General features: G+C 42.1%; 3 protein-coding genes across 5 annotated transcripts; 2 read left to right on the top strand and 1 right to left on the bottom strand.

Annotated features, from left to right (window-relative positions):
- Window positions 1–3563: 3563 nt before the first annotated feature.
- On the bottom strand, window positions 3564–28822 carry LOC134149525 (zinc finger CCCH-type antiviral protein 1-like). Its single transcript, XM_062592708.1, has 12 exons — window positions 28530–28822; window positions 26259–26391; window positions 19711–19963; window positions 19095–19196; window positions 18065–18188; window positions 16902–17067; window positions 14988–15108; window positions 14381–14477; window positions 13843–13921; window positions 7753–7883; window positions 6226–6377; window positions 3564–5593 (listed from the first exon to the last, which is right to left on the bottom strand). Exons 1-12 carry the CDS (start codon window positions 28820–28822, stop codon window positions 5310–5312), a joined length of 1935 nt encoding a protein of 644 aa, XP_062448692.1. The 3' UTR covers window positions 3564–5309.
- A 46166-nt stretch (window positions 28823–74988) lies between these two features.
- ETV6 (ETS variant transcription factor 6) lies at window positions 74989–216758 on the top strand. 2 transcript variants are annotated; one of them, XM_062592734.1, is made up of 8 exons: window positions 74989–75520; window positions 124522–124651; window positions 181359–181523; window positions 185496–185630; window positions 190236–190778; window positions 209499–209641; window positions 212856–212956; window positions 216308–216758. In XM_062592734.1, the coding sequence occupies exons 1-8, from the start codon at window positions 75488–75490 to the stop codon at window positions 216411–216413; spliced, it is 1356 nt and encodes a 451-aa protein (XP_062448718.1). In that variant the 5' UTR covers window positions 74989–75487; the 3' UTR covers window positions 216414–216758. The 2 variants fall into 2 exon arrangements, with proteins under 2 accessions (XP_062448718.1, XP_062448726.1); XM_062592742.1 differs by having other exon boundaries at window positions 124525–124651.
- A 54403-nt stretch (window positions 216759–271161) lies between these two features.
- BCL2L14 (BCL2 like 14) lies at window positions 271162–283773 on the top strand. Of its 2 annotated transcripts, none has more exons than XM_062570849.1 (6): window positions 271162–271285; window positions 276758–277219; window positions 280050–280214; window positions 281155–281222; window positions 282214–282486; window positions 283218–283773. In XM_062570849.1, exons 2-6 carry the CDS (start codon window positions 276763–276765, stop codon window positions 283257–283259), a joined length of 1005 nt encoding a protein of 334 aa, XP_062426833.1. In that variant the 5' UTR covers window positions 271162–271285; window positions 276758–276762; the 3' UTR covers window positions 283260–283773. The 2 variants fall into 2 exon arrangements, with proteins under 2 accessions (XP_062426833.1, XP_062426841.1); XM_062570857.1 differs by having other exon boundaries at window positions 280050–280196.
- Window positions 283774–288358: the final 4585 nt, after the last annotated feature.

Here is a 288358-nt window from a genome sequence, read left to right on the forward strand (position 1 = left end):
CATTTTTTTAAAACAAGCTTTCCACCGGTGTTTTCCTGATATAGTTATACAAATAGATCCTTTCAAAATAGAGAATAAAGACCTTATTCTGCTGCAGGAGACTCTTCAAGTGGTAAATCTCTTTAAGCTTGCATATACTTCAGCGGAGGGGGGGGTCGGAAAACAGAAGCGAACAACCCAGCAAGGTCAGGGATCAGTTTCTCTCAGAGAGCAAAGGCAACCATCAGTTCCCTGTCTGATGACTGCCTGGAGAGCAGAGACTCACTGACAGTGGAGAGTGTACTACTGAGTAGGCATGACTGACATGCTAGTGGGCTAGATCTACTGTGTGCATTAGCCAGTGAATAATTGCTATGTATTTGCAGCTTGTGTATATCCTGCTTGCAGAGTCTCTTTGCACAAAACAAGATGCCCAAACAAAAGTGACCGAGTGAGGAGGGGCTGCAGGACATTCTTTGTCTCTATCATACCGCCACATCCAAAGGAACATCATGTAAGATGTTCCTTTCTGTTCTAAAATCTAGCTAAAAGTGGGAAAGTTCAAAAGATACTGTCAGCCTGCTAGACAATACATGCATAAACTTCATGTCACTGCAGAAATCATTCCAGAAAAGTAGGTAACTCACCTTTTTAAAGTTTGTCAGGTTAAGCAATGTTTATCTGTGTTGACACTTGACAGTACCGCTACTGCAAGTGCACAGAATTTCTGCATAGTCTCAGACCAAACGAACTGCTTTGTGTCTTTGCCTTAGAGCAACAAATAAGCCAGTTTATGAAATCCGTACATACATTTTAACAGAGCTTATGGATCTTCTCAAAGAAGCTTACATTTTTTATAGCAAAGAGCATCTAACAAGCTATTAACTGCTGTTCACCAAGACTACAATTTTGAATTTGTATCTCTTTCCCACAGAGCATTCACTTAAAAGGCAGACCTCTAATTTTGACAGTAAAAGTCTCCTGAATCAGCATGGCAGGTTTATAGGAGATGCTAGAAAGTCATATCAAGAAATTAAAAACCAACATCAATATTTTCAAACTCAGCAATGACTTCCTCATTCCGGCAAGTATTTAGTAGAGTGCTGTTAGCCAGCTCCATGACATTTATCTTACCTATGTGAGAGGCACCTTAAAACCCTCAATTTAGAAAAATTCCTACAGAAAAACTCAGCTGGAAGTGGGCATAGAGGATTATATATGATTCTGCATAAAGGCAGTATTATACTATTGGCTTTAGATTTCAGGCATCCACACTAATACTTTTTCCAGGTGGGCACATTAAAAAAAAAAAAAAAAAAAAAGTTGCCATTCAGCAGGGCCTTTTAAAATTACGTTACACCAAAATCTTTTTGAAAATAATTGTCATAAGCCATTTGAAATCCAAGTTCTACTGGAAGTCAATCAGCAAAATGCTTTGAAAACACAACCTCGTATATGCAGTTCATTTTTCCTTCATAAATAAGTGTTTGGAGCTACTGTGGATTATGGCAGTTGGTCACTAAGTCACACTAATTAAAGGACACCTGAGACAAAAATCTTCAAACACAATGGAGGGATATGCTAATTGAAGGCCACATGGCACTGTGGCCATTTTGAACACTATCCATTCCTATATAAATACATTCAATCTAGCTGGGGCAATGGAGTTGCAATTTAAAGGACAAACATGCCAATAACTTGAAATCTAACAACTATATTAGACAGCACGTTGTTGTAAAACTGCTGTGTTTCCTTGTCAGCTTAAATACAAACACAAGCTTATTTTTCACAAGGGCATATAAAGAAAGGACTTAATTGCTAGTTATTTACTAAATTATTAAGTATGGTAGGTTGGAAACATGGTATTCGGTGGTGACATGCAACAAACTCTTGCTAAGAATTAATGTTTTTTTAAAAAATATTTACAAATTGGTGCTGCTCATAACACATATTCTATGAAGCTATTTTGTAAGCTCTTCCTCTGTCTTAAAGCATGAGAAATAATAATTCACTCAGTTTAAAGGTCAGAACAAAAAGGCATCCAGCAATCACAAGTTTGCTATTGAAAGAGTCAGGAGCAGTAGTATTGATGCTCAGGAACAGCCTGAAAAGGGGTGAAGCTATTGGATTAAGCATAGAAGCTTTTTGCCTTCAGCAAATGCTATTTTAGCCTTTCCAAAAGAAGCTCGTTCTGCAGCTGTTCGACTCCTTGAAAGCCATTAATCAGATTCTAGTATGTTGTTAGTGAATGTGTCAGATACACTAGGACATTCAACAAGCTGCTTTTAGCAAATCCAAAAATCCACAAATTGAATTGCTATTCAATATACATGTAGGCTATTTCAGGCAAAAATACAGACCACAAGTAACAGTCTTAATAAGCAGAGATTTCCAGACATAAGCAAATGTGGCTTCTATTCACAATCACAGGAGAAAAAAAATCGCCTCCAAAATTCTGTCAAATTCTATCCTTTACTCTCAAAACAACACTTTGATCTCACCATGAAGTGTGCTTGCTGCTGCAAGTACTATAATTCAGCCCAGTGGCCACACAGATGCGTCTGAAGGCGTTATTCTTTTCCCCTTACCCATTGTGCCTTTTACCAGTCTCACAGGGCAAAGGATAACTGTGTGCTTCTGGCATATGTCATGTTTCTCTTGTAAGGTAGTCTTCGCATGGGTTTGGAAGAGGCTGAGGTGGCAGCAGATGGGAGAGCCACTTTATGCTCCATCCTCCTACCTTCAGAGTAAATTTTTACAAGTTTTCTTCCCTCTTCAGGTTAATTACCTGCAAAGAAGTTGTTTTTTCTTCCTCCTTCCCCCAGAGCAATTCTCATCTACAGTCCAACACCCCCACAGATTACATAGTCCATAGCCTGTGCACCACAGAGTTACAGCTTCCACATGGCAGCATTTCCTGCCAGACCTGCAGAAGTGCAGCCTTACTTGAGGATGCAAAGCATAGCCCTGGAGTTCCAGTTTCTTTCTTCATCTTTCCTCTATGTTTTGTGATTTGGGCTAATTTTAAATTGCCAGCATCCCACTGGCTTTTGGTGAAATGCAGACCCAAATCAAGGTTCTGGGAATTTAAGTGTGTGGTAATGGAGGAAGTGGATCTACAGCACATTAACTTCTCCCTCTACTTGCATGCCTGTAGCTTGCAGTGAAAAAAAAAAAAAAAAAAAAAGGCACCACTAGGTCTTTAGGTGCTTAGTTCAGATTCTTTAGAAGTTACTCGTCTAATTCTGCTAGTGCTTCAGCCTGATCTTTTTCTAGGACTTCAACAACTGCTAAGTGCAGCTGTTCAATTACATGGAATCCAACCAAACTACCACAGTGCCTAATATTATTAAGGACGGTTTAGTTACAAAGTTCATCTACATAAATGTTGTCTATGAATCAGACTGTATTCTACCCTTCAGACTTGGCTAAGCAACTACAATGAAATGTAAAACTACATGCATGAAGTTGCCCAGATGGTGAGCAAATGTATTAAACAGCTAGTTCACCAAGTATGTTTGATTGCACTATAAGTTTGCATAAGGAGACAAACTGCACACTAACAAGCTAGAAGTGACTGAAAATATATTTTATTTGCAAATATGGCAAAGCTCATGTTGATTCAGGAACTCTACAGGCAAAGTGAAAGTGAGAGATTTTAAACATAATCTTCCTTTATTTCTGTTATTACTGATGAATGTTTTCATTTAGTTCTATAACCATTATTGCAGTAAGTTTTCCTACGTTTATACACTTCCTCGTCCTCTTAGTAACTCATGAACTTTGGGTAGTACATATGTTTTACTGACTTGTGCTGAAAATAACTGGGAAGCTACTTGTTTTACTGAAAAACTTACCAAAAGCAAAAACTACTCCTCTTCTGCCCTCAGCAACAGTTTTCCTCCTACCAATGGGATTGCCTCAATAAGACAGAGGGATATCATCTTTGTACAGAAGGTCTTCAGTTCAAGGGAACTTAAGATTCAGTAGAAGCTCTATATCACATTTTCTTTGTGAGAAAATAAAAAACATTTAACAGTAAAAAAAAAAAAAAAAAGAGGCTTAATCACCATTGGTAGGATTGCACATCACTAATGCAAACAAGCAAAATAAGTTTATCTAACCAGACCCAGACAAACTGTATCCAGGATGACCCACAACAGGCTCAGAACAAGAGGAACTATACTTGATTTAGCATTGTCAGTGAGTTCTCACATAAGTGCGATGTGGGCCGCGAAATACAGACGTAAAGTACTTCAGGACAGCCAGTTCTACCACTAGCCTTGAGAAAAAAATAACTTTTAGCTCATTATGTCTTCCAGTCATTTAATACTTCTGGAAAACAAAAATTAATATATACACATAGGACAGAAAACATCAATGCATCTTAAGATGTTACTCCTGTATTACAGCATTTGCTAAGAAATTGTTCACGTTGAGAAAAATATGTGGTCACATTCATTTTAAAACCTGGCCTGTATTGTGACACAGCTTTTTATATGTTTAAGGCCATTAGCTGCAGCCAAACCACCAGATACTAGGACAAGCTTATTCCTAGACTGTAATTTCCATAGTTTCAATTCTGGCTCTCCTATTACTATGTAAGTCCAGAGCAAGTTATTTCAGATATGTGAAAAGAATTTGATCCGACAGTGTTCTAATCTGAAGAGTAGCTGCCACTGGACAGTTGAAACTTCTCCACTTGAGAACATAAAATATGAGTCTAAAAGAAGCTTTTTATTTTTTGTTTTACTGTTTTAAACTTGAAACTAATACTGGCATTAACAAGCAGCTTTTTGAAAACTCAGTCACATAATTTTTAAGTACTTTGACTTAGAATTGTGACAGAAGACAGCATCAAGAACAGCAATATTCTGCACTGAAAAGAATCTTCAAGACGCCACAAAGTCTCAACACTGCAAAACACTATAGGAACCTGAGAACCACTAAAAATCTGTGAGTTTGCTTAAAAACTACCGCAGTGTCAATTTTGCTCTTAACCTATTTCTAAAGAGAAATCCCCATTACTTATTTCCAAGAAACTGTTTACAATTATTTGCCCACAAAAGTCACAAAATTCAACTTTCCCATCCCATGATTCTGATTTTTCTGCTATGGTTATCCAAATGTCTATTAGATTTGGGCAAGGAAGAGGAGAAGACAGAGTGATAAGTCTCTTAAATACATCTGTTTTTCAGTCCTCTTCAGTTTGGAAGTTCTTCAGATAAACATTCAAGAGAGGTGTATTAAAAAAAATATAGTCATTAGGTATGAGAACCCTGAGTAACAGGGAAAATAAGATGAAGGATACAAACTGCTCTCATCCTTCTCTAAGACATGATACATTTTTTTTCTTCCTTCGTATACTCTATTAGATACTCTGGGTAAATCTGGTATTTTTCAAAGACAACAAAAATGGAGGGATTTAGCACATTGTCCACACAGCTGTTATAAAACTGAAGTATATTGGCAGACTTGGGTGGGGGGCGAACATAGCTTGCATTGCCTTCAACAAAATCTCCAACCAATACACGAGCCACAAACATGACGGCTGGTTTCACTGTAGGTTGACAGTATTCATGCGAATAGGAAGCATCTCTAGCAAAGTAACTTCCTAGAAAATGGTAAGAAAAGATGGTATAAGGAATGAATATAAAGCAACAGTAAAAACTGACTGTTCCTTCATTTTTCAGAATGTATTTGACCCAACTTTCTGTTCTCCTCTTACTCGATCTACATACAACCACAGAATTTTTACAAGACTCAAAGGGTTTCACCACAGGATTTCTATTCAGAACTTGCTAGTTTAGGAATAACTGAAAAACAAACAAACAAAACCTAAAACCCTATAGGCATGTGTGTGATTATGGGAGGGATTAGAGAAGCAAGCAAGAGGATCTTCCATGATTATATTGAGGGAATTCATGTCCTCCCCACTCCCTGCCATGGAGCTGGCAGCCATTTCTCTAGCAAGTTCATATTATGCCCTTGAGCCCTCAAGAGGTCCCACTTACAGCAATAGATTTTTCAAATCCCTAAAATAATACTCTCAGAACTTTGAGAAAAGACATTACCTTTCACAAGACAAATTCCTGTCCTCTCCAGATGGAATGAAAAACATATTATCAATTCCTGCCCTCTATATTTAAAAACAGTCCTTCAAACATTGACTGTTCATCATGTACCCGTAGGGAACGCTCTCCTTAGTGGAGCCTAAGGTCTAAAACCTAGTCAGTTCCTACGTACCCCTTCCATAGACTGTTCCATTGGTTCCACAAATTCTCCAGTCAAAGTTCTGACTGCAGATGGCTTCCAGCAAAGAGCTTTTGGTGCCATGGAACAGGAGCCTTTCATCTACTTCCTTCCCTCCATTTTCCTTCTTCATCTGCTCCTTTTGCCTAAAAGAAAAAGGTAGTGGGGAAGAAAGTTGTGGAAGAAAAGGAGGAGGGAGTTTTTTTTTTTTTTTTTTTTTCCTTAAAAAAAAGGTTTCTAAGTACATAATTACATTTAAGTATAAGCTGGATGAGATTTCTGGTCTATTTTCTTCTCTCTCTCCTTAGGCAGACTAGCAGTGCAACAATTACAAGATGAGCAATATACTGATACCATTGTCCAGGAGTTCTAGTTGAATTCACCGAAGATAGCCAGAATGAAGCATCAATATTACTACAGTCTCCTCCATATCAATCTTTTTTTTCCCTGGAAGGGTCCTACTAGTTCTGCTTTCCTGTCTCCTGTTCCTTCCCACCCACCCTGTCCCAAACTCCCTCTGCAGAGTGAGGTGGTAGTAACTGCAGCGCCTTCCCACTCCAGCTGTAGGGAAAGAATAGAGGGAGGTTTTCTTCACTCCTCTGGTGAATTGAAACTGCCACATACACAGGGCCAGTCATCCTGCAACTGGACAGAGCTGTGCTGAGATGGGTTTTATGCCTTGGGTGTGCACTCCTAACAAACCCTATATTACCTTTGCTGTTGTAATCCTTCACCAGCCCTGAGCTGCTGGCCCTTCAGCGAGATCATTTCAGCTGGGGATATGGAGGCAGGAGAGAAACTGACCCTTCTGTCACCACTCAAGACCTAAATCATTTAGGTTAGGGTCAGATGATGTGCTATGACCAGTACCAAAAGAGGACTCGCACAATGGGGAGATTCAACTAGTATGTTCCATTACTATTTCACAGCATCAAAAGCTCCCATAGATTTTCAAGAGCTATTTAAGTGGACAAGACAGAGATCACTGATTTAAAGCCTGAAGATTACATCAGTAAATACTGGCTTCAGTAAACAAGTTACCTAAACCTGTAAAGGAGCCTTAAAAGATCCAGCTGGAAAAAAGAGGGCCCAAGCATCTTTACCCCCCTTCTTTTTTAAAAAGAAGCATTTCATATACTATAATGGGTAAATATTTGTAAGAGAGCACACTTGCAGCAGGCAGTTACTGTTCAGCCATAGGGACAATACACTATTCCACATCATTATGTGCATCCTCTTTCAATCCTGTGTCGTTCATGTCTTTCTGTTCCTTCCCACTACACCTTCTGAGGAGGCTGCCTTTGCATGACTTCTTACTGCATAGAGGACATGGCATTTTCCGGAAGGTCTTAGACTAATAGGGCTTAGTCACTTAATTTCACTTCTGAAACTACCCCTAAGAAGTAAACACAGGTCAAGTTTAAAGCACAGGTGGTAACCCCTTTCCCTTCTTAGACGTAGACAGAGGAGACCAGGCCTTAGAGACTCACTCCCCTTAGGGATGACAGAACAAATACAAACCACTGAAACACTTTCCAGAGGGATGGATTCTGAATCCTCCTTATTCTATGGACAGTGTAGTTTTTCATAGTCTTCTCAAACATTTTCTGTATTCTGTTATATTCAGAGGAGGTATTAGTGATCTCCACTGCCTATAAAACATAAACCAGAGCAAAAGAATACATGAAGCTTCAGTTAGCTCATAGCACACAAAAGCCTAATTAAAGTAAATTTACTTTCAAAAGAACTCCCAAACTAGACTTAATAGAGGTTAATTTAGTGCTTTAGATTGATGTAAATAATTAGGACAGACAGTTAACATGAAGCATGCCACTCATGCTTCACAAGGACACTTCACCTTGTCTTCTAGAAGGACCCTGAAGGAATAGAAGGGGTCAGTTAAATGCTCCTCATGTCCAAGTAAGAGATAATACCTCTAACAATTTAAATTGCAGTGAGAAAGTAATCTTAAGAAAACCTGAATAAGACTAAGAATAAAAATGTCAAATAACATTTTCATGCATTGATGATAACTTCTTGTCACAAATGATGGAAGAACCTACAAGGAAGTGTGTCCTGCTGGATCTTGTCCTTACTAACAGAGAGGGACTGGTTAGAGATGTGAAGGTTCGGGGCAGCCTTGGCTGCAGTGACCACAAGATGGTGGAGTTCAGGATCCTGCAGGAAAGTAAGGCAAGGCAAGGCAAGGCAAGCAGAATTGCAACCCTGGACTTCAGGAGAGCAGACTTTGGGCTCTTCAGAAACCTAATTGGTGGAATCTCATGAATTAAGGCCCTAGAAGGAAGGGGGGTCCGTGAGAGCTGGCTTGTATTCAAACATCACTTCCTCCAAGCTCAAGAGTGGTGCATCCCTATGAGTAAGAAGTGCAGCAAAAAGGGCAGGAGACCTGCATGGGTGAGCAAGGAGCTCTTGGCCAAACTCAGACAGAAGAAGAAAATACACAGAATATGGAAGAGGGGACAGGCTACTTGGGAGAATTATAGGAATGCAGCCGGAGTATGTAGAGATGCGGCAAGGAAGGCTAAGCCCCAGCTGGAATTGAGTCTTGCAAGGGATGTCAAGGACAATAGGAAGGGCTTATTCAAATACATCAGCAGCAAGAGGAGGACTAGGGAAAATATGGGCCCACTACTGAATGGGGCAGTATCCCTGGTGACAAGGGATACAGAGAAGGCAGAATTACTGAATGCCTTCTTTGCTTCAGTCCTCACTGCTAAGGGCAGCCCCAATGAATCCCAGAGCCTGGAGACGAGAGAAGGTCTGGAGAAAGAAAGACTTTCCTTTGGTTGAGGAGGAGAGGATTAGGGACCTTCTGGGCAGGCTAGACATCCACAAATCCATGGGCCCGGGTGGGATGCACCCACGGGTACTGAGGGAGCCGGTGGATGTTGTTGCCAGGCCACTCTCCATCATCTTTGAAAGGTCCTGGAGAACTGGAGAGGTGCCTGAGGACTGGAAGAAAGCCAATGTCACTCCAGTCTTCCAAAAGGGCAAGAAGGAGGACCCAGGCAACTATAGGCCAGTCAGCCTCACCTCCATCCCTGGAAAGGTGAGGGAACAGCTTATTCTGGATGTCATCTCCAAGCATATGGAGGAAAAGGTGATCAGGAGTAGCCAGCATGGATTCACACAGGGAAATCATGCGTAACCAATCTGATAGCCTTCTATGATGATATGACTGGCTGGGTAGATGAGGGGAGAGCAGTGGATGTTGTGTACCTTCACTTCAGCAAGGCTTTTGACACGGTCTCCCATAACATCCTCCTAGGCAAGTGCAGGAAGTGTGGGTTAGATGAGTGGACAGTGAGGTGGATTGAGAACTGGCTGAAAGGCAGAGCTCAGAGGGTTGTGGTCAGTGGCGTGGAGTCTAGTTGGTGGCCTGTGGCTAGTGGCATCCTCCAGGGCTCAGTACTGGCTCCCATCCTGTTCAACTTTTTCATCAGTGACCGGGATGAGGGGACAGAGTGCCTCCTCAGCAAGTTTGCTGATGATACCAAGCTGGGGGGAGTGGCTGATACACCTGAGGGCTGTGCTGCCAGAGAGACCTGGACAGGCTGGAGAGCTGCGTGGAGAGGACCCTCATGAGGTTCAACAAGGGCAAGTGCAGAGTCCTGCACCTAGGGAGAAATAACCCTAGGCACCAGTACAAGCTGGGGGCTGACCTTCTGGAAAGCAGCTCTGCAGAGAAGGACCTGGGAGTGCTGGTGGATGGCAAATAGACCATGAGCCAGCAATGTGCCCTTGTGGCCAAGAAGGCCAATGGTCTCCTTGGGTGCATTAGGAAAAGTGTTGCCAGCAGGTCGAGGGAGGTGATCCTGGCCCTTTACTCAGCCCTGGGGAGGCCTCATCTGGAGTACTGTGTCCAGTTCTGGGCCCCCCAGTACAAGAGAGACATGGAGCCACTGGAGAGAGTCCAGCATAGGGCTTCGAAGATGATCAGAGTGCTGGAGCATCTGCCCTATGAGGAACGGCTGTGAGAGCAGGGCCTGTTCAGCCTGGAGAAGAGAAGACTGAGGGTGGGGGATCTCATCAATGTCTGTAAGTATCTGAAGGGAGGGTGTCAAGGGGACGAGGACAAACTGCTTTCAGTTGTCCCATGTGATAGGACAAGAGGCAATAGGCAGAAATTGAACTACAGGAAGTTCCGCTACCCTGGATGCAACCCTGTCTAACATGCTCTAGGTGACCCTGCTGAGCAGGGAGGTTGGACTAGATGATCTCCAGAGGTCCCTTCCAACCTTACTGATTCTATGATTCTAATACGCTTAAACATGTCTACTCCTTTGCTAAAGGAATAAAAGCCTATATTTATCAACACTTTTCCTGCTTACAATCTACTGAAAAGTTTATATTTTGTTCAAATCAAAGTTAATGTGAAACATAATTAAAACATGATTTGTACTCTCTTGCTTGCTTATGTCATGCATAAATTTGTCAGTTTTATCTCCAAAGTAATCTGTGTCTTTAATCTTCTGGAATGAACACTTATCTTCTGTAAACTTGATTGAAAATGCATAATGCTGGCAGACAGATGTTATTTGGTAACACTTTTCAGGTTATTGCTGCCAAAGCCAAGTGGGATTCAAGATGACAAAGTGAAAGGCCAAACATCCCATGTATCAAAGAATTTTAGGAAGGAAAACTATGATTATCCTAGGAGTTAACATGAAACCTACACCTTATCCTATTCATCACAAATTCCACTCCTCTAAACTCAAAATGAGTTTAGAGAGGATAAAATATGACTTCACTTAACAGCTGCATACAAGGAAGTTTTGTTTTTCAGACACCATGTCCAGTTTGTACATTAAATACTTGAATAAAGAAGTCTATCATAGGAAAGTTTTATAAGGATATAAAGAATTATAAGAACAAAGTCAGCTGCACAAGGAAGAATTACTTCCTTGGATTTATGAAAAAACTTTTCCAAAGTTGAATGATATTTCCCATGTAGTATTGTATTTCCTATACAAGAATATTTTGCAAAGCCACTTTAAAATATGTCAATCAATCTGGATGACTGAGTATTTATTATCTGCATGCTCTGTGATACCACAGACCAATTTCTTCACCATCACCTATCAGATGAAAATTGTATCATCAATATATTTCAGTACTACATCTCTTAATTACATATATGAAGTTCTTATTTAGAATACAAAACATGCTTTTACTATGTTGCATCTTCTGCTAAGGAAGTGCCACCTTTTTGGGTGAAACAGAGGGTCAGTCACATGGTACCGTGTCTTACATGGTACAAGGCCTGTCCTGTAAGACAGGTATGTTAATTATCTTTTAATATGGTAGTTCCCAAGCAACAAAGGCAGTTCACTTGCACCAGACTTTGCGAGTTCATTCTTACTTCCTCAGAGATGCATTCCCTGCTATTAAAGGGGAATGCCACATTGTTACTTCAGCTTGCTTCTTTGCAATTTACATAATACCATGTAATATCAAACTTTGATGTCTTCTTAACATCAGAAGCAGTATGGCCCATATTTGCTGGATCGACCTATATAGGGCTAATGTTTATGAAGGACAAAGCTAGACTCTTTCCGATACATCAACTCTCATTCTTTTTACAGCACAGCAATCTTTGGCACGCATGTCAGGCTTCAGCAAAATAGCAGCTACACAAGGACCAGTCTGCCGACATAAAAGCATACTGCCTTTATCGCATGCATTTCTCAGTTCTACATTAAAGACAGAATTTAAAATACAGCATGAAGTTCCAAGACTAAAGGCTTATCAAATACTGCTTCCACTTGGTCTGTTAAACTAAGACAGAAGGAATTCACACCAATTTGGAAAATTGGTGCTACCAGTGTTTAACATGTACTTCATATACTCTACACTTTGTAGGATGGTTTATGATTCTAAATATTTTAACATACTGCAACATTCAAACTAAGCCATGTTACCAAAGCAGAGCTGCTCTTTTTAAACAAGGAAGACTTTCTCCCTATCTCATAGACTTTCCTTTTTAAATGGATCACTTCCAGCACAGCAAAGTTTGCCAAGATTTGCCAGTGTTTGAAGAGAAGGGAATGCATCAAGTTGTAATTGTCAAATGTTATGACAGTCACCATATGCATCCAGAATCCCAGCCAGCCCCAATATTTTTTGCAGTGCCTACTGCAAAAAACATGCTTAGGATCCCAGAGACAACACTTAATCTAACCCAGGCTTGATTCCCAGATCTGAAATGTTCTTGCTGGTGTTGTCACTATTTAGATACAGAATTAACTTCTCCTTTCATATCAAAGACACTCTGTTTACAAGTTTTCTTAGATGCCAAGTCAGCAAGCAAACTGGCCTCTGAGAAACAAGATGATCCTTCTATTTCACACATCTCCACAAGTAACAGAGGTACCATGGATATGTACATCCAATTACAATTGTTTTTAAGCCTCTCACTTACCTCAGCAACTTCAGAAACACCTGAACAAATGGACTCAACTAAAATTTAGACTGAAATTTGCAGAGAAAAAGGGAAGCAGCAAGTATTTAGAACTCAGAGATCTGAAAAGAATGAAGGTACTTGTCTTCCTAGCATTCCTTTGAAAAATTCTAGCTTAAGTTGTAATTATGCTGCTTAAAAAGTGTGTAGATGCCAAATTCCCACACAGACTCTTCTTAATTAAAGCAGTAGGTGCTAGGTACCTGATACAATATGGAAAAATACTTTTTTGACTAATTGTAGAAAACAGGTTTTAGCTACCTGGAAGGAGCTAATCAACAGAGCAAACGACTTGAACTTTAACCTACTGATTTTTCAGCAGAACTGTAATTAGATGAATTTGCTATACACACACAAACAAACATACACACACACACACACACACAAACACAACCAATACAGGTATTCTAATGAGTAAGGTGTAATCCAACAGAAGAGGGAAGTCAGAGTAAAATGAAGCGTTCAGTACAAAGCAGAATAACAGAAGCTAGCCTATAGAAGCTAAGAGGTGGTATTTCTGGTTCTTATACTACTCACAGTGTAACTATATTAAGAGACCACTGTATTTTTAGATACTATTGGCAATAATTCTTTATTTCTGCCATTCTTTCAAGCTATGGTCTATGCTCGGATCTGTGATCTATGTGGTAGTGCAAGGCTGTATCTCTACAGCATGTAAAGATTCATTTTCATAGCTTTCCTTGCCAAATCTTACTCATGAACAACCATGACAGTATTAATATTGCATGGCTTTATAAGGGTCTATGCAGACAGTGTTTGGTCTCAGTTCTAGTGAAGAACTACATATTTCACAGAATCTGCTTGCTTAACTGGTCCATCCGTCTAAGTCAAGCCATTACTACATTTTTAACAGTGGATGTTTTTTGTCTTGAATTTGTGTTTTTGCATGGAGATAGATGCTTAAAAATTCAGATGAAGAAAACAAGAGTTTGTTACCTTTTTCAGAAGGTCTTAGGAAATCATCTAGATCTTTAGCACACCCACCCAAGAAACCTTTCTTGTCCCTTTTTAGCATCTACCCAGTTGTGATTGCTTTACTTAAACAGTGTTCCCCTTTGTATCATATCTTTTAATCAGAATTACAAAGGGGAGGAAAAAAAATAAGATACCTTATATCCCAACTCCGGTAGTGCAGATTGATCCCAGTGGGCAGGACAGGTTTGATTTGGAATAGAAAAATTTGTTTGTCTGTTTGTAAACAGGAGAAAAAAAAAAAAAAACAGAGATGATGTTATTAATTCTAGCCCTGCTCTGAGCTTTCAAATTGGCAGCTTGGCAGCTTCCCCTTTGGTCAGTTCCTACCACCTCTCCCCAGAAATACCTCCCGCTCTCCACCCCCCCAACAAAAAAATCCCCCCTACCTTACAAAGAAACTGGGAAACAAACTCATTCTGTGAGCTGGGCTTGTGTGTTGTCATTCAGTTGTCAGTTCTCTTTCATTTGCTTCTTTAAGAAACAATTGTCCCTCACTAAACCCTGCAGACTAGGGTACATGGAGTAACATACATCCCAGAAACCAGGTGATGCACCAAATAGGCAGAGTTTGTGTGTACTGTCGGATTCTTTGCACAATTACTGCCAACATGGATAGCCATTTTGCCGTACAGTTACTTCTGACAAATCACAACAATTTAGAAGCATCATTACCCTTTCTTTATCTTCTCCACATCTTCAGAAGACACGAACTTTGGTCGTCTGCAGACCTTTCTTCGAGTTTGAAAATGGGTATTTGTCTGGGTCATTTCTTGAGAGGAGGAGGGAAGGAAAAAGAAAAAGTCATGAATGAGTCTAGAAGGTGGAGTTATTCATTAAAGACAGCAGATATTAATTAATGAAAACTGGCATTTTCATTGTCAGTCTTGTCTGCTGAAGATTCCTGTCCTTCCCAATAACTCCCTTTTTAAACTTGGGTCCATCTTGTTTTTCCCTTATACATTAGTATTTAAAAGTTACTCCAAGAGTGTAGAAAGATGCTTGATTTTTCATTTTACCATTCATAGGGTTATGTGACTTTACTTAAAGAGGTTCATCAGGAGTTGGTGCAGTATCACCTGATTTCTGCTCCTATGTGAACCTGGATAGAGCAAAGGAGTAAGGGGGAATGCTAGTTTTGTAAAGAATTTCCTCCAGGCCATCAGTACCTCACTTCTCCTTCCAGCGTGTGAATCTGGTAAAGTTAGTGAAAGAAGATGACTCGGACAGCTTGTAAATTAGTATTCGTCAAGCATTGTATAGTAAGATTTGAGAACAGTACCTTTAAAATCGAGCTCATAATGCTGTAAGCCAGCCTGGAAAGGTATAGTGGCCTCTGGATCTGCTAGATACAAATTCTCAAGCATATCAGAAGTTGGTGAGTTCGTCTTACCCCCTTCTCCCTTTAGGATTAAAAAAAAAGAGAGAGAGAGAGAGAGAAAGAGAGAGAAGAAGAAGAAGAATGACTAAACAAAGTCAGGACTAAACACTGGATTACTGTTTTTATTAGAACAATGGTAACAGAAAAGTAAATTCCATATTCTGCAGGTGAAAATATGCAATGCACACAATCTTAAGCAGGTAAATAAAATGTCTGATTCCTGAACACAGTTAACTTAAGCTCAAAAGACATAAAGAAGGAAAAAATGGTGAAGGCCAAAGATACGCAGACATGAGTGAGTATATTAGGACTCTCTCATTCAGATTTGGTTGAGACTGCAGCAGACCTCAAGGTTAGACCACAGACTTTAGATGCCTAAAGAGACTCATGTAGGAGTTGTGTAAGGATGGAAAGTTAGTAGTTGTGGTGCAGGCTCATTGGAGGGAGACTCCTGGCTTTCAGGACCTTTTCTGCTGGCTAAGGAAGTAGATTCAAAGGAAGAAGGAGAAGCAGAAAGAGCAAAAGGGGATAGGGAAGAGAAAGACTGGCAAGGACAGAACAACAACAGTCTCACATTTCAACCTTACCAACAAATATCTAGGGAATCAATATTGTTACACGTAGCAGAGAATTTCTGTTCTCCTTTCCTGGCTCTCTTTCAGAAATACCCAGACATACAAACTCAATAGATGCCTTGCAACAGAAGCCAACAGGCAACACTGGAGTTTTCCCTTTAATTTTTTTACCCTCTTTGGTTTGGGTAGAGGGAAAGAAGAGGGGAAAAGAAGGATGAAGAGGAATCCACCCTGAACTACTGAGGCCTAAAGCATGATTACCACCCACTCATACAGGCAAACACATAACTAGTAATGACATATATATATATATATATATATATATATATATATATATCCTATTTAGATTTCTACAACAGGTGATTCACTAGAGTACAAAACAATGTAAAATATGAAAGTATGCTGATGGAGATGCTTTTCATTTAAGCTGCCATTGGAAATCAAGGTCCATCACTGACAAAACCACTGCACTTTCCTTCTTATCCTGCCTACTTTACCCAACCCCTGGATCACCCTTGTGTTCTACCAGCACAACAATTCCTGCAGCTACACTATGAATCTGATGGAGGAAACTGATCTTCCTGGAAGGAATGAGAGATCTCACCTCTATTTATTTTTTTATGTTTTTCAGACAGATTACTCTCCCATCAGGAAGATCTGGCCACCCAAGAACAAAGATAACACTTTGTCTGAGAGGGCAACATCCCCTGCATTTCCCAGGGAGCAGGACAATAATTAGTGAGAAGAGAGGCAAGACTACTTCCTGAATAAATTAGAAAGTAATGTACCTCAAGGACAAGTGTACATGTTAAGTCTGTGTAAAAGCCACAGACAAATCCAGAAGGGAATCTGACTAGAGAAGCCAGAATGAATCATCATCAATAGTCTGATGAAGAGAGGGAATTTCACTTTCCTGCATTCCCCAATAAGATCTTTGTCAGGAAATCAGTTATAACAAGTCACCCAGTTACCAGTAGGGACAATTGCTGGTATTGAACCTCAGTATAAGGAGATTAGGCACATTTCTGATGGCAAATGACTTGCCTTCACTTTATCACATTTGTTACGAACCTCTGTAGCTTCACTGCCTTGTTTGACACTCTGTAGAATACAGCCACAAGTACTTACTTAATTAACATTGCTTGACTAAAGGGGGAATGAGAGGAAGAAGTGTCACACATTGCTTCAGGAGCAATTTAAAGCACAGGATGAGGTAGATATGTACAGAATGCAGACTCACTTGTTCTCCATATTCAGTCCACCGGCCTCGATCATCTTTCCAATACCAAATCCACTGCGTGGTCAATACAAATGAGGGTTTTTTCACAGATGATGGCGTAGAAAGGCGTCGAAGTGAAGAACTACCACAAGTCATCGTCTCAAAATTAATGTTCTTATCTGCTATGCTGTAAGGACAAATTCAGAGGTTTATAGAAGTTAACAGTGCATATTTTATTCTCTAACACCTGGTTTAGGCTGCAGCAATTTTCTTTAATATAATGTGACTGCTTGAGGATTTGGGGGTCCAAAATAAGAATTCTTTTCCGCAGCATGCATGGGAGCTCTGAAAACTGCTTCCAGTCTTCAGGACTGAACTATGGACTGTGAGAGGCTGAATGCCAGCTCAATCTCTAGCCAGATGTTGTGCTGCTAACTTTCCAATCTGGGGCTACAGCCATAATGTAGCAAAAGCATTTTTTGCAATAAATAAATGCACACAGTAGTGTGGTTACAATTTTTCTCAGTAGAAAAAACAAAGTTGGTAAATACTTGACCTGAATTTGCCAGAAATACATGCAGCTTATTAACTGTGTTCTTTTTTTGTAGTTACAAGATGCAACCACAGCTGTGAGTTCCGTAGACAGCATTTACAGCTTGGCTGCCTGGGGTTTTACTTCTGGAAGGCTTGAAAAATTAATTCTTCCTGCTCAGGTAGAAAGATTTTGAAAATAGCCTCCTCTTGGGAATTTTGCTTTTGATTTGCACCATCCAGCAGCCTACTCAAGCAGCAAACTAAAATCATTTGGAGTGTGGAGGCAAGGGCCAATGACTATGCTGTTATATCAACTGTTGTCAAGAAGCTCAAAAGAATCATTACAAATAAATTATCATTAATTATCTAAAATATTGCCCATAAATTCTCAGCACTTAATTCCAACCACATTTTACTACCCTATATAGAGTTTTAAGTGCAAAGTATTGATATGTTACTGTATAGATGAGAAAAACTGGGTAATGTTCCCATGCAGTTACTTCCTTTACTTTTCTGTACATCTCTCCAAATTCTGAACACCCCAGTAATCAGCAATTATGAAAGCCTTGCATCTTTCAGAAGAAATCAGTTCTTCATGGGCTTAACCACACCACAGCACTTGAACAAAGCAGTTCAGCCATCATTATTACCTGTTGTTTTGGGGGTCACAATAGGCCTTTTCAATTTCCTCCATCGCGGTAAGGTCATTCCAGGTGATCCCGTTATATACCTGCCATCGATACGGCAAATGGTAATGAATCAGTCTGCATTTATCTGCAATGAGATCAGACATAGTCAAGAGCTCTGCAATCATAACACAAACTGAAAGCAAGATGAGACAAGAAAAAAGGAGTAAGCACTTTTTACACTCCTCTTTGGCCTTATCTCCAGGGCTTTGCTGGGAACAATAAATACAGTTCACTGAAACTAAAGATGTATCGGAATAAAAGAGATGTGTTTCTGCAGTCACACTAAGGAAAGCAACATAAGCTCTCATATTGCCAAATATATTTCAAATAGACTATAACCTTCTCTTCTTTGAGACACCACCTTGGCATCTGGGAGAGCAGTGCCACATAAAGGAAGTTGATATCTGTGTGTCTCACCACCACTTCTCTCATTTCCCTGGACTCCAATTATTGGCCATTGCCAGACATGGGATGGATTAGATCCATCATCAGCTTAGTTGCTACAACTATTGTGTATTCTCAGGACATTATGCCACCTCAGATCACTTTTCAAAAGACTTAATGGGAGGACAATATGGCTTCTATCTGATGTACCTAAGACAGGAATGAAGGATGACATATTGTTACTGATATCACCAGTGACTGTAAGACCAGTTCTTAAGTTGATCTAATATTCAAAGAAAGTGTAACAGTTAACACTTGAAGGGTTCTTGCTGCAGAAACATGCAAAAGGCCTGCTCCCTCAACTTAATTGAAACAAGCCATAAATGCGTCATCTACAGAGGAGAGAGAGTTTGTATGTGTCTACTTGACTTTCCTCTGATTATCTTTTCTGACACTGTTCATTAGTGACTTGGAATCAAAGTGAAACGGTGAGAAAGCACAATTGCCAATGCCAGTGCTCCAAGTTCCACCACTAGTCTGAGTCACCAAAAAGGCTGTGCCCCTGCAGACACTGCTCTTCAAAGACATTACTTTTGATAAGGCTTACCTTTATGTTTGCAGTACTTCCAGACATAGAACAAGCATATCTCATCACACTTGTCTACTTCGTTGTTCTTTGAATCTTTAGCAGAGGAATCATCTTTTTTACCTACAGGAAGGAACACATTCATCCTTATTTTCCCTCTTGAAAACAAATTCAAGAGAAAGACACTGCATTTGGCAATTTATCCAAAAAATAACTAGGAGTTAATTGCAGCAGCCAAGTTAGGAGCTTTCAGGATGTGACTGTCCCTGCATAGCCCTAACTCTTGCAGCTGGTTTTAAAGCCAAGGCCTTTCTGCTTTGGAGGATGGAAGATTTAACAGTTCTTATTCACACACTGTAACACATGTAAGACAACCTCTAAACTTACAATGGTATGGACAAATCCATTCCTTGGAGAGAGAAGGTAAGGAAAGATACCACACACACAGCTTATGCAGCAGTAACACAGCTCTCCCTCCTACACTACTCAGCTACTGCCAATTTCCCTCTCTTTTCTCTAGGTTTGTGCTTTGGTACTCAAAGCACAGAAAGGATGATGGATTTAGCTGTGAGGTAAGGAAAGAATGGCTTCTACCCTTGTCAAACTCAGAATCCTATTTAAGCACAGTGTTTCTTACAACTTTTTCCCTTCTTCAGCTCTTTGTTGAATTCCACATGCTTGTGATCACATATAGCCTGGAAGTTTGAAGCTGTCTTTAAATCGATCCCACCAGTTTCCAACACATGCAATTCATGGGCATTCAGGAGGTTGTGGGACCTCTTGCACTGAAGAAATCTACATTCCCCTCGGAGAAAGTGCTGACAAATATGAAGCCTGTTGCAGTTTTGCTGTGCGCAGGTACCTTTCCCATGGTTGTAATATTGGCATACCTAGAAGCAGGGAGGAAAGATGCAATATGAATTCAAAAGCATGTTAGAATCAGTAATTTAAAAAATTCATTCTATATGCATACAATTTCAACAACAGAAAAACTGTGGCTAAATGGCATACACTCACTGTAACTTCTGCAACCTGGGCAGATTTCTTGTGGGTAGGAGTATGTATTTTAAGCTGAATCATGCATTTTTGAAGTTGCACAGAGTTGTTTCGAAGAAAAAGGAAAGAGCTGATCCAGCAAGCATTCATTCTTGGCACTTCTGACCAAGATAGTTTTCCCTCATAATAACTGCCCAAATTACCATTATTCTATACATAAAATAAAGGCAAAGAAGAATGAGCCCACCCTTGAAAACATTTATTCTGTGTCACATGGGGTATTATTCTGTGGAGCAGAAACTGCAGAAGTCCCTGCTTGTAAAGTATACTCTACACTGAAGACCTAGACTTCTAAAAATGATATGAAGTATGCTGTGAGATTAGAGTACATGTGGAAATGCAATGCACTTTTTATTCCGCTACTCATCAAACAAAAGACATGTAATGAGTTGGACTCAGGGTAGAAATCATACACCGAAAAGTCCTTTGTATTCCCCAGTGAGCACCATATGAACACTTCTGCTCCAGCAGCACAGAGGAGCAGCCTATTGCAACAAAGCTGCTTTGAGCAGGTCACACAGCTTTCTTGTAGGCAGCCCCAATATCATAGGGGGACTGCCACAGATCCCCTCCCATACCTCTTGTAAGCAAGACAGACAGTTTCTACGCTGTGTTGCATTGAATATATATAAATCTATATGTCAATTAGGGAATTAGACATCAATGTGATGGCAGTGTTTAAAAGATTGGCAATTCAGAACAGTTTCAAACTTCAAAACAATCTTCACTGGATTGATAATCATTAACAAAAACGTTGTCAGAAGTTAGCTCTTAATCACTATCAATCAGTATCACTTCATGTACACAATAAAGTGTTATGTGTAGTGCTTTTGCATATGACTAAGAGCCATCTGTATGATCAGCTACAGCGCAAAAGCGAAACTGGTTTGCTGAAATTAGTTCAAATGATACCTATATAGTTGGGATAAAGGTAACAAGCACAAAGGCTAAGGTCAAATTCCTAATGACACACGCACAAGAGACCATGATATTCATTATTTCTGTCAATAAAAATCCGAATTTAACATGTCAGGAATGTGAAAATATGAGCATACATATTTTGTGACAGTGTTCCTTAAAAACAGTTACTAGTAAAACAAGATTTCTGCTACAAAGAACTGTATCTTTAAGTCAGTTCTTTGTTAATTTAGCCACTTTCCTCTGACAAAGGGGTCCTCCAGCATTTGGAAGACTATCCAATTATCATTTAGATTAAATAAAGTTACAGCAAGGATAACTGACGAAAGATGGAAGACTCTGAGAGCACGAAGAAAACAGAAAGTGTGTGAGACAGAGAGCTTCACTTTCTCATTTGTGTAAAGGAGAATTATACCTGTCCTTAAATGTTGTGGTGGGTGTATTCAAGGCCCCTGGAGTCAGGCTTGGGCCCACTTTCTTTCCTTTCTTCTCTTCTGCTTCTCTCACCTCCTTGCTATGTGCAGACCATGTATTTATATGAAAAATGAGTTTTTTAGATTTGTATGTGTTAAAAAATCATCCCTTAGCTCTTTTGGGGGCAGTACTGGCAGAGGATGAAAGATTACTGTCACTTCAGACCTGAGTCAGGGGAGTGGCAGATGGCTTTTTCTTCTGGGAAAAAAATGGAGACTTCAGAGAACCATTATCTTGGAGATCCTACCCAGACCAGGCTCATCAAGAGCTAACAGAAGCTCTCCCTAGCTCTTTCTAGGTACTGGAAGGTGTCCACAGAAAGAGACTGTATCATCATACCTGGAAGGAGAATTGCATTATCATGCATTTCCATCACATAGGTGTGTGACCAACCAATAACCCCTAGAAATGGAAGAAGGCTCAGAGGAGACGGCCAAGGGCAAGGTGCTCATGAAACTGAAGACTAATACAGGATGCAACTCATTAATCACAGCTGTTGCACAAATAACTGACTTTATTTCAACACAAAGGGATCAGAGGATGTCCCTTGTGTTAGACAAGCAGCTGTACCTGTTCAGCGGATCAACTGGTGTAAACATTTCTTTCTGAGTTGATCGAAAGAATGTGAATTTCTCCCCAAGATAACCAGACCAGCATGAGGGAAGTATATATGTGGCTTAGCCCAACATAGAGTATAAAACCTGAACAACTAACAAAGTAACTTCAAAGAGAGCAATGGACTTGAGCCAGCTTCAAACAACCTGTTCCTTCCTGGCAATTAGGGATGCCCAGCACTATGATGGTGAGCACATTATGGAGACTGGTAATGGCAATCACACTGGTATTTTGATTGAACTGTATATTGCAAATGCTTTATTTTGCTAAGTGTATGCACTTATATTGTGATTTCAGTATATTGTTGTATCATTCTGCTAAATCAAAAATCCTGTGTAACATTAAATATCTTCAAAGTAAACTTTTATATTAAACATTTTACTCTGTGTGTGTGGAATATCTAAAACAACCTAGTCAGAGTACTGGACTCTGACAAGGTGTTACAGTCACTGAGGTGGCACCAAGAGCGTCTAGCTGATTCAGAAGCATTTGAGATCTACTGCTGATCAAGTCCATTTACTCTTCTTTATTGCTAACAGCTCCTGTCTGACTCACCCTTAGGCAGAGGGGAGCAAATATTACTGTTCAACCCTTAAAGGTTCAGATCTGACCCTCTACTTCAGCCATCATGGTCGTGAGTCAGTCGATTGCCTGGGTGCAAGCTGAGAGCTCGTACTGTCTTACAATAGTCCTTAACAAACTTATCCTAAATTGGCTGTGAATATAAAAAAAATCATATAACTGAGATTATTTTAGTAATCACTGATGGCGACAGTCCTGGACGGCTCTTAGTTGTTGAGGGAAGCAGAAACTGAAGTGGGATGTCTTCTTTCTTCCTCATCTTTCCTCTCTCATTGTTGATCCTCTATGTTCCACTCCCCCTCCCCAAAATAAAAGGGGGTGATCTCATCTTGACATCTTATTTTGGGGATTAGGACTTCCAGTTTTGCTTATTCTGGTGAATTATCCTGATTCCACTAGAAACTCTTCCTGTCTGCTCTGAACGATTATTTTAGTTTTATTAGATATTTGTTTTATTAGATATTTCATTTTAGTTGTGCTAGATACCTTACAGATTATACTACTTCCTCATATTTTCCTGTACTCTGTTTTCGCAACTGTATCACAACACTGTATTTGCCTTTATGGCTATTATTTATACGTTCAAGCCTAGCTGTATCAAAGGATACTTTTAGTGGTGCTACAATGTTATAAAATGCTTATACATTGTTGCTGGTTATGCTTTTTCAGTCTTCTTATGTCTGCCTTGGATTCAATCTTAATGGGTGTCTACTTCACAGGTGCAACAGGCCTCTGCTTTGGCTACAGCTGTCTTCCCCAGTGAAAGCACACAACAGGCTGTGTAGAATGTCATGAAGGGGAAAGAAAGCTCTACATTCACTCTGGAAGTGAAGCCACATGCTAATAAGCATTGGTACGTGCCTTGCAATGTTGCTTAATTGCTGCAAGGTCTAACAAAGTTACAGATATATAGGATTTCTCTTCGCTAATGCAATGTTCCTCATTTATCTACTCCATAATTTCAGGTAAGTTTCTTTATTTCTCTCTCCTCCATTTTCTCACTTTTCTTCAAGCAGAATGTGCAAAGGCTCATCAAGAGCCCTCTAAGATCTACTAATCATGAACTCACGCAAGTGCTAGGTAATGATAAACACTCTTGTAAGATGTTCTGCAAATTCTGCTACTAAAGAACTCGATCTTATGCCAGAAGTGCTGGTTTTCCTCAGCACAAGTATTGCTGTTTTGGGGATCCTGATACCATTCAAAGTATAACCTTCACCTGAAATGTTTGTGCCACATCTGAATGTCTACCTAGCAAAAACAACAACAACAGTAGTTAAAACTTCACAAATGCGCTTTGTTTTCCCACCCCTCTCCCAAGTGGAGAACACTGTTCAAGTCAGAATTGGAGACAAACAGTTGGTCCTATATCAACTTGAGAAAAGTACAAACTAAGAGCTGGAATATCAACTTACTCAGTAGAACCTTGATTCAAAGATGTAACATAGATGTTTGTATATCTAGAAAAACTTAATGCTTTCTTAACAGGTGTTTCTCTAATCTAGTCTCTCCCTCTTAACTCCTTCCTTCTAGGTACTGCCCCCTCCAGGAACACTGTCAGCCAAAACCCAGAAGCGGATAGCAGTTTGCTGTGCAGCCTGAGGCTAGATTATTTCAGATAATGATCTGAAATTTTTGAGAGCTAGAACACAGGAACCGCTTTTGTGCTGGCACATCTTCCTACTCAAGAATGCAAAAAAGAAGAGCAGCTGAACTACAAAAGTAGCTAAAAGCTGGAGAGAGTACAGAAAATACAACCATTTTGTATGGAACATCCATTATGCAAAATATCACCTAAGGTTATTGGAGATACCAACCACACATGTTACAAAGTGAGACTCCTAGGGACTGAAAGATAATGAGGTTGAGGGCATTTTTGTAGCGCATCTAGGGAAAGACTAAGAAACTGATGTTAGTATGTAGGACTGAGTTTTTACCTGGGAACTTCAGAATAAACTACTGAACTAGAACAACACTCCACTTCAATTAAACTAGTCATCCATTATTATCTGCACCAGGAAAGCAGGCTGCCCCTTGTGTTTGCCATGAAATAGAAAAAGGAAGGCCAGACAGAAGGCAGAGAAAGTATTAAAAACTTCGTCTGAGGCATTGTTGTGTTTGATTTCTGACCCTGCACATCAGCCCAGTTCACAGCAGACGTACGTTTTGCCTGAGGTCTCCACACATGCTACATGTCAGCGTATGCACAACCTGACAGCATTTCTAAGCAAGAAACAGCAAAGTTGGCTTTCACCTCACCCTACTCCTAATTCTCAGGTTCACAAATATCCTGCATCTATCAGTGTTTTCCACTGTTTCTGCTATTTCACTCCATAGGAGTTCAATTGCTCTATTAGAGGCAATTATTGATGGCTTCCAGCAGTGAGAGCTGAACAGACCTATAGAAAAGACAAGAGTTATACCAATAAACAATGGTTGTTACTACCTGCTCCTTACTGGCAGTAATTAAACAAGAAACAGTTAAGTTTTAGCTGTAGCTGAGGTGGAGGAAGACATTACTAATCTGTTTTTGTTCTATACTCCTTTAATCTGCCAGTACAATTTATCTATTTTAAAATGCTACAAAAATGATTTATTCTGTCTAAATCCAGCAGTATGACAGAATAGAATAATACAACAATGTAACTGTTATCCAACAGTATGAGGATCTTATAATCTCCAAAAGACAATGGTAACAAGCAGTACTGTGGAAATCTCTTAACCAGAACCAGCTGTAGGGGGAACAGGTTACAGAAATAGCCCTGCCTTGAAGGTAGCATTGTTGTTATACATAGACACAGAACCTGAAATTGGATGGTTTAGCCGGATTTAACAACATCAATCACTTGCACACAAACCAAAGGCTGCTTTGTAGGAAATTATATGAGTAATTAACTGAAACTCAGTGCAAGAATTTGGAAGGAGAAGATTTTACACAAAATTCACTTATCAAATTCATTGATAAGAAACAACAAACTGTTTTGGACAGATGTTTTATTTCCTCTAAGCCTGTAAAATTATTGTGATTTTTTCACCTCAATCTTGCTTACATCACCCTCTGTAAATCTCTGGTGAAATTGCTAACATTTTTGTTGTTCTTTCTTTGTTCTTTCCCACTATGGTTATAGTCTGTCCTCCAGTCAGGATAACAGACAAACAGACACACAAAACATGCTGTAACTTTACTGTCAACCTCCTGCTGTCAGAGGGCACGTCTGCTGGCTAGTCATATATGAGTGGCATTATCAGAGCTTAGGCCTCTTGGCCTTAATGTAAACAGCATGCTCCTCTGTTTTCTAGTTTTATTACTGTCATTCTTTTGGTTATCAGTACATGCCATTTCTATAATCCTTACTCTATATTGGTTCTTCTGGTGCTCTCACACATAGCTGCTCCCATTTATTTGTCATACAGATTAATCTTAATATTTCTGTTAGAAATCTTAACAGCTTGACATTCACGTAAGATCTCCATCTTTTCTATTTTCCTTTCCCACTCTCAGCTAACAAAAACTTCCCTTAAGAAATCAGTACAACTCACATCAGGGAGGAGGAAATGGTCATTTTGGAGAAGCAGTACTCGCAGCTCGTATTCATTGAGACCAGACAGCTCATGGTTCTTTAGGACTTTTTTGTTCTCAGCCGTGTTGATGTCATGGCAATACTTACAAGCTCTGCAAGAAAACAGAAAGAAGTATCAAATCTTACTTCTTCAGTCAGGTTGATTTACAGAAGCACCTTACACAATGCAGAGCTTGGAAAAAGCCATACAGAGATGATTCGACAAAAGTCTCTGTGAACATTTTGATGGACTCTGTTACCAAATCTTCTAGAGAATGGAGTACACAACATAATAACTCTGTGAAATATAAGAGCATTTTCCCCCATCTTAAACAAAGATGCAACTAGATCATTTGACAAGAAAGATACCAGCACAGACTTGAAGAAAACTTTGACTGCTCTGTACTTTCTTTCTCTCCAATATGAAGACACAACCCTTTTCCCTTCCATTTGGAAGAAAAGTTGAATCTAGAAACTCCTCTGATAACACTGTTACCTCATGCTGTATCTCATCCAATGCTTCTATACAGACTTTTATGCAGACATTAATTTCTCCTCCCACTATCAGTTGGGCAATTTGCTTTGTAAGCAAATAAATAAAAATGCAAAGTCTGAAGGGGAAATTTGCCATCTTTGGTCCTGAGAATTGATCTTCTAGTGATCCTAGACTCAGTAGACACTGGATTAACAGCTACAATGGTAGCAGAGCTACAAGGTATTCAAGATTAGAGTCATCAGTAATACTCCTTCAGAGCTAACTTCAGGTTCCAACAACAGTCATGCTGACCACTAAACCACTTGAGTACATATTTCTAAGTCAAAGACTCACAAGTCTGTGTCAAGCTCACAAGCAGACTGGTAGCAGATCGAGTTAGTTTAATAATATAGTGAAAAAAAAAAAAAAAAAAAAAGAAAACTTTCTCACCAGACAAGTTAAAACCAATTTGACTTGACCCTTGACCTAAAATTGCACCAATTTCATTAAACAGAAACACCTACTTGCAGTGTTTTTCTTTCCAGAGATTCTAAAACCAAATGATACAAGATCTAGAAACAAAATTAGATTATATTTTATTGATTAATAAAGATCCTCCATCTCGATCTACATGGTACCTGATCCATCCAGCACTATTTCTGTCCCCTTGTTTTAATCATCCTGCTACAAATATGCTCTCAAAGGTGTATTCTTCCTTTTATTAGTTATTAACTAATAACTAAGTGGATAGTGGATCTTAAATGCTTAGCAATATTGAGAGGACTTTGTCTCTTCAGCATTATAAAGTGAATCACTCAGCAGTTCATTTTTGTTCACTTGAGTTAAAGTGTGAGTGCCTCCATGCACCTAGTTATTTGTAACAGTTAATCACATCTAAGCCTTTTATTTTACTGAGTAAGAAAGTAGAAAGAATATAGAAAGACTAATAAAACATTAGCATCCTAATGCTTTGCTAGTACCATTCTGAGCTATGCGTGGCCTTTCCCTTCCATCCCCTTCAGATTGGGGTGCACAATGAAGTATTATTCCGAGGTAGATAAACTGGCATCTGGTGTGGCATCAGCGTGTTGCAAACACTGCCACAGAGCAAGACACAGGGTTTTGGAGTACAAATTAAAAAATCGTTTTCCAGACAGGGTTCAGTGGTGCTGTTGGTTCTCAGCAAAAAGTTTTTGATTGTCCTTTCTGCATTTGTTTTTAATTTCTCTGCCTTTACAGTTATTATTTATTTTAAACTACATTCCAATTTTAATTAGCCTGGAAGAAAAATGCCATCCCTAGGAAGACTGTGTGGCCCAACCTTCCTGCATTTTTTTGGTAAGTCTAGAAGACGGAGACTGATGTAACAGGAGATTCAGTATCATCTCCGACAGATATGGCTGTAAGCAGAGCAGTGACTTTAAGCAAAATTAACCGGCTGTAAGTTTCTAAATTAATAACTGATGGTAGGTAAGCACTTTATTTTCTTAATAAATAAATAACCACGCGTTATTTTCATCTGGATTCTAGTGGACTCGGAGACAGATGCTGCGGATAGGTGGCTTTAATTAAAAAAAAAAAAAATCGCAGTAACGCCCAAGAAAGATTTCGGAAAACAGAGCCGCCGCGATGAGTGTGTATGGGGCGAGGGGGGGAGAACTCCACTCCCCTCGTGGCCGTCGACGGCGCGCGCACGGCGGTCCCGTCCCGCCAGCCGCTGCCGCGAGTTCCCCCCTCCCTCCCCACCGCCCGTCGGCGGCCGCCCTCGGCGCTCACCTGGTCCCCAGGTTGCACTTGCCAAAGAGGTGGAGCTTGCAGAGGTGCAGGCGCTCGCAGCCCCCGCACTCCTTGCGGACGCAGAGCCGCACGGCCGACACGGCCAGCACGTCGATGCCGGCGGCGTCCCCCCCCCTCAGCACCAGGAATCGGTCGGGCCCCGCCACCGCCAACGTCTGCTCCAGCTGCTGCGCCGAGAGACCAATGTGCTGCTGAAGCTCCGCCAGCCCCAGCCGCCCACCCTGGGCGCACAGGGTCTTCGTGAGGAAGCCGCATACCGCCGGGTCGCTCATGATCTCAGCGCTCGTCTCAGCCCGACGGGAGGGGACGACGGGACGAGACTACCTGGGGCGGGACAGGGCGGGGCTCCGCAGGCGTCGCCCGGCAGCGCTCCGGGAAGAATCGAAACTGAAGGCGGAGATGAGCCGGGCTGCTGGCGGCGCCCCAGGGGAGGGCGCTGGGCTGCTCTCTCCACATAAAGCAAGTGCCGCAGGTATCGGAGAGAGCGGGGGGGGGGAGGAAACCGCCCCACGCCTCGAATGAGCTTCCCCCAGCCAGGAAGGAGACAAACTGTGCCGGGGCTGCCGCCGCCGCCGCCGCCGGGGTGGGCGGAGGAGGGGAGGGGTGGGGAGGGGACGGCCCGCTTCGCCAGGCCGCGCGCGGGCGCCGGTGCGCCCGGGCGTGGCTCGGGGAGCGCCAGGGCCGCGCCGCGTCGCCCCCCGCTCTGTCCCGCCCGCGTATCGGCCGCGTGGACAGCGCCGCGGCGGTGAGGGCAAGCGGGCGGCGGGTTTTCTCCGCTGTCAACCACGCAGAAGTCAAATACGTGCAAGTGCAGGACTCAAAAGTTGTTTGTTTGTTAATGCCTCTCTATGTCTGTGTGTGTGTCTGTGTCAGTGTGTCTGTGTCTGGCTTCTGACGTTTGGCTTTGGCAAAGAATTGCTGCCGCCCGGCCTGCAGGGCACATAGTTTTCTATTTTTGTTGTCGGGTGTAGTGCCCACGGGAGGTTTTCCTCACTTTTCATCTACTGTGAACTACCTCTATCAGTATGTATGAGACACTAATATAAATGTAATACAGAGCTTTAAGCCTATAATGCAGGAGAAATGAATACTTAAATAATACCAGTGTTTAAGTAATTGCTTTTTGCAATTACTTTTTGTTCCTCCGTGTTGTCAGTTAGCTGCTAATCAATACTGTTTTTCACAGTGTCCTGACAAGAGGGTGTGAAGCCACTAAGTAAATAATTCCTGTTAATGTTGAGGTAGAGCTTGGGAGGGATTATGAAACTGAGGAGAAATATGGCAAGTATGTGAATCAGAAAGATATGAGAGGGAGAAGGCTGAGTACTAAATTAATTAGAGATGAATTTTGAGTATTCAAACTTTAAGCAATGCAGGTTTAATAAGCAGTAAGTATCAGCTGATCCCTCTGAGTTGGGAACTTAACCTTGAAAATAAAGTGAATGCCAACTTGTGTTGCTTGATACTAGTGCTTGATCTGAAAGGCAGGCAAAACTGCATAGTCTACTACATACAAAACAGTCAACACCACCATCAACAATTGCTATTCAGTTCATAGAAAGAGAAACATCTCATAGAACTAGACTGATGCATTTAGTACAGTTTTGTGGTTTTGCTGTTTCTTTCTTGAATGGAAAGTTATAGAAAGATCTTTTCAATGGACATATTTTCCCACATTTGCCTTCTTGCTATGATACTTTAACAAATGAAGAAATTTAAATAAAAAATAGAAAGGGAAAGGATAGAAAGAGGAGTTTACTGTATTAGTTCTAGCTTTAGGAAAGTAAATTGGTGGTTCTGGGCTGGTTTATGTTCTAGGCATGTGTATGTGCATTATCAGGTTACCTAGGATAATAAAACTCAGATCCACACCTGTCGTATTTTTAAGACTGAGTGCAAAGGTAGAAAATAATTTAGGCAGTGAGCCAGCAGTTCTTGTTGTGAAGTCCAAACACTAGAAAAATCATGAATCGGGCATTTAAAAAAAAACTTTATTTTTTATTTATTTATTTTCTGTCTTTTTTTCTTCATTCCCCTGAAAATCTACATTTGTGCAATAATCCACTCAGAAGTCTGATCTATGTAGGCTGAGGAACTTTATTTGGTACTTTTTGGGAACAGTGTAACATCTATGGAGTAGGAAACTAAATTGAAGAACTCCAAGCAAAAAGAAGCTGCAGATGCCACCTTGGCAAGCACCTTGCCCTAAAATCTACTTTAGAAGTGTTTTGAATCAGTCTTGGGAGAAAACAAACTAAGAAACTTTACTGGATTTAGCCTGTCTGTTGGTATATTACAAATAAAAATGCCCCAAATACTTGACGTCCTCACCATTTTCTTCTTCAAACAGTACCTGTTTGTATGAAACAACATAACTATGTGAGACAGAAGGAATGGCTGCATGAGGAAGTCAGTGTTCTTTTCACAGAGCAGTGCGTGATTCCATCCAAAAATTTCAAGCATGAAATTAAGAACCATAAAAAATGGCTGAGTTGATGTAACTTCTTGCTGTTGCTAAAAATGCAATCCTCGTACCTCTATTAGTTCTGCTGTTTTCAACAAGAGTTAAGAGTGGCCTGTGTTGAGAATGAAGGCCAACATTCTCTTTTCTGCTGTAAAATCTCCTTGTTTGCCCTGGCTCTGGTATTAACCAGATTCCTTAGTAAGCTGAGCCAACTTTCAGAGACTGGTAATAGAAATACTAAGATTGGTACAAATGAAACAGGTGTGTGTAAGAAGAAGAAGAAACAACAGAACAAGATTAAAAGAATAGCCTGTACTGATAGCCAAAGAAACAGTTTAAGGTAGTAAAACTGAGAAATGCATTCTTTCTCTCAAGCCTATAAGGCTTGCCCTTCATAGCACAGACAGCTTGTCAGCAGAAGATCCTGAAATGTGGCAACACAAGGATGACAGCAAGGTATAGCACATACCAAATGCTGTTTCTTTTCCTTCTGTCCAACTGGAAGACAGGAAACTCAAACCGAAGAAACTCTGCAGAGGAGCAAAACACTAGCCTAAAATGCATAGAGGCAGAAGTAGTCAGACTGTGAAGCAAAAAGGATGACACTATAGTAAGTACTGGGCCCCACTAGCTTTTATACCCAGTACTAGGTATAATATTCTTCTGCAAAACACAGTTTGCAACTGCCACTCAAGAAGAACTCAAAAAATATGATGGAGGATAGCTGGCATCCGTCTTCCTTTATGATATGCACAACACAGATCCTGGCCAGACCAGCTGGTCTTGTGACTGTGGAAGTGTGAGAGTGTGAGAACTGAATGAATGCAAATGAAATCGAAGGAATTGAGTGAAACCTGTGAGAGAGCGAGCATGAATCCATAAAATCCATTTACTTAGTTTGTAAAATAATCCCCCCATAAGATCTTTTCCTGATTTTGTTACATTAATTTTCTACAAACTCATAAACTAAAAGCAAACTATTTTTTTTTTCCTTTGGCGGCAACAGCTTGCTAACTGGACTGTACTTTGACAAGGTGAGTTGAGCACCAGCCTGTGTGCAGGAGTGGCAGGCAGTATTTTTGGAAGTCAAGCTTTTTGAACATGCATGCCTAAATGCAACATCTGCAGCCCAACTGGATGCAGCTGAATTTTGAAGAAAAAGTTTTTGTCTCACCTGATATATCTAAAGTCTGAACATACCGTATGGTGTTACACTTAACCCTGAAGAACTGCTGTGCTCTGTGTGAAAAAGAAGTGCTCCTACTCTGCATAGTCTGCATAGCATGGGTTGCCTCAAGTACCCCTGTACTGATTCCTCTAACCAAATCTGGAATTCTGTCCCTTTCAGGATGGCTGAAGTATGTGATAACACCCTGGAAATTATGCCACCCAACTGACTTCCTCTCTATTCCAGCATATATCGGTTGTGCTAGTTCAGTTTCTCTCATCACCAGTCCCACTGTGGTTCTCAAGACCCCTCTTTCAGGTCTCAGCTTTGGCTTACCTTACAGTTATTCTCTCCTTGGCATTGCAATCAACCATTACTCCTGCTCTGTTTTCACCAGACTGATTCAAGTAGCATTTTGCAGCAACTTGCTAGGACCTTTGCTTTCTTATCCCTTCCCCATTTCTTGTACAACTCTCTCTCTGTTCTGTATTTTCTGCTTAATCAGCTGCTGACTGAGTATGCTAGTGCATGAGGATTAAAACTTCTTTTTTGTTGTTGTTCTGTGGAAACAATTCCACTGGTTTCAGCTTCCAGAGATTACAGTAGAGGGTTTTGTTCCCCCCCCTTCCCTTTTTTTTCAATTTGTTTGGGGAAATGCCTTTCCTTAAAACCAGAATGGCACTCTGACCTTTTATTCCATAATACGAATGTATTCTTAGCAGATTTTTTTTTTCCTGAGAAGTTACAGTTCTCTAGAGAAGAAAAGGAAGCTCTCTGCATAAAGCTGCCATGGCTCTGTGTTAAAGCTGTACAAGTTGTGGAGATCTGTAAAAGAAATACTCAGATTGATATGAATGCAGTATGAATGGAAATGTATGTGTGTGTGTGTGTGTGTGTGTGTGTGTGTGTGTGTGTGTGTGTGAGAAAACACCATCAGAAACAGAAGAACAAGTGTTAAGAGTGGTTTGTGTTGAGAATGAAATGAAGGCCAACATTCTTCCCAGGACAGACAGTCCATTAGTGGGCCAATTTGAGCTCCACAGAGTGTGAGCTTTTCCTCAGTAGCAAAAGGCTAGCTTTTGAAAGACCAAACTCTATTCCTTTCTCTGTTCTGTAGTTGCACAACTGTCTTACCATAAATATGGCAAGGGACCAATGGCTAAAAAGACAGGATAGAAAGTAATTTAAGACAGGAGTTGGAAAGAAAATAGAAGGCAAATCCTAATTCCATTTGTACTGACTCACATGGAAATTCTTTTCTGAATATGCTTTGGATGGTGAAAATGTTTTTTGTGATATTGTAGGCAATTGCTGTTTTTCCTAATGATTTTGAAATGTATTGAAAGTATTACAGAATGAACTTTCTACCATCAAATTTCACCTTAAATACATGGATGCTTTCATTAACTATGAAAGCTAGTTATGCATATTTAAGGGTATCGATAATATAAATGCTTATAAACTTATTACATAAATTATATATATAATTATATTGTATTATATACACTATAAACTTACTGTATATAAATTACCACTCCTGAGCTTCATGCAGTCACCTGCGGGTATCAGGGATTCTCCTGCGGCACAGCTAGCTAAGTGTATTCTCTTACATGGTATTTTCCATCTTCCTCAGAAGCATCAGTATATGCCAACACCTAGAACTTGATCTTACCATAACCTCAAGAGAAGTGAGGGAACAGGTGGCTGACAGGGTGTGTTTGGGAGACAGTATGACAGAAGAGGCTCTCACACTTCCCCTGCAAAAGTAGCACTAGGGCATTTGGGACCCAGCTCAAATGCCTGTTTGCAAATGTACATGGCATGGGGAACAAACAGGAGAAATCTGAGGTCCATGCACAATGGCAGAGCTATGACTGCTCTGGGATTATGGAGACCTGGTGGGATAGCTGTCATGATTGGAGTGCTGCAAAGGATGGATAGAGAGTCTTTGGGAAAAATGGGGTAGAAAGGTGAGGAGGAGGGTCTGCTCTGTGCAAAGGAGTGGCTTGAATCCTTGGAGACGGGTGACAGTAGAGGGCACAGACACAGAGGACAGACCAGCATGGATGATTTTGTAGTAGGTGTCTGCTTCAGCCCGCCTGAACAAGAAGAGGAGGTAAATGAAGCCTTCTCTAAGCAGCTGGAGAAATCCTCATAGTCACAGGTCTTGTTACTTGAGGGGGACCTTAACAACTACAATGTCTGGAAATATGGCCAGGTACAACTAGTCCAGAAGATTTCTGGAATGTATTGCAGATAATTTCTGATGAAAGTGACTGATGAACAGACTATGGGAGATGGTCTATTGGAGCTGGTACTCAACAACAAGAAGAACTAATTGCAGATGTAAAGATTGAGCGCAGACATGGCTGCACCAAGCACGAGACTATGGAGTTTAGGCTTCTCAGAGGAGTGAGCACGAAAAACAGGAGGAGCCCATCCCTGGGCTTCATAAGAGCAGATTTTGACCTGTTCAGGGACCTACTTGAAAGGATCCCATGGGAAATTGCCCATTGCTGAAGGGCAAAGGGGCCACGGCGACCTGGATAATCTTCAAGGACAACCTCTGGCCATTACAGTATGCATAAAATTGAGCAGGCATGACAGAAAGTCAGCATGGGTTAACATGGAGCTCCAGACTGAGCGCAACCACAGAAAAGGTATTAAACAGAAGCTGGAAGCAGGAACAGGCTACTTGGGAGTAATGCAAACATGTTGAAATGGAGTTATGAATGGCAAAGCTCAGCTGGAGCTGTAATTAGCAAGGTAGGTGAAAGGCAGCAAAAGAGTTTCTGTAAGGACATTGGTACTAAAAAGATGGCTAAGGACAGTATGGACCCACTGGTACATGGAGCAGGAGACTTAGTGACATGGAATACAGAAAAAGCTGAAGTCCAGAATGCCTTTATTTGTCTCAGTTTTCATGGGTAGGATTTTCTTTCATGTCTCCCACGGCCCTGTACCTCCTAGCTGTGTCTGTGGGCCTATAGCAGTACCCACAGTAGAAGACAGTGAAGCTAGGGATAACTTAACCAGTTGGATGTACACAACTCCATGGACTAGAGCAGATTCATCCAAAGAGCAACCTGACCAGTGAAACTGTGAAGCCGCTTTCTACTGTTTTTGAAAGATCATGGCAGATAGGGGAGATTTCTGATGACTGGAGGAAGACAAATGTCACACCCAACTTCAAGAAGGGCAAGAAGGAGGATCTAGGTCTGTCAGCCTCCCCTTGATCCTTGGGAATCTTATGGAGTGAATCATTTTAGAAGCCATTTCTAAACACATGAAGGACAAGAAAGTGATGGGGAACAGCAAACATGGACTTACCAAGAGCAAAGCACATCTAACTAAACTCATTTCTTTCCATGGTAAGATGGCTGGCACTGCAGACAAGGAAAAGGCCTTAGATGTTGCATATCTTAGCTTTAGCAAGGCCTTTGACAGAGTTTCCATGACTTTCTTATCACTGAATTGGTGAGATACAGGCTAGATAAGTGGATGGTAAGGTGAGTAGAAAATTAGCTGGGCCACTGGTGTCAAAGAAGGGTGATGAATGGTGCAAAATCCAGTTGGCAGCCAGTAACTAATGGAGTCTGCCGGGATCAGTACTGGGACCATACTGATTCAGGTCTTCATTACTGACCTTTGTGATGGGACAACATGCATTCTCAGCAAAACTGTGTGTAACACCAAATTGGGAGGTCAGTATGCTGGAGCCGGGGATACTATTCAGAAGAATTTGGACAGGCTGGATAAATGGGCTGACATAAACCTCATGAAATTCAACAACAGCAAATGCAAAGTCCTGCATCTGAGATGGAATAACTCCAGAAAGCAATACAGGTTGCAGGCTGACTGCCTAGGCAGCAGCTCTGCAGAAAAGAACCCTGGGGTCCTAATGGACAACAAGTTGGCCATGAGCCAGTAATGTGCCCTTGCAGCAAAGATGGCCAACAGCATCCTGGGCTGGGTTAGTAACTATCAGGCCCTGTGAGACTGCATTTGGAGTACTGTGTGCAGTTTGGGGCTCCCCAGTCCAGAGTAGAGGCTGAGAGCTAGGCCTGTTTGGAATGGAGAAGAGAAGGTGAAGAGGAGACCTTATGGCTGTCTGCCACTACTCTGTTGCAGGATACAGAGAAGATGGAGCCAGAGTCTTTTTAGAGGTGCACAGTGATAGAGGAGAAGCAATGGGCAGAAGCTTGTTCATGAGAAATTCTAATTAGATACTAGGAAAAAAAATTACCAGGAGGATGGCTAAACAGCTGGGCACATAAGCTGTGGTATCTTCATCCTTGGAGGTGTCCAAGGCTTGTCAGGACACATACCTGAGAAACCTGATTTAATCAGACCTGCTCTGGGCAGGAGATTGAACCAGATGCCTCCAGATGTCCCTTTCAAACTAAATTATTCTGTGATTCTGTGAATTTTTAAGTAGAGCATCTTCTTTCCTAAAGGCATTACAATACACTGTATTGATTGTCAGGTTTGGGCGGTGGGGAGAGAGGAGGGACAGGAAGGAGAAGAGAGAGGAATTTCCTCTTCCAGATTACATTGTTTGAGGTCTTAGATATTTTTTTGTTTGTGTGCCTTGGGGGTATTTGCTTTTGCTTGTTGCTTGGGGTTCAACTGTCAAGGGCATTACCTTTTAGTCTTTCTCATTCTCTACTTCTCTAACCATAGCACGCAGTATGAGGCTGTGATTAGGTTCTGTCAGCTTAACTAAAATTTCTGAGCTGAATATTTTGGTGAAAGTTAATAGTCTCAGCAGTATAAAAGGTCAAACTTGTACACTGTGAGATGAAGATGAAGAGAGGCCAGTTAATTTTATGTTTTAGTAACTAATATCCACATGAAAAATATGCAGGCATTTTTTAAGAATCATGGAATTTGTGCTTGCAGAGTGGAATAATAAGACACAAGCTTAATACAATTTCTAATTATCATGAAAGCTTCCTTGTAGAACCAAACACTTAGCAGATCTAACCATTCTGTCAGATTTAGCAGCTATAAGGGATAGGATGCATGCCTGAGCTCTCTTCTAAGGAAAAGAGATTCTCTCTTTAAACATGTTTTATGCACATGCATTTGTAAACCAAACCCAGTAGCTAGGTCTTGCACAACAGACAATAGACTTATAGACCACATTTTTCTGTAGTAACACAGCAATATAATAGTATTATACTCAGTATGATGTCACTAGAGATATGGTGTTGTCAAAGATCAAACTTTTAGATACCTTGGAAACATACCCTGAAAATCCTTTGAAAAAATGTTAAAACATTCCCAGGATTGTAACTCGACAAAGTTAACTACTCCTATTGCTCCATTAATAGGGACCACATATTCTTTCTTATATTTCCACATACCTTACACTATTCAACGTCCAAATATAGAACTTAACAATGGTAACTGTCAACATTTGAACTGAGCAGCACCTTCAGCTCAAGCTGTCTAAACATTACTGATTTCTGTTTGCATAGTCATTAGGAAATGCTGTATAGTCGCTTGGTATAAGCAACAATATCTTAGCTCATTCCTTAGACATTCCTTAGATGTAGAGATGCACTCTGTTACACAACACTCTTCCTAAAGCTTTGGTTCCAAAATTAAAAATAATTGTCAGGGTCCTGGCTGCATTCATCCTCCATCCCAGTAAACTTGGCTGCCTGGACTCAGGGCCGGCTTTGATAAGCAGCTGCCAAGCCTTGAGCAGGGCTCTGTGACAAAAAGCTGACAGAAGTCGCTTTTCTTTGGGAGTGGATGAACCCCCACCTGAACTGAGTTGTAGCAGCACTATAGTTATGCCCAGCCAGTTACCCAGTTGATGTGGACACTGGCATAGACCCATGGACTGACTTCCCAGCTTGATCTCAGACCTGTTTTATCACTACAGATGGACTTGCCAGGCAATCTGGACTCATGGCTGAAACTCGTTGCCACCCTTCGGCCTGCTGTGCCTTGCTTGAAACCTGTGGGACTGGTTCTTGCTGGTGAAGCAGCTGCCTCTGTCAGTCTTGTTATCAAACTTGGCACCAGGCTCCCCTTGCAGAGCTGCTGGCCCTCACGGCTTCCTGACAACAGCTGGCAAGTAGCATGCGGAAGTGGCTAGGCACAGGGCTCTGGCTCCTCCCACTTCCCAGCTGCTTCACAGCATTATCAATGTTGGAGAGCAGCAAGGGCTAGCAGCTCTGTATGGGAAGATGAGCCAGGAGTGGAGCACAATGATAAGGCAGGCAGGAGCAACAACCACACTGACTAGGAGCCAGGATGTGGAGCAGCTGATCCAGGTCAGGACTGGGGCTAGAGACAGTGGTTGGGGTCAGACACAATCTGGTGATCATCCAGTAAGTCTGCTGTGAGAAGGCAAGTCCGCGATCAAGACGGGAAGCTGAATTGGGGGGTCCAGGTCAGGGCTAGACTTGTGGACATAGGAGACAGCCCAGGCACAGCTGCAGCACAGCTGCAACATAGCACTGGCAGGGGCCAGGAGTAAAGCCTCAGTGCAAAAACAGATCCCAAGGGAAAGGAAGGGCAGGTCCTTGCTTCTCACTTTCTTGCAACCACTCTTATCAATGAAGGAGCTGACCTTGGGCTCAGCCAGCTAAATTCCTTAACTTTGCCAACTTAACTCCCAGGAGGGGGATGCACTCTGGGCCCTGACAAAAGGATGATACAACTGATAACCTCCTGAATAGCAGTTCAGTGCCAGGAATCCATGCTGTTGTCATAAGAATATTTTTTGTTCTCTTCCTTGGAGGAGAAGGAAAAAAAGACTAAGTGAGAGCGCCTCTCTATTCATGTGTACATGTATAGTGTGGCCTCACACTAAGCTGTAACATAATAATCTCTGTTGCTGTCACTTGTTTCTTACTCCAAGGTTGCTTTTTCTCTGTTGGGATTGTTTATGGAGTATGCTTACCTGCTAATTTTTGCTTTAGTAATGTCTGGATTTTCTTGAATAGCTTTGCTACAGTCTAGCAAAGATCAGATCCAACTTCTTTTTGTGGTTTAGGAAATGATCAAGGTTCAAGCCTAAGCAACCTGACTCCTCTCTTCATGTGTGCGCCGTAGTGTGGTGGTTTATGGAAGTGTGAATGGCAACATCTATCCAGTACTAATGCCTGAAAACAATCAGGTGTGATTCATTTTCATTTGTAGCTTTTATGGGTCAGTCCCAAGAGTCAGCAATTGAAATAAACCACAATATTAAGACTGGTGGATCACCATTTAGACATTCAGGGAGATTCTCCCATTGTAGCTGGGGATCCCTCAGAGCAAAGCTATCTGACTGACAGCTCCCAGGCTGGATTTGGTTCGTGAGTACACCTATCAAGTCCACCCTTTTTTTCTTGAAGAAGCCTCCTACTCCCTCTCTCCTATGCCCTCGGACATCTCCTATGCCTGCACTTAGAGCCCTGCCACTACTGCATCACTGTGGTTATGCTAGGCTTCTAAGGATAGAAGCCATCATATTTGTGGCTAATTCAGTGCATCCTTATCACGAAAAAAGAGTAGTACAGCATGCAAAATACAGTCCAGATGAAAAATCCACCAGAAGAGGAAAATTCAACGGTATGGTTAAATGGCCCCAAAGCACCAAGCCTATCAGATGCTGTGGAAGTCGTAACTGTTTCCAATTTTCAATGGATTGTTTTTTTATTAATAGAAAAGAGGAGTTTCTTCTCAGCAATCTCACCTTTCCACAAAAATAAGCACACTGTCATGCAAAATATAAACTTTCTGAATAAGTTAGTAGAGTCAGCAACCACTAAGAACACTTTTGACAAACTTTTCGGCCACTCTTAGCATGAGTCAAAGATTAGAAGTTTCTTTTGCAGTCCAGGCAAACTCTGGCAGTAAGCCACACTAGCCTTTCCCGAGTGGGCTGGGGATAATCCTCACCAGAAATTAGTTATAAAATTGAATCCCTTTGCCATTAGAACCATCCTCACCACCTCTTTAGAAGCTAGAGTCACTGTAGCTAGAACTCTGCTTTGTCAGCAAAGACTGATGTAAATTTAAGTCCACAACTTACTGGGAAATCTGTTCAGAAATCTCTGACTTACTTCTGAACTATTTCCAGTCACTGCTTTTGTTGGCTTCATGGTGGGAGAGAATTTTAATAGCTGTCTTTAGAGGCTTTTATTTTGTACATTGCATATTAACTAGTCTCCTCATTCATCTGTTCATCTCTCTCTGGACTAGCAGTTCTCTACAAGCTTTCCTAGTTCAGAAAGTTTATTTTTCTATTTAGTGTCATTTATCAACCCTGAATTACTTTGCAGTCACTAATGATGAAAACTTTTCTCCTTTCTCTATCACTGCTTACTATGGGAAGTGCTTGAATTAAAGAAGCTTTTCTGGTGGAACTTGTAATATCCAGGGGATCTATTAACTATGCTGGCAATTGACTTTCTACAGCCACAGCAGATATTCTGCCCGCAGGTTTGACAGAGGATGACAGACAGTGCCACAGCTTATAAACATTAGTTCTTTTCTTCTTGTCAGTTGTGTGCTATTCCAATCTTTGTTATCAATGAGCCAGCTGCCTGCAGAACTCTCAACCATCCATTCTTCAAACAAGCAGGCATTTAAGGAGATATTCATGCCACCTAAGGTAAAGCATCTTTCTTAGACTGTGCTTCAGCTGGACATTCTGGGGACTACACAAAGAGCCTGGGAGAGACAACTTAAGTTACCTTTCAGTTACCTGAAATTAGGCAAATAAATTTTTTTTATCCATGTCCTCCTGAAATGAGCTGTTCAATGAAGTTCCCTCCTCATTTCTCTCAACCCTGCAAACACTGTGTTAGCATTCTGGTGTTGTCATTTGGAGGTTTTCAATTTCCTCTTTTGGCCAAAGATATAGAAACCGCAGAAACCCAGCAATATTGTACATGATACTTTTACTAACTGTATTCTGACATTAATGGCCTGACTGCTGCTCTGGACGCCATCTATCAGAGAAGATTGAGATCACTGCTGGACAGTCAATGTGTCTCAGCTAATCCTTACTGTGAGAGTTTTCTCAGGCAAGAACAGCTCAATTCAAATAGCCTAAACCAAAATCAAGGCTTTATAAATTTATTAATAACACATAATTAACTGGAAATCACTGAACTGTATGTTCAGAATCAATATATGTTAATTAACCAAAATACCAGTCACTCACGAAATCTTAACACTTGCGAAATTCTAAATACCTTTCTATAACTAATCCCGAGAAGTTCTAATCGTGCACACATGCTCACACATACATGAAGTCACACAGGTCTATGTACAAACCTCCCCTCTCGCAGGACAAGCACATCTCCTCTTTAGCACCTGTAGGTTCTCTTATTTGCACATCCCTCCTCTTGTGGGTGCTCCAGCTCTATGTGCACCTCTGCTGCCCAGCAATACATTGATCCACACACCAGTGAGAAATCCTCAGGTTCATATACGTACAACCCAGGTGTAAGTCTCTCCTTGTTGCACTCTGTGCTGATGCTCCTCCAGCTGGATGCAGGATGCTCATGGCATCCAACATGCCTGGCCTAAGCATGAGGTGAAATGCTGGCAGGGTAACTTCTGAGAATGCCAAATCAAATTTTTACTGCTGCTGTTTCCAGTCCAAGGTTTCTCACCACTTGTTAGAAATTGACATGCTGCTTCTGTGCTTCTTTTCATGCTGACTCCTTTGTTTCAAAAACCTTTTTGAAATTCCCTGATTAATGTTTAATCTGGCTCATGGCCATCTTTAACCTGACCAGTTCTGGGCAACTGCTCCCCAGATAAATTATTTATTTGATCCATATATGCACTGTATACACATACCTAACAGGGTACTTCTCCAGACATTTGCCAAGAGTGGATCATTTTAGCACCCCACAAGGGTTTTGCCATCCTAGTTATGAGTGCAGATCCTCCAGGTGAGCTTATGCCAGCCAAAAGAGAATTTGTGCCAGCAGAGTTCATCTGTTGGGATTTGCAATAGAAAAGCCATTTCTTCAGTACAAGTGGCACCCTCATGCTTGGTGATAGTAAAAAAAGAAGGGGGGAAGACTTTCAGCTTAGAATCACATTTTTCTCAAACCTCCTGATCAGAAAGATGCCAAGAAAAACTTGTTAGTGCAAAGGAAACAATGTTAGAAGATCCTTCACATAGAAATAACCTCAGTCTCCAAGAAGATTGTGGAGAAATCCCTCCTGGAAATTCTTTTCATGGTACATGAAGAACAAGAAGGTGATAAGGAGCAGCCAGTATAGATTTATCAAGGACAAATAATGCCTGTCCAGCCTTGCTGCCTTCAATGTTGAGGTGATTAGCTAAAGGGACAAAGGGAGAGCAGTGAATAGCTTAGTTTTAGCCAGGCTGTTAACATGGTGTCTCACAGAAGCTTTGTAGACAAGCTGAAGTGATGTGATATGAACTGGCTGGCTAGCTGGCTGGCTGGCTGTCAAGGTAGATAGAAAACTGACAGGACCATCAGGCTAAGAAAGCAGCAGCCAGTTACTATTAGGGCCCTTATAATAAGCCTTAATGGCCCTGATCAGCCTCACCTGTCATCCCCCCCCCCCCCCCCCGCCTCCAAATCCCTAGCAATGGACCCAGTATCTTACTTAAGCTCAGCCCTGGGCTGTCAGTCTCTGTGTGAGCTATATTAGAGGAATACTAGTCTCCAGCTCAGCTACAGTCATAGCAGGACTCAGACACTGATCCCTGGCCTGCAGACTGACTTTCTAGCTTAACCTTGACTCTACCTCATTGCCTTAAACTTGCTGGGTGATCTCAACTCACAGCTGAACCTCACTGTAATCTCCAGGTCTCTCACCTTTCTGGGGCTCTGGCTGGCAAGCCTACTGCCAGATGTAGGATTCCCCTTGGCTCCCCATCCCTTTGGGAGCAACCCATCCTTACTGCTCCCTGATTGTTAGAACTTGCATCCTTCAATGGTTGATATGGGAGCTGTTAATATTTAACATCTTTGTAAATCACCTGGCTGATGGGACAGAATGAACTATTATCAAGTTTACAGATCTGGCTAAATTGTAAAGAATGATCGCTCTGCTGAAGAGTAGGTTTTGCCATTTAAAGGGGTCTTGATCAGTGATCAAGGGGATAGCAGACATGGGCTGACAGGACCCTCATAAAGTTTGTCAAATGCAGAAGTGAAGTTTCTGTACAGAATTACTCTTTGAAACTGTACAGGCTACTTTTCAATGGGCACAGAAAAAGAGTTTGGGGTTCTAGTGGATAACAAGTTGACCATAAGCCAATAGTGTGTGCTTGTGGCACAGACTAACCACATCTTGAGCTATGTTAATAAGACTGTAGCTAATAGGCCCAGGGAAATGATTCTTCTCCTCTACTTGATGCTTGTGAGTCTGCATTTAGACTACTGTGTCCAGTTTTGGGCTTTCCCAATAAAAGAAAAGTAGTGGCATACTGGCATGAGTCCAGCAGAATGCTGCCAAGCTGGTCATGGGCCTGGAGCATGTGGTGAACAAGGAAAGGCTGATAGCTGGGTCTCTTCAGCCTGGAGAAGAGAAGGTGAGGGGGAGACCTTGTTGCTATCTTCTATTGCCAGAAGTATGGAGAGAGATGGTTACAGGGAAGGCGGAGCAAGGCCCTTCTCAAGGTTCATAGTGATCTGATTTCAAAGTGGGCTCTACTGTGAGCAGGAGGTTGGACTGGCATACTTCCAGAGGTCCCCTCCAACCTGAAGTATTCTGTGAGTCTGTAGAGAAGGAAGGAGAAATGATGACAGCTTCTACTCTCCATGAAAGACTTCAGCCTGAAACCTCAAATATTTTCCTAAGGATTGTGATCCTTCAGTCACAGAGAGTAAGACCCTGGGAAACGGATGTGTTGTTCCCATCAGCACCATCTGGTGTAGCACATTCTTCATCTTGTGGCAAGGTCTAATGGTTCTGCACTGCCTGTTGCCCCCTCAGCATCATACCCACATCCGGAAGCCCAGAAAAAAAGGTTTCTGCAGTGGGGCAGGTGATGGGAAGCTGAGAGGAGGCCTGAGGCTGAATTGCCTCAGGCCTCCTCTCAGCTTCCCATCACCTGCCCCACTGCAGAAACCTTTTTTTCTGGGCTTCCAGATTCTCTTGACCTCTTGAAAAAGACTCTTTCCTCAAAGCCAGTTGGTCTTGTGTCCTCATTTTACCATCTATCTGTTTAAATGACTTTAAACTTCTGGACAGACTAACTTTTGTAGCTGCCTTTCTTGTTAGCTGGTTTCCTAATGGCCATACTATCCAAGGTTACAACTTTCTCTTAATGCTTTAGTTCTATGAAAGCCAAAACTTGCCAACTACCAGCTAAAGGTACTTGTTATACATGACCTTGTATGACTGAATGCTCTGCTGCAGTCATTTTACCACAGTAACTCTTTCTCCCTATTAATAATCTTTATCAACATTATCTAATATTTACCAGTTGTTCATTGGAGTTAATAGCACTGTGAAGGCAGCACAGAAAATCTCCTGAGCGCCTCAGACAGTGCCCCTGGCTGTGAGACAGTGGGATGTTACAAATCTGCGGGAGCTGCTCACAGCTCTTTTGGTTAGGTGAAATATTACTGTGATTTAGTGCTTGTGGAGTAAGCTAATAATACAGGAAAATGACAGAAATTTAAAGAGAAGAAAAAAGGAAGCAAATCCTGCCCCAAGCCAGAACAAATGTTTGTATTATCAAAAAAAAAAAAAAAAAAAAATCACAAAGTTTCCAGTAAAAAAGGATGGAAAATGAATGAATAAAATACCAGAAAAAATAGCAAGACAGATTGTTCTCTACTTCATACCAGACCCTCCAGATCTCAGACTGTCAGTGCAAAGCATAAGAATTTGTCCCCTGGTCTTCCCAGCCTCCTTTTCCACATGCAAGGTGGGCACAGCTGCAGCATCAGGCTGGACCTTTTCTCCTCACTGTATGCTCCATGACCCATGAGCATTCTGAAAGCAGCAGAAAAAATAAAGCCATGGCTTGCTGGCAGAAGACCTGCAGGTACCAGCAAAGCAGAAAGGTAAGGGGTCAAAAACTCACCAGAATCTAAACTAGAGACCAACTCTGCAATGATGACATAGTAAAAAAAAAAGTTATGTTGTGGCTGCTCTGCTGTTCCTGAATCATTTCCCGAGAGAGAGGAAAATAATAAAGGCTGCTTGTTTTAGATACACATCTGCTGATGAGTTTGTAACCACTAGATGGAACCCAAACATTTTCCTTTAACTCACTAATCTGCAATGGGGAGATAATACTGATTTTAGGTAATAGTGTAGTGCTAGTAGCTATGTATCGACATCAGCTCTCAGTAGTACAAGGCTTGTACAGATACACAGAGATAGTTCCAAGGTGTGGGTGTATAAGTCATTCATCTCAGTGATCACAGACACTGAATATGTTATGTCCAAACCATGGAAATATTATTGGTTCTTACTGCATGGCACAAAAATCTCTGATGATTTGGTGAAGAGTGCTGGGGTACATCCTCCATGAGACATATCACAGCATGTGATTTTGGAGAAGTCATTTAACCTGCCTGTAGTTTGGTTTCCCCGTCGTTAAAATGTATTTTGAAATCGTCTACATCAAAGTGTGTTGAGAGTCAGATATATTATTTTTTAAATGATTTACTCTTCCTAAGTAGGGTATATTATAAAAGTGCAGAGTGGCTGATAAAAAGCTGTTACTCTGCCGCAAATCCTGCACTCTGCTGTCCTCCAGGTTTCTTGGCAGCAGGAAGATCAGACTCCAGACTGTTATTTTCTTACAGCTTGCTGACTAAAATAAGATAAAGGAGAATTACCAAATCACTACTCATTTCTTAAGAGCTGATACATTTTAATTATTATTAAATAATAACCAGTATTACAAAGCCTCGAGGCCCCAGTCAAGATCAGATCTCTGTTGTATCATATCTTGTACAAACACAGAGCAACAGACATTCCTTCCGTTAAGCAAATTACAGTCTTTATAGACAAAACATACCTGGGGGACAAAGAAAGCAAGCAGTGCCCCAGTAAATGTTTTACACATGGAGATTGAGAGGGAAAAGAGTAGATCAGCTGGTGCAAGCTGACATAGCGCCATTGCTGTTGTTAGTGTACAGCAAATTAAACTAGCGAAGAATATACCTAAGGTAGGTGAAGTCGCTTTCAAAATACAGCCTGGAACTGAACCAGATCTTTTGAATCCTAATCATAAGACTTTCCTTTTTTATGCTCCTTTTCCTACCCACTAGCTCACAGAGGCTGTGGCTTGCTTGTCTCAGACTGTGGTCCTCAAGGACTCAGCCTAAACATTGTTGTAGACAGCCTATAGAAACCTAGCTACTGTTTTATATGTCCATATAGTAACCTGGAGAAAGACTAGTTCAGATCTGAGGAAAAAGAGAACAAAAAAACCATAAATCATGGTTTTAAAGAAGTGCTAGATGGAAGGAAAGTAGAACTATCAGTATTACCAAGCAAATTTTTAAAATAAATATATATTCTCATCAATCCTTGATGATTAAATGTTGTCTTTTCTCACCAAATATAGAGCATGATAAAATATGGCTAAGCTTTTATCACATAATTGAGTTATATATTAATTGAATAAATTTCTCCTGAAGAATTAGCAAGCTGCAGAAGTCATCAAAGATTATTATTCCTCACCTGCCCTGGCAGGATATTGTGCCTATATTAATAGCAGCCATGCAGCACAGATGGATGTGAAGATACTTGATTGCTCAAGACCCATGGGAGATAGATGGTCCCAAAATATTGTTTGACAGTCATTCTACCTTACAAATAAAAACCAAATATAAATGATAACTATTCTGAAAAATATTTATGAGGCATCCAGTTGAAGATAAAAAGAATCATTTTTACCATTCTGCATACGTAAACAAAAGACACTCCAAGAAACCAGTGAGGGTCATCAGAGTACTGAATATGTACCAGGAAAGTCTGCTGTAGGAGACTAGTGGTCTCTCTGGTACACTGTTCCTCAGACAAACAAGAGTCAAACTTCCTACAGTGCATTTGGCCAACTGCAGAGAGCTTACAGGGAAAGTGGTTTGGAAATTAGTTCCTAATTCAATTTGTCAGTTAATTGATAGCTTATATGAAATAGATGAATCGATAGTGGAACAGTCCAAAACTGTAATTTGAAAGTTTGTAGAGTGTTTAGTCCTTTAGCTTTCCAAGTTCAGACTGATTGTTTAACAGGAACAGTTTGCAGAATCTAATTCAAAGCAAGTGAAATTTCTTTGGAGACGCTGAGTTCATAAAACTCTAGATAAACAGTTCTAAATATCCCAGTGAAACAGTAAAACTCTACATAACATATTCTTGAGCAGAATTAGTACCATTTCCACAAAGAAAGCATAGAAAAAGAAACAGGATGAATGTTATACAACCAGAAAGCCAGACCTCCTGACTCAGGATAATCAAAGAACATTGCATTTCCCAGTTTTGGCTATTCTTTCTGCCAGTGTGACTTTATTAAAATAAGATGCAGAAGGTTTACTTTGCAATACTAGCGACCAGCGAAGAGCAGTCAAATGAGGTGCTTAGGTTGAGAATAGGTTTAAAAAGGATTTTTTTTGGAGGCTTGCTCTGCACACAAATACTGAATTTCCTAGCTTTAGTTGGTGCTGTTCTCCTTCTGTTTCACAGACATTAACAACTGAACAACTTCATCCTTCTGCTTTTGAAAAAAATGGTTTGCTTCAGAGATTTTCTGGAGTTTTCTTGAAAATAAGGACATGAATGAAATAAAGAAAGCAAATGACTGTGAAAATAAAGTAACAGGGTTTCTGCCACAATCTCGGTATATAAAAGAGGCTGTGCTTGTAAGTAGTAGTGATAAATTTTATTGTCTGATATAAAATGCCAAAACTGTAAGATAGTAAACAACATTCTATCATCTCATTGCTGATCCTGCTCAGAGAGTAAATATTTAGCAAACTACTGTTCAGCTCTTTCTTTGTGTTCTTAAAGTGGCATTCTATGCTAACCACAGGAATATTCTCTTCCAGCCTGAAACACTCATTCACAACTCATGCTTAATTATAAATTCCCCGTGGTCTTTGCTAGAGACGGTTCTCCTAGAATTTGGGCTTGATTGTTTTCTGAGATATGCAGGCATCTGTTTATTGGCGAATGCAAGTCTATATTAAGAAAGCATGTTACTGATGTGCAACATTCACTGGTGATTAAGGTTTTATGTTTATTTTAATCCAGTTCCATCTCTTCTGGAATAATTCTGTCTTTAGGAAAGGAAAATTAATTAATTTTTGGCTTTCCAAATAATATTTTAACAAACAACAATAAATTTAAAAATTAAACAGATCATTACATGTTTCTTCAAGTGGGGTGTACTCTCACACTTGGGGAGAATTTGGAAATTGCACAGCAGTAACATACTGCTTAGGGTGATCTCACCAGCTCCATGATGCTTTCAGTTCCAGCTCTGAGCTCCTGTAAAGACAAAGTGCAAGATGATAAGGTCTGTGAAAAGAAAGAGTTTGAAAGGGGAGTGAGTGGAATTAGGTTAGGTGATTTCAACAGAAAAAAAAATCTGTGTGGATTTTTTTTTTTTTTTTTTATTTAATCACTAGGTATGGTTATAAGCCAGAATTAACAACACTAGTTGATATAAGCCTTTTATATGTTGTGCAGCTCCATCTGACCAGAGTGGGCCCAGTGACAAGACTCTTTAGGTGGGACTCAGTTCAAGAAAGTGTGCATGATGCATGCACTCCCCTCATCCCTAAAATCACCTTATGAAAATCCAACCTTTACATGCAGATCACTGATGCTTCAAGTTTTGTACAGTCAGTACACTGTAAGGCCACAGAACAGCAATGCCACAGAGAAGCTCAGTACTTCTCTAAAGGGTTGAAAGGAAAGATGAATAGGAATAAGCACCTTAGACCACTGCCATGACTGAAAAAACCTGCAAAGCCCCTAATCTCTTTCCCTCATAAAGATATCGTTAAGTATTTTGGAGTGACAAAGGGGAAATGGAGAAAATCAGAGGTCAAAAATAAAAGGTGACACAGAAGCTTTATTATGCCATGGAGACTGACAAAAATAGAGTGTAGTAATTGTTTGCAAACCAGTCTCAGAAACCTCTTGACTCTTCTGAAACACAGAAACTGGATCTGAGGAAAATTAGCAATAATTAGCATTTTCCCTGAAAAATCTTACCAACACTCTCTGGCAACTGAAAAGATGGGATTAAAAAGCTCTCTGGATTAAAAGGCACTGGTATTTTTAAGCATGTGGGAATTCACCAAGCTCCCTCTGTACTGCAGAACAGATTAAGGTTTTGGCATGAAACTGGAATCAACATGTGTAGTTTTTAGCTTTACCATAGTACTCCTTTAGATATGGTTGTCACTTATACGTATATTTAGATACCTATATATATAAAGACGTTTTAAAGACTATCTAGATCTTTGAAAATCTGAATGTGGCACTTTTCGGCAGCTATGAGCATCTAGTGACTAAGTGGAAAGGCACAGTTGCCTGCTGTTTGTAGTGTAGCGCCAAAGCTGCTGAGCCATTCAGGATCAGAGCCCCACAGATTATGGCAATTCAGTACATTTTAGCACTACAAAGACAAGCCAGCGCAGAAATACCTATACTGGTAATTTGAACAGTGCCGAGGGACACTACCGGTTATGAGAACAGAGACATCTGCAGCATTCAGCTGTTGGAATGGTCCTCAGCATGGATTTGGTTTGTGCCAACCAGCATGTTCCCGAGCAATGCCTAGGCATCGTTCAGGAGTTACATGTGGGCCAGAAATCATTCCTAATAGAAAGTTTGGGTGCAATCAGACTGATCTGGGGATAAGAGAGGTTAATAGCATGGGTGTTGACCCATGCTATTATGAGCCACTGCCATACCAGTTGGCAGCAATAAACTTACCAGTATACACTTTACCTAAGAGTACCAGATACAGCCTGGATGCCCTGGCTAATTAACCATGCTGAGAAAGAGAAGGAATTATCCCAGCTGAATCACTAGATCAGAAAGGCTGTAGTATCTCTGTTACCTGCACTTTCCTGGTTATCTCTAGATGGCAGGCACTGCCTGGATGCAAAGATCATTTCTGCCCATAAAGGCCTTGCACTCAGCAGCTTCCCTTGTGGTTGGTGCTGTGTGTCGGGGTAGTATGTCTTTTAGCATCCCATCAGTGGCAGAACATAGGCTTTCATAGCACTAAATGTGATAATACGAAGCACTGGAATTTTACATGAACATTTGCACTGATTGAGAAAATAAGCCTTTCTCCTACCCTAAGTGCTCACCAATTTTTCTAGCTCTCAGACAAAATTCATGGGGCTTCTTTCTGGACTCAGATTCTCTCCTGTGCCATAGATAGGCCAGCAAATTAGTCCCTGGACATGTCGCTTGGCTGCCAGCCCTTTACATCTTAGGGGAAGCCAACAGATGTGCCCTTTTGCTGTTCTCCTGCTCCGAGCTCATTACTGGTTTCCAGGCAGGGGAAATTAGTAAAGCCTTCTTAGCATCTGCCTTTTTCAGTCGAGAAAGATCCACCAGACAAGCTTCTTGGTCCTGGCTATCTGATCTTATTTGGGCCCAGATGCTGCATGTAATCTGGCCAGCCTTCCTCCCTCCTTTGCCATGTGCTATCCAGATGCACTGACCCCAGCTAGCCCTCCTGCCTGTCCTTATTCCTCCCTATAGAGGGCAATTGAATTCACTTTGACTTTATGATATGGCTCAAGAGAATTTGGTTTAGATGATGATGATCTAAACCAATGAGATGAGAAACAAAAGAACAAAAAAGACCCACCCCCTAAAACTTTAGTTGTATTTCTTCAATGGTCTAAAAGAAGCTATGGATTTGTTGTTGCCAGTCAGTTGCCATGGTACTTATTTTTCTGAAAGCTTCAGGTCCTAGAGCCCAATAATTACCTGAGAAACTCAGCTCTTGCTTTAGAAGGAATTATAAAACAACTGTGGATGAAAGCATGGAAATATTCATTCTAGCAGGCAAACCCAAGTCAGAAAAAAAAAAAAAAAAAAAAAAGGCAGGGTGAGATTCATGGATGTGAATGGAGGGATAAAAGCAGACTCAACCATGTGCTATGTGGCATGTGGTGGAGAACAACCTCAGTATCAATTCAAGTGAGAAAGGCCCATAGTCATAGGACAAGGAAGGAAAAGTCAATCCCCTCTGCTGGGCCATATGACAAAGGGAGGAAGGTCTCTTCCTTCACGTGTCTCCCCTGGCTACATGCCTTGCTGCACCACATCACCCGGCTCCAGTTCAGCCAGAACCAGGCTCTCGCCTTGTGCTGCGAACTGGTGAGTTATGAGTGCTTACAGCAGGGAGCAGGAGGCAGGGGAGGGCAGATTAATCATGGATCCCTCATCTGGCAAAGCAACATCACGAGCTAAATTTTGCTGGTATTTTTTTAGAGCTTGTTATTTTTAAGCAAGTTCTCTACCTGAGAAGCAAAACCTTTATCATTCATTAGCCATTGTCGTGATTGATAATCGTGGGGATTGCCCACACTATTAAGACCTTCATGGCAGTGCCATCGCAAAAACAATGTTCTATAATGCAGGAGAACCCCATTGTCATTTTTACTTACTTTACTATAAGACTAACAACTAATTCTAGAAAAAACCTTATGCCTGTTTCTTTCACCAGCATTAGTCCAGAATTCCACTGGGAACCAAGATGTTACCATTATGTTTCCTAATAGTGGGGCAAAGAGCTGCTACCTGGAGATGTGGAAAAGTTAACTCACACGTGAGAGCTCTGACTCAAGAAAATGTACTTTTCTTCTTAAAAAAAGCTCTTAATGAGCTCAAAATGCTGGGGATTTATATAGGAATTAATAAGGGAAATCTATACTCCTTGTGTAAGGCATTGAGGTGGACAAGATAATCAGGACAAGGCTGATGAAGTCAGCGACATTTGCAGCAGAATTAAATCCAGTCTGAGAAAGTAAAAGGCATTTGAGTTTGGTATGCTTTTTTTTCCACTTTGAATTACTTTTCACCATATTAAGAACTAACCAGTGCTGAAGGAATCAAGAAAGGTAGGAAACATCTAGGCACCAGAGCAAATGAATAAAAACATTAATACAGGAATTTACCATTCAGATTGTGTCTTTGTGAAATTATGTGGATTGAGATCTACAAATGCAAGATTAATAGGGAAAAATTGACATTGTAACAGTGACAGCTGTGCCACAGTTCAGTAGCTCCACACCTAGTGCCAATGGACACCCCAAAAAGCTACATTCAAAACATCAAAAGAAATACTTGGGCTTTTTTGTGGCAAATGAAAAAAAAAAACTCCTACAAATTGAAATTAGCCAAATTATATGATGGTCAAAACAAAGAAGAGATGAAACTGTCCCATTTAAAATTAAATCAAATGCCTTGTAATATGACACAGATAAATTCTTTACAATTATGGGATGCAACATCAGTGCCTGCAGGGAAATACACAGTGATATATTTCTGATGCCAGACACTCAACAGAACTATTTACTAAAATTGCATAAAGGTTCACACCCCACTAATCTCATTATGAACCATATATAGGAAACATGGATTGAAGTACAAGATACGATAAACTTGGACCTTAAAAGATTGTCAGAGACATTCATATGGGTCTTTTCCTAAATGGGGTAACAAGATACTTTATATGTTGCCACACCTGGCTCCACAAAGTAATGCTGTTAGAAAACGTTAATGCTACTAGACTTCTTTAACTAGCAATTTCTTTTCAGGATTTCTTTTTAATACAAAGTCATCATTAACACTTGTCAGATCCAAATAAACACATTCACCTTTCAAACATGATTTAATTGTGTTATAGTGTATACAGATTATAAATTTGTGCCTCGAAGGGTGGAAAATTAAGTGACCAAATATACTTTTCTGCTATGTGATGCTAAAACCTATCTCCTACACTATCTTTTTCTGCTGTATGTGCTCAGATGTTTCACCATTATTCTTGTTTACATTTTATGAGAAAGCTGTGGCAGAGAGGAGAACTTACAAGCCCAGATTTACCTGGCAAGGCACAAAAACTCGAGATTTTGTGCTCTCTGAGACCCTGGAGGTAATAATGGCTTTGTAGTAACACCCTGCTAATGATGCTAGGACAGTTTTCAGCTGTACAGTCTGGCACTCTGACGCTGATCAGTGTGCCCAGACGCAGCAAACAAATTCATGATCAGCAGTAGGCAAAGTGACAGCTTTGATTTAAAATCATACGCCTATTTGAAAGGACTGAGTAGTGGTTCTCACCCTTTTTTATCAATCATCCAGTGCCATTTGAGGGAGGGTTGGGCACTCCATCCACTGTGGCTCACTGCATCTGGAGAACAATTTTTTTCCATAGTCTCAGACACACGGCTCTGTCTATCATGCTGCATCAGCGCCCACTCTGCACAGGCATCTCAAACTGCTTCAGGTCCTTTAGCTCAGATCAAAGATCTGTGCTTTTCCTATGGTGTCAGGAGGCCAATGAAGTCCTCCCACAGGCGCTGCTGGCACATGAAGCTTGCATATGCCTGATCTATCTCTTGCTTATCTTATCTGCAACAGTAGGGTTTGTGTACATCCCGTGATGTAGCAACCCAGTCAGAGCCTCTGTAAATACCAAAGTTAGTGTTGGGACAGCAACATCAGCCAAGACGAGGCTCTGTCCTGCTTCAAGCATACAGACCTGCCAAGATGAGTGTGAAAATCACACCCTGTCTTATCAACTCCTGCTGTGGCTTTTGGGGTCCCAGGGCTGCTGTTTTTCTAGGAGTCCTGATGCTGTGCCTGTGAGCACAGACCTGGGGCAGGACAGTGAGAAACCCCCTTGGCCACTTTGCCTGCAAAATGCCCCACAGCAAAAGCACTTGGCTCCTGCCTGGTGCATAGCCAGATGCATGAGTCCAGCTGTGGATAACCAGAGGCCTGAAAGATCAGAAGATGCTGTTATTGGTGGGCATCACTGGTGGGAACTCTTACCTGTGCATTTATTCCCTTTTGTCCCCTTTCCTTTGCCTCAGAAATACCATATCACATCCATGGGGGAAGGAAGAGGGAATGTACTATACCATGTAGACAGGCAAGGGCCATGACTCAAATGACTGATTAATAATATTAAATTTATTAAAAAGGTCCATTGAATTAGACTTGCTTATATGCAAAACAGATTAAAATGTCCTGACTAGGTCAGCTGTTTCAATTTTCCTTCTCCAGAAAACTACATAAGATTATAGCATTTTCCTTCATAAATTATCTCTGATTGCCAAAGAAAAGTTTAACTCATATTAGTCCTAGTGCACAGAAAAATTTCTTCTTGTACCCCTTAAGAGAGTCTTCATGGACCCATGTAACTCACTTTTAAAAACAGCTTGAGACAGCTGCCTTTTTATTCAGAGTTACTGAATTATTTATAAACTGAGGATTTATAAACAATCTGGGTTAAAAAATGCCAAATTATGAAAAAAGCTGGTTCGATATTGCCATAGAGATCCACATGTTGCAGCAATCTGTATGTATAGTAAAATGGTATTTCTCCCTAGGAATCTAACAGGACTCTCTTTGTTGTAGTACCAGCCTCTGGTCTTGCACGAAGTTCAAGTGTTATTTCTTAAAAGAGCAGCTTAATTTTATTTTGATAGTCTTCCTTTTTGCAAAATACAAAAAGAAATTTTGCATCCAGTTTAGATCACTTTACATTTTAGTTAAATTAAATCAATAAATTTCATTCTAATCAGACAAGTATTCTTAAGTTTGGGGCTTTTCCCACTCACTTTTTTTCCTTCATATTTTTGGATGGGTGATAAGAGGTGAAAATCTCATAAAAGTCAGCCTCTACCTTTTATTTATAATTGAAGTGCAACATTTTTTCTCCCATCTGAACTCGCACATATCCACAAAAATAATTTTTCATAAACAAATGATAGAAAGTATTATCACTTATCAAACACTTATGACATTGACCTCTGGATTTTCAGATGTTTTGAGTTCTGGCTCACATAAACTACTAAGCACCCTTTCAATTAGCTTCTTTTTTGTATAGTAATGCAGCACTTGGCATCAAACAAGGCATTTTAAACAGATCCAGCTGGTAGCAAGTATTTTCAGTGAGGAAGCCTGGAGGAAGCCTGGACTTTTGAACTTCATCACTTTCTGCATTACAGATTTGGTGTCTTTAAACTGTAATACTTACCAAATTTCCCCAACCTTTCTCTTGTGAGAAAGTACATCTTTTGGCTAGGTATACTGGTTACTGGGCAGATCTTTGGATACAAAGGTACTGTGGAATGCTCCAATACTATACACGGGCTATCGGAAAAAAAATTGCTACTTCTATTACAAAGATATTTTGAAGGTCTCTGACTTTGGGAAATTTGAGAAAGAACTCTCTGTGTCTTGGGATATTTGGCTATGGGAAGGTGTATCAAAGAAGGACATCTAGGACATGCCTCTTTACCACTGGTATCTGGGTGGGTTGTGATGGAGGAGACATCCATCTGTGAAGTACAGCGGTGTGTTTGTTATTCAGGCTTTTACATGTTCTTACCCATTCAGTTTGTGAGAGATTTTGAGTCAGAGATCAAGAGAATCCAAGCCCTTATCTTGGTTCCAAAGGGGTGTCATAATTTCCATCAAATATAACAAATTAAGTATAACAGCTGTCTTAAAAGAAATCCACAACATCTGAGATAATAAGCAGCACCCTGGCAAATCTCTTTATCAGAAATTTTACTGATGAACTCTGTCTTCTTTACTGGATAATTAAGCTGTGGATTCTTTTTAATTTAGGGTGACATGTGATGAACATTATATAATGATTTAAACTGCAGTGCTCCCAGAGTTAAACCATCGCCTAAAGAGCTAATAGCTTTATTTGCCACATGTGTCATCACCCAAGGATATCCACTTGCTGTTGGTTCCCAGAAAGGAACCCAAAGGTAAAGCACTGTCCTTGTAGAAAGTTCTTTCATCTTTGAAATTTATTCATTTCCATGTCTGGTGACAACTCAGTTTTGTCCATTTCAAGGTGTGATGCTAGCTGCCTCGGTTTGCCATGGCTTCCTTTTCATCTGGGCAGGTAGCCAGTATCTCTCTCGTGGGTGGAGGTGAAAAAGGGAACAACAAGTTCTGATGTGTCAAGAGCTGTAGGTTTGAAAGTTGCTTGGTTTTAATTTTGTGAGGTACATTTCCATAGCAAAATGGTAGGCACAGTATTTTCTATTTGTTTTTGTTCTTTAAACAAATGAGCACTTAGTTATGGACAGGAGGGTGGATAAGAGGAAAATAAGGCATATTTTGTTTATGAGAAATAAGATATACTACTTGATTTTTCTCTTTTTCTAAGGGGAGCAAAATTCGTGACCTGTTTACCACTCAGACGTGTAGTGATTTATTTATGTCTCATGAACTTGAGTCTAGCCATTTTTTAATGTCATCCTAGCATACAAAAGTTATACATCTATATAAAGGCTCTGATTGGAAGGTGAAGAAAGAGAAATGGAGTTTTAAAGAAAGAAATTACTTATGCTCATACGTGTCATGGATGGCCTGAGTCTCTACTCCTGTGCTCCTTGTGGAATGATTTACACTTGAGAAAAGTGAGCCTGGTCTTGATCTCCAGTATAACCACATCTGCCTTCAGTACTCTTGTCAGAAGCTGTGGACCTACTCAGACATACACTGTTATGTGTGAGATAAGCCCTGGTACAGTGAATAGCAACTGTACGTAAAACTATCATTCCATTTTGGATACGATTGCTTTCCACAGTGAGTAGGATATGGCACAGGTCTACACTAATCATGAATGCCGTGGTGAGAGTGAATGGGGACAGACTCTTCCCTTTGTAGTCCAGTATGAAAGCTGGGAGCTATCAAATGAAGCTTTAAGGAGCCAGGTTCAGAACAAACAAATGGAGGTTATTGTTCATGCAGAATGCAGGAGAGTAAACCTGAGGCACTCCTTGCCAAAGCATGTTGTGGATGCAAAAGGTTTACAGAAGCTTGGGTTGCAGTTAGAGAAATACTTGGAAGAAAAATCTAGTGAGGGTTACTGACCAGAAAAATGACATGAGGTTCAGAAAACGCTCTGAGCTAAAAATAGTCAGAGGTTGGGAGACAACTTAGGGGAAGCATCATATGTGCTTTGTCTGTTATTACTCTTCCCTAGGTTTCTGCCCATGGCCACTGCTGGAAATAAGTTGCTGCACCACGTGGATTCTTGGTCTAAGGCAGTAGAACTGTTCTTACACTTCTGTACTCCTGTTGAGGAAGATTAGTTCCATACCACCAACAAACATGGTGTCTAAATATGACCACATGGAAATTGGATGCTTGGGAACTTTTGCTTTCTGAGACTTTCCTTTGTGTAGAAGACTATATGGATGTCTACATATACATGGTCTGCAAGAATCTCTACACTAAGAATCTTGGTCAGTGAGAGCTTATTGTATTATATTTGATCCTTTTTTTCAGGTTTTTGGATCAGACCTGTTTCTGATGGGGAATTTAGGATGGAAAATGTGGAATAGTCTCCTTTCCCATGTATATCTCAGGGGCTGAAAAATAAAATAATGTCCCTGAGAGGTAACGGAGCTCTAAACACTCCACCCATTTTGGACATAAGAAATGAAATAGCACTGCTGGCACTCAGGGGTTGTCTACACATAAAATTTGCAGGACTTTAATTGCTCTGCTGTTAGGATAGTAGTATAACCTTTCCAAATACCTATTTGCAGATACCTCTATAGAAATACTGATGCCAATATAGTCATTTTCAGGTGAAAAATAGACTGCATCCATATACACTATAGATGCACTTGCATTAGAATATTTTTGTCCAGAGAAAAGGTTGTACCATGCTATCATTGCATCAAGGAAAAAAGTAATAAATAAATAAATAAATAAACCCAATTTCAAGCACAAATTGCTCTGCCAATAGAAAATGTAAATATAAGCTCAAATGGTTTATTGGGGTGGATAGATTCCTACATATTTGAGATTTCTCACATTATATTGATTTAGGTTCTTTACTAGGTCACAGAGACATGTTAGCATGCTGCCATTCAGCTCCCGCTTGTATGCTTCTTCCACAAACCTAACAGTATCTTCAAAAAACTCTGAAGAGCTAGAGAGCTACCTCTGAAGAGGTAGAGAGTTTGGGTGAAGTCCCAGTGAACATTACACAGTCCAAATCCTCCTTGTAGCCTTACCCACAGCACTTCTGTGTGTTTACTTGTCACCTGTAAGGAGAGGCTGTTAACAAGGAAGTGATAAAGAGCAATGGACGCTTTGCTACTCCTTCAAACAGCACGTGGCCTCAGTGTCCTTGCAGCAGTATGCAAAATAGCTCTGATATTCCAAATATTCTTTCCATTCCTCCAGGCTTTCCCACCCCAAAGCTTCCTGCTGCTCTTTGGGAAATGAGTCAGTGGTTTCAGTACACCTTTGACTGGCAGAAGCTCACCCCACTAACAAATATCTCCATAGTAATCTCAATATGGTTAGTGTCTGTACAGAATGACCTGGATGGACTGCTACTTGTCAGGCATTTTTATGATCTCACACTCCCGTTATTTAAGGGCCTCAAAACCATTAATGAATTCATAGAATCACAGAATCACAGAATCGGTAAGGTTTGAAAGGACCTCTGGAGATCTAGTCCAACCCCCTGCTCAAGCAGGATCACCTACAGCATGTTAGACAGGATTGCATCTAGGGAGATTTTGAAAATCTCCAGAGAAGGAGACTCCACAACCTCTCTGGGCAACCTGGTCCAGGGCTCTGTCACTCTCACAGTAAAGAAATTTCCCCTCACATTCAGGCAGAACTTCCTGTGCTTCAGTTTGTGCCCGTTGCCTCTTGTCCTGTCACATGGGACAACATAAAAGAGCTTGTCCCCATCCCCTTGACACCCTCCCTTCAGATACTTATACACATTGATAAGATCCCCTCTCAGTCTTCTCTTCTCCAGGCTGAACAGGCCCAGCTCTCGCAGCCGTTCTGAGAAGGCAGATGCTCCAGCCCTCTGATCATCTTTGCAGCCGTATGCTGGACTCTCTCCAGTAGCTCCATCTCTCTCTTGTACTGGGGAGCCCAGAACTCAACACGCACTCAACACGAGGCCTTACCAGAGCTGAGTAGAGCAACAGGATCACCTCCCTTGACCTGCTGGCAACACTCTTCCTAATGCACCCAAGGAGACCATTGGCCTTCTTGGCCTCAAGGGCACATTGCTGGCTCATGGTCAACCTGTTGTCCACCAGCACTCCCAGGTCTTTCTCTGCAGAGCTGCTTTCCAGCAGGTCAGCCCCCAGCCTGTACTGGTGCATAGAGTTATTTCTCCTTAAGTGCAGGACTCTGCACTTGCCCTTGTTGAACCTCAGGAGGTTCCTCTCCACCCAGCTCTCCAGCCTGTCCAGGTCTCTCCTGGCAACTTTCATGTACAAGAGCTAAGCTGTTTGATCACTGCTTTACAGCTAGAGAGCTGAGGTGCTCAAAGACAAGGTTCCCAAGACACCATAGGAAGTGCCAGTCTAAAAAAAGTTGATCTCAGAAAGAACCAAGAATATCTCATCCCACAGAAGATGTCCTCAAAGTAAGACACAGCCATCATTCTAGTGTGGACAATGATTCCTTACAAGGAACATGAGGAGAAGAGGCCAGTGGCCAGATGTGCTTTACCAAAGGAGATCCACCATATTTAGAAGCATCAGCCTTTGTGTCCTTCACCCTGATTAAATCCCTTTGCAAAAGTAAGTAGCCAAAATAGGTGTTACGGACAGCTGCATCAGAAGGTGTAAATCACTCTCTCTTGCTTACTAGTTATACTGAAAGGGAGCATTTATCTTACTGAGAAGATGTATGGGGCAGATGTTTAAGTTCTGGACACTCCCACAGACTGAAAACTGTGGTATTGAACATGGCCAGAGGGTGGTAGCACCGTACAGTTGAAGCTCCTTGGCCCTTTATGCAGGGAGGAGGGAGAGGTTGGATGAGGGAGCCTATGATCCTCCTATGCAGCTGAGAAAGAGGGCAAGGTGATGAACCTGGAATAAATTGTGGGAACTTTAATACCAAGAGAGCATCACTAAAAATGGGCTTCATATTTTATCCTGCTTTTTTTCTGATTCATTCAGCTGATGTGTTAAATAGGTTTCCATCCACTATACTGGAGGATGATTCTCTGCCCTCATCAAACCAAGAAAAAAATCGCTGCTGCTTCTTTATCTGTTGTGAGGAAAAGGAGGAAGAAGAGGGGAGGAAGGGTGATTATTGAAATGAAGGGGAACTTTTCCAAAAGGATCTCACTTTCTTAGGCCCTAACAATGCTGTGCTGCTTCGGACAGTGCAATCCACCAGCAACATTGGCAGCTGTTATCTCGGTTTTTACTTTTTCAGATGACATTCCTTGTGGTGTGACAGCCCTGGACTGTTAGACATATAGTTTGTGTCCTAAAATGTCCACAAAATGACCTCAAGCTTGTTTGAGGATGGTGACAGCTGTAGGTAGAAGATGTGGCTATTTGGATCTTCCAGTCTCAAAGCACTTTGGGAACCTAAGTATCCTCAGCTTTGTGAATGTCTACTACTACAGATGTGTCCCTGTTTTGTAGGTAAGAACCATATTGCTGATGGGAGGATGGCTGAGGAACAGAGTGGCTAAACAACTTGTCCAAAGGCATGTACCAAACCAAAGCCAGTGTTAGGGCTACTGTGTTGTGCATATGTGTATTTGTGTGCAGGTGCATATATTGGTGGATCTGCCTGTTAGTATTCTTCAGCTTGCAGTTTAAAGCACAAAGGATCCAAATCTCTCAACCTTCACCTGCCACTTTATTTGGCATTATGTATTCCATGGAGTTATACAAAATAGATCTCAGCTGCTGACATTAGCCTTCTTTTCTCTTGTTTTCTCCTGTGCCACAAAGAACTGTGTGTCCCTGTCTGTCCTACTCCAATTTCAAGTTGCATTTATCGTAGTAGTTTACACCGGAGTAATTTGCTGGCTTGCTGTGTGACCATAGGTAAGTTGTTTCTCTGCTCTGAGCCTTGGTTTCCCTACAAGTGCAATGAACGTAATGACACCTGCATCGTTCTTCAGAGTACTTTGAGATCTACAGCTGTCCTGCAAGAGACAATATCGTAATTACAATTGGCCAGGCACTGTAAGGTCACACTCAGTAGCAGTTTTTTGTCTGCCTTCTAATGTAATAGCTTTTAAATGCTGCTGTATGCATTCACTGGAATTTTTCTCCTTTTCTTCTCTCTTTCCCTTTTTGTTCCCTCCCCTCCTTTCCCCTAGGCCTCTCTAACACCATAAAACCCTTTGAGAAATTTGCCTTCTCTTATTTTTCTTCGCGATCATTTAGTTCTGGTTTGTCATTCTGCTCCCTTCATAACCACTCAAATTAACAGTTACTTTAGCACCATTCATTCCCTGGATCTGGCACTTCTCCACTCTCCTCCTCTGAAATTCTCCCTCAGTCCTGACATTTTCTCTAGAAAGAGCCACAGGCTATTTCTAACTTTCCCTCTCTCATCCAAGTGCTTGGGAAATCAGCTTGCTTTCATATCCCAGCAGGGAGGCTGCAACACCAGGCACTTTGCAGACCAGCCTTGGTACCAGGAACTCCCGACTGCTCGTGGAGGTGCTGCCACTGACTCACTGTGTGGCCTTCGGCAAACCACTTATCCTCTTGCTTTTCATAACTTTAATATAGGAGTGATAATTATTCACTTACCTCACATAGGTGTTGTAAAAATTTAATTACCCCTTGTAAGATGCTATCTGAGAGTGAAATATGTCTTTATCTCTCACATAGTAGCTGTGACCACTGAAATCTGCACTTAGTTCAGGCCACAGCCTATAGAATTATCCACCCTAAATAGCTGAAGCTTTCCCTCCTTGTGCTCACAAAGGTCGCTGTGCCATAGTTCTTTAACACAGTGAGGTCGTCTTGGCTGAGAGCTATTCCCTCCTGGACAATCAGCAGGAAGCTTGAAATCCCTTTCTGCCAGGGTTACTTATCCAACTGTTCCTTCACTTGCTCTTTCTTTCTTATTCTCTCTCTGTCTCCCTTAAATTGCTTGTGGGGCCCCTCCTGAGCTGAGGTCTTGGTCCTCCTCTCCTCCTGAGTGCCTTTTCCTTCCTCATCTGTTTCCTTTTTCTTCCTTTTCATCCTGTTACCACAGATCGTACTTGTTCATGTCTTCCTTTCTGTTCTTTTAATTACTCCTTCCTGTTTGTCCTATCAGTCTGTCTCAACCAGTATAATTTAAGCCTTAACCTCAACCTTCCTAAGGCAGTTGTCACAAAGACTGGTCTGCCTAGGTCAGCAGCTGCCAGCCCGCGAGGACGGGAAAGGGTGGTGGATCCTTTCCATAGTGTCGCTGCTTTGCTGCCTTCCCTCTATTGTCAGAGTTAAGAAGGACAATTTGAGGGGCAAAGCAGACAGTGCGCAACATGCCCAAAGCCTGATGCCTCTGTCCTCCTACACATGCACATGGAGGCTTTGCAATTTGTTAGCACAGTGACTAGTCCACCAGTACCCTTCATACAGCCTTGCCTTATGTTGAATGGAAACAGAAGCATATTACTGCTTGGGGGTCTACACTTATGATTGAGCCTCTTGAAAAGCCCAGGTACAGCTCAGTGTTACCTGCCTCCTGTCACAGCTGATACGTTTCTACTATGGCCTGAGCACCCACTTTATCTATATTATCTGCCCTGACAATACTTCTCTGGTTTGTTTTCTTAAGATATGTCCAACTACAAGAGGAGAAACATCTAATCTCATATTATGTATTGTGACTGGCACTGCTGCCATATAAGGTCATGACAAAGCTTCTAAGTGACAGTATTGGTGGTGGGGTCAGACCCTCAGGCCCCATTGTTCTTCTTCTTACGTGAATGACAGACAATGAGGAAGCAAAAACCATTTAGATTGAACCCACCACCAACAACAGCCAGGCAGAAATCAGGAAGGGGAGCTGGAGCCCTCCACTAGCCAGCAGGGATGTAGATGTGGATGGGTTGAAAAGCTGGTGCCTCAACCTCTTGGCACCCAGGTCCACCCACATCTATGCCTGTTCTTATTCATTTCCCAGCTGATATTGCAGTCAACTCAAGCTTCCCATCTTAATTATGCCACTCCCTACACACATCAAAAAATCACTAGTGCCTTAGACTGATTGCCACCTCTTTCCTATGGAAATTTGCTTTGATGGAGATCGCAGAGTATGCCAAGCCTGAAGGAGCTGCAATTAGGCTTTCTGGATGCAGGTCTACTTTTGGAAATAGACAACAACATAAATAAAGGCCATTTCGGATCAAGGCAATTTGAATGACCTGTAATGCAACAGCAATTGAAAGCAAAAAATTTGTTTATATTTTGTACATTTGGCGAAAAACCTCTGTCTTCAGGGTATATTTGGCTGCTTCCAAGCTAAAGTTATAGAAGAGAATGAGACTGGAATATGACTTCCATGTGGAAACTGTTTGCTGTTCAGCTATGGAGAGGCAACTGCCTATTCACAATGCATGCATTCTAAACTGTATCCATAAATGTCAGGCATGATTTAATAGACTATAAAATCCTACATTGTGATGCCACTGGAACTATTGAAAATAAAAGCAGACAAATCACAGTTCTGTGCAACAAGCTGTACTCACACCAATATTTTCATTTGCCAGGGTTTCATTCTGCACTTTGCTGAGTCCCCAGTACTCTTGCTCAACCTGGAATGAGTGGCGACTCTCCGTTAGAGAGAGTCTAATGGAGACTCTCTGCAGCCCCAAACAGTGTCTGTTCTCCAGGTAGAGACCTCCTTTGCATTTTCAAGCTTGTGTTTCCATTTCAGTCCCCTGACTTTACAGCTGTGGGGTCATGCCAGTGTAAAAGCACTGCCCTGGGGGGTGCAGAACTGGGCAGAAAGATGCTGGACTTCCACAGCATTGCAACTGTAGTATTGATTTTTTTTTTTTTCAGGGACACTTAGGCAATTGTTTGAAGCAGATTGACTGATATTGTTCCTGTAAAGTTATTCCTCACATTAGATTATGAGCATTAAATCTACTAGACAATGTTAATATGGCAGAAAAGCAATTTGTGTCACTCATTGACTGCTAGCAAGACAAAGAGTTACAATGACATGGATGACAGACTGTGCACCACAGCTCATCATGGACATGACAATGGTCATCTCGTCACCCTATGGAGAAGAGGATGCAGAAAAAAAAGGGGGAGCACTGTGAAAATATTATTAATAGAGAGTTAGAGGTTGAGAAAAAATCGGTTCACCTCTACAGTTGAGGTAAATAAACTGAAGAAGTACAGATCAGCCGTAATATATGTAAAATGTAGATCAGTTTGGGCTGATCGGGCTCAGAGAGAAAGAGAAGGGAAGGGAAGGGGAATGGGGAAGGGGAATGGGAACGGAAATGGGAAAGGGAAGGGGAAGGAGAAAGGGAAGGGGGAGGGGAAGGAGAATGCGGAAGGGGAAAGGGAGGGGGAAGGGGAATGGGGAAGGGGAATGTGGAAGGGGAAAGGGAAAGAGAAAGGGAAAAGGAAGGGGAAGGGAAGGGGAAGCAGAAAGGAAGCTTCCTAGCATTCAAAATTTGGGGAAGACATTTGAAAACGTGAACCTTACAAGGCAAAGCTGAGGCAAGATAACAAAACAGAGACATGTACTGTTTGCAGAATACTTCAAAAACTTTTTCCCTTCAGAATTTTGTGATGTGGAGGTGAGAGGTAACAGATTCATTACTTTAAATTCCTGATATTGGCAATATCAACAACATCAACAAGACTTCTGGACTGTGTAAGAACAAAGCACAAACGTACCATGTACATCCGGAGTTTATTATGACACCTAGGTACCCGGAGATCTAGTGCACTGCAGAATTATCTTCCAAAAATCCTATTTTCTGTATCCTTTTGGACTGCCACATTTACCAGATGGTTTTGTCTACCCTATGGAGCCCTGCCTCACTCAAGGAGGGAGCCCACATGCATGGGAATTTCTCCACAACACTGAGAACCTCAGACCAGGCTTTGGCCACACATGACTGACTCACGTGGCCCTGCCTCTTTTGCTGCCCATCTTTGGGTGATGTAAGGAAGTTCCTCACATATCTGCAGAGATTTAAATTCTATTTAAACAATTACCTCCGCAAGTACACAGCAGCTAAAGCAGGTCAAGTGGGGAGGTTTTGCCCAGTGTAAACCCTTAGTCCAGTTCCTCTTCAACACTCTACTCCTAATCTCCTCCCACTGTTTTCCCTCCACTCTTTCTGGCAGTTTCCCCTTCTGGCTGCAGCCATGGCAGGGTTCAGAGTCCTCCAGTTGTCTTTTCCCATGGGAGCTGGAACTGCTCTCTTCCCTGGGGCAAAGCACTGGCTGTCCCATGGTGCAGGAGCAGGGGACTGGCTCCTCATGGGAGCTGGTCTCCATCCTTCAGCTCTCAGTCAGGACCAAGGATGTCCTGAAGTGACTGTTTCTCCTCCACGGTTTCTGCTTCTCCTGTAGCTGAGGAGGAAGAAAAGGCAACAGAAAAAGCCATGCTGCTGCCGAAGTGAGGCCCTCCAAATGCACCTGCTGATGTGGGCAAATGAATCTCCTTTCCTTTGTCTATGTGTCAGCCACTCAACATTTCCATCTCCTCTCAGCCACGGAGATACACATACATAAATTTTCTCTTCTCTTTCACAGTTGCCATAGCTAAAAGGAGGGCCTCAGATAAGGCCCACCTCCAGGCACCAGCAGAGGTACCAGGTTTTTAGCCCTTGGTGTTCGTGTGTCTACCAGCTCTCACAAATATCCTGCTGCTGCAACCTTGCCCAGCAAAGCCTCTTGTCTCTTTGGTACTCAGTAAGATGGGCAACTGTGGGGTTTGTTAGACACTGAGCTAGGCAACCCGTCCTTCAACTGAGACTAGAAGCAGGTGTGCTGTGAGAAACAGAACAAGAATGCAGAATATGAGCCAAGCAGATAACTGTGGTGTCTGCTTGTGAGAAAATTGTATCAAGGGGCATAACCAATCGCTTCAGTAGCTGGAGCGTGTGCTTAGCGCTGTATACCCAATCACTGCGCTGTGTATGTTGCGTGCACAACTCGTGCTTACTGTATCGGTATATATATTTTGCCTTCTGATATGGATAAGCGTCTTCTGATCAGAACCTATCAGGAGTCCGTGCAATCAATCCCTTCAAATGGTGACCCCGACGTGATAGGGTCAAACAAGCGCTGACAGGAGCGTCCGGAAGGGACTCCAGCTGAACGAATCGCTCGCAGCAGGACTGCAGCAAGAAGCCCAGGCAATCACTGTTTACAGGTGAGCAGCTGGAGCATAACTATGGGATCTAATCTGTCGACAGAAGAGGAAGCTATCATTAAGTTGTTACTGCAGATATTAGCTAAGAAAGAAAGGTGTTAGATATGATGAGAAAGTAGTGAAACTTTTACTTAAATGGTTAAAAGCAAAAGGGGCCCCATCCACGGTTATCGGCAGTGTTTGATCTTGAAACATGGGAAAACGCAGGTCAGATGATTTGGGAAGCCGCGTCTCGGGGGGATTTGACTGCTCAGGACGTAATGACGACTTGGCATTTGATAACAGAAACAGCGAACATCCAGCCCCACTGTTAAACGCTAACCTCATAGATTTAGATACGGAATTGCCACTGCGGGCGCGTTGTGGTCTCCCTCTGCTGCCATCTTTCACACAGGAGAAACGGGGGCCTGAGGCACCTTGTCAATCAGAGACCCCTGCGCTGCCACCGGAGCCAACAAGGACGGATTTAGGGGGGTTTGACCCCCAGACCCGTTGGGCACAACTGTGCCGTGATGCAGCAGCCGCCGGGGATGACCCATGCCTGGCATTCCCAGTCCAGGTCCAGCAACAGGGCCCTAATGAGTGGGTTCCTTTTCAGTGGGATTTGATTAAAGAATTACGGAAAACAGTGACCACGTGGGGCTTATCCACCCCTTTTTCTCAATCACTGCTAGAAAATGTTCTGACGGGACAGCTCTTAACACCGTATGATCTCCGTCAACTGGCAGCAATGATTTTAACCCCAACACAGAAGCTTTTATGGGAACAAAAGTGGCGAGATTTATGTTATACTGCTTCTTTAGAAAACTTAGACCCATCAGCAATCCATGTAAAACTGTTGGGTTGCCGCAGCTCTTGGGACAAATGCCTCTAGAGGACCCGCGGCTTCAAGCCCATTTAGATCCGCAGGTTTTAAGGCAGTCTGCGTCTCTAGCCTTACAAGCTATGTTAAAAATCCCAGAGACTGGGAAGCCAGCTCATTCTTTTACAAAAATACTCCAAGGAGTTGCGGAGCCATATATGCTCTTTATTGACCGCCTATGGGATGCATTAGATAAACAAGTTGATAACTGAGAAGCAAAAGAGGCGCTGCTATTAAAGCTAGCAGTAGAAAACACTAACACGGATTGCAAAAAGGTCCTGCAAGCTATGTCTACAAATGCCTCCCTAGTCGAAATGATAGAGGCCTGTAACAGAGTTGGCTCCACGCTCGAGTACAACTCTGGCAGGGCTGTTTATACTACCTGGTGTGATTGATGCTGATTATGAAGGGCAGATTCAAGCAATGGCATGGACTCTGTCGCCTCCACTGTTTGTGCCCAAGGACACTCGGATTGCCCAATTAATATTGTTTAAAGCTATAGTACCCAGAACAACTAACAAGAAAAGACGATATGCTGGGTTTGGCTCCACAGGAGCCCCAGCCATTTTTTTGGGCCACTGACATTGCACAGCAGCGACCAACACTTTCTATCACAGTGCATAATACACAGCATCACCCATTACACATCAAATGTACCATGCTTATAGATACAGGAGCAGATATGACCATCATTTCCTCGTCAGATTGGCCAGCTACCTGGCCCACAGTTACACCGTCCGGGGGCCTGGTGGGCATTGGCAGATTGTCTTAACACCTTGCAAAGCGCCTCGACCTCATCAACTAATCACGTGGGGCCGAGGGTATGCTTGTGTTTCCACAGGTCACGGGCCGCGATGAGTCCCAGCACAGGGAGTTCGACCATTCCTGGCCTCGTCCTCCTCGCTGCCATCATCGCCTGCAGTTCAGCATGGCTCTCCGTCTCCCCATACCCAAATGTTTGGGTCACCCTCACCAACATGACAGGACAACAATCTTTATGCCTATCACTGGCAACACCGACCAACCCGTTCACAACGTGTTTTGTGGGTTTACCCCTCGGAAGTTGGGGCACGGTGATCACTCTCTCGTCCCCAATGAGTGACCTCCTCACTACCTCTCAGACGGCGGTTGACAACTGGGACGGTTGGGCGGCCCATGCCCCACGTGCCCCCTGGGAGCCACAGGAATTGGACATTCCGGGAACTGTGCGAGCGGATGCCTGTCTCTATTTTAATTACACAGGCCAGAACCAGACCACCAAACAAGTTGTAAATGCTACGCTTGTGCTCTATTGCAATGCCACATTTTGCTGCAATTACACAACCAAAAACCGGTCTCATTCCTGATACTATGATCTTAAACAGGACCCGAGCCCATTGCCGGGAAAAGTGCAGCACTCAGGCTTATGCAGCCGACTGTGCTGATAACCTAGACTTTTGTGATAGTGATAAAACCAACTTTTTATTGCTATTCCAATGACATGGGTGTGATGAGTTTGAGGGCATGTGTTCTATGAACCTGTCCGATCACTCCCATTCCATCTTTACATAGGTATGGCATCTCCAACAATTAACGAGTGAGCTACAACAGAGCTCGTTTGGTATTGATAGTTGGCTCTCTGGCCTAGGAGTCGTAGGATAGGTGAAAGAACTTGTTAAACACAGTATTTTAATATTGCTTGTTATTTGCACTCTAATGTCAATTATTCACTGCTTATTGCAATGCTTGCGACGCATGATAGCGGACATGCTGAAGGACGTGTGGCGGCTTGAAAATAAAAGAGGGGAAATTGTGAGGTTTGTTAGACACTGAGCTAGGCAACCTGTCCTTCAACTGAGACTAGAAGCAGGTGTGCTGTGAGAAACACAGAACAAGAATGCAGAATATGAGCCAAGCAGATAACCGTGGTGTCTGCTTGTGAGAAAATTCTATCAAGGGACATAACCAATCGCTTTAGTAGCTGGAGCGCGTGCTTAGTGCTGTATACCCAATCACTGCGCTGTGTATGTTGCGTGCACAACTCGTGCTTACTGTATCGATATATATATTTTGCCTTCTGATATGGATAAACATCTTCTGATCAGAACCTATCAGGAGTCCGTGCAATCAATCCCTTCAGGCAACAGTGTGAGCTGAGGTGAGAAGATGAATCTGCGTTTTTGAGGGACCACAAGTTTACTGTCTAAGGTATTCCTGCTGAAGGCTTGTTTCTGTTATCGTCTTTCCTGAGTCTGCTCTTGCCTGTGTGCTGCAGCTCACTGCCCCTTCCTCACGCTGGATCTCCAGGTTGGTCTGAGTGGAGCTAGTGAGCACAGGAGCTCTCCTAGGGCTGCTTGCTGGCTGCTGCTGCCACGTCTGTGCTACAGCATCACAATATGTCCAGGAGAAGCAACGTTCAACATGTGTCTAATCACAGACTTGGGCAATGAGGTCCACTTTCCAAATGTGCCTATAGACTATCTCTCCAAAATTGCATTGCTATGAGCAGAGCAGAGGAGTTAAATCAGTACAATCCTCAATCCTATTCCTCCTTTCTCTTCCCAGGATGGTCACACTTACACTGATAGAAATATGTTCATCTGACTTACACAGGCATTAGATTGGATAATTCAAAATTATCCATATGCTATATGAGTACCTGTGTAAGTTGTATAAGCATCTTTATGTCAAAATGCCTGCAGTTATAGTAGGGATTGAACTGGAATTGCCATTTTGATTTAAAAAAAAATCAAATCTCTTACCAACAAAATGATACTTGTGCAAACTCTATTCATAGAGGCTGTCCTGGGCATCTGGAAGGCAATTAACCTTCAAAGAAGATTAAGCTCTCAGGGGAACAAACAACAGTGAAAATAATACGGATACAGCATTTCTCACGCCAACTCCTCAGACTGAATTTCATATATATTCCTAAAAAGCCAGGGATTAGAGACTTCTACCACAAGAAACTTTAGGCTGGCTGAATCTTGGAAAAATGAATTGCCTGAGAATATAAAACTATCCTGACACTATCCTAGCGCTAATGATGAGAAGCGGCTTGACTGATGCACACTATGCTGGTCATTAGGTTTCAGAAAACAATGTCAGAAAGACAAAGTATCTTGGTGCTAAATGTGCAACTACCCCAGTGCATCTGTATTCCAAGTCTGATTCCTTTCCCAGTTTTTCCTTAGGATCAAAATGTCTGCTGAATGCCAGCAAGAATGGTGCTTCAATTCCTTTCACATTCTTGGAATTTCCTACTGTCTCGTACCTCATTTTGTTCATGAAGAGCCTGATCCTACCTCTGAATCTGCAAGAGTCATCTCTGTCAAGTCTCAACAATGTCCACAGACCCAGCTGCAGGGTCAGGTACTCTGGTGGTGACGAGCAGGAGTCTTGAGAAAGGAGGAGGACTTGAGCACCTTAGCAGACTGGGTACTGAAGGCACACTCACTGCTTTCCCTCCAGGAAAACTGAATGAGAAAAAAACATCAAGCGACTATTTGCATCTGCTCAAATTTTGGAAGGCCAAAATAAAACTAGTAATACAAAAGGAGCAAAGAAGAGAGCACTAAGTAACAGAGCCAGTTAAGCTGTGCTGGGCAAAGATAAAGAGAATGAAAAGATATGGGCAGAGAAACAGTAGAAGGAGTTAATGATAAATGTGGAAACAGTGAACTAATGAATGCTTTTGCAAATACAAAGATGAAAGAAAAAAATATGAACAGGACCAGAGACTCCTTAGTAACAGAGAGGTGAAATCAATGCCTACTACAAAGGCCTGAGATACTGGTCCACATTGCTGAAACTAGAAAAACAAAGGAAAAAATGAAAGCCTTGACTTTCAGCTGGATGTAGGTTCCCAAGAGGTTAAAGTACTGCCGGAAACAGGTTTTAGCATCTTTCAGCTACATTTGAAGAAATTACCATAGCTGTTGAGAAGCGGAAGATGCAGTGGCACGGACAGAAAATTAAAAGTCCCAGTGAAAGTGGAGTTTGGCCTCCTTATCTTAAGGGCTTGCTCTGTTTTTGAGGACAAAACACTGGACCAGTAAAGGTTAGCACCCAGAGCCACATTTTCAGATCACTAGGAGGAGAGAGAATGTAACTCTTCTTTCTCTTCCTGCTCTTGTGCCCTGACACTCCACCAATCTCCCCTTCCCAGGAAAAGCGAGAGCAAGGCAGCAGCTTGGTTTCACCTTACAGGCCAGGGTACAGTTACACTTTGCTTGAATAAGTGTTGCCTCCACCTACATGAGCAGAAAGTTTGCAGATTTCTGGCTGGGGTGTACATGAAAGGTGTCTCCGTGGGACTGTAAATTCTTTAAACTCAAATGTCCTCCCTGGAGATAAGCTATGTAGTAGCCTCCCGGTGAGAGGGAAGGAAATGAACTGGGAAAATAGATGAAGCTCAAGTTTTAGCACAGTCTGATATGCTGCAATGCTGCTATGGGAGTCTCCAGGCACTGCGCTGGTGGAAAAACCACAGGCTACTCGGGTCCCCAGGAGATTGAGTGGAGCTTTCTGTCTCCTGCATAGAGTCACAGACAGGGCCGTATTGTTAGAGATCTCAAGAGATGTACTTAAAGTGAGGAACCATAGGGAATCAGGTCAGAAAAAAAAGGAGAAAAACAAGCGGAGACATTACCAAAGTACGAGGGGTTTTAAAATAAGAAAGGAGTTTGGCCCTCCTCAATCAAGAAGGATCAAAGACGTGTTTAAGCCTTTGTAGCTGGTATCTGGCTAGCATGGTTGAGGCATATCCATCTCTATAGATGCTGACAGAGCAGAGAGTGAGAATGACTTTTGGCACAGGGTCCAGGAAAGTGCTGCACTCACACCTGCGACCTTCTACATGTTTATCCTTCCCATCCCTGCCTCTGCCAGGTAGCATCCATTGCGCTCACCTTTAGTAAAGCAGTGGAAAGAAAGAACAGCAGGAGCTGGAAGAGAACAGCTCTAAATCAGATTGTGATCTTGGGCAGATACCTGTAACCATCTACAGTGGCAGATGTAATGTGGTCCTTCTTTGCAAAGGCCATTAATCAAAGAGGGAAGAACAGCAGATATCAGTAAAACCACAAAGAACAGATATCCAGATGTCAAAATTCCTGCCAGAAAAATAAGCCTCAGGACACAAAACTATACCATGACCCTTGTGGAGACAAACAGATCACAATCCCTTTGAAAGAGGTAACACCAAGGAGTAAAAGAGCTGGATCTGAATCAGACAAACTAAACTGCTATGAGTTGCTATGAGTTTGCTCTGTATTCAAAGAGCATCAGGCAGATGATCAGGCAGATCAGGCAGTCTCAAGATGTGGGCACCCATGGGCTGTGGAGATGTTGAAAATTCAGTGAGAATCAGAGAAGACCAACCAAAATGATAAAGTGTCTGCAGGTATTGATTAATGAGAAGAGATACAAAGAAATAATTTTAATGGCTGGGATATCTATATACAGGGCACCAACAGGCAGGAGGGAGAAAAATTGTTTAGAGAAGTATAATATATGGTTATAACTAGGAGTAACTGTGTGCAGCTGGACAGACAAAAATATAGGCCAAATATCTTCCTGACCATGAGACTTCTTAGACCGTGAAATAGTCTCCAGAAGGAAGAGGTGGAAACCCCATTATCAGAGTAATTTAAAACTAAAGCAGATAGAGCAATCAGGCATATACTGTAAATCCCCTGCCAGCAAGGGAGTGGAGCAGGTGACCTAACTGGTCTTTTCCATCTCTAATTTCCACATTTGTATAAGGAAACACAGAAAAGCTTGCCATGAGATACAGAATAATGCCTCAGCACTCTGGAAAGGCCAATGACAATCACACTGGGAGAAAAGGGAGAAGCGATCCTGTAATGCAGCTGTGGAAGGCTCACTGGAAAAGCAGTCTAGAGAAGCAAGGACTCTACTCCAGCACATGCTCAAGGGTAAATGTGCTAGTAATGGGGAGAAAGGTGGATGTGAATGTTTCATCATTAAGCTGGCTCTGTATTAAAGAAGGGCCAATGGTCATAGGCTGGGAGGGAACAACACCTTCCCTCCCGTTTCCTCCTTTAACATCCGGGTGGCCCAGGCTGAAGCTGAAGCTAGCAGGCACAAGAAGCTGCGGGGGAGGGCAGGGAGATGGTGCTGGGTTGCAAAACGGCCTGCAGTGGACTAGCAAGGTGGAGGAGTGATCCTTGTGGTATTGCTTCTTGGCCATGCTGGTAGAACAGCACGGCATTCAGTGCCAGCATGGCACAGCGAAGTAGATGCCATGCCACAGAGGCTGAAGTGCATTTTAAAACACAGTGACAGGACTCCCTCTCACTTGCTCATTGGCAGCCCCGTGACAGTTATTAAGAGCCTAACCCATTAAAATGCACGGTAGCCTCTAACAGGCTCAAAAGGAGCTTTTCCTTGCAGCAGCGTGGATATAGGCAGGACTCTGGACAAGGCATAAGCACGTTCAGAGCTTGTTATACAGCAGCCACATGCAAAACCCAGAACTCCTGGTCATGGAAAAAAATCTTTAAAATCACAGAGAGATTCAAACTAACAGGCTGCTGAGTTTTTCTTTTTTGTTTTTTCACCCCTCTCCTCTCCACATTATGAGGGCTAGAGTTGTTCAGCTTCAGGTCTCAGCAACTGAGGGAAAATAACAGCAATATCATTACAGTTGGTTATATATATATACACACACACACACATACACACAGTGTTATAGTATATATTCTATACATTATGCATGACACAACACCCACGTGCATCTCTGCTCTGCATCACGTGCGACGTACTCCCCCAAGTTTTAAAACTAAAATAACACCAAGACTTCTTTCACCGCCCTTTCCCCCCTCCCCCCGGCAGTGTGTGTTTTCGCTGGAAAACCAAACAACGAAACCTCCCCCCACCCTCGCATGTGCGCAGAGGTGCGGGGGAGAGCCGGAAGGTGCGCGAGGGATTCCGTGGAGGCGTGGGGGGGGGGGGAGGGCTCTGCAAGGGTGCGTGGGGCAGCGGGGCGGTCCACGGGCGCCGCTGCCCACGTCTCCGCACCGCGCGAAAAACCCGCACCCTCACTTCCTGGTCGGCGCTCTTAAAGGAGCCGCCTCGCCTTGACGGAACAAAGGCCATTGTTTCATTTCTTTAAAGCCTCCTCGATCCTCGCGCCACCGGCACTCCGTTTCCTCTTCCTTCCGCCCTTCCCTGTTGCCTCTCTTTTTAATTAATTTATTATTATTATTTTCAGAGCGATTTGCTTCAAGACCGTTAGAGGTGCGCGGCTCTTAAAGGGGCCAGGCTCGCCGCTCCCGCAGCAGCCGCGGCGCGGCGGCGGCGAAGACTCCTCTCTGCCCTATCCCCGCCTTAGACGCGGACGTTTGGGCGCCCCCGCAGGCCGCCGGGGCTTCACCGAGGGCCCGACGACGGCTTAGGCCGGTGGCGCGCGGCGCCTTTAAGGGGAGGGCGCAGGTGCCGGGAACCCACGTCAGTCTCGGCCCCGCGCCTCGGGATCAATGAGCGGCGCGGGGCGTGGCGGAGGGGGCGTGGCCCGGCGCGGCCGGGGGCGGAGCCCGGCGCGGCCCGGCCTGGCCCGGCGCGGCGGGGCCCGCGCCGCCTTTTGGTTCCTTCCTGGCAGGAAGGAGCAGCCGGGCGGGGCGCGGGGCCGGCGGCGGCATCAGCAGCGCCCGCCCCATCCCACCGCCTAGCGCCCCTGTCCCTGTCCCCGCCCCGCCCCGCCGCGGCGCGCGCGCACACGCACACGCACACGCACAGAGAGACACCTCATACACACACACACGCACGGACACACACGCACGCACGGACACACGCGCGCACACGCACTCACGTGGGGGAGGAGGGGAGCGAGCGCCCCCCCGAAGAGCGGCGGCGGCGAAACTCTGCCGCCAGGGCGCCTCCCCCCGCAGCTGCGGGCCGGGCCGGGCCGGGCCGGCGGGGCCATGGTGGCAGGAACTTCCCGGTGAAGGGTGACCCGCGGCCGCGGCGGAGCTCAGCGCCGGGAGCCGAAAGTGGGGCGAAACCCCCCAGAACTTCCTCGTCGCCCTCTGACCCCCCACTCCTTGCGCGCTCTCCGTCTGCTTATTTTTATTTTTCTTTCCTGAGACATGTCTGAGGCTCCTGCTCAGTGTTGCATCAAGGTAAAAAAAACCCCAAATCTCCCCCCCCAACCTTTCCTCCCCCCTTCCAACTCCTCTCTCCATTGGCGCGCTGCCCCCGTTTTTCTTCCCTCTTAAGATATCCCCGTGGGTTGGTGCCGGAGGGGAAGCGCGGGGCCGGGCGCGCCCCCTCGTTGCCCGCTAAGTTGGCGCGAGGCGGCGCGCGGAGCGGTGCGCGCGGCCGCGGGCAGGCTCTGCTGCTCCCCGCAACATCTGGGCGCAGGGGCCGGCCGGCCGGCCGGCGGGTTTCCTGGGCCAAATGCTGTGTTTTGCCCGCTTGTAAATGTCGCTGGGGAATTACTTTCTTTATTTTTTTATTTTTAAAAGGTGAAAGATGGTCACTGAGAGTGGTTCCCACCCCACCCCCTCGTCCTCCTTTACAAATAAAATTCGAGTGTGCAACTCTCCTGATCTGCCCTGCGCGAAGCGGCTGGCCGGCCGGGCAGAGCGGCTGCCCTGTTGTTTGTCAATACAGTGCGTGTGTGGAGGGGGAAGCAACTGTAGCAGCGGCTCAGGTTTCGAGGCACGGGTTTTCATGGTGAGAGATAACAGCGCAGTGAATGTTTTAAATTAATATCTTAGTACCTCGCCTTGTGCGGTGTGCGACGCGGCGTCTCTGAGATTTGTGTGTGCATGCGCGTTTCCCCTGCTATGAAGTTGGTAGAAAGTTTCCTGACATGAAAGAGTCATTGACGTTTCCAGAAACGGTGGGCTGTTGAGCTTGTTTGATTGTTATTGTTATTATTCTTGTTGCAATGATTGGTTTTAGGCCCTGTGATTACTTGTGTCACAGATAGGTCGGCTCACAAGGAAACGTGAATGCCAGCCCCATGGGGAGCGCAGCCTTCTTGCCAGGCTAGCACTGCCCTGTGTGAAGGGTTTGCCCTCTGAAGTTTTGTTGTTTTCTAAGCGGCGGCAGCGTAAAGCTGAGACAATGGAAACAAAACTGAGTTTCCTTTTTTGTCCAGGTTCTTCCTATCTAGCGGCCAGCTAGGAATAGTGCTTCCCTTGCCCCTCTGTTTACGCTTCAGTTACTGACTTTCTTTAGGAATCTCTTTGCCTTGCTGCCAACCTGGAATCTCCCTTCTGCTCGCAGCTAATCCTGTCCAGATAACACACACTTCAGTGGTTGTCTCTCCAAATCTAGCAGGAAAAGATGACTTCCAAACAAACCTTTCTAAGAAAGGGAAGAGCTTGGAATAAAAGCTTACTTATCCAACTTAAAAATTTGAAGCTTTTTTTGCTTTGTCTGCCCTCCACATTTGTACGTTTATGGTGAGAGTCTTGCGTTCTTGTAGCATTGCCACAATTTGAAACTTCTGGGTTTATTTTCTTTCACTGAGTTAAACGCATTTGGGCCTGTGTCCCGTGGAATCTCGTGGTTTAGAGAATCGAGTCTGACTTTTCATAACACAAGCGGACAAATTGGATAATGGCACATTGTTTGCATGTTGCAGTATGGCAAAATGCTAATGTGGGCAAAATCTGTACGATTAACTGAGCAAATCCCTACATATGCAAACTGAAATATAACTACAGTTTTTTTCCTAGTAATGTAGCTGCTGTTTTTTTCCTAGTGAATGCTACAGAAATGTAGAATGTGTCCTCTTGTCCCCATGAGCATCCCCAGAAAGTAGTGTCACTGTGAGTTGTGTTCCTCATTTTAGAAATTGGTGTTTTTGGAAATGTGAGGCTTACTTTTGCTCTTACTGAAGTCAACAACAAAACTGTTACCGATTTCACTAAGATTGGTCCTCACCAAGGCACATTAGAGTCATACTGTCCGGAGTCAGACGCCCAGAAGTTTTCTTATGTCTTTGCTCCTGTTTAAGCTTAGAAATGAATATATGTCATTTATTCGTTGCATTTAAAAAGTCAGTTTCACAACATCCTTCTAAGTGACTAATTCTAAACCTCCTGACCTGAACTTATTTTTATATATTTTTTTTAATGTGTGGTTTGTCTACATGCTCATGCTTGCGTCTATCTTTGTATGAAGACGGAAATTACTGTCCAGGTGAGATACTTAAAACAGTGTTCAAAGTGCTGGCAAAAAGCAGAGTAATCAGAATGGAAAAAAATTAAAAGGAGAGGGAGGGGAAAAAGGGCAGAGGGAGAGGAAAAAGGGGGGGAAGACATTTTTTGATCATGATAATTGATGATAATTCTAATAGTTTCAAATACAGAAAGCACATGTTTTTGGAAGAAACATAAATTTCAGATGATGACATCTCCTCAGCAGTCAAACTGCTCTGGGTAACTCTCTCCTCAGTTTGTGTCTAGCTACCATTGTATTCTGGATACTCATTGCATCCAGACAGGTGAAAAGTTAGTTGTAATAAGCCAATGGATTTAGGAGTAGTTGTTTAAGTGCTGGCATGATACACAAGTATGCTCCGTGATTTCTGGTGAGTGCCAGCCCAGCTGATGATGTGGGGTGCGAGGTGGGTGCAGAGGAGAAAGCTCATTGCCCCAGTACTTTGTCGTGCAAAAAGCAGCCAGAGGTTGTAGGTGTGAAAGCTGGGGAGTTTCCTTAGGAGCTCATGAACAGGAAGCAGTGGTGCTACTGGATGTGTTTTGTTTTTGTTTGTTTGTTTTTTTCCTTTCCCCAGGCACAGGGCAAGGCTGCGTGTGGTAAATAGCACACCAGCTGGTGTGGTGAGCCACTGGAAGCTGCCGTGAAGGGAGTGAAAATTGGTGCTTCATGTATCCCTGAGATGTTTAGCATGCGGTCCTCCTACCCCACCTTATTAGAGGACCACTCTAATAAGATTTAGGAAGAGTTTCAGAAGTTCAATGTATATTTAACTACCTTGAATCAATATAAACTTGCAGTAACCTCTTGGTGTATGTTAAGTTCTTATCAGTATGCATGTGTAATTGTATATTGATGTGTATTTGCTTTGTGGCCAGTGTGTGTACTTACTTGTAGGAACTCTTTCTCGGGGAGAGGAGCGTGATGCTGAGATCCTGATTTTACTATTGCTTGGGTGCGTGCTTGATAGGGTGATGGTAAGCAGACCCAGTAACTCCAATTAAGAGTTTAAAGCCTCAGAGAGAAGGCATTGCTGAGATTTGGAAATTAAGATCTTAGGGGGCAGAGATTTGCATGAAGGTTGGACCCTTGGTGTTCACTACCATTTAGGTCATAAACATTTTCTTTATATGAACTGGTACGCCTGAAGCTTGTGGTAGACTCAAGCCTGAGATGGCATGAGGATTTTGACTTCTAAGTGGTTTGTGCTGGACGCTTGGTGCGGTTGCCATATTCAGATGTCTTGTTTTCATCCCAGCTTTTGGAGTAAATCTGTCTCTCTGACGCTGAGCCACAGCAGTTAACTGGTATATTAACATAATAGCTGCCAAGATCTTGGCCTTCCCTTGATATAATATTAGAAAGTGACCCTTACAAGAGAGGTGGTGGCCTCCCTTTTTCTTGTTAGATGGGAGAAGTGAGGCATAGGGAGAGTGTAAACATCTTAGCCAAGGTTATGTGAGAGAGTCTCAAAGAGAGTCAGGATTAGAAATGAGATATCTGACCACTGATGCTGATTTTTATCGTTAATTAAGATCCATGTTTGTTTAAAGCCCCACCTGGGGATTGTGAGGATCTCCCCCCCCCCTTTTTTTTTTCCTGAAGTGAAAACCTTGAGCATATCAAGGCTTAAAGCTCAGTAGGTAAATGAAAAGGCCTCAGAGGGCATGTTTTTTTTTTTTTATTTTTTTTTTAATTTCCCCCCTTTCTATAAAGCTGACACTCTCAGTCACCATCCTCTGGTTTACCACGCAAACATGCGGACAATTGTGTTGGCATAAGTGTGCAGTTGTTGTGGGGAAATGGTGAATGGGGATGTGAAGGCAGCTTCAGACCTCTCAGACAAGGGCTTCTCTAAGCACGATGTCCCTTGGGCTTCTGACTGATGCTTGAGATGAGGGTGCTTGTTGTGGGCAGCGAGTGCTGAGTGTGTAGAGTCTTCTTGCTAGTCGAGTTTCACAACTGACTTGAGCGTAGGTTTTATTAAGTTGTATGCTGGTTAATATGAGTGCATTCCCTTGCAGTGAGCTGTATAGAGTCCTTGTGATTGCAGGGACCCTGCAGGAGTTGGTACAGATCCCCATCACTTGAGGACTCATCGTGGTGGTGCTCCTTTCAGATTCTTGGATGTACTTTGTAATGATTAAAAAAAGAGAGAGAGAGAAAGATAGACTGCTTGTGTAAGCTGAAGGGCAAAGATTCAGTCTAACAGCTGAGCTTTCAATCGTAACTTGCTTCCCTCAATTTATTTAACTTTTAAATGGCACTTTATGTCTCATTGTCATTGCCACAGTGTTTTTGCAAAGAATTCTCTCCCACACTATTTTTAAGCAAGGAGATATACCTAAAACTTCTCAGGCTGAGAGACTGGTGTGAGGCAACGCTGTTACCCTTAACCACAGCTGAGCATTTGTTTGTGCAAAACATGTTCCTTAATGTTTATTAGCAAACTTGCCTACTAGGAGGAGGCTGATCCTGCTTGTTGGTATCAATGACAAAACTACCATTAAGTTCAGTGGGTGTAGGACTGAATTGGAGAAGACCAGAGTTTAGCTGTACATACTTATTTACCACCTGATTAATTGTTTAATTCCTTGGCACCAGGTAAGTTTAATCCCTCTGAAGCAAAATTTTACTAACACTGTCCCAATTAAGCACTGGTCATTACTATTCACTGTGTCATTATGGGCTAAGTGAGTTCCCTGGGAGGCAACCCATTAACACAGCAGCCCCAGTCTGCAGTGCCCCAATTAAACAGAGGATACTTTAATGATAATTTGCATGTATATTGCGCCTTGCATCTCAAAGTGCCTTTTGTAGGGAGGCAGCTGAGCAACGCTCTGCTGATAGAAACATTGATAAGCTGGAGATGAAATCTCATACAGTTACGCAGAACTGTTTTCTGCCTTGGAGAGAAGTTGTCCATGTCTCTATCAGTGCCTACCAGTAGCAGCCTGGATTCTGTGATCTTATAAGGAAGGCTTTCCTAATGATCTGCTTACTGTGAGAAAGAAGAGCTAAGGCAACCTCATTTTTCGATCAACAGATCTTACTCTGACCTGCAATCCAAAACTGGCTATTTTTTGCATGTATTCGTTTTGGATTATCTGTGATTCAGTGCCTTCAGCCAGGTATCCCCAAAGCAAAGACAATTCAGAACAGTGAAAGTGCTTCTGAAAATGTTTGCTTTGGCTGCTGCTTTCCCTATCTGCAAAACCAGCATAAAATAATAATGAGCCTACCTCTGTAGGACAGCAGCAAGGCTTAGTATTTGTAGTGCGACATGGAAATGAATAGCGTTTGTTACAGAGATTGGTGATGGTGAGTGATGCTGATGCCTTCCTGACTTTTATGCTCATGTGACGTGAGCTTCAGGAGCTTTAAAGCTGCTGAAGGAGAAGTGGTGGGTTTGCTTTTGTTTTTTTAATTGTTCTTTGGCTTTTCTTGGCAGAGGCCACTTAACCTCTGCTGAGCACTCAGAAGGAACAAATGTTCCAGCTTTTCCACACCGTATGGCTGTATGACTGTACGTGCCCTGCACGGGCAGGAAGGTGTCTCTGTGCACGCGGGCTGCATCGAGTGCTGTTTTGGGAGAGCTGGGTCTATGGTATGGGCAGAGCTGTCCTGCTACAACCCTGCTTCTGGCTCAGGGTGGGAGCTCCTGGGCAGGACGGCAGCCAATGGCGGGATCTGATGGCCAGAGCAATCCTAGCAGCCTTCGCAAGGTCGCTATCTTTCCCAGGTGTTATTTTTGCTGAAGGAAGGAGGGCATACCTTTCTGGTAGATCAGATTCATGTTCATCATCTGGTAAGGGAGAACCATCTTTCCGCTTGGAAAGATGACAGTAGACTGCTAGCCTTGTTACAACACACATTTTTTGACCACAGCCTGGTCCCCATGCTCCATGACAGTAGGAGTCTGCCTGAGGCAGCCCATGTCCTCCACGTGGTCTTGAAGAGGCCAGGTTCTATAGGGCAGCTCTCCTAGGACCACACTTCTGCATGTGGTTATGAAGTTTATCAGATGGGAACTAGGCTTGTCAATTTAAACTGTAATTCCCAACCTCCTGGAGGTTGAAAACCATGCTTCAGCAGGCCAGCCAAACCAAATGGAGCCACGTACTCAGGTTTAGCCTGAGCAAAGAGACCAAATAGGCCACCAAAACTGCCTGCAGTTACACCAGCAGGGTTTTGGCAATCTCTTCCTACTATTGTGGATTATTTCTTAAGTCCACAAACCAAATCACATTTAGACAATATTTGTTCTAGTGTTGATGAGTTGTCTTTGGGCAATGTTTTATTGGAGCACCCAGGGCAGCTATTCTATTTTTTTTCTTCTTTAATAGCATAAGGACTCAATATGGCTGACTGGATTATTCTGATTTTTTTCAGCAATACAACCAATGTCTGGAAAATAAATGCAGAGAACTTTAGCTGAAGTAGAATTTGTTTATGGAGTGCTTTGAACAGCAGTAAATAAAGGCTTTAGTATGGAGTTAGCCTTTTCACTGATAGATGTTATTGCTTCTCTGCTGTAATGGTGCTGAGGTTCCAAGTGAACTGGATATAGCAATTAAGCAAAGCCATAAATGATTCTTCATCTAAATGATTTTCTAAAGGTTATTCCTTGTTAAGTCACATCTTTACTTCAGTGTTATCCTTGTATATTTTGCAAATACTACCATGATGAAGACAGTCTGGAGAAAAACGAGTAAGAAAGAGGGAGAGAGAGTGATTCTTGCGGTGGCATTTATGTTGGTGTTCTACAGAATGTTTGCACAGGGAAATAAATAGCATTGTTAATCATTTTAAAGGCACGTGTAATGTCAAAAGTGGCATTGGATGTACCTATGGGAGTCATATGTTAGTACAACCCCACAAAAATACTCGAATGCAACAACTGAGCTTTACATGTTAAACTATTAACAGCTGGCTAGTATTAAATCCAGAGATCTAGAGTTTGGATTTTTAAATAAAATTAAATGCTGTTATAAATAAGAACTGTGAATAGGCTTTGTTGTTTGGTTTTTTAAGCCAGCTAGCTCAGATAGAATCTGATCGAGCATGGAAATTATCTCTGTTGAAATTTTTTGGAAGTTTAATCTGGAGGAAACCAACTGGCATTCTGTAAGGGGTCTCCTTAAAACTGATGGAATGAGAATGAGATTCTTTATATGGTTATTTCAAGACAGTATGGCTGAGGTGATTTTTCCATTATGGCTTTAAAGAGATACTCCAAAACATGTATTAATGCCAATTCCAAATGTTTCTCGAAATTGTATGGAATTCTGTGGAAATCCATGAGCTTGGAGTTCCATCAGATCTATGACATGTGTAATAAACAGGCCAGAGATAGTAGCACTAGAATTCAGAGAACAGATTTATCCAGTTAGTAGGGCCACACTGAGGCATTCTGTTTTTCAGTGTCTGTAAATCACATTTCCCTTTTCTTTTTTTCCTAAAAAGGTTTTAATGTAAAAGAGACTGCCATCACTGATGGGACACTCACTGTGAAACTCTGCTGATGGAGGTCAAATGGAGCGAACCCAGTATTGCAGCAATATTGGGGAGCTTCCTCCTGTTTTCTAGGATTTTTTCCAAGGTCTGTGCTGGGATCCCTCCCTGAGAGGGAAAGAATGCTTTTTGGTTCTGGTGGATTAGGTCTGTAGAATGTTGTTCTGCAGCATGTTCCCTCTTGAATGGTCAGTGCTTATCCTGGCTGAGTACTTGAATATATGAACAAAGTCAAACCTTCTCAGACCTGCATGGGGGTTGAGGTTACGGGTGGTGGGATGCAAGCAGCTGGAGGTGCTGGCCTCCGACAGAGCGGTCAGTTGGTCCCTGGCATCTCTGGTGGCCCCACGGAGAGCTGTGCCCTGGTGTGTCCTGCTGGCAATCTGCATGGTTGTGTCACCATCAAATGATTTGATCAAATGGATTCTCTGGAAGGAGATTCAGGGAAGACTGTGGGAGCGGCTTCCTGGGGGGACTATTACGTATGAGCTGCAAAATATTTTGTGGCATGTGGCCTGTATCGAGTGTTATGGTACAGACGCTGGGCTCAGGCACATGGAGATACCATGTCCTCACAGGTTACGACAAGCCAGCTGAGTCAGCAGAGCTGTGGCTGACCATGGGCAGGTTTTTGTTACCTCCCAACTGGGACAAATTGCAACTGCTTTTAAACATCATAGTAAGGATAGGATGAAATAATAGTGTATATATCGCCATTTAGTACAGCTGGCTGGACCATGCTGACAGGCAGTAGCTAGGCTCTGATGGCTTGCAGAAATGGGCAGATGGTACAGTATTTATGCTTTCTTCTCCCTCTGCCCCCCCCCCCCCCGGAAGTTTATGAGAGTTGGGCTATTCCATGGCCCTTCCACTTAGTGTAAATAGTGAAGTCTCCTTGAGCTATATGGTCTTGTTTAACTGCTACTGGACCTTCTAGAACCTGTCTTGCAACTGGGATCATATTTTAGAAATGATTTCGTGATTGAAGAAAAGAGGAGGAAACTAAGCTCAGCTTTCAATGGTGGTCAAACAGGCAAATAAAACTGTAGCAGGAAAGAAGCAGAGAGTAAAATAGAGATTATCCATGTGTTGCGGTGTGAATCCATGCTGCACCCTGCTTCTGAATGTAGCATCTATTTCTGTTTATTCAAAAGGCATATTGTGGCACCGGACTAGAGACAGAAAGGAGATGTGAAGGCCGAGAGCATGGGGAGACCTCCATAGGAAGAGAAGTGATGTTACCTAGGATTCTTTGGCTTGGAAAGGAGACTGCTGAGGGAGTTTGATAGGGATCCATAAAATCACACAGTAGTGGTGCATAGGGACCAATTATTTCTGATAGTACAGAACTAGGGCAAGCAATGAAATTACCAGCTAGCAAGTTTAAAACAAGTACTTCTTCATCTTTGTTGTTAAATTATGGAACTCGCTGCTGCAGAACTAAAAGCATAAATGGATTAAGAAGAGAGTAGAAGAATATGTGGAAAATATTAAGCTTGAGAGCTTACTTGGAGATACCTAAAATTACACAGGAAAAAGATTGCTTTTCTTGTCTGTTTTGCCTTTCCTGAGATGGAGCCTGCTTGTTTGTTGGAGATGAGATGCTGAGCAAGAGACATCATTGCTCTGAAAATATATCAGCATTCAGATGTTCTAATGTAAAATTTTGCACCCTGGAAAGCTGGTCTCAAATGATTATTATTTTCCTCAGAATTGTCTTCTAAGTGTCCATCTCAGCCCCCAGCAATCTTGCCTTCAGGAACACTAGTTACTTGTACGTAGGACAAGATCTGAGGAAGAATTTGTGTCTTTCTGACTCTGGAAGGGATTTGTGAAGTCTGGAGTGCTCAGACTAGCAGGGGATTGGCTTTGTTATTTTAGTTTTTCAGATCTGACTGAAAGAGGGGGAGACCTTCAGGGAATACGTGGAAGTGGAATTACAGATCTGTTTTTGAAGAAAGGGAAGTTTTCTGGTTTAGAGGAAGAGACATTGTTTGCTTCTAGGAGCCAAGTGTAAGCTGAACTGTGTTTCTCCGGCAGTCTCCAAGTTCCCATAATTACCCATTTGAAATGTGTTCCTGAAACAGTCACTCTTTTTCACGTGCATGGCAAATGGTGTCCCAACTGGGACAGTATAAGAGTTGCTGCTTTTGCTACCTGGCCAAATGGTACAAGCGGTCTCTGGACTGTCTTGTTCGCTAAGAAATGCTTTAGGTGTTGTATAGACCTTACATCAGCCTTTGATTATGTATTTTAAACCAGTAAATAGAAGAATGGATTTACAATTTCAATATTATTTTGCATGTGTACTTTTTAGTTATTTTTTTCCTAAAGAGAGATTGATCTGCATTAGTGGAGAGTCATGAAAACATATTGATATGCAGCTAAATATGGCCTTCATGCTAAATTTATTTCTCCTCTCTGCTAATCTGTACAATGTCCATAAGCATCTATTTAATAGTTAAATGGCCTTGTATAGATCTTGTTAGGTTTTCATTTAATGTTTTGATTTTTAAAAATAATGAATGACACTTTTTTTTGCTAGATGATTAATTTTTTACTAGTTATTTTTGATCAACTGCAGTTGACTTTGTATGGTAATGTAATCAAAAATGCAGTCTCTTCCCCTGTTCAAATCTCTAAGCATTTAAAATAGTTCTTAAAATAAGAAGCATGTTTTGATAAATGTACATGAAAAGGAAGCATGTGGTATCTTTTGAGGTAGTATTATTTAACTGATAAATTATAAGCTTTTGCCACAAGCAAATGTTTTTTTTTCGTATGGTCGTGCTGATTTTAGGACTAGTAGGTTTTGCTCTCTTCCCCCTGCTTTTTATTTGTTTATTGGAAGAAGAAAATAAGCTTCTGTTACTGCAGTTTTAAAGCTTTTTCCAACTTTGAGTAAACTAATTACTGTAATGAGCTAATTGACTAAACCGAAAGAAGGAAATATTCTCTCTCTACCTGTTGCCAAAAGCTGGTTTGGCTCTTTGGCAGGCTCAGATTCTAGGTGTGCAACAGTGGTTCTCGCTATTTCCCATGGTATGACTTACTTTCATGCTTCGTGTGAAATTCTGTGCTTGGGATTTATCTTTAAAGTTATTTTCACAGAATCACAGAATGGTTGAGGTTGGAAGGGACCTCTGGAGATCATCTAGTCCAACCCCCATGCTCAGGCAGGGTCACTCGGAACAGGTTGCGTAGGTTCACAGGTTTTGAGTATCTCCAGAGAAGGAGACTCCACAGCCTTTCTGGGCAACCTGGTCCAGGGCTCTGTCACTCTCACAGGAAAGAAACTCCTCCTCATATTCAGATAGAACTTCCTGTGTTTCAGTTTGTGCCCATTGCCTCTTGTCCTGTCACATGGAACAACTGAAAAGAGTCTGGCCCCATCCTCTTGGCACCCTCCCTTAAGGTATTTGTAGACACTGATAAAATTCCCCCTCAGTCTTCTATTCTCCCAAAAGAAGCCATTCCTCATAGGGCAGATGCTCCAGCCCTCTGATCATCTTCGTAGCCCTACACTGGATTCTCTCCGGTAGCTCCATGTCTCTCCTGTGCTGGGAAGCCCAGAACTGGACACAGTACTCAAGGTGTGGCCTCATCAGAGCTAAGTAGAGCAACAGGATCACCTCCCTCGACCTGCTGGCAACACTCTTCCTAATGCACCCAAGGATACCATTGACCTTCCTGGCCACAAGGGCACATTGCTGGCTCATAGTCAACCTGTTGTCCACCAGCACTCCCAGGTCTTTCTCTGCAGAGCTGCTTTCCAGCAGGTCAGCGCCCAGCCTGTACAAGTGCATGGAGTTATTTCTCCCTAGGTGCAGAACCCTGCACTTGCCCTTGTTGAACCTTAGGAGGTTCCTCTGCACCCAGTTCTTCAGCCTGTCCAGATCTCTCTGAATGACAGCACAGCCCTCAGGTATATCAGCCTCTCCTTCTGTTTTGGTATCGTCAGTAAATTTGCTGAGTCAGCACTCTATTCTTTCATCTAGGTCATTGATGAGTAACTTGAACAGGATGGGAGCCAGTACTGAGCCCTAGGGAACTCCACTAGCCATAGGCCTCTAACTAGACTGTGCTGCTGACCACAACCCTCTGAGCTCTGCCTTTCAGCCAGTTCTCAAGCCACCTCACTGTCCACTCATCCAACCCATGCTTCCTGAGCTTGCCTAGGAGGATGTTATGGGAGACACTGTCAAAAGCCTTGCTGAAGTCAAGGTACACAAAATCCACTGCTCTCCCCTCATCTACCCAGCCAGTCCTGCCATCATAGAAGGCTATCAGGTTCGTTAAGCACGATTTCCCCTTGTGAATCCATGCTGGCTACTCCTGGTCACCTTCTTTTCCTCCATATGCTTGGAGATGACATCCAGGATGAGCTGTTCTCTCACCTTTCCAGGGATGGAGGTGAGGCTGACTGGCCTATAGTTGCCTGGGTCCTCCTCCTTGCCCTTTTTGAAGACAGGAGTGACACTGACCTTATTCCAGTCCTCAGGTACCTCTCCTGTTCTCTGTGACCTTCCCAGGATGGTAGCTGTAGGACAGTGGCCTAGCAATAACATCCACCAGCTCCCTCAGTACTCATGGCTGCATTCCATCAGGGCCTATAGATCCATGGTTGTCAAGTTTGCCCAGAAGATCTCTAATCTTATCCTCCTTAACCAAAGGAAAGTTGTCTTTGCTGCAGACTTTCTCACCTCCAGGCTCTGGGATTCTTGAGGGCTGCCCTTACCAGTAAAGACTGAAGCAAAGAAGGCATTTAGTAACTCTGCCTTCTTTGTATCCTTTGTCACCAGGACCCTCACTCCATTCAGTAGTGGGCCCACATTTTCCCCAGTCCTCCTTTTGCTACTGATGTATTTGAAGAATCCCTTCTTGTTGTCCTTGTCATCCCTTTCCAGATTTAATTCCAACTGGGCCTTAGCCTTCATTGTCACATCTCTACATACTCTGACAATGACTCTTACATTGCTCCCCAGTGGCCTTTTTCCATATTCTGTGTACTTTCTTCTTCCGTCTGAGTTTTGCCCGGAGGTCCTTGCTCATCCAAACAAGTCTTCTACCCCTTTTGCTTTTCCTCTGTTATAATTATGACTGGATCTCAGCATACTCTTTTTTAAAAGCATTCTTATTTAAAATTTCATGTGAAATTAAAGAAGAACTTTTAGCTAAGCAGGTTAGACCTTGCTTAGGCTGTCCTGTCTTGTCACTGTGGGCAGCTCTGACATGCTCTTACATCCTGTTTGCTGGAGTGATTGTTGAGTACCTCACAGTCCTATTGCTTCTCCCCAGGATGCTGAGAGTGGTAACTGGACTAGCTGAAATGATGGTGATATGAACACATGCATGGAAGTATTTATGGAAGTACTCATGGAAGAGAAGGTTAGTTTCCTTGAGCTAAGAGCAGAGTTTCTTAATCTCCTGGCTATTCCCATCAGTGGTCCATAAAGCAGTTGGTCATATACAAGTTGGTTACATAGGCCTTAGTCTTCTTTTAATTGGAAAAGAAAAAAGCCCCTCAAACAACTGAAAATATATTGCTTTCTTAACCTTTAATTAAAAAATAAACATAAGTAGACCCATCTGGTTGTCAGTGTGTTGTCTGCATGCAGATGAAGAGTGTGCAGAAGTGGTGGACTCTAGGAAAAGAGACAGCTCCCACTATGACTTGTGTGCAAAGGGCACTAAGCAACCTGCATGAAGTAGGGCTTGAGTTCAGAACGTGTTTAAATTTGAGCATTTCAGTGTACATGAATGTATTTAAATTTTTATCTTTAAAATACATGTCCTGAGGGAATATATGGAAGAGAAGTGGTTAGAATGATGGTTTTTGGAGGTGGAAGAAGCTCTGCTTTGGTTGTTTTCCATGTAGTACCTGAGAAATAGAATAGAGGCAGCCCTAACAGTTTTGATAGGTCAGCAAAAGTTTTCCTAGCTGCTCAAATTACTTGCTGCTAAAAATGAAAGGCTTAGTTGGTACCTGTACTCCTGCAAATACAATAATAACATATGCTTGAAAAATAGAAGCACATTTGTTCTGACAAATGTGTCACTGTGGGCTTTATGAGAAAAGTTTTTGTCTTTGTTTGGAAAGTTTCAACAAATTGGTCACTTGAAGGTTTTCTTGACATATTCTGGGGATAAAAGTCTGAGTGATCAGTCCTGCACTTCAGTGATTGGGCTTCAGTTTTTATTTCCATCGGAGTCCCCAGAGTGTGTTGCTCAAAGCCCATCTACCTTGAGAGCCACAGAAGGTCAAAGATGTTCGGCACTGCTATGATATGCAAGCTTTGACATAGTTTGGCTTTTGCTCCTATTTGGATAGGTTCGCCATGTGAATCAGAGATCTAGTATCCATCCTTCTTTTCACCTACGCTAAACTATCAGTAAATGTGAGATTATAGCAAGTTTTCTGAGTTTAATGGAGGAAGGAAAACAGGAGCCGTGGAAGTAGGCTGGGATTAGGAGTGAAAGAATTAAAAAATGAGGGAGAGGAGTCTGCTTTTACAGCAGCTATAAACTATTGGGTCCATTGCGAACTCCTGTGGAAATTATAAAAATTCGATTTATAAAATAGTGAGAGGCAGAGAGCAGATGAGTATAGGAACAGTTATTTCTCATCACATGGGAACAAGGGGCATTAAATGAAAACATCCAGCAGCAGTTTTAAAGGGAGGGAAGTGAGTTTTCATATAGCATTCAGTGAGGTTACAGAACTTATCACCAAACATGTAATACAGGATCAGAGAGGTAATAGATTTCAAAAAACAATTTATATTAGGTGGATCTATTCAGGATCATTAATTGCAAAGATGCAGTCTTTGGCTTAGGAATTCCCTAATCTGTAGATTGCCAGGAGAGGGTGCAAGGTAGTTTATTCCATTTCTTATGCTTTTTTCCCCTCGAGCATTTCTTACTGGCCGTTACTGAATCTACTTTTTCTTTTTTGTTCCCCTCCCCCCTCATTTCCATCTTTCCTATTGTGGTGCTGGTCTCCCTACAGCTTTGATAAGTGGAAGAATAGTAGTTGAGAAGACCACTAGTGTGAATCAGACCATCTGCTCTATTTCTTTCTCTCAGTTGTGCAGTGAGATCCTGATAATTTGAAATTCATGAAACAAATGTCCTTCAGACTATGATGGACTTCTCAGTGAACTTTGTTCCAGAAAATATTTGGGGATTTTCCAGTCCTTGATTCTCCTTTTTGGCTGTGGCACCATATATTGGCACTAAGTGCTTTGTTTGACCTATTTTATTTCTCTAAGTTTTTCTCAAGATTTGGCTGACAGAAAGCAAAAAATGCATCAAGTTCTTAAATAATTCCAATCCTACGTGCTGTTTCAGCCACTTGGTAAGAGCTGAGTGAACACCATTCCATGTAGGGTTAGGATGCATTTGTGTGGATGGCATGAACACTCAACCACCAGACTGATGAACATGTATTATATAATACAAGGATCATTCCAGCACTTTCATGTTTACTCCATCAACATACCTCAGATCTACTTTGGAGTGACTATCTTAATTTGACAGTTCAGTCTCTTTGCCTTTCAATTAATCTCTAACTTTTCTTTTCAAGCTCCTAGGAGTTGAGAAAATTGAGGAGGAAATATTGTTTACTGAGTGCCTGGATTTCAGTTTTCTACACATGATGATGATTAAGAAATAAGTAAGTCTGCATACAGGACCTTCTCATGGGACTCTGTATATACAAAATGTTTGTCTTCAGTGCAGGTGAATGATTTCTTGAACCATGCTTTCCTACAAACATTTATGTGTGCCCTTTACCAATCCCTGTGTCTAAAGCAATGTACTAAAGCAGTCTGATAACATAGGAACTTACTCTTGTGTGGTACTTATTTGTCCTCTTTACCTGAGGCAGAGCCTGAGCTTAGTTTCAGTGCCTGAGCTGAACAACCAGTTCACCATTAAGTGTCTCCTGAAGTCCTGTCCCCTTACTGGCTCAGGCACAGCCCCGGGGGACAGGCTCTTCTTCACCTGTTCCCAAGTCCTTGCTACAGGACTTGAGTATCTACAGACTTTATATCCACTACTAAAATGGTAAAACAAAAGCAAAAAATCCTGAAAGACCCTTGTATTTGAAAGAATTGTCTTTTCCCAGGGTTAAAGGGGAAGAGGAGAATTTTATTGTTCTGTACTGGAATAAATTACTTAAAGCACTACACCACATACAGAGTCTGGACATGCACTTCCCTGATCGTGTGTGTGAGCACAGTAGGATGTGATCCTGTGACCAAGGAATATATTGCTTATCAGATATTATAGATCTTATTTAATTTTTGACGTCCTGTTACCTTACTTGTTTGCACTCAATTGTTTTAACTTTCGGATTTCTATCTCAGACTTAGGCTTTGGATGTCAGTAATTTCCTGGAGCTACAGAACTTGGGTACTGATGTGCCAGTTGGGGACAAATGAACAGTTAAACTATGAACTTTTAAAGGCAGTCCTGTTTTTAAGCTAGATGAAGCAGGGCTGAGTTTTCTAATGCCTGCCTTCTTCAGGGCTCAGCCTGCACCTTTCTCACATTTCCAGTTGCAAAACCTGTTCATTCATGCACAGTCTTCATGCTTTATTTTGCTTTAGGTTTGTACTTCAGGTTTTACCTCTCCTTTCAAACACTTTTTGTCACAGCTGTTAAAAAGTGGTGGTGACTAGACTACTACAGCAAAAAACAAAATGCTGGCAGATTGCAAAGACCTTTTGTTCTCTGTGTCACTTGAAATGGGAGATAAATGATATGCCTGATTTTTAGAAAAAAGTGATATTCACTCTGATTTTGTCCTTCCAGTGGAAAAAAAGCTTGCAGTCTGGTAATCTGTGTGGCGATACAATGGTAAACTTGGAGTGGTTTAGATCGTTAATGGAAAGTGCTTTAACTTTGATTTCTTAATAAAGTGTCAGATTGAAAGGATAATGTTAGACTTTTGGTTTCCCATTGCTGTTGGCTCGCGTAACATCTGTCTAAAAGGGAAAGGCAATGAACAGATCCCAGAATACAAAAGTAGCTGGCTGCTCACATGGCCAGGTCGCTAGCTTCCTTCCCTCCACTTCTTGCTGTGAAGTCCCATTGCCATCCTTTGTTAATTATGCTAGCTTGGGGCTCGTTAAGAAGCCCTGAAAGCGAAGTGCTTTTTCAGGCACAAATCCTTTTTGTCAGGACATGTTTTTCTCATGGCTGGGTGTCCATCCTCGATTGTGTCTGCTGGTTTCTGAAATCTTTCACGGAGTGGCTGTACCATGCTGCCATACCATCCCTGCTGACCTTGGGGAATGTCTCTGTGAATGACTGTTTGTCTGTGTTCTGCTTAGTTGGGCTAACATGAAATTGGTTACTTTTCAGTAGGTTTTTTAGAATTCTTTAAGGACACTACAGAATTGTGCCATTGTTGTTATGCTGAAGAGATAGTTTGCTGAGAACTTTAAATGAACGTACTGTGGTAGCTCCCTGAAAGATCTCATCCCACCCTTCCCCTTCGCCCTCCCATGCACTGACACAGATGCCTGGGTGAGTAGGGACTGGGTAGGGGAACAGAGCTGGATTAAAGTGGATGGCTTGTGCTAAAAGAGGGCAGGGAATGGTGTGGAGGTGGGAACGGGTGGTTGGGAGCAGGAGGAGGGCAGGGCCCTTTTTTCAGTGGCGGTGCCAATTGATGTGGGATTAGAGCGTTGATGAAACTCAGAGGAAGGTTTTGGCAAATCTGTGTTACCTGAAATTAGAACCAAAGCTTTTAAGGGTTCCTGCATGCTTTTTTTACAAGGACTGTTGCTTTAGGCTAGATAGAATTGCTGTGGGAAAAGTTGGCTTTCAGGTGTTAAAACGTGGCTCTTAGTTTGCAGAGAAACTGTCTCCGCTTTTCTTACGCCAGTAGACATCAAGCTGCTCAGCACAGGTTGCTTCTGTAGTGTAAGGGGTACAGGTCAAAGGATTGCCCAGAGAGACAAATGAGCCTGGTGGCATCAGCGTGAAGCTTCACCACTGCGATTTGCAGGTTTCCTGCTATGCTTTGGTTTGCTTTCCATTTGCGACACACCTTGGCTGTACTGGTATAAGTTTTAATTGTAGGAGCATACTGCTTTAATAGGAGGAAGAACTTGCACGTTTTGAGTCTTCGAAGAGAGCCTGAGCACGCTGAACACAAAACGCCCCACTTTATGATTGCATATTTATGCCGTTCTGTACTGCTGGTGCTGGCAGACTGTCTGGATCTGCTTAACCATGCATCAGGGCGTGAAGCCTCTTTGGGTCAGGGGAGGAAGTTCGTCTCACATGCCTAATCGAGGTCATTTCAGAGTTTCAATTTATATTAAAGTTGTGTCCCTGAAATGTGCAAACATGGAAGTGATATGTTTAGGCCTTTAATATTAGCTCCTTGTGAACCATGCTTGCTACAGCTTTGCTGGAACTCATATATCCCTTTGGAGATACCTTTTGAGAGAAAGGTGTTTGTGTCATCATTGCTGTAGAGAACTAGGCCAGTTCATAGCTTTTGCTTTATTTTTCTTACACTTTCTCTGCTAGCCTTTAGACACAGTTATAAAAATATACCAGCCTGGCACAAATTCTAATTATATTAGACAGGAAGGATAGGCTTGGGGTAAAGGTACTGAAGAGAGAGAGAGATGGAAAGCTTTAGTTCAGTCCCAGTTTTGGCATTGCATTCCCTGTGACCTTAAAGTCATTTACTCTGTGATTACACCTCCATTAAATGTGGCATCTAGCAAAATGGAATCTGATCTTGGGTAGAAATTATTTGTGCTGCTGTAATGCAAATAATTAACAATGATTTTGCCTGAACTCCTTACTTATATGATCAATATTGCTGGATTGTTGTCAACAGGACTCAATGTTTAACAATGCTCAGATACGATTTTGAACAGTTCACTCTTTTTTAAACTTTTGTTTTGACCTCTCTCTAAAGACTCTCAAAGACACCATTGCCTTGTTTCATATGTTAATGTGGCCCTGAATCCCAGCTAGGATAACAAACTTAAATTTTAATGAAAATTAAATCTGATGAAAATATAATGAAAATTAAATTCAACTCTCATCTGCACATGCAAAACTGCTGAGCTATCCATTTAATGTAACTCCAAGATGGGAGATTTGGGTAGATTTTGGTGAGATAGTTCCTTCTGGTTTATAGAGCCTTAGATGATAATTGTGTGGAAGACTTCTCCTGAACAGTTCTCGCTACTCTGAAGTTACTTGAAGAATTAAAGAAACTTTTGCAGTTAAAGAAGGAGAGAAGCCTCTCTTCAAGACGCAAGCATCTGCCAGAGGTTATCAGACAGCAGTGTTTTTTTGGCCTTGATTCCTGTGCTGCATTGATTTCAAGAGGCTTTGGTGGAAGCCTAATAGGGATAGTTAGGCAAGAAATAAGTGAGAAAGGAAAAATCCTTATTAGTTAGTGGTAGTGGCCATAACAAAAGCTAGCCAAGGGACAGATTTTTTTTGTCACACGGGTGATGATAGTACAAATGACAGCAACAATAGGAAGTGGTGATATTAAGTAGACTTTTTTAAGGCCAGAGGGTCCCATGAGAAGTCACAAGAGGAGTCCATTGCCACTTTTTTCTAAGTAGTGTTTCACATCATATCTGTGACACCTTCCTGGCAGGCAAATGACAACCCTCTGGTTTTCTCTTGGTGACCGACCCACACCGCTAACTCTTTCTGTTTTGTGTCAAGTCTCAAGTGGCACAGGTGACCACCTGAAGCTGTGCTGCTGCTGTAACTCTTTGCCTGGCTTGACATCTCTGTCTGATGGGCAGACTGAGGAATGCAGCAGGCAGCAGCTGCTTGGCCTGCTGCTGCTGCTCCTCTGCAGCAGAAGGAGGTGACCTGTTGTCTGACCTCCTCTCCATGCCCTACTTGAGACTTTGCAGTTTAGTGTCTAACAGACTGCACGGGATGGCCAACCTATGGATCACCCTATTTGATGTGTATGTGCTGCTGATGGAAGGGAAAGGAGATAGAGACACAAGACTGCTCTCTCCATTGCTCTGTCTGAATGCATCAGGTAGAGGCATCTTTTCCTCCTGAGCTTCTGCATTGCCTACAACTTGGAAAACTAATCAGGCTCTAAAACTGGGATTTGTTTTTTGTTTGTTTCTCTGCAAAATGTAAAACACTGAGATGTCAGATGTCAATATCTGACATTAGGGCAGAACCTGCTTCATTAATTTGGGTGGCTGCTGTCCACCTGTATTCTGTTCATCTGGCTATTATTTTATCACCCATTCCTTATGTGTACTGTGATTGAGGAAAAAAAAATCTATGTGCTATTATATCCCTTTCACATTTGCTTACAGTGCTCATCTTCGTGTGTTTTCATCTCTGGTCACATCTCAAACATATGTGCTCCTTTCTTTCTCCCATCCCTCCCCAAATATTTTGCACCACTCATAGGTACCTAGTTACCAGAGTGGACCAGTAGTATTTCAGACCCATTCAGCTGCTATTAGATGCTAAGCAGTGAAGAAATCTAATGCTGAATCTATTTTTTCCTTCTTTTTAATTTAAAAAATGAAAAGAAGTTCTTGATAAAACACTTTACTATAAATAGATAGCCATTAGCTTTGGGAACACTGTAATTGTCAAAGAGAACTCCTAAATATTGGAAAGTGATTTTTTTTTTTTAAGGAAACAAATAATGCAAGAATAGAAATCCTTGGTTAGAACCTAGTTGACTATGAGCCAGCAATGTGCCCTTGTGGCCAGGAAGGTCAATGGTATCCTTGGGTGCATCAGGAAGAGTGTTGCCAGCAGGTCGAGGGAGGTGATCCTGTTGCTCTATTCAGCCCTGATGAGGCCACACCTTGAGTACTGTGTCCAGTTCTGGGCTCCGCAGTACAGGAGAGACATGGAGCTACTGGAGAGAGTCCAGCATAGGGCTGCAAAGATGATCAGAGGGCTGGAGCACCTGCCCTATGAGGAACGGCTGTGAGAGCTGGGCCTGTTTAGCCTGGAGAAGAGAAGACTGAGAGGGGATCTTATCAATGTGTATAAGTACCTGAAGGGAGGGTGTCAAAGGGATGGGGCTGGACTCTTTTCAGTTGTTCCATGTGACAGGACAAGGGGCAACAGGCACAAACTGAAGCACAGGAAGTTCTGCCTGAATGTGAGGGGGAATTTCTTCACTGTGAGAGTGACTGAGCCCTGGACCAGGTTGCCCAGGGAGGTTGTGGAGTCTCCTTCTCTGGAGATATTCAAAACCCACCTGGATGCAACCCTGTCTAACATGCTCTAGGTGACCCTGCTTGAGCATGGGGGTTGGACTAGATGATCTCCAGAGGTCCTTTCAAACCTTACTGATTCTATGATTCTGTAACCTCTACTTTCACATTAACTCTGCTGAATGGCTGCACCTAGTCCTGCCTGCTCCCTCTAAATACCTCCTATGAGTGCTTCTGCCTTACTGGTGATAGAAGCTCTCTCTGCTCTGTTATAGAACAGTGGCTCTGACCTGCCAGTCAGCTCTGTGCTCCCAGGATTACTCTCTTCTACTTTTTTTTCTAGGTCGAGATGGTCAATTTTGGCTAACCTATTTCGGAACAGGTACTTTCCAAGCTGCAGCAGCTGTTCCTGCAGAATCCACATCTATCTTAGGATTATTTGAGCAGCTGGGCAGATGATTTTGGAGCTGCCCCTGCTGGACTTGCTTATGTTTCAGAGTCATTTTTATGGGTTCCACCTCTGAATTAGATCAGCTCCAGCAATTTTATTGCACAATTTTTTACTTGGAACCAGTGTAGCAGACAAGGAAAGGTGTGTGCATGTGTGTGGGAGGATGTTTTCAGCCCTGTAAATAATAATCTGCAAATCTACACAGGTCATTTATTTCCTCTCCCCTTACCCCCCAGAGACTGTTCCTGCATGTTTCACTGGTGAGCCGAGGTTTCTGTAGGAAGCTGGGTGTTGATTTAAGCTGCTCTGAGGTGTTCTACTTGAGAGCGGTGAAAGTATTGGGGGAGGGAGTCCATTTTGAGTATCTTTTCTGGCTTGTGGGGTATCCCTCTGAAGAGATGTTGGTGCTTAAAAGCCTTGAGAAAGGGCAGGGGGATAGATTCCTAGAAAAGTTTTCATTGCCTTGGGGACCCCCCCCAAGGAATTTCACTCGCACTTGTAGCTGTTTTGTGGTGAGCATAAATGCACTGTATGCTACTCTTCTCAGACTGGGGCACCTTAAGCACTTGCATCTTAAGTAGCAGTTCTGCATGTATTCAGGTGCCCCTTCTGACTCCGTCAGTCCTGAGGTTATGGTGGATTTTTGGCTGCCTGTGGTTTGAAGCAAAGCTGCTGTGACTGTGTGTGTATAGGAATAGCACATTAGAAAATGAGAGGTTGAGAGGCTCAAACAGCTTCCTGAAAGTGTGGGAGTACAGGCCAGAGAAAGGAAGAGAAATCTTTTTGAAGCTGTATCAGTGCTTTACACGGACAAGAATAGCAGACCGAGCATACTGGCAGAGTTGTCCAAGGGTAAATGTGGCCATGTAGCAAAGCACTGGTTCAGTAAAAATCACTGGTCTCCCACCAGCCAAGTAAGTTCTTCCAGCATAAGTGCAGTACAGCTGTGTCCACCATAGGCACTTGTGCCAGCACAGCTGTGGAGGAGCTGATGGACATCACTAGGTTTGCAAGTGTCTGTAGTAGATGTGGACTTCCTTAAGTATGGAGGAGGTATGAGGGACAAGTCAGATTTTCCTCTTATCAGGTCTTGTATGAAATGCACTGGACCTAGAAGAGGGGAAATCGATTAGGTATTCTCCCATTGCAGACCTGTGATGTGTGGTGTTTGTAGCTTTCCCCCCCCTTCCCCAAGTCCATGTCCTCTTGTGCTTTTGCAGACCTCTTTTGTATCACCCAGCAGTGCTCCACTGCCTTGTTGAATGAGGTCCTGCTTCTTGTCTATGGAGCATGCACATGTAGATATTGCATTAACAAATGATTTTGCTTATGGCACAGTGAAAGAGAAGAACAGTCCTATCCTTCCTGTTAAATGTCCAAGTAATAGCTGAATGAGACAGTGACCCGCAAGCAGATTTTCTCCTCCAGATTGTTTGGAATATACTTTGGCCACTGCAGGAAAACAGCACAGGGAGGAGAGCAGAGTGCAAATGCTAGAGGAAGCAATCCAGGGGCAGTAACTAGGCCATGGATCCATGGTGAAGTGAGACCCAGCTTTTATCTCATGTTTCAGATTTTGCAAAGGAAATCTGTGGCATTTCCTCTATCTTTCTCATGGGAAACTGAAGTAGAGAGCAGCAGTGGTGGCAGGGGAACAGCTTATTCAGAATCTCCCTTCTGACACTGTGGATAAGCAACCTGCTTAGTACTGCCCCGTGCTTCGGGCACCTGTTCAAGAAAATGTTTAAGTACATATTTAACATTAAGCATGGCAATAGCTGTCTTGCAGTTCCTTTTCAGAGCAAGAGCTGTTTGCTGAATCTGGACTTCATGGCCATTTACACTCATGGCAACCCATTAGTACCACCTAAGCTGTCAGCAAGAACAATCCTGTATCTGCTGGTATGAAGGATGCCAGGCTTTGTTCAGAGAACTTGTGCTATTGGTAAGGATGCAAGACATAGAGAAGGCCATCATCTGTGCCAGTAAGGATGCTTTAGCAGTTGGGTTGCAGGAGTTGGAGATAACCTGGCGATTGGCTCTGGGTGGGACTGGCTTGAGAAGAAGCTCCTGAATCTTCCCAGAGTGCTCAGAAGATTCACACGCTGGTGGCTCGAAGTCACCAAATAAATACTTTCATACAGCAGATCAGTGACCCTATTAGTCATGCATTGAGCATTTAAATGATGTACTGCCTCACTTTAAGAAAAAAACGAATGGTAAACCCCAAACCAAAATGAGCAGCAACTGTTTCAATACATCTACTTGCCTGTCTTCAAAGAGAGCTTCAGTCTTTGCAATCGCTCTGGCATAAAATGCTTCACGGTTATGTTAGGAGGCAGACTTAGGTCAGCAGGGGGAAGCCGCTTTAATAAACCCAAGGGTTTGATAGCCAACCTAGCCCTTGTAGGAGCAGTGATTTATTGTTGCCAAGAAAATTACCTTTTCCAGGATCTCAAGTCAGGACCTGTTTGCAAAACGGTGAGATTAAAGTGGCTTGGAAGAGTGTTATAACTCCGTTTGCTGCTTGAGTTCTCGTCATTTATCATGTGAGATACGGTTCATTTTTTCCCATGTAGGCCAGTCTCAGTTCAGTAGTAGCCATTTAGTTATTTTGATCTTTTTGAGGTCTTTGCAACTGCCTTCAGAAGGATCTGATTTAGAGCTTTCACCTGGATTGAATTTTACTCAGTGAACAACTTTCAGGATCGTGTCTCTGGAATTTATGTATTTTTATTTTTTTCCATCTATAGATCCAAGGTTTTTGTGAGCATTGTAATCTCAACATCAGGACTTAATCTGTTTTCATTATAGCCAGTGGGAGTTTTCGTTACTAACTGCCACTGAAATAAATTCCAAATCATAAAGGGGGATCAAAATGATTTTGAGTTGTGTATGATTTGCCTATTACGCTTATTTTTGAGTCATGCATTTTCTAAAATTAGAGACTTACATATGCTATTTAAATAATCAGTTTGAAGTGAAGTGGCTAGATTTTCTTACGAGTTCCTTGAGTGTTCCTTGTGACATGTGTCTTTTTTTTTTTTCTTTTTTTTCCTGGGCCTCAGTTTTCTCTGAGTTAAAAGAGGAAAAATACCGCTCTACTGCCTGATAGTGCTGAGAGACTTTAATTATTCTGCTTTCTGTACAGCATTAAGCAATCCTGAGACATAATGTTCCATGGGATATAAGGACAAACTAGTAGCAATAATGGAATGATGTTATGTATGGTGTTTGAAAAATGTAGTTTGCTTAGTTTCCAGGGAAGAGAAGCAAATTCTACGAACAATTGAGGACAGTGTCTAAAGATGGATGAGAAAAGCAAAGAGAAGACTGATTATGAAAGGAGAACAGAAATAGGTCACTGCCATAAAGATACTATTGAACTGTGAAGCACTGGAATAACATTTGACCTCTTATAATTTCATAGCCAAAGGATAAAGAATTAGTCAAATAAGATGTATAGATAATGTTTTTTCCTCTCCTTAAATGGTTAGTAGAAAGCTAGACCTTGAGACAAAGGAATATTTTCTCATTTTTCTCTTTTGTTTTGAGAGATGCGTGGGGCAGCTGGAACTGATGATATCAGAAAGGGATTGCTCATCTTGCAACATCTCAGAAACTCAGGATAAGCATCCAGCAGAGTACTGCTGAAAAAAGGAAAAAACATACTCCTCTCTTTAAGAAACTTGCAATTTGTGATGCAAATTGAGGGGAGTCACATAAATAGAGTTTGAAACTTGTCCCTAAATCACCCTGGTAATTGCCATACATGAGATTTGTATCAGATATTTTTGCTGAACTTTCATAGCTAAACTAGCAGAGTTGTGCAAAACTTGTATAATCTCAGGTTCTGTGACTTAGGCCTGGCTCCTTTAAATGTCTGCTGAGGTTTTTATGGACCTGCATTTAGTTTTGACCAAATATAGGTTGAGTGTCTTGATGGTTTGGGGGTGAAATAATTCAAAACTTTTATGTTTACAATGATGATCATGGCTAAGAGACTAAAACAACAGCTCTTGATCTGAACATTCCCAAATTTGGAAGTCTGAAATCCACATCTGGTTAGAATTTTTAAATGGAAAGCTTTTATCCTTAAAAATATAACTGATGCTTAAACTTACCACAAAATAAATCCTTTAGGAAGGACAAAACATTGTATGAAGTGAAAACGTTTTTGAAGGAATTGATTGCGATGCTTATCACAAAGGTGTCCTCAATTCTCACTACAAATTTCATATTCCTCAAGGAAGAAAGCAGACAGTAGATGAAAACAAGGTGTATGACTTGGTTCAATGGACTTTCTTGGACTACCTCTCAGAAAGAAAAGAGTTAATAATTTGCTGTATCTGCTCTTGACATATAGATTTAGTCATCACACACGAAGCACAAGTTCGAAATAATGCACATGCAGAGTCCCACCGGGTTTGAGTGGATTACTCACGTGTCTGAATGCCTGCACGCTTAAAGCTCAGTTTTGTATGATTTTTTTTTTTTTTGAATCCTTTAAAAAAATACACAGGAATTAAACAATTTCCTCTACACAGCGCCTGAGCCAAAGCCCACTGAAGTCTTTGGGAAGACTCCCATTGTTTCTAGCAGGCATTAGGATCTATCCCATATTCCCTATTGCCTGGTCTGCTTGGAAGGAGGTGAGTGAGTGGGAGAGGTTAACCATATTAGTTTTTCTAGAATGGATATCCTGGTATAATTTAGTTACCATGAAATAGATTATCCAATTTACCAGCAGAATAATAATTCTGGAACAAAAATACTTTGATTCCAGAATTGTTTTCATAAAGGAAGTTACTCTGGAATTAAAATCAGGCAATAGCTTCATCTGCAATAGCTATACTACTCAACTGCTTTTTGTAGTCTGGGTATGTTTTAAACAGGTAAGAGGCAGTAATGTGAATTCCTTCTAACATCAGCACAATGCTGCCTTCTGTGAATTTTTGCTGAGTTGTAGCTATCCTAGTTTTAAAAAAATCCAACCCCCGAAAACCCGAGTGTAGACAAGCCCTTACTATGGACTCAAGCCAAACTCCTGATCTTTAATCAGATCTGTGTAGGTGGACCTCTGTGCCTATGACTTCAGTGGAGAGATCCACCTACGCAGATCTGATTGCAGAATTGTGGCCCCATGCTACTAAAAGAGCACAAGTGTTGTTCTTGGCTTAAGGATGAATGTGCAGGGAATCTGGCGTATGACCCAGGCAATTTGAAGCATTGGAGCTATTTCTGAGATCCCTGAACAGATCTACCTACTCTCACATTTTAATGGTAGCCCTGTTTATGGAGATGTTGATAAGCAATCTAAAGGAAAGATTTGTTTATCATTGTCTTTTTACAGAAAAAAAACAAAATACCCAGTAAATTAACTCTTAATTGCAACATATTTGTGGATCCTGTGGATTTGCAGCAGCCTCTGAGAATAAGATTATCTATTTGCCATGCTTGGCACCTGAATCCCATGGATCCAGCAAGACCTGTATGTTTAAGCACATTAGATTTATTTTCAAAGCTGCTTTAATACTCTCTTCTATTCAGCTATTCATTTAACCTTGTAACTTTTTCTCTTAACATGAACATTGGCTAATATACTACACACGTGCACATATACAATATTAATTTCAGACATTTCACAAGACAGTTTTCAGAAATTCACCCACATGATGATGCATTAACTTTAAAGCATCCACTGCAGAAATAAAGCAGGAGTTTAACCAAAAAAAGAGTAAAACTTACTCAGTCCATTTCTTTATAATACATAAACTGTTCAGTCCCTTTCTTTATAATACATAAACTAATGTATGAATACTGAATTTGCGGGAGACTTTTTTTTTTCTTTTTTGGAAAACGAAAAACAACCAAATACATTGGATGTGCTGATTATTAAATCTGTCTGTTATTACATTGAAGTAGAGTATGTATTAAATGGCATTTCATGAAAAATGTTAAATGAAAGAGAAATTTCTTACAGTTTTTCCTTTCTATTAGAAAAAAGTTCTTCTAAATCCATTTTTAGAGGAAACGTATTTTTTCATAAATGCAAGGACTTAATTTGTTAACCAGAAAATTGGCCACTTCTACGTATTACTTTCCATCTTAAGATCTCTGCTGTGAATGGCTGTGCAAAACACTGTTGAATGTCCTCAGTCCCCATCAATTGAAATAGATATGGAAGCTTATCAGCATGTCACTGGACTGGATTAAGAGAAATCAGGTTTAAAACGTGGTTAGATGTGATGTTCAGGCTGTGACTAATCCAGACTGAAGAGGTGCTGCCTCAACTACTTATCACCGTGTTATTTGTCCCTGCATCTCCACCCCAGCTGCCTATAAGAGGCCCTTGCTCATTTAAGATTAGCCTGTGTAGTTGCTTCCTAATCTAGTTATATCAAAATCATCTGTTTTTTCTTAAGGTGTTCTGTTTAGCAGATTTTTTTTTCTTCTTCTTCTTTATTTTAGTTAGAAGGTTGTCATTTTCATTAAATTAAATGGTGAATTGTTTGGGAAACTTAGGTTCTTTTCTTCCCTACCCACCTATTTTTCCCTTCCTTGCCCCCATAGCTGTGTACTCTGAATGGCTTCTACTCGAGCTATTGAATATTTCCAGTATAAAGAGTAGACTTGCTTCCCACTGATAATGGGATCTGTTGTGATTTACTGACACTGAGTTCTCCCTCTGCCTAATGCATCTTTTCTTAGTGGCATATTTAGGTAAAGATTAATTAAAAAGCAATAAAGCTGAGACAACAAACTAATCTTCATTTAAAAATAGCAGAGGATCTATTTTTCCGTTATAGGGAAATATGGAAAGCAGATGGTAGGAATTTTTGGCGGTGAGCGTTACTTTATTTGTTATTGGAAAAAGGTTTGTTCTGTGGGGAGGAGGGATCTTATTTGTACCTCAGAGCCATCCAAGATGCATCTTGATCCACGTTGCTGCAGAAACTTTCTTGATGTGGTGCCAGAAACGCTGACTTCTTCCCTACATGAGGAATTTTGCTTTTGGTAGTTCTCTGCTGCTAGGAAAGGAAGGGTCCCTTTTCTTGCCACAGCGGACTGTCTTTGGAAAGCAAAATTCAATGCAACCCTCATTGTGCAGTGTGGGTCGGGGCCCTGGGGTCTGCAGTTGGTTGTTAGGCCATCGGTTCCTTGCGGCACAGCCGACTGCCTGCATCCTCAGTTTCTAATTTGGCCTGGTTCTGAGTAAATACCTGCTACACCTGTGCTGCAACTTCTGTCTGTGGAGCCTATGTCTTTTTATATTTTCTTCCACTGTTAAGGCTTCTTCTACTGTGCATCTCCTCTGCAGTCTTGAGGGAAGCCCACATTGCTACACCTCTGAGCAGCAACGGTGCCTACCACAAGCTGAATGCTCATTGTGTCTTTTCAGGCATTTCCAATGAGCTTTAGTTTTTCCCCTGAGCAATGTGGCATACTAGCCAGGCAAACATTAGGGCTTGGGAAAGTTAGGCTGTTTTCCTCTGCTCTGCCACTGGCCAGGTAGATGGACTTGGAAACACTCTTTGCCTCTTTGTGTGCTAATAAAATGGGCAGAAGATACTAATCTTCTTTGTAAGGTACTTGGTAGAAAAAACAGTGATGCTGATTGCGTTATATGTTGTGACTGGCTGTGGATGTATGCTTGAAATCTCTCCAGCACTGTCAAAACTTACTTGATGCAAAAGGGATGTTTTGCTTAGAGCTCTCATTTTCTCACAGCCATAAGAGAAATTAAAACTGCATGGGGTGAAACCAGATGTAATGGGTGCAACTGCTGCTTGGCCATCCAGCTGCAGAGGCCCTTCTTCATGCCTTCCCCCTTGTTGAGTCTGTGAGCAGATGGAGATGAAGAGACTCATCTTTGTAGCCTAAACCATGCTATGAACTTGTTGCTCCAAAAGTGAGGGGCCACTGCATCTGACCTTTGACAATTGAGTCTCTTTAGCTGTGCAGCTGGCAAAGGCAGCATGGCTTGGTCTAGGAACTGTACAGCTGAGGCACCATTCTTGTCTGTCTTTAGACTGGGTGTCAGAACTGCAGGTAATTGAAGTTGTCCCTCAACAGCTTTAATCAACAGGTAATTCATGAGTATAATGTATTTTCTGATTCTCGCATAGCTCAAGCTGACCTACTGCCACCATTCTTCTGGCTTGGTTGGGCAGAGTTACTGCTTGGGGTCAGGAGATCTTCCAGGCAAAACCGGTCTCCTCACCCTCTGCTGCTCTGATGCATGTACTCTGTATGTTAATAATAATCACCCTCTGTCGTGAACCTTGCAACATCTGTTCAGCTCAATTTTCATCCCTCTGCTAACTAATGAGAAAGTGATTCTACTTTATGATAGAGGAGGTAAAGTAAATGAGGAAAGGAACTAGAAGCAAAGGTTCTTCCCATTCTGGTGGTGCAAATTGTCCCTTCTTTTTCATTCACTTTCTTTTATACTAAATTAAACTGTTGTTGCAAATGAGCAGACTGTGTTCGGCAACACGCAGTCTGTAACCCATCTCTGTTTCCTGCTGATTTTGTGTTTTGCTAGAAAGAATGCTGCACAGGACTTGAGATAGGATGAAGCAATGAGCATGGGCTTTAGTGAAATGACCGTACTGCAAGATGATCTTGTTCTTTTCCAGCTTTGTCTGAAGGGAGGTAGCTGTAACCTATTATGTAACAACAGGCTTTTCCTTGAATGGTGGAGCCTTTCTCTTGTGCCACAATTTAATCTACTTCTGAAATTGCCTGGCACTAAGTCTTTATTAAGGGCTCTGTGATCAGATATTTGTTCTCTGACAGAAGCAGCTGACACTGCTTTAAAAGGAAATATTTCCTCCAAAGAGCTGATGAGAAACTTTGGACGAGATTTCTATTTGACGAAATTCTACTTTGACATAGAGGGGGAGGAGATTTTTCCTGTGGCTTTTTATTACAAATGATACCATCATACGAATGGGGTCTCTTGCCTCTTCAGAGTCTGCCTGCCTTTGCTGCTAATTCTCCACCTGAAATCTTAACCCAGTGGGTTAGATGTACTTTAGCAGCAGCAAGCTGTGAAGAGAGGAGTGAACAGTTATCCTTATCATAAGGAGATTTATAAGAGTCAAGATTTGTTTAATCTCTGGTTCAAGCAGTTTTAAAGGGATAAAACCATGTTCATGTTGTCTGGAAGTCTGTCTTCTGTGTGAAACTTGAAGAAAATGAGACCAAAACTCAGGTAGACTTGGTGGATTTACAATGGCAAAGAGGGTTTGTTGCATTGATTAAGAAAAAGTTAACTGAAGAATTCAAAATTTTTTTTTCATCCCTTTGGCTTCAGGGGCATTTGGCCACGGTGCTCAATTCCAGCTGAATGGCAACAACAAAAACAGCTCATGACAACTGCTTTTTTTTTTTTTTTTTTTTTTTAACAAAGGTGCTCATATACCTTGTGGAAAAGTTCAGAGCTAAATCAGATGGAGGTAGTATATGTAGACCTGAAGACAGTGACCTCTTTTTGGCTCAAATTCATACAGCTATCCCAGAGAATCAGCACCTCAGCTTAGGGAAAATGTGGTGTGTGAAAGAGAGAGGATCCACATGGCTCTACTATTTCAGCCTTCAAAGTTTGTTTAGGCTTTTACCATCAACACCAGTGTTGCCAATAATAGCACGGGCATGTACAGCCTTATGTATACACTGAGAAATTAGGTATGACTGTGTGCTGATTATTTACTTAGTATGGGCCTAGATTTTGTGTTAGCATATGAAGAAAGGTGTTTTTGGTTGTTTAGAGTCTCTGATGTGTATAGATAGATCTCATCATATGCGGATGAGAGAAGAAGGAGGTAGATACTTAAAATATATATATATATAATATGTCAAAACACAGATTTGTCTCACTGACGCTATAATTTTTGAAGTTTGGGAAAGGGGCTTTTTTGGTTTGTTTCCTTTTAATGCCTTAAGTCACCTGCCTTTACTAACATCATTTTTGTGGAGAGAACAATCTCCGGAGAGATTTGCCACTGCAGGTGTATGCTCATCTTGTAACTTCAGTTTTCCCCTTCTTGTGCATACATATATCCTTCCCTCCACCAGAGAGCTGATTTCCCCTTAAGCTTAAGGGGTTGAAAATCCACCTGACTCCATGAAGCTCAGGCCATGAATGTAGCTGAGAGAGAGCAGTCCTGACCATGTAAGTCCTGCAACTGCTGATCCAGGCCATGCGTGTTGCTAGTCAGATGACTCTGTTTAACCCAGGGAGTGCTTTTGCTGGGGTTTGAGCCCCTAATGATGTCAGCTAAGCCTCTGGACTTTGCAGTGGAGTGCAGAAAGAGCAGTCATACATTGCAGCTCACCTGAGTGTCTTTGGGATAGCACCTACCCATGGCAGCCTGGTAAGAAACAGCTGTAGATGTCCGGAGCAGCAGTTAAACCCTTGCAGTTGTGTTCTGGACCCTGAGCTCTGAAGAGTCTGGAATTTGCAGTCCAGTATAAATTGAAAGGAAGAGATTGCCAGTTGACTCCTGTTAGCTAACACACTTGTAAAAACTGGTCAACGCTTGTTTCAGGACACCTGCTTTGGGTGGTTTTCCCTAGGCGGAGGCACGGATATACCACTTTCAAGACCAGTCATATGCCACAAATGTTTGTTGCAGGATCTGTGAAATGTCTATTCTTATGTATACTGAGATAAGTTAGTCTGAATTAATACAAAACAACAAAACTCGTGATGACCCCCAGCATAGTGATGAGTTTTACTGCAAGATTAGCACTGAGTTGTCTCCCTGTAAAGAATGGGGGAGGCTTTGTCTGAGTAATACTTCAGACAGAGTTGGTGTTAATGGATCCATACTGACCAAAGAAATATCCTGACCGGATTCTCAGTTGGTTAGAGCGTGGTGCTGCTAAAGCCAAGGTCGTGAGTTCGATCCCTGCATAGGCTATGCTGATGGTGGGACTAGATGATCTCCAGAGGTCCCTTCCAACCTTACCATTCTATGATTCTGTTTAATTAGAAAGACTAATTTTGCAGGGGGTGGGGAAGGAATGAAATATATTTATTATAGGAAAAAAGACCTTTTTCTTTATTATATGAACAATCTCCTGGAGATACTCTGTTTAGTGAACACAAATGATTTGGTCACTGTTCTCTCAGATTTGCTGGAATATTTGGATTTGCAGTTATTCATATGTGTCATCTGTCTGTATAGTGCCCTTCGGACCTTGTGTTTTCATGAAGAAAAAAAGAAGGGGAAAAAAAGACCTTACTGACTTACGTATTTTTCATAGTTAAAGCTAGAAAGTAAAAGCCTTTGCTGCTTCTACAGATCAAGAGGGAGCTCTTGGAGTTTCCTCACCCTTACCCTCATAGGTGTCTTTTGTTTTCTTTGTATCCCCATCAGTGAAATCTGATTCTCTGTTACTTGCTATATCATGGAATGTTTCCTTTTTCTTTCTTTTTTTTCCCTTCCCATGTAGTAGGAAGTTTTTACCCTTATGCTCTGCCCTCAGTACCAGGCTTCCTCATCCTCTCCCCAAACCAGAAGCTCCTTGGGCATCTAGTAATCATTTATGTCATGCCAAGAGTGCTATCTGCATCTCTGTTTTCTCCCCTTTTTTCCCCTCTTCTTTAAAACAGGGTAATGATGCTTTCTTTCCTGACTGTTTTGTAATTATGGGTCTAGCTAGGGTGAGGGGTTTTGTCATGCTGCAGTGTATGGTGGACTATGTCACCAGCCAACTATTGCAAGCAATACTTGTACTTCCCTCTAAGAGTGAGAATGTACATACCTGCTCACAATATTTTAAATTAGTTGCATGTATCTAGACTAAGATCTTGCATTTGTTTTTACAGATTCACAGGTTTAGATGAGTTTCAGTGCAGGTTTCTGTTCATTAACCTTAATGTAGAAACTTTTAGTAAAGTTGCAACAGAGATATGTAATGATATGTGTATATATAACACCACACGAGTATGTGCACTTATAAATGTACCTGTATTTCAAGAGAGCTGATCTTTACCTGGAAGCCTGTCTGCTCTTCCAGCTGCATCAACTGATTCCAATAAAAACTTTTAGTTTTCCTAAAACCATGCTGTTCTGCTTTTAAATCTGTTAATAGTCTTAATGTCCAGTCTGGGGTTGTGGATTGTTGTATTTTTGTTGCTCAGCTTCCAGTTTAGGTGGGAATAGGAGGAGGAGAAACTTTTTTGGGGGAGGCAAAAAAAAAAAAAAAAAAAACAAAGCAAACAAACATGGTTTTCTGCAGCAACTTACGAGGTTACGTGATTTTCGTACAAACTGCAGTGGCATTGGGGTAGTGAGGTGGTCGCTGGCATGTGAGGGAGGCAGGCAGAGAGCTTGACCATGAGCTTGCCTGTCCCTCAGGAGTAGTTTGGAAAGCGCTCAGAGATCCTTGCAGCCTGCAGGCATGTCACGTACAAATCAACCATCCCACTGTGCACCGGCGTCCGTGAACAGCCCGAACTTCTGTGAGCAAACCCTATTGCCAAAGGAGCAGGTGTGCCGGTTCAAAGGGGCCCATGAGGAGCAGCTGTGAGCTCGAACTTTGCCCACATATTTGCTCAAGGTTTTATCTCAGCCTTTGTTATACAGTCTGTCAAAAGGAGTATTTACCATGTCCGGTTAAGCCAGGGCCATTGGAGCAGCTGGGTTGGTGTGTGCAAGGTGGCCCCACGGGTGAGGGACTGGTGCGATGGCAGAGCGTTGAAGGGGGCGGCCATGCTTTTGGTGCCATCCAAGGAGATAGCGACACCTGAGCAAACAAGTAGGCACCTGGGGTGGCTGCTGCGGTACGCACCATTGACATTTATTTATTTATTTAATGCCCTTGGTGTTTATGTTCTGCGGGGGAAATTTTGAGGCTAGCGCAAATCTGGAGAATGCTGAATGGAAAACTGAACTGGCATGTTATTTGTCATTTTGCTCTAGGATTTTGAAGGCAGATAGCAAAATTGATATTGAAGCAGAAATTTCATCGGAATCAAAGAGCAAATGTTCTGCTTGGGAAAGGTGGCAGCACAGTGTGTTGCTGCACTCAAGATAAGTTATTAAAAATAAATAAATGAAAAAAAAAAGGTAAACAGACCAACTTTTCCTCCTGCCCATGTAGTTATTGAAAGGGCTATTTTTGGTGGAGTGTTTGATTTTTAACAAGATTGTACTTACTCAGGGGAAAATGTTTGCTAGGACCTTTTTTTTTTTTTTTTTTTTTTTTTTTTTTTTTTACCACTTCTGGTCTTTGCAGGAGTCCTGGCAGTGGACTCGTAGCTATACAGTTATAAATGATGAATAACTGTTTGCATAGTGAGGATAAAGCAGCATCGTTTTCTAATCATTAGGACCTGTTTGGCGTTGAAGGTAATGTAGCTGAATCCACTTACATTAGCCTAAGCCTGATTGGGAATTAGGCACATGTCCATAGAGAAAATGTCATGATTTAAAATCCAGGGAGCTGGCTGGCTGGTCAGGAGACCAGCTTTCCTTCTCTGGCTCACTGTGACCTTGAGGAAGTCACTGAACTGCTCTGTGCCTCAGTTTCCTATTTTATTTGTCATACACCTTATCTATTTAGATGTTAAACAATTTGAAATGGGACTGCCTTAACACTACTCAGTTTCAGGAACTGCCCTACTTTCACATAGTGTTAATAAACATAACAGCCATGGTCTTCGGATGTTCAGAAATAAATTTAGGAAGATTCTGGTTAATTTTTGATTTTTTTTCTGCAGCACATTGCCAAGGGTTGATCTTTGGACCTATATAACTAAACTTTTTTCCTTATTTGCTTTCTGTTATTCTGCCTTTCGAAGGACTCCATGGAAAAGAAAGTAGCATAAAAATCACACAACCGGTTTGGCAAGTCCTGTATAAACAGGAGAAATGCCAGGAAAAGTCTCATGTCTTTGTTACTAGCTTAAAAAAAAAAATCCAGTTAATTTTCCCCTTACAAAAACCTCAGCCATTGCTATGTGTGAACAGTAACATGGGGAAGGGCATGTGGTGGAAAGGTATGTTCCTTCTAGCAAGCGTCCCCATATCCATGTTCTCAAATGTTGGGAATGTTCCTGTTTTGGGGCAATTGTCTCGGTCACCTTGTTGGTTGTAGGAATAAAAGAAGTGTTTTGGCAAGATTCTTGTCAGCAGGTTGTTTTTTTCCCCCATCTCCTCCGACAGTCTCGCAACTCTGTGTAAGGGCTAAACACACCCTGCTTGATTAGACTGGGGTGATTGATGCCCCCTCTTTTGCTTTGCCTGTGCCAGCAGAGCGTTAGGCTGTTTTTAAAGCAGTTTTGCTCTGGCAGCTGGGTTGGGTAAGGAGACCTGCTTTCCTAACTGAATGTGAGCAGCTGCATGGCTGTGCGAAGGGCGAGAGTGCCCCTGTCCTGACTCTGGTGGCAGAGGAGGGCCATAGTACCCAAAAGGTTCACAGCTCTCTCTGGTGCAGGCGAGCTTGACCACCTTCTCGTGAGTCCAATGGCTTCAGCTAGTGCTTTGGCAAGTAGAACCATTGGAAATCAGATGTACTCATGGGGTGTGGGGGTATTTAAAATCAATATTAAAATGCAAAGTGAAATAATGGCCTTGCAGAACTTTTGCACAATATCTGCATGTCGTCTAGCCTGATTCATTTTACTGAAGTCAGCTTTTCCCTTCTAGTTCATCCTTCTGCTTCTGCATCTTTCAGCTATGTAACCCCAGAAACACAGCAGTGTGGGTTGACTGTCAGAATGGGATTTAGGCAACTTGCAACTTCTTCCTGCGCTTTTATTCTCTAATTGTCAAGTAGAATTCAAAAACATTTTTCTCATATGCTTTTGCATCTTGACCATTTTGACTTAAAGCTTTTCAAGGCCAGGTTTGTCCTCTGCTCTGTTTTGTAAAGTGCCTTAGGCAGTGGAGCAGTGGCTCAGTTTGCCTATGAATGCTGTCACAGTATAAATGACAAGTCATAACAATCAGGTTCAAATCCTGATAGGGTTTTTAGGAGAGAATAATACTTCTAAGTTATCAAATACATTTTTGCGATGATAGCCAGATTACCTATAATCTCTATATGTTTTGATCCCTCCACTTTTACAGGTGCATGTAAGAACACTTCTGTTCATTACAGGAAAGTGGTAAAGGTATTATGGGACTTACTTAGGCAGTGAAGTGTTGAGGACCATAGACAGGCATTCAGCTGGGATCAGACTGGGCCAGGAACTAACACTTTGCTCTTTTTTCTTGTAGATGACTGTAATTTATTCAGTTTCAGTTGGCTCACTTCCCAAGCTTGTCATTTATATAGTGAAGTAATGTTTCCAGCTAATAAGCAGTCTTATGGTATTAGGTGGAGGGGCTTGCGCTACTGTGTCCATTCCGTTGTGAACCAGCAGTACTTAGTTGTGAAAACAAGCTGAAGATAACCAGAGTGAAACTACAGCACTTCTGTTTTGGCCAGAGCAGTATCAAAACAAAAAAGTAATTTGAAGAAGAACAAAAAGAGATGCAAAAGTTCAAAGGAGCAATTAAAAGAATTCGGGAACTTAATGAACAGGTAAAGCTGTGGCAGAAGGAGAAGAGCTACACTGAGATTTTTGTACTTACCCATCCTGGGGTTTGAAAGACCCATGGGCTCAGCATTGTCCAGTGCCCCAGTGGCACGATGGGGGTACAAAAGGCTTTTGGTAATGCCAGTTTATTTTAGAGAGTCAAGAGCGAGTCTGGGTGACAGAACTCTCTGTCTCCTGTTCCTTTCATAGGTTTTCTCAATCTTTTTGTGTGGTGCTTGTTGTCTGCCTGTGCTTTGTGGTGTAGCATCTGTTGCCCAGCCTTGTTGTACAGTGCTGTGCAGTGGGCAATCCACTTCTTTTTGCCTTTTCTCTGTGTGCTGGAAGTGCTGTGTGGAGCTTCCACAACAAGTAAATAAGAGCTGTGTGGGATGTACCCAATCACATGGACAGGTAGTACCTGGAAGGCATCTCTTGTTTTCAGAGCAGTTGGGAAAGAACTGCTGCCAGCACTCCCTACACAACAGAATATTCACCCGCTTGGTTCATTACCTATTAGCTCCAGGCAGGGACATTGCAGATTTGTTAATGGTAATGGCCAAATCATTATAGAGTGTGCAACATTAATGGAGGGAAAAGCTTTTAATAAAGAGCCATCGCTCGACCCTGTCATTGTCTCTGGATATAGACTGTATTGTTAAATTCAGTCTCTGCTTTCCTTCTGTCACCTACCTCTTTTTAAAAGGGTGACTGGCTGGGAAGCTCTTTTTAAACACATGTGAAAGCTAGTCTTTTCTTCTTCTTACAGATCAGATATTTTGTGCTGTGCCCATGGTACAAACATATTTGAAGAGTCTCCTTAAAGTTCTTCCAATAGTTAGGATTCTGTGCTAGAAGGACCATGTTTTAGAGGAAATAAAAGATTTTACCATGCCTCAAACTATACCCCAGGTGTTTTGTTTACTTTTTCTAAATAATGTTTTTTGTCTGATGCATTGATCAGCAAAAGGTTCTCTTTTTTGTTCTTATTTGCATTCTTATACCTATATTGTTGACTGGAAGGACCTTCCAAAAGTTGCTAAATAACAACCATGTGTTGTATGAGTTAACCTGCCTGCAGGTTTTTATTTCTTTTCATGTAATTCTGCTTCCTTCAGTGGTCTCCCGTTGCAACTTATGTTTTGGACACTGCTTCTTGTTAGCTCATCCTTCTGCCGATATGTCTTCCAGATACATCTTTCCCCTCCTCTGTTGTTATTTCCTTTTGGCTGTTGGGCTATATCTTGTAATATCTCTTTGTCTCTGTAGTTCCTTTATTCTTTCCTTATAAGCTAGACCTTGTGACTCTTGTAATATTTGTCTTCTTGCATATACTACATATATATAACTAACTGTATGTGCACAAGACATGCATGCTTATATACAAAATATGTATATGTATACAAAATGTGTATGTATGTGTGTGTGTATATATATATATATATAAGCAGAATGAAGGTGTAAGGTGCATTATTCTAACTGAAATTCTACCAGCTGTTTTTTATATACTCTTTGTCAGTTTCCTTTTTGGTCGCTCTGATACCATGTTGTTCACATGAAAAGAAATGGCTAGAGTAGGTGAAAGATAATGGGAGGGGAAGATTATAATCTGATGTTTCTTCTACATCTTCTACTTTTTTTTTTTTTTTTTTTTTTTTTTTTTTTTTTTTTTTTTTTTAGGAATTACCTCTGCATTTAATATACGGAGGGACAAATAATCTGAATATTTCTGATATTTTACAGCAGCAAGCATCCATCTCCACTTGCTTCTGGACTAGCTTATCAAGAAAATCTTTGAGAATGGATGTCTTATTTGGTTTTCTTTTTCTCTTTTTTCAGTTTTCCTGAGCACCCAAGTAGATTTGCTTTTTTTTTTTCTTCTTCCCGCCCCTCCCCCCCCCCCCCCGGCAGTCCTTATTATACCTGTCTTCTTGTTGATGGGGGCTGGCCTAGATTCTTTATAGAAATTTGCCTTGACTTTACCTACTCATAGGGGTTGTTGATAAAGAGTATACTGGATGGTTTTTGCCATGCTATGAATACTGAGTAACCTGTGACCTCTGGAGAACAGATAACTCTAAGGGGTAGGTTAGGTATCGTTGTGGCATTCTCAAGAGTCTGTGCATTTTTGGTATAGTTTTTTTTCATGCAAACTCTCCTTGCAGTCTGAAGTGTAATGAAATGCTATCATGAAAATAGAGTAGTGCTGTGGATGCCAATAGTGTTACTTCCTTGTGGTGAGCAAAATTGTAAAGATGTCAGCCTTGTAGGAGTAAAATATAGTTTCATGGGCTAATAAGCAGGTACAACAATTCTCTGGTCTGAAATTTCTTCTAATGACAGAATCCAAACCTACAGTGATCTCAGTTGAGTTCTTACTGCCTCTAGCAGTTGGTAACTTTCCTTTGTAAAGAATAGACTGTCTTATACTTAACACGGTATGCCTGTATGTGATCAATCATCAACAACTTTATTTTTTTTAAGCTTGTTATATTGGCTGATTTTTGGGTGTGTCTATTTTCAAATGGTAATAGATAAAAGATAATTAAGGTACATCATGATACAGGTTGTTTTCTGCAAATCTATACACACAACTCACCCACAATTTCCAACAGATTTCATGTAGATAAGGAGAAAGAGCAAATTTGGTTGACTGTACTGCAAAAGGTTGACTGTACTGCAAAAGATTGACATCCATATGTGAGCTTCACTTCTGCTAGTGTAAATCAGGACCAGAATAATTGCCTTCAGGAACTTACAGGAGAATTTCACAAGTAGAAGAAAGCCAATGTCACACCAGTCTTCAAAAAAGGCAAGAAGGAGGACCCAAGAAACTGCAGGCCAGTCAGCCTTGCCTCCATTCCTGCAAAGGTGATGGAGCAACTCATCCTGGATGTCATCTCCAAGCATATGGAGGAAAAGAAGGTGACCAGGAGTAGCCAGCATGGATTCACAAGGGGAAATCGTGCTTAACGAACCTGATAGCCTTCTACGATGGCATGACTGGCTGGGTAGATGAGGGGAGAGCAGTGGATGTTGTGTACCTTGACTTCAGCAAGGCTTTTGACAGTGTCTCCCATAACATCCTCCTAGATAAGCTCAGGAAGTGTGGGTTAGACGAGTGGACAGTGAGGTGGCTTGAGAACTGGCTGAAAGGCGGAGCTCAGAAGGTTGTGGTCAGCAGCACAGAGTCTAGTTGGAGGCCTGTGGCTAGTGGTGACCCCCAGGGCTCAGTACTGGCTCCCATCCTGTTCATCCCGGTCATTGGTGAAAAAATTGAGGGGACAGAGTGCCTTCTCAGCAAGTTTGCTGATGATACCAAGCTGGGAGGAGTGACTGACACACCTGAGGGCTGTGCTGTCATTCAGAGAGACCTGGACAGGCTGAAGAGCTGGGTGCAGAGGAACCTCCTGAGGTTCAACAAGGGCAAGTGCAGGGTCCTGAACCTAGGGAGGAATAACCCTAGGCACCAGTACAGGCTGGGGGCTGACCTGCTGGAGAGCAGCTCTGCAGAGAAAGACCTGGGAGTGCTGGTGGACAACAGGTTGACCATGAGCCAGCAACGTGCCCTTGTGGCCAGGAAGGCCAATGGTGTCCTTGGGTGCATCAGGAAGAGTGTTGCCAGCAGGTCAAGGGAGGTGATCCTGTTGCTCTACTCAGCTCTGGTGAGGCCTCATGTTGAGTGCTGTGTCCAGTTCTGGGCTCCCCAGCACAGGAGAGACATGGAGCTACCGGAGATAATCCAGTGTAGGGCTACAAAGATGATCAGAGGAGTGACGCATCTGCCCTATGAGGAGTGACTGCGAGAGCAGGGCCTGTTCAGCCTGAAGAAGAGAAGACTGAGAGGGGATCTTATCAATGTGTATAAGTACCTGAAGGGAGGGTGTCAAGGGGATGGGGACAAACTCTTTTAAGTTGTCCTGTGTGTCAGGACAAGAGGCAATGGGCACAAACTGAAGCACAGGAAGTTCTGCCTGAATGTGAGGGGGAATTTCTTCACTGTGAGAGTGACAGAGCCCTGGACCAGGTTGCCCAGAGAGGTTGTGGAGTCTCCTTTGGAGATCTTCAAGGCCTTCCTGGATGCAACCCTGTCTAACATGCTCTAGGTGACCCTGCTGAGCGGGAAAGTTGGACTAGATGATCTACAGAGGTCCCTTCCAACCGTACTGATTCTATGATTCTGTGATTCTATAGATAGTAACAGAGTCCAGCCGTGGAATGGGACTGAGAAAGGTAGTTTCTTATAGCATTTTTTTAAAATATGTCTTTCAGATTATTGTAGTTCCTCAAGAATTTTTTTTCATCACTTACTGAGTACTAAAAGAAGCTGCAACTTATGTGGATTACTTTCACATGATCGTTCTGTCACTTAACTGATGGACATGTGGATAATCCATGATGAAATCTGGTGAATAGGCTGAATTTGCCGATGTGACAGTTCTGACATGTTCATGCTAAGGGAGCATTCGATATTCCCTTTTGCAAAGGAGTCTTCTCACAGAAGTTATAGCTTCAGGAAAAGTGTTCAGAAGGCAACACTTAACCTTTCTGGGAGTACTAACTTGTTGTGGGAACGCTTTCAGTACACGGTGGCATTGCAGCTTTCCAGGGCCATGACAACTCCAGGACATAACCAGATGAAGACACTTGTGTTGCCCTGTCAGTCCTAATGCACTACCGTGTAGCTCTAGGTTTCTCCTTTCCCATGACATGTGAGAGGGCAGCTCCCTGTACATTATGTTTTCACTCAGCTTTCCCATGTCAGTTTCATGGCCTCCAGAAATTTTGCATTGCAGTGATGAGTGCATGACTCCAATCATAGGTGTTGAGGGTATGAATTCCCATGCATGCAGGCAGGACTGTACAATTGCCATGTGTTACACAGATGAGGTTTCCTAGCGCTTCCTGTTACAGAAAAGTGAACATCAAAAAGATGCTGTGAAACGTCTCTGGCATGCAGCTATCTAAGCCTCGAAAGTCTGTGTGTCTTGCCCTGCCTGCTTCCCTGCTGCTTACTCACTCCCCACAGTACTTTAAAGTCTCCTGTGTGTTTTTTTTTTCCTAGCTGTACAATAAACTGTTTCTTGAGCTTTCTGTGATGCTTTGTGCTGGGAGAGAGTGCTGAAAGAATCATTATGTAGGTGCAAGAGGGGGTTGCTGTTTGGATCAGAGCAGTGGCCCACCTTTCACCATGTCCTGGTGAAATAGAGGCCAGTAGAAGATTTTTCAGAGGAATGTGCGGTAATAACCTCTTAATAGAAATTTTGGGGTCATGAGCTTGTGGAAGGGAGCTGGTGGAGGCAGAGAATAGAGTTGCTTCTTAAGACATCAGACAGATGAATTACGGTTGACTTTTGCCTTGAAGCAGTAGCTCACTGGGACCAGTCCCCAGTTTTCCTGCCCCTTCTTGGAGCTTCTCTGCAGCAGGGGTGCAAGGGTCTCCCACTTGGGTTTGTTAGGGCTTTACTCCCGTTTTGGAATATGAGAATTTTACTGAATTGGAATTTGCTTCCCCTGCATATTTTACTCTAGCTTACTGAGGTATCTATGGATAATATTCTTCATTATTTGTATAAATGAGTAATCATTTTTTTTGAATACTATTAAGCTCTTTGCCTTGGTATTATCTTGTAGTTTTACCTGACATTATCTTCCCACAGCCTGTAACGATCCTGTACTCCTTCATATTACCAGTGACCTCAGAGAAGAAATACTTTGTGAGGTAGTGGTTCAGCTAGTTTTTTGTTTCATTTATATTTGCTAAATTGAGGTATTTTGCAGTGCTCAGGTAATGATGCAGCTGTACCACGACATTTTCAGCAACAACATTGACCTCCACAGGCTGCCTTTTCACAACACTTGAATGCATTAATACTGCTGCCTGTAAATTTTTAATTTAATTAGAGCAGTGTCTGTAATCATTTTGGGAGAAGGCACGAATATCCCCACCACCTTCTTTCACCTTCCCTTTTATACTGAACGGTGGCATCTCTGTGGGTTTTATTTCCCTGCAAGTTTGAGTGCGTAAGGGTTGAGACGTGAGCAGGTGGCCGGCTCCTGCCCTTGTGCCGGGAGGTTCATCAGCGTGGGGCCAAAGGGAGGAGGCAGGGAGAGACTGAGCTTCACAAAATCACTAAGGTCACTGAGGCAATCTCTGCTTTCTGTGTGCAGGAAATGAGATGTTAATCTTCTCCAAGCACTGCTTTGCATAAGGTCCATTCCAGAGAGCTGTGTTTGTTTTAATTTCTCTAATTACTGATAGTGTGCTGATTATGCTGCTATAGATTTGACGTGAATTGCTGTATTAATGGGATCAAAAATGAGAAGTCTGCTGTGGAAATTAAGGAGGCAGCAATGAGGGGGAGGGGAGGGAAGTGGAGAGTTTGATTCATACCCTGATATGGTAGAGCTCCACTTTCCTTTTCCAGAGCCTGATCCTTCTTCCCTGACAGCAGCTAGTGTGAGCAAGCTGTAGAGTGACCAAAAACCCAGCATGTTTTACTTGTATCCCCTGGGCCATGCAGTCTCTTACCTGCTCTGATTTCATTCCCCCCCAATTCCCCCATAACTCCGATATCTTACTGGTGCCTTGGACTCCTTCTACCCAACTGTAACATTTAGTGCTGCTACGCACAGATGCACAAAACGCTGAACACCTGCCTTCCCTTTCTTCTTCCCGTGGCTTACGTCCCTAGTGAGTCGCTCTCTCGCGGTTGGCCCCCAGGCTCTTCTTTAGCTGCTTGGCTGCCATAGCCCTGGTGGGTGCCCAGTCCCTTGGGGCCTCGCAAAGCTTTCCTGTGAGCACCTTCTTCTTCTCCCCAACCCTCTCTTCCAAGGTCGATTTTTCCCCATATTCCTCACTCAAAGCACTGACTCCATAGAGGAGCCGTGTTAGCAACAAGAGTCACCCCAACATGTGCCTTGTGGCTCCCCCAGCCCTCCTTGTCCCCAGGCTCCTCTTTCCACTTTCCCTGGCACTGTACTGGTGCAGAGCTAGGCATCGCCTGTGATTTGTGGTACGTGAGTTTGTGTCTGCCACGCTTACTTCACAGTCCTGACAACCATGCACTTAAAACCAGGGGTCTGCACAAGCCAAGAGCCAGTACTCAGTGGGGTTTAGGCCAGAGCAGGGGAAGCAGAGGGCGTCTCCAAAGTCTATGAGAGCTGCCATAGCATTTTACCTCATGTTTCTCCCCCGTTGTTGGCCCAAATCGCCCTGTCCCCATATAGTGGCAATGCCAGCACCTCTGGTGCACGGGAAGAAGGTCTGGCCATTTTGGGAAGCGAAGGTGAACAGACATAGCAGCCTGGCAGGTGCAGGAGGTGACATGACACCGCAGTCCAGGTGGGACCATGTGACACCTCAGGCTCGCAGGTGACTTTGCCCTCTGCCCTGTCACTACATGGATAGGAGGCAGCTTTTTCCTCAGTGGCTGAATCTGTATATCCAACATAGAGCACTTGCAGATTGTACTGGCCATTTTGGCTTCCTGAAAACTATTGCGTAGGTAATACATTACTTCATCAATTAAACAAAAAAACAATTTTAGCATCCCATCCAAATACAAGCCCTCATGTTGTTGGGATAACATGAAGGCTGGCTTAGTGTGCTTTCTTCTGTATTTGATTTTCCTTTCTGCAAATATATGTATTTCCTTTGTGCATGTCATCTGTGAGGACTTAGCAAAGGGGCAAAATGACTATTGGACAGCAAGTTGGAGAACAATCAAAGTGAAGGCCACTGCTTCAGAGTCTAGAAGGGTGTAATTTCAGCAAAAGTACAAAGGTGTTTTTGCTTTCAACCTAACCTTTCCTTGACTGTTAGACCTTTTTTTATAAAATAGGTGACTAAAAATCAAATTTTGCATTTTGATTTTTTTTAACTTAGCAATATGAATTGTGTGTGTTTCTGATGTGAGTTTTACAACTGTTCATGTAAAATTTATCTGTAAAGGATCTATCCCTGTTCTTCAGGCTGCAATCAGCATATGCTTTGAGGGCTCTGGGAACTTAGTAAGCTGTTAGGTACACTCCCGCTAGATAATTGTGGTCAATATAGCTTGAACATAACTTTAGTTTTTAAGACAAGATGGCTTGATAAAATGTTTTTCCAGCACCTGCATTTCCAATACTTTGCACTTGTCCAATATGAAGAGAACAAAGCTCAAAGTTGACTTAATCCTTGAGCACCCATTGAAATCCATCTCTACTGTAGAGGGCAGCTGAAAACATGCTCCAGCCTTGGCAGACCTACATGGTTGTCTAGATGGCACTGTTGGAGCACCAGCCGCTACCATGAACCCCGAGCAGGGTCTCCTTAACTTAATGTCTTTATTCAATTGTTGTAATCACAGTGAGGTTTCACAGTGAAACTTTCCTGACTCATTGTGAGCCGTTCTAAAGCTACGGTGGCAAGCAATGTGCCAAATGTTGTACCCAGCTCATAAGCTCATGGCTGCGGGCAAAATATTAGGGAGCAGCTGTTTGTAGATGGCACTTGTTTGGCACTTGGTGCATTTGGTCACTTGTGGGATGAAGTGCTTCTAGAAAACCCTGGCAGGCAGCAAATCTGGATTGCAGCAACGCCAGGCTCTTTCTTAGTACTCGTCACCAGAAATCTCTGAGGACTGCACCAAAAATGTATTGGCTTAGTCTCGTTTACCACTAAGCTGAGCTGCAGCAAGGCTGTAGGGTTGCTCAAGCATAGCCGGTGGCTGGTGGCGGAACGGGAATGAACACCGTGTATCCTGCCTCCCAAGCTGTTGCTTGAGCAACCCTAGCATTGAACTATCCTTTCTTGGCCTTAATGCAAGGGGAAATTTGAAACTGACTGGTTACAAAACTCTTTCAGAAAAATTCCCGGTAGCAGAGAATCTGATTGTGTAACCTTAAAAGCACGAGTTACGAGCCATGTTTTTGTTTGACGGGTGCCATAGAGGAGTGCAATAGGCAGCTCTGGAGCTGCAAAGATTAGAACACGTTCCCAGCAGATCCATTTTCAGTAGTATAAGTACAACAGCCGCCTCCTAAAAGTGTGACTCTGAAAAGCCTCAAAAAAAAACTGGAGAAACGAATGTGACTATGTGCATTCACACCTTGGTGTAGGCAGGGCGCCATGCCTGGTGGAAGCATGGAGCTCGGCTCGGCTGTAGAACTTGGATGGCGCTTGCAGCTCTGCTTCAAGCTGTGTCCCTGACTTGCGCTGGATATCCAAATGAAGCTCATTTTCCACAGGGCCAGGGCCTTGACCTCCCCATGACTTTAGTCCTCCTCACCTTTTGGAAATCTTTCCAGGACAGTTATGAGGGCTGCTCTTGCAGGGTACACTTGTTATGTCTGTTGCCCTGGAGAGGCACATGCTGTCCTTTTTCAAGATGGCTTAACTCTGAAATTGCTTAGCTCATTTGAGCTTTGCTCTTTCTGTAACTCAAGTTGCCTGTGTGTCTAATAAAAAGAAGAAAGCTTACCTAATGCCTGCAAATTGCTCTGATATTTGGGTTAAAGGTGCTGAAAAATGCAGAATTAGTAAGGGAGGATATTTCAAAGGCACAAATAAGTGCTAGGTATCCAGCTCCCCTCTTCTCCTTGTAAAACATGTTCTGCACATACTACCGATTCACATCTTGTTGTGGACACCTAAGGCATGTGAAAAAAACAACTGGGACAAAATGAGCAAGTCTGTGTTTTCACAACTTCTTTTCATTTACTACTGTCCTCCTCTTACGAGTACTAGGAAACAGTGAATCAGATATTTTTATTTGTAACAAGAAAACTCAGTGAAACTGTCTTGGTATAAATCAGGTTATTGCATGCTTTTAGGAGGTTAATCTGTGCTGAGAGAGGGGTAGCAGATACTTGAAGCATTATGTCATGGTTTGATACAGCACCTCCTGGGTGCTGAGGGAAATGTATTTGCTTCTGAACTGGGTTTCATATGCTGCTTACACTTTCCTCTTGCTGCTGGCTAGGGAGAAGGCTCTTTGAAGCCACTTCATGCTCATCCTTGCAGTGGTGATTCAGTATTTCTGTTGGCATGAAATGGGGCCTGAAGTTGGACTGCACCCTGTACTCTTGCGGGGAAGAAGGACTTCTGGTCTTCCACCTGTCCTCTAGTGCCTGTTTGCAGCAGCAGGCATCTGTGTGGCTAGGTTTCAGAAGTGTTCCTCTTTTTATAAATATCTCATTCAATGAACAAAATTAGCAGCTGCAGTGTGGTTTGATTATCTGAGCTATGAATCGCAGCAGAAAACACCAGGAAGTGGCTGGTCTTGCCACTAGTCAGTAGTACATGCAGCAGTGATGCAAAGGTGCAAATTGCCTGTGAGACTGCCAAATATCTTCTGAGCACAAAGAGGTGGACCTCACTGGAACATGAAGCACAGAGTCAGCCATTTCGGGGCAGGGAATAAATTGCGTAAATTGAAAGCAGAATGTTTTATAGCTCTGCAGGTGTGTTTTCACCATATCTCAATGAACATCTCTGCTTTTTAATTAGAATAGCTAAATTTATATTATCTAATGGATTGCTGTTACACAAACAACGATGAGTGGAAGCTGAGTGGACAAAATAATATGTTAAAGGGCATCGTGGGAGGTTAAAAGAGAAAGGAGAGAAAACTTTCTGATTAAAAAATCCTGAATTGAGAGCAACAGAGACTGTACTCACTGAAGAACTGCATAGTGGTGGTAGAGTGAAACAGTCCTGTCTTTCCACTCTGTGGGACTCGGAACAGTTAGGGCTGAAATGGACCATTTATTCTCCACGTACCTTCAGTACCTTCTGCTGTGCCTGTCAGCAGGGCTGGTTACAGTATAACGGGGGAGAGTCCAGGTATTGAGGCAAAACCTGGGATTCTGGGTGAGCTCCAGAGCTATTAGTGTGCATCAAAAGTTTTTGGCTTTACTATATTTAGTTGTTTTTGGCTCATGCTGTACGACTCTTTCCTTCCTCGTGTTGGTGGTTGGGGTGCTAGTGTTATATTCTACAACTGCCTCTACCAGCATCAGCCTAATTCCATGTCATACTGCTGTGATAATGCTGGTTGCAATGGAAGTAATCACCTGCTCTTGCTCCAATGCTAAGTTGGTCTTTTCTGTTTGCCCAGAGATCAGGGTGAGCATGGGAAACTGTACATATGCTTTCCTGCAAAAGACACTGAAACAGAAGTGCTCCTTTTGCTTATATCCATACTGGTTGCACTGCCATCATTAAATGTCAGCAGCACAGCTTTGGGAAATGACATGCCTTGCCTTCCTGGAAGCATATGATAATGATTTTTTATGCTCCTGCAAAATTGTGGCTATGTTTATTTACAAAGGGTATAATCTGTATTATGGTTAGAGTTCATGCTTAGAATATGGAAGAATTTTCTCCCTGGATCAGATGAAATTTCAGTCTTCAATTTCTTGGCAGACATTTTCAGAAGTAAAAAACAAACGGTGACAATTATGAAACTAATGCAACATTTGAAAATTACCCTTCAACTCTGACTGTCCTTACTTAGCTGCTTTCGGTATGCTGGCTTACTTGGTTACAAGTTAAACTACTTCGAAGAAGCTGCTAATAACTCATTTAGGCAAGAAGAAAAGTACTACATTACACGACAGTAAACAGAGTAGTTTTTAGTGATAAGAGTAGCATTTTCTTTAGTGAAGTCCGAACTAATTATTTAATATCTGTAAAATGCTCTGAAGGTGCAAAGTGTTAAATACTTTCTAATTGTGCTCAAGTCTCGACGGTTTTGTTAGTATTCGGTCTTGTGTTTTCAGGGCTCTGTGTAATAAGTCGTATGCACACAGTAACGGGACTGCTGTCAGATTTTCACTGACACAGCCCCCCCCCCACCCCCTACCCCCCAGTATCCCCGCCTGTATGTCACTTCCCTTTCCTCCCTCTGCAAATTTCTGAGAAAACCCTTGGAAACTGACTGGGCGTTTTGAAAATTAAATTTGTCCCCTGGAAAGCACTCTAGTACCTGGCTGCAGCTCTCGGCTTGGAGTGCACAGGGACGTGAGCGTGCCCCGGGCCGAGCGAGCCAGACAGCGCTGCTCGCCACGGCTCCCCGGTGCACAGCTAGTACTGCTCGCCCCCGCCGCAAATGCATGCTTCCTTCCTTCCACCCACTTCCCCCTCCTCGGCTGCGTTTCACACCTCTGCTCCAAAAGTTCACGTTGTCCTCTTTCTCTTTCTCTCTCTCTCTCCCTCTCTCTCTTCCCCCCCCTCCACCTTTCTCTTAACAGCAGGAAAGAATTTCGTACACACCTCCAGCGAGCCCAGTACCAAATTACACTTCTTCGTCACCGCTACATGTCCCAGTGCCTCGAACGATCAGGATGGAGGAAGATGCAATCCGCCTGCCGGCGCACCTGCGTGAGTGTCCCCTGGGAGGCTTAGGGCTGGCTGCCAGCCGGGGAGGCAACCGGGTGGTGGGAGGGCACAGTTTATGGCACAGAGCAGGGAGGCCCCCTGGCTTTAGCCATTTCTCTTTTATTTAAAGCTCTAGCCGTTTCAATTTGCTGAGTATTCTTTTGGAACAAAGGAAATTACTCAGAAATACAGTGCAAACTTTTTTCTGCCTTCTAGCTCCACAGGTTTGGCTTATTTTCTTGTGGCACAGAGAAATGCAGGGGTTTCTTGCTGATGGGAGGCACGATGGCCCCATCTGTGTTGTAGGAATTGCTCAGTGCTGTGCTATGGCGTACGGGCCCAGTTTCATAGACTGTGGCAAGTGGTTGTGCTGTGGCTATTCTTCAGGTTGCTTTTGAGTCTCAGTATTAAATGCTCCTGATGCCCAGGCTCTTTACTGTGGAGCCTGTATGCTGACAGGCGTATGGAAAGGCAAAGGAGGAAGAAGGAGCTCAGCTACATACAAAAAGATGCTGCAAAGGTGGAAGGGCACTTCACTGACCTTGGAGCTAAAACTGGAGCTGAGGGCAAGGTGAGAGCCAGGCACTTCCTTGCTGGCGTGATATAGTGTTTGAAGAATAGGAAAGGCCAAGGGCTATTGGCCAGCAAGAGGTGAATTAGTGAGGCAGAATGGGAATGAGGAAGAGTGGAATTTTCCTTTTTAGAAAGGAAATGTTTCTGGTGTAAACCAAGAATTTTAAGTGAACTTTTGTGAGGTGTCACATTCCTATGTGACCTGTCATACAAGGAGCAACAGGGCCAGGGGCAAATGCAGCTCTGCGTGGTGCCAGCTGACAAATGGGTCTGGGGTTTCAGAAAATCAATGGTCTGCCAGGCAATCTTTCTCCAAAAAATGACTATGTTTTATCATCAGGCATTCGGGTCCTCAGCTGTCCTCTATGCACACTCCTTTTCTGGATGCCGATTTCTCCCAGCATTGCTGCAGTGCTGGGCTCCCTCCGTTGCTGGCTGGTGACCTAAACTGCCACAAGGTCACTCTTTGCCCACAGGGCAGTCTGTGCAGTCCTGGTTTCTCCTGCTGCTGCCTCTTGCTCTCTTCTGCCTCTGTGCTGCCACATAGCTCATGTCGTACCATTGATGCGCTTTCCGAAGCAAACATGTAGCATTACGAACTGGGTCTGCCACTGCCTTGCTGTCCTGGAGTTCCCAGAAGCTTGCCAGTGCTCATGGCTGCTGGCCTTTTTCTCCAGCCCAGTGAGTACTTGCTGCCATAGTGCATTTTTATGCTTCTGACCAAAACTTGGACTAACAATCCAACACAGAAGCAGTTTCTCTCTGCTCTGTGGGTTTCAACCCCAGAGACATTTTTTTTCCCCTCATCACTTTAGTCAGTAGTGAATAAATTCATCTTTCATTTACTTCTGCTCTGGAGCTACTGTCTGTTCTCTCCATACCTAAGATCGTTGCTGATTTTCCATCTACTTTTTACCTTCCCTGCTGGGTCTAACAGACGTACAAGATTGGATGGCAGAGACCCTTGCTATGAAAGGGAGGGGGTACCATGTTACACTACCAACATCAGCTAGTCAGCATGCTAGAGGAAGTGTGAAGCTCAGAAGGTTTTCTTCCAGTGAAAGCTTTTTAGGCAATGGTTTATAGGTGTGATTCAACCTTTTGCCTTGATTTTTTTTGACTGGCACTTTTTAAAATTTGCAAGGAGGCTTCCTTCCCAGTAATATTTCCATGCCAGTCTGACTTGCTGTAGTGTAAAAACATAGAAGATTAATCATTAAACATCTGTGGAATATTCTTCCACAGTCAGTATCTCAGATCATAAACAATATGAGGAACATTCACATAGCCTTAATAGTTGTAGTCCATAGCAGGATAATATTTGTAGCTCAGTATGTAGTAATTATTGATCCAAATGTTGTCTCATTTAAAATCATTTTTTGAAGTATATAGATTCATAGCTAGGGCAGAGAGACCATTATGGATGCCTAAAAAGATCTCTGGTATATCCTGAGTTACAGAACTTCACTCAATAACTTTTGTGTTTGAGCCTGTAAACTGCTTGAGCTACAGCATGTTACACAGAAAGATTTCTGCTCTTCATATAAAGACTTCAGTGATGGGAAAGATACAAGGTCTCCAGATAAGTTCCTTTAATGCTTAATTATGCTCGCTATTTGCCTTTTTTTTTTTTTAAGTGCCCTATTTATAGTTTGAATTAGTCAAGCTTCAGTTTCCAACTATTAGATCTCATTATCACCTTTCCTGCTAAATATTGTCAAAAGACTACTCTTGATAAGGTGCTTTTGGACTTCTTAACCTTTTCTTGGCTAAACTGGATAGGCAGAGAGCTTTCTAAGCCTGTCAGTCTTTCTATATAGCTTCCATATTTCAAATTCTGTTTGTATCATCTCATGTGAACTGTTCCCACTTCAAATATCTTAAAGTGGGAACAACAGACCTGGAGATAGTGTTCCAGGAATGGTCTTCCTAATACCAGATACAGAAATAAATAAGCGCCTTTTGGATCTCACATCATAAGGTTCAGAAGGTATGAACATGGGATTGTGCAATTTCTGCATGGACTGTTAAGATGTATCTCAAAGACAGCTTCAGGCCTAAATCTGAACTGCCTTGAAAGTCAGGCAAAGTAGCTAAATTGTAGTTCAGACTGTGGTACTGGGTATTAGGATTGGGTCTAGATCCCCAAAGTCTGAGGGCTTTTAAATCTGAGATTTTGTTTTGTTCCGGCCTTATTTTGATTTTTGTTGGTTAGGTGAAGTGATAACCTCCCTCAACCCTGACTCACTGCAGTGCAGCAGGGAGATGCAGTAAGTTTTTGCAGCCACACACAGGGCTGATGGCCAAGTAGCCCTCCAGTCAGTCTCTATTTCCATGAGATTCTGATGGCATTTACCAAAACAAAGGTAGAGTTCAGGCCTGAACCTTAAATTTTCATTTCTGCTGACTCAAAAATTCCAAGTATCCTACAGACAGATGTAGCTGAAAGCAGTGGTCAGCCCAAGCATTGCTTTTACCATTCTAGAGGCAATCAATAAAGTAGAAGAAGGTAGAATTAGAAACATACGTCCCTCATGAACACGAAGAGTGGGCTCTGTGGATTCAGACAGTGTTTTATGACTTCCTATTAGAATTTCACTGTTTTTCGTGTTTTAATAGCACTCTAAAAGTGATAATAGCCAATAGTATCAGGATGATCAGTGGAGCAATTTCCTTTCCTGTAATAAATCATTCCTCACTGTTTGATGAACAAATGGGTCTCAGCTATGCCAAGCAGATTTGATCCAGAGACTGGAACAAATAAGAAATGCAAAGATTAAGAGAGTGGAATGCAGATCCCTCTTTACTATAAGCATACAGAGCACTCCTTCTCCGTGGTCAGTATAGAGAGAACCTCCTCTTCCTGGCAATGAGATGTGAAGAGACTTTTCCCCTTAGCACACTTCCTTGTTTTAATCGACTACTTTGATTCTAGTTTGCTCTATTCCTGTAGTATAGAAGTGTGTAATCAGTCTTAACTTCAAAGATCTAGAATAGTGAGGGTCATCTTCTGATAACACCCACCTTTCTCTGATACTGTACTTCTCTGTAAGGGACTTTTGCCCTGTACTTATAAACATACTCATCTGCTACTTCTCTAGTAACCGAGTACTGGAGTGTTGTAAATAACTTATTAACTGGAAGTTAGAGAACATGTTTTCCTCTGTTTTAAGTATGTAGGCAGAAAGCACAGCAATCTCGAATTTTCATCTTGTCCCTAGTGTGTATGTTGTGATAGCTCTGCAGCGTATCTGATCCCCAGCAGACTGCACTAACATCAAGTAGGGCATTTGGGAAGTTGAGGTCGTGGCGGAGGATCAGGAGAAGCAAGTTCAGCTCTCACACAAGGCCCTGTCCTTGGTGCCTTCTGTGACCTTGGATATTTTGTCTTGGTTTCGCCATTGTAAAATGAAAATAACAGGAGTACAAAGACTCTTAAATTTTGCACAGATAAGTTAAGTGACTGCCAGATACTGTGATAATGGAGACTACTGTAATTTGGAAGCCCTAAAACTATTTGCATACCCCTTTTCTCAGAGAAAACTTAGTTCTCTATTTTTCATTAAAAACTACCTTTTTGTCTGGTCTGATACAATGTCATTGGTTACTAATTTGGTGTTTTGGCCAATAACTTGTGGTAAAAAGTTCTTCGAACTGGATAGAGGGTACAACATTTAAAAGAGATGATTATGAGAACCCTTCCCTGTGCCTTTTAATGTGCACTGAATTAGAGGGATTTTTTTCCCCTTTTTTGTAATATGCAATATGAAAATAAGGTATTTTGCTCTCTCCCACAACAGCAACTGTAATTATACGCTAAAGGCTCCATGATTTTCTTTCTGCCTCTTTGAACATAAAGCTTTATCAACAAGAGGTGGAGAAATGACAGTGCTGAGGAAAGACTTGTGGCATGCTCTGGTCCATGCCCTTGCCAGTGCAACAGCATTCTACCTTATGCATTTCTGTGACTTTGTGCAGTCTGATTTTTATCTCAAGGGCATCTTCCCTTGGGACTGTGTGTGTGTCTTGTGCAGGGAGATGGACACTATTTCACAGGCAAAGATTTCACAGTATTTTCTCCTGATAAAACTGTGAAGAAGGATTCATTTCTTCCTCTTGCCTAATTTGTCCTTAATATTGGCATTCTTCATATGTCTGCAGCCTGTTGTTGTAGCAAGCCATGTTGTACTTACTTTTTTGTATGCATCAACTTGGGCAGCTGCTCTGGGCAGCAACTAACATTTCTTGCTGTTGCTTTTCTCTGAATCCCCAGCAACCTTAGCTGATGTTCAGAATCAAACGACACGGTCTAGATGCTCATGTACCTGCATCACCTCACAAGGAAGGACTTTTACATCAGGAATGCAATGCTGTCATCTTCTTGACTGCACTTGCTTTTTTTTTGGTAGTGGTGATGGGGAAAAGTAAGGACCTATCTGTTAAATTGTTGGAGTAGTTGCAGCTTCCTGTCATTTCATATGTAAGCCTAGGCTCTACTCTTTGGTTTCCAGTCCAGGATACTTTCCAGGCTGCAGCTGATTTTGATGAACTTGAGAGCATCCAGATCTGGTTGCATATAAGTAGTTAGATCACTTGCTTTATCTCAATGTCTCGGGGTCCCTTGTAGTTACTGTCTGTTCCACTTACTGCCCTGTTATGAGGACAGAAAGGAATTTTGATTTTCTACAAAGATTGTGTTAAAGAAAGGCTTTCATTTCTAGTGGGCGCTTCATAGCATATTTCTGCCTGCCTATTTATATCGGTATTTGGTATTCTGACTCTGTGGAGACCAACACAGTGGCTCTGTATTGGTTCTACATCTTCTATGAACTTAGCCGTACCACCCTCCAGAAAGAAGCCCTCCATGAAAGTCATAAATCTGCATACAAGCAGTATGGCAGAGCAAGCTGTTGAAAGGCTGCTCAATGGGGCAGGTTCTTTTAGATAAAAGGCATTTAGCAGAGCTGAAAACAGTTCCTGGTGTTTCTTGCTCTTGATCATGCATTGTTGCTTATATGCATTGGCTTTAAGGGCATCTGTTTTCATTTTTTTAAAGGAATGCTGGAAACAATTAAGAGAAGGAGGAGGAGACAACACCATTGTCACAGTTGCCAAGGATCCATTTTTTCTATATACTATCTATTAATTATGTTACTCCTTTTAATAATCCTTTGGCACCTGTTAATTATTCTACAATTTTGGCTAGCAGCTGGAAAAGTCATTTCCAAGCATTAAGCATATTGTTGTTTAGTTACTAGAATATTCAATGCATTGAACTGCAAGTATGTAGTGAGATGAGGAAAAAAGTCCTTCACCCTAAGCTGCATTTAGAGCAGTGAGCAATAAAAATATTTGCTTTGGAAGGATCTTTGTGGAACAAAACTGACTGACGCACATACAGGGAAAATAAAAGCTGCATAAGACAAAGGGAGTGTGAGAGATGGCCAGAATGTTAAATTAATGACTGAGACTAATCCTAGTCCCACTGAAGTGAGTGATTAAATTTCCTCTGATTTTTAGTAGGATCTGGACTGGCCTCTCTCTCAGATGATTGCCTTCTTCCAGACCTTCCAGAACCTTCTTTGCTCTTCTCTGGTAGTCTGACCACTTCAGTCTTATTCCTCCCTCTTACTGTCCTTCATATACTTGCATTTTCTCCTAATCTTCTTTTTACCTTACACTTCATTTTCTCTTTGAAAAGCTATTTCTTTCCTAACCAACCCATATCCACTGAGAAGAGGAAACAAATCTAATTAGAGTGGTAGTGCTGTTTGCTACAGCCCAGTTGTACTGTTCAGTTGTTTACTCTGTATGTTGAATCTTTTCCTCCCACTATGGACTTTTCTTGCATGTTTAGATCATAAGCTATTGAGGGTATGGCAAATCTGTTCATTCTGTGTAAGACTGCCTACCAAAGCAGGGCACATTTCTTTTCTGGTCTTTAGGCAAAATTTGCAATCCATAATAATTTATTGACAAGCTGGCTGGACTGCGAAATCCTAGCTAGCTATTCTCTCAGCCTTTGTGCTTTATTTTGGTCAATGCTGGTGAAGGGACTGGGCCTGGCTCCTTTACAATTATGATTATGGATTTCATCTTGTTGCTAGGTTAGGCAGATGGGATGAAGAAGGGAGACAATGGTTTTCTGTACCTACCTCTTACCCGTTTAAAAGGCAGCCCAAAGTGTTCATCTGAGATTAGTGCATCTACAGATTTTAGCAATTTGTATGTGTGGTATGGGTGGTAAGCATGGTCTTGGATTCACTTGCCCCATTGCTGGCCATACAGATGTGGCTATTCTACCTGGAAGAACTTCATCTAGAACGCGTTGGCTTAGGTAGAGTAGAATGTCATTACTGATTCAGTCGGGGGAAGTTGTGACCTTTAATGGAAATGCTTTAAACATTTCCAGGCATGGTCTTTGTTCATCACCTGTTGGGAACGTAGCCCCTTCTTACAAGGTCTGACTCAGGACCCATTTAGTTGTGTTACCCCTGATGTAAACAGTTAATGACTTAAATCCTAAAATTTTTAGCCCTTTATTGCTGTCTAGTCGCTGTGGCAGAGGCATCCATATTAAGTGTGAAAATCCTTTGCCAAGGATCGATGTTGTGAACTGGTTTCTGCTTCTTCAGAGTGTTTTGGAGAACAGTACTTTTTTTTTTCCTACTCAATTGTTATCTAAACCTAGTTAATGCCACGGTTTCCTGTATTGACAACGAGATCCTTCCCATCCCAGTGGGAGTTTGCAAAGCAGCACAGCTGTGGCCAGGGGAGAGACCTATGTCTCAGGACCCAGAGAGCTTGCAGCGTAGCCGTTCCAGTGCTAAGCCAGTCTGTTATGCTCCTGGAAAGCTTCACTGCAGGATTTTCTGTCTGCAAAATACAAACTCACCTCTGCTTGGAGGGGAAAGGGAGCGTGTCACTTTAATGTGGGATTGCAGCCCATCCCTTGTGGAATTTCCCTGAAAAGTGTGGGGAGGAATAAGAAGCAAAAGCAGCAGGACATTTATGGCATTGCTGGGTTTGAAGCATTTTTAGCTTTGTCTTAAAGGGACTCTATCAAGATAGATGAACCTAAAATTAGCTTGCTTTTCTCTTTCCATCTCCAAATGTGTCTGTCTGATTTTTACATTTATGTTTTATGTTGCAAATGCTTTCACTTTTTTAAAGATACAAAATCACTGTAAAGAGCCTATATTCGTAAATAACCCTACAATTAATAAAAATACAGAAGAGAAACTGTATATAAGCCATGATGAAGGAACTCTGCAATAACAAACCATTGTGTAGTGAGCGCCTTGCAGCAAAACGCAAGTGTTGCGGAAGGCCCTGCGGAAACAATGTATCCTGCATGCCGGGTCCACTCCTGTAGTAAAAAACAGAGCTCAAGCCACCGAATGTGTGGATGGAATGCCACTGCCCAGCACTTAAGAGGGGCCACATAATGTGTGAGAAGAAATCTATTGCAGTTTCAAGGTGCTGGGGATTAATGCAATGTGTCACACACGCGCATGCAAAGAGAAAGCAAGTATTTTATGCCCTTTTTGAGAGGCTGGGTTTCGCTTTTGCTGTACTTGTTTGTGTTCTCTCCCTGGTGCTGGCACCCTTTCTGACACTTGTAACATGACAGAATCGCCGTTAAGCAGAGTTTTTACATCCATTTTACAAATCCCCAATTTACTCCTGGAGTGGAAGGACTAAGTGATCTTCAAATTAATTGAAGAAATTTTTGGTAATACAAATTTGTCCACTTTTGGAGGCCCAATCTAATACCTAGAGCCTCCTCCTCTTAGATTATTTTCCAGAGATACCTGCGGAAGGTGGAAACACTCACTGCTTTGGGTGCTTGTGCAATGTTATTCTTCTGTGGGATGAAGATGTTTGAATGGGGCAAGGCAGTGATATCAAGTGTGTTTGGTCACTGACCTTCCGTTCTAGGTGTGGAACAGTTTATTTGAAATCTCCGCTTGACACTTCTGCTCATAAACAGGTATTTACAACTCCTGTTAAGGTAGTTATGCTTGTATACCGTATCTAAGGAAAAAAGCCCTCTATGCTTATAACAGATGTGACCCATTTCTCACATAAACTTAGCTTTGTGCAGGACTCATACCTTGCTATTAATGTAGTAGTGACCTGCATTTAAGAACTTGAGTTGCTCATATATTTAATAGAAATACAGTTTATGATGTTGCAAGTTAATAAACAGTCACCATTGATTATCTTTTGAGAGTCAAAGCATTAGACTACTCGCTCAGCTCAAAATCTCTGCTTAGGAGGCTTTGCACACAAAAATTGTACCCTGGGAATAGTTGTGAGCACCTGCTTTGTTTACGGCATGCACCTGTCTCCATATACTTCTGTACTCCACTGAAAAAAGTATCCACTCTGCACTGGCAGCAGGGTCCAGGTAGCTCTATGACAATTACACAGACGAGAAAATGAAGATGTTAAATTAAGCTGTGACAAGATAAAATGAAATTAACATCTCCAGCGATTAACCAACCAAGCCTTCCTGCCTTTGGAGTCCACTGGCATCAGGTGGGGTATGCTGCAATTGGGAGGGGTAGGATGACGGACTCCTTCTATGGCAAAATCCTCTGAATTACCTGGTGTTGAGTTGCAGGCAGTGTCAGTCTTCCTATTTGAGGATTTACTGAGCGGCAGCTTGTTGCTGCAGATTCCCTATCCGAGTCTTGTAATTATTTGTAGTACTGTCTCACATGTGCTAGAAAAAAATAGACCCACATCCTTAGGGAAAACAATATTCTACCCATTTTATGCATTGCCTTTGCTGTGACTTGCAGAAGGAATGGAACCCCAGTAAGGGTTTTTGGCATCTCTGTCTTCCTGCCTAAAGGAAAAGCAATAGTTTCATTGGCTTTTGGAGTTTGCCTCCCTGTGCACATGTTGGGATTGGAGAGGGTAGCAGTGAACTGGGGGACAGGAGTTCAGTCACGATGGGCTGATGCCGTACTGAACAAAGTGAAGGCCTGGTCTGAGCAAGCCGGTCCTTCTCAGCACTGTGGGATTCAGCTCTTTGCCAGAGTGATAAATTTTGCTAATGCTTTCTGGTGAGGATAAGCTCTAGGAACATGTATGGTTGAGATGAAAATACTGTAGTGCTGATTCTGAAAATGCACTATTTCAGCATCCTTTAGAAAAGGTTTATTTTCATAACTTACATGTTCTCAGCACTGTCCCTCTTTCTGTTCTCTAGAAGCATTTTTTTTATGCTTCCCTCAGGTGTCTTAAAGCTTCTTGTTTGCAGAGCAGAACTCCCAAAGGGGCTGTGACCTGGTCAGAGCACTGACTTTTTATTTTAAACCCACCAGCAGCAAAAAAAACACAGAATATTTTTGAAGGGAAATTTCCTTTTTGGGTTTTTGTGTCTCTGAAAGAATTTCCGATGTAGGCAGACAGTAATTCCCAGCTACATGCTTCCTGATAAGGAAGCAGCTCCAATAAATGCAGCTATAAATAGCTACCTTTTTATTTTCTAAAAATGTAGAGACATTTGTTTATCCTTTCTTTCAAACTACTGAAAGAAAAGGACAGGACAGGATAGGATCAGCATCTTAGTTTTGGCACCAGTTGGCTCTCCAAATCTACAAATTAAAAATTTAATCTGAACCTAGTCACAGTGACTCAAGTTTTATTCTTTCAAGACAATACATTGAATTTTTTAAAGTTTAGATGTCTGTTTATTTCTGCTTGTCTTTCTCTCAAATGGTAAAAGGAGAAAACCCTGCTATTTTATATCGTAAGCATAAACTGCATTTTGCCTTCCTCATGAGTAAATGTTACTCCCTTTAAGCAGGATTCATGATGTTTTTGCTATGCACCTGCATTTTAGTGCTTTGCTCTCTCTCTCTAGTTTGTTAAGGTGCTTTACCATCTCAGAATAGGTGATGGTACCTTTAACTGCATTTTTTTCCATTTACTATGGATTTGCTCATAGCAGATTCATAGCTGGGCATTAGATTTATAGTGAATGTGCTGGGAAAATTTTGTGCTATTAATCTTTAAACCTTCAGAATTTTCTGTATCATCTTCCCCTTTTTTTCTGGTTGTTCTTCATGTATTTTTAATTCTAGGTCCTTGATTTTGGATTTTCTTTACTAGTCCTACTTTTCATGTTTTTTTCTTTTTTTTTTTAAAGTAGTTCTTTTAACAATGCCAACAAATAGGTCTTTACTCACAAAAAAAATTAGAGATGAATAAATCAGGTGCAATGGATAGTGCAAAAACTTTGCTTCATGTTAGCTTTCAGTCCAACTGTGCCCGACTTTCAGATTATAATTGAAAATTTGTACATGTGTCCACATGTTTGATTGTTTTATAGGAGATGAGTCCACCTAATAAATCCCCTTCATGAGCAGTTTGACCTTAGCATTGGACTCTATGCCACAGCAGGTATGGCTTTGCTGCATCTGCCTGTGCACAGAAATGTCACGTGCAGCTGCTAAGAGACAGGTATTTCTAGCAAAGTCCTGAAATGTGTCTACAAAACTACTTCTTTGCGACATTTGGCATTGGAAGAATCTCCTCTTTCTGCTGTGAGCCTGCTCTCTGGTTTTGATGATGGCGAAGCGCTGTCTCCTTCGGCTGTCTGCCTTCCTGTTGTGTGCAACAACTGTGCTGCGTGACGTGGTCAAAGCCCTGGGAAGGGCAAGGGCACAAATTTTCCTAGGTCTCCGTCTCCTCCTCCTCCTCCTTCCCCTTTCTCTTCCCAGCGATTTCACAGCATCTTGTGACCTCTGGCCAAATCCTCCCCACCAAGGTGCTCAGCTGCTGCGTGCCCCCCTTCTGGGCCCCCCTGCTCGTGCTCTGAGCTGGGCAGATTGCACAAGGGCACAGCTGGTGGCAGACCACTCCACACCCTTCTCCTTCGTCTTTCAGCGACACATCATCACGGGACTGGACGCTTCTCACCACGGGCCTGCGGAGCCTCTCAAGCGCCTTGTCCTTGTTGGACTTTGCTCAGTGAATACCTGGCGCAGTTTCACCAGGCCCATGGACCAGGCACAATTAATACAGTATTAATTAATTATGAGGAGCAGTCGCTGCTGGCACAAGAACCAAGGCTTCAGCTTATAAAGTGAATGCTTTGATGCTGAGCTTTAAAGAACGTTTCCATCAGCTCAAGCCAGCACAGAGAGTCTGTGATATTTGAATCCTCCCTCCTCGCTGACTCTGGAGCTCAAAGTCCTGCCACTCTGGGCACTAATAATAATAATCATCGTCACAATAAAGGAGGGTTCAGAAAGCACAGCTGTGGAGCTACCCTCATGTGTAAAATCGCACAAATCTCGATGAAAACATTTGCAGCGAGCCAGAAATGGTTTGTCAAGCCGGCTTAATAGGTACTTGCAGTGTGAAAAAAGGAGAGTGACCTTCTGGGCCTGCTGATACCAACAGGTTTTCTCACTGGCTTGTAGGGCTGCCAGGACTTTGTCCAGAACGTGTGTGTATATGTATATGTGTAGATTTGTGCTGTGCTTCTGCTTGTTTGGACCATGGTTTTGGGAAGAGAGCTGAAGGAGCGACTGTGCCTCTTTGGTCTTACACAATGCTAAGAGTTTCTCCCTTTCTACTTCCTCCTTCTGCGTAGTGCAGAAGGAAGTCGCCCTGGTCCTGCCGGTCCACAAACCAGTTACTCATTTCAGTTCTGCCGCTTGAGTGTGTCCTTGTGTATTTCCTAGTGGGGGAAATCCCCCTTTATGTATAAGAGTTCCTCCTTCCTATTCTCTCTTTCGTTGTGATTTCTTCCAAGCAATCTCTCTCCTTCAGTTTTTAACCTCCTTGCTGGCTTTCACTTCCTCTTTGTGCTTCAGTGAAGGCATTTTGTCAGAAAAACCCCTCTGTACACAGATACTTCTTTGTTCCCCATTTTTTTTCTGTGTCATACTTCTTTATATCTCACTTCCTTGGAAACTTCCTTAGTAGTCTTATTACCTCTGGGCTTATAGCTGCATTACTATGGGTGGTCATTACTGTGTTGCTGGGTGTGTAATTGTTTAAGGCACCTTGATCTTTTTATTACAGGTATTTCTTTATATACTTTCTTTAAATACTAATAGGCAGTGGTGACATAGACCATCACTGTTGAATATGTTTCTTCACTTGTTTCATCATTGCTCTGCAGCTTGTTTAGTGGTTCTCAGTTGTTGAAAATGAGCATACCCAAATTGCAGGGGTCATTCTCTGTTTCCATTTTGTATTGTTCTTGGAACACAATGCACAATGTGGGGTGGTGGTGAACTGGTTGAATGCAGCAGAAGTTCAAGGTCGAGTTGAGGATTGGGGGCCTAGAAGTCAGCAAAATCCAAACAAGAGACAGCTCTCTCTGGAACATTTACAGTCCCAATCCACCTAATATTTACACAAACTCTCAGTTTTAACATTATGCAAAATGAAAAATAAGCAGTGGGAGTGGGAATGACAGCAAAAGTAATGGTGTAGAAGAGTACTTGTGATGGGCAGACCTGAAGCCGCTGGGCCATTAAAGGAGACGGTATTTTCTGCTGGCCTCTTGCCACACCATTATCAATATGTGCAGTATGGTGTGTGAATCTCAGAAAGTTTGGCATCTGATTCAACTCAACAGAACGCCAAGAAGTAAATCCAGATGCCTTTCAAATTGGTTGGATATTCAGTGTTTTGGTGGCATTCTTAATTATGATTTTCTTGGGAGAGTGCTGAGAGAATCCGTGTAGCCTAAAATAACTCTAAGAACACAACTCCTTGCACAGGGTATTCCTGGTGCTCCATAATTTGCAGCAAGAACTTTTATGCAAAAAGCCCTTTAACTCAGAAAAGTTGTTTATTTCAAAACTAAGAAGTTTCAATTTTTTTTAACTCATATAGGTCATGTGTCTGTACACTTTTGTAGATATTCAGATCCTTCAGAAAGAAGTAGCTAGCTCAAGTACTTAAAGAGGTTGTATGCACACATTCACTATTACTCTTCCTTCTTTTTCTTTCAATTAATTAACATGTTATAATCATTTATCTTAGGCACAGTTGTGAAATTCCTGCCTATGATAAGAAAAAATATGATCCAAAAGTTGGTGGAAAGCACCTCTCCCCTGAACACCCTCGCCTGTAAGCTTTGGATGCTGTCTTCCCCAAACCTTAGCTGCATAAAATAAGCACCAGACATTTACTCTGAATTTGAGTCTAGCTGGCCAGATTTGGACTGGTCTTTAAGTCAGTATTTTATCAGCTCATGTGTACAAAGTTGGCAGTGTTATATATGCTATGCAAATTCTAGATTAAATTAAAATTGTAGATGGGGCTAAATCAGCTGCGTTTAGTACATTTTTACTGAGTGCACTCTATGGGCCACTTCCTGAAGATTGCTAATGTGAAGGCAAATCCACTCACTGTCTTGGTATTGTTTTGGGAGCTGAAGTAATCAGAGTGATATAATCCACTATGAATAAAGATAGTTCACATTGATAACTTTATCCTTAATGACTGGACCCAGTCTGTAGCATTTTTACTGTATCATTTTATAAGTCAATGTAGTAAAAATGCAGTTAAAGTGGTAGAAAACTTGTGTCTTAACAGCTCTAAATCACACACGTGCTTTATATAGTTTGTCTGTAGGAGTCTCAGGACAGCCACAGTTTCATAGATCCTGACATTTGGGAAGAGCAGGGACAACATCTTTCTCTGTAGGAATAAAATGCCTAGCATCTCTTTACTGCTTGAAGTCATGTTCATCTACTAAATTAACAGCTCCCAGTGCCATTTGGAATTGGAATGAAAGTATTTTTTTTTTTAATTTTAATAATAGTTCCTAATTTCCTGTTGAGAGACAGCAGCTCAGCTTCTGGTGTTCATGTGGGGCCACAGTACAGGGAAATCTCATATCTGGAAAGATGTTGGGTCAATAATTGATGTGAGTAGCTTATGACATTTTCACATGGGTTTACATTAAAACCTGTGAATGTCCCTTGACTGCAGAATTAAGCAAAGATATTTATCAAAGATCAGTCACCAGTCTCAAATATGAGCTGTTTTATACTGATTTCATAATTTTGGACCAATATCATTAGAAATTGGGAGTTGTAACATGCACACTAGTTGAAACTCATGAGGTTCTAAAGCTCAAGGTTTAAAAAACCTTTGCTCAGTCCTGAGCAGTGCTTGTGGGTGCGGATGCAATATACTTAAATTGGTATCCTAAGAAAAGCAAAACAAACAAGTTTTGCTTTGTTCCTGGGATCCTATGGAAAGAGCTCCAGAGAAAGGCAATGCTTCCCAGTGTTCATGACTGTCAGGGTGGTGGCCCATTCACATTGTCATTTTTCCTATAATAGAGAACCTACCTAAAACATGCTGCTTTCCAGTTGTCCCATTCCCAGGAAACTCGAGGGGGCTTGGACTCTTCAGTTTGGGGAAAAGATAGTTTTGTATGTAAATAGGGCTGCAGGGAAAATATTATCACAGGGTTATAAAATCATTTGAGGTATTGAGAAGGTGAGCAGGGAATGTTTGTTCACAGTGTCTCACAAAACAGTAACTCCAGCACATCAAAGGAAACTATTGGGCAACTTAAAAGAAACAAGAATGGGGATGCATCATTACATGAAAGAGATCATTGCAGGTTGATACTTCAGGGGGCTGAAGCTGTAAATGGATCGAAAAGGAACTGGATAAACCTATGGATGGATAGGTCATTTGGTCACTACCAGAAGCAGTGGTGTGGACACAACCACAGCTCATGAAATCCTTTAACCACAGGCTACCAGAGACTGAGATAGACGATATATTATAGAAAGATTATGCTTCTCTGTTCCCTGTACTTTTTTTTTATGTGGCCACAACCACAGGTCTCCTGTGTTTTCCAGTACAGCAGTTTTTATATTTTATCCATCTCTTAACTATTTACAGTGACTTGACTGTCGTGTCTGAACATGGTAACAGCAGTGTGGATGCCATCGAAGCAGATATGTTTGCATACTATATGCGTATGTGATGCCAAAGGATGCTTATAGGTGATAACTAACTCATCAGCTAGAGGCAATGGATGAAGGTTAAGTGGGGGGATTTGCCTTTAAGCAATTCTGACAAAAGTCTCTTTACACAACAGCTGAATCACTGAATGTAATGCCAAAGGCAGCACTAGAAAAAAAAGTGAAATTTTAAAGCATTTAATGGGGAAAGGAGGAGAGTCTCTAGTCTAAGGTCTGTGGGCCTTCACTGGATCATAATCGCCCCCCATATGCGATTCTGTTTTTCCTAGTACTGGTTTCTCCCACATACCCCCAAAGGGTTACTGTCATTTTCCTGTTGTCATCCAGTCCCAGATCCAGTTCAGGCTGTGCCCCTTATATGGTCCTGTCTCATCCATATAGTGTGTAATATGAATTTCAGTTCTGCTTCCTCTCTTGCCCCAAACAGTTTGAATTCATAGGCGTAGTCATTTTTAAAAAGTTATTATTCAGTATTGCTTGTGATTGGAACTGGTAAATTAAAAACTTACTGGAAGTCTGGCAGTGCTTCTGATCTGCATCCCCTTTGCTAAGGTGCTTCATAAAATGTCGCATGTTGTTATTCACTCTGGCTTGGATGTTCTTGGCTCTCCCCCATTTAATGATTCACAAGATGTCTGTGAGATTCATTTTTGTAAATGCGGTTCCCCCTTCTCTCCGTATAGCCTCCCCTCCCTCCTCCTTTGCTTGCAAATCTTCACTGCAAAAGTTCATTAAATTAAAACCATAATGCACAGAAGGTGCAGAGGGCAGTCCTTAGGGTGCAGTCAGAAGAGATCTAAGATACGATGCACACTTTCTCCCTGATTTCCAAGTAGGAGATTGGAGGAGTTTGGGAAGCTTTTCTCCCACAGTTCACCCGTCTCTTCCACTGCTTTTGCTCAGCAGTCTCTGCTCTGTATGTGTGCCCTGTGCCTCTCTCTCTCAAACAGGGAGACTGTCAGCAGAAGAAAAACTCAGCAGCATGTGTCTTCTGGCTGCCTCTGGGGAGGGGGTATGGGAGAAGCTGCAAACGCGCTGAGGTCCCTGTGCGCCTGTGCCAAGGCAGCGCCAGTGAGCCTGGCCTCCTGACTGCACTCGGGAGCCAGAGTTGTTTGTGGGGCTCACATGCCAAAGCCTCTTCAAACAGCTCTGCTCAAAGGCATGAGCTGGGCTCACTTCTGAGGGAAATTTCCTTTTTGGGGAAGTTACTGCAAAGGAATTTCCTGTGTGGGCAGACAGAGCTTCCTGACTTGAAGGCTTCTTGGAAGGGAAACCATTTCATAATGAAATGATAAATTAAAGACATACCAGCCTGGTTCACTTCAAAACAGCTATTGAGAGCGTTCAGGCAGCGCACCATTATACTCCCGCGCAGAATGAAAATAAATTGCATCCTGAGAGTGGAGCAATATCCTTCCCCCCTTGCCTTCCTCCCATGAAGTCTCACTTGCCTCCCACTGTCCCTCACCCCTGCTCTTTGCTGCCATCGCCACAGGGCAGGAGCTTGAGGCTGAGCTCAGGCGCACTGGCCTCAGCTGCAAGGACCCCAGGTGTGAGCCCAGGGAGGGCTTGGGTGCCATGGTGAGGAGGAAGTGGGGATGCCTGTCCACTTCCATTCAGCCAGTCCCTAGCAAGAGATGTCTTGGGGCATTGCGTCAGATGGGACTGGCTAAGGGGGCAAACGTGCAGGTAGTTCACTTCACCTTGCTCTGTCCGAACTACCGTGTCTGCAGAATTTACGGATTTTTCCACTAATGATACCTGGTTCCCTGAAGGGATCTGCCATGCTTACAAGCGTGGCATCTATATATTTTTCCCTGTGAGAGAGGGCCTTTCTTCAGTCCCTCCTGTCTTGCTGGTTATTGAAGCTGTTTTAAAACTTAGCCCGCATCTGCTGCATGGCTGTGCATTATGATGCACCTGGTTCTGTCAAGAAAGCCTTATCCTTAGAGAGTGTTTTAGGAATTTGGAAATGTCAAATCACCAGCAGAACGTTGCTTTCTGTTAGGATTTTGTAGTGAGTGTGGCAGGTTTTGGAAGCTTTTCTCAAAAACCCAGCTGCTAGAGTCATGTGACAATGAAATAATTTGACATTTAATTTATATTTTTTAAAGCAAGTTTCTGGCATATGAAAAGAAAAGCTAGGAAAGGTGATCCTAAAGGGCTCATAAGCCAGATAGAAAGGACTGCAAATCGTTGTATAAATACATATACATGCATGTGTGTGTGCTTATGTATATGTTTTCTTTTTACAACTCTGGCAATTTTTAGCTTCTCGTGGTTGAAGGCTTGTGCCTCAATTTCAAATCTGTGGGATTGATAGTCATGCAGGTATTCAAGAAACAGAGCTCCAGTATGAAACTGAGAAGCGATTTCATCAGTAATGATGTGTAATTATTCCTTTTATTGTACAGATAGGCAAAGTGGAAAGTCCAAAAAGTAGAACTTTGTTCAGCATGATTAGCTTACCCTACCACATGCAGACCATGCACAACAACATTGAGGAGGCAAATCTGATGTTTGTACCATGGCCAGGACTGCCTTACGGCTGTCGGGAAAGAGGATACTGCTTCTCAAATGAAAGGAAGGAAGGATCTATCCTGAGAAGCCTATGCCACAGACCTGCCAGCCTTAGAGCTGCAGCATACAGGAATACCTGGGAGAAACAGGTTTCTAGTATACAGTACTAGACTCTTGCATTCATTCAGGTGCATCATCAGGCCAGAATGGGTTGAAAACTTAAGTGATTCAGAGCAGAAGGGTCCTCACTGCCACTTGCACTTTGAATTACTCTCTTTTTGGAACCAGTAAAAATTCTGTATGGAAGTACTCTAAAGGCAACAATAAACACAACTGTAAGTAGTGCTGATTTTAAAAAGACAATTTCTCTAATTGAGATAGACTCACAGAAATAATTGGCAGGAAAGAACAGTATGGAAATACCTACTTTCTTTTAAATCTATTTTTTAAGTCACCTGATAATTTTTACTTACAGTGCTGTTGTCTGCAGAAATAGATTTTGAGGTGAGGATGGCCTCTCAGAGATGGCTTCCATGCCAGATATAATGCCTGCCCAACCTGAAAGGGCTTAGAGACTAAATTATTAGCATTTACCTGAAGTGGGTGACATATCTTGGATGGGGTCTTTTATGGGACCTTGTAACAAGCTTATTGCTGGGCCAAGCTTATTGTTGAGCTGTGGGCACCCAGAAGTGTGCTAGGCAGTCTAGCTATAAAGGGTGGGTAAATACTGGGCTCAAGACTTCTATGCTGTCACCACCTTTTGATAGCATTAAATTAATGATTAAAATCAATGTACCACATACTGTTTGCATAAATTGCTCCTCTTTCTGTCCTTGCTAATGTATTTTCCTCAGCTAATCTCCACCTAAAGAAATTTCATTTCTTTATTGCCTGCCCCTTTCTTAGCCTAGAGTGATCTGCTCCTTTCTTCGTGTACTTGACACAGCCTCAGACAGTTCTGTGATTTATCAGCCCTCCTTATTCCCGAATTGAGAACTTCGAATCTTTTATCTTTCCCCCAAAGAACACAGAGCTAATTTCCATCAGATTTTTGAGAAAAAAAATCAACAGAATTACTTTTAACCTACTCAGAACTGAAATCTAGGTAATATCCTGGAATGGCAGCAGCCATAGCCACCTCAGGAGGAAATATGAGTGGGAGCACAATTGTTAAGCTGCACGTAGGACAGAATAGTTCCACTAAGATCTTTTTTTTTTTTTTTTTTTAATATAACAAAGGTTTTCATTGTTAATCAGATGCCACTCCAGACTCACTACTCAGCTTAATGATAGTGAGTTCCAGTAAAATGCGGGTGGGAGGACACTTAATTTGTGCTGTTTTCTATCTTGCTTTAAACACACTCACTATTTGTTCTTGGCATGATATCAAAAGAGTGCTGGAAGGAAACGAGGTAGAAAAAGGACACGAAAATCACAATTGCATGACTGATCTCTAAGGGTATTATTTATACTTCCACATGGAAAGCCCAGAGACTCCAAGTAGATGCTCTTGTTGGATTGGCAAAAGATGGATATTTTATATTTCACTCCTGGCAATAGTGGGTCAATAGGGGACTTACGTAACCTGCTTAAAAATTGTAGTGGTGGAGTTCAGATAGATTGTAGGTAGTTCTTCCTGTCATAGGAACAATTGCTACAATGCAAGTTCTTTGAGGGCAAAGGGAAGACTGGAGAGATGAGGCTGCATCTTACCATCTAAAGCCTTCACTCTTACAAGTGACATCCTAGGGTCTTACCTTCAGCTGTATCCCTCTGCATAGCATATATTTCTGCTTGAAATGAGAATAGAAGCTGGAGGTGGCAAGGGGTGGTATCATCTACCCCCACTGCAGAAGAGTTAATTTCATTATATTCTTGTCCACTTTGATGGAGTTTTTGTGACTTCCCTTGCAAGACAATTAAGTCTAACCCATAGGAGGCTGCTATTCAACCTTCATTTTCCTTCAAACAAGCTAAATTTCCATCTTCTGAATTATACTGATTCGGGCCACTCTAAATCCCTGCTTTTATGGTGTTTATACCAACTATTTGCAGGTGTTTTGCTCACTATGCTGTCTGCTTCTCCTGCAGTGCTGTGTGGAGTATGTGCAAAAGTTTTGAAAGCTTAGCAGATTCAGTGTTGGAAAAGCTGAGGAAGGAATATGTGACCAAAAGAACACTTTCAGGTAACCATTCTTGGGATTCTGCTACAACTTTGCCTTGTAAGCTGTGATGAGCATAACTGGTACTTTATTAAGTGAGATCTCACCCTGATCACTTGAAATGCTTCCTTTTTCACCTCCATGTAATTTACAATCACAGGCCCATTGCAGCAAGCAATGTTAACAGGAAAGAAATGTAAACACTCAGACTGTGTTTAACTTCCTCTCAATATCTATGTATTTGTGTTGAGGGAGTTACTCAATTAAGAATAAAACAAAGCTTTCCAGTGAATTCTGGGAGAGCTTCTCTTTGAGATAGGGTCATCTCTTGGGGATCCAGAGGGAGAAGGAGTTACGTGTGCCATGATACAAGTTGGTATGGTGCCTGGGCTGGCACGGTGACAGTATTTCAGCATGGCACCGGAGACAACTCTACACAAGCTGTGTTTGCTTCCCGTGAGAAAGTGGATTCACATGGAAGACCTTGAGGTTGAAAGTGAAAATCAGGGACATGATTTTCCTCTCTTGCACAATACCCATTTATGGGGTTTCAATTCCTATGCCTGACGATATAAAAAAATGTTTAACTCCTTAACTGCTGATGGAAGTTATGGAAATACCACTCTCAATGCTTGAACAGGTGTTAGTTTAAGAAAAAGGGTGAAAAAGATGCAGCTCCCCATGTTCCTCACTTTGCTAAATCCTAGGTGACATAGTACAGTAGTCAGTACACTAGCTTTTTAATAGTGAAGACCTGCATTAAAATTCGGCATAAGGCACAGATAAAATGAACATAATCAAACTCTTCATAGTCTTCAGTAATTTGCAGTCTTTTTCAATGTGAATCTTTAAAGCTTTTCCCAGGGTAAGAAGCAACCATTGTGTAGCTAGCGAGGCTCACTCACAGTAGGTTTACTATTTGGTCATCTTTGAAAGCCTTCTTGGAAAGAGTTCACAATACTCCCTGAAGTCCACAAACTAGAATTTGGAAAGGAAATATTTCTCTTTTTCACAGAACATCTACTCAGTTCAACAGCCTAGGAAGTGGAGCAGAATGGCAGAAGTTTGGGCAGGCTCATACTGAAGAATAGTCTCAAAAAACATACAGACCAATAGCTGGAATACTTGAACCCAGTATCATCAGAACTTCCTGTGTCTCTTTTACATGTCAGAGATTTGACTTTGCTCAGTCAGACTAATGTGACCATGACTGTCTGTTTTAAATGCTTTTGGGGGATGAACAGGTTAGCCTTCTCGAAGCAAGTGAAGAGAAACAATCTCTCTCTTTAACACTTATTGTTTGTATCTGAGAAAAACTAAAAGACACAAAATGATACTTCTCTTAGGGAAATTTCCTTTCTAAGGAAGTTAGTCATATAAAATAATAATTATTATTTTTAAATCCAGTGTGAGTTGAGGGAGTGCCCTGATTACACATTTCCTGAAAAAGGCAGTTGGTGACGTACCATTGACTAATGAAAACTTGCATGTTAGAAGTAGCTCTTTTCTGTTAACTATTCTGTTCTGTTAACTAGATATTTTTTGGTTTTGCTTTTTTTGAATCATCTACTGTCCAGGGGTCTATTTGTATCATTAGAAGCTACAGTTTCATGGCCCTGTTTGGGAAATACTAAAGTAGTCTGATACTTAAAAAAAAAAAAAAAAAAAAAAAAAAAAAAAAAAAAAAAAGCCTTCTTGCCATTGTGTTGCCAGTAATGAGCCTTTGCAGCTTAATGCCACAATGTGAAAGAGGAAGAAAGAAGGGAAGCACAAAGGAGGTACAACTAGCATTACAGCAGGCCAGTCAGGTCTCCCATGAAAGTAACTATGATCCTTTAAACACTGATGAGTGGCAGCCCTCCAGGAATTCTACAGACCCTACTTATGAGTTAAAGATGGAGTTTTATGCCTGAATTAGAAATCCTAAGAATGAGAGTTGCACTTCCGTGTTCCATTGCCACTAATTCAGGTTTTTTAGCGTATGTTAACCTGTGTCCAGAACTTCTAAGAACTGGTCTAGCTGTTGTGTCTAAGACTCTGGGAATTCTACTGCTTATGTGCAGAAGAGCATGACTTGTGATTGCAAATTTGTTCAACCCAAAATGATCTCCAAGCCTTACTGAAGTTAACATAAAAAAAACCCCTCCCCTTTTACTTCTACCAGAAGACATTTTTCAGTTTTCAAATTGTCATCGTGCAACATTTTGTTTTAACGCCAACAAAATCAACACGACAGCATTATGCAAACAAGGAAATTTCCATGGGCTGAATTGCACAATTTCAAGAAAGAATCTGAGCTATTAAATAAACGTGAGAGTTGAGCCTTAGCGTTGAAGGGCCATGCACTCTCTGCAGCTGTTGGAGCAGAGAGAATAAATATGTCTTCTTCCCTGTTTATTGACTGAACACACAAGTGGGCATGAATAGTACCTAGCTAAGTATGTGTGTGCAGTGCCAAACCTCAGGAGTTGTTCTGACGACTAGTGCATGAGATTTACTATTCAGTCAAAGGAGTAGTCCTAAGGGGGAAGTACTAATAATTGTTGCTGTAGGTGATAAAGCTATGCCATGAGACTCTTGTGTATTCTACAGTGGATTACATATTTTCTTCTATACTTCATAAAATTCTGTATGGTCTGTGCTGACAGTTTGCTCTAGCATATACTAGGAATTGCCAATTCTACCACAAAGACTTTTGTGAAATATGCAGTATAGACACTAACCTAGCAATGATCTGCATTTCAGCTTCCAGCAACATCCTGGACTTAAAAAAAAATATCCTTATATTCTCACCTGTAAACCTTAAGCTTGCCCACCAGGCTATATCCCAGGTATGCTCCCGTAAATGAATTAGAGACTGCAGCATTTTACTGATATTACCACTATATAAAGTCGCATAGGGCCCTGTCATGCCTGTTATGCCCATAAGGGCAGAATTACTTATTCCTCTCTCAGTTCTGTAACTTTCATTATTGCAAGGTGCTCTGCTAAGGCGGCGATGAGTCTTATGGAAATTAAGATAATTAAATGATTAAGGAAAGTAAAAACTCAATACCAACCTCTGACTTTGCAAACTAAAGTAGAATGCAAACTAAAACCATTATTAACCGTGAACAAATTGATCTAGGATATGTAAGGTTTTGTAGCTGCTGGAGGAGCAAAATTGTAGAACTGCCCTCTGGCAAGATCAATGGCCTGAACAGCCTTGGCACTTGATGGAGTTGATACCTTTTTAAACAGGATTATTAGAGGAAGGATTCAATTTGGTGGGCCTTTCTGAAGGGTCATCCCTTCTAAACCAATGCCTCGTGGTCTTAAAGCTTTCTATACTGCTCATGTGATCTGGGAAGTCTTCAGAGTCAAGATCTCTGAGGATGCCTGAGATGAATGCAAAACTTGAGATTTATTGACTTCTGAGACATGTTATCACATGCCTGAAGAAACCCGTGTCCTCTACAGACTATGTGAGTACTTTTGTGGAATAGATTACAGCTGAGAGCTGAGACCAATGAGGTGAAAGAGAGGTAAGACAAGCAAAAGAATTGTGTGTAGAGTTAGGGAATTATAGGATAGATATCTTCTGTGAAAACAAGATGGGATGGGGATGCACAGATAAACAATGTAAGTAAAGTATGCACTGTGAAAAAGGGAAAAGCAGGGACCCCATGCTAAGTTATCTGCATTGGGGCAAAACCATGATGTACTTGGCATCACATGATGTCCAAAAATGTGTAAAACCACATTATTCCGCCAGGAGTCGATTTTCTGAAGGCTTAGGCAATTAATATGAATGAATCGATACACTCTTACATTTTATTGGTGATAATCAACAGATGAGACTCATCAGCAGAATGACGGATGTGTTTTCTTTATCTGACTGTCGAACAGAGTTTATGTGTCATTCTTCACTTACGTGAATTTGCCCAAGGCTTGTGTTATTGGTAGAAACTGTCCCATTTGCTGTATTTAATGATTTACAGGTTATCAAGTCTTCTGCAGTCCTTTACTGGCTGTGAACACTTTATTGCATGATGTTGCTTACTTTCCCTACCTGGGAAAAGGTCCTTTACAAGGATAAACACATTAATATTCATCCTCTGATGAAAGTTATTTCTTATACTATCTCCAGGGCATTAGCAATAATTCTGTATGAAGACAAGGGAAGAATAGGAGCACAGGTCAAAAGGCAACAACCATTAAAAGTGTATCTAATAGAGAAGCCTGCCTTTAGCATAAAAGAGCTGTGATCACTTGAGGAAGGGTAGGTCAATGCAGGAGCAAGTCTTTCCACTGAGCTATGTTAAGGGTCTCACCCCATCTGTTTTTCCAAAATCCATCCCTAGATGGACTTGGATGACAAGTCCATAGAATGCAACAATAACTCAGGAGAGCACAAAGAATGGTCAAAGCTTGATCCAGTGAGAAAAGCAGTTTATTCTTTCCTCTTCTGTAGGTATCAGGACTTTGAGTGCAGGTACTTTGTTGTTGACAGCTTACTACTTTTCCATAATCCATTTCCCAAATGCTCATTAGAGCCCGTTCATACTGAAAAAGATGATAGCTGCATTTTGGAGATGTTTTGACTCAGTTACTGTAAGCAAGAGATGTTGATTTTTTTTTCTTCCTTTTTTTTTTTTTTTTTTTTTTTTTTTTTTTTTTTTTTTACTTCTAATGATGGTGGTGGTGGTGGTGGTGGTGATGGTGAGTGTGTCTGCTGGGAACTTCAGAAGGAGTAGCTTTGACATTGTTTGCTGTGTGGGATTTTGTTGCAAATTGCTCTCTAAGCACTAGAGACTAATGCAGATTTCATATTTTCCAAGCATTTCTGTAAAATGAAAGGCAATATATTCTAATTCATTTTAAGAGCAATGATTGACCATGTTTGATGCAAGAGCGATTTCAATCTTACTGATATCACTTGAGAGAGAAAGCAAATGAACAGATCTATAGCAATGAGGAGCTTGTGTAAGAGGTTTTTGAGACCAGTACCAATATTTATCTTCTGTCTTAGTTTAAAGGCCATGACATGTATGACATTTAATTATTTCCATTTTGTTTCCTTATGTTATTTGTGCTTTACTGGCCTGGTGGGTTCTACCAGCTATAGACTTTCAACTGTTTTCTTTCCAGGTAAATATTAAAATGACTCCTAAAAGTTTAGATGGCTACTGAAAGAAAGTAGCCTACTTTGAAAAACAGAGTTCCTTGGCAATGCACAGAGGTTTCTTGAACTTCAGAAGACTGACTGGGTTAGGACTGACAGAAAGTTGTTGCAATTTGACAGCTGTCTGGTGGTTTTAAGTGAGACTCATCAAAATCAGCCAAGTAAGACACATAAAAAATATCTAGCTTGAGGAAGCCATGCTAAGTGGAAGGTAGGAGTGTTCACAGTCCAGATATCTTACAGAACTTTGGAAAACAAAGAATGCAGAACTAATCTGCTTTTTCTTCGTGAGAGCTTCGGATGTTACTTAAGGTCACAGGAAATTAAGATGTTCAATCCAAGTCTTCTACTCCTATGGTCCATGTTGTCAGGTAGAGCAAAATATGAAGTTGCTTGCAATGTAGTATGTGTTCAGTGCTGCTCTTTATGGGCTCATGAAGATTGGGGACCAAAGCTCTGTAAGTCTTCTGCTTCATCATGCTCTGTGTTTATTGTGAGAGAATCAATGTGTAGAAGCTGGAATTTCCTTTGCAGAGATAACGAAGAAGTAGGACAGGAAAATCTCAAACTGCACTGGAGGAATTGTTCCAATGAGATGATCTGGGTCCTCTAACACCGATCCTCCAATGCAGCCATTATTAATGATACTCATGAACCAGCTTTGGTTGCAAAAGCTGAAGTTGCCTATTCAAAAGCTTTTTGTGACTCATCACATTCACTCCTGTCCTCTCATACCCCTAAACATATAGGAATTCAAATGTATTTCCAAGGTGGGATTCCTTATGCCCTAGTCCTCTAATCAGTTTTTCTTCTACTTTGTTTTTTTGTTCTTGTGGATATAGGCTTTGTTCTCAGTACCTCACTGACTCCATTTCTTCAAACCCACAAGATGGCCTAGCAGGTGGAATACAAAAGCCCTAGGACTTGCATGACAGACCCACTACACATCGTTTTTTGTTCCAGTGAGAGAGTGGGGTGAGAAGGGTGAACAAACTGGCTCAGGGGATCCTTAAATAGTATTTGGTTTGAGTCCAAAAACTAGCAGTGATCATAAATAAACACATGGTGGTGATTCATTGGCTTCTGTTAAATGGGCTCTGTCCAGTTCTCTGTGAAGACTGTCCACTTGCATCAAGCCCACATCAGTAAACCAGCTGTAAGCCATGAGCTGCCAGCCAGTCTGCCAGGCACAGTGGAATTGGAGAATGAAATAGGTTCTCGCACCTCAAGATGGTTTCTGTGTCAGGATTTGCACATGAGTAGGACACGGTCATGTAAACTGACTCTTTTCCAGAATACGTGGTAACCTTTTCAAGGCCTTGTTGATCATGTCGCTCTTCTGAGCTACTGCTCCATGCTTCCCCACACACTGACTTCCCTACCGATATGCAAATGTCATGGAAAGTTAGAGAAAACATAATGGTGTGGTGCAGAGTCAGAAAGGGGAGAGACACCAAGAAAAACCCACCAGCCAGCTGAACAAATTAAAAAAATAGCACAATTAGCACAAACTCAGCATTTTGTAAGTTCTCTCTCCCCTTCCCCACTGCATTTTCTTCACGTTTAGGACTTTAATCAACAGTAAAACCATAATGACAAAACATGTACAAGGAGTCCAACCATCAACTGTCATAATTCTCTTCAATACAGCAAGACACCCTTCAACAAATAACCATTAAGAGATTAAGCCTCTTTTGTGAATAAATTGTTTGATATGCCAAAGGCAGTTTGTTTGACATTATTTTTGCAGGATTAAGGAGTCGAGGACCCTGACAACATGCTAATTATCTTTACCTGGCATGGAAGCAATATTAAAACCTTAATAATGCTCTGTGCCATTGACAAAATAACATTCACAGGAGATCATTTGCTAACCTAGTCCTTGGATTGGCTGTGAGTAGAAGCATGTGAATTTGTGTTATGATGATACTCTTCATCCCAAGATTCCCAAAATCTTGCTGAGGTTATTTCCAAAACCTTTACAGTTGCCCTGAGAAAGGCCATGTTATTATTACCTTTGCCCATTTCAAAGGAAGGGGGAAATTGAGACTGCAGTTTCCTCAAATACTCTAAGCCATGATAAAGTGGGGCCACTGCTGCAAAGCCAGTTCTGCCCTCCCATTGCTCCCGTCTGTGCTCTGGCTGCTTGCACAAGTGCTTGTTCCACTGCACAAATACTCAGTCTGAGAAATTCCTCTTCATTAAAACTAATCTTGGGGAGAAAAGAGTTAATTTTAACTTGGTCATTGTCTGGATCATGCCATAGTGCAGCTACATGAATACCAAAAGGGTTTCAAGGGAGCAGGATGAAAACTGGAACATGAGACGGGGTAGGCAGGAATGATATATTGTGGCAGTGCCAATTTAAACCAACCTAAAGCACTCATAAAACTGTGACCTGAGGTACAGTTAAATAACCAGTTTAAGGGCATGGTCACATGGCTCTCATGGGCTTCCTGAAGTCAGCTCTATCTACAGAGCTAGCATGCACAGGGGCCAGGCGACATGGAGTTTTTCTCACTTCTCTGCAGCATCTGAACTGTAGCCGGCCTGGGTAGCTTTCCCCAGCTACAGTCACAGAGCCAGTTATCAATATGGCAAGAATCCAGTAATCCTCAACTGTGTTCTCCAAAACAGTGAAAAACATACTCCCTGCAACCTGATAATGGTGTTTAATTTGTTATGATGTTTTCTCCTTTTTTTTAAAAAAAAAACCCAGCTGATTTACAGGCCTCTACTCCTCAGAAGTAGAAGCAGCTAGGGAAATATGGGGCAAGGAAGCAATTTTTCTATCATCAAGCTAATTTCTTGGGAGAGTCTGGTTTTCAGCTTTGGAAGGCTGTATGGGGCAAGGCAAAAGTCCTATATACATGTTAAAATTTGCCAAAGCTCTTTGAACTTTTACCTTAGCCTAAATCTCACAGGTGACACTAACTGGTTCTTCAGCCTCTTAGACAACCTTCATATTAATCTCTTAGTTCCATGCACTCACACACACAGAAGAAAAAGAGAAAAGGAGTGAGACTGAATCAGATCTCAAAAAACTTGAATATTCCGTATTTCTTTCCCCTCTGCCCTCTTCCAAAATACTTTTACTCTAAAAATCATGGAAGCTGAGATCATCCCGAAGAAAGTTAGGATAAACATGACTGGAAAAGGCCTCTCAGGAAGACATTTCAATCTCCTGCTGCTGGATGATTATAAAAGCCTTCTGCCTTGTCTCAGCAGCTGAATAGGTATCAATAAAGCAAGCAGCTCAGAAGAATGAGACAACTTCACTGTCTTAGAAGCATGATGGGGGATCAAAAGAAGTCAAGTGGCAATAAAGTCTAGGTCAGCAATTTGCTTTGCTCTGTATCTGGCCAGCAGCTGCTCTTTTTTTATGTGTACTGCAGGAAAAAGAACAGCAACATTGCTTTACTCAGGCTAGATCCGTGTTTCACTGTATTATCAAAGTATTGATTGGTGCATGTATGAACGGTCCGTGTGTCTGTGTGTGTGTGCACATTTGAGCATGCATTATTGCCTCCGAATGTTCTGACTTTTGCTGTTGATGTTGAGGGTAAAATGGCACACCCAGACATTACACACCTAGCCAGCATAGTAAATGATCTCTGCTGCTTGTCAAAGGAAGCTCATCTGAAAATCAGGTGTTCAGATCTCTAATGCTGGTCACCACTTAGTAAACCTCATTCAAGCTTCTGTTGCTTAAATGAAGGGCATTGTGATTTGTAACCATTGTGACCATTGTGCTTCAGATGATGAAGGTTCAGGCTTTTGCCTTTGTATGGGTACAGTGAAGGAGGCTGCACTTCTACTCTACTAGTGTGATTTACAGCCACTTTTTCGTTTGGGTAGAAGTATGTGCCAGCTTTTAGGAAGTAGAGAATAGAGAGCTGAGGTGATTCCTTTGAGATTGCAGTGAAGAACTTATTGCCTCAGTGACATCCTACAGTGTAACTCCTGCATGGTGAGAGCCAGGCCTAGGAGGGGCAAGAGGATATATATTTTTCTCCTAATCCCACCTAAGAGTGCCTCAATGCCACTGCTCTAAGGTGGGCAGAAGGATTTCAGGGAATGAAAATCAGAGAAGGGCAAGGAGACTCTACAGGCTACCTCCTACAGATCTGGGGTTCGCAGCTTGTGAAGACTCCTGTTTGTCATTATTTGGAGGAGGTATCAGGACCCATCTCATCTCATCTGTCTCTCCACTCCTACCCTTTCCCTCCAAAACATATGCAAATCCTTGGCAGAACAGTATTAGGAGCAGAGAGAGAGAGAAGAAAACATAGGATTTTCCTCCTAGCAGATCTGCTTCCTGTTGGTTTTCTTAGGCAAGCACATTTTAGTCTTCATGGGCTGAAATCTCCTAGATGACTGCAGCCCACTCTGAGAGTGCTTCTCACAACACAGCCCCTGATCACAGCTCTAAACATCATTTAATTACATCTCAGCTTTTTGTTCCATCTCTCAATTCTGGGGACTGCTCTTAGAAATGGTTATAATTGTTAATAATAAGCTTTGACCACTCGTACTTTACAATAAATGACAGGATGCTTGTTTTTCTGGAACAAGGATGAGACACAGAATGCCAATAACTCTTTTCACTTATTGATTGATGTTGCATTTGTGTGTGGCTGGAAAATAAGTGAGAAAGTTTCTGTTGTGATGTAACTTGCAGCAGGCCTCAGAGTCAATCAGCAGTTTTTTGTCAGTGGGAAGGAGTGCAGGGGTTATCAGATTGTGCACCTAATACATTCATGTTCTCAGTTTGTAGCTGAACATGCTGACTGCAGTCTTCAGGTCGTTCAGTGCATGCCATGGTTCTCAAAAGATGGATTGTGATCAAGTAGCCAGTCATCATTTTGGCTACTTGATACATTTTACCTATACTGACTTTGATGCCCACTTCAGAAACTGCAGATGTCCCCATGCAAGTTTGCACTCTATTTCTCTTTCTTCCCTGTGTTTACTTGTAGATGATTGTGTTTAAGAACATATTTAAAATGCAATGCGTTTATGTCTCACTGTCTGAGAATGGGGGAGGAAGATAGGGAGCTGCCAATGAGGAAATGGTGTCTGTAAGCTAGAGGAATGGAAATAGTTAGAAGGCAGGCACATTTTTAGAGAGATGTAATGAGGAAAACAAAATCCTATTGCAAACCTAAATGTCCCTAAAAGTCTTGGAACCACAAATGGAAAACTAACCCCAGGTACTCCCATATGTACAAATGATCTATATGTCAACTTCCAAGTCCTCTGTGGATTGTACAGTGTCCAGGACTGATTTTTCAAAATACATAAGGGTAATGACTTTTACTGGATGAGGTGTAGCACTGGCAGTCTCCACATAGCAATTGGTGTGGTCCAGAGAGCAAAATATTCCAGGAAATGGTGCAATTGTATATTCAAAGAATAATAAAGAGCTCAGTCAAGCTTTCATAGCATTATTAGAGGTTCAGGACAGTAAGTAAACACTGAACTGACTGAAATCATTGTCCAACTGGCAGTCTGTGGGCTGAAATCTATCTTGCAGGACAGTTCTCTGTTGCGCTGCCTTCCTTGGAAATGGGAAACATCTTTTGTAGTACCTGCTGTTTTAACTACCTAATGCTTCTCCTTACTGCCATGAATGACCCAGGATTTAAAGAGCAAACTACAGCCATCACACCCATGTGGCAGAGTAGCTAAAGTTCTAGGTGCTGTGCTGATACCTGCAGAGTCCGTCACAGCGTACTTGGTAACTCACTAAAGAGTCTTTTGTCCACTTGCAGCAAGGTTAACTGAAGTTCTTTTATTGTGTTGAGGATTTTCTGATTTTTCTTTCCTTTTTTCTTTTCTTTTTCTCTAAAGACTTTCTCCAAAGCAAATCACCTCTCAAAAATAAGATGGTTTATTCTTTTCTCTCAGTGATCTGTGTTCTTTAGAGACTAAAGAAAAAGCTTTGGCTCTGAACCTGCATGTTTCTTTATTGGCCTGATAAAATGTTTGATATTAGGCTGTAAAATTTCTGTTGGTTGCATAGAAACATATAATTTATTCTACCTCAGTCTCCTAGATATGCCAACAGCATTCTGGGCTGCATTACAAAGAGCCTAGCTGGCAGATAGAGGGAGGTGATCTTTCTCCTCTGTACAGTGCTGGTGAGACTGGAGTCTCACCATATCTGGAGTTTTGTGTCCAGCCCTGGGTTCCCCAGTGCAAGAAAGGCATGGAGATATTGAAGTAAGTAAGTCCAGCAAAGGGCCACAAAGATGATTAAGGAAGTGGAGCATCTGCCATACAAGGAGAGTCTGAGAGAGCTGGGATTGTTCAACCTAGAGAAGAGAAGGCTCAGGAGGTAACTTTGCAGGGGGTATAAATATCTAATGGGAAGGTGTAAGGAAGACAGAGCCAGACCCTTCTCAATGTTACGCAGTGAACAGACAAGGGGCAGCGGATACTAACTGAAATAGAGGAAATTTCAGTTTACACATAAGAAAAGCTTTTTTGCTGTAAGGGTGATTGAACACTGGAACTGATTGCCCAGAGTAGTTATGGAGTCTCCATCGTTGGAGATATTCAAAACCCAACTGGAAAATATCCTGAGCAGCCTGCTCTAGTTGACCTTGCTTTAAACGGAGGAGTTGGACAGTATGATCTCCAGAGGTCCCTTCCAACTTCAGCAAGTCTTTGATTCTGTGGTATATGCAGGCTGATGAACCCTGAGAAGAGTTTACAGTAAGGAATGTCATATTACTAGTGATGGTTATCCTTAGTTTGTTAGGTGGATAAAATGAAACAAGAAGAGTTGAAATAATGGAGATGAGGCCTAAGTGGGACTGTAGTTGCAAACTGAGTTTCAAAAGAATCTGGCATCCTAAGCGTTCACTGAATTATTTGAAATTCTGGTTTATAAAATCAAATCTACTCCCTTCGTTTTCCTAATTCTCTGAAGTTCATTCAAATGCTCTCTTTGTAAGGTGGGGATAGCATGCTCTAACTCTACTCTGGCTGTTTAAGAAAAATCCTAGGATGAAGTAGTTTAAATTAAAACCATGGAGGATAATGGGTGACATTTACAAAAATATTTAGGATCACAGAATAATTAAAGTTAAAATTTTGAGTCTCTAGTCCAACCTCCTATTCAAAGCAGGGTCAGCTATGACACTGGACCAGGTTGCTCAGTGCTTTTTCAGGTTGTATCTTTAAAACCTGCACAACCTGTGTGGGCAACCTGCTCCAATACTTGACTCTTCTCATGGTGAAAGATTTTCCAGTCTGAATTTCTTGCTTGAGTTTTCTTTAGGTGCCTGAATAAGTGCCTTTTGGGGTATTCAGGAGTGTCTTATCATAGCTGATCTCTTGCTCACTTGGGCAATTCTAGTAATCCCCATAGGCCCTTATCTTTATTTTTGAACATGAAATTGCCTCCGAAAATCTGACACGGTGTCTACTAGGCTATGTAACTTTAATACCTTGGAAGCTTGAACCTGAAATCTCTTGCCTTTCTGAAGGTTATCCTGTAGTTATGGACAGTGATTCAGGATTTGTAGAGGCTTCAATTACAGGATGGTGTGTCTGTGGAAATATAATGGAAGCATTTCTTTTTCAGGGAAAGTTGTATAGTAGATCCTATCCTATTCACTTTGCTGATGTTAATAATAATGAGGTAAGAGCAGAACGTGGGTCATAATTACACGATGTTTATAAAAAGATTTAAGATTCAGAATTCCTTTCATACTACATAGCACATTTCTAGGAAATTGCATCAATTAAAATGTTTAAAAAAAGCAAAGCACATGTGTCGAATCTTGAAAAAGTGTGTCTGTGTATATCATACAGGTTTTATTTCTGAATAATGGTTAAGGTAGCAGACCTCACAAGTCAGCTCCAGTAATATTTCTTCTAATGTGTGGCAGAGGCTAATTTGGTCATGCTTTTTACCCCTAACTGTAACTGCTTTTTTCTTCTTTTTTTTTTCTTTTTGTGGCAGTGTTTGCATTTACTCTGTCCGTTTCTTGTTGTTCTTAAGAACAGATATTTGCCAAAACAAATGTATGTGAGTGATAAAAGCCAGGAGGAATGTCTGTTGGACCACAGGAAATTTCCTGTGCAGGAAGAGATCTTGGGAACTTCCTGTGGAGCAGAGCATTGTGGGTCTGTTGGCAGAAGTCCCTTTACCACAGCTGCAGTTAACTAGAAGAGGGTGGAAAACAGTCAGCACTGCCTTTTGCAGTCGTATAGTTCAAGAGACGAGTCTGAAGCACATGCTTAAAAAAATACTGCATGAGCAAACATTAAATCAAAGTTGTGGGTTTGCAGATGATTGCTCTCATAAACATAAACCAAGAAATAAAAAAATGGTGCAGAATTACAAGTCATGTCTGCCTGTGCTGCTATACTTTGTGGTCACCTTATACAGTCATGATTGCTTGGTGCCACCTGAGAGTTTGTCCAAGTTTGATGCTGCTAGAAGGAAAGCTCTTCTAGCTTCATCTCATATGCCTGAGAAGGAAGGGTGCTGTTTCCTGCATTTTGTAGTCCACCAGAGCCTTGCAGGATTTATCAGATGTTGCTTATCAGCATGCACTCTCCAAGAGCATTGTCCCATATCGGTGCCATCCCTACACCTTCCTTGAGTCTTCCCAGTGGGTACTTTCCAAGTGAGTTCATGTCCCTTGTGTAGGGTTAAAATTACCTGGGGCCAGAGACTTGTGTTAACTGCCAGGTGTTCAGTGAGGAAGGTCCCTATTTTTGGATCGTCCTTACTTTTGCCTTTTTGGCAGGCATGCATCTCTTTCCCCACATCTCTGAGACAAAACTTGCAGAACTGGAAAGTTGAGTGAGGAGACAAAAACTCAGGAGGAATACAGGATGCTAACATAAAATGTAACAGTAGAAAGGAGATGGGGAGAGACAACAGGATAATAGGAGGAAATGAAGGCAGTTCAAAGAGCAGAAAGAGAAGAGGAGAGAGAGGGAGACACCAGGAGCCCAGTTCTTACAGAAAGGGAAACTACACAGTATGGAGACAAAAAAATTTTTCTGAGAGTAGGTACAGAGAGTGATGAGATTCTAAGCGAGGTAGACAAAAGGTCTTTGTCACAGAAAGCACAATTTCCAACAACATTAACTGAAGGCAGCTGAAGGTCAGCAGCAGATAGGTGCCAAATGCCAGTTGTTGCTCTGAAGAACTACCTGGAAATGCCTCGGGATGGGTTTTCAGAGCAGCCTACACGGGAGTGTGCGTGCTTGTGTTTTTGTGGTCACACTCATCACTAGGTGACAGCAAAGTGAGCTCTGCAGTGATGCTTGGCAATGTGTATTAGACTGCAGTCCCAGCTTCAGCAGGGAGGACAGTCCTACTTCTTCCACCTGTACACAGTCGGCCTCTCTAGAGATGAAGCCCCAAAAAAGGCCACTGAAATGATGCGTGAGGCTGTGATCTCTGCTCTCTCCAGCCTTATATTAAAAGCTGCATTAAGGGTATTGACTCTGCCGGGAGAAGTCAAACAACAGCTGACTGTAACAGCTGAACTTCAGTCCTGTGAGCGAAAACTTGAACATAATGGAGTCTCTTAAGTTATCTGGGTCTCCTCTCAGAAAGTTTGGGTCAGAAAGTTTGGGTTGTGTGATCTAAAGCTCTTGCCCAAGATGCTTCAGCTTTTTTTTTTTTTTTTTTTTTTTTTTGCCTTACCAGCAATATGTGTGTGCACTTTTCTTTTGTACCAAGGAACCCTTTGTTTGCTTACTAAGTGCTTCCCCACAGGAAATTTCCTGTGATGGAAAACTCTGGGGAAACTTCCTGTCAGCCAAGATGCTGCCGGGGGCAGATAACAGAGACGCTTGAGCCCACAGACCGCAGCAGCTGAAGAGGCGTTGTCACCTGGCGCTTTCTGCTGGGGGAGGCTGGGTGGCAGGAAGAGCCAAGCACTTTCTGAGTGATCTTGGGCGATAGGATGGGGGAATCGCTCACTGGAAAACCCCCCAACTGCTGTTAACTGCTGAAATCTTTGCTAAGGCTGGCCATTACAGTTTGATGTTGTTAACCCAAGTTCCCAAAAGCCATGGATTCATTTTTATTGTGGTAGACTCCTTGTGGGTCAATTAGGTCAGCATTTCTCAAGATTTGAAGATGGCCTGTAGTTAAGCTTCCTGTTGCAAGCTGGGGACCAAGTATAGCTCTAAAGCTCCTAACCAGTTAAGGAAAAAGCCATTGTCTTTCCCATCTTACCTGAGGACTATAATCCTCATGGAAGAACTGCACCTTCTGAGAACATTGCCAGTCTCCTCCTAATTACTTTCATGAAGAAACAGCATCCTGCAGCCATAGCGTTTTTAAGCCCATGGCTGTCCCTGACGGTCTGTGGAGAACCTCTGCTTATCACTTACAGGGATTTGCTCTTACATTGATATAAAAAGAATGGTCTTGCTGTTAAGTCACTATTACTAAGAATGGCACTCTAGGCTCTTACACAGATTACTTGCACTTTGGGCAAATGTATGGCACTGCAAGACCCAAGTTTGGTAACCTCCTAAGAACTGTGGCCTGCAAGGTCCAGTCAGCCCAAGGGTGGCTGTAAAGTACTTCCATGTGACATGCCAGTGCAAAAGCACTCTTTAGTCAAGGGCACACAGTGCCAATGGACATTGCAACAACTATGCAGTTATGTGGCACTTCAAACAACACCGCTGCCAATAAGGTATCTGAAAATGACCTACATCCTTTCACAACTTTAGCCATTTAACCTCGCAATGCCTCAGCTTACTCATATATAATGATATGATGCTAGTGCTCCTTACTTCCCCCGCTACTACCTCCTCTGTCAAGATCAATGGTGACCAACTATATGAATAAGTAGGACTTTAAAATTGTCAGTCTGTCAGCACGGTGAGCTGCATCTAAACAGTCATTTGAGCTCCCCTCTCACCAAATGACCCTCTGCTCTCCACAGTGTCCCTCTATAATTCTTCAAAATGTTTTTCCTCTGTCCTTACAGTACCTCAGCTATCCATGCTGTTTGAGGTATTTGTCTCTACCTTGCATGTCTTTTACAACCCCCCTCACAAGACTGCTGGTTCCTGATAACGATCTTTACACCTCTTTTTCGTAGTACTCTCATCTCCCACTGTGGTCAATTACATAAATATTGCCTACACAGAGTTTGTTATCTGCATGTTGTTTTTTTCTTTCTTTTACTTTTTTTTTTTTTTTTTTTTGATTTTGATTTATGTCGAAGACCTATGGCAATTTTATATTGAAAGATAGAAAAGAGAGAATTATCTTTCAAACATCTTGATCCGAACCTTTGTATTTTTCTTCAGAGCTCAATCTCTTGATTCTGGTGAAGATACTGTATTTGCCTGCTTGCTTTTCTGTTTGTCTTAGTGTAGAAATTCAGGTCGAGATCCAATGAAATTAAAAGTCCTGAAGGAACATTCCTTAAATCTGCTAAGCTCAAAAAGGCAGGTGTTTTATGCTTACAGTTTTCAGTACAACTTCATTTCAGTACAACTTTAATTCTACCAGCAATAATTGCTTTAGTTTGATTAACGAAAAATGCTTTGACTTGGCTCACTAGCTTAGGCAGACTGGCCAGCTGGCCGAGCCACCCAGTCACCAGGTTCGTGAGACAGGCCAACTGGCTGTCACTTTGTAGTTGTCAGGGGATCCCAAACTGCATATGGTGCTTCTCAGCTATGGGGCAGATAGGAATCAGACACTGTTTCTGGTCTCCTGGTGGGGCAAAGAAATGGCTCTGGGGTCATGTGTGGCCTTCAGGCCCTTGATTGCGTAACCTGCCAGAGCTTGAAGGCATCCAGGAGTAATGACTAGCTCCTTTTGCAGAGTGAATGGTAGCACCACTTGTTAAGCATGTTCCCAGACACCTCCCATGATAAGAACTTGGTTTTGATTGTTTGACAACTTTCCTACTTTTTAACTGCCATGGCTGACATTTTCTTTGCCAGGACAGAAAACAGTACATTGGTGTTAAACTCAAAAGCTCTAGTGTCTTTGGAATTGAAACACAGGCTTGAAGGAAGAGAGCCTGTCTCTCCTCTGCTGTCAACACCCCCTCTGCTGGGCTCTGCAGATGAAAGAGGGATCTGCCGGTTCACAGGCAGAAATGAGGAGCCCAGATTCTGGACGTAGGAGGAAAAAGGTTGGAGTGAAGAGCCTGGGAGAGGAGATTGAGAGTTGGGCACTGGCAAAATGAGAAGTGGAGAAGAACGTGAGGTCAGGCTAGGAGGACAAGTTCCTTCATCCCCTGGTCTCATAGACATCTGCATAACCTGCTGGCAAAAGGTGTCAGGCAGAGTGTCTTGTATCTGCTACTGCTGCTGAATCCCATAAAAGACAGCAGCTTATTCCTGCTGCTATTGGATGCTCCCCTAGTGAAAGATGGAAAGGTCTGCAGGCTGGGTCCGATACAGGTAGCCCTATTGCTGAACCAGGCAGGTTTCATTATGATGCCACAGTGAAATTTCTGAGTTTTTTTTCCCTTTACTACTACTTTAAAAACAAGGGGAAGAAATACACACAATGTATATATTTTGTGTTGCAGCTATTAAGATTGTAAAGGTGAGGAAATGTCAAAGTTAACATTGCCTATGCATGCATTGATTCTTTAATTACACAAGACCTGCATACACATTAATGCATGCACTGAGTCTAGTGAAGTGGGAACACCAGGTACTGCATGAATAAGTTTACTAAGTACTGATAAAGAGGAAAGGGGATAAACATATATTCAGCAGAGAGGATAATTGCAAGAGAAAGTATTAAGTCTGCAGGGATTCTTGGTCTGCTCACTGATACCTCAGCATGAGTAGTGTTCTGTCTGTCCATAACCTCGTCAGCTTTGGTAACTACAGCTGGGCTGCAGTGGTTGTCTTGAAGAGTATGGTAGTTACTTCCTGGCTATATTTAGTACATGTGAGTTTTAGGGGTAAAAAGCAGTTTGTGCCAAATCACACAGGAGGCCTGTGGTTGAATTCAGGTCTTCCTGGTCCGTTGACCACTGTCTTCCTTGCTAGAAGCTCCTTTCTTTCACAGCAGTGTATATACCTGCTTTTTCTTCCATTCCTATTCAATATCCTTGTGGCAAATAACTCATCTGTTTACATGGGAAAGTAATAGTAGGAAAGTATTTATTATATTTTTAGCAATCTGTAATATAATTTAGCAGATGGAAAAAACAAGGAGAGCCAGCTTTCTGCAGACCACCAACATGTGCTTTGCACACTGGACCTGGCAGACTCTTGAGCTAAAAACACATGCACTTGCTATCAAGCTGGAAGGACACTCATGAGAAGACTTGCAGTTAAAATCACTCAAATCAAGAGGATAATCTGCCGCTGCCTATAGCAGGTTTGGGGTAGACCCCATTAGGTCATAAGGTTCAGTTAGGAGTTCTGCATAGTATGGTATGCATTTGCAAAGTATGTTGTTGTGCTGTAGAGGTAATATATAAACCTTGCCGTATATTGGACAATCTGAATAAGCGTGCTAAAGAAAGGCCAGGGTACAGCCCTGTGTTGTTCATTCAAAAAATATAATTTGATTTTAATGATTTATGATGCTTAATAATACACTATAAAGTGTTCTGTATTATATTGTGTAAATGTAATAAAGTCTTGGGAAAACGAGAGTTTACTACAGATTGGCTATTAAATATTTTCAGTGGAAGTAAAGTAAAACAGCTCAAGGCTGCAAAAAATGATCCAACTGGCAGATTAGTAAACTGAGAATTTGCACTGTTAATTTGTAAATATTAATAGCAAAGTTCAGAAGTGAAGTCATTTTTAGAGCTTGTCTGCCAGTAAAATTTCTTGACATTTGTTTTTAATACTATAAAAGCAGCTGTCTTTGAAACAAAATTCTTCTAAAAAAGGTCAATGCTATAAAATTTTTACTTTTTTCCAAAAATATTCTAAGTTGAAAAAATGAGTTTTTAGCAGTGGTTATTAAAAAGATTCTCATGAGAGTTATGGAAAAATTTTGCTTTTCCCAAAACCTTGCTTTTACAAAACACAAAGTAAACTTTACAGTAAGTGTTTTGAAACCAAAGCAGTGAAAAGTGATTCTATTTCAAATGCAACAAATTAATACCAATCTTGAAATACTGCTTTTTCTTTTATTTTTTTTCAGTGGATCTGATTTTATATATTAAGACAAGCTTTGTTTAAGAGGCTCACCAGTCTCCTGAGTGCCATGAACTCCTTTTTTTCCCCTCACTTATCCTCTGTGAAGACCGAGATGCTGCCTTCTGTAGCAAGATCTGTGATGTTACCTCATCATTGGTGTTATGTTTAGCTTTCATGAGCCAAGGTTTTGAGGAATATACCAATAGTCAACATCCTCTTAATATCTCTACAGAAAGATTAAAATCTAAACAAACTCTCTGGACAAAAATATCATTCCTCTCCTGTATGCATGCATGCACTACCAAACAAGCTGGGTTCCTGGTTTATTTTTTATAACTGATTACAGCTGAGACACGACAGTTACGTAGAATAATAATGCAGGGATATTGGATTAGACGATGATCATTTGTTTTATATTAGGGCAGCACTTTCTGGCCCCTGACATGGAATGGACCAAGGCCTCATTGTACTAGCTGCTGTGTTTGGTAAAATAGCTGTGTTCTGTCCGTCTCTACAACACAGCATCAGGCTCAATGGTTTATAGATACTATGTATTTTTAAAATGAGGCAAGGGCTTGTATTGTTAGTGGGAACTTTGGAATGTGCCAGAATTTCAGTATAATCCTTTGAGAACAATGAACTTGGACTTAGAGAGACCCTTCTAGGTTAAAAATACATATTTTTAAAATAACTTCAACTAACAGAAAGACAGATTTTTCAACCCTTTCTCTTCCTGGAAGGCAGTTATCCAAATGAGACGTCCCACTAAGATCACTGGAGCTGATGTTGTAAAAAAAAACTCACAAGAATATGGGTTAAACTATGCAACCCTCAGTGTCCTGTTTATTACCTCAATATTATAATCACGAAATTTGATGCACATTAGTATTAATCTTCCTTTCCACTAGTTATGGAGGTTGCTTTGCAATTTTACATTTATCTGAATTTTAACAATAGAAGTATGAATATCACTTTCACTTTTGTTCAGAATTGCTTTTAGTTTTTGGTTTTCAAATAGCTGACAAATGTTCTTTGGCTTACAAGGAATATGATTAGGGCTCTTTAATTTAAAAGTAGAAAGAAATTCCACTGCCATTTTGATTGAATTTGAAAGAAAACTATACAGAAAAAAATAGGATTTTTTCGCATGATCAATACAATTTTCTTTATTTAACATTGTGTGGATTAGAATAGATTTACCTAAATGTACATTTTTACAAGAAATAAAAATAATTCAATAAACATATAACTGAGTGAATATCGGGATTAACCAGAGATAACATTTTCCTAGGGCTTCTATGACACATAGAAACTAGTGGGAGAGAAAAAATATATGCAAAGCCACTTGGGTAGAGTTATGCAAATGACCTTATCAGGATAGCCAAAAGGCTTCTCCATTGTGCCTTCCAATTAGGAAGCAGCAGCTATGGACATATTCAACTCCCTTTTCCTGAGGAGATGAGGCTTTAGCCTGTGATGTTGGCAACCCTACCATGAAAACAGATTAAAAATTGTTTCCTCTTTTATGTCTTTTTAAGAAGTTGGCAGAGATACTAAATGAATCCCAGACAGGGCTAACACGCTCCTGGCGCTTCCAGTACTTTTCAGTATTGGCCATGCTAACCAAAAGTAAGACACCATGGATAGTTTTAATAGATAGGTATCCTGAGGAAGAGAAGTTTCAGCTTTAATTTGTTCATTAATTACTGACTTTTTCATTTCATGTGGATACTAGCAACATAAAAGAGCAAAAAAAAAAAAAAAAAAAAAAAAAAAAAACAAGCAACCAACCAACCAAATGAACAAAAAGATCCACTGGGCTTTGACATCTGTGCAGAAGTAGGCTCAGATTTCCTTGAAAACTTCATGGAAATTTATGTGCTGGTGTCCGTCCAGTAGACTCCCGTTCTGAAGACAGAAGGGAATAAGAAACACTTCCTGTGCTCAGCCCACCTAAGTCTGCCCAATCCAGGGGTGCCGTCTATAGATATTTATCTCTTACGATTAGATTCACTTCACAGATGGGCAAACAGAATGGGAACACAAAGGATAGGAGAGTCTAGTCTTATAAAGTGTTTTCCAAATAGTGAGGTGCATCAAGACTTGTGAAGTATTTTGATAATTACACAGAAGGAAGATATTATGTTCAAAATCAGCAACATAAACTCCTAATATTCTGGGAAGCTGTCCTGCTGCTTTTAGTGCCTTAGGTCCTACTCTTAACACTGCTGCTAAACAGTCAAAATTAATACTGATTTTCACAGGAGATGCAGACATACTTCTCAGGATTGAAGACTAATATTTTCAAAACCTTGAGCGGGCATTAACTGATCACTGGTTTAGCATTCAGCTCAGTGGAGTAATTTTCATGCGGGAATTTTTCAGAGCTAGGATTTGACTGCCCAAATTGTCTGGAGGCAGCCTGAGGGTATGTTAGACAAATGGGTCAGGTATAAAGTGTTTCATTTGGGCTTTGGTGGACAACCCTGAAGAGGAATCCAGTATGTTAATGCTTGCTTATTCTAGTCTCTGCTTCCCAGGCTTAAGGGATGAGTGGTATTACTTGAGCAAGAAGCTAAAGACTGCAGAACCATAATGTGATCTTTCTGTGTGTTAAAGCAGGACAGCATGCAAAAATAGGATCTCAAATAACTTATTTTTCTCTCTATGGCCCCATAGTGAGAAAAAAGAATGATAAAGTCCTGGATGGAAGAACAGAATTTACTGGAGGCTAGTGGAGTCAACAGAAATGTGTGTGCATTGGTGCTGCTGGGGTGCAGCACTGATCAAGGCTTTGGGATGACCTGGTGGAAGGCTGCTGAGAGAGGCATTCCTTAGAGAAGTATCTAACATAAGTGCCGAGTGTTGAAGGCCCTTCTTGCTATGTAGAGACACAGGTCCTGTAAAAAATCAAGTAGGTCATGCAAAACCATCAGTAGACTGAACTAGAATGAGAACTAGAAAATTCAGTATTGGGGAGTTGTGCTTCCTCCATCCCAATCAGGGCCACTACTGCATCTTCTTCTAGGAACAGTAAAATCTGGGGGCTAAGTTTATGTATGTACCCTCGGTAAAAAGAAAAATAACAAAAAAGGAGGAGAAGTACTGGTATTTTGTGTGCAACTTTGGGCTAAATTCTTTGATGATTTGCCCTCTACAGTGAAAATCCCTTCTCTGGACACCAAACTGGAGAGAAAGCAATATGCTCAGATGCACACAAAAATCTCAGTGCACAATATTTGGTTCCTTGGCCATGCTAATGTGTGTCTAAACCCATTCTTCTCAATCCCTTCTTTGTTGTTGGGTTTTCAAACACTTTCTTTCTTAAAACGTGGTTCCTAAACTGTCTTTTAAAAATTTCTTACCGAGAACAACTTATTTCCCAATATCGCTTCTCTGGGTTAGCAATTGCTGTGATTGCCACAAATATGCTGTGGCAATGAAGGGGAGGCAGTGAAGTGAGAACTGTTAGGTACACCAGCCCTTTTCTTCCTGAGATTCACTTATAGGCCTGCGAGAGAAGGGGGAAAATAGGATAACAGTGCTGTGATTTTTGTTGTTGTTGTTCAATGCATGCTGCTCACTTCTTGTTTTCTTTCTGATAACAGCAAGGTATATATGTGCAAACAAAAGACTCCTCTTGCCGAATCAGCCTCCTCTTCTTCCTCCTACCTGATTCCGTCAGCAGAGTTGTAAAAGCATGGCTGTGATAGCACTAAATGAGTAAGGGTGAAGTTAAGCTGACGAAATCTCTTCACACAGTGTGCACATCTCAGAGATGGTGGGGGGAAGAGGAAATTTAGAGAAAATTCCAAACAAAGCATCAACAAAACATGTTCTTAAAAGTTAGTCCTTGCTCACACTTTTGAGAATTAATCTGTCTGTTTCAGGACCTACAAATTAACAAATTAGGTCAGATCAGAGAAGAGACAATATGGGATAGGACCAACCTAGCAGTTGCCTGTTCTAGCTACTTCAGAGAAGGGTATCAGAAAAAAAGTTACAATTTCTTATGGCATAAACCAGCCCACAAAGAAACTTTCTTTATGAATTTACATTGTTTGGTTATCCAGACGCCTGAAGAACAAGGGCTTTTTTGAAATTGCATTCATGTCCTCAGAAACTATGCATGACATCAAATGCTGGGGACTGTGTTTTCATGAACAGATAGTGTTTGAGCCCATATGCTCTATGTTTATTATCTGCCAGAGTAATGTGAGACATCCAGAGTCTGCAGTTTTTTTCAGGGCTTCACAGGAATTTTTTTGGCACTTTGCATTACCTAGATTCATTTTGTGTGGAATTGCTGAAGGAGGCTTCTCCCCCTAAATTGACAATGCGCCCATGTCTGCATTTCTGTACTATGCTGTCATTGCTGAGCCAGTTGACCCGTCATGTGAAAAAATAAATATCATGTTAATAAGCAGAGCATTTCAAGGAAGTGATTTTCCACTTCTAACTTGGAAAGAAAAGAAAGACCTGGAATGTCAACTGCTTTGCACTGATAACATGTATCTGGACAAATCTATTAGCTATAGTTATTTCCAGAATGTAGAAATTGTAAAAAAGGGCATGAAGGGAAGAGTTAGGGCAGACTGAAAAGGAGGAAGATACCCTTTCTTCCAAACATAGTTCATCATCTTCCCCTTATGTGCATGTTCGCTTCGTATCTTCTTCGGTCTTTCCTTCCCCCGGCTTTCATCTCTCTTCCATACACATGCACACTTTGATTCTCAGCTGCAGAGGTTTATAGCAGTTCAAGCCTGTTGTAATCTGGATTTGACTCCTATGTTCTCATTATCAAGAACCTTCCCCTCCTCAAGCATTTCCAAAAATCATTCATGCTTGTGTGATGGCAAAAGCAGCTTTCAAGGATACTAAACTTATGACATAGCATCTCTGCTGAAATGGAGAAAGAATATCTGGGCAAGCACTTTTTAGTAGGATAGTAGACACTGGATCAAGGATGGCCAAGTTCAGACAAGTCCAGACACAAAACCAGTAGATCCAAAGGGTGATATTTTTAAAAGATGTTCCCCCTTGTGCAAGTTGATTGTGAGTCAGTCTTCCCAAAAGAGAAGAAACTTGAGAGGATATGGAAGTTATGATCCTAAAGAATGAAGCTAAACTGGTTTGGGCTTTGTAAAACACACAGATCTTGAAGAATTGGAAGAATAGGAGATAAATTACTACCTTATAGAGAGATACTTCTGTTGGATTCCACTACAGATTGTGAATGTCTGAACTTTTGTGAATACAAATGTGAAGAGATGCATCTATAAATCTGGGCTTCTGCATTGGTTGAGATAATGCAGTTTGAAAAGTGTCTTCTGCAGAGCTTGTTGAAATTTGCCAGAATAAAGGGAGGTACTTCTATGAAAATTTTAATAATACAGGTCGATGAGAAAATATTTCAACCACAGTTTAACACTATTGACTAAGTAATCAGTGCATGGGGATTCCAATAGCTTCAACTGGCTCCCTGGGGTACCAGCGTTATATGCATATCATCCTGTTCTTCACCTTGCTTGCACGTTTGATCCCTTTTCTACTTTCCTTTGCTGTTTGTTTATATTGGCATGTCCTTTAGGCAGTGATTCTTCCTTATTCCACGTTTTAGACTGCTATGCACAAATGTACGCAATGTAAAGAAGTTATCAGATGATACAAAATGTTTTTGACAAGTGATACCATTTTATTCCTTCACAATACTGAGATTAAGAAAAATAATCATACTAACTGCCAACCTTTTGAAAGAGGAGTCAATGTATTTCTGGGCACCATGAATGGTATGGGAGTGGGAGTGGGAGTGGGAGGACCCTCTCTGCTGCAATTAATCCCCATTTCCACAGCTGTTCTGACCTCAATTAGATCCCTGTGTTGTTCCCTGGGGCAGTTTCCACTGTGGTGAAGGCTCTGGGACTCCCAACCATAGCACACGATGCCCCTCTCAGGGGACAGAGGTCCCTTCTGCCCCCTGCATATTTAGTCTTTGTATTCCAGTAGGTTGTTGGGGGTAGCAAGCATTGTGGATAGCCATCCTCCATGGGAGAAAGGAAGGGTGGAAAGAAGGAAAGCACAAGATAATATCACTGATATTGAAGTTGTTAGATGTCTGTACTAGTACAATAGGTTTAGAGTGCAGTGAGGACTATGATGCTATGATGGTATCAGTTGCTCATCCTTACTAGGTATGCAGTCTCTCTCACAGCACCTTTGCCTCTGCAAGAAACCTGAAAGGCAGGATGAGACAAAACATCCTTGTGAATTATCTCATCTCTTTGTTTTCCTTTTCATTCAAGGCTTGATCCTCTGCTGCAAATGCGTAGGTAAATTATTTGCCTGCACTGATATTGCACTAATTTTTCCAGTCCTGGAAGCAAGCCTTTTACAGTGACATCACCAAGATTAATCTCAAATAATATGGTGAGCCCATGCATATTTCAGTGACATAACATGTTCTGAAACAATACTAGTTGCAGCATTTCCTCCCTTCTCTGTCACCACATCCAGCTGTTGTTCTTTCTGTTATTTGCCGCTCCTCCCCTCTTGGCTGTGTCGACCTAACTGTCAGTGCAGTGTACTCTTCATCAGCCCAGGGACCTGATCTGGTAGAGACCAATGCATCTATGTAGTTTAAATGCAGATTATCTTCCTCATCAAGATTATACAGCACAGCCCCTCCACCAATTACACTGACACATTAGAGGAGATGGCCAGAGAAGAATATTAAGTCAGCAGAGCAGTACATATCATCCAGGCTGTGACCTGGAAGAAGCTTGTTTGAAGACCAGTATATCGAGTACTGACCACCTAGTGCTGAGATAGAAATTGTCATCTTCGTTCTGACCCCTTCATACCGAAGAGAATAATAGAAAGCACAGGACTCAAACAAGACACTGAAGCTGGAGGGATGAAGCTGAAGCACATAATTCTGAGATTTGAGGTAGTTAAAGACAGGTAGCCATAGTTCACATAAATACATACTTATGTGTCTGTACAGCAGTCAGGAGGTGAGACTAGGTCAGAGCTAGGTATACCAAGAATTTGCCAAAGCCATAGTACCCACAGACCTCAGCATGAACTAGCCACCACAGTGTCAGGCAGACCTATGCTGAACATACAGCATATGCTGAAAGCTGCGTTGTGGTTGGTGCTGCAGGGAGCTTGTTCAGCAGGTACCCTGGGGATGACTGTGAGTGCTGCAGCCCTACTTCTGACTGAAGCATGCACACATCTGAGAAGCACAGCACAGACAGCATCCTTGCTCTGATCTGGCAAGACGCCAAAGAGAATTTTGCCTACCATCTCAATTCATAACATTAGTGTTGATTTCTGATTGCATGGACTGTATGTTCAAGTGGCCCTGGATAGAAGGAATACCTCAACTTCATTAGACATGAACTTAAGAGGGAATAATTGTTTTTTCTGGCTTAATATCAGAAGTTAGTGGGTGAGTTGACTAGCTTCAGAGCAAGTAAGAGTTAAACCCTGGAGAGGAAGCAATTCTCATGCTGCAGCAAAGATAATCATGATAATTTATCATCTGATAATCAAAGAGCACACACTTAATTTGTTCTCATTATCAATGTATTTCAAGCACAAGTACCTCTGTACAAGAAGCCTTTCTACGCATGGTTTACACTGGAAGGGTAGATAAAAAGAGTCTTATGCAAATGAAATGCAATTACTTCTGAAGTACAGGTAATATGCTCTAGTGCAGTTTGGGGTCCATCTCAGGGATCTCCACATCCCTTAGGGTATAAGAAAGGGCCCCCAGGATCTAGAGATGTTTTAAGGACCTGACCTTTCTCTAGGACAGCATTGCCTTCTTGGAGAAATGACTGACAGCTAGTAAAAGCAGCAGGGATTTGATTCATTAAGGAACCATCAAGAAATGAAGCTAAAACTAAAGTTTTTAACCATGTCACAACTCTGGTTTGCAGCATCTTGGGAGTGGGAAGTGTCTGCAGCATGCTAAGGAGTGGACTTTTCCCTCCAAAGCCCAAGATATAATTCAAATCTGAGCAGAGCATGCAGTCTTCTAGAGCTGTAATTTGCACCATTTCCCCCATTTTTAAAAAAATTTAATGTCACCTGGAGGCAGATCCAGGTGACATTTTTTTTGCATAAAGCTCAGAACTAGTATATTAATGGATTAAAGCAGGCTTTTATAGCCCTCCTGGATTAGGAGTCTGAAGGAGAATGCCTGCAAAAACAGAGACAATTTCGCAAAAGTGAAATCAGTTGAAGCAGAACTATGACATGTTTTTAGCATGTACTGGTAGTAAAATTTTTCCTGCGCTGATGATAACAGGCAAAGTAAGCAATGACTCTGGCTGCCTTGCCAAAGTCTGTTTTTATGGTAGCAGTGAGTGCGGGGCTGCAGCTTGCCAGGCTTAGAGCCCTGGTGCTGAGGAAGTTGCCAGAGGACATCTTGCTATCATAGTGGTGACTGTTGTGTAGTGGAGCCAGCCTCATGTTCCCTGGAAACAGCCTGGAAAACATACTCTTTTGTTTATACGCTCCCCCCTCCCCATCCCCTCCTCTCACAATCACAGCTGAGTTAGGAAACAAAGCCCCAGCCAAAATTCCTCAAGGGGAAGGGACCCAACTTCATCAGGATGTGAGAACAAAATCTCCTTGTGAGAAGAAAGCAGCTTCTTAGCACAGGAGGATTACAATGTCTTGCTATGTCTGTGGTGATGTTTTGCTGGCATATGAAACTGAGATTTCAGGACTTTCTGCTTGATTCAGCCGTACTAAAAGGACTTCCTGACCTCTCTTCCAAAACAGTAGGATCACCTCTAAGTTTGCAGCCACTGGAAGGAAGATCAAGGTGACCTAGCTGATGATAAGTTAAAGTGATAATTTGCTGAAAGAATTATCTTAATTTTAGCAACTGCATTCATTGCAAGATCAACCATTTCTTTGTTTTTCACATATTTCTGGAGTGTTGAATGGCTGCTGCATAAACCTGGAGCTTTCAGTTCTATCACCAGCATTACTGCTGCATACTCTAAATGTGGTAATGATCTCAGCACCCCTCTCCATTGTAAAGCAATTAGGCAGCAAGCAAAAGACTTAAGTAGAAACATGTGTAGATCAAGATTGCTAAGATTAATTTATTACTACTGCTAAGATTAATCTATTACTTACAAATTGTGAACATCACGGACAGAGATCAAGGTCATACTCCATTAAGAAGAAAGAAACAGAATGTATTGACAATCCAAGCTGGTACAGCTTTTTAAACTTAAATTTACAGTTGCCAGGACACACCACATAAGTGTCACAAGAACTAGGAAGGGAATTTAGGTGTTAACTAAAGATATAAAAATGGTCTGTATTTGTCCAGTTGTAAAGAGGAACAGCATATAGTTCCTGGATCCTATTCCTACTACAACTGATTCAGTGTACGGGCAGCTCTCCAATGACTTTTTGCCTAACATCTATGAAACAGATATAAAAATCTAATCTATCTGCAGTTGAAATGCACTGTGTAGTGCAAATGTTCAAGTATTATTAATAGTAGTATTTCATAGTTGCAGCAGTGGCAGTATAGGAAAACTGTAAGGAATGTTTGTTAGGCTTGAATTTTGACCTAGATTAAGATAAGTTGGTTTGAAACAAAAGAGTTGCTGGAAAGTAAATTAAAGTTTTTATAAGCTCCTTGACTCCTACCTGCAAAGCTGTTTGCTTCTGGCAGCCGGGTGTGAGGAGCTAGCTAGCCTGTGCCATTGTCAGGGTGCAACTAGAGCTATTTAAGATATAGTTTTTGCACATACAAGGAAAAAAGCAACAGAAGACATTTCTTTCAGCTCCTCTTGGAAGGGAGCCGTAGGAAAGCAAAGTCGGCTCTGTGGAAAACAGCCAAAAATTGGTTGAGAAGGAGTCAGGAGTGGATTAAGACTATTACTAGGAGCAGATCCAAAACAGCATTTCCCCATTCCCCTTCCCCCAGGCAGCTGTTGATGTTGCACAAGCTGCTCTGGTAGGAGTCCTCTGGTCACCTGCCCCCACAAGTTATAGCCACAGCATAAGCAAATGCAAGGCTCAGGTTGGACCTGAGTGGGTTTGTCCCTGCATGCTGCAGTTGCTGTAGGGGCTGAACTGCTGCAATCAGCTGTCCAGCACTGGGCCATCCGCAGCTCACTGACTCACTGTTAGGCTCTTGGCCTTTGCCGAATGTGGTGCCCAGATGCAAAAAGCTGGCCTTCATCCTCCCCTGGAAGGAGCACTCTTGTTAGTCTTCAAGGAAGGTTTTGCAAACAGCACAAATGGAATCTGGAGCTGTTCTGCAGGACTCCTGAAAGCTCTTGGACATGGCTCATTGAGTGAATGCCTAGAAAACAGACTGATCTTTTCACCACCTCTGTGGTTGCTTGCTGCTTTGGCTGGCACCTTTTCCCTTCCAGGACTTAAAACCATGGCCACTTCAGTACACCTATCAGCACCATTTATCAAGAGCAGGTAGCCCCAGGGAAGAGGAATGTATCCTGAATGAATCCTCCTTTCAGACTGCAAACTGCCTGTCGGCAGTGGGCAGACTGCTCCTGCATTACTGCGTTCTCTGGGACTGATCCCAAAAAAGGGCAGCTTACAGCTAGACAAAGAATAAGTCTCAAGGTCTGCTTTTTCTGCAAACAAAAAGGATGATAGAGGTGGAAACAGAAAGGAGCAGGGGTCTGCTATAGGTCAAAAAATGGATTTCAGTGACTAGCACTGCAACACCACTGGCCCTGTGAAATGACTGAGGCTGCACTTGAGGCTTTGTTCTGACATCAGTGATAACTCTGAGGACTTCGGGAATTGCTCTGCATTGTTAAGGGACTTTTCTCACTGTTGTTTTGGGGAAGGGGGGTCTTAGACATGGCTGAGTAATTTTGTGCAAGAGAGTTATTTCATTTACTAACCTTTATCTGCAAATAAAACATTTGGCTATGGAGTGAGAAAGAATATGTTATGCTTGTCGAATTCTATAGAGTTTGGCTAGCCTTTCTCTGTTTCCAGTTACGTGGACTTCAGGTTTTGTGGGTTTTTTCCTGCTGGAGACTTCAATCTGCCACCATTAATAAGCAAGCTAATTTAGAGTCCTGCTTGTGCATTTGATCAGCAAATGCAAACCATATGTAATGTCAGCAGGTCAGGAGAGGTGATGGAACATGGGATTTTTCACTTCAGTTCCAGAAAGGGCCATAGTTGCTTCCAGGAAGCTGAGCTTGGCACTGGGTATGGGGAATTGAAAAGATTTATTTCCCTGTGTGGGAGCTCAGAGCTTGATCATTCTAATCAAGCATTTTCCAATCAATATGTTTCTCACAGGCTTTCCAAAGGCTACATTAGAAAAGCAATTTTATTTATTTCATGACCCTGGAGCCGTAATGGATTAGGGTGTGTTAGCTTTACAGGGTCTTTGTGCAGGGAGTGAGAAAAGAAGGGCTGGGTCACAGGGCACAAAGCTAGCAACATCAGGATGGCAGAAATCCTGCCTGGTGCTGCACTAGGGTGGGGTTTTTTTGTTTCTTGTTTTTCTTTCCCTGTAGCACTTCTGCATACACAGAGGCCCCAGAGCACACATGATGCACAAAACATTACTTCTCCTTGTTCTCTGTCTCCAATACCCTCTTCTACAGGACTACAGCAGACACGAGCCCATTCCTTTTATTTTAGATTACTACTGAAACAGCCGTTTTGCCTGGTGTTTGTTCTGACAGCACTGTGGGAAGCTTCCTAGCGCTCTGCTATTCTGATGACAGGACACTTGAGACCTGCCTGGGTCTCTCTCACTCCCCAGTACATGACTCCTCTGTTCCCTATCCAATTGCTTTTTTCCCCAATGAGACCTGTAAAGGAACATTTCCCTCTGCTGCGGTCCATTTCCCTTGTACCAGTTTGTACTCATTTACCAAATAAATCTCTCTGGAGATTAGCTAGGATTACCCATTGCCTGCTTTTCTACCTTTGCTTATCTCTGGGCTTCTAAACTCCAGAGCCAGCTTTCAGCTGTGGAAAAAGGCGACCTTGGTGGGCTGAGAGGAGCCAAGTGGCAACTGGCCCTCCGCTACCTGGGTCAAGTGGCACCTGCTGTGAGGAGTAAGCAGTTGGGCATGTGACTGCACACACGAGTCCTCTGTCCTCTACCTGCCTACTTGTAAGAGCAAACGCATGGACCACCAGTGAGGCAGGACCTTTCCTTAGGTGACAGCCTGACAGCATTGATAGCTAAAAGGGAAGGTCCTTACAGTGAAAGTTCAGCACTAGCAGAGACCCCATTAAGTTCCAGTCTCGGGACGACCTCAGTGCTGAATTTCTGTTTTAATTTGAAACTCCCTTCCATGTAATCAGCACGCTGCTGTTGAAGGCACTGCTCAAGCCCTTCCCGTGGAGCAGCACAGTGCAGTCTATGCTTTTGGGTTTCCACGCTCTGTCAGGCCAGGGCCCCTGGCCTCCAGCAGCAGTCGATACCCCAAATATGAAGGCAATTGGGAAGAAGCAAAGACAGCACTACAGGAGTATCGAGCAGTAATTGCTCAGAGCAACTGTGCAGTGTTTCATGCTTTCAAAGTGTGTTAAGTAAGATGTTAAGTAACTGAGCCCCATGACACCTCTGTACATTTTAGTAGCCTAGCTTTCCAAACCAAGGAATGAGACAGAAAGGAAGGACTTTTTAAAAGTGTCTCTGGCAGAGCCTTGGAGAAGGATCCCATGTCTTTCCCCCAGTCTGTGTTGCCTTGCACAGAAATAGAGAAAAAAAATGGATACTCACACCCCCTAATTGCTTCACATATGTCACTGTGTGTAGAGCCGCCTGTTAGGCTGTATGGGTAACATGTAAGACTATAGGTAATTAATAACAAAAAAGAAAGCTTCCTTTCAAAAAGAGCTAGCTGATAGCAGCCACTCAAATCTCATGAGCTTTTTCAACATCACTTTCCCATTAAAGGCTCAAGTGCTGTCTTCTAGTCAGAGCTGGCTTGCCTGTTGCTGCCAGCAGATGATGCATGTGTCCCTGGGTGTTTAGAAACTAGCTGCTGATTTACACGCACTGGCCCCCATGCTTTTTGCCCAACTGTGCTGAGTAACTTTTGGTGTGGGAGTGATACCAGGCCTCTTTGCCCTCTGGAAAGTGGGGGTAAACGAGAAGTCTTCCCCTACCCCCTTCTCGCCTCCTCAGCCTGCCCACGAGACAGTGAGGCATCAGGATGGAAAGCCTGGCTGAAACAGAGCAAAAAGATACATGAAACTTCTGTGCAAGTGCTGTTTCCATCACGCATGCTGCGGCACAGCTTCATCCTCAGATGGGAATCAAAACGCAGCAGTGCTTGTTGTACTGTGCTTCACACTTCACCCTGGATTTGCATTTTCAGATTGTTCCAGAATGAGTCAGGATGAAAGTAGCCTACAGGGCAGCACACCTCATAGGCTCATTTTAGCTGTGTCTGTTGCCTCCATAGTACCTGACGACTCATATTGTAAAACACGTATTTTCTCTCCCCAAGTTGTCAGTGCAGCAAAAGGAACAGAGAGTGTTTTTTTTTTTTTTTTTTTTTTTTTTCCTGTGGCCCATATGGTTATCAGCTTGTGCCCAGGGGCTTAGAATTGATCCCTCTCACCTAGCTAGTGTAACAGGTGCTGGAAAGAGACCTTCAGGTGAGGAATAAGCCACAGAAAGAGATGAACCATTAAGACACTCATGCTCCAGTCTGCAGCATTTGAAAGATGTGTGTGAATTTTGCTCCCTGTTCAAATGGGTATGAAGAGATCAGATGATAAGCACCTCTGTAAGCTCTCAGATTTTGCGGTCCTGGAGCTAATATTTGGAAGCTGGCAAAAGGCAGACCAGGGAATATGCTGGAATCTCTCTGAGCCAGGCTCTGAGGGCTTATATGGCTCTGGTTATCCTCCCTTCAGGTATTGATTTCAAGAGCATTTTGTTGTCCTTTTTTACAAACTGCACAGATAAGGAGACCAAGGCTGGGCATGCTTGCCAGATTTCATGCAGCAGAGTAGTGGAGATGAAAGGAGACCTAGGTCTGACCTATGAGCCAAAATTCACTGCCGAACTCGTGGTGATACTGGCTGCTGAGAGGGTGTCCTGGGGGAAGGCAGCATCCACGGTGTCTCATCAGCCTTCCCGCTGATGGCAAGTCAGTTCAGCAGGCATCTCTCTCAACAACAGACCATCTTCTCCCACTGTGGGCACAGTAATAAAGGAGAAGATGGAGAAAATGTAAAATGCAGTATCCAAAAAAGGAAAAACCAAATAAGCAACGTTAGCTTTCTTTCATGAAGAGTATAGGAAGGCATTTTCAGGGCCAAGTGATAGCTACGTACACTCTTCTGTAAAATCCCTTTGGCTGCCAAGCCAACTCTCTCATGCCCTTGCTTTCCCAAAACCAACCGCTTCTTTTCAAGAAAGAGCAAAGAAGGTGGCAAACATGTTTAGTAAATAGAGTACTGCACATGGAAGAATTACTTCTGAGCGGCAGTTTCCAAAGCGCTTTGAGCAATGTTTCTCTGCACCCCTGGTAAAGCTGCCTGCAGCCAAACAGACTCAGCCTCACAAAGCAAATGGGCATGCAGCAGAGGGGGACAATGTAAAAAGGGTTTTTTTGGAGACACTGACTTCACAGGGAAGTGCCTGGGCGGGGAAGGAGTGAAAGGAGAGCAGAGATAAACCATCCAGAGAAAAGCAGTTAACCTATTTCACAGCATTTTATGTGTTCAAAAAAACAGTGCAAGCATGTAATTACACTATCACCCCATGGGTGGAGGGATGTGGCTTCTCCACCCCCTCATTTTAGTGATAGCCAAACCAAATTAGAAAGTATGCATGCTGATTCAGCGTCCCAGGCAGTAACTAGAAGTCAGGTGGTCTTAGGTCTTCCCCCCACCCCCTGCTTTTCAGTGAAACTCAGTCTCCCCTTCTCACAAGCTTCAGGGATGCTACTGAAATGGCACAGAGGTCTGATTTGCACTGTAAACGTCATGGGTTGCCAGCACAGTGCACATCACTTGGCCTGGTCTGGGTAGTTTATTTGGCTGTTCTGGGTCTAGCACTGATTAGCCTAACCTTTGCTTAGATGTGGCACTTTTGTATTAATGGAACAGAAGGCAAAAATACACTGTCACCAGCACACGGGAAGTGATCTGTGTTTGTACTGGGAGTGAGCTATTCATTATGCTGTTATCTATAAGGGAGCATACAGATCATGTGAAGTTATCATATAACTCTGCCAATGTAGGTCTGATTTTCCCAGTGATGTTTTGTTTTGTTTCTTGCCTCATCTTGTGAGGTGTACATCAAAGCTCCAGTTAGGTTTCCACACTATAGTGTTCCTTTAGGCAACTCATTGCTTGTGTGGTATGGCAAAGGACGAGGAGGATGGAGTCAGGAGTCACTCATGAGCATTTCAAGCACTGCTGAGATTTTTTTTTTTAACCCTCTTGTAAGTTGTGGTGTGGCTGCCTCAGATTTGATGTCTTTCTCCTTAACCAACCGTCATAGCTACAGCCAAACAGCTTGCTGACCAGCAGTGACCTGGGGTCTGGAGGATGTTTTCTGCAGGAATAACTCTATTCAGCAAAAGGTGAACCTCACTCTGGCATTTTAGATAATGGTTTGTGTCTCGTAGCAGACCTACCTCTCACCCCAGGCCCTCCAAAAACAAGGGAGCTACAGAAAACACTGACCTCAATAACCAGCCCCTCATTCAGTAGAAGGAGAGAGAATTTATGTTCTTCCCAAATAAGTAAGTGCTACTTCTTGTTTCTCTGCAGCATGTAATACAATACAGTGCTACAGGGGCAGTGAAAAGCTAGTAGAAATTCTTGCTGCTGCCACACGGACCTCCCTTCTTTCGGTCAGCTCTGACCCTCTTTCAGGCTTGATCTCAGTTCCTTCGCTGACTCAGATCCGATCCTGTGTGCAGTTTTGGTTCTGGGACTTTCCAAAGCTACTGCCTGGGAGTCCGGCATAGCAGCAGATTGCAATTCATTGCATGTGACCTCTTGCTAAAACAGAAAAAAAAAGGACAAAACAAAACTCTATACATCTCCCAAGTTTCTTTTATTGCTTGGTAGGAGGAGGGTAATCAGATTTCATCGAATGGTGTGCCAGGAAGGAAATTTTTTCCCATGTGCAGCATACAATCAGCCAGGTGCAAGATGAGGAAGGGAGGTTCGTCTTCCTCTGAAGCGTAAGATATTAGCCACTGCTAGAGGCTGTGTACCAGAGATCCGATCAGATATGGCAAATTTTATGTTCCTATGCACAGTGTGAAGCTTTCTTTTCTACCCAACACATTGTAGCAAGTCAAACAATGAGTCATCTCACGAGGGGGAAGAGGAAAGAAAGCTTTTATCTCCCAATGGATAATCTGTCTACCTAGGTATAAACAGCTCTTCACAATGTTGTCTTCTCTCCAGGGGTAGGAAGCAGTTTTAAATTTATAAAACAGTTATTGAATTATCATACCTCTCGGGTCTGTGCCTGGACTCAGTAAAGGTTAGCAGGCAAAAGACCTTTAGCTTCCCTGGTAACTTGGCTGAGGCCCTGTGACCAAACACAATGGTCTAGGCTGTGCCTGTGGTACCACTGTATGCTGTAACAGCTGGCTGAGAGCAAGGGAGTACCACATTCTCCTTGGAGCCCTGGAAAATCATTCTCTGCAGTCTCCACCCACCTAGAGAGAAGTGTAGCCATGGGTCCCTTGCATTTGACTACTTTTTCTTCTTCTTGATTGATTACTTTATAAGGGGTGTGCAAGGAGAACACTCTGTGTTTTGTCACAGGATACACACCCAGGATGGATGTTGACAGGACTTTGCCTCCTGCTCTGTGCCTTGGAAGGGGGAGTTGGGAGAAAATACCATTTCACAGTGGAAACTTGGAATGAAATAATATCCCCAAAGCTTTTCTCAGGATGTTGAGGCAGTTTTTGTTTTCCAAAATGTCCCAGATAAACCAGGATGCCTTGTCAGTCTAAGCTAATGAGGTATTTCACAGTCCAGTGCTTACAGTGATCTTGTGTTAACTTGACGTTCCTCTCCCACACCTTGCCCTCAGATTTTGCACATTGTGGTGTGGGGACAAAAGGGGGGATTTGCTGATGTTTGCCTGTGTTGTCTCAGCTCTGTAACCCTGTGGTCTCTCCCTGCCACAGGTCTGCAGCCCATTTACTGGAGCCGGGATGATGTGGCACAGTGGCTCAGATGGGCAGAGAAAGAGTTTTCCTTGAGGCCGATTGAGAGCAACACTTTTGAGATGAATGGCAAGGCTCTGCTGCTCCTGACCAAAGAGGACTTTCGATACAGGTCTCCTCATTCAGGTGAGGACTACTTGCAGATGCTGTGATTGAAAGAGAGAGAAAACGCAGCAAAAAAAGTCTGGACAAGAATGCAGAAGAAAAAGGACTTGTGTTAGGGGATATGAGGCAGTGAGGAGGAAAGAGTGGACAGCCAAATTCATATGAAGCAAGGCAAAAAAGGAGAAGGTGGGAAGAGAAATCCAGATATATTTGAGTTTTAGGCAAATTTGAATCTGAATCCAAACACAAACGTCTGACCCATTTGTAGTTAAAATTCCCTGTAGAAGTGCAGGCTGCTCTGGCAGCCCTCTGTGACTTCCAGCTCTTTCCTGTAAAGGCTTATCTTTTCACAGACCCAACTACAGCAGCAGGTTAATCAAGTGCTCCAGCCTCTTAAGAAGCCCCTATTAGCATTCTGCCTTGCAGTCGGCTTGGCTGGTGTACTGCTAAAAGTGACTGCAAAACGCATCCCTGTGGGACCTTTCCTCTGTTTTACAGACCCTGTGGGCTTTACTTTTCCAACTTCTCTCAGGTGCTGGAGTCCAGCCCAAGGCACAATACAGACAGGTGGATGAATCAATCTGCCTGTTGCCCAAGTTATGTCTCCATTAGTTCATAAGAAGGATTTAGAAATGTGTGTGTTGCCTGCCTGTATTTGTATCCCCTGCAGTCTGTCTCCTTCAGCAGTACAGTCAGATTAAGCCTCCGCCCTCCTTTGTCAGGGATGTTTAACTAAATATGAGCTATTGGTTCTAAGTAAGGGTGTGAGCTTTCCTTTTATGACCATAAAGATACTCCTGTTAAATATAAAGGCACTTACTTCAATCACTATAGGTGATTAAAGAGTTTGGACCAACACTTGCAGAATTGCCATCATGAGACTTCCAGTGCAAGGTTTGCTAGGTGCAGAAATACAACTGGTGCTACGCAGCTCCAACTGATAAACGGGGAATGGCATTAATTCTGCATTAGACTACTTGATGATTCCCTTGAATTCACTCCCACAGCCATCCTCCAGCAGAATCTGTCTCACAAACTGACTTATGTTTACTATATAGTTTATAGAGTTTATAGTTATATATAAGTTTATAGAGGCATATGGTTCAAATCCAGGAGTAATTTTGTATGGCAGGAGATGCCAAACATTAATGTCTATCATCAGTGTGATGCAGTAGTGAAAACTGGTGCCCAGAAAAAACTTTTTTTTGTTTAATTTTGAACACATTTTGAATCATTTCATTACAAAATTGGCCCTGTTAAGGCAAAGGAGCATTGGAAGCAGGGAGGTGGGAAAGGATTGTGAAGGACAGCTTTGTCTCTCTTCTTGGCAGCTCCCTTTATCATCACAGTGCCTTGCTGTCTACAAGTTACGCCTATGCTCTTCACCGTGTGTGCTGTGAGGACACTTGAAATGAGTAGGATGACATGTATGTAGAATGGAGACAGAGCATTTCCAGAGAAGAACTATTCGCCTGCGAGTCCACACTTGAAGGAGAAAACTAAGTTCTTGCTTACCAAAATTTGGGCTTAAATGACCAAACTAAAGGCCTCCTCCTTCCCATTTTCTCTGCTTCTCCTCTCCAGGTATTCCTTACCAGTAAGAAATCTTTTAGAGGATGTCTCAGTTAGTTCCTAAAACATTTAGAGGACTTCAGGTAACAGGACATCATTTCCCTCACATTAACTATTCGTGAAATTTAGGAAGAACTATGAAATAGTATTTATCATAGAAGTACTATAAAGTTTTTGAAAACTGTATCTACACAAAGCTGCATGCTTTGCACTCCTGATTAAAACAGCAGAACTGCATCTACTCCCCTCAGTGGCTTTATCAGTAAAGTAGTCTCAGAGTCCCACAGCTGCTCTCATGTTCAGGGCTGGTCAGGGGAGGCAGTCAGAAAGAGAGAGGAAAAATGACTTTTTCACTTCTTTACTAGTATAACTGTATCTGTGTGCTGCATAATTGTAACTATTTTGGTAGGTAAAAAAAAAAGATAGCTTTATGGATGTTTTTAGTAGTCTGTCAGGCCAAATCAAAGGAGGTACAAATTTGCTACCTTATTGCTTGGAATGTTACAGCATTAGTTATGATTATGCCACTAGTGCACTCAAAGATGCAAATTATGTGGTAAAATCACTTTTTAGGCTTTCATGTACTAAGCATGGAAAAGGTAACTAGGTTCTCAAGGCTTTGTTTTTAATTAGATTTTCAGGTATTGCAGTCACCTTTTAAAAATGCCCTAAAGTCACCACTGAGACAGCAAAAGCAGCCAAGATGCTAAAGGAAGCTGAACTATGGGAAGCAGAATGGCTTTAACTATTTCACACTGAGACACTAAACTTTTCAACAAACAGAACATTGGCAGTTTATGGAGACAGGCACTGAATGGCACACAACTTACAGTCTCATAGAACCAACTACTAAAAGACCTCACACACAGTTGAGAAAACTCTCACAGAAAATCCAAGGTTTTCTGGTGAAACTTTGCTAAATTAGAAGCCCTTTTTCAAATGATATGCTAGTGCTGTATTCTTCTGTATATGAGCAGTGATAAACAGATGAGAGCAAGTTGCATTGAAAGTAGGAATACTTCCTCCCCCATGTTGTACTCTTTCACTTGGAAATGTCCAGCCAATCACATCAGACAAAACATGTAAGTACCTAGATATTTTATGTGAATGTTGCTGGAAGGAGGGCATCACTACGAGGTGTAATGGATAATAAGACAAGATAACCAGTTAATCCATTGGTCTCCTAGATACTGCAGTGATGGCTTCCACTGAGGAAGAATATAGCAATACTGGTGTCAGGGAATGGGGGCAAACATTAATCCATTAGTCTCCTAGATACTGCAATGATGGCTTCCACTGAGGAAGAATTTAGCAATACTGGTGTCAGGGAATGAGGGCAAACAGCAAGGAACAGCCTGCTTGCAACCGCAAAAGAAATGAGCATTAGCCCAACACCTACCACCCAGATGGGCTTGAGTCAGTTCATTCAGGGACACGTCAGCTTAGTGCTGTACAATTCTTAGCAGACATTTTTGTGGAAGTGTAATCCAGTAGCAACTAACAGACTGTACTTGCCCAGCCAGAGCACCAGCTCCACTGCATCTTGTTCCTTAGTGTGCATCATATCTATGTGGTAATACTGCCTGTTGCAGAGATCCCCATCCAGGTTCAGCTATCTAGAAATAACTAGCTTTGGGATCCCATTGCGTTTTTCAGAAGTCCAACCCTGGACACCAAGAATGAAGTTAAGAAGTTCCTAAGGCAGCTACAGCACTCACGTATCTCCAGAAGTTGTCATTCAGGGTACCTAAATCTCATAAATAAATAAATAAATAAAATAAATAAATCTCTAAGCCTTTGATTGTGTGCTGAAGTAACTTATCGAAGTGAGAGTTGCTGCTCCTATAAATTTTCCTAGAACAGAGTATCAGAGGAGCACGCTGCCACTGCCCTTGGGGCATCCGTATCACAGGGACAGGCACTCATTCTCTACAGCAACTACTTCCTTCTCCCCCCCCTAAAGCCTAAGTTATTCAGTAATTAAAGAGCACCATGATTGCTCCCAGTAACTCACTGAATAAGCATGGGCTCTACATTTATGAATTCTGTGTCCTAAAGTGTTTATATAAAAAACTGAAGCTGTGATAAGAAATAGTGGGACATTGAACTAACTACTTCTTGTGAAGATTTTGAACCCTTGGATCACATGGCCTGAAAAAGCTCTGTATCAGGGTAATAGAAGCAATTTCTTGCCGTTCTCTCATTTTTCGATATTAATACACAAAGGTGTGACACAGAGCTTTTCTTTTTTCCTTTCAGGGAGGAACTTTGCAAAACAGTGAAATACAGGATTTTACTGCAGGCATTTTTAGATCTGAAAATAGCACCCGGGAGCCATGAATTCATGCATCAGATGGCTGAATGAGTCTTCTTAGCAGTATGTAGGTTTTCATTTCCTTTTTCCTGTTGTTTGTCTTCCAGGTGATGTTCTGTATGAACTCCTTCAGCATATCTTGAAACAAAGGAAAGCTCGTATGCTGTTCCCGCCTTTCTTCCACCCTGGGAACTCTATTCATGCTCAGCCAGAGGTCATATTACACCAGAATCATGACGAAGGTAACTGTCTCATTCTTATGGGAGCTATCATTAGAGAGGCGATTTGGGTACGGCTCTGAGGAATGATGTCATTTTCTTGTTCAAAAGTTACTTAAATAAAGCTACACTCCCCCCTCTGACTCCATAGCTGTTAGAACTATCAGATGGTCCAGTGAGAGGACTGGCCATTCTCTATTTATCTTCTATTATTTTGTCATGCTTCCAAGGTCTGTTTAAAAGCTATACCAGATGCAGATTTAAAAAAATACCAAGAAGTTTTATTGAGCCCATCGATTCACTTTTCCTTATTCCCAGTTGGGCAGACAACAGACTTTAGTGTGCCAGAGAGGTAATGAGATGCAATTGTTTGCAGAAAGAGGAAAAAGCAGCCTCAGAGAGGAATATCTAACTCTTAAGTCATTTCAGCTGACAATCTGTCATCGCATCAAGCCAGAGCTTCTGGCACTGAGCCCATCTTGTTGCTCAGCTTTTGAACTGGTTGGGTGATTTTGAGAGAAGTTTTTCTCTGCATATTTGCTCTCTTTTTTACTATCAGAAATATTTTCTTAGGTTGTCTGCTAGCCCTTTAGTAGTATCCATACATACAGTGTCTGCCACAGGTGGTGAAGAAAGAGCAGAGAAGTGTTTGTGCGCTGCAGGTTTTACTTTCTTCCACGTTTTGTTAGAGCAGACCAGAATGTAAGTGTGTTTCCTTCCGTGGAAAATGGAGAGGGTTTTATTCATTTTCTCCAGGAATACACACCCTGAAATATTTTTAGGTTTTCTGTAGCAACAGAAAGATATGAAGCATAAGGTTTTTAAGAAAGCAAGTACTTTGCATGAAAGCGTTAGACAGGATTAATTTTTTTTCAGTCAAAATCAAGAAAATCTAGTGTTATTTTTTCTCAGTAAAGACAAGAACAGAACATTTAGGATGTTGGAACAGAATATTTAGGATATTGCCCTAGTGTCTGCTCACTGGAGAAAACTATTTTAAAATTCAGCATGGGATTGCAAGACAAGATTCAGGGATACTGTCAGACCTATACAGGGAGATCATAGCCAGTCTGAGCAAGCCAGAGTCAAAGGGCATGAGCAAAACTCTAAGCCAAGAGTAGGACAGCAGCAGGGGGTATAAAGACATTCTGAAGTGCTCCCACACAGGTGTATAAATATTTCAGATTAGAAGAGGATGCTGCAGGCTAGGATGAGGCTGAATTGGCAGAGCTGTGCAAGAAGAAGTTGCATGGTGTATTAAAATAGACACTTTGCAGAGGCCATTATAAAAGTCTCCATTTTTTCCCCCAAGCTTGGTGTTCACCCATGGGTATTCCCTTCCAAAATTCCACTAAAGGTGCTGAGTTTTAAACTAGAAAATTTTCCTTCTACATAGGATTGTTGAGTTGGTCCTGCATGTGCATCACTAACAGCGTAAGTCTTTAGCAATATAGTCCAATCTCTGTCAGAGCACAGGAGGATTAAGAAACAATTCTGATTTCTTCTTCACAATCCTCTCCTGTGTGGCTACAGGTAGTACCACTTTTTTCTTAGAAAACTGCTATTACTTCAAAATCTTTCATAATAATGACAAAAATTAGTTCTTGTTTAACTATAAGAACTTCAAAACAAGCAAGCAAAAAAATGACAGCTAGCCTGCCACAGATTCACAGCAATCACAAAACTTTTGTGCCAAGAACTTATTGGCAGGTGTATTTATTTATTTATTTATTTATTTATGTACTTTGACATTCTTTTTTTCTTCTTCCTGTGGTCACTTGAGAGAAACTAGCATAGTTAGGTTTACCATTTGCTCTCAGGAGAATGCAACTTAGCAAATAAAGAGAATGAATGTGAGAGGCAGAACTTAACTCTGCCTAACTCATAAGCTCAGAAGTGTAACAGAGGGGTCATTTTTTCCTTTAGCACAATTTGAGTGATAGAATTTCACAGGTGATAGATTTTTTTTAATCCCTCCTTATGTCAGTGATCTTTTTCCATTTCCCTATACAGGCTCATTTGTCTATCTCTTAGTAGCCTATTTACTTATGATCCTGCTTCTAAGTGCTTTCATTTTAAGTTAGTTAATCCAAAATAAATGGAGTGAACAATTACATCTAGTGGATTTTTGCTAGCTAAAGCAAAGTGAGTTTGACTGTTTCAAATCAGCTGGCAATGGGTGAGCATATTGCCAAGATAGATGGATGAGCAGTGGAGACTGGATTATCCTACATCTCCAGTGGTTCTTCTGACTCAGCACTGAGTGATTTGATGGGGTGCCATACTGGAAGTTTACTCTGTAGTTCCCAACACTTCTCTTATAGGTAAGCAGAGAGTGCTTTGGGATTAGCACCGCCATGATTGCTCACTCCCAGAGTGAGAGCAACTCCACCCATTCCTATATGGGCCAGATAGGTCAGCAGTTTTCCTGAGCACTTTCCCTTTCACAGATTTCTCTTCAAGAAATGACTGTTGGTCACTTAAAATGAAGAGCTAGACTGATGAGTGACTATATTCCTGAAGGAAATGATATACCACATGTGCTTGATTTACAGTAATCCGATGTCCCAAGAAATTAATGTGATGAGGATTTTATTCCACTCAATGCTATTCATGGCAGTGGAGCTTACAGCTAAATTCAAATAGTTTATGGTACATAGCGACTCAGGCCCTGGGGTGAGGGAGTTCTTTGGTTAGGCATTTGAAACAGCTACCTAAAGAAAAAGATCATGGAGGGAAGTAAACATTGGTGTGTATCCATTTTTAGTTCTTCCTCTTGTTGCTTACAAAAGGGCTCCAAGATGCCTGCCTCCTCTCCACTGTTTCCTCCTGGTTCAGGATCACCATGGTTTGGGAGCAGAGAGATAGGTCTGCTTTTATTTGGAACTTGTCAGAGCAAACTAATGTTTACAGAGAGCTTTGGGGAAAGCACAGCAAGGCATGTAAATAAATAGGACAAAAAGTCCCTGCAATATTCTAGTCTGCACTTAAAGGCCAAGAATGAGCACACTGCATTTGAATGAACAGTGACAGAAGTGAATGGTGTGTAGAAGATAGGATGCTGAGTAGAACTTGGGCATAGGTATGAATTGTTCCCACTTTCTTTCAATTGTAGTGAAGAAAGGAAACTTTAAGAAAGGACTGCCACAAGGGTAGGTACAGTTGTAGATTAATCTCTCTTCTATGATCTTCACATTATTTGAGCTATTCTATATTAGTTGGCCACATTGTATTTAAAGCCATTTGGGTTTAAACAAGAGCAATATGTGGCTCTGGAGTTTCATTTCCTCCAGCTGTTTCACTGTGAGTACCTTAAATAGCCCTGTGAATCTATTTTTCTTGTTTGGGACCACAAGTGTGTGCAGTAAGTGTTCCAGAGACATGTATTTTCTGCCTAAACTTTCAGGTTTTCTTGGCAGCCTTCAGTTTCCCTGTATAGACAAGCAGCCCACTGGGTAGGTTAAAAGGGTTGGTGTTTTGTCACTGCCTCGCACTGCATTTTCTCAGGTCTAGAGCTTTGCTTGTTTAGGCCTTTTCATAGACAGTGCTGATCCCTCTCGTTGCCTGCCTGGATTCCAGGACAGTCTGGGAACCTGTCTGCCTCAACAGGGTCTTCAAAGCATATCATCACCTTGACAGAGAGCAAGAGAATCATTCTTTTTAGGAGGATCAGAGCAAAATAAGCAAACAAACAGGCAGCCACAAATAGTCAGCTACTTGTTTCAATTGTTGACGTGTACCCAGCAGTTTCCTTCTCTTATCATCCAAGGCTTTCAACAAACAGTATTGAAATTTGATCTTTGTTTTCTAGATAAAAACCTGTTAGTCATTGCTCACTGGTGGTAGTTTCCTCTCTGTCAGCAATTCCCCAGTCAAAAATGATGGCCTTTTAGCTAAGCTGAAAGTTTACACTGTTCATATTAAACAAGTATTTCATTTTATGAATGGATTATTAATATCTAAAGACATACCTAAAGTTATCTGGAGCCATGATTAGATCTCCTCCTAATTTTTAAGGTCATGGCCAGAGAAGCAAGTCCACACAAAAGTGACACTAGATGTCCTGCTGCTAAAGAAAAGTAAGTGTTTATGTAGTACAACCCATCAGCACAGACAGCATGACATGACAGTAGCACAGACAAAAAAAAAAAAAAGGTATAATATCCTTATGAAGATGTTGCTTGCTCTTACAATCAAGACTGGGTATAAAATGTAGCTAGGGTTCCACAAAATGCTTTAGTGGGTTTTGCTAGATAACTTAGTCTGTTTATCAGACTATTTATATGACAGGACAAGAGGCAATGGGCAGAAACTGAAGCACAGGAAGTTCCGCCTGAACGTGAAGGGGGATTTCTTCAGTGTGAGAGTGACGGAGCACTGGAAGAGGTTGCCCAGAGAGGTTGTGAATCTCCTTCTCTGGAGATCTTCAAGGCCCACCTGGATGCAACCCTGTCTAACATGCTCTAGGTGACCCTGCTTGAGCAGGGAGGTTGGACTAGATGATCTCCAGAGGTGCCTTCCAACCTTACTGATTCTATGATTCTATGATTCAGAGGGCCTTTTGAAAAGTTAGGTCCTACAGCTTTATCACAACAGAGACAATCTATATCTTTCATTTTTTCTTCATAGATACCTTTGTCCAGAGACCTTCAAGACCATCCACAGAAACAGTCCACCACAATACCCCAACCATTGAACTGTTGCATCGTTCTAGATCACCTGTCACCAACAACCACCGTCCATCACCAGATCCCGATCAGCGGCCACTGAAATCCCCTATGGACAGCACTATCCGTCGCCTCTCCCCAGCTGACAGGGTGCCAGGGACAAGGCATCAGCAAGAGAACAACCACCAGGAGCCCTATCCTCTGTCAGTGTCCCCAATAGAAAACAACCATTGCCCCCCTCCTTCTGAAGTGCTCCAGAAGCCCTCCAGCCCTCGCCAGGAGAACACCAGGGTGATCCAGCTTATGCCCAGCCCTATCATGCATCCTTTGATACTGAATCCCAGGCACTCCGATTTCAAACCATCAAGATTGTCTGATGATGGGCTGCACAGGGAGGTAAAACCAATCAACCTGTCCCACCGGGAAGAGTTAGCTTATATGAACCACATCATGGTGTCTGTCTCCCCTCCTGAAGATCATGCAATGCCAATTGGAAGAATAGCAGGTAAGTGACACTGTCTAGGCTACACTGAAGTTGAACCTCCTCATTCGTAACTTACCATGCCATATATTAATAATTTCTCGTTTCCTTTTGCCACTCTGTGGCCTCAGAGTTTACTGGCATTCTGCGAGTTTCTCCACATCTGTGGTTTAGACAGTTAAGTACAATTAAACACATTTCATGGTAGATAAGCAAAGATACAGAGTGACTTCCTTATGACCACAGAATGCATAATTGGGATTTGAACAATTTGTGTCTTGACACTCAGGGCCTCTCTACCTATTAGAAATCCATTTGTTTCCCAAGATTTTTAATCTCCAAAGTCTCCAAACTACCCCTGCAAGGGGTAGTTTTCCAAGAGTCGTGTTCGCATTGGTGACCAGTCTTCGGAAAGACAAGCGCTTTCTGCAAATGGCTGTGCAAATGCAGCGTCAAACCCATTATTACGGTGATGGCAGGATTAGTGAGATCTCACATCAGAGTCCTACTTTGTAGGCCCTCCTGTGCTTCTCACTGCTAGGACTGTCCCTTTTTACGGAAACAAGGTTGCCTTTGTCCCACGCAAACCACAGGCCTTGTCTCACTTTTGTTATCGTAAATAACTGACATCATAACAGCTGAATCAGGAAACTGAGGTTACAGAAAATGTGTTTTGTACTTGAAAGGAAACTGTAAATAGATTGGGAGTGGGGAAAGGGGAATCCAACCACTTCAGAAATATGCCGAATGCCCCAATAAACAATTTCTTTACAGAGACACCAAAACATTCCACACATTTATGTCAGCAGCAAACATAAGCGATACCCAATTTGTGTGGGGTATTACACATCCACACCCATACATTTTAAAACACTTTGTTCATTTGTGTCTTTATAGGCCTTACATTTGTTACAGATGGAGTGCTGCCTTAGCTCTAATGAGGAAGATGTTCTGTTTTCTTAAGACTTACCACTTTAAATTCAAAAGGGACGTATCTTACCACCTAGCCAAATATTAATTGCAACAAGGGCCATAATTCTTTCATCTGTGTAATGGGTTACAGAAATTAATCCTGTGGCATTTTTGTCTGAATGACTTTTGTTTCTCCCCTTTTGCCCACACTAATCTTAGCAAGGTGAGAAATGCACTTAATGTTATGACAGAGAATACACTCTACTAGTTGCACCACTGGAGACTTTCTTTCTTTAAAGTACTACAGAAAGATTAGAGGTTTTTTATTTTTATTTTTTAGGTAGGAAGCATTCTCTAAAAATGAAGCCTAGCCTGGAAAGAATATAAGAAAAAAGTATATATTTTTTTTTAATTTTTAAATTTAAATCCAGGAGTTCCCTTACGTAACTGGGAATCTTTAGTTTCTGTATGCATTGTGCATTGCCTCCAGTGACACCAGCACCGTAACTAGTACCCGCATATCCATCCCTCTTTGTTCGCAGGGCAACAGTGCCCAAGCCTATGGTTGTTTGGACATAACACAGTTTCTTGGCAAATACGTGTAGCATTTTAAAGTGCTCTGTACAGGCTACATTTGCATGCTTAGCTGCCTCATTTGCAGTCCAGTGCTTAGTATCACCAGTGCTTGTCTTAAAGAGCAAGTGAAGTATTTCATGCTAAAAAATCTGAGACCTGCTCATATGTTCAGTTCAGATGAGGGCAGTACTTAAGGCCAAGGTGGGCAGTTACATAACTGGCAATTGCTAGCATCTTAGATCAGTACAACTAAATTTGCCAGCATTTCCATCAGTACCCCATGTCCTTTAATTGCAAACACAAACAAGCCTCATTTGCTGTTTGGACACAAACCAGTGCTATTCTGCCTGGGTTATAGCAGCTTCTCAACTGCAGCCTAAAGGCCTCATAGCTTATTTAAAAGTGACAAAACCCAGATTATATCAAAAAACATAAACAGCCCACATTTCATACACAGTCACCTACATCTGCGCAGTTGCATTCAATGGCAGCACACTTGGGCCTCCTAGAAGGAAAGCCCTTCTACCTGCTTCCTTGCACCTCACACCCTTCAGTTCAGCGCTCTTGCCATAAAGTGATTTTATTTTAAGATGATCTCTCTTCTGTGGCAGTTTGAACCCCTTTTCCACTTGAGTGTCCTTACCTTCCCTCACACTGCTATACTTAACATGGAGGGTTTTGATCAAATCAACCATGGCTTGCTGCTACAATTTGACAGAGACCAAGAAAATTATAAGGCTCAGGTTTTACACCCCAAATATACACCAGTACAGATGTATTGATTAAAAAAAAGTTTTTTTAAAAATCACTGGTAGCAGTTTCATTTTATGGATGAGGAAGAATGATTGGTAAGGTAATGAAAAGATTTATCAATAGTCCGATGGAAGATCCTTACCTATTTACAGCGGTGAGAAGAGTGTCTTGACTTTCTGTTGGCTTAACCATTTGCAAGCAGATGATTTTCTAGGGGGATGCTGATAAGGAACAGCTACCAGGGAAGCCTGCTGACTAGAACATTAGACTGAGCTCCAAAACATGTTCTATTCCCCGCTCAGCTATTTTAAATTGTAAAAGGAATTCTTCTTGGACTTGAATACCTCACAGCCTCATAAGCCTGTTTACTTGGAGATAAAGTCTGTTTTTAAAAGCAACATGCAATTATTTGATACTGAGAAAGAAAATAATGTTTTTCCTTGCTATTATCCACAAATACTCTGTTTTCAGAAAGTTGATCAATAGAGCTTTGACTCTGTGACTGCCTGTCAGACAAAATAATGACTTCTACTCATTGACAGATTAATCTTTCCTACCTTTTTATATAATACCATTTCTCAAACTGTTAATTTTATTGGTAAGACACTTTCCCTTTTATAGCAAAGAATTTCGAGTTGAAAATCTTATAAGGCCATTTTACACTTTTCTAGTAAAGTAAGAGGCATAAACTATCTTTATGTACTCGTTAAGGTCCCATATATTATTTATCAACAGCTAAAGTTGATTTTAAGTATCAGGTCTAGCTGTCTTCTCAACACGATAGACATGTCTCTTTGTCAGAACTAGAGGTCATTGTGTTGGGATGATCCAAAAGGCAGATCTGTGCCTTTTGTAGATACACTAACTGAGGTTTATACTAGCTAGCTCAGCATCAATAGTAATATAGCTATGACACACTTAAAAATATTAAAAATATCTCAGCAGAGGTTTCAGCAGAGGAGTACAAGGGACAGCTTTCCCCACTGAAACTGCTAATTCAAAGCGACAACAGCATTTGCTGGTAGTCAGCTCCTAACTTAGACACTAGCAAGCAGGCACTCCATCTGTCTGACCTTCAGCTCTGAATTTTCTAAATAGACCATCTTGGTTCCCCACAAATTGCCTAAAAGGAAAAAAAAAAGGGAGGGGGAAAGAAGAGACATAGCTAATTTTTTACTCAGTTGCAGTTTCAGTCTAGAGAGATGCTTGAAATTAGCTCTTCTGCAGAATGGAAATTCCACTCCCCATACACCTCTAACTGGAGAGGGTTTTGTTATCAAACATTTCAGGACTTTGATATCTCATAAAAGGTACTTCCCCAAGGTAGAAGGCAAGACAAGGGTTATTGCGTTGGCAAGCGTTCTGAGTGTGTCATGGCTGCGGCATGCACAACACCCATGGGGAACCACAGTCCCAAGAAATCCTCCTTGCAGCCATGCTGAAATTCTGCACCCACTGATTTCCTTGGGAGTGCCACCACGGACTTCAGTTAGGGCAGGTTTTCACCACGGGGCTATGTTTAGGTTTCAAAAATACCATTTCAACTTGCTAGCTGGGGAAAATGGGAGTGACATCTTGGCTCTGATGATCAACCTGTCAGTTGCCTAAAGGAAGACATTGAAAGAGGTAGTTAAGGGATTGTCTGACTGCAAGAGGGTCCCCTAGGTTTCTTCTTATCACCTTGAAGTTGGCTTAGAAACATTGGAATTAATCTAATGACATGTTAGTAGTTACCTCACTTTTGATTCAGTTGCTTAAAACTCACTAATACAGTTCTGTGTGTTTCTCCTTAGGGGAAGTACATTGCCAAGCAGGTCCCTCAGAGTTCCAGCTCCAGGAGTCTTTTTCTATCCTAGCTCTCTGGGACTGAAAAGCTAGTTTGCTAATCCACAGTAGCCACAGGCTGTGAAACTTTGGGATACAGATTATACTACCTTTACTGTAGCACTGCCGCTCCTCTAGCGCAGCTGCTAGCAGAATGACTGCGTAGGTGGGAAAGGCAAGGTGCCAGGAAGCTATGGTAGGTGCAGCTGGACTCTCATCAAAGGCTCAGTGTCCTTTTGGAGTTGGAACCCAATAAAACCCATTGAGATCTGTCTTCACCCTGGAAAAGTCTGAGGGCAGGCCTATCCAGCTTGTACAAATAGTTTGGAAGGACAAGTGTAGCTATTCCTCTACAGAGCCTCACTCTGCGTATTGCTTTTGATTTTACTCTGCACTTAGAAAAAAAAATTAAAGGCAGGTGAGTTTCTCATGCCTGTTGTTGTCTATTAGTATGCTGTTCTTATCAGCTGGGTTACCTTAGCAACTAGGCTCTATTTAGCTTCACAAGCTGCCAGATTTGTTTCTTCCCCTTCAGGAGTCTGAGGAAAAGGCAGGTAATTTTTCCCAGTGTACAACAAGTCTGGAGAACAGAGAGGCATAGTGTGAACCCCACTGCTTGTAGCAAGACATTTATAAGCAGCCTCTCAATAAAAGTAATCTGACTGCCAAAACCAAAATACAGTCCCCTGCTGAGAGTACATCAGCTATGAATGACTCGCATTTTACTAAAACCTACAAAATAGTGCTTACGATGAGCATGGGCCATGTGCTCGCTCTGAGCATGGGGATGTCTCCCACCCCACTAGCTCAGTAAGGATAGTAGATTTGTTGTTTTGTATGGGGAGGGAGGTTGGAGGGGGCCACAGGATTAGGGATTCTCCTCTTCATTTAAAAAACTTAATCACTTCACATAAAGTTGCGTAGGAGGAGAAAAGACAGGAGGAATTAGTTGAATGAATCGTTCACAAACCAAATACTTAAAAAAAAATGTCTGAATCAACCAACTCATACTCTTTTTTTTAACTTTAGAGTTGAGTTGGAAGGGTGCTTTAAAGGGAACGTAAGAAAAAATAAACTCATCTCATTGTGCTATTAGATTAGTAACACTAGACATTTAAAGCTTAAACATTGCAAGTCATTGCACTTCAAAACACAGGCAGCTTGGTGATCAGCTTCTCCTCAACTTACCTACTAGGACTAGTCTCCAAATCCACATTTACTCTACATTTTTTCAGTGTGACATTTACATCTCTGTCAAGTCATAGGGTATTTTTTTAACTGACATATCAGCAAAATCCTGTATGATTTTGCTGCAAATCATACAACAAAAAACTGTATGGTTGTAGTTACACCAAAATAGCTTATTCTTCTTCCTGTACAAATTAGCTATGCAGGCGCAGTTATTGTACAATGACATCTACTGGGTGGTAGGGAGGGATGGTGGGATAGGAGGCAAAGCAAAGTTATGCCCATATAGTAAGGGGCGAGGGGGAACGACAACTAAGCACAACTTATGAGTTAAAAGTTTTACAGCAGCTAATATTGTTAGCTGTCACATAAAACATGCAGCTTCCTGTACCATTTGATTATTAGTGTTTGCAATGCAGTACTATCTATAGGCTCTATTGTGCTACAGTCCCTGCCCAAAGAGTTTACTGTCCGAACAGACAAGGTTAATGTAAGGGAAGGAAGGACGTACAAAGGTGAAAGGTGTTTTTAAGAGTTCCATCACTGGTCAGAAGCAAAATGGGAAATAGAGAGCTACACTGCATAGCAAAATAAAAGTATGCAGTAAAATGAGTCAGTAGACACCATTTGTCCAGTTTGTCTCTAAAATTTTAGGTTAACTCCAGATGCTAGTGACTAATAACACTTTTTGCCTTACATTGCAGATTCCAATTTGTTTAAAAAAGGTACTATCTAGTTTAAAAATTGGGGAAATCAAAACCTGTATCCTAGTCATTCTAATATTCTTCTGGTTTTGTTCTTCACTAGACCTCTCATGACAGCAACCCAAGCTAGCCATAAATGCAGGAGGCTGGGCACATAACTCATGCTAAGCTACCTGTTGCTGCTTTTGACTATTGCAGCACTTAAAGTTAGTCGTAATGTTAATGTGGTTCATGCACTTCTGTGTCGATGCTGCAGTCACATTGTCCACAAAAAAGCAGAACTTGCCCAACTGTGTAAACATCTACTGTTGGGACAGTAACTTCAATTCATGAACCCCAAAAGATCTTCCTGGTCTTTTTTTTGCTTATGGATTGTCTATATGGGTAAGTCAGTGAGCACAATAGTTACTGTTAGTAAAGGCAGGAACCTGGTTCCCTCATATAGACATTTAGTGGTTGATAAGTGACTTTATTCCAGAATGACAAGATTGCCTTATGAAAAGTTAGAAAACTTCTTCTGGAAGAAAGTCACTTACCATAGGCAGATATGTCCACACAGACCTACTGTGGTGCTTGATATTAGGAAGACCCTACTCCAGTCAAAGTGCCTATATGGACCAGCCCTCAAGCTTACTGTGCATCCAAAAGAATGCTTCACTGTTTGATATATTACTGTCCCCCCTTCCAGAGCTGCATCATGAACTTCACTATGGTGAATTATTAAATAAACTGCAAATGATTGCTCTATCCTCCTTTTTGGGGGAGGAGGACTAACAGACCAAACTGTAGAGTCTTATCTTTTGTCATGTGCTTCTTAACAGGTACTCTGTTTTTTTCTGAGAAAGCATCTATCATTGTTAATGTTGTGGGAGCCTACCTGTAGATGTGCCTGAAATTGCTAAGGCTATCTTCACCACTGTCATGAGGCATGACCCCAGCAGAGTTTGACAGCATAGCACTGGCTGGTGTTCAGTGCACCTTTTGTGACCCACAGATTTTAGCTGGGGGCCAGCTGTAACAACACCCACCTTCAGCCTTAGTTGCGAAACAGTTACAACTTGCAGCCTGGCAAACTACAGAAAAACAAAGCAATGGTTTGCGTTAGCATGCTAAGTTGTAAGTAAGTAAGTGTGGTGGTTCAGTGCCTGCTTTCTAGGCAGCTCCTCCTGTAGGGCAGAAGCCCATTTGGACAAACTGGAACCTGCAAATCCTGGTATAGGCATGGCCTATCACTCCCATTTGGATATGGCCATCATAATGTCACTGGCCTTGCTTAATCACTTGCCCTTGCAGTCATGTACACTTTTATATTTGCAGTCTATGTCACATCTATTTCCAGCCCCTTGTGGAAAGCCAGGCTACTATAAAGGGACTGAAGTATGTATGCGAATCAAGCTCATAGAGTTCATTTCCATAGGAAAAGTTTTCATTATAACCTTGAGAAACATCTTAAAATGGCATTAACAATTAATTTCAGCATGAAAGCATGGCTTCTCTGCCAATCTAACTCGTGACACTCAAGCAATAGCTGAATGGCAATAGCTTGAATAGGTAGCTTCAGATTTTCTGTAAAATGTCTTGCTTTCCAGCCACCTTCAGTCTTACTACACAGTTAAAGGGGCAGAGATTCCAGTCAGGGCTTGTTCTGGTCAACTCAGAATGTAGGAGTGATCAAGCCTTTGGAAAGCTCAGTTATTTAGCCTTCAGTCCTCTCATTACTGTATTGCAGCATCTACACACTGTGGCTAGACAGATTTGATAAGTAGGTTCTGAGTACCCTTAGCCTTCGTTGAGGTCAGCAGGAAGTTAAACACTTCAAGAATTTAGCCTTTTTATGAAAACACGACCCTTATTTTCCTTGTGTATTGTACGCTTTCTTCAGGCTAGAGTTGTGTCAGTAATTCAGATTTTGATCTACAAAGCACACTTGCATCACTTTGAACCCTCTTAGTTAAACCAGGAAAATACACGATGGTGTTGACACTACACTTTATTCTCTTCAGAGACAGGCTTATTTAAGTCTAGTTTTAACACTAGTCCATTGGAAATATAATACAGAAGTTTATACCAATTTATGTTAATTCAAATTCACACTTTTAAATTGGTGAGAATTCAAATAAAAGAAGGTCTCAGTAAATATATGTATTGTTCATTTTTGTTGAGGGAAGGAGAGGAAGAGAGAATGGCTATGTCTAAATGTGGAGATTTAACCACAAGAAAGGCAGAGGGCCACATTTTATTTATCCATAAGAGGCCTAGTAGAAGTTGCATCTTTACAGCTTATGAAGATGTCCTTTCAGGTGAGACTTCTTGAGAACATGTTGGACAGGGCACTTCATGGGACCACCCCCCAGAGCACATCATTCAAGCGTGCTCCCAGAAAGAGCTCTAGGCTTTCTCATGGAGCACAGAAGTGAGACAGGAGTCTCCTGCAGACTCCTTCTCTAAAGTGTAATTCAGAAGATGAAGCTGTGTCCCTTAAATCCTCCGCAGTGCTCAATTAAAGTGTTTGGCCAGTTTTCTCATGTCAAACAAGATGTCAGGTGTTTTTAGGAGGACATTTGGGTGTATGTGAACAGGCACAAGTTGAATCTCTCTCCCTTTTCATGATGATTGCACCTCATGAGCAATAAAAGTGAGGAAAATCTGTGGGAGTATCAGAGGCAGATTTCTTTAGCAACATAAAGGGAAGAGTGCTCTCTAGCACTGAGGTGAAGCAGAAGAGGAACACTTGAAAGTCATACTGGAAATACCTGTCTGTTTGGTGGGATAGGACAGGAGAATAGGACAGGAAAAAATCACATTTCTTTGTACAATAGACTCTAGCTTATTCTGAGGATACAAATTCGTCACCTGCCAAACGAAAATGGAGATCAGGCTGCAATTACCTTTCTGCTCTTTGTTAATCTTTAATGTCTTGTGAATTAAATTTTCAACTGTCCATTTCCTGTCCCTTGTCCACCCATTATTTGTGAATTGAGCACTTTTCTACAACCACATGCAGGGTATGGACCTTTTTGAGCCTCCTTTCCCTCACACATTTTTAGTGCTGAAGACAAAGGTTGGCCTCCCTTTGCTGTATTACCTCCACAACATCACGGCAGAGTGGTTCACAGCATCACAGCCTCAGGTTTCTGTTCTCTGGTCTGATCTTTCCCTCTGCTTTTGGGTGCAAGACAGAAGCAATGTACAACTGTTATACCTTGTGATCTGGCAACCTCTTTTCTCAGCCCCAGGTTGGATTTACTGAGTTGAACAAACAGTTGTCTGTCAAGAGGCTTCTCCACATAGAAACATTGGCTTTACTGTACCAGCCTAGCATCCTGCTTCTAACAGCTGCCAACATTCAAGGCAAAGAAACTGCTTTCTCTTCAGCAACCTGGGCAAAGGTTGCCTTACAGGGATGAGCAGGATTCAGAGCTATTTAACCTCTGAATCATGAGATTCATTTAGGGTTTTGTTTTGGTTTGATTTTTTTTTTTTTTTTTTTTTTTTTTTTTTTTTTGTAGTTCTGTCTGCTAAAATAAGTATGTTGTAGAATTGGATAGATATTGAGGCTGGATTTTGCAGAACTGTCTCAACACAGCAGTAATCCTGCTGTAGTATTTCTTTCTGAGTGTGCTGTACCTTGTTTTCACGAACTCTTTTGCTATTGAAATGGCTTTTTGCAAAAGTAAAGGAACTGATCTGATGATCAGCCCCAGCCATGTGCACTTCCTTTCATTTGCACCAAGTTCTTTTTTCCTCACTCTCAGTTTGTGCAATGAGAGCAAGTTAGTCAAGTTGTACTCACCATACCCTTGAAACAAATTACAGTATCAGCCATGCTGATGAGCTTCATATACTGTTGAATAGCCCGAAGGTCCAATCAGCTTGTCCAGAAAGCTCTGCTTGTTGCACAGTTTAGGATGTGGTTAAAATGCCATTAGAGCTCCTCTCTATAGCAAGCCTAAATCAAGTCAAGTCTCAACAGTTCTCTCCTCATGTGTTTTTTCCTCCCCCGTCCAAGGAAGTGACCATTAAGATTTCTTCATTCTGTCTTTCTTTAGTTTGAACAAATCTGGATGCTCCTATGTCCTTTTCTTAGAGAATTACTGACCTTCTTCAGCAAAGGGGATGATCATGTTCTGGGCCTCTCCCTCTTTCCTCTGTGTCCTACACTGCCCTACCACTGTAGTCCTGCCACCAGCTTTGTGCTCGCTATAGAGTTCCGCAGATCTTCCTGCAAGCAGATTACGCTCTTACATGGCAAAACCTGGCCAGCACTTTTTACCAGGGTTTTTTTCTTATGTTAAAGTGAATTAAGTCAGCTCACAGAGAAGTCTAACAAACATCAGAGTCAGTACAAGGTAAGGAGCAGGAGGAAGGGAGGGTAAAATAGAAGGGAGATCAGGACCTCCTCCTTTCAGCAGCAGTGGTCAGCTGATTTTACCAGTTCATAATTTCGATAGACTGAATACCATGAGTATCACCATGTTAGCTATTCTAACCACACTCCGGGTGTGCTAACAGAAACCAAGATACCAAAAGTACTTCTAGAGAAGTTCTGTCCATTAGCCTCAGTTGTGAAAAGCTACTTGCATTACATTTGCTTTACTATGAATAAATGTAGTTGAAGCATAAATCACCTTGTAAAAAAGGGGAACTGAGCTTGAGAGAACTCTTCAGCTGGTAGAAATCACAGAACCATTTAAGTAAAATGATATCATGCTGGAGAAATTTTAGGCTAATCTACTTAGCAAGAGATAAGTCCTCAGCTGATGTCAGAAGAAGTTTGACAAAGTTTCTTTGGCATGAACTCTTTCTCTGGGAAGGCATGCTAGTTTCCAAGCCAGTCATCAGCCAGATTTAATACATTTTATATAATGATCTTCAGTGCAAAGTGTGGGTGGGTCTTGTAAAACATTTCTGTGGTTAAGAGAGAGGATTTTGTTAGTTGATACATGAGGAGAGCTAAGTCTTCTTTTAGGTCATGGGCCTGACTTAAACAATAGGGGGCTCAGATGCAGCATGTGTTCTATGAAATACTGTGGTGCAGGGGAATCTTATACTCTGAATAAAAGAGATTTTTTAGCATATATATGTCTATTCTATTAAAAGCATTATTTAGTCCAAGGAGCACAGATTAGGAATTATCTCACTTATTGCACCAACAAGACCACCAGCGAGGCATCTACCTTGGCCAAATGGTGCTAGAGAAGTCCTTTTCTAATGACTGGCCGACTTAGGAATCTCAAATCCATAATGCTGAATTTATAGATGAGTATGCGATGGCATTCAGGTCTAAGGGCTATATGTGTTACATTCATACAGTCTTTAGGAAGTATTCGTATTCCAATGTTGATTTAGGTGTTTATGCAGAAGACTGTGCCTATAGAGATATTTGAAATGAAGAATCTATAACTTGCTTTTGCTCACAGTGTCTATTTGATTGTCACAGAGGTTTCCTAACAACTATTACATTCTCCTGTTTCATAACATTACCAAAGAAGTGCTGTAAATGTGGGCAGTGAACAGAGCTTTTCATCTAGAGAAGAGAAATTGAGCCTCACCATGCCAAGGAGGAGTGGCTGAGGCTTGGGTGCTCCTGCCACCTGAAAGCAGGGTTAAAACTAAGGCGAGGAGGCAGGCTGGCTACTCTCAGACATGTTTAAAGTCAGCAATGGCCCTTTAGGAGAGATTTCTTCCCAATCCTCAAGCCCCAACCTCTCTTCTTGCCACCTTTCCCCCAACCCTTAGCAGGTTTGTTTAGTTGCCTGTTTTTCCTGTGCCGAGTGTCAGCCTTGGCAGCTGAGCAGCTGCCAGGAGCTTTGGTAAGGCAGGCAGCTCCTGAGTATTTTTGCTACCTCTGCCAAGTCTGGGACTTTACAATACATGGCTGTTATTAGCAGGAGTCTGAGACTGCTGCCTCTTGCACATGTAGCAGGGGACTTTTGAGAGCCAGCTAAGTCTTCTATATCTTATCACTACCTTGTGTGTTAATATAATGATCTCCTTAAGAGCATTAACCACAGGAAGAAAGTTGTAGCCATGCCCCTCTGTTTGAAGATATAGTTTGCCCTGTTTCCCCTGCTGATTACGTAGTTCAGTCTTACCCAGAAGTACAGCTGAGGAAATGGTGGGACATTTCTGTGTCCCACCTGCCTTCTGCTTTCAGGACCATTGCTGCATTGCTCGAACAGCTCACCATCTTCCTGTTTGGCTATGTTGTTTGCTACTGCATTGCCTTAAAACATCTCAGTCGCACCTTTTCCACAAAATGCTCTATTAAGATTTGGACTGTGCAAAGTTCAGCCATCTGAGTTCACTTAAAAAAAAAAAAAAGTATATATGTGTGTATGTGGCAGGGGGTGAGAGGGAGTGATGTTTACTTGTGCTACAGTTGCTTTCTAAGTAAGCCTATTTTAGCCAAGAGACAGGAAATTGCAGCATGCCCAAACAGTTGAGGCACCAACCCTGGCTCAGCTCTCTTTCTTATTGGATCTCCCACATTTTTAAACTTGGTGCAACATCTGGGTGCACCGCACACACACCCTATGAAGACTCTTCTCCTGTGACAACTCCTTTGGAGGCCTTCTGACAGCCAAATCAAGTGATTTAGGCTTCATGGAGTCATTAACACCATCCAGACTTTCCTCAAACAAGCAATTTACATTTAAAAAACAACCATCCACATACCCTCTCTCAATTTTCCCATCCTTCCCAAAAATACATTTAGCAGTTTGACCTTCCTTGAGGGTGCAACTTTCTGAATTATCTTCACCAGCCTTCTGTGGAGGTATCTCTTTTCCCTGATAGACCCTTCACCTTCCTTCAGTAGCACTTTCTAGCATTGTCTTTTTGTAGCTTTTCAGCAATCTCATGGGCTGCTTTCAAACTGGTTCTAGTATACCCCAAATTCATTGCACTGGGTAAGAGTCATTAAATAGTCTTCGACCTGTAGTCTCCTGTCGTAATAAAGACAGTCTATACTGGCCTAATAATGGCAGATTATTTAGTAGCTGCTCCTCTGTTACTCAGGAAGAGCCTTCCAGAACCTTACTCCTTTTTACCCTGCAATATACAGAGAAAGATACTCAGGGTATATAAATCATACATGGTTAAAAGCAAAAAAAGGCTGTGTGCCTCTGCTCAGATTCCTAAAGCTCTCTGATTTGAAACTTGAATCAAGCAAATTGATTTAGGCACTCTGCAAGCTAAGAGCTCATGCATTTGACTGAATTTCTATAGCTCAGTAAGCTACCATACTTCAGCTGGTCCATGGTAGGTAACAGTGTACACACTCTTAGCTCTCAGCAGAGTGAGAGGAAATGCAGTGAGCCTAAATCTTTTTTGCTGCTGTTTAAAGCTAATGATGTACAGTGTCCTAAGACACAGTAAGCACAACTGAGTTGATGCATGCCAACTCATTAAATTATTGCAACTCAGTCATATATCTAAATCCTGCTGATTGACCACTACAGCTTTTGAAGACTACATTTTAAGTCATCTTAAGAGCCAAGCAGAATTTTCAGGATCATTATATTCTTTTTGAAGCAAACAGAGATTTAGAGGCCTAAGATACCTGGGTATTTTTTACAAATTCCACCAGCCTACTAAATACCTTTGCAAGTCTGAGCAGCTCAGTCAGTTTAGAATCTGGGAGGGAGCCCTTGATCACTTGGGACTTTCTTGTGAAGATTTCAAGATGCAGATCTAAGTTTTCCTCATTTGAGGATTATTTATATTCAAGCTTAGCCTGAATCCATTCTAAAGATTAAGTCAGCAACCAAAAGCAAATCTGCACTTGAATGCTACCTCTTCTCAGAGTCTGAAGCTCTGTTGTTAGTCCAGAAATTTTCCATGCAGACATTTTGGGCTAGTTTTCTTTTTTTTTTCTTTTCTTTTTCTTTCTTTTTTTTTTTTTTTCCCCGAGAGGAGGCACAGGGTGTGTGTTGGGGGGAGTTATGAAAGCCAATGAAAAATAGCCAAAGTCATTATGATAGACTGGAATTTACTTGCTAGCCACACTTAGGTGAATATGCTGCCCTGCTATAGCATGATATATATAGCACTTGCAATTCCAGTCAGCTTTCAAGGAGAGGTCAGTTTCTTAAAACTCTTCTAGGGGCTGCTGTATAGAGGACAGTAGGAGTCTGCCACTTCCTTCAGCAAGAGTTGGATTTATGCACCTGGAAATTTTTCTAGAGCAGAGTTACAGCAATTACTGTAGTACAAGTAGTACAGAGTTACTACTGATTATAAATAATAATACTACACATTGCAAATAATGAAATGAAAGTAAAGTTTAGAGCAAGACATATTTCAACAGAACTGTAAATATTAACTGTAAGTTAATATAATCAGAGGGTATCTACCTTGGGTTACGTGTTCAGGATTATAACAGAGTCTGACATTCATTTGCCTCTGGCTTTCAAAAATCCAGACAGCAGGAGGCCCATTGTAGGAATGCCAGCCCTCCAAGCAACCCCAAGGATGTCCACCCATTCCAGGACTAGCAGTAGCAGCAGAATCAAAAACAAAAGCCTGACAGTGGGTGGACTTCTTAGAGCGCTCTCCTGATGGTGCCATATGCTAATCAACGCTTCAGCAAACTTCCAGAACAATCTGAAAGCACTGGTTCAACAACAAACCCACACATCTTTCCTCTCTTCCCTCATGTTTCTAATAAATTGTTGCCTTCACTAATACTTTCTATTTTCCCCTGACTAATATCAGTTAAGTGAATGTTTTCCACTTTGAAACCATTCCCATCAAGACAGACATCTCTTACAGATGAGGTGGAATCAGACAAAGCCCACCACAGGTTTTTAGCCTTGTGTCGAGCTTTTTGACCTTGCCACAAGCCACAGAGTCATTCCCATACAACTGACTGAAATAATCACAGGAGCTTGGCTATGGCGAGACCTTTCATAGCTCCTGGTATATTGGGGGTCAGAGTGAAGTTTACAGAAAAGACGTATTTCAACTCCCACTGAATTCAGCATACAGCTTTTGGCCAAAACACTATTTCTACTGCCTTCAAATGCAACTCTAATTATAATCAGCAGCAGCTACCCAGCTTTCCAGTTCTTCCCCAAAGGTGGAATATACTTTTTGTGTGTACATGCATAGAGTCCAATCAGCAAATTAAAAATGTTTCCCATATGGTGGCATACTGATGGTTTGTGCCATGGTGAATGAATCACACCTGGCCTAGAGAATCATATCACCTTTACAGTGTTTGTAATGAAGAACTGGACCAGAGCAAAGCATGGAGCTCTTTGAGAAAAACTGGTCTAAAACGGTGAATTGAAAATGAATCATTGACCTACACTATGCAGATTAAGTTGTTGAATTTAGCACAGATGACATAGGAGGAAACAAAATCCTGGTAGTTTTCAGAATGTAGCAGTATTACCAACTCCAATAAATTGTAAAATATATCCTGGGGAGTCAAAACAGTAGAATGGAAGAAGAAGGTAAAGGAAAGGGGAAAAAAAAAGATTGTTAACATTTTTTTTAATTAAGATTCTTGCCTTTTGTGTGTGTGTGTGTGTGTGTGTGTACAGCCTTTCATTGAAAGTGTTCGGGAAAGAATTATAGGTGTGTCAAGGATCCACCTATGTGGCCCCTTACTACTGTATTATTTAAGCATCTCCCACACTATTTAAAGGATCAAACCAATACAAGAACAGGATCTCCCTTCCTATGTTCCTTAGAGATGAAGTATAGAAAAGACAGCAGGTTTTTTTCTAATGTGTGCATGTTTAAGAGACTAACCAGATGTGTGTGAAAAATTACTGATGGAGAGGTTAGAGAAGAGGCTTTTGAGAATTCCTTAGAGAAAAGATGACATAAATAGATAAAGTGTTAGTCTGAGACATCCACTCTCTGCTTCACACTCTTTTACAAACCTCCTGTGTAGTCCAATGGAAGTTACTTGTACCCGGAACTACACAGGGAGAAGCAGCAATGTTTGGCATTGCAGCATTTAATTTCAGCTAGCCACCTGCTTTGCATCTCCAGAGCTGGGGTAGATGGCTGGGCTATGTATGCAACTTGGGGTAAGGGAAAGGAGAGAGGAAGGCTTCCCTGCGTGTGTACAGGGAGGGGAGCACTCTGAGCTGCTCATTGGAGAGGAGAGAATTATTTCTCAGGCTCTGTCCTGGTCCTAGCTATAGGTATCCTATTGTGGGTGAGAGGGAGGAGGCTCTCTCTGAACATTATCCACATACACAAATGAAAAAATGAGAATTTATTTGATTTTTTTTAAACTAAAACCAGAAAAATTTCACATGGGAATGGGCAATTTTCTGTCAAACATTTTAATGAAAATAAAATTTTTCCAACTAGAAGTCTGACTATCCTTTCACGTGCCTCCTCTTGTAGATGTCATAAGTGAAGTGATCAGTGGAGTAGGCTTCAGCTAAAAGGGGGATCTGTGATTTTTTTGCAAGATAGCATCTTTCTGAAATGTTCTCCATTGGGCTGCTAGGTAAAGTCTACAGTAAGGGCACTGGCAAGCTTAGCTCTACTTTCAGAGACAGTTCAGTTTCAGAGATACCTTTTTACAGTTCTAAAATGGAAAATACCATCAATAATGTTACCGTCTTTAACCATATAAAATGCACTCATTGAATGTATTGTTCATACCCCCTTTTTAAAAGCATTTTATATTCTCCTACTGAGCATATCATGATCCCCAATCTAACTCATACCAAACCCAAGACAGACAGAAATAGAACAACAGGCTGACAAGAATCCCTTTTAGCATCTAGAACCTAGATGTCTTGGGTTACTAACCTGTGCTGTAGCTATTGCAGCAAGCCACCTCTCAGAGACTGGTTTTTGCTTTCAAGGTAAAAAGTATATGATCATCTTTGTGTTCTGGACAATTTAGCTGTAAAACCCCTGTTGTTTCTGACAAAAGCAGAAATCCCCCTGTGGAATTCACTGTCTGTGTTTCATAGTTGCCTATTATTACGCTGCACTATGCACATAAACATTGCAAGCAGGAACTAGGAGCAGCTCAGCTCTTAGCTTCCCCGGTCTCACAAGAATGCCATGACACTAAAAAACACTAAACTAAAAGCAAACTATCTGTCAGATCTTTAATTAGCAATCTAAATGGTGTTTGCCAGGAGGAATTTTGAATTCAGTTATCCAAACAGAAGAAATTATCTAGCCTCTCAATACCACTCAAGTAATTATAATACTTTATTTTCTGTTTCAGGAACCTTAAAAAATAAAAAGCAAATTTAAAAATGATAGGAGGTATCAGTTTTATATCACATAGAATCATCTGTTAGAAAGGAAAGGCTTAACATTACCTGAGCTTCAGACCACTTCTGCTAGAAAGGAATTGGCAGGACTATCTCAAGCAAGGCGAGCAGGTTGCAGAATTCTTGATTTCCCCACTAAAACAGTCAACAAAAGTGTCAAGGCCAACTGTGATAGTTTCATGTGCATCTGTACCACAGAAACCACACAACTAAGATCAGCAGGTCATTTCATGTGGGTTGTGATGTGGTAAAGTGTCAGAAGGATTGGACAGTGAGGTGGCTTGAGAACTGGCTGAAAGGCAGAGCTCAGAGGGTTGTCATCAGTGGCGTGGAGTCTAGTTGGAGGCCTGTGGCTAGTGGTGTCCCCCAGGGCTCAGTACTGGCTCCCATCCTGTTCAACTTTTTCATCAATGACTGGGATGAGGGGACAGAGTGCCTCCTCAGCAAGTTTGATGATGATACCAAGCTGGGGGGAGTGGCTGACACACCTGAGGGCTGTGCTGCCATTCAGAGAGACCTGGACAGGCTGGAGAGCTGCGTGGAGAGGACCCTCATGAGGTTCAACAAGGGCAAGTGCAGAGTCCTGCACCTAGGGAGGAATAACCCTAGGCACCAGTACAAGCTGGGGGCTGACCTTCTGGAAAGCAGCTCTGCAGAGAAGTACCTGGGAGTGCTGGTGGATGACAAGTTGACTATGAGCCAGCAATGTGCCCTTGTGGTCAGGAAGGCCAATGGTGTCCTTGGGTGCATTAGGAAGAGTGTTGCCATTAGGTCAAGGGAGGTGATCCTGGCCCTCTACTCAGCCCTGGGGAGGCCTCATCTGGAGTACTGTGTCCAGTTCTGGGCTCCCCGTACAAGAGAGACATGGAGCTACTGGAGAGAATCCAGTGTAGGGCTATGAAGATGATCAGAGGGCTGGCGCATCTGCCTTCTCAGAACGGCTGCGAGAGCTGGGCCTGTTCAGCCTGGAGAAGAGAAGACTGAGAGGGGATCTTATCAATGTGTATAAGTATCTGAAGGGAGGGTGTCAAGGGGACGGGGACAAACTCTTTTATGTTGCCCCATGTGACAGAACAATAGACAATGGGCAGAAATTGAAGCACAGGAAGTTCCGCCTGAACATGAGGGGGAATTTCTTCACTGTGGGAGTGACAGAGCACTGGAAGAGGTTGCCCAGAGAGGCTGTGAATCTCCTTCTATGGAGATCTTCAAGGCCTGCCTGGATGCAACCCTGTCTAACATGCTCTAGGTGACTCTGCTGAGTGGGGAGGTTGGACAAGATATTCTCCAGAGGTCCCTTCCAACCTTACTGATTCTATGATTCTAGGATCCCTCAGAAGAGGCTGTATAGTCCATTATACTTTGCAAATATTAGCCAATACCAATCAAGTCTTTTTTTATTGCAAGTTGTACCAGATTTTTCAGCCCTGACCCTGACTCTCTTTTCCCTACACATCCATCTTAAAGTTTCTAGAATTAATCTCAAGGAGAAATTAAATATTTCCTTGTTTCTCTGTTCATAGACTGTAGGTTGCTTTGGGATTATGTTTATCAGCTGCTTTCTGACAGCCGGTACGAAAATTTCATCCGATGGGAAGATAAGGAATCCAAAATATTTCGGATAGTGGATCCCAACGGGCTGGCCCGGCTGTGGGGAAACCACAAGGTAAGAGAGCAATGAGATTTTCCTCCTATGGCACATCATCTTTTCAACATCATAGGGTTCACTAATAAATGGGAGCGAGTAAGAGAGCACGTGCATAAAAAGTACTTCTGGAAAGCTGTAATCTTTCATTCTATGCACATTAGGAAAAAAAGCGCCCAACCTCAAACACTAAAACTTACCCTTTATATAAAGAACCTGTTGGTTCAGTTTAAAGACACTTATTATAAACATTTAAAAACGTTTAATTATAAAATTACAAGGAAGACAAGAAGTAACGGATCTTCTCTCTCAAAGTGTCTCACTTCCTGAAACCTGATGCTAAGGATGTCTGGTTAGATGTGATCTGTGAGGAGCTGCACTACATCTCAGAGGAAGCTTTCTTTCTGTGTTCCTTTCTGTACCAACATTCACATTTCACAAAGGAATGAATATTGTCTTGTGATAGACACCAGATGTTATAGTGTTATGCATTTCCTTATAAGAGGATGATTCTACTTCATTAACTGTAAAGCCATTACTTACTGACAAAAATCATATTTGCAGTTTGGAGTTAACTGTGTGTATATGACTATAGGTATATGAGCAGTCAGCATAGATTTACAAAGGGGAAATCATACTTGATCATAGCCCTCTGTGATGAAATGACCAGCTCAGTGGATGAAAGGAGAGCAGTGGATGTTGGTTCTTCTTGACTTCAGTAAGGCTTTTGACGCTGTCTCCCATAATATTGTCATAGACAAACTGATAAAGCATGTACTAGATAAGTGGACACAGAGTTGTATTGAAAACTGGCTGAACTGCCATGCTCAAAAGGTTGTGATCAGTGTCATGAAGTCCAGCTGGGGGCCAGTCACTAGTGGTGTACCTAGAAGTGAATACTGGGGCCAGTATTATTTAACATCTTCATTAATGGCTTGGGTTGTGGGACAGAGTAAACCCTCAGCAAATTTGCAGATGGTACAAACCTAGGAAGGGTGTCTGATACACCAGATGGTTGTGCTGCCATTCAGAGGGCCATCAACCAACTGCAGAAATGGGCTGATGGTACTCTCATGAAGTTCAGCTAAGGGAAATGCCTAGTCCCGCCCCTGGGGAGGAGTAACCCTTAAAGGCTGTGGGCCAACCAGCTGGAAAGCAGCTTTGCAGAAAAGGACCAGGAGATCCTGGTGAACAAGTTGACCGTGAGTCAGCAATGTGCCCTTATGGCAATGAATGGCAACAGCATCCAAGACTGCATAAGGAAAAGTGTTGACAGCAGGACAAGGTAAACTTTTCCCTCTACTCAGCCCTGGTGAGACTACATCTGGAGTGTTGTATCCAGTTCTGGTCTTCCCAGTACAAGAAAGACAAGGAGATATTGGAGCAAGTGCAGCAAGGGGACACAAAGATGAGTAATGGACTGCAGCATATGAGGAGAGGCTGAAACAGCTGGGACCATTCAGCCTTGAGAAGAGAAGGCTCAGGGGAACCCTAGCAATGTACATAAATCGGATGAGATGGAGTACAGAAGACGGAGCTAAACTCTTCTCAGTGGTATCCAGCAAACAGCCAAGAGGAAATGGACAAAAACTGAAATACACAAAAATTCATTTATACATAAGAATAAACTTTTTTACTGTGAAGGTGATTGAATACTGCAACAGGTTGCCCAGAGAAGTTCTGAAGTCACTATCCTTGGCAATATTTAGAACCTAACTGGGCAATGTCCTGAGCAATCTGCTCTGAGCAGAGGGATTAGACTAGACAGTTTCTAGAGGGTCCTTCCAACATCAATGATTTTGTGATTCTTTGTATATGTATACATAGCTGACAATCTTGATAATGTCAAGATTTTCTGATGTGAGTCATGGCTTATAAGAAGGTCTGTCTTGGTTTGCCACACTTGGGGAGTTCTGCCCTTATCCCTACCTCCATGCTGACAATCAGGCTTTATCATCATGTCTCATGTTGGGTGTGTAAAACTGAAGCTACTAGTCACTTGGGAAACAACACCAGCTTTTTAATGCAGAACACATGCTATTTCAGGGGGGTGCCAAATGAGCAAAGTCTAGATTTTTGCAGGGAAGATATTGTCATTCTTAGTGTTTAAGTGCCACAGGAGCTCTTTCTATGGCCTCTCTTAGTAGAGTTCTCAAGGTTGCAGCAAACAAAGAAGGTCTATTCTTAAGGGGCATTTTAGGCAGACAGATCAGTCTGATTTAGTATAAAGCTAGGTCAACACTGCAAACTTGTGCCTGATCCTGGACTGGCAGAGCTGTGCCAAGCTAAACTCCTGAAGGTTTTCAGAGCAAGAGCATGCTTCCACTAGTTTGGCTTGTTTAGCCTGTGGCAGGGCAGCTGCTTTATAATCCTGCAAACACAGCTTTGCCAGTATAGTTGTCTCTGTGCTATAAGTTTCTTTGCCAGCATAGTAACCAGTGCACTCTGGACCAGAAAAATGTTCTTCATCTAGGCATACCCTAAGGGACTGATCCCACTATCCCAAGTCAGGTGGCTACTATAGAGACTGCCCACATACAGCTCTGCCAGTACCCATCACTGCTGCCTTGTGAAACCCTCAGCCTAAGCAGGGCTATACTTCAGTCACCCTGCAGTGCTCTGTAAGTGGTGAATCAGCTCTGGCTGTAGCGTTTTGCGGTCAGCAATTCCAAAAATGAAGGGGATGCTCAAAGAAGCAGAGGTATAGCCTAATGGACTTCTTGATTTATACCAGTATAATGAGAGGAGAAACAGGCTGTCACTTTCTGCAGTGCTCTGTAAGCATTAACTATTTAATGAAGGGGAGTCCCAGAGGAACAGCGCTCTTAGGAATTGCTGACAAATGCAGTCTATTAGCTATTGTTCTCATACTTTTACAAGAGGTGTCACATCTCACGTGGTTTGAGCATCTCCCTCCATTTAATGTCTCCTTTTGTGGTTGATGAAATTTTTTTTTTATGTGTGATCCAAGAAAGTGTAGAAAAACCTCAGTGGGAATTTTTGGTAGACATTCTTGCTTAAATTGTCCTATATGAAAAGAGACCCATTCGCTTTCCTTGATGAGGGCTTGAGGCGCAGGATGGGCCTGCAAGCTGCAGAGGAACAGAACATGTAACTTCTTGAACTGACTTGATTACTTTTGCTAATTGTGATAGTTCTGCAGCTCCTTTCAGGGCTTAGAAAGGGTTTAATGAATTATCTCACCATACTTTTGTGTTTGCTTTTGAAAAAACAGAACAGAACAAATATGACTTATGAGAAAATGTCCAGAGCCCTACGCCACTACTACAAACTAAATATTATCCGGAAGGAGCCAGGACAAAGGCTTTTGTTCAGGTAATTCTTTCTCTTCTTTGCTATTCCTTTCTTTAGACAATTAGTTCTGAAGCTGCAGGGTGGAATTGCATGTGTGGCACTTCACTGCACAACACACAGTTAACAGTGGGCATGTATTTTCAAAAGCTGTCCAGGCCTGTGCTTCCCCATTTCAAAGGCAACTGCACCAGTTTACAAAACTACAGACCTGTCTCAGTGATGAGTGTAGTCAATGAAAGTCTTACCAGTGGCTTCATTGGGCTGCACTGTTGTCAAAGACCTTAGCTAAATGGTTCATTAACTAAGCCAGATGACTGGAAAACCCACTCCCAATTCACATCAGACACAGCTGGAAGCTATGCAGAGATCGGACATTTCATCAAGTGCATCACAGAAGAGAAGAGCTGATGAGCATGTCTTCAGTGGTGCAGCCCTGAGTTCAGAAGAGACCCTACGCTGAGGGAAGGAAAAGGGACCTGCAAGAACGGTTCATAAAATATGAAGCATCAGAATGGATGCTAAGACCAAGGATCTAGAAACTAGGGCCCTAACCAGAGTGGAGCAGAGAGTTACTGTATGTAATAACCTAGCAGAGCCTTAAGCAAGAATGTCTCAGGTCTGTTCGGACAAGACCAGTGAATCCTAGTGTCAAAGTTTGATTTGCAGAGCACTGAACTCAGACCAAAGACTGCTTTGATGTCAGTGGTCTGGATCTAGTGACGTTCTTGGAAGTGATACCCATAGAAAGACCGTATTGAAGTTTGTTTTCTTAAATGGCATAACAGAACTACCCTAACACTCAAACTATCTACAGCTGAAAAGGTTTCTGTGGAATGTCTTGTTTATGTGACTTTTAAAAAGAAACTGAAAAGAGAAAGGAAAGTAAAAGAAAGAAGGAGTCACAGGCAAAATCAATTAAGTAATTTTAGTTTTCTTGTGGAAAGTTAAAATGAAGTTGCCCCGCAAGCAGCAGGACTAAGGGTGTCTGGATTCCTATGAATTTGTGCCAAGACTGTGCTTTAGGGGGAATTCTGCAATACCTAATAATGAGTGTGCTTATATTGGAGCCTTTCGTTTGGTGGCAGCACAAACAAAACAGGACTCTCTTTCCTCAGCTAGACTCCTGTTTTCTCAAAACCATAGAAAATTAATACCCTTGAAACCTCTGTTCTTCTGTCAGATTTACCCCATGTTGACCAACAGATTCAAAGGTCACAAGAGAGCATAAAGCATGTTCACATAAGCCTTATTTCCTTTGGAAACTAAGGGGGAGGGAGAGAAGAGGGAATATTTTTTGCTATTTCCCATTAAAAAGTTATTGATGTTGTATTCTTAGTCCTATTTATATCTAAAGAGAACAAGAAGAAAAGCTGCAGAAAATCAGTCCATTAATGTGCCTTTCTTGGCTATTTCTCACAAACACAGAAGTAATGGCAAATGTAACTTTCTTAGTAACATGGGCAGTTGTCTTTTACAAATTTCTGTACAAGGCTTTTAGCAAAACAGAGTCAGAGAAGGAGCTCTAATAGAGTGGCTGAAAGTCATTGCAACAAAAGAGGTCAGAGCTACTCTTTAATTCATTAGTATGTGGCTTTTGGGGGGGGAATTTATTCAAATAGTATTAAAGATACCCATGCTTTGGGTTCTTTGACATAATTTAAAAGACAGACTAGAAGGAACACCCCAAGTGCTGCCACAGAGTTCACATCAGTCCATTTCCCACGTATTTTAGGAAACTGAGCAGACAGAAGGTGGGGGATGGTGGGATCATTCTCTGTTTTGATTTCATGCTCACTGAGATCACCAGGATGAGTACGGGGTATAAATCAGGGCACAGTCTGGCCTGTAGGCTTTGGGGAGTTTTCACTGTAAATCCAGGGACTAATTCACCATTTCTGCATGCCAGTTTTTCACCAGTGTAACACCATTTTTATCAGCAGAGTTCTTGCAGTGTACAAATGGGAGTGACACAGCAGTGAGTCATCATAGCCATTTTTTTCCCTAAATACATATGTGCACATGATTTCCAAAATTAGAAGGGGTGGCAAAAGGTTAGTTCCAGGCTGTGATAAGCATTTGCTGAGAGACTCCAGATTTTTCAGACTTCAACCTGAAAGTCCTAAGCTTTATAACCTCAGAGGCAGAAAAGAGGCAAGTCTTGCCCATTAATTTCAACAGTGATTTTTCTGGGTCAGCGAGAGTAACAAGGCTTCTGATAGTTGGTTTTGTTTTCATTGGGGCAAGGATACTGAGCATATCATCAACCTGAAATAAAACCAACTCCTCTGATTAACACATTTTGTACTGTTCTGTGTTAGCCAGTAGATCATTAATGAAAGACTGTGTGAAATTCTGTAATGTGTCCAGCATAAATGAATTTCATCCTAAATTTTTGCAGAAGCACTTATGAGGTGGGAAAGTGATTTGTGTTAAGCTAGGATTTCATTCTTCCTGTGCCACCGTCACTTCCTTCATCAAATCACATCAAATTCAGAAAGGAAAAGCAAGAGCTTGCCTATGCTATGTCTATGCAGACATATCCAAAAGCGTACTGGCAAAGATTAAGGCTGCAGACTGGAAGCCTAGCGGATGTCCTTGCCATTTCGATTTTGCCATGTCTCCCCAGAGGTGGTTTCTGTTTCTAGCCCCCTGCAGATGTACTGCATCAAGACATTAGTGCTGGGAGCTGTGGCATTCATTTATGAAGGTCACTGCTGCATTACTTCTGCTTGGCTAGAATCACATACGAGGAGACTGCCTTTGCTCACAGGTTCTTTTTCCCAGTTAAGACCTAGCCCAAAAGATTTCCCTTCTGGAGCTGAGGGCTTTCCATTTCCTGGAACTTGTTCTGACTTAGTCCTTGGCTTTTGTCACCCCTGTTCCTTTGGTATTTCTATTCCTCTTCACTCAACAACACATAAAGCTGCAAAAACCAGTAGCCTTCTATCTCTTCACATCTTGGAAGTGCTTTTGCCTTGAAATGCACTAGCAATAGAGATTCTTAACATTTCTGTTGCCAGTCTCCATAAAGGAGCGGACATGTGGCATACTGTCATCTTAAACAGCAACAGCAAACAAAATGAGGGAAAAGACTCAGTGAATTATTGATCTCTGGGAAAGATTGTGTGTTTTGGTTCAGATCTGGACATTAAAGAAGGGGCAGCAGTAAATGCTTGTGATTTTTTTTGATTGCCTTCTCAGGTAAGCGGAGAGAAGACACCAACAGGCTAGGGGAAAGGCTGGTAACTACTAAGTCATAGGGAGGTTGCAGCGAAGAGAAATTTGGGTTCTATAGCACTCAGGGACGTCAGCATCTTTATGAAGGGAAAAGCTGAGACCATGGGGAAATCTACTTACCTCTCTGTTTTGCAGGTTCATGAAGACCCCAGATGAGATTATGAGTGGCCGAACAGACCGTCTTGAGCACCTTGAATCCCAGGAACTGGATGAACAAATATACCAGGAAGATGAGTGCTGAAGAGAAGTGGTGCACCACCTCTCTGGGTCCATGGGAGAAACATCTGCCTGGATGGCCAGTATGATTTGGGAGGGGAAGCAACACATAGAGCAGAACTTGGGGTCGCCACTTAGCTTGAAGACCATGCAGGACCTGAAGCACCTTAACAAAACAAAGTAACAGGCAGAAGTGGTGCTGGCAGCAAAGGGGAGAAAGCCTGGACTTATGCACTACTTCACTGTTCCTACAGAGTCTCCCTTGAGTTCTTTCTTTATTTTTGGTTTGTTTCAGTTTGGGGAGGTGTTCCCCCCCCCCTTAATAAACATGCAGTTTGACTTTCCTTATCTCATATCTCACATAGGACAAGACCTCAGATTTTTCTTTCTTTTTTTCTCTCTTTTTTTTTTCTGGAAGGCTTTCCTATGGAAATAGAGTGCTCTTATTTTCTGTGCAAGTCTCATGACATAACACCACATAAAACGGTAGCAACATGGAAGCGATTTGCTCAAGGGTTCCAGTTTGTTCAGACCATTTACTTGTGCTGCCACTGGGAAAAGCTACCAAAAGAATTTACCACACATATCTGTCCAGTGAAGAGGAGTTACCCTTCACATATAGGCTGGGACATCTTCCCAGCATAGCTTGGGCTCACAATGGGTCCTGCAAGTCACTGTTAACTACTGGCATATGGACCAAAACCAATCACCTAAGTGCTCCGGGGAGGAGAAACATAAATGTGACAAACCTCTGCAATATCCTGATGTTGAATTCCCCCCCCCCCCCCCCCCAGCAGTAAAGAAGTGATAGAATGGAGTGGAGGAGAATATATATACATATATGTATGTATGTATGTGTGTATATATATGTACACACACATATATATATTTTACATATGTATTGATATAAACCTCACAACATATCCACAATGCAGAATTTCAGCTAAAAGCCTTCTATCAGAAAGCTAAGGTTGAAACTTCTATGATTACACAAGGGGGGGGGTTTGCCCTGCACCTGCTCACAATTTTGGAGTGAACGACCATTCCTTGCATCTTAGGGAAAAAGCAAAGGGACCCATCACACAGTCTGTATTTCTCAGAAACCTCTCCAGGATCCATTTGTGCTACTGGAGAGGCAGACGATTCACCAATCTGAAAACTGCTGATAGAGAGATGGAGGCGAAATAGCTGTACTGATACCTTGTAACTGATCTTGTCTTTGTTCTGGGGTTTATTTTTTTTATGCCTCCCACTGCCCTCTCCCACCCCACAGCTCTGCCATCAAGGGATCTCATTTCCCCATTTTTAATGTGATTTGAAAGACAAGAAAAGAAAACCCTACAACCACGTTGCTTTCTTGGTTTTTGGTTTTGCCTTAGTTGGAGGATGCCCCATTTGTTACATCCCCAGTTTGGTTTGCAGCACCAAGAGTACTTTGCATGAGACTAAGAGCCATGCCTAGTGTGCTGGCACAAAGTTCAGCAGTCTTTAATGCCCAATACTAGAGAAACTTCTGACCTTTCTCATTTTACATTGCTTGGGCCATGATGACGGGAAAGTCTGTGGTGTCCAGGTAAGCAGTAATCCATCATCAATGGTTCCTGTTATTTGAGGGAATAGCTAGCAGTATCTTTGCAAAGGGAGAAGATGTACAGACAAACTGTACAGGAATCACATGATGTCTGGAAGAAAGCAAGTCCACATCAGTTCATTAAAAACGGAAAGCCGTTTTTAGTACGTCTAGTACGTGGGAACACAGGTACTAGAAATGGAACCAAAAAACAAGGTCCATTCCCATGACAGAGTTTTTATCAGCTATTAAACCAACACAGTATTTGATCTTACCACATATTTAACAAGAAGGTTAATCTATCCAGAAAAAATGCTATTTGGCAATGAATAATGTCTCATATGTTTAAGCAGAGATTGTCCAATTTCACAAAAGCCTTTACTGAGTCACGAATTGTAGAAGGAAAGGCTCTGTTAAGGGCAAATATAAGCATCATAAAATGAGGAGAGATTTTTCAGAGCCAGTATCTGATGAAGACAGACAGAGCAAACATCTCTCCCTGAGCTTTTTCCAGCTGCATTTTTTTTAATCCTTAGTCAATATGTTACAAGTCCCAGCACACCAAGTACTTGACTTTTTCTGCCACAAAAGAAAAGACACAGGAGCATGTATCAGAGGGAAGAGCAGATGATGTGTCACCTGTCTGCCATGTCTCTGCCATGCTCTGAGCTCCTGAGGTGTGAAACTGGGGGGACACTAACGGATGTCAGTGGTCACAGATTTGAAACCAAAGGGCTTTGAAACCAAAGGGCCAAGGAGTTACTGTGCTCAGTTACCTTGCTTCAGGGCACACAGTTTGCAGCTCTGGCTTAGGAGCAGCTGCTCACAGCTGGGGGAAGGGGGCGAGGTGTATCCTCTTGCTCAATGCATGGCACAGAGGAGACATAAGAAAAAGTCAGAGGAGAATGTGAACAAGAGAGGAAATACAAAGATCTGAAATGATCAATTAAAGTCCTTGCTGGTTTCTTTTATTTCTTAGAATGCTTAGTGGCAGAAAGAAACAGGGGTTGTGCTGAGAACAATTCATATCCTGTACTGTTCTTCTTGTGATGATTGTGTGAACAGCATTATTTTCTTCTTTTTCGTTTCTGTTCCAGCTAGTGTTATGAGATGGTGAAAAACCAAGGATAGGAACCCTTATATTTAAAGTGCTCTGCTAAGTCACAAGTTTTATCACGGCCAAAGTGAAAGCTGCAATATACAAGGAACTAGAGACAATCCAACAGTATAAGCCCATATCATCACCATTTATGCTAGCAAAAAAATTTCATCTTCAACACTGGGTAAAAGAGGAAAAAGCAAGGAATCCTGCAATCACGTGTTTCCCTATGGGAAAATTCTGTAGACAAATGGTCACCAAAAACACAATCACTTTCACCTGCAAAATCTAAGTCAAAGGAAACAAATATTTTCTGGTGACTGTTTGGAAGTATCTTCCAGTCATATGTAAAGGCCATATAACTTCTCCACCATAACTGTAGAGAAGAAGTTCTCTCAAGTCTCATGTTAGCCAAAATGAAAATGGTCTTTGTGCTTGGAGCAGGCCATTCCCACAGTGAAATGCCCTGGCTCATGTTGTCTCCTCCTTGCACTGGGTCTGTGTGGCACAGAGGAGAGCAGAAGTGAGTGGCACAGATGACACCACAGCTGCTCAGACTGCAGAGGCTTGAGACATATTGTGGAACCCCCATGACTGGAAATGTCATTGAGGCCTTGGAAGCAAGTTGACTAGTGATAATTAGAAAACAAACACCCAAACCAGGCTACAGCAGCTGCAGGAGGCAGATCCCTGTCTACCTCACATCCACATGGCAAACACATGGAGTGCAGACAGAGCATTACCATCCTGAGCTACAGGAACCCTGGGCTACTGGTCTAGGCTAGCAAAAGTAATGCTGTCTTGCCACTGACCCTAATGTCCCTCCCCAGTTTCTGAATTCTCAGCAGCAAAGCAGCCAAAATTTCTGCCTTTTCCATCAAAGCAAGGCAGAAAAGAAAAAGTCTAAGAAATGCCTGACAATGGATCTTCACATTATGTGGTTAAGTAGGACTTTCATTGACATCGACTTATTACAAGTCTGTGCAAGTCACAAGTCAGGACATGCTGTAGTTCCATGACAAAATGTCTTCCTGAGTCAGGTTGGAGACCTTTGGCTGCCTCTCCATCCTGAGAACACTACTGGGGCCCTTTATGTGAACACTAAGTTGCTGCAGCCCTATCCAAATTTCCCACTCCACACATTCATTCTTCTGCTTTCTCCTTGTCAGGCTGCAACCATGTGCAAATTCTGAATGCAGCAGTTGGAGATTTTTTTTAAAAAATAAAATTCTAGTTTGTTTTTATTCATGATGGCTTTTTGTTTTTTTAAGGTGTGGGGTTTAAGGGACTGAATCAAATGAATGTAACAAACAAACAAAAAAAAGCCTATTCTCAGGGCCAGTGAGTTGCAAATAATTTTTAAAATGCCTGTAATTACATTCATCTCAATAAAAAAAATTTAATATAAAAATGAGAATACCAAATTTTGTTGGTGTAGTCATTGCTAAAAGCTCCTTTCTTTTTTAAGAACAATGCTACCCAAGATATACAGCACATATAGCAGCTATTTTCAGTCATGAAAAGAAATCTGCAGGCTTTCCATGTATGAACTTATGTGACCAGAGTCTGGATCTTCCCTGCAAAGCTGGTTGGAAAAGCTAATCCAGCCCCTTGCAGTATTTACTTTGTTGTCTGCCGTTAGAGATCAGTAAAAAGTGCCTCACCAGTGTTTAGATGAGTGTACCTAGTCCTCTTCTCTTGTCTTGGAGAGGGCATAAAAGCAAAAAACAAAACTGAGGCACAGTGATGACTCCTGCAGCTTTTTCTTCTATAGCTAAACATGCCAGTTCAAGTAGCTTGAGAACAAGAATTTTTCTCTGTGGTATTTATCTTTGCAAATGGGGCTAGAAACACTACCAGTAATGCACTGTACTTCTAATATGTGTTATCCAGTCCATCCCCTGAGCCTAGTAAGACCCAGAGACCTGCGCAAATAGATTTGGTGCCACCAGCCTTCTCCTAAGAGGAGAACAAGACAATATGGTACAAACAACTCGCTGCCACAAATCACTTTCTACTGCAGTGCTTCCTTCTTGTTAAGTGGTGTTATTAGCACTTATCGCAACATCAGGCCTGTGGAGGGTTCATGCTCCTTGAGATAGCTGCTACTGAGTGTTTTATATCATGAGGTAAGGAATAAGCACTAAACAAACCACTGTGAACCCAGACGACACGCAAAGAGGAAACTCTCCAAGTCTGCTGCTCCACAATTCTGTCCCTCCAGGCCATTTCCCTTCATTTTAGAAGAGGAGATAATGTATTCTACACACCATTGCAGCTTTCTATTGCAAACACTGCAGTTTGAAGGGGAAGTTTTCAGTGGTTTCAGCTAGCACTCCAGTAAGAACTGGTCTTGGTGCTGCGTCTTAAATCTGGAGTGAAGTTAGAGAATATCCTCTGGCCATCCCAGCCATGCTAAATTACATCTTTGCCTTCTATTTTTAAAATCAGATCAGCACTAAAAAGAAAGACATCAGGCCAAGACAAACTAGGCAGTCATGGATGATGCATATATTTGTAGACTATGGCTAGCACAGCCACCCACAGTGCAAACTTTCTCCATCCTATTCCCCTAGCTTTGGCTGGGAGACAACTTGCAAGGGTGTCAGTGAGGAGCTCAGCTACTGTCCATACACCCTGTGACTTACCAAGGCTGCCAGTAAGGCACTGACAGAGGCACTTTTTAATATAGAGAAACCTATTTTAAAGTAATCTTTACCAGGACCTTTTTCACTTCTCCAAGCTAAGTCTCCATCTGTGAAGTATCAGCAAACAAGCATATTTTTTCCCCTCAAAGTTTAAATCAATTCAGGCAATTCTGATTTCAGTTTGAAACCCAAGCTGCTGCTTAGCAATCTAGAAAAAGCCTCTTTAGAAAGGTGTGATGGCAGGAGAGTGTGCACTCCCACTGGTTTGCAGCCACTAAAATGAATCACCTAACAGAAAGAACTGGACGAGGGTGCGAATTGGGAGGGAGGAGCAAAAGAGCAACAGTCTGGTTTAAGCTTTCCCCAGGTGAAGGATGGCCTCCAAAGGGCCTGAAAAAGAACATGGCAAAACTGAAGAGTGATGAGCTTTGCAGCACCCACTCCTGAAAGAGGTGAGGACAAGAAGTGCCATGAGATCAATACCTAGGCCGCAACACAAAGCACAGGAGAGGACAGTACCTACCAATGAACAAAGACATGTCAAGAGTTCCTTCATTCTAGATTTTCCTACTTGCTTTTCCCAACCTATACAAAAATTACATGTGGTTTTGTAGCCAAAGCAAAAAGATAAAAAAGGGCCTGTCTTCTCACCTTCTTTCCTCCTGCTGGCTCTTTCCTCACCTCACTGCCTTAAAAACAACAGAGTGAGATCTGGATGTTAAGCAGCCAGCTGTCAAGTGCACAGTAAGACATCTGCGTGTCAGGCACAGCCGTGCGTGTGCCACTGTCGAGCGCCGGGGACCTGCCACACTCTAGCTTCCTCTCTCGGCCGGAGCTGGCATCCAATGGCAGGAATGTCATTAGGTAATTAAATAGCCTTTTTCTTCCTCCCTTGTGGCAATAATATTCTATGCCTGCTGTAACATCCCTCATTTATTCAAAAGGACAGCACTGATATTGCTTTAGAATTATTTTCCACAATAATCATAGGAAGCCAGGCAATCTATTTGTCTATTGACTGACTTTTCCGTTGCCATGCGTGCATGGAGATTACCTACTAAGGGGTTCCTCATGAGGCTTGGGTTGTACGTATGGGTTCACTGTGCAGGATATTGATTTCTCCTAGTTATTCTTATCAGACAGAGGCAAGCTTAACATACAAATGGAAAAAAAAATCTGGCAACTGCTTTGGGGCAATGCACATGTTTACTTCATCTTTTATATTTACTGTCCAGTTGTCATCTAAAAAGAGGCAGCGCAGCTCTATCAATCTTGGAAAAGCACCATCAGGATACCAACACTGAAGCTGGGCTGAGTTACAGTATACCAAGCAGACTCTCTTTCTGCAGCTGTACCAAGCTGGTTCCCAAGAACTACAACTCATATTTAGGAAAAAAAGAAAACACAGAGTCCTCGTGTAGGACAATAGAGGTCATTATGACCGACATGATCAGTTGTAAAACCTGCAGGGACACATCAATCTTCCTGCCTCTTGCAAACACCTGTGCACAAGGTTTCCCAGCATCAGAAAGTGTTGGGAGAACAGCCGCAACAGGAAGAATGATAACTGTTCAGGAATTGGAATTGATCTCGTGCCACCTGATAAACATTATTAGCCTGGGGTTGTTGATTTGAAGCCAAGCTCTGCTAAATGGACAAAGTTTTCAAATGAACCCTTCATGGTGTTTGACAAGGTAAAGGGAAGTAACTGGAATGAAGACAGTGTGAACAAAGCAGGCATTGTTTACCATGAGCTCGGTAAAGCTGTGAATTTACAACTCCACAGAATAAAATGAGGAAAAATAGCAGGCATGGCAAATGGAAACGGAGGCAAATAAGGGGTTAGTTCAGACAATCACAAAATTTAAGGCCAGAAGTGTTTACCATATGACATGTACCCCAAAGGCCATTATGTTTCCATGTACCTTCCCAAGCACAGGGCCAAGGGCAGTAGTTTTTGCTTGGCTAATATATGCCTGCAGTATATGAGCCAGTCTCGATTCAAAGACCTGAAGGATGAGGAATGCATTTCCTTTGTACCACAGGCTAATCATCCCCAGAATCAAAATCTGTTCCTTCCTTTCTACTTAACCCTATCTTAATTCCACCTTTAATCATTAACTTTCATTATGCTTTTCCTCACTGAATTCCTGTAAAACCCAGTATTCCCACCCATACACTAAGATACTTACAGTCTGCAAAAAAATGCACCTCATAGTCTTCTTTTTCAGTTGTACAAGCAGAATGCATAATGCAGCATAGGATAGACCTGTTTTAGCTAATGCCAGCCCAAAAGTAGAATGCACTTGGGAGGGAAGCCCAGGGCAAAATCAGTTGGAAATTTCTGCAATAAAACATTTTCTTCAGCTCTTGAGCCAGTCTACCTACATTTTGTCTACTTTTGCAAGGAACTAAGACTCAGGTAAGGTCAGGGAGGAGCTTTCCAGAGGTGGTGCTGCCAGCTGAGGGAAGGGGAGGGGGGCGCTGCAGGATGCAGTCGTGTTTGTCTTGGTGGGTGCTGTCTAGGCTGTTGCTGTAAGAAAGGCTTCAAAGGCACTTTCATCTCCTTGGGGCTGTCTGGCTGATGTGAAACAGAAAGGGAAACTCATATGAAGGTGCCATTTTAGTTCCTGAGAGTCCAGGTACACCAACAATCACGCTTCTTCCAAACTCCCATCTAAGAGGTGAGGTTTTTCTCCCTGCCTTGGAATGACCCTGGGAAGAAAGCCTGCAAATATAGTAGCGAAGGAGTTACTAAAAGGCCCATTTCCTTATTTCCTCTGAAAATGTTGGCAGTGTTGATTAATACTCTTGGGAACACACTGCCTGAAAGACTAGGGATCCTTCCTCTCCAGATTCATTCTTGGATCACATAACAGTGCCTTATCCAAATTCACACCTGAAAACCTCAGTGGAATAAACAAGCAAGACTAATTAACATGAATGATTAAGTGCAGTTTGCATAGCCAGGACCTCACTCAACATTCAATTCAAATAGTCTAACCCGCTCCTGAAATTTCTTCCAAGTTGCACAGAGCAGGAAGCAACCAGGCCAGGCAGATTTGCTGTTCAGGCATTAACAGTTTCACGTGTGATGGCCACATTCTGGCTCTGGTAAAGTCAATGGGAATCCTGATGCTTGCTTTGGCAGGGCCAGGAATTTGCCTGCACCACTCAGAAAGTGCTACATGGACTTCTCCAAAGCCTGTTCTTCTTCCCCCCCCCCCCCCCAAAGTGAGAAGCAGCATGGGCAACAGCCACATAAACTGCCCTACATTCCTGCTCTGCCCCAGTCTAGGCTGTACAAAATCTATGCGCTGTAGAGGTCTGAGCAGTGTCCAGAGAAAATATCCCTCTGCAGTAAAAATTGAGACTTTGCTACAAAGCTTAATCTCAACAACAACCTTCTCAAAAAAGCCAGTTACAATCCTGGAGTCAAAAGCATAAGAATTTTTTTTGATGGTACTGTAGAGAACTGTTTTCAGTAGTGATGTCTGCCAGCTCCCAACACATATAAACTGAGAGAAAAAAATACAGAGTCAAATCCAGTTATCAAGGACTTGGAAGTGTCCAGGGTTATCACGTCAGGTGATTTCCAATTCCTTTCATTAGAAATGCTTTGACCGCAAAGGATAAGCCTCATGTAAAAAAAAAGGGGGGGGGCTCATGCAATTAGGCCAAGCCTATCTCAACGTATAAGAACAAATGGCCCAATTCTCCAAAGGATGATTATGTCACAGTTTTCACTGAATTCAATAGAAACTACTGATTTCTATTTAGAAACCATACTGCTTATTTAGACTCTTTAAATACATTGATTCTTTATTTGAGCACACTGTTAACCCTGCCTTGTATTTCTTTCTAAATTGATCAGATCCAGCAGCTTCACAGAGTTTTTCTTGCCTAACATAAAGCCCCAGACACTTCCACATGTTCAAACAGCATCTCTGCTCACTGGATTATGAGGTTGGCAGCAGTCTGGGTTGGGGGATGAGTACAAAGCACAGAGCACACAGCAGAGAACTGGGTAAGCAATATCCCTCAGAAAGTCTCATCACAAGGGCTGATCTCAATGAGGAAGGACAGGAACAAATCAAGAGTACCTAGTGCCATCTGAGATAACCGGCAGCATCCAGCACCCCGTAAGTCTCATACATCCTGTGCATTTACCTGTAGTTAATATCAAATCATTGCATGCTCAAGAAATAAAAGGGTATCTAAGGTATCACGCTCATTTCAGCCCCCAGCTCACACAGCATCCTAGTTGAGGTAGTGTCACTAGTACAGAACTAGCATTAAACAAGCATAAGAGTAGTTACAGCTGGTCTCACAAATCAGGAAAATCCATTTTTTTCATTGCTTAATTCCTCTTGAAGAGACAAACAGTTCCATCCCTTCAGGGAAAGGCCTGGCTACAGAAGGGGACTGGCAGTCTCTCACTGGGGTCTGCTTAAACCCTTCAAGGGAGCCCCTCTATGGCCAGATACAGCCTTCAGCACCTCTGTTTCCCAGACTGGAACCAGGAGGTACGAGTAACCTGCCTACCCAGGATGCCATAAGATTTAAGGTATTGTGAGAGAGGGCTTTGCAAGTGCACAGTAGTGTCTGTAGCAAAGAGCTAAAATTAGCAGATCATTCTCACACATAAGAGCAACCCAGGGATTCCTTAGACCTTGCAACACTTTCACCACACAGGACACCAAACCCTCCTTTGCACTGTGCCATGCACAGGTACAAAAAGGATCGCAGCACCACCAAAAAGGATAAAGAAGGCTAGTTAGCAATGAATAAATAATAACTGGGCATTTGTCTAACAGCTAGTGTGCCAATAAATAATTGAAATCTTTATTACAATTGAAGTACAAGTGTACAAGCAAACAAACAGCTGCTGCAGCTAACACCAATGAAACAGCAGCTGTCTGGACAGGGAAATAATTATATACAGATTCCTTTTCATATTAAACATCTTTACCTGGTTTGGGAATGACAGATGACAAAGACACTATAGCGGGAGAGGATAAAGTAACCTTTTTACCTTCATGAAAAGCACAACCCAACAGAGACATTTTTAAGTGACACTGTGGAGAAGAAATTGTGAATTGCTATGGAAATAACCCAGCTGTCATGCTCTAGACCATCAGGTGATCAGCAAAAGGGATGGGGCTCCCCTAATTGCAGTATGCTTGGCTGAAGACAGGAAAGTGCACACCACTGGAAGGAGCAGAGCTAGAGATGCTTTTCAGTTCCTACTGAAAAGCAAACAACAGACCACAACTATGACTGTGAGACACTGATTGGAAAAGGGTAAATATTTATATGGGAGAATTTTAGAAAGAAGGAAACATTTTTCATTTAACTGTAAATCTTCTAGGAAATTCTTCATTTTTCAAATTAAAATATTATCTTTAAATTCAAAATAACTGTTTTTCTCCTGACTTTTGTTTACAAAAAAAGGAAGAATTTCAACTCTGACCCTTTTCTTCCCTCCTCCACAGAACATCAGCCAAGCCCCATCATTTTTCAGGAAAAAAATGTAGTGAGGATTTCCCGAGCAGCTGTAGCTGCTGCTGTGGAGAGGAAAGCGGAGTGATCCTTGTGCTTCTCCACTTGTTGGATGTCTACAAGGTTATTTGTAATGAGCTCATTAGAGCCTAAAACTGACTGCCAGAAAAGCAAAGGCAAAAAAGCAATTGATTCACCTCTTCAAGAGCCATTTAAGTGGTCTCTGTTTGAGAAGATGAGAATCTTCTTTCTCTGTTTCACTCTTGTTTTTTTTTTTCTATTTTGATACTTTTTATTCAAGACAGACACTCTCTGTAGGTACTACCTATATGGAGTCTGTATGCAATAATTCAGTAATTCCCAATCCACAAAATAACTGTCCTGTCATCTTTCTCTCTTTTATCTCCTGTTTCATAGTGATGTTTTCACTATCCTTTGGAAATTGCAAAATAAATTCACAGGCTTTGTGCTATGACTGAGGGTCATAGCACTGGTCTCTCACTGAGCCCAGATTCCCCAAGGAACTCATTCCTCAGATATATCATCTGGCCCCACTAAGTTTCAAACCAAGTAATGTTAACTCCAACTTCCTTGATTATTGCATGAGCAATAATGGTGAGCAATCAAGACAAACTACTTGGTTTAAATTAAAGCAGAAAGGAAACAGAATTGCACATAATTCATGGGGCATGGACACCCGAAATGTCCCTCAGCTTGCAGGCTAGCTTTTGCATCCATAGAAATTAACAGTGCCTTAAAGGTACAAGTCAGTTTAGAACATATCCCAGTAAACCCATCCTAATAAAGAAATGGATCTACATGTGCAAGAAAGAAGAGGTTGCAGCCTATCAGCAGGCAAAAATTATTAAAACAGAAGGAACTAACACACTACTTCCAGAAGCAGCTACAAAATGGAGAGGAACACACAGCTGCAAAAGACGATGACAAAACAACACCAACAAAAACTTTGACAAAAATATTGTAAAGCACCGACTTCCCAGCTCTGACCACTCTTGTGACCATTTTTCTGGACCACCTAACACAACCTGGCTTATCCTAATTGACAGTAAGGAACCTCCCACATCTTTAGCCACAAATGTTATTCTGGCAAACCTAGGTCCTCCCACATGTTCTTATTGCCTTCCTGGCGCCAGCACCAGCCCTTCTGCCCACCAAGCAAACTGACAAAGGAAAAAAACGACCTGAACAAAAAAATAAAAGAGGTTCTTTTTCAGCCCCTTCAGCCCCATGGCCTGACTCATCACAGGACTGCACAAATACTAATGCTGCTACAAGTAAGGGCAGTGGGAATACGCAGCCAAAGGGAGGAAGAGAGGAAGACTTCAACTTGCTGAAGTGATTGTGAAACCACAGATCTTTGAGGAGAGTTCATTATAGCAGCCTGGTTCCCATGTAGCTTTATGCTGCCATTTTCTTTCCAATTGTCCCTACCCAACACAGCTCCATGGCACCTCACTTTCTAGAAAATCAGACTGGAAAACTGAATTCCAAGGGCACAGCACAGTCTTTGCACACTGCAGAATAATAAACCTAACAGCTGTCCGGTTATCCAAGTGGATGTAGACAGCTGGCTGATGTCCTTCAGAAGAGCTCTGTGCTGAACTATCATATTTGCAAAGCTCTCAGAGGCTTTCAACTGTGACCTTAACCATTCATTTTTTTCCCTTCTGGGTACACTCCTCTTGGGAGTGGGCTATCATGCTTTTCAAACATCTGAGAGCAGCCAAAATGTGCCACAAGCCAGAGCCAACAAGTCTGCTTCAGTAGAGCTTAATGCTTACTGTCCTGGGCCTTTCATGTCCTGGAAAAGGAGAAGGAAAGAGACTGCGGCAGATTCTTGTGTCTGAAGACACAAGAAATAGCACAGGGCACTCCCTTACTTCATATGTGAAGTTCTAGTTCCCATGGCCAGACATTGCTGTTTCATAGGCACTACCCCTTTCCTTGCAAAGGAACACAATTTCTTCCCAGACAACAATGTTTTAAAATAGGTAGGATGGGGGAAGGGGAGAGTCATAGAGAGAGGGCAGTCAATAAAGCACAGCTCCAGCTGGGAGGCGGTGGTGGTGGAGGAGCCAACAAAGAGGAGGGTCCTGCTAGACCTTTCACTAACCAACTAAGACGGACTGGTTAGAGATGTGAAGGTTGTGAACATCCTTGGCTGCAGTGACCATGAGATGGTGGAGTTCAGGATCCTGTGTGGAGGAAGCAAGGCAGTATCAGGATTACAACCCTGGACTTCAGGAGAGTGGACTCTGGGCTCTTCAGAGACCTACTTGGAGGAATCTCATGGGTTAAGGCCCTAGAAGGAAGGGGGTCCAGGAGAGCAGGCTAGTATTCAAGCATGGTTTCCTCCAAGCTCAGCAGCAGTGCATCCCAAGGAGAAAGAAGTCCAGCAAAGGAGGAGGTAGGCCTGCATGGATGAGGAAGGAGCTCCTGGTAAAACTCAAACAGAAGAAGAAAGTACACAGAATGTGGAAGAGGGGACAGGCTACTTGGGAAGATTATAAGAATGTTGTCAGAGTATGCAGAGATGCAACAAGGAAACCTAAGGCCCATTTGGAATTAAATCTGGCAACGACAACAAGAAGGGATTCTTCAAATACATCAGTAGCAAGAGGAGGACTGGGGAAAATGTGGGCCCACTACTGAATGGGGTGAGGGTCCTGGTGACAAAGGATACAAAGAAGGCAGAGTTACCGAATGCCTTCTTGGCTTCAATCTTTCCTTCTAAGGGCAGCCCTCAAGAATCCCAGAACCTGGAGATGAGAAAGTCTGCAGCAAAGACGACTTTCATTTGGTCAAGGAGGATAGGATTAAAGATCTTCCAGGCAAACTTGACAGCCACAAATCCATGGGCCCTGATGGGATGCACCCATGGGTACTGAGGGAGCTGGCAGATTTTGTTGCTAGACCACTCTCCATCATCTTTGAAAGATGATTTGGTTTGGAGAACCGGAGATGTCCCTGAGGACTGGAAGAAAGCCAATGTCACTCCAGTCTTCCAAAAGGGCAAGAAGGACTCAGGAAACTACAGGCCAGTCAGCCTTGCCTCCATCCCTGGAAAGGTGATGGAACAGCTCATCCTGGATGTCATCTCCAGACACACGGAGGAAAAGAATGCGATCAGGAGTAGTCAGCATGGATCCAACAAGGACAGCAAGTCAGCATGCTTAATCAATATGATAGCCTTCTATGATGGAATGACTGGCTGGGTAGATGAGGGAAGAGCAGTGAGTTTTGTGTACCTTGACTTCAGCAAGGCTTTCGACATTGTCTCCCATAACATCCTCCTAGGCAAGCTCAGGAAATGTGGGTTAGACAAGTGGACTATGAGGTGGATTGAGAGCTAGCTGAAAAGCAGAACTCAGAGGGTTGTGGTCAGTGGCGTGGAGTCTAGCTGGAGGCCTGTGGCTAGTGGTGTCCCCCAGGGCTCAGTACTGGCTCCCATCCTGTTCAACTTTTTCATCAGTAACCTGGATGAAGGGACAGAGTGCCTCCTCAGCAAGTTTGCTGATGATACCAAGCTGGGAGGAGCAGCTGATACCCCAGAGGGCTGTGCTGCCATTCAGAGAGACCTGGACAGGCTGGAAAGCTGGGTGCAAAGGAACCTGCATCTAGAGAGGAATAACCCTATGCACCAGTACAGGCTGGGGGCTGACCTGCTGGAAAGCAGCTCTGCAGAGAAGGACCTGGGAGTGGTGGTGGATGGCAAATAGACCATGAGCCAGCAATGTGTTCTTGTAGCCAAGAAGGCCAATGGTCTCCTGGGCTGCATTAGGAAGAGTGTTGCCAGCAGGTCGAGGGAGGTGATCCTGCCCCTCTACTCAGCCCTGGTGAGGTCTCATCTCGAGCACCGCATCCAGTTCTGGGCTCCCCTATACAAGAGAGACATGGAGCCAATGGAGAGAGCCCAGCACTGGGCTACAAAGATGATCAGAGGAGTGGAGCAGCTGCCCTATGAGGAAAGGTTGCGAGAGCTGGGCCTCTTCAGCCTGGAGAAGAGAAGACTGAGAGGGGATCTTATCAATGTGTATAAGTATCTGAAGGGAGGGTGTCAAGTGGATGGGGCCAAACTCTTTTCAGCAGTGCCAACTGACAGGACAAGAGGCAACGGGCACAAACTGAAACACAGGAAGTTTTGCTTGAATACGAGGAGGAATTTCTTTCCTGTGGGAGTGACAGAGCACTGGAAGAGGTTGCCCAGAGAGGCTGTGAATCTCCTTCTCTGGAGATATTCAAAACTCATCTGGATGCAATCCTGTCCGACATGCCCTAGGTGACCCTGCTTGAGCATGGAGGTTGGACTAGATGATCTGCAGAGGTCACTTCCAACCTCAACCATTCTGTGATTCTGTGATTCTGTGATTCTGTTTTTCTCCAACGAGGAACTGAGACCTCTTAGACCATCAGACCTGGCCTCAGCATTTCTCCTGATGTGCATTCCAGCATCTCTGGACTGATACTTACTGCAGCTTGCAGTCAATCAGTTTGCTAGGCCAACAGTGCAACTAAAGAGTCCCAGCTCCTGCTCCCTCTACTGTGTTTCTTCCCCTAAACATATCATGTTAAACAATTTAATCCTATAGGCTGCTTAGTTCTTTTCCACCCTTGCACAGATATTATACTGGGCATACAGCAGAACTTTACTTGCATTTACTTTCAGCAACCTACAGAAAAACACAAGCATTTGCCAAAGACAAATTGTTTTTGTTAAGTTCCCTTCCCTCCTCCTACAGGGTGATGAGAAGAATATTGCAATAGGTGTTGTACTCCCCACCCACATTTTTTTCTCATTGCCAAACATATTTCATCAGGAACAATTAGAAAATTTTTCCTTGTGTGGGCCATTAGACTGTATACAAAATGCAGAAAGATTTCTAAGCTAAAAAAGTCAACAACAAAACTCCCCAAACTCTAACATGACCTTTAGACTTGCTTTCAGAGAACACCAGAACCGGTTCAGCTGATAAGGTGAGGAACTCTACTAGTGTGATAGCTGTAGTCACAGATGCAAAGCTGTTCTCTCAACCTTGGGAAGGGATGCTCAGGGGCTGTTTATCAATGAAGAATAAAAAAACACAAGGAGAAAGAGCCTTTTGAAAGTTACAGCTGCATGCACTAACCACAGGAGGAGAGTATGGAAAACACAGCTTAGGTCTGCAACAACTTCTGCTTCTGTGAATGCTGTTGTGTTGATTCCCAAAGAATCTTCCCAGGAAGCAGGGCCCTATAACTCAATATGATAAATCAACCCAACAAGAATGAAACTAGATCGATACTAATCAAACACCTGATCCAGTAAAGGAACCACAGTATCCATTACCACAACAACATGCAGAAGCATACTCTGAGCAGACCCAAACATCAGACTCCACCTAAAGTCAGTTCATGGCACTTATTAGACAGACTGAAAGCAAAAATAGGCAGTTCAAATTACATTCAAATAGGTACAAGTAGTATCCTTCCCAAGCAACATTCTCAACTAGAAGATGTACTTCATCTGTGATTTGTGTTGGGGGATGTATGGTCCAGACAAAGAGAAAGTGTATGCATATTCCTTGGTAAGCAGTTGTATGAAATATTTTAAACAGTAGCTTAATTTTTTCTCATGCAGGTGCTCTTTGATGCTGTTACTACATGGACCTGTTCTGCACACCTACAGAAAACAAACACTGGTTTCCACTACTACTGTGTCCACATTCTGCAAGACTTCAGAGAAATTTCAATTAGTAGTTGAATCAGGAGTTGAACTTCAGGGTGGGAGATTTGTGCACTTAGGGCCTAATCAGAGTCTGCAACTCCATTGTCATGGGTCCATGGACTGGGTGTGTACTGCCATGAACTGAAAAGAGAAGTTGCATGCATGGGCTAGGTCCAGCTAGGGATGAGGAGAGAGAGACAAAATATAGCTCCATCTGTGCCTCCTAGAGGCCTAGATTTGTTTCCTGTGTCCTGACATAATTCAGGTTTTGCTCAAGATTAAATACATGTGAGATGTATTTAATGAGCCAGCAATGTTTTCTTGAAGCCAAGAAGGCCAATGGTCTCCTGGGCTGCATTAGGAAGAGTGTTGCCAGCAGGTCGAGGGAGGTGATCCTGCCCCTCTACTCAGCCCTGGTGAGGTCTCATCTCGAGCACCGCATCCAGTTCTGGGCTCCCCTATACAAGAGAGACATGGAGCCAATGGAGAGAGCCCAGCACTGGGCTACAAAGATGATCAGAGGAGTGGAGCAGCAGCCCTATGAGGAAAGGTTGCGAGAGCTGGGCCTCTTCAGCCTGGAGAAGAGAAGACTGAGAGGGGATCTTATCAATGTGTATAAGTATCTGAAGGGAGGGTGTCAAGTGGATGGGGCCAAACTCTTTTCAGCAGTGCCAAGCGACAGGACACAGGCAACGGGCACAAACTGAAACATGGGAATACGAGGAGGAATTTCTTTCCTGTGGGAGTGACAGAGCACTGGAAGAGGTTGCCCAGAGAGGCTGTGAATCTCCTTCTCTGGAGATATTCAAAACTTATCTGGATGCAATCCTGTCCGACATGCCCTAGGTGACCCTGCTTGAGCATGGAGGTTGGACTAGATAATCTGCAGAGGTCACTTCCAACCTTAAATATTCTGTGATTCTGTGATTCTGTGTGATTTGGTATGATCTTTTGTCAGGAGCTACAGGTGTGATGAGATGGAGCTGAGCAGGGCAGAAGAATCCCTCCCTTCCTATTTGTGCTCCTCTTGCCCCTTTGCAGAGGGGCTGAGCCCAGCAGCCTTAGCCCTGTGACTACAGCAGACTGTCCCAGGCATGCCAAGAGATCTCTCAGGTCCAGTTCGTCTCCAGCTTCAACACAGTGTCATCTTGCACCACTGACAGCAAGCAGCAGACAGCTATCTGTCACATCAGGTTATCATTTTCTCTCCTCTGATATAAAGTAAAACGATCCATACCTTGCAGCCAGCAGCCCTAACCACATCACAAACAAGGAGGAATCTATGCAACATTCAAAACATGTGGATGTTATGCCACCACAGCAATTAAATCCACACTCACTTTCTCACAGTGCCTGGAGGGAAACAGCCTGTGTTGTGGGGCAAAGGAGGACATGCTGCAATAATCTGGGCCTTCTCACAGCCCAGGCTGTGGATTGCAACCTCAGGAATGATCCTCTGCAGTGGGTCTTTCCCCAGAGGCTGGGCCACCCTCTCCAGGGTGTGCTCACTCTTTCTGCAGTTCATGACATACCAGATACAACTCTGTACCTGCAAGGGGCTGCAAAGCCGTGGGTTGCCCTGTGTCTTCTCACATCCAGGTTCAGCTGCTGTTTTGTAGCTGACAGAGGGCAGCAGGTGAGCAGAGCACAGGAGGGAACAGCCTCCTGGGCATCAGGCCACCAGCACACCAGGCTGAGGTGGTGCCACCTGGCCTGGCTAGGTGCAAAGAAGCTTCTCCCTAGCACACCATGGCACCCTGCCACATGCACACCAGTCTCCATTGTGCTTTCCCCACTGGGGTACAGGCAGGGTGCTGCAAGTTGTGTCCTGAAAGCGGGTTGCACTGTTCTGGGCTCCTCTCCTGTCCCCAGTTGAGCCCCTGCTCTAGAGCTCTTGGCCCTGTTGCTTCGTACAGGGAGGAATTTCACCCCAGCTGAACCAGGCTGATGGTGCAGCTAAGGTGCTTGCAAGCTCTCTCCCCTCACAGCCTGCCAGAACAGGTCCTGCAGGCTCCTTTCTTCCTTGGGCATGCCGTGGAGCACCGCTTTCAGAGCTGTCATGCCTGGAGCCATGGGGTGAGTGCATGCCAATGGCATCTAGGGTACACTCCACAGAAATTTTCTCATGGAACCACTTCTACCAGAAAAGACAAGTTTGCAAAACTGCAAGCACTCTGTAGCAATGCCTCAATTTTGCCAGTATTTTAGATGCCACCAGGCAAGTTTCTGCCAGCCTGTTAAGCATCTCAGGTGCACTGCTCAATTCCTTGCTGTCACAGTTGTCTGTGGTGCGATATGGCTGTCCAACAAGCAGCTAGGTAGGTTGTCTGTCTCCCAGGCTTTACAGTGCTGCAGGCTCCTGCCTTGAAACAGTCCCCCAAAAGTTCACCTGAAAATTCCATCACCATCAGCAACGTCCACTTTTATTTTCTGCTTTGGAAATACAACAGAAAGGAAACTGCAAAAGAGATATCTAATTAAGTGTATTTCTATGTCTGTTCCTTTGTCATCAGCACCAAACTTCTAGCCAGGGAGTCACAGAGAGAAATTATTACTGCTGTAAAGTCAGAGTTGAAATTCTCCTTTGAGGGGTGCATTTTTGCTGCCTGTTATCCACAAAACTAAACACAAATCTATCACCAAAACTTAGCTAGCATTTTTATTCCAGTCTCTCATTCTTAGGCTCTCATTGCCTTCAACGACTACATTCAAAGCGCATACTCTCCTGATTATCTTTTAAGTAGAAGTTTCTAGCTTATTTGCAGTCTACAAATACTTTTTTGCTCCATCTGATTTTGTTGCTTAGTACAAATATGTGCTTTGCAACATGAGTAATGTACCACCATGTATGTGTGGTGCCTAATAAAAAAGGGCCCTGCTTGCTCAGTGGAATTCCTAGAGGTTCATTCAATAGAAATGCAGAAGAACAACTTGGCAGCTTGTACAAGCTGTTGTCCAGTTTACAAAGAAATAACCCACTACTTAGGACCAAATTCCTCTGCTTGGGTGCAACTAGATTTAATATGTTTGTGAATACTAAGTTTTCTTGAAAAATGGAATTTCATACAGACTGAAAAGGTTTACAAATTCAGGTCAAATGCAGCAAATAGTTCCATCTGAGAAAAGCAGGAGAAATTCTTTTATAGCACTGAAAACTTTAATTTGGCATACTTGAAAATTATTTGTTCCAGAAATGTCAAATGGAAACGTTTTGTCTTTTCACTTCAAGATCGAAATTTTTGTTTAAAAACAGACCTAAATTTTAAAAAGGGAGATAATATATAAGAGGATTAAGCAGAAAAATGTACTACACTGTATCAGGTGTAGAATCTCAAGTTAGCCATTCAGAAACATGTAGGTTTCCCTTTTTCTGGAGAAAATGGAAAAAAAACCCATTTTTTCTTTATGTGACTGATTCTCTTTGACTTAAATCAGCACTCTCCCCAAAACATTCAGTTTAGCCACTGAGCAAAATTTCCATCACCTTTCCATGGGACTTGTCAAGCACAGAGAACTTTTTAAGACAAATACTTTAGTTCTAGACAACTGAGAGCATGGAGAAATGACCTGATGTGTTCAGGGATGTATGACCAGCAAGGGCAGTTGAAGTAAAATCTAGGTCTTCTGATTTTGATTTTCTTGTCAATAATACAGTTAAGTACAGATGTCACTGACTGCAAGGCTTTTTTTCTCCTGCTGAATGATCATTAACAAGCTTTCCAGGGTCCATCTGAAGAATATATCACTGTCCCAGTGTTATCAATATGGGAAACAGAAACATAGGGAGACTTTGAGTCGTGTTTACATAAGACGTCTGAAAATTTGGGGTGCTTGTTTTTGCCTGCCTGGTTCAGATCCGTGCCTGATCTGCATGAGTATTATGCACCCAGGACTCCTACTGAGATCAAAAAACAGCTCTGTGCCTCTGCAAAAACAGCTTGCTGGGCAGGTACTCAAATTCAGCACATTTTTTTTTTTTTTTAAATCTGTATCTGCACCCTTTGTCAAAGGCCGTTACTGAACAAAATTCAGCATTCAGACTGAAGCTTAGCTGCTCTTGGTGATATCCAATCCCATTTCCTCCTTTAAAAAATACAGTGAAACCCCTCTTGCAATTCTGGACATTGCTTGTGGTCCTCTGCTCTCTTCTTTTTTTCACTCTATCACCATGAGTCATTTCTCCAAGGGCCTGAAAGTATCAGAATTGCTCTACACTCCCTGTGGGCTACGTAAATATGTGAACACAAAAGCAGCTGTTTCAGAGCAGACACAGCTCCAAAGCTGAACCAGCAGGCCCGCTTTGCCTCCCCCCCCCTTTTTTCTTTCCCTCCTTCCACTCAAGTGGATGGACGCATCTGCATTTGGCTCAGAAAAGCAAAAAGGTTTACCAGGGTTTGGAAAAGGCAATGCCATGTCCATTTAGCTATTCCAACAATGACTGGGCTCCACCCAGCTGTGGCAGAACTGCTGGGTTGGTTTCTTTCATGTGCTTTTTGTTTCATGTTGATTGTCCTGGTACCTGAAGAGTTTGCAGATGGTTTAGTGAAGGTTTAACTGCAGCAGCTTGACACTTGTGATGAAGGTAAACAGGAGGAGGCTGGGTGCTCGCAAGAGAGTGGCATACAAAAAGGAGCAGAGCAGGTTGCATCTAGACTTCCTTTCAACTCTCACGTTCATCAGATATAGCACAATAGGACGGCAAACATGCTGTGACCTTTGGAGTTGGAATGACAGGTCAATGCGGTGGGATGCTTGTGCCTGAGGAGCAGCGCTCTGGACTGAACCCAGTCCACTGGAGGCAAAGGAGCTCCAGAGAGCGTTTTGATAGCACCTTCACAGAATGCTGCATTGCACCCATTGCCTTTATTAGAGGCAGCATTGAAAGTCAGTTCTCCCTTTTGAAATTGGCATGATAGAGAAAAGGCCAGAAAAGGGTGTTAAGAAATCTAATCATTCCTTGAAAGTAGCTTAATCCAGGTGGTTATAGGCACTCTGACAATCTGTTCTGGGTAAGAAACGTATTTCCTGTGAGTTCTTTCACTTACGTCACTCTGTGTTTCAAAACAGCTTTGACACAACCTCGGTGATAAAGGCATTGAAGTTTGAACTAAATGTGCTACAGAGATCATTATTCATAACCACTCAGATGGAAAGGGAATACTTTCCTTTTGAAAGGTCTTGCCAAACCTGTCCTGCATTTTGCTTTCAGAGGCACTGTTGTCATTCTTTCAAAGGAAAGAGTGCTACTGGATGGAAGAAAAAAAGGGGTGATAACAGTTTGGCAGGGAATAGCCTTCAAAAATCACTAACTAAAGATTCACAAATTAAAAAAAAACACAGGGACCATCCCAACTGGAGGCTGCTGCTTCGCACGGACTCCACGAAAAGGGTCTTTATGCAGAGCTTTCCCTAGGGAGTGATCTTGGGCCTAACTCTGCAATACCCTGATTTGCATCTGTAAGACTTACACTGCAGCACTTTGTAGGTCAGCAGATCTATTTGCAGTAGCAAGGTGCAGCCCAGCAGCAAGTGTTTACATATGTGGAGAGCACAAACCAAGTCAGTCCTCAAGGAGAGCAGTCATCACCTACAGTTTTATAATACAGAAATTGGCTGGGATGGAGCTGCATACATATGTTTCCAGAACAGCTTTGAAGATGTATGATTTTTACATAGGTGTTATGATAATGGTTTTTGGCTGATTTTTGGTTCTGTGTAATAGTCATTCTAAACACCCTGGGCCCTAACCTGGTCCTGCTGAAGTCCCTTGAAAGACTACAGGTAGCAAGCTGAGACCCTTGCTGTTGGTGCCTGCTCTTCCTGTAGTGCCCAGTTCATTTGTCCTGCCCTTTTTGCTGCATTTTTTCCCCTTTCTGAACATTTCTGGTGCTGGGTTCAAATAAACCTTCCTCTAGCATGCTGTAATTCCTTAAAATGTTTTTGGTGTTTGTTTCCTGAGCTCATCAACTTTACTCCTCTGGATTTGTGTCTCTTCAGGTTCTTTTCCTCTCTCAAACTTTTAGTGTTGCCTCTGGTCCCTAACTCCAGTCTTTCAGTCGGTATTGTTTCAAATATATTTTCCATCATGGTGGCTTTTATCTGTCTGTCCACCTTAAAATATTTTTCTATGTTAAACATCATATTGCACCCTTCTGCTCTTTCTCATCTTTACCTTTACTGTCTGTTGTATCTACCTTCCTTTTCCTCCATTTTTTAAGTTCATTTTTGCCTCAGGATCTCTATATACTCCCATCTTTCCTCTCTCATCTCACCTTCTGTTTTTCCTTTCCTATCTGTCTACTTCACCTCAGTCTGCTTCCTTATCTCACGTCAGTTTTTCTCCTCCTGCTGCTTCATATCACCACCAACCTTTCTTTTTCTGCTACACATATCAATTCCCCAATACTTTATTTTCCAAAGATGCTGGAAAGAAAGAGAGAAAGGGAAGAAGACTCAGAGGAACTTTGCTACTACCTAAGTTAGATAAATAAGCTCTCTATGCTGCCAATGGAGAAGTACAGGACAACTTAGCAGGTTTGTTAGATGCTGTCTTTTTGCCTCTGTAGGGAGCCTAAGCCAGTCACCTAAATTAGTAGCCTGAAATTAATGAAGCCATGTGAATATCTCCTGCACAGTTTTACTTTGTTTTGACCTGTACGGAGGAGAGCGGGAAGGATAAGTTATGACTAAAGCAAGCGAGCTGATAGTGTGATCTGAAGCCTTAGCTCTCAGCACACCTAGCCACTGCCTCCTGGTAGGGTGCAGGAAATGGGAAGAGGCAACTTTGCAGAGATTCAAAGGAGAGGAAAATGGTTTTGGAGATAGCTCCCAGGAGTGTAGCCCTGCCAGGATGGGCCACTTAGCTGTGAAAGCCATGTCACCTCTGAGGTAAAGTAAGCAAATTGCATTGTGGGATAGATATGTTAGATGAGAAAAGTAGGGGAGCCAGCTCTTGAAAATGTGAGAAGTGGTGAGGAGGAGTCCAGTGGAAGGAAGCAAAGACATGAGGAATGAGGCAGTCAAAGCAACAAGCCATAAATGAAGGTTTTAGCACCATGGTTTTTTAGATGACTTGATCACAGCAATGTTACAGAGACCTAGACCTGCTATAAAGACTACAGCAGTGAAGGGTTGAGATTGATAACAAGGGCCTAGACAGACAGCTGAATCAAAGATGAATAGCTTCCCACATTAATTCCTGACTCAGGGGATCTTCTCACACCACCTGCATACTTGGCTATAACTCTTAATATTTTCTCTGCTTTATTTCTTATCTTATCTTCACATAAACCAGGAGGGAACTTCTAAAAGCTATGTTCCTCCACAGAGAAGACTGAGTTTCTTCCCAGGCCAGTAAAGAATGGGCACCACTGAGAAGACACCCACAAATCTAAGGGGACAACCTTCTGCCTTATTGCACCATGGTTTCATTTTCACCTGGCTTCATGTTTTGCCATTATCCAGCCAGAAGGCTAGAACTGCCACAAAAAGTGTTGTTTATTAAGAGACACAGCCTTTTGATCCCTCTGCACTCTATGGTTAGTGATTCACAGCATCAATTAGGAAGGACAGAGTTGCTAAAATGGAAAAAAATCAACCTGGGAACAAATTAGTGTCTCATCACTATAAATGGAAGGCGGTTTTAAGACTGTTGAATGTCAAAATTGCAAACATCCTGGTACATATTTTTCCATTCATATCATACATTCTTATAAGTTGAAAGTGATCTTTTATATCATACTTCCACACGCCTCTCCAATGCAGTCATTTCCTCTAATAAACTTCCTAGTGCTTTGTGTGGTCAAGTGTTAGATGTCCCCTAGGGATGATGTTTCCACCATTTCCTTGCAAGATACTGCACATCTCTTCATCAAGGAAATTCTTGATATTCTGTTAAATGCTTCCTTTCTCAGTGCATTTCCATTACTCCTGATTAAACCCTGCACACAGGCTTAAGTAAATCTGTTTAGCATTTACTCTTTTTTCTAATATAGGAGACAGACACTACATCTCCTCTTTTTCATCATTTAGTTACTTTATGGACAAAGATTATATTTAGTTGTAGTAGAAGTAATATATTGACAGACAAATCTTCTTGGTTTTGGTTGCTGTTCTTGTATTCCCTCCAGCACATCTGTCTAGCAGTGCAATACCCAGAATGCAGGACAATATTCCACATGCTCTGCCTTTCTGTTTTTAAGAGGGTGCCTTCCCATACCTGGCCCACTTCTGCAGCTCAAGAAATATCACTTCCAATCGACTGTTATAATCCACAGATCTTTTCAACGCTATTTATTCCTGTTACATATTTGAGTTTCAAGTTGTTTTCTGCAGTTCACATTTTTCCAAATTTGAACTTGTATTGTTGTTTTCCATCCATTCTTTAATCTCTCTAATTGCTTCATATCACTTTCCTGCCTATAGGAGTGTTCACAACCTTTTCTCATGTAGCATTGTTTCTTGGCTAAAAAAAAAAAAGTGTATTTACTTACCACATTACCACATAGGGTCCAGAACACCTAACTACCTCCTCCACTGACACCTGCACAGCACAGGAGACCTAGACATACTCCCATTCAACCACTCTGCTTGATTTCTAAAACCTAAAACATAGTAAGCACCACTAAAGGGCTTGCAATTTAAAAGAATGCACTCCAGCTGCAAGACGCAGCAGTCACCATCCACGGATTTCATAAAGTGCTGTTTATTCCATCTTGCACAGTGAGGTCACTGCCATTCCCAATAAGGCTGCAGTTACAACAGCGTAAGGGTGCTCATGTTGGTAGTGCGAATTTCTAAAAATTTACAATACAAAGTTTCTGAAACAAAAACTGGCTGTCCCCTCTAAATTAATCACCGAACCATGTGGTATCCAACGTGCTCCACACCAGCCTGTTGAAAGACTACAACATTACTGCAGCCCAGTCTTGGTGTTGGCTGGCCTTGACCTTGTGGCTGAAACAACTAGCTGAGTGCTAGTTTCTACCTTTCTGGATATTAGTTTACCAGTAAAAGGTCTTTCTGTGCTTATTATCATCCGTAACCAGAGAACTAGGCCAGTGTGCATTCCTTTGTGCTCAGTGCCACAACTGTACAGAATGTACCTCAGAATTATTATAACTATAGGTTTCAGCTCTGAAAACCATTTATGAATTACCATACTTAATGCAAACAAGTATTACATTTAAACAAGATCACACCCAAGCACAGAGCAAAGCATATTTATTATGACTGTAGTATGATTTGTCAAAGGCACACGTATACAAACTAGCTTTAAACTTGCTTATTTGTTTACTGGCACACTGGAGTGGCAAGGCAGTACTAATTTCACTAGAGGAGTTAATGAAATATCCAGGTGGCAGTAGGATCCAGGTAGTCTCATGTTAGTGGATTTGCAGCAAGTCTCCAAGTGCCAACCCAAGATGCTGTGCAAGCTCCAGACATGGCAGTGGACATACCCTAACTACACCTACACCATTTGGCTGAGGCTTAGGAGGCCCATGGATACCTTCAGAATGGCTTGCAAGAAGTACCTCAATTTTAGCATTCACGAGGACGCACTTCCAGTGCAAAATATTTTAATATCCACCAATTTAAAATTAAAACCACTGAAATAGATCTATGTTTTTGCCATCGATTACAATTAAAGACAATGAGGGGGTGCGAATAAAGCCAGAGCTATCAGCGTATGCTGCTTTGGAGGCTGGCTGCTTCCCCTGTCTGCAGGCATAGGGCGATTTCTTCTGGTTTGCCATGCAGATGCAAACTATTTGATGAGCACCATTAGTCTTAACTCACCACCCACTTTGACTTTATTGGCTGCCAGAGCCCTGCAAACATCACCTTGGCAATTATTCTTGAGAGGGAAGCACAAAGTAGTGGCTTTATTGACTTTTTTTTCTTTGTGGAAAGAGTTCCACATGCATAAGGCAGCATTTGAATAAAACACCTTTATTCCCTCCTGTTTGTCATTAGCTGCATGAGTCTTGAAGCCCAAAGGAAGTCAGCCTGGCATTCGACTCTTGCATGTTGCCCTTCCTTGCTGCTCATGTCTCAGATTTTCTCAGTGAGATGGCCACTGCCTGCAGTGAGTTTCAGAAATGACATTGCTTTTGGTCCAATTTCGCAGCCACACTGAGAAAAAGGAGCCAGAGCATGTGAGATTTACAGATGAGCAAAATAGGAACTGGTTTTCTCCCTCCCTCTTTATGTTCCCCTGGGAATTACTAGGCCTCTCCACATGCCTCTGCCATAGCTCTGCTGCTCGTCCCCAGCCCCCAGCACCTTCTGTTTTCACACCCCTTTCCTCCAGCTGAGTAACTTCAGTGATTTCCTCCGTAGGGTATGAGTGTGCCAGGCTACAGTTGTCCTTCCAGGGGGACTGGAAAATCAGTCCTTCTCATTGTACTTTTGAGGTGGTTGTGCTGGGGGCAGGATAACTGTTTGCTGATTTATGTGCTTCCTATCTTTTTCTTATCTTTTACATTTTCATTTCATTTCCTATTTATCTTTTTCTCCCCACATCTGTGAAGTTGTGCATATATCCATTTGTGAAAGGCACCCAACTCTGAAGTAGAGTATGACGGCCTAACAGAAACATTATTGAACAATTTAAAGCCAGATTTGAAGAGAAATACATTGTCCAGTGCAAATCTCAAGAAGCAGCTTGCACAGAAGCACACCAAATACAGCCTACCAGCCTGGAACTTGGTCAGAATATTACCTCTATTCTACTTGTAAGTATGTTTAGATATAGCACCTCTATTCTACTTTTTTATTTTTAATTGCCATGAGGTGTTTTGTTATCACATGTGGGCAGGGCAACAGCAGTTTGCACTTGGGCAGGGAAGCTCACATGTCAGCATCCCCTCAACACTGTGCTATGCCAGTGCTGGCAGGGTACCACCTCCTGTTTCATAGGATTGCTGCCTGAAACAGCTTTGACAGCATGTCTTTGGAGGCCTCCTGTCCAAGCTCTGATCCAGTCCAATGCTGCTTAGCTTCTGTCAGGCACAGGGACACACGTGCCTATAGGCAAATAATGACACCAGAGGCTGCACCATGATGATGCAGAGAACTAACCTAACCACCAAACCTACTTTGGGAGCAGCTCTTTGTAATCTTGCAGCTCCCAGAACTAATGAACTTTGCAGTGCAACGTGACAGGCACATAAGCAGGATCATTCAGACCCATCTCACATCCACCATGAGCTGGATCAAAGCAACATGGTGTGCTAAGGTGCTTGTGCCCATCTGCCAGACTACCTGCAACAGGCAGTGCGGAGACAAGCTGAGCAACAAGGTAAAGGGACCAGGTACCAACCAGGAGACCCAAACAATAGGAAAACAGAAGATAGCATATTAACAGCATGGCACTGAGCTTCCTTAGCAGCCTTTGCTGATGATTTATAGAGCCAGCATGATTCATTTATTCAGAATACCTTTGTTTTACTGTTAGTGTTAAAAATTTTTTTGGCAGGGATGGGAAAGCTTGGCTGATTAAAAATAGTTTTGGGGACAGCAGCTGGCAAAGTCACAACGAGAGAAGGCTTCAGCTCCAGATCTATTTTCAAAGAATGGGGTCTTAGCAAGTAATTGGGTGCAACCAAATGCACAGATAAGTAGTAGCACATCCCAAGGTGTAGCTCAAGGCCCTGCTCATGTTGGTTGCTGTTTGCTCGCAACAGTGAGACAGGCCAAAGGCCTGCTTAAGTCTCTGCAGACTTTCTGGCAGGACCAGAGTTCAACTGCTTTGCAAGGTTGGAGAGATGAGATTTTTCTACACACACCCTATTTTAACAGGCAAAACCTTGGAGGGGCAGGGGGAGAAGGAGATTTGTTTTCCAAGTTTTTAGTCTGCCTTAAGCAGAAAGGTAAACAAAGAGAGAAAAAAGTCCAAGCATGAAAAACAGTCTTTCAGATACACAAAATGTGTCACTATGGTATCAAAATATGCAGAATTAACAGCTAAGAATTTGGTTGCATAAACACACAGACATCTTCACTCTCAGGCTGACATGCATGTTTTTCTACAGGCCCTTATCCATACTCCACAAGCAGCTTCCACATCGCATTCTGCATTCAAGTAAGTTTCTATAAACAAAAAAGGAAAATTAGTAGCAGGCTGAAGAACCAACAATCTAACTGAACAGGAGAAAGCTGAGAGGTAGAACCGCACTTTTCTCTATGACTTTTTAGAGTCCAGCTGATTATTTTACTGTAGATCCTTACTTCCTGCTTGTAGTTCAGGACAGCTTCCTACAGTACACATCAGCCCAACACCTGAACACAGATCTGTACTTGTCTCTAGATCACAGTGAGTTTGATTTCCTCAGTCTGATCTACTAGTGAGATGTTGCAAGGATTGCCAGCTTGGGATTCTCGTGCAGTCTGTTTTTAAACTCTATGAGGACTGTGCTAGCAGGTTTTGGCTAATAGGTTCCAAAATGATTGCTGTGGGACTGGGCAAGCCAGCACCCAGGTGCTCAGAATGACATGTCTGCTCACTAGCTTCCAATCCAGCCAAACTAGAGAGCAGCAGGACTTCTGGAGAGCTGCCTTCATCCATAGCCTTTGAACTTCTCATGGAGGTCTCCACCACCACCCACTGGCTCTCTGAACCTTATGACATATGCTGCTTGCATCACTTGGGCACATGAATACTGTGTTATGCAGTTCAAATGATCAGAAATGCTGACTTACCTTCAATATGTTGCTTCCCTAACCTATTTCTACACTCACCCTCCTCAAAGTTTTCGCTGCCTGCAAAGCTCTTTGGAAAAATCCTGTAGTGTGTCGTTTGTTGAATATGGCTTCTGGAAGTTAAAAAACAGCATTTCTCCACATATCCTATTTGCATGAGAAAGGTGCCTCATTGCTTTGATCTTTTTTTTGGTCCCCCTCCGCCCTAGTACATATGATGAAAACATCTGAAACTGTTAGGATTTATATAGGCAGATTTGGCAGTCTTTTCAGATTTAGTTGGACATGACATCTAACTCAACTTTGGATCTTGCTTGCTTTCTTCCTGAGTATACCTTTTGTAATCAGGCTAAGTTTTAGTAGATCAGACAAAAGGCGCTATAGTTGTGGTTGGTGTGTACTGACAATTGGCCAGGTGCTCCTTGGTGCAACCAGAGCAGTTTCACTGAAATCAATAAGCTACAACAATTTACCCTTGCTGAAGTTCCAGCACCATATTTTGATTAATTCATACTGTTCTCTTTTTTTCCCTTCTGACTCTCTAGTATATTTGCTCGCAGTTGCTTCCACCAAATTGAGCACATGATGCCTGGCACTGGCTGAGCACCAAGTCAGAGTAAAGAGTGCCACCTACTGAAACCTGAATTTTCCATGACCAGTTCCTCCACCCCACATCCCACTTCCTCTAGGGCCTGGGATACACTTCCAAAGGATACATGAAGAGCAGGAAAGAGGATTTAAATTGTTTATAAGCATTACGTTATTTTAATAGGCAAAAACTTAGAGGGGCAGGGGGAAAAGGGGATTTGTTTTCCAGGCTTTCAGTCTGCCTTAAGCAGAAAGGTACTCAAAGAGAGAAAAAAGTCCAAGCATGAAAAACATTGCCTAAATGGAAGGATATGCCTTTAAGGGGAAGGTAGCAGGCAATGATCCATCTTCACCACATACAGACTTGCCTTGTTCTTCCATTTCTGGCTGAATGATAAAACGTTAAATGTCATTTCCTGTATCAGTGGTTAACCACTAGATGCTGGATCAGAGATTTACCAGAAGCGCAATATTCAAAAGTGGACCTGCTGCTTTCAATAACCCTTTCTTGCACCCTGTGGGAACCATTCAACCTTTGAAAAAAGAAAAAAAAAAAACAAATAAAAATACCCTGGATTTGGGTAGAGAGATACATCTCAAGATTTGTGCCAAAGGCTCACACCTTGTACAGGAAGTCATAGGGATACCTTCCTCCTTAGCCCCACTTTGGCACAACACCATGGCTTGTAAGAGCAGAAAGTAATCAACTACCTGCATTCTTTATTAGCCCTCAGTTTTACTGGCAATTGGAGATCAGACACTGTGGGATGTGGCTGTTTGCTTTGTATCCTTTTGCTTGCACTAAAAGCCAGTATATTTTGAAAACAGACTGACACTGGAAACCAGAGCACATACTATATATCAGCCCTTACTCTTCATTTATTTTACACTGCAGAGTCAAACAGTTTATCTGCCCTAGCTGTATTCATTTTATTATCATCATCATCATAGTCAGGTATGGCGCTGAGGAGGATTAAAAATCATTTTGGGAAGAGCAGCTGGCAGAGTTTAGAGCAGATAAGGAAATTTCAGTTGAGGCTACATTTCCAAAGGATGAATTTCAAACATGTGTTTGTGCAATTGCCTGTGCAAATATTGAGTTATTTTCCTAATTACATAGTATTTGTAAAGCACTCAGAACATAAAATGGCTAAGCATGCAGTGAGAAATTCTAGTTATAGATCTGCAGGTTGGGCCAAATAGTGCATAGAAATAATAGAAGCAGTCACTCTGCACATACAGCTGGTGTCTAAACTGGCCATATGTGGCTCTCATCTCCAGCATCACTTGTCGCTTTACCCTCCAGCTCCTGTATCCTCTCAGCATCCCTGTTCTCAAAGAGTTCAAACAATTCAGCTTGGTTGGAGAATGCCTGTTTTTAGGGTGGGGAATGACTCTGCCTTTGGTAAATGTGTGTGCCTGGCACAACAGGGCCCTTATCCCTGCAGGCTGTCTGCAGGCAGTATTGCAAGTCAAGTAATAATAACCTTGAAGCTGAAGTACTTTTCTCCTTTCTTCCTCAGCCAACAGGAAACCCCCATGTCTCTTCTGTCATGATTATTTGTTCCCTTGAAATGCAGCAGCACCCAGGTGACTCAGACATGAACCAGAACCCAACCAAGCTAGGTGCCGTGCAAAACACTAAACAGTCAGATAGTGCCTCCCTCAAAGGGCTGATGCTCTCAGACATGAAAGTGAAATGCTCCCCAGCTCTCCAGCCAGACACACCTTAACCAGCAGTGTGCCTGCCTCCTACCCTTAGCTTAGTGCTTGACATGAAAGGCTTTAGGGTTTGTGCAATTCAGTCCGGAGCTTTCCAAGCAAACATGGGCCGGGGACAGTATTTGCACAGCACGTCACACATCTTGCCTTCTTCCTGAGCAGTATCCATTGGCAAACCACCACCACCAACAACAACAAAAAAGCAGTGCTGATTCTAGAGGAAAGGCTTTATTTTCTGCTCAGGGAAAAACAGGGAGGGTGGAAGATTCAAGAAGATTCCCCCAAAATGCGATATGTTTTTTTCACTCCAAACCTCACAGGAAATCTCCGGATTACTCATCCTTTCCCAGGAACCCTGGCTGGAAAAAAACAAGGGGCCTCACTACTTTCCTACACACATACACACACACGCGCACACACAAAAACGAGCCCTGCGAAGGCCTTAACACCAGCTGTGCTTGCCCTTGCCAGAACTTCCTGAATCCACCCCCGTTTACCCTAGCTTGCCAAGCAATGCAAATATTTGAGAGGCCACCTCGTTTCCGCAGTGTCTCATGTAAAAATCCACATCAAATCCAAGCAGTAAAGACTGACTCACAGCTACTCAGCAGCCAGAAGTCCTGTCAGGCAGGCCAAGCTTTTATACAGCAGGAGGTCACTGGAACATACTCTGGCTCACCTCTCATCAATCAAGAGCCTAACCACGCAAATATCTCCTGCATGCCTTCTCTTTTTAAATTTAAATACTAAGATGCTTCCTAGTAGTCAGAGAACAGGATGACACAGATATGACATCTCTGGGAAAGAAAATTAAGTTTTGCCTCAGCAACTGCTGAAACCTTAAGAGCATAAAAGAGCTCTGCTGTGTAGCTGAGAAATTGCAGCCAATAGAAACTTGAGTCAGAAGACTTGATTTCATGCGGCTTTAAGGGTCAAACCTTTTACCACTTTAGCAGCCCCAGACATTCAGACACCATGAATCAGGGCTTCAGAAGTCATAAGTCTGAGTCCGACTTCAAGTTTCCAATGTTTTCAAAGCATTCTCACATATTTTTTCTCTCTTTCTTTACATGAACAGTAAGATTATTTTTCATTTTCAGTGACTCTAGGAGGTGGAAGTAATGATGTATGTCAGAGCAAAAAATGAAGAAGAGTATGGCCCTCCCTTGACTCTTAATACTTTTTTTCTTCTTTTAGGTCTTGCACACATCTCGGAATTGTATGGGTTTCAGTTTATTGCAGACTGAGATCACAGGACTTCATTAAACTATATCAAGCCAAATTTTTAAATTTTAAGAACACCTGTTCAAGTTAAAAGGGATTTAGTCCTGACCAAGAGTAGCAAATTTAGTCCTGGACAACAGCGTTTTTATACACAGCCTTTTGAAGGCCATTTCCCTACCCATCAAAAGCACAACTTGCTTACTTGCATGCAACAGACTGCTCCAGGCTTAAGCCTCAAGATGAACTACGTAGATACATCTCAGTGTGTGAATGCACTGAAGCTGGCTCAAAGTTGTCTTGCAGCAGCTTAGCCTAATTCTGACCCACTCTCCCCTCTCCATCCCTTCATGTTATCTCCCCAAATCCTCCCTCATTTCTGCAGGAAGGGTTGCAGTGCAATTTGAAGGAACCCAAGAGAAACACAAGACAAGCCTGCCAGACCTTTGTGGGTATCACAGGTAAGTATCCCTTCAGGTTGACTTTAAACACTGAATAAACGAAAACAAATTCTCCTTGTTCCCAGGCTACTTCAAAATGTGCACTCATAAAAATCCCCCAAGGAAGGGCAGGGAAAATCTGAAAACATCGTGTTCATTCATGAACACTTACCCTCTCCTTCTCTTGCACAGGAGCCCAAGTCGAACTAGTGCTTCTCTCTCTGGCAAGAGGCAGTAGTAGTAAGCAGCCTGCTGCATGCCTTCCTCCTTTATGAAAACTGCTACAGCTTGTAAACTTCAGGTGTGTGGATGGTCAAGGTCCCAACACATGAAAAATCAAGGGCAAAAAAGAGATTTAAAATACCTACCTTAATGCTCACAGGAAATTTTAAGGATAGCAATGGTCATTTCTGGAATGGAAATTAGTTTTTGAGCTATAGTTTCGTAACAGTTTCTAATGCAAATAGCTTTTAGCATTAAAAGATGACAGGTTTGGCTGTCTTGTGGTTAACTATAGGATTCAAATGAGTGGTATCTCTTAGAATGAGATATAACTGAGTTATGTTTGGCAAGGACATTAAGGAATGTTTTTCAATTTGCTGCGAAGACTTTACACTATCTGTAAAGATAGTGTTATGGGTGAAACGCGGGACTGGATATTTCGTAGCTAAAGAAAGAGATCTTGCAAAAGAGAGCTTATTCTTTTAGAGGTTCTGAGCATTTTCATCTCCCATGACACTCTTTATAAGTGTCAGCATCAGTTTTTAAAAACAAAGTTTCTCTTTCTTCTTTGCTGCAGAATGTGTTAGGCAGTGAGTTCATTCCTATTACTGTGCATATATCTGTTTTACCAGTAGTCCATAAAGCAGTTTAGATGGTGACTTAAGCAGACAAAAATTTGCTGAAGTGTAAACTAACGTATTTTGTAGGGATGTAACAGAAAAGAGCTACAGAGGTTGTTATACTGTTGTAGATACAGACACAGAAAAGCAGTTTCTTCAATGCAAGTGCAAACCCCGAGGGCCTGCACATTATGAATTGGCTCCAAAAGCTAAGAGACTAAAATAATTCACATAATATTTCTTCTTTTACTTGCCTTCCACAGTTTACATTTTCAGGATTTTCTCTTTAAGCACAAAGGTTACGAGTTTACATTAAATATAGTGGAAGTTTAATCACATGATTCCAGGAACAAAGCCTTAATGGGGAAAGAACTACATTTTTTTCCATGTTTGTAACTTGTATCAGAAAACCACCAATACTTTACACGTGCTGTTCCTTTCAAGTAAGCCTTTGAATAACCCAGAGGCAGAAGCATGCAGAGCACTGCAGGACACCAGCATGTTTTAGGGATCAGAGACAAAAAGGGACAGAGAAGATGTACTGGGCAAAAATAGAAGAATTTGGGTAGTGGGAGAATTTGGGTAGCGGGGCCTACAAGGGTGCCATGAAGTGCGCTGGGCCCTTCACAGATGGTTCTTCCCTCCCTAAAATAGGGGAAAACAGGCCAGGGTGCACCAAAACTTCAACAAAAGGAACATATGGCACCGATGCTCAAATATATGTAAGAAAATGGCAGCCAAGGTAGATGATAATGTGAGGAAATGCATCTGCAGACATGTCAGAGCAGAGACTCTCCGAGGGGACAGTAACCAATGGAGGCCCCATGTCAGAGTAGTGACTCAGAGAGGCCCAAAGCAGAACCCACTGATAAGTGAAGGGCAGCTGATATAAGCCATTATGCATTTAACTCCAACTACCTGCACTGCCTGCTGCTTTGAAGGGATCAAGAGGGACCAAGTAACTCACGTCCAAAAAAAAAAAAAAAAAAAAAAAAAAAAAAAAAAAGAGGGGGAGGGTTTGATACTAGGGGAGGTATTTGATCGAAGCTGAGCCTGGGGAATGGAGAAGAAAGTTGTTTCCCTAAGTGTTTGTTTAATTGTCTCTTTTTCCTTAACAGCCAAATCAGAGATCAAAAGTTTGTATTAATTGGTAATAAACTATGTAGCACCTCCTCAAGTGAGACTGTTTTGCCTGCAACAGGGGGCTATAGTGCAGTCTTTCCACTGCCCCCATCCCTCTGCTGAATGTGCTGAATGGCAACAAGGGGGTCTTTTTTGTTCTCCTCAGAAAGCCCGAAATCCTACCCATGTTTTATCCACATAATAGCTATTTCAAGAGCTGCAGAACTGTTTCTGCTTGCTTCCTGCCTCAAACTGGTGCAAAGTACATCATCTAGTATGCCTTTCCAGGTCTCATCCTCTAAATTTGGAGAGGCCAAGAAGCTATTCCCTTAAAAGGTTCATTTTGCAACTGCCTGCTTCTTGGTATGTCTCCCTGCCTTCCTACTGGTATACTTTGCCCTAACTTTCCTTACTTCTTTCCAGGGAATACAGTAGTCTCCCAAGTAATTTTGTTTCTTAAATTTATGTCACTCATTCCCTCAGAGACCTGAAATTATAAACAGCTGTCTACAAAAATCGTAACTGCTTCTAGAGTAACCCATGTTAAGGACACCCAGAGAAGATAAAGACTTTAGCCTGTGTCCAGGGACAGAGACAGGAGTGCAGGAAACAAAAGATCCTATTTCAATGTACATTACTCCAGCATGAATAATAGAGGGTTATATAGGATATACAGCCAACTCCCTGTGAAGAAAATGCCTCTCTTCATTTTTCAGGAGGCTACATAAAACCAAAAGAAAAAAAAAAAAAACAGTGAAGTAAGTTCTCAGCTGAGCCCCCAAGTACCTGACCACATGGCAGAAGGAAAAGCTTTGCAAAGCCACCTATGCAGATGCCTATGGAGCTTGCCAAGGAGCAGATGCCTTGGACAGTAAATTAGCTTCTACGGTTGGCCTCTGGAGCTGTATTTACTCTTGTATTTTGACTGCCATCAAAAAATGCAAAGATGAGGAGAGCAGATCACTGGCATTGAGCTCTAATCTGAATAGCACTTGACCAGCAGCAGCCTTTTCAGTAAGAAATGTTATCGCACTAATTTGTTAAGATTTCTCAGACCTTTATGCAAAAGCAAGAGAAAAGCATAAAGATTATTTTTGTTAGCAAAATTAGCTCTAAATAAAAAATACAAAGCTATACCCCTGTAAATTTTCAGAAACATCCTGTGGAGAACAGCAATTGCTAAGTGAGAAACATGACAGACTATTAGCGTGAATGCTTTTAAGGTCTAACTTCTACAACACTGTTTAGATGAGCATATTACTTTAGACTTGTTTTTTTCCTATGAGTGCACCCATGACACGTGCCAATTGATATTCAGTCTCCCATCTATCAACAGTCATGTGTCCTCAGCATTCCTATTCACAATACCAGTGCCCACTTTGGTACTTCTGTCTGCCAAATGAGAGCTCTTTTCTACTTCATGCAACCACAATTGTCATATTATACACTTGAAAACACAGGATTCCAACTTGCAAATGGTTGTTACAATCTCAGCAACATAGACTTTGCTTTTTAAAACAGCTACTGTACATACATCATCCAGTTTAAAAAGCAAAGTCCGTTAGTCTGTTTTCTCTCTTAAAAACTCTGCATTTTCATTCATGAAATAAAGCACTTAATCTGCTGCAAAAGGTATTCCCTACATGTGAACCACTGTCCATTAGAAAGATATCAAGCAAACTATTCTGCTGGAACAAATGTGCCTGCATTTGTTTTCCATATGGAAAAGACAGGCAGGAAAGCACAGATAGCCCATGACTCCCTTCTTTTTTCCCACTCTTTCATTACCATTTTAGAGAATCCTGGAAATTATAAATTTAGAATAGAAATGGAAGACAATTAACTTATGAATAATGTTATTGTGGGACTTTGTATACAGTTTTCATTAAAGTATCTATCGAAATGTAACTGTGCCATGACAAAGACATCTGACAGCTTTTATTTTCTAATTCAGTCTGCAGCTCAGATGAAACTGAGCAGTGCTTGCAGAAGTGCTGTTTTCCCTTATTTTTAGACAGGCCATACTGTTTGTTCTAAAGAGAAGAAACATTCGTTTTCATCTTATAACCTAATAACAAAGAAAGAACAAAAGCAACTTCTTCACAAGAGTCTGTGCACCTTTCCCCTGTATCTCTCTAAGTTCCAACTGTATAATGCAGCAGGAAGAACAGAAGGGAAAAGGAAGTGGAAAAGACTTCTATATTTAATGGTGTAGCACTAGAAAAACAATCCAGGAATAGAACAACCACATCTTAAAAACTGACACTGCCCCACAAAAGGTTGTAAGTATATAGTTTAAAGAAAGAAAGAAAAAAAAAAAGCTTTGGAAACGTGAGCCGTTATCACCACTACCAACTCCTCCATTTCTAACTCTCTGGATATCCCAGAAATGTCTTGGTGTGGAAGACTGCATCCCAACAACTTAATGTCAAAAGCCCTGTGCATATTCTTTGACAAGTCTTCAACAGCAGTTTTAACTGGTGCAGGGACTATGCTTCCTCCTCGCCCATACTACTCCTGTGCCTAGGCCAAGTCACATTCAAGTGTTTGGATCAGAGAACTGATGCCACTGAAAAATAACCCCCTCCTCCCTTTTCTTTTCAGGCTGTTTTTCAGCTGCCTAAGAATCACCAGACTGCTTCACTGTGCAATCACACAAACAGTAGTAGGCAAGGAGTGGGCTGCTCCTCTTGGTGGCAGCAACAAACTCTACTTGGTCAGACTGACAGTGAAACTAGAGCACAGGAAGGTATTACCAAGCATTCCAGGTGAGTTTGGCATCACACCAAACTCTCATGCTGCCAGACTGCCCACTCCAGGCAAACGCTGATCACATTTAGTATGATGGAGGAACCTTTGTTACTTTCCTTTATAGCACAGATCAAACCATCCTGAAGTGGACTGAAATGACAGGCCATTTTGTTTCAACAAAAGGGAGAGGATACCACATGCAGTGGTGGACTAAGACAGGAGCGCTCAATCCTCTCTGGGCCGGTTCACTGCTTTTCTGTAGTAGCTTTGCACGGGTGGAGGGGAGAAACAAAGCCCATTATTTTTAGCAACTGATCACCCACAACTGGCAGAATCTGAAGATTTTTGAGACAGCGTGTATACCCATCCGAAGGTGCAATTTAATCCCAAGGCTGCAGTGTGATGCTTTAAACTAAAAAAATCAATGACAAACCAGCAAAGCACAAGCTCTGCAGGCAGAGCAGGGGATGGCAAGCAGAGTGTGTTAGAGCAGAAGGCTGGAAGACAGGCTGTGAGTAGATGCACAATACATGATGCAGTTCTTCACAAAAAGGAGGGAGGGGAGAGGAAGGAAAATCGCTTGCTCTCGTCTTCCTAATGGTGAATAGTACTGAGAGTAAAGTCGGCCTTCCTCAAACAGTCCCATCACACAGGCAGTTTCCCCCAGGTACACTCTCTGCCTCCTCCCACCCTCAACTGCAGGCCCTCCTCGGGGCCGGCACTGTGGTGGGAGCCCCTTGCCACTACCCGCAGCACTCGGGAGCCGCCAGGCCGAAGCTGCCGTCCCAAATCAGACCTCCTCAGTCACAGTTTTCCCTGCTTCAGTACCTGGTGCCTGGCACCGGGGCGCCCCGTGCCTCGGCCCGGAACTTACTCCCGCAGTGAGGCAACAGCGACTGGCCTCGGTAACCTTTAAACGGCCGCGCGCGAAACTCCGCGCCTGCCCCCGTCTCACGACATGGCGGCGGGCGCCCGTATGGCGCCACCTGGCGCCCAGGGCGGGCTCCGGCTGTTGCGGGGAGCCGAACCGAGCCGGGCCGGGCCGGGTGGGGGTATCCCGGCCATGCTGAGGGGGCCTCGGATCCATCTTGCAGCTCTGCCTGCGCTGGAGGTAACGGCTCAGAGAAGAAAGCCAAAACCATGATTTTACAAGCAAAAGCACCGGCTCCCCTCCCCCGCCAAGTATTAGCGTTTTGGGGGGAATCAGAAGGCCAGTTTGCACTGTTTCTGCTCTGCGGTGCAAGGCAGCTCACCCGGGCTTGGTTAAAAGTGGTATTAAGAACCACTTTATTCAAGTCTCTGCGTCATAGGGAATAAATAGGGAATAAAATAGGGAATAAATTACTCGAGTATTATCTGCTGCTCATGTTGCCCCAACCCCCTGTTTTGGCTTTGTGCTCAGGAACAGCATCACCTTGATCCTCCCATGGCACTGGGGCATCTGCATATTTCTCTCCTTCTCCCTGCTCAGTGAGTTTGGCGTCTCTTTCCACCAGTGCACAAAGAAAGATTTAAAAAAGTAGAAAAGAGGTAGATTATTTCCCAGGAAAAGCTTGTGACTTTGTCACTCCTGTGTACTAGGCTCAGACTTTTCCCCTAGTTAGGATGGGGGCAGTCTAATATATATATATGTATATGCAGGCTTTCTGCACATCTCACTCTCTCTCACATCACATCAGCAATGCCTCAAATCTCTTGCCACTGCTGTATGGATGTAATTCACATGCCTCATCTGCTATAAGGTTACACATTGTTTTGACACAGTGAGTAAATTCACCAAAATATTCAAGTTGCAGACAGGACAGTTCTGCAGCAGACACACAGAAACTTCCAACAGCAGAGAGTAATCCAGCTGGTAGATTGAACTAGTTAGCTCAGATATTAGTAGCACACTGCATTAACACAGAGAATTTGCAGAGAAAAATCTGATTTATCCCCCTCAAGAAACAGCCTTCCCTCCAAAATTAAAAATCCTTGCTGCACCACTCCTTGTCTGATACCATTACTGAGCTGAGAGCCTGAAAGATGTATTTGCTTTCTGTGGAGCACAAGGATGGCAATTCAGAAGATCCCAGCCTGTGGGGAAATAGTGAGCTAGCACCCAGCTGTGCTTGTGTGAAGGAAAAAGAAATAGATGGGGCTGCGGGATGAAGCCAATTCATTTGCTTAAAGATCACACTCTTTCAGCAAAGTCAAAGCTTCTGACGATTTATGGGTCTTAAAAACATGCGTGCATTTGGAATATAGGCCTAACTAAATTCTAGCATAATTATTTCTGCCACTTTCAGCTTTTCCTGCCTTTTAACAGCAATAATACTCTTACCTCCCATCTAAAAAAGCATATAACATCTTCAGTAATAACTCTCCTTGTATCTACCATTTCAGAAGATCCGTTTTTTTCAGGAGAGTCTCCACATAGCTCTACCTGGTAACATGACCAGAGCAGAAAGCTATGTTTTCCAAATGATAGACTATTTTCTCTGCTGATGCTGTGGTGCAGCAGTGGAAGTGAAAAGGTGCTGCTGCACTGGAATGCTACAGCATGATCAGCTTTGCCAGATCTGGGTGATGTTCAAGGCAGTACGATACTGCTAGTATTGCAAGTCTAAAGAACATTCTGCTCATCCACTCTGGCAGACCAGAAAATCTTTGGCTTGTCTTTTTTTTTTTTTTTTTTTTTTTTTTTTTTTTTTTTTCTTTTTCTTTCTTTCTGGCAGAGGGGCAGCATACTCTGGGGAAAGAAAAATAGAAGGCAACACTCTAACCACTCTCTCCCATTTGGGATGACTTTCTTGTGATTTTGTTTGTCTGTGAATGAGATCTTACTGCTTTAGTTTTCTACTCTTACCAGTAGAGAGGGAAATTGTGAGTATATGTCTATGTAAGCTGTGTTTGTAACAGTCAATTATTATATGCATTAGTATTCAATTATGAATATCATGTATCTAAAAAATAAAAATTAAGAAATATCATGCCTAAAGCTTGCTGTATCTTTGGACACAGCCTACTGAATTTTCCAAGCTGAATTCTAGGCCATAGATAAGACTTCAGCAGGAGGAAGACTGGACAAATTTCTGCTGAAAATTCTGATGTGGCACCTGAATAAATATTGCAGACTTGAGGATCACTAAGACACCTGCAAATCCCATATAGATAAGAAAGATGGTTCTTGCAAATCTGAGATGGCAAGTTGCAAAGGCCTTGGTCACAGTTCTAGCATCCAGAGGTTGTACAGAACATCATTCCCTTTCCCTGTAGCCATCATAAGGCTAGTATTTAGCACACCACATGACAATGGCTATGAGAAATAAGTGAACAGATCATATAAAATAACATTTCATATGAAAAGAGAAAAACATTGAGTTGCTATCCTGGGCTCTACCAGTAAATGAAATCAGTTCTGAAGATTGCTGCTTTGTTTATCTCTGCACCTCTCTTCTGGCTCTGTGGGGCACACATGAAAGAAAGAAATTGTTACATTCTCAGGCACTAAGCTTTTGTGACATCTAAATGAGAGTTTTGCTTACTCAGAGCAGCTTTGATTTTACTTTGGAATTTTGCAGATTTCTTGCCTTTTTGAGCATCTTTGATCAGCAGCCAAATGGTTAATATTACATTTAAGAGGTTTCTGGGCATCTGAATTCACTGTCATCAGAAGAATTAAGAACAGTTCACATGACTGCATGCTCAAGCTTCCATTCCCACAACTTCACTGCTGCAACAGTTACTGATTCAAGATTTTTGTGTGTGGCTTTTTAAAGAGAAAAACTATAGCATGAAACTACAAGATTTTAAACAAGCAGAAGTAGTCCTATAATAAAAGTAATTTAAAATGCTTTATAATAAATCCAGTTATTACTTGAAAGTCTTAAAAGTTCCTAATAGGAATCCAACATTTGACCATTACCTTAGTTTTAACCAAGGAAAATAAGTAAAGCAATAATCGGAAGTCTCCAGATCTATGTGCTTTCCTGGTAAAAATACATTTCAGTCAGTCAAAAGTTACTAGTGTCAAAAGTTCAACCAGGTAAAACTTAATTCCTTGTGTTGTAGGGGCGGTCCAAGTAGACAATAGGCCACTTCTGGCCACTAGAAAAGAGGTCTGTGAAACCAAGCTTCAAGGAGCAGCCCAGGTATAGCATAAATCCAAGACTTACCCAGGAAACAAGGATCAGAACAGACACTGCTGCAGCACAACACAGGCCAGACTTGAGCTAGGACAGATCCCCTGGGCCTGTGACAGGGATGCAGCGAGGCCCTAGGCAATGCTGGTCAGGGCTAGGCTCCAGGGTGCTCAGCTCTGGCCTCAATAAGCCACAGGAGTGGATCTACCTCACAACAGAGAACAAACTGGGAGCCCAGGGTGATCCCAGCACAGCCAGTGCCCTCAGGCAGGGGCATTGATAACAGAGCCCAACTACAGCCCCCAAACAAAAGCAGCAGGTCTGATACTTAAGTGGAGCTCCTGGGGCAATGGGCAGCAGGTGTTTGGGTAGCAGTCTCAGGTGAGGCTGCTCAGGGTAATTAAGGCCTATCAGTGCACTCAGAGCCCAGACCTGAGTTTTCATACACAGAAAAACAAATCAGCTTTGAAGAAAGAGAAGATTTGAAAGATGCTGGGCACTAGAATGATCCTCTTTTTTTTCTCTCTAAAAAAGAAAAATCTTTTCTTCCTCTATTCTGCTTCTTCTCCTCTTACATTCAATAATGTTGCTTGCACTTTTCTCCTGATTTCTTCCAAAGATAAAATGTGACTCGATATCCTTTCACTCGAGAGACTATTCCACCCATCCATAAATGCAGGTACTACTGTTGTAAAAATCAAATTCATGGCTCTAACCCACATTTGGTAATTAAGCCGTTGTAATACTTTATGCAGTTACCATTCTATAATCTTTGGTCTGCCCTTAGCAGGAGTTTGTCACCTTCATAATAGTAAAGTCAGCAGGTTAGGATATGTGTCCATAACTCAGCTGCTCCAGTTCACTTCTCAATACAAACCTACCTTCTACAATTTAAATATATATGTCCTGAAATAGCTGATGCATACTCATGTTCCTTTTTGCTGACTGTGAAACCACAGAATCTGCAAATCTGTAAGGGTGTCTGCATAACCTTTTCTGATTCTGGACTACCCCTGATGAATTTTTTTTTTCCCTGAGTCAACCTGAACCTGCAAATCCCAAACTGCAACTTGTGGCTGCTTCCTTTGTTGTACTTTTGGTCACTGTTAGGAAGAGTTTGGGTCTACTTTACATGTACTTGCAGGCAGCTGTTAGATAATATCTTAGCCACTTCCTTGCTCGGCTAAGCAAGGCCATCTCTCTCAACCTCAATTGGTAGGATATGTGCGCTAGGCTTTTTACTATCTGGTAGCCTTCTGCTGGACCCTCTTCAGTTTCTCCACATCCTTCTTCAGACTTACTGTTCCAGATGTGGCCTCACCTGAACTGAGTAGCAGAGGGTAGTAACTTACCTTGGTCACCTGGCCATGTTCTTCCCAATGTGGCCCAGTATGCAGTTTGCCTTACTTGCAGTCAGAGTGCTCTGTTAGCTCTTATTCAACCTGGCAATCACCATAATAACCCTCAAGTCCTTTTCAGCAGGGCTGCTGCTCAGCCAGTGGATTCCCAGTCTGTACTGATATATAGGGCCATTGGCCTAGGGGGGAACTTCATGCTAGTCTTTACTGAGGTTCCCTGAGAGGTTTTTGTTGTCTCTTTTCTTGAGGTTATCAAAGTTTCCCTGGACTGAAACTCTACCCTTTGTGTCTGCCACTCTGCCTGCTTTTGTCTGCAGAGTTGCTGATGGTGAGCTCTGTGTTCTCGTCCAGGTTGTTCAAAACCAGATTAAGGTGTTGAACAATATGAGCCATGGTGTTGACTACTGAGCTACTCTAGTTTTACTGAGCATTGGTCAGGTGTTGTCCCATTAATCACTATCCTTTGAGCCTGGCAGTTTTCAAAGGACGTAGCATTTTTTTTGTCTATCCCATACTTTCCCAGCTTGCAAATGTGAATGCTGTACATCCACCACTCTCTGCTCACCCATACAACCAGTCTTTTCCTTATAGAGGGCAATCTCATTGGAGAAGAATGATTTGCTCTCGATAAATCCACGCTGAGTATTCCTGATCACATTCTTGTCCATTGTGTGCTTGAACATGTATTCCCAGAGGACGTGCTCCACAGTTTTTCCAGGGACTGAGATGGGGCTGACTGGCTTCTAGTTCCCCAGGTCCTGATTCCTGCCTTTTTGGAAGATGGATGTAATATTAGCCTCTTCTTTCTCCTTCCAAATCATACTGGACCACAAAGAAATTAGGGAATAGGCTGTGCATGTAAAGATTGGTGCAAATAAGACAGTGAATGCTTTTGCCTTTTCTCTACCATCCATCTCCAAATTGCTTCCCAAATCCATCAGTGGACTCATGTTTTCTTTGAATTCCCTTTGGCAAGTGGCATACGGTTTGATGTAGGGCCTTGCTAATTTTAACTCAGGCTGGGCTTTGTCTTTTTGTATTTTGTCTATACCTAAGCAATGCTTCTATACGTTGCTTTTGTTGGTGCATAAAGCACTTATTGCAAAATTCCTTGTCCTCCACAATGGGATGGTTTGCCCTGAATCTCCATGGCTTCTTTTCACAGATCAGCCGGATCGCCTGAGCACCATTATGCTTCAGGGCTGATTCCCAGAGGAGTCTAGCTGGAAATTCTGTGAATAAGCCAAAACCTACTCTCCTACTTGGCCTGTCCTTTACTGTGGAAGCCAAACTGCTGCTTACCTTCCCAGCCTTCCTCCAGAGCTTGAACTCCGTTAGAGGGCATGGCAGGCTGAAAATAGTCCTGCCTTGAATCACTACAGAAAATTTAATCAGAGCCCTGAGAAGATAATAGCACTGGCTTTAGGACAAAGTAAAGAAAATAGATTTAGTTAAGCTACCCAATTTGGAATTGCCTTGTTCTCATTAAAAGTGATATAAAACTGCAAATGGGCAGTGCTAGAACTGGTGTGACAGTGGGAAAAGAAGGGGAAATTCTCAGGAAGTTCCTCTCTGACAAGAGAAAGGAACAAGAAATGTAATGGTTGATTAATGTTCAGATTTCTCATATGGAATTTGTGAGAGGAAAAACAATTTTTAATTTTCCAATAATTGGCCACTATATCTAAATGAAGTGTCCAAAGATGCTATTTGTCATGTAGCCCATGGACTGTGATTAGGAGTAGCAGTCCAAACTTTCAGCAGCTTTCCTTATTGATGCAGTGATCAACCCAGCTCTGGTGTAGAGCAGGCAGAGGTAGTAGAAAATACAGTAAACTCAGGAAGACTGTACCATTTCTGGCTCTGGCTCTGATAAATGGCGTGACCTCCATGAACACATCTCACCCCTTCTTTTTGTCTTGTCTGCTCAGACATGGGTCAGGGGTCGCTGGTTGCTACAGAGCAGCTGGGCTTTGATGGTGGGTAAGCTCTCAGTGATACCCCGTCATTGTGGTAGCAGACAGGGCTGAATGATTGAGATCACCATTCAGGACCTAAATAAAACCATGCTGTATGGTGTGTGCTTTTTTGTCCAAGTATTAAGCAGACAGCAATTTTAGTCCTTGCTTCCTTCCTCCTCTCCTCATCCCTTCTGTCATGTCAAATGGGCTGAATCTATCTTATTATTCCAAAAGGTTTAGTAGGCAGAACGTCTAACGCGCTAGGGGAAATGCTGTCGTTAGAAAAACATTGCTATCAGTCCTCCTGGCACTGAAGAGTTTATTAACAGAGCAGGAATGCAGCAGCTAGGACTGGGCTTGGATGCTGGGAACCAGGTGTACTTCCTCCTTTAGTGATGAAGAAAGGCAAGAGAAGATCTTAGTCAGGCTGCACTGACTGCAGTCCAAATAAGAGCCATTAGCAAGCTGCTCTTTTCTCTGCTGTGATACAAGCACAAAAAGATTTGTTGCTAGCTCCAGAGAGAAGAGGTTAATCTTTAAAAACAAAAGACTCAGTGACTGTGGGGAAGGAGACCTGTATCTTTAAAGCCAGGTACAGGGAAAGCTACAGCTCATTACTTTGTTTTGTATAGCCCTTATTATTTTCTGAGTTATTTAATTGCATGCAGATGTTTGAAGGGCCTATTCAACCTTCAACAAGGAAAATGCTTTTCTCCTTTTCTATGTCTGCAAGATTTTCAGGAAAGGATAGTGTCTTCTTATGTGGGTGGACAGCACTCAGCATATGATAAATACCAATGGAATATAAACAGTTTGCATGAAAACTAGTAGAAGCCTCATTGGGTTAATAGCACTAACAAATTCTAGACACTCTTCATTCAAGGAAGTGCATTTTAAATATTTAATAGTGAATCTTTGAACTTTATTTCTTTGATATCCAAAGCTAGATTGAATGCCATGCTTCTATGAGACATAAGGACATATTATTTTAGCCGTAAAAGCAATGCTTAGTTGAAGCTTGGATGCTTTTTTTAATCCAAGGACTCCATTATAAAGTTAATCTCAGGCAGCTTTTAGAAATTTTGTCCAATGTTTTCAGCATCTTTGTTCAGTGAGTAGAACTTGTTGCGTGTCTCTTTTGTGACCACCTCTTTAAAAAAAGTAAAGCAAAACGCCACCAAAATCTTAGAGCCAATGAGAAACAGTGACACTCAGAAAACCTAGGAGCTGTCAGAGTTGTGAAGAAATTAAAAATATACTGTTCTCCTTATACATAGACACACAAATTGCTGTTTAAACTAACTTGAAAGTCACTTTGAAATTCAAATGGCTCTCACCATATTTATCAAGAGGTTTGAGGTTTCAGTACAGAACTGACTTACACCTGATATTCTACTAATGAAGTCAATTAGAGGGTCTTCTCCTAGTAATTAAGTAGGAGCCTGGTTTCTGTTTTCAGTTAGTTGAGCACTACAGACTGTTACTTCTGAAAGTAAGACTTGGTGCCTTGAATGCTTATGAAAGTAAACACCTTGCATCATTTCTCAAAAAATATTGAATCTCCAAAGCATGTATCCCTCTTCACTCTAATGCTGGAATACAATTAATGTTGTTTCCCCTGACAAGAAACAAGCAACAAGGCACAGTACCTTTTGGAATAGAATGGGAATTGAGACAAATAAAATTCAGAGCTTTTATGTTGGAGGAAATTTTATTTGAATATCTTGTTTTCTCTTAACTTGGAACAGGAAGCTGAAGACAATTTTTTGTTGAATGAAGTATTTTGGGTCAAAGCAAAACTAAGTATTTTACTAATTGCATGACTGCATGGCTGTGCATTACCCCAAGCATGTTATAGCCCCATGCTGCAGCATGGGTCACCTCAGTGCCTCAAGCTCTGTAGCATTTGCAGAGCCCCCAGCCCAAAACAGAGGAGAAGTGGCTGTATTGGAGGAGTAGCTGATCTCTAGGACACCAAAACCAGGGCACAAAACAGACCAAAATTACAACTCCTGTGAAGCCAGCCAGTGCCTGGCAAGACAGCTAAATGTCAATGTAATTGAAAACAGAAGTTGGAACATATGTAAATTCAAGGAGATAAAATACGAAAATTTGTTTTTGAGAGGAAAAAGAAGGTTCATTTCAATTCTGATCCCCCCCTCCAAGCTTCCCCCCCCCCCACCAGTGATTCAACAGAACTGAGACAATTTCAGTGGAAAACCTCTTACCAACCTCTATGGGGAGTCAAGTGCTACAAGTGCTCCATGTCTGTATCTAGGTAAACAATGTCATTAAACAATCCTCAAGAAGAGCGTTAGATCCAGTTTCAAAGGACAGTGAAAGATGTTATGTTCTGTAAAGGCTTCCTTTTTCTGTCTCTTTAGGGAGTAGAGGGTCCAAATATTACAGCCAATGCAGCCTGGTCTGCCCTTATTTATACCTATATCTTAAAGAGTTTCCAGTTGAAAAAAACATGTGGAGGACCCCACCATTATTGGGAGGGACCTCAGGCTTGCCTACATTTTCAGGAGGCCCCACTGCTTTCTGGAGGTCTCTGCACTAATCTAGTGGTCCACCCACTTTAAATTCATTTGCAGAATTAAGGCCCTCATAGTAGCACGCAGTTTTGAAGATTTACAGGTCTCCAGAAGTGCTAAGTTTTATGATTAATGGACCAACAAATGCCAGAGAAGTAGCAATACTGGAAACCCAGTATCTATCTCTCAGAGGAAAAGACCCTTATACACACAGATGGTAGGTTTTAACTTAAATGGAAAAAGCAACTTTTATTGTCAATGCTAAAAAAATGTAGCAATTCCCAGAGGTTTGCACAAAATGGATATCCCAAAGTTCAGAAACCATACTGCTTCCTCAGGAAGACAAAGATTTTGTTCAATAAATTTCTTTGGGAATTGTTATCCTAATTTGACACAAAAAGATAAAGCCTTAATCCTTAATTATTGAGACTTATAGATCCACCATCTGTGTTATCCATCAAGGCTCCTTCCACCTTCTAATAGTTGTGCAAAGAGTGACAGTCTGGATCTTTTGGGGATAATTCCTGTTCTGACACAATGTTTTTCTCTGAACTGGAAATATTGCTAAAATACCACTCTTCTTTAAAACTCCTGAGCAAAGAATTTATTCCATTTAACCCATGAGGATAAGTAATCAATATAGACTGCAACTGCAACTGTGTGGGTCTCTGATGCCCTTGATTCATATGGTTTCATTCAGCTTGTACTTCCACAACCCCTCTCTAAAATAGTTCTGCCTTTACAGACATTAACTGCAGTGAGTCAAGTGTATAAGAACGCTAAACATATTTCCTACCTGATGCTCATGAAATTTTTCCATTTTAAAAAAGAAAAAAACCCTATCTATACTTACATAAGGATTTATTCATACCACTTCAAATGTCAGTGGTGAGCAGGAGAAATTAAGACTTTCCCTGTGGCTCAGGTACATCACAGCCCAGGGAGTTACCCTGTGACAGCTGAACAGTGTTAACTGCACATCTATCTTAGCTGGACATCTAAGCAAATCTTTTTATTTTGCGTGTATGAAGAACACACATAGGAAGTTTCAGTAAACTCCTTTAATAAATACTAAGTAATTTGCCATTACAGAGTGAAATGCGCAAAAAGAATATACAGTGGCAGACAACACAAGCACCCAAAACTGTTCAGTGACATTGAGAAAATAGTCTTTTGTGGGTGAGAGATTTGTTGCAGCGCTAATGTGGTGCACTACACACATCCCCTGAAAATGACCAACACCACAAAATTGCCAATGGTCGATCTGCCACTAAATCTCCATGTAGGCCTAGGGGGCAGTATTTTTAAGTTATTGCACAGGCTTTGCATTGGTCCTTCTCAAACTGAATTTCATCTCAGGCTGAGGATTTGTCCACACTCAGAAGGAGCCCTGATTTCAATAGTGCATAGCTGCTCCACTATAGGTTCACAGGGTCAAGGCTAAGGTTGGCTTTATGATGGTGTTGTGCTGAAGGAGTTAAATCAGTGCTGGGTTACATTATTCAAAGCCTCAATATTGTCTTTGGTTTTATTACATATTGGACTTTACTTCCGCACAGTTGACTCCAAAGTCCATTGGCCCAAAGATAGTTCAAATGTGAAAATTCTTTACAAAGACAACTGTATATAATTTTTTTTTAGGTTTAAACCTGTCTCATATTTCATTCCTAATCTAGACACTTACTATTTTATTATTTTTCTTATATAAAATCATGAGACTAAGAAAAACCAACTGAAACAGCAAGTTTGCATGCTTTTGCTTAGAGAGTTTTCTGGCTGGTAAGATTTACCAGTGGCTCTTAGGCAAATTCTTCTTGTAGAAAAGGCTGGGAAAAAAAGGGGTCATGACTGAAACCTTGTTATGCTACACTAGTTCCCAGGCTCTGGTATACATCCTTGTCCCTTAGGACAGGCAGCATTCTGTACTAACCTAAAACAAACTTATTTTAGGGCTTGTTTTAGGATCAGGTAGGGAGGCTGGGAAAAGTGCTTTTGCCTTACATGACTTGAAATGTGCAGAGCTGCAGGTCAGGATCAAGACAAAAAGTAATTATATATAGCTGTATTTTATTTCCTTAATCTTTTTCCAAAGCTAGTTTGTCTCTTAGACATACATATGAACTTTGTAATCTCAAGAAGAAGAACAAAGGAACGTTTGCATCTGACCTGTTGCTTTCTTTCCCAGCAGCAGCATCAAAATCAACTCCCATTCTAGTTTCATAGTAGAGAAGCTGGTTGATTTAACCATGAGTTTCTTTAAGCTATTTACAGAGAGGACAATTTTTCAAACCTGCGTGAGGGTAATGCTGCTTTTTCTCCTCATTTTGAACCAACTGTAGGGAGTGTGCATCGCCAGCGCACTTTGTAAGAACCGGTGACCACCAGGTGTCGCTGCTCGATGCCTTTTTCTCTCTCCACCAGCTTCGCACGAGGGTTTGTTCACATTAATATGGGGAAAATCACATTCAAGGAAAAAATCTCCCCACATTCCCTACAGAAAACTCTTTGATATGCAGCAGCCTAGCCCCTCATCTTTCCACAAGCAGCACTTCTCATGCTGCTATTGATGAAGGCATTCCGCCACCACTAGAAGTACCTTCCACCTGGAATGAAAAGCTGATTTTCCTCCCTGTTGGAAGTTTCCTACCCTTCTGGTGTGCTAGACCTCCACTGAATTAACAGGCATCTCTGGGCCTGCAAAAGGATATGTGAGCAGAGTGAGCCGTGTCTGCCTAACACTGCCATTTTATCCCTGCAAAGGTTTCAGTATTCATTAACAGTAGGCATCACTTGCCGACCTTAAGTAGGAGTCCACAGAGTCAAGCCTGTGCAAATGCACAAAGGATGCCAGTGCTGCCAAGAGCTGCTGTGATTCATTTATCTTCCCTGAAGTTTGGCTAATGATTGGTGTGTCTGGTTTGGTGGTTCTCTTATTCTCCTACCTTTATTTGGTGAATGGTACTGTTTTCTAGGTTTCAGTTAGAAAAATATCCTTCAGAGAGAACCATCACGTCTACAAAGGCATGTTACCCTCAGATGTTTCAAATTCGTAAGGCAAGGACTAATTAAATGTTGAAGTTGCTCACCACCTTTTCAGCTAAAAATGGATGAATGTTTAGGTTGGGGGGGTTGCCCCCCCCCCTTTTTTAAGAACTTTCCTTGCCTCAGAACAACCATTCTTTTCCTTTTAGACTTATTTTTCCCTTCTGGAATCAACTAGTTTCACCAGAAGTCACGAACTCTTCCTAGTTTTTGAGAGTAAATAATACCTCTAATACTTTTGATTCAGTCATCAGTGGCACAAAGTCTAGTTGGAGACCTGTGGCTAGTGGAGTTCCCCACCTCTCAGTACGGGGGCCAGTCTTGTTCAACTTATTCATCAATGACCTGGATGAAGGGACAGAGTGCCTCCTCAGCAAGTTTGCTGATGATACCAAGCTGGGAGGAGTGGCTGATACCCCAGAGGGCTCTGTTGCCATTCAGAGAGACCTGGACAGGCTAGAGAGCTGGGTGTAGAGGAACTCCTGAGGTTCAACAAGGGCAAGTGCAGGGTCCTGCACCTATGGAGGAATAACCCTATGCACCAGTACAAGCTAGGGGCTGACCTTCTGGAGAGCAGCTCTGCAGAGGTGGACCTGGGAGTCCTTGTGGACAACAAGTTGACCATTAGCCAGCAATGTGTTCTTGAAGCCAAGAAGGTCAATGGTCTCCTGGGGTGCATTAGGAAGAGCATTGCCATTAGGTCAAGGGAGGTGATCCTGCCACTCTACTCAGCCTTGGGAAGGCCTCATCTTGAGTACTGCATCCAGTTCTGGGCTCCCCAGTACAAGAGAGACATGGAGCCACTGGAGAGAGTCCAGCATAGGGCTACAAAGATGATCAGAGGAGTGGAGCATCTGCCCTATGAGGAACGGCTGTGAGAGCTGGGCCTCTTTAGCCTGGAGAAGAGAAGACTGAGAGGGGATCTTATCAATGTGTATAAGTACCTGAAGGGAGGGTGTCAAGTGGATGGGGCCAAACTCTTTTCAGTAGTGCCATGCAACAGTACAAGAGGCAATGGGCACAAACAGAAACACAGGCAGTTCCACCTGAATATGTTGAGGAATGTCTTCACTGTGAGAGTGACAGAGCCCTGGACCAGGTTGACCCGGAGAGGTTGTGGAGTCTCCTTCTCTGGAGATATTCAAAACCCAGCTGGACGCAATCCTGTCTAACATGCTCTTGGGCAGGGGGGTTGGACTAGATGATCTACAGAGGTCCCTTCCAACCTAACCCATTCTATGATACTGTGATTCTGTGATTCAATACATGTAGTAACAATGAATCTCCACAGGCACTCTGAAATTCAGTGAAAGCAATGGTTTTATTTTCAAATGTCCCTTTACAGATTGTGCAAATCAAAGGTTCAGAGATTAAGAATTTTAAGCTTTAAAATAAGCAGAAGCAAAACTGAGACTAGCTTATAGCTGACTTAAATTATCCGAAGAGGGAAATGAAAGAAAGCTTATAGTATCTTACTCCTTTTGGAGACCTACAGTCAATGTTAAACATCTAGTAGGGTTATCTAAACGTAAAGGAGCTATTTAAATGGGGGGCGGAGGAGTAAGATAAGACAGATGGCAAACAGAAAAGTAAGAAACCTGAGAAGATAATACAGAGGGACTGCAGGAAACAGTAACTAGTATCCGTATTACAAGCAAAACAGGACTTAGTTCAGATCTTGATTTAAGAAGAAGCATGAAGGGACTGAGAACTGCACATGAATCTCCTATAAATCTGAGAATTATACTGTCATTATTCAGAATTTTTGGTCTTCTATCCTTTTCCATGACCGGCTTTTAAAATAAATTTTCCTTGGCAGGAAAAAACATGGGAGGAAAACAGCAAAGAAATGAAGCAGAAATAGTTAAAGTTCATTAAAAATATATTGTATTATATCTATCTGAGTTTCCCTTTTAGATGCCTCTTGCCTCCTCTGGGTCTCTTTCCAGCTTTGTTTGAAAAAGCTGCTGCCAGAAAAAGCAGAGTCCTGGTCAGACTGAGCTTCTCCTTACACCCATATCTGCCCAAATTACCTGCAGCATGCTTAGAAGCATCCCTGCTCCCTAACATTGCTTCGTAGCAGAAATACTCAGGTCCCTCCAGCCATTAATTTTATATGTGCAGGGTGTCCAAGTATTTTCATTTAAAAGTATTCCCAGAATGGCTGCTGTTACGGATATAGGGATGTTCTGGGCCTGGGATGGGAAACTGCAGAAATAAATGTGAGTGATGGGTTGGATATGTCAGTATGTCAGAAGAGGTCATTACTTCATGGGTGGTGATGCTGATGCTTCCTCAACAGCACAAGGTTTGGCTTTGCTGGGGTATTTCAGAGATTATGCATGGATACACATCCAGCTCTGGTTGTAAGGTCAACAAAATGCTGAGTGGAGAAATGGCCAAAATTTTCCTGCCTTCTCATGCTGTAACATAGGACAACAATGCAATAATTTCTATAGGAATAGAGTATATAAAGTAGAGTAGATTCAATATTAGTATGTTTTTTCTCAGTCCTCTTACTTTTTGAATGATGCTATAAAATACAGAATAGCACTTTTAAAGGGATGATTGCTTACTTCTTTTTTTCCTGCTTCAGCAGGCTACCCTGTTCTTTTCTGGGCTTCAGCTACTTCTTTCTCCTCCTCTTTGTGAGGAAATACTGCAAAATAAGCTGGTTTTGGAGAAAGTATATTCTGCACTGTGTTATGGCATATATTAAGAAGATGAAAATTGAAGTTTTCGCAGTGCATAAAATGATAGATTGTTAATAATCCATCATATGCAGCCTTTACATCTGCTGTTATTGCTCTGAGGTCAGTTGGCCATAGTAAAGCAGGAAGGAAATTGAAAGCCTCAGTGAGCATGAGCAAAAAGCTTCTATAAGCTTATAAAGCAAACCCGGAGCCACTATTTCCTGGAAATGCAAAATTTGGCTTTGTTCACGTTTCTGTTTCTAGTAGTAAATTCTCCACTTCACAGAAAAGCTGCCAGGCGCACATTTTCTTTGCAACAGTCTCGGATACAGGCATAGCCTCAGTTGTGTTGTTCTTGGGAAGAGATCCCTTCCTGACTCAAATGGGGTGCACCATGCTGCAAAGCGGCGGCTGGCTCTCTTTGGCAGATAAGCGAAAGCCTTCACCTTCTTTCACATGCATCAGACCTGTCCTAACTTGCAACTTCATCAACAAGCTTATATAGAAAATGAAAGATCACTGATATGGTGAAAAGCCCTCTCAAACTGCTCTTGACCTATTTAACTTGTAGTTACTTATATGCGTAACTAGATCACAGTTTTGGTATAAGAGTTACAATAGCTGTGCAAGCAAAATCGATGTGAGGCAATGCCATATCACTGGTAAAAGACTCACAATGATTTTATCTAGTTAATGTTTAACGCAATTTTGAATCAAAGCAATAAAGTATGAAAAAACATAGCATTGAATAGCTTATTGCTGCTTATAGAGAAAGGGGTATAACTGCTTTCAGAACTTCTCAGGAAAATTATCTGTATCAAAATGAGATTTAATTTGACCTGTACCATGCTGAAAAAAGATTTTACAAGAAAAAAAGATAATATTTGGCAAGATGCCGAAAATAGTCGTACATTTTTTCCCCTTGCCTGATATGCTATTCAAATCAAGTCACATGAATAAGGGGCAGGTCACACCCTTTTTGCTTTTTATAAATAAACTGACTTGTTTGAACATTGTTCTCATAAGGAAGTACACAGGCACTTTTTATTGAAAGTGCCGTGCTCTTCTCAGTGAAAGCTTATGATGAAAGACTGAAAATACTAAATAAAAGAAGTTAAGTCTCTTTTACTAAAGGGAACTGGTATGCATGTGAAAGTGGCTCTAATGAAAAAAATCTAGTCACTGGAAGAAAAGGAGAAAGGATTCAGATCAGCAGGCACTCAGGGTTGCTGGTACAATAGACCTGAAAGGTAAAAAAAAAATCCTTTTTCTTTTCTGAACTTAGTTTTTATCCTACAGTGCCTGATTGTCTATAATCCAGTATAAGAGTCTCTGAATCTTATTATATGTGTATTAAACTTCTATATTTATCATAGTTAAATTGGTTACAGAACAATGTACTTTCAGGTTTAGTTGTAATGTCAAAAAATAAAGGAAGGAAGGAACGCCCTTAGGACTTTTGGAACAGCCATACAAAACTGCTGCTATTGACTATGTGCTTTGGAAAAAATAGTTTACATGTCTAACCAAGTAGATCAAGGTTATTTTCTGCCAGCCACACTACATTTACATGTGAAAAGTAGAATTTGAAGTTTACTCTAATGAATTCCTGTAGAATTTATATCCTTATCACCTGATTCTTACAGTCAGCCCAGTTAAAGCTAAGTTACGTCTTGCAGGTAGGTTGCCTTCTTTTACAATTGGTATTCAGCAAATAAGTGATGGAGGGGTTTCAACAGGTGCCATTCTCCCCTAAAATCCTCAACAACCAGATCTAGTCTTCACTTTTTGCTGCTGGATCTTTGCTGCACAGTGGTAGTCGATTTAATCTCCTGGATGTCACAAATATATGCCTTACCATTTCCACTGGCACTGAAAGCCAAGTAACACACCATTTCCCTTCTCAAGTCTGCCTACTCAGGAGACTTTCAGCTAGCCCCTCAGCTTTGAATATGGGAAATACTTCTGTCCAGCCACAGACAAGCAGATATTTTCTCTTCTGAGAGACATTTATCAAAGTAATCCTGCTTCTATCGCGTGCGTTCCATCTGTTATGCAGCAATGTGCATGAAAAATCTGTTGCCACTGGGGATGTTTTCCTTGGCATCCTAGTGTAACTTTACCTTTACTAATTATGTTGTGTCTTATTTAGTTAAAATTAAATAAAGGGTATATTATCCTTCAGCTTGCAAGTTATTGCTTTCCATCCTGGAGGCAACTAAATTGTGGTACCATGTGGACATACCCTAACCACTGGGCTGGTTTGTATGTAAGCCCAATACTGCTTTGCACTGCATCTGTTCTGTTTAAAACTGTATTGTCTTTCTTGCATAGACATTACCTATCTTTTAAAGGATTTATGCAGATGACTGACTCAATACATAAAAAATATTACTCCAATGAAGTGTGCTGCTTAAGTACTAATGAACTTCACAGATGTATGGTAGTTCTCCTTTCCTCTGTGAGAAAAGAAGCGGAGCTGAAAGGAAAGACCTGCACCTGTGATGAGTCACTAAGGGAAAGAGTGGTGGGTTTTATTTTGATAGTCTTTCTCTAACATTACATCAAAATGTTTTTTTCAAAACTAGTATCCCGGTCTAGCAAACACATTTCTCTTTGCTGGATGAGAGAGAGCAAACAGACCACATCATAAGAATAATTTCAAGGGGGGCCTCTTTCACTTTTCTTATCTGCATCGCCTATTTAATGTGTCATGTCTTTCAGGGCAGGTACTGCTTCTGGCTAGAAAACTATCTAGCTGCTTGTGCTTCCCTGGCATTTGTCTAGTACTGGTGAGAGCCTACGTAATGGTGAATTGAGTCGGCTATCAGGGTCAGCACTGACGTTGCCTCTTTTTGCAGGCAAATCCCATGGCTCTCTGTGTTGCAGTGAGATGAAATTCCTGCTGAAGAAATGGCAGCGTAATTAGCCTATGCCTGTGGCTGTTGGAGTGGGAAGGACAGTAGGATGCCCCAGTAGGGTTGGCCTTCAGTAGAGCTGGCCTCCAGGAGAGTTAGCCTGTGGCTATGCAAAACTGCCCTCAAGTTCACAACTGCTAAGTAAGGGCTGTTGAGATATAATCTTGAGACATAACCTCCAGGTGACCCTGCTTGAGCAGGGGGGTTGGACTAGATGATCTACAAAGGTCCCTTCCAACCTCAACCATTCTGTGATTTTGTAACAAATGTCCGGAAATGGCATAGCCTACATACTGCTTCATCTGAACACCCTCCAAATCAAAAGCTATTTTGTATTCTTTGAAACTTTTAAGATACATTTTCCCCTCCTTTTTCCTTTTGTCTCTGCAGACATGAACCTTAAAAATCTGTTTTGATTTACTTTTCTAGGAAAACAAAGATTAAACTGTCACCTTGCTGGTATATCTCTTTTTTATGGTTCCCTTTCTCTATCCCACCCACTCAACCACATATAATAAACATCTCAACCATTTAGTTTAATTTCCTTGCAATTGTTCTAGGGTAGTGTTTAAAGTTGTTACAGTATTACAAGTTTTGTTCTAAGTAGACTCAGGATGAGGGAAAGGTGCAAGTGCACCATTACTGGATCCGAGAGAATTCACAGGAAACTGGGATTTGTTATTTCTGCTGCTCACAGAAGTCTGTAGGTATTTTTGCCAAATTTCTAGGTTCTGGCAGATAATTTCTGAAGTGGAGGAAGAGTTACAGGTAAATGTACCAGTATGAGAGATGACAATTCAGTTTCCATTTTCTGAAAAATAGCATATAGATGTAACATTTAGCGATGGAAGGAAAAGATCTAGAGCAGAACAAGGAAGGAGGGGTTAATGTGGTTTCCTCAGAGGCCTACAAAATCCAGAAAATAAATAATTTAGAACAGAGTTTTTAGATAGACAGAATGAGACCATGCTGCTATACTCCGTAATCTGATCTTCCAAGTTTCTTTTAATCATCCTAGGAAATAATATGTAGATTCTGGTTTTAGCGTCTTGCAGGGCTTGCAAGCACTTATCAAACCAAATCAGTGCATACATTAAAAGACAACCTATCTAGAAACTCATTTCTGAGAGACAGTTCCTGGACCTGCAGTATGGCAGTTACAGGTTTCTTCTACTCCTTTCCACCCTTCTCCTTCTCGACTATGGGTAAATATAAACTGTGGGTTTGGGGTTGGTCTAATCTCTAATGCTTATACATTTTATGGGGAAGCTTTTTTGTGTGTTCCTTTTTTTCCTCCACTGGCTAAACAACAAAATAAAAAACAATTTAACATACCAGATGTAAGTGGCTTATCTAAGTTTTATTATGTTGGATGCTTTCTGCAAATAATGGCAAAACAGCAGAGTGCCACAACTGAAATAATGTTTAAGTTAAAAGTTTGAATATGTGAAACTCTATCAAAATGAAGTTTAAATCTTATATTAAAAGTTGTATTAAAAATCAGGTTACAAATCACCTGAAATTTGTTTCCTCTTCAATAACTTGGTGGGACGTGGGCATTTTTTTTGACCAATCAGTCACTTCAAACTTTTTGTATTAAGCTCCTTTAAGTATGTCAGTCCTAACAATACCTGCATCCAAAAGATATATGCTGTCCTTTATATGTGAGTGGTGAAAAAAGATGAACTTGTAATGAGATGTCTTTTACAAATTCCAAATTTCTTCTGATTTCCAAGCATTTTTCCAAAGTGTTTAGAAGTATAGGGCCATTTTTGGTAAAGGATTTTTGGTAAAGGTAAGTCATTATATTCCTGTGAATTTTGGTGGAACGTCTTAGATGGTTTATACCAGCTGAAAAATTGGCACTTCAAACATACGTATATGACTTATTTCATCCTCTTGGTTAGACCTGAGAAAGAATAATTTTTAGAGTGAGTAAAAGAAAGAAGGACAGAAACCCTGCAACTTCTGTTCTTTTCTGGGTCTGGATGAAGTAACTAATAGCTTCACAGCTCTGCACAGGAGATCTTTCCAAAGGGTAAGCGATCAGAAATTAAACTGCAGTCCTATAATGTTCCTGACTCTAAGTTTTTCTGCCACGTGCCTGTAAAGAAGTAGGATACCCTGGACACTTTTCACACTTTCCTCTTCAGGGCAGTATCTGGGTACCTTTGCAGAATATGACTACAATATAAAGTTACTTTCTGCAGAGCAGCTACTTTGTTGGGTTCCACAAAATACTGAATTGTTGGATACAGCTTGCACTTATCCCAAGGGTGAGAGTTAAAAAAAATGCACAGGGGTGCACCCTGTTCCACTGGCTTTTCTTTAGCTTGGTTGTAGGTGTATGTGTATGTGCATGTGTGTGCTTTTGTTTAATTTCCAAATATGAGTCTCCATATTTAGGATTTAAACATCCTGTTGGAAACATATCAGAAATAGTGTTATATTCATAGCAGCAAATAGCTGAGTGTTATTCCAGACAGGAAGGAATTAACTTCAATTTTTTTTCTTTCTTGGTCTGAATGCCTGTGTTTTTTTGTGTGAATTTGGAACTTGTTTGAGAGAGGACAGTGGGAAGAGAAACCTCCAATTCTGGCTTTTCAAAGAGATTTTTGTGACAGCTTCTGGACATGTGTGTAGTTTTGTCTGACTCTGCACGCATGGTGCATTAAATGGAGATGTTTGAGGCAGCCTGCTGGCTGCTCAGAGACACATGTCCTTGGAAACAGAGGTAAATGAGTCTAATGCAAAGCCAGAACCTAAGAGTAGTTTCACTCTGAGTGGGACTGTGATTTGCTAAGCTGTGCTGCACTGGGAAACAGGAAGATGGCAATGTGTGCATGCATACTGTGGGTTTGATATGTCTAGCTGGACAAGGACAAGTTACAATAGGTCTGTGCCACTGCACCATCCCTTGAATGCCCTCAAACATGCAAGGTGCTTGAGTCAAATGCCTTTAAATGAAGAAATATTTGAGAACATTATAATATATGCATTTTAATATGTATATATTATTTTTTATATATATATATACACGCATATATATATACCTCTTTTCCTAATGTTTAGGCTAGTTCTTGTTTGCTTTCCTACCTAGAGCACTCAGGGCCTAGACTTTTCAAAGGTTCCTCTGAAAGTAGAATTCTTATTCATTCAGATACTTGTTTTGTGGTGTCATTTGAGTACAGGATAGTCTTTTCCTTTGCAGTGCTTTGATGAATCACTTTTTTTTCCATTCTGAGAATCAGTATTATTGCTATGATCTTTCCTTTTCTCTGCACTGCAGCCCAGTTATTGAATACTCCTTGAATTTCCTCATCTTTCCTACATAAGGCACCTGTACATTTCTGTTTCTACAGAAAAATCTGTCATCAGTGATTGTGAGACACTGCATTTGCTTGCTAAATTGAGCTACTTCTTGTTTTTAAAGTGTATACCTATCAAGGGTTATGAGCAAATATCACCTAAGTAAGAGTACTCTTGCACTAAGACAAAACAATGATGTGTGTAAAGCACACGGGCTGAGTAAAAGAATCTCACTGAGGAACTAATTTCAATTAAGAGCAATGCAATGTATTATCTCATTCCTATTCATTTATTGCCTGGATTTCTCTTTGAGGTATTGCTCTGTAACCAAATTCCCTTTCTAAAAAATAGTATTTCTCTGGCTTCAAAGTACTGCAAGATTTACCACACTGAGGTGTTCAATGCAAGGTTCTTTAGAGATGTAAAGTACTGGCAGGTATTCATGAAAAACTGCCTGCTCCATAGGACATTAAAATGGAGAATATGTTCTTGCAGGGACCATGATGTCTTCACCAAATGATGCTGATATGGGAGAAATACCTCTGGATGATGATGAGCGAAACAGCATAGAATACAAGATTCTAATGGCCTATGCACAGCGGCGGTTGTCTGTCGGTAAATACGGGAAACTTATTAAAAAGGAAGCTAATATGCAGAAATCCTCATCCTTAATCAGGAGACAAATAGTGCTTGAAAGTCAAGGTAATAAATTTCGACCAAACCAGACAGAGGTTTCGCAGGGCGCTGTGTTTCAAACTGACCAAAGCCAAAAGCAAGCAAGACAAAGATACCCCTCAAAATATTGTCTACCCTCTTTCTTCGGCAGAGAAAAACATGAAAAATCCCCAAAGCCTTCATTGCCCCAAAAGCCATTCTTGCCCCGAAGTTCCACAGAGTGTTTCTATCTTCCTGAGATACAGCTTCAGGGACCTCAAGTGAAGCATGAGCGTCTGACAGGTATATTTTAGTTCTTCTCTTTTGCTGTTGTTTGTTTGTCTTTAAATCTCTCTCTCTCTAAATAGCTTAAATAGCCAGTAGCCTGTGGAAAGGCAGGAAGAACAGGAAGGTTCTTTTTCACTGCTCAATCATCTTTCATGCTAGTTCTATTGAGTCCTGATTAGGAAGTCAGATTGCCGGATCTTCACTAGTGCTTGAGCATGCAATTTGTGCTTGTGACTGTTTTTGTTTGTTTTCCACTATACGGTGTTGAATAACATATAGCTGTACAGGTTATTTTTTTCAAGCATTTCACACCTGACTAGAAATAAAACACGAAACACTGGTCAGGCAGAAGATTTCCACACAAAAATCAGGGAGGAGAAGTTATATGAAGGCCTATTTAGGAGCTTTATCATGGGATGCATATTCCACACTAAAGACCAAATTGTTAGACTCAGCTTTAAACTCCGTGATGCCATGCAATTGGCAGACCTAAGCGCAGAGAAGCCCTATGCCTCTAGGCTGCCTCTCATAATCCCCACTGCTGTTAGAACTCAAATGGGAACAGTCTTCTGGAGTTATTTTAACCTCCGTACATTGCTACCACTACCACAGGATTCCTCTCAAGTACAGTCCTTGACAGAGAAGAGAAGATTAAAAAGAAACAATATTTGAACTGAGGCTGGTTGAGAAGAGACCAGATCTTGCTTTTGAGAAAGCTGAGGGGGGACTTTCCCACAGTAAATCTGAACCTGCCCTCCCATGTTTTGGAAGAAGAGTTGTTGGGTGATAGGTATTCATCTAAACTTATGCCATCAGTGTAAATGACTTGTACCCCAATGCCCAAAGCCAGCTGTGCATGAGTTGCTACACTGTACACAATGAGATTTTTATCTTTTCTACTCTGGAAAATAAGTCATACCTTAATTTCTCACAAACGATTGAGAGAGGTATCCCCATTAAGTAGCCATATACAGTATATGATAGTTTACAGTGGTGTTTTCATATTTTGTAAATAAGGGGGTTTTGTTTCTTTAATTTGTCCTTGTTTGATACTACTGGCTAAGGGATTTGCTGATGACAATTTTGCTTTCCCCCTTTGCCATATTTAAAGATATTTCTAAAGATTATCCATTTCTAAAGATTATCCATCACTCATGTCTCCAGCCTAAAGCCCAACCACAATCAGTTTAATTGTCCTGGACCAGCTCCTGCTCACTAAACCCATAATTCTCTAAGCTATCAAATGTTAATTTGGCAATGCTGCCAATTACATGACCCAAGCTGGATTTGACAGCTTGGGACATCTCTTGGGATGTTCCAAGAGAGGTTCTTTGCCCCTGCCTGGTGCATTTTGCTGCAAGGAAATGATCGTCACTTTCCATGGTTTTGTTACCAAGGATGTATATCGCATCCTATGATGTCCATTTTAATTTCCATTTTATTTTTACATTTTATTTCTATTTTATTTTTATATTGTCAAAGAAAGTTCCCAGGAGTTTCAGAGTCAATCCCTTGATGGTTCCTCCAATGCACCATCATTTTCCCTGCAGGTGGCAGCATGGTCTCAAGCTAAAGCCTTACCGTGCTTGGCTTAACCTCCCTGGACGTGGTGTTTGACTTCAAATTTGTGCTTTGCCTGCCCTTCAGCAGATTGCTGGATGAAATCCTAAAACTTTATTTTTGTAGCATATATTGCTAGCAGCTATAATGCAAGTTTGGCCAGGTTATGCCGCAAAAAATTGAGATACTTTGGGGGATTACTTGTCTAAATAGCAGGCCTGTTCTGTTTAAAAACCGTTGCCTAATCTTATGTTTCCAAAGCCATAATCATATGCTCTCAGAAATGGCCTGATCCCCTTCCTAGAAGTGCAGCAGCTTCCAAACAAACTCTGCATGCAGTCGGAGGGAACGAAATGTCATGGGGTTGATTCACCAACCTTGAACTGCAGTTTTTATTGACTGCGTTAACCCCTGCTGCCCTCACAATAAACTCTGCTTGTGAATTTTACACACGTGTTATGGGTCAGACTGCTGCTGAGCTTGCCTTGCTGTCTGCTGATCACACAGGAGCTGCTGCTCAGTCATGGTGGTGGTGAGATCAAGTTTCATATCCCAACCTCAGGGAGGCTAATTGCAAGAAAGAGAAACTCCCAGCTTAAATAAACCTTGCTATAGCTCTTCCATATAGCTCAGTGCTATAGCAGGAGCCCCTTTAGGCTCCCCTATCTCAGTGAGGCCTTCAGCTTGTGAAGGTCTTGAACAATATCATTATGCAAGGTGGATAAAGCCAGTCTGGCTGCAGGGTGATGAGTTCTCCCAATATTCATGTCAATATAACACAAGTGCCAAGCATAGGAAAAACTTTTGTGGTAGAGGTGCCTCTGAAGTGAAGCCTGCTTCTCTGTGCTCAGGATCAGCCAGTGGGAACAAGGAGGGAGCATTGAAATGCACTATCTTTCCTAAATCTGGGCCTACAGGTGAACTCATGGCCATTCACAAACCACTTGTGGTAATGTCTAAGATTCACTGTCCTACAGAGCAGTTCTCTCTAGTTTCTTAATCTGTTATGTGCAAGGATGTATGCTAGTGAGCAAAACTCACGCTTGTTTTTGTATAGCCTCTGTAGAGCTGCTACTTAAGAACTAGAGAGGGATTGTAATGTATTACTTGTCTCTCTAAATTGTTACCACCTGATCTTAGGCAACAGCAAAGATATCAAGAGCAAGAGTCTCTTGATATCCTCTGGACACTACCAGGTCAGGGGGCATGTACATGAGTAAAGCTTTGAGTTATTTACTGGAAATATTAATTGTCTTTTTTATTCTCCCCTCCCCCCCCCAATCAGATGAGATGGCAAATGTTGACCACATAGCAGACAGGCTGGCCAAGCTTGTTACTTCCAGATTTCAGCCATCTCCTTCAGATGTGTCATTCGAGATGCTGGCTTATGCCCAGGGCCCAGAACTACAGGGTGCAGATGCTACTGATGGAAGTAAGGGTGAAGAAAATGGTAAGGGTGAAGAATTTTATGCTCATAGGAAGTATCTCAGGTTGGTATTGCATACTGAGGCATTTTCCTCTAGACATGGTGAAGCAGTCATGTGTTCTGGGGTAAGAGTCTATGAAGAAACAAGTTTGCTCTGCTGAGTCTGGCTCTGTCACCCATGTTTCAGGGGCTGCTCTAGCTGCATAGGTCCTGCCTGCTACTGCAGTAAAAAGAACATCCTTAAAAATCCAACGAGGTGTGTGACATAAGATAGAGAGTGGAGGTGAAGTAAAGTAAGGTCACAGAGCAGTGCTAGGAGAGGCAGAACTGGGAACAGAATAATACACTGAGCTTCTAAGGCCGAAGACTTGTTCCCTTGGGAAATAATGTCTTGATTAAAGGCTAGTCCCTCTCTGGTGAGAGGACAGCATTGGTCAACAGAGTTTTTAACCTCTGTTAAAAATCTAAATTACTTGTCTTCCATAATGTCTGCAGAGATCTAGTTTTCATGCAAGCTTTCTAGGAATTTCTGGTTACAAACTGACAAACCTGGACATTGTCCTAGTGAATTATGAAAGGTATAACTGGTAATGATGCGAGAATATTTCTTCCTAATTTTAAGTTCATTTTTCTTAGAGTTCTACCAGCTGCTCTTTTGTGGTATCTTAGTATCAGTCATGCTTCAAAGCACAAAGGGCTAGCAATGAGATGTTAAAGACCCTATTCTTGTCCAGCTCCTTAACCGGAGCAAAATATTATGCAGATGGAGAAATAGCATGACTTACTCTATGCAGACTTGAACAGTGAGCTTCTGCCTAAAGCCTGTATACAGAATACCTTGTGATTTTTTTCACAAATAGCAGTTATTTTCATGATGAGTTGACACCAGTGCTTTCACTGTAGCTCACTATTTGGATCCGACTGGAAGGCTGTGGTGTTTATGCTGCTGTTCTTTCTTTAACAGATGAAGAAAAGATAATTCAAACAATAGTTGTACTGTTAAGACAAGCAGGGGATCAACTAGAAAAAAAGGTAAATACTTATGTTTTCAGCAGCTAGACAGGCTTGAGTGTGTGTGCATGTGTACATACACACATGTGAGAAAGAGGGATTGAACATTTCTTGGGAATGAATGTTTTGTAACCCAGCTCTCATTATCTCTATCCTGAACTTCTCTTTCCACACTGGGGCCTTTCTGAAACCTTCACCATTCAGTTCCTTAAGACCAGAGGACTAGCACAGATCTCTTTTGGAGAGCAGGGGGGAAGACAACAGGGAGGTTGTGCAGTTCCTTGCATAGTTTCCACTGAGTTTCAGAGGAACTTGAGCACTTGACTGAGTCTGAGAACATTGACTTGGCATTAAACTTGGTGTACAAGTTGTTCCCAGTGAAGGGAGAGAAACTCTACAGTTGTTGTAGGGAAAAGGGAAATAAATTTTTTGAGTGAATGGGCCTGCATGAGCCCATTAGTTAGAGAAAAGCTGGGCGTTTTCTTTATTAAAAATGTAAGTACCTGCACCCTTAGCTCTCTTCTTCAGCTGCTCTTCTGCTCTGCAAAGGTGTACTCCCTCCCACATGGAGGACATGGAAGCAGAGTTACCCAAATATAATAAAAAGTGTTGCAAAAACTGTAACTGAGTAAGGGGAGCTTAGCACAGCAGGAACCACAGGCCCTTCTCATAGCCTTGGCTCTTGTGTCACCCTCCCACTGCTCCTGTATTCCCTCATTTCCTAACATGCAGGCCTAGATATGTGTCATACTTCATTTGCTTTTTTTTTTCTCTCTGCTTCTCTCATTCAAATGCAAAAAAAAAAAAAAAAAAAAAAAATCCCCAAATCATCTCCTGAGCCTGAAGGAACAGCTTTGCAGTGAGGTGTGGGGTTTGTGTGTTTTCCTTTGCAATCAGCATCATGATTAGATTATAGTCTCTCTATATATTACCTAGAAATGCTCTACTTTCCCAAAGAGATGCGGAAAGCAAGTATCACAAAAATTTAACCAATCCTTATTCTCATTTTCAGATCAAAAAGGACAAGACTTTCTATCAGCATTTTATAGACATGCTGTCCTATACCTTCTTTGAGAGGATCACTGATCTAATCCTGGAGGATGTCTCAGCAGACTCAACAAGCCAGACAGAAGGCCAAGTACAATGCACCAAAGTTGCCTTCGCACTGGAAGTTGCCGCCAGACTTACTGCTGTGGACAACCATCCCATGAACATGGTTCTGGGCTTTGGAATAAAATACCTCAGAGAACACTTCACACCTTGGATTCAGAAGCAGGGCGGCTGGGTATGAGTTTTACTCCCTTGACTTATAGCCTAAGGCACCTAGTCTTCTTTCATAAAACTAGCATGAGCCAGAGGCAAACAGAAACAAAAAGTTATTCTTTAACACAGTGTGTGCTTAGGCTGTGACAAGATCTTCTCTGTGCAGAAAGTTTTTTATTTGCATAGGTCCAAGAATTAATAGGAGAAATTTATGGAGGGCTATTAAAAATAAAACGTTATTCCTGGCCCAGTCAGCATCTCTGTCACAGATAGCTGAAGGCTGGGAAAAACACTAAGAAACTTTACTACATGCTTGCCCTCATCTTATACTCCTCCCTAGAAGTCTGCTGTTGGCCAGTTCTGGAGACAAGATGAAGTTCAGTAGTTCATACAATCTGCCCTTGTGATGTGCTATGCTTCCACTTGTCTGTACACAAAGGCATCTATTTATCTTCATGTCCCTCTTCCGAAGTTGGTTGTGTAAGGTGTTCTTTTGCTAGCAGTGATCTTGAGCTGCTGCCCTTTATAACTCATTTCCCTGGATTTGCTGTGTGGCATTTGCAGTGGAGCTCGTAGCACCTCATGAAGAGAATGAGAAACCTTCAGCATCTGTAAAATGCATGTCCATTGAAGTAGATAGAATATGAGGATATTGATCATGAAATTGTACTGGAAAATATACTGACTGCAGTTTTGAAAATACACTGAGGTTCCTCACTGCTTCTATAATTGTAACTTTTCTTCCTCTTACAGGAGAAGGCTTTGACTTCACTGGATAAGGAAGAAATTGAATAATCATGACTACATTCATTCTTCAGGGTGCATAAGGCCTTCATTGGGGGAATATGCTGAATCTTACCACAATCCAATGACAGCATGATTACTGGCTATTTGTTTTACTTCCAAGGAATGTTGTAGTGTTGCTCAGCCAACTTTGACGGAAACAATTTCACATTCTTAAAATTCATATTGATGTAGATGTGTTCTTCAGTGTATATGAAGGCACTCCTCATGGCACATTGAGCCCCATGGATAGTGGGTCACTAACTTTCTGAATAGAGATGCTTCCCTCTGTCTGTTCCCCTTCATGTCTCCTGAAAAGATTCTCTACCTCTTACTAAGATTCCTTCCATTCCTTCCAATAAGTCCCTTCAAGTATTCATTATATGTGAGAAGGATGTTAACTGCAAAGATTGCACAAAAACTTATTGATGAATCATGAATTTGAATGAAAGTCATAAAAAGAGTTTGAACTGGGTGTGTAAAATATGCAGTGCCATCAAAGATGAGCATTTTTAATAAATCTTAAACTTTTGACTCATAATGCATAGCAGACTCTGCTTCTGGTTTGGACATTTATGTATGAGACAAAAGACAGAGAAGATGGAATTGGGTTAGCTTTGTTTTCCTTGATATATTCCTAGACTGTAAGTCTTGCCTATCTGTCAGTTTTTAAGAAGAGCACATACACTTTATGATCACTTCAGATGTCCCCAAAAGGAGGATGATTTGGGGATAGGCAAGTGCTTACACCAAAGTTCAAAAAGTGACATGCCTTTCCTTGTTTCTCTGCCTCTGACACCTTTTTCAAATGGAAATAAAACAATGGTCATAATCTAATATATCACACATTAGGTTGCTGAAGGCTATTGCAAAGTTTGATGCAAAGAAGTCGAGGAGAAGCAGCAGTAATTTAAAATTGAGGAGCCTTTATCTTGCTACAGGTTCTTAACATAGAAAAGGATCTACTAGAGCTCACAGTGGTAGTGATTGTTTTCCCTATGCTGGACTGTGACTGTTCCTATTTCTGTTCCACGAACACCCAAGGAGTGCAAGCCTTCCTCACACTGGATGCTGCTGGATGCTGTTTTATTATAAATTTAATTGATTTTTAAAATAGGCTTATTAGCTACATCTCGGCTCTGAAGAACTAGATGTGATTCCATTTTAATTACACTCAGATCATACTTGGTTTGTTAGTGTACACCAGTTTGCAAATAGTAGGGGAGTGGCTTATGGAAGTCACTTTTTTATTTTCTTGGCTGGAATAAAAGTCTGCTATTTAGCAAGATGCAAAGTTTGTGTTTGAGTGTGTGGTTTCTAAGCTGTAGGTTTAGCAGCCCTAGGCCCACACCTCTCATCTCTGGTTTGATACCTTAGGGCTAGTTTCATGCTAAGAACAGAGCCAACAGCCAGGTAGATTGATTTGAATAGGATGTGAAAACTAGCCATCTAAGAAAAGATACTCAGCTGTTTTTTATTTTTCCTCTGTATTTCTAGGTTGTTAAGAGGGCCTTTTTTTTCAGTAGCAGTAGGGGCCATCAGAGGAAATCAGCCAAGTGAGCTGTTTCTTATTTAGATGTTCTTGCATTTGTCATCCACATCATTTAGATTTTAAGAGCAATCTGCTCCTTTTATGGCAGAGATCTGTGTAACCTTTTTTGCTGTCATGATGGCTTTGGTTTATTGTAAGAGTAGTCAACAAAGATGAATATCAAGTTTTTGCCACCACAGCTGCCTGGCATTAATTAACAAAATTCTACTGCTGGTCCAGCCAGTAGTCCCTTTTTTGTTGATGATGACTAAACTAGTGCAGTAAAAATGTGTGCATTTCAGCATATGTGGAAGTGCAGGGAATATTGTGAGGACCCTGACTGTTTATGCCTTCATTTTACTTCAGTCTCTCCCAAGACATCCAGCTCTGCATTTAGTTGTAGGTCTCCGTGGTACCAGTTTGGGATGTTACTTTAAAAAATAGAATGGTTTAGTGTTAAAACAAAAGTTGTTGCTTGGGATTTTTATTATTGTATATCTAATCAAATCAGCATCATGCTATTTGTTATAGAAGCAATTTTAATATGAACTTGAAGCTGATTTCACTGTGCATTAAGGTTGCGAGAACTGAGTTTAGCCATCTGCAGATGGTGCTAGGATTTATTTCTTAAGAATGATAGCTACAAGGATCCTGTAACTCCTTTCTGCAGCACATTGAAGTCAGTTCAGCGTAGTGGCCTGTGTTAGCACTAGGTATTGCTGTCCCAGCCTCCGAGAGTAGGTATTCCCAGTGAAAAGGGGACCTGCCAGTGCTGCCATTCTCCAGAGCAATTTGGGCCTAATATAGTTCTTTGTGAAATACCTAAAGCATGTAATAAGAAGACCCTGCTGTCCATGTATACATAACATTGCACAAACTTGAGAGTTCCTGCCTCGTGACCACAGTGCTTATTGCTCCAGTGAGTAACCAAGAGGATGTATAAATGGTAGTAAGCACTCTGGAGACTTTACCAAAAATCAAACATTTCTCTTATCTTTTCCACAGCTGTCACAGGGCTGAGTTTCTTTTGTCTCTTGTGAAATGCTGGAAGAGGGACACAGAGGAGCATGTGCTGAGTATCTCTCTAAAAGAGGCTAGTAAGATACTATGTAGGCACAGACAGAGGTCTTGGCTCTTCTTCTTGGAAACCGTGGTATAGGTCTCAGTCTTTTAAAATTTGATTCTCCTTTCTCTCATTCTCCCAAGTGAGGGGGGTACTACCAATACATATGTTTCAGGTGACAGCAGGTTGAGAGAAGGTGAACTGCAGTGGAGCAATGAAGGGACTAACTCAAGAGATATCACTGTCTGAAAAGTAGATTTACTGTCTATGACTTCTCTACTAAAAAAACTGACAATCTGGGACAAGCTCAGGGTTAAAAGTTCACAGCTGAGGTGTTGTAGTGCAAATGAAAGGTGAGAAGCAAACAGAAAACATTATAGCTGATTGTCTTGCATGTTTGTTAAGCTGTGGCTGTGATGCTTTTGCCAGGGATGATGTTAACCCCAGAAGGGAGGCAGACATGAGCTACAAGCTCTGCATGATCCCTAGCATGATAGGTTGTGAGGTGGGGTTTGGAGATCTTCTTGGATTGGAGCTACTTTAGTCCCTCCTAACCAACCAACAGGGAAGTTTTCTCCTGTGTTCCATGACTTGCTCCACTGCATATCTGTCAAAACAGAAAGCTTTTCTCTGTGCAGATCCACGAGTGAGTGATATGTTTCCTTGCCTGGGGTGGCAGAAATGATGGACTGTGAAGAGATTTCTTGCTGGAGTCAGCATCTTTGCTACTCAATTTCATGGTAGTCTTCCCCTCCTCTTTCTCCCCCATGGACACATTTGGCAGACCCATGCCAAACTCCAGTCTGGCTGCTTCCCTTGATGGAGACGAAGAAGTAGTAGTAGGAGAGACTGCTGCAATGAGGAAAGGGTTGTTTGTCAGTATGCTCCAGTAGACTTGAAGGTAGAGACTCACTTCACAGCTTCAGTTGTGGTGTGCAAGAGGCAGGCAGAGAGGCCTATCTTAAAGACAATCTTAGTGGGCATTAAATAATTGAGATTATATTTATACATATTAATAATACAGTAAGCTGCAGGAGATGACAAGAAAGTTCCAGAAACTTCATGGGGCAGCAGAACATTAAGCTAAGTATGGAAAGGGAGAAAAAGCACCCAAATTTGTGAGTAAAAGTTGCTGTGGGAGGAATCACTCAAGGCAGTGCAGAGGAAGTCCAGTCAAAGTGACAGGTAGCTGGCTGAACATGCCCCTCTTTCTAGGTTGGCCATGTCTGCAGTTGTTCCTGTGGACTTTGTTTGACGCCTTGTTGGTTTCATTTCCCACCTGCAGTGTGTCATGCTGAATGTGAACAGTGGGGACACCAATGGGAACTTGTTTTTTCCCTAGGTCTGGAACAGATCTGTGAAGGAGAGGTGAGCTAGTCCAACTGTGGCCCCCGATCTCTCTGCAGGAGCCTGCAGTGTACAATGAACTGCATCCTGATGTCCGAGTCTGTACTTGCCATTCTGTGCACTGGACCATCTAGCTGTGACAAGGAATGTGGCTCTGTCCTCTTATCTAAGAGGGTGCTAACATGCTGCCCAGCAAAAGACAGTGTGCTGAATGAGAAGTCAGCTGAGTTACTCACTGGAGAGTGCTGGAGAGGGATGAGACCCAGGTGTTTAGGCTTAGTCACCAGCATGGAAACTTTCTATCTCCTACTGGAGTGCTTCTGCTTTATACACCATTTATGCACAGTACTGAAATGGAAAATTTGGGTTATGTTTCCATTTCAAATGAGGCAGATGAGGGATCTAGGGATTTGAACCTGGCTTTTCTTGCATGCCTGATGACAATTCTAGCCACCGAATATTTAGAGAACACTAACACATGCTGTGGGGCTTTTCTCCCCTCCTGTACCCCTCCAAAGCCTGAAACCAGGCTGTATCCAGAGGACATCTGCTAAGTTACGCCTGCTTGCTAGGCAAGCAAGAGGACACCCTATGCCAAGGAGCTTAGCACCATGCAGACTGAGATGGCTCTGCTTATGCCTACTGGCAGAAACATAGGCAAGTATGGGACATTGTTCTGTTAAGCAAAACCTAAACAAAGTCTTTGTTGATGTATGTGGTGCTTAAATATTCAGTGTAGATGCCCATAAAGAAAATAAATTCCTTAAGTGAATCAGAGGTAGTAATGTGAAGCACACTGTGGATACATGACAACTGAGGTGATAAGAAACCTCACAGTCTAGCTGCCCTTGCAGACTAAGAAGTCATGCTGTACAATAAATGCAGCAGGCACTGCTCTCTGGCTTTATTTGATGTTAATTCCCTCTTCATCCTCACACGTGCACATATGCACAACTAGTGCTGCAGTATGAGTTACTTGATGAATGACTTCTCCTTTGCATGACTACGGTTTGGAGAAGGTGCCTTCTCATGAGCACCTGGGTGACAGGTTTTCTTTGAGATGGGGGACAGGCAGATTGCTCCAGGCATTATCATCTTTTTAAGCGTCAAAGACAAGGTGAGGGTGACCTTGTGATTGACCTTCTCTGACAAAACTGGAGATGGCTGTTA

The sequence above is a fragment of the Rhea pennata genome, chromosome 1 (genome assembly GCF_028389875.1).
Source record: "Rhea pennata isolate bPtePen1 chromosome 1, bPtePen1.pri, whole genome shotgun sequence".
Lineage (NCBI taxonomy): Eukaryota > Metazoa > Chordata > Aves > Rheiformes > Rheidae > Rhea > Rhea pennata.

Excerpts from the sequence above, each read along its gene's own strand:
- LOC134149525 (XM_062592708.1), bottom strand. The coding sequence starts at position 28,822 with ATGAGCGACCCGGCGGTATGCGGCTTCCTCACGAAGACCCTGTGCGCC. Across the intron at positions 7,884-13,842 it reads TACCGGAGTTGGGATATAAG|GCAGTGGAGATCACTAATAC; the intron begins GTATCTTATTTT and ends TATGTTTTATAG. Across the intron at positions 6,378-7,752 it reads CTCTGGAAAGTGTTTCAGTG|GCAAAAGGAGCAGATGAAGA; the intron begins GTTTGTATTTGT and ends TTTTTCTTTTAG.
- ETV6 (XM_062592734.1), top strand. The coding sequence starts at position 75,488 with ATGTCTGAGGCTCCTGCTCAGTGTTGCATCAAG. Across the intron at positions 181,524-185,495 it reads ATACAGGTCTCCTCATTCAG|GTGATGTTCTGTATGAACTC; the intron begins GTGAGGACTACT and ends TTTGTCTTCCAG. Across the intron at positions 209,642-212,855 it reads GGCTGTGGGGAAACCACAAG|AACAGAACAAATATGACTTA; the intron begins GTAAGAGAGCAA and ends TTGAAAAAACAG.
- BCL2L14 (XM_062570849.1), top strand. The coding sequence starts at position 276,763 with ATGATGTCTTCACCAAATGATGCTGATATGGGAGAAATACCTCTGGAT. Across the intron at positions 277,220-280,049 it reads GAAGCATGAGCGTCTGACAG|ATGAGATGGCAAATGTTGAC; the intron begins GTATATTTTAGT and ends CCCCCCAATCAG. Across the intron at positions 281,223-282,213 it reads GGGATCAACTAGAAAAAAAG|ATCAAAAAGGACAAGACTTT; the intron begins GTAAATACTTAT and ends TCTCATTTTCAG.